Here is a 283313-nt window from a genome sequence, read left to right as displayed (position 1 = left end):
CACGGTATGCATCCGATGAAGTGAGCTGTAGCTCACGAAAGCTCATGCTCAAATAAATTGGTTAGTCTCTAAGGTGCCACAAGTACTCCTTTTCTTTTAGAGAGAAGAGAGGGATCATTTGGGGTGTCTGCTCCTCCTTTTTATAGTCCTCTCCCTTCTTTGAGAAGCCTCTCCAGCTGGAAACATGGAGACAGACAGACTGTGGCTGGAAACTCCATGCTATTTCTGTGCTTAGAGGTAGATTTTTTGCCCATGTCCCTTTTTCTGCCAATGAATAGCCACTTTGCAGGTGATGGGCCATTTGACCTTGTTCACACCTGGTTGAGGCATCAGTTTATCCTTTGTCTCTGAGGAACTGGTTTGACTACTCCCCGGCTTTGGAATGTGTTTTAGTAACTGTGTGGTTGTATAAAAGAAAAGTGACACTGATGCATCACACTGTTGCACAGTTGTGATAAATCTTGTACAAAGTATGTCATGTAAGTATCATTGGAAAAGTTATAATCTGCTAAGTAGGATTATCCTTTCTCTATGCATGTATCATCATTGTATGTTATGAAACGTTGCTAGATGTTTGTATCTCAAACCTGTTGTGTTTCTGGATAACACCCCCAACACAGATTTACATCAAGGCTAGCCAGCCTGCTTGATGGCCCATTAAGGACAATCAGCTTTTCCAGGGACCCCTCCTGAGGTCTCTTCAGGCAGCACATAGGCAATGAATGCCTCATGACTCAGCAAGGCACAGGTGACCCAGGACTCCATGTTTGTGCCAGCAACTTTCCATGCACCTGGACTAAGAGGTATAAATTGCAGACTATGACTTAGTTCTTGGTCTTCAATCCTGCTCCATTTCTCTGGACTGTGATTTTCAAACAAGAAGGAAGATTTAAACAAAGGACTGATCTTTGTGGGTGATCCGGAGACATTTATTGCAAATTAGCAGAATTACCATCACTGCTATTTTACTGACCTACAGACTCTGAAATCTATTGTAATGTATATGATTCCTTTAACCATTTAATAATGCTCTGTCTTTTTAAAAAAAATTAATCTTTAGTTAGTTTACTAAAGATTGGCTGCAGCGTGGTATTTGGTAATATCCTGAAAGTACATATTGACCTGGGGGTGAGTGTATAATTCTTTAGGATTGGAATGTATGGTAGAGGTTGGTTTTAATAACCTCCCATCACTAAGTCCAGTTGTCTGAGTGGTAACCAGGGGATGGAGTGCCTAGGGGACTGCTGTGTGGCTCTCTGTGAACTAGTGTAGTTCTACAAGAGCTCACTTTTGTTACTGGCTTGGTAAAATCTTAGAATATACCACCAGTTTTGGAGTGTGTCTGCCCTGTTTCCTAGAGTCTGTCCTGAATTTGGCATTCTCAGCTGTGACCCAAATCAGGAGAAGTGTGACAGTATCACCATACAGTGGAATCTTATAACTTTACATACAATATTGCCACACATTTTACCAGGACAATAATGATCAGCAAATTATGAGTATTCAAATGATACCTTACAAAGCATACTTTGTACAAAGACTATTACAATAGTGTGCAAGGGGTGACTACATAGGCACAGACTGTCACAGTGAATTTTTGCGCTATATGACATGATAGTGCCTTGTTAGTTAAGTTTAGGCTCCAGAAAGCTTGTTATGATTTTATTTTATATGTAACCATTTGTTTCTATTATTTCTACTTGCTTGTTTGCAAACCTCTTTGTTAAACTTCTTGTTTTTACTACAAACATATCTAAGACATACAGATTTCTGAAATACTTCCAGTTCCATGTACATGGTCAGGAAGAGAGGCAGAACTGCAGGGTCTTAATGTATGGATAAGATTATAATATTGGCCATCAGGAACCGGGGGACATTCTGGGAAAGGAGGAACCTCTCCAGGAAGGATGGGCTCCAGCTAAATCAGAATGGAACCAGACTGATAGCCTGTAAAAGTAAAAAGACTGCAGATGATTTTTGTAAGTTAGGGGCTGGGGGAAAGCTGACTGGTGCAGAGGAGCACACTGTGTGGGCAGACATATCCCCTAGGGGTGAATTTATTAAAGAGGATAGGAAAGAAGTCAGCAAAAGTACAGGTAGGAGCTAGTGAGGAACAGTCAAATGTAATAGACTCATTTAATATAATACATGCAGGCAAGCAACTGAATATTGATAACATGTACAAATGCTTAAAGTCTAGATACAAAGATGTGTGAACTAGAATGCCTGGCATTAAATGAGGATATTGATATAATAGGCATTGCAGAAACTTGATGGAACTTGATGGCAATCAGTGGGACATGATAGTACCAGAGAACCAAGCATATAGGAATGATAGAGTAGGTTGTGCTGCTGGGAGACTGGCATTATATGTGACAGAAAGCATAAATCCTAGAAGACTTAAACTATACCATAGAATCTGTGAGGACAGACATTCCATATTTGTACAGTAAGAGTGTAGCAGTAGGAATATGCTACCAACCACCTGACCAGGATGGTGACAATAACTGTGAAATACACAGGAAGATTAGAGAGGCTTCAAAGGCAGAAAATGCAACAACAATGGGTGATTTCAACTATCCTCATACTGACTGGGTACATGTCACCTCAGGATGGGATGCAGAGATAAAATTTCTTGACACCATAAATGACTATTTCTTGAAGCAGCTTGTCATGGGACCCTCAAGTAGAGAGGCAATTCTTGATTTAGTCCTAAGTGGAACACACCATCAAATCCAAGAGGTGAACATAGCTGAACCACTCAATAATAGTGACCTTAATGTAATTAAACTTAACATCCTTGTAGGGGGAACAATGCCAAAGAAACCCATCACTGTAGCATTTAACTTCAAAAAGGGGAATTATACAAAAATGAGGAAGCTAGTTAAACAGAAATTAAAAGGAACAGTCACAATGGTGAAATGCCTGCAAACTGCATGGAGCCTATTGAAAAACTCCATCATAAAGGTTCAGACTAAATATATATAAACAAATAAAGAGTACAAAAAAGGCAGCAGAGGTTATTATTACTCAATTATTTATTCAACACTAATATATTCAGCACTTCACAGCACACAAAGCATGAGCAGTTCCAACCCCCAGATGTTTATATTGCAAGCAAGACAGACACTCCGTAGACAGGATGCACTGAGGAGCCCAAGGAGTAAATATTTAGAATGTTTACACAAACAAACACATACAGAGGCTGGCAGGACTCAGGAGATCTGGGTTCAATTCTTGGTCTGCCACAGACTGCCTTGTGACCTTGGGCAAGTCACTTCATCTCTCTATGCCTCAGTTCCCCATCTGGGGATAATATTTATTTTCTCTCACTGTGTGTCTGTCTTGTCTGTTTAGATTGTAAGCTCTTTGGGGCAAGTACTGCCTCTTTCTGGGAGTGTCTACAGTGCCTTGCACAATGGGGCTGCAATTGTGGTTGGTACCTTTATCCAGTACTGTAATAATAATTAAATTATAATACAGATTCCTTTCTAATGATGCTCCTGGAACGGTGGAGGAGCAGTGGATGCGAGCACAGTATGGGTTTGACAGCTCATGTCAGTCATCCATTGTCATAGTAACAAAATGACAATATGACTGGTAAAACTAATAAAAATTTAACCTGTGTCACCTTTGATGACTAAGTTGTGCTGTCCCTCCCTCTCCCCCCACAAAAGGTACCACAATCCAAAAATCCCTTGATCCAAACACACTCAGAGAACTGGAGCCAAACACCATGGCTCGGGCCCATCTAACTCTGTTTTTAAGATGTGCATTTCAGTTGCAGTCGTGTCCCTAATAGACATGTGTCCCCATCACAAAACCCACCACAAGTGGTTCTGATGGTCCCCTGTGAAACTCGAAAGCTTGTCCCTTCCCCGAAGTCGGTCCAGTAAGAGATATTGCCTCACTTACCTTGATTTGTTTACTCATTGCTGAAACAACAGGTATTTCTCCTCCCGAATTTTCTGAGGAGGAGAAAAGGGGAAAAAAATCCCCACAAATGTTTCTGACCAGCTCAAATTTAGCATTAACATCCCAGGGTGGGAATTGGGGACAGCCCACCTTGTGCAGGGCTATTGTTTCAGGCTGGCATTTTCAACAGGGCCTATCGGAGTTATGCGCCCAATTTCCCATGGACACTCAATGGCAGGGGTCTGAAACTCGCGGCTCATAGGCCATCTCTGACCCGTGAACCTCCCCAGTGTGGCCTGAGGGCTCCAGCAGTTTTGGGGCTGGGTGTTTTCCTTGGCCCCACCTGCCACCCCCGGGCACTCGCCCTCCAGGTGATTTTAAATGGCCCAGAGCCCCGGCAGCACAGCGGAGCTGAGCGGTGCCTGCCTGCTCACTCCACGTGTCTGCCGGCCCCTCCCTGCGGCTCCGGGGCAGGGCAGGGCTGGGCTGGGCTGGGCTGTGCCTCCATGTGCTGCCCCCACCCCGAGCGCCCCTGAGGCCAATGGGAAGCTGCGGGGGCGGCGCCTGAGGGCAGCAGCATGCGGCAGCCCCCAGCTCGCCCCGCCTTGGAGCCCCAGGGTAAGCGCCGTACCCTCTGATCCCCTCCCAAAGCCTGCACCCCCAGCCCCTTCCCTCCCCCAAACTCCCTCCCAGAGTCTGCACCCCCACCCCACACCCTCCCAGAGCCTGCACTCCCTCCCCACACCCCCCTCACCTCCAAACTCCCTCAAAGCTTGCACCCCCTCCCCACACACCCCCAGCCCCCAAACTCCCTCACAGAGCCTGAACCCCCTCCCCCTTCCCACACACCCCCTCCCAGCCCGAAACTCCTTCCCAGAGCCTGCAATCCCACCCCCTCCTCCTGCACCCTCACCCCCTGCCCCAGCCCAGAGCCTGCACCCATGACCCTAACTCCATCCCAGAGCCTGCACCCCAGACCCCCTCCCCCACCCAAACTCCCTCCCAGAGCCCAAGCTCTCACCCCTTTTGCACCCAAACTCCCTCCCAGAGCCTGCTCCCCAATCCCCTACCCCAGACCTCCTCCCCCACCCAAACTCCCTCTCAGAGCCTTAGGCAGGTGGGGGGTGGAGTTTTGGGGGGTGGGTTCTGGGTGGCATGTGACATTATTGGCCCGCTGGGAGGATTTGAGGACTGGCACTGGCCCTAAGGTAAATTGAGTCTGGGTCCCCTGCTCAATGGGCTTGGAGTAGCTAACACCCACAGGCCCTTTTTTGAAAGTCCCTGATTCAGTCTTTGCAGATTCAGGAAGGGCCTGATCCAAAGATCATTGAAGCCAATGAATTTTAATGGGTTCTGAATCAGCCTCTAAATCATGGACTTCAAGGCCAGAAGGCGACCATCATAATCATCTAGTCTGAGCTCCTGCACATTACAGGCCACAGAACTTCACCAACCCACTCCTGTAATAGACCCCTAACTTCTGGCTGAGTTACTGATGTCCTCAAATCTCAATTCATAGACTTCAGATTACAGAAAATCCACCATTTACACTAGTTCAAACCAGACCCTGGCCTCACACCACAAGTCAGCATAGCCCCATATTATACTGGAAGGTCTCTATGCAGAAGGGCTTTCCCCCCCTCCTTCATTTACACCATAAATTCTTCAGAAAACTACAGATTTTTTGTAACCTGCCCCAACCTGCACAGAATGCCCAGAAATCTCACCCAGGCAGATTCCTGGTGCCCTTGGAATCTGTTGGTTTAGAGAGTGGGCGAGGATACACCCAGTCTGCAGTGGTACAGGAAGCCAAATACAGAGAGGGAGACTGTGATCCTCCCCCCTAGACATCTCCTGGAGGGATTGTACTTGTTCACTACCTTTAGTGAGACACCATTACCAGCAAGGAGAGAGCGAGAAGGGGAGTTCTCCTTAGAGCTACAAAGAATTCATTGGTTTCAGAGTAGCAGCCGTGTTAGTCTGTATCCGCAAAAAGAAAAGGAGGACTTGTGGCACCTTAGAGACTAACAAATTTATTTGAGCAAAAGCTCACGAAAGCTTATGCTCAAATAAATTTGTTAGTCTCTAAGGTGCCACAAGTCCTCCTTTTCCTCTTAAAGGATTCATTGTGGTTTCACGAAAGGAATAAAGGCAGCAGCCAGCTGTCAAAAGGCTGGTGTACTGTACAGTACAGGTGAGGCTTCCCCCCACCTCCCTGTGATCATGCTGATGCACACATTGCTGCCAGGTCCAGGTCAGCACGGGTGACCATACATACATCCTGTTTTGTCTGGGACAGTCCCTTTTTTAAGCCCTGTCCTGGCTGTCCCAACTTTTTTGCCCAAAGTGGGCATTTGTCCAGTTTGCCAGAAAAGTGGGATGCAGTACCTAGGAATGTGCAAGGGGTGAGCAGCAATGCCAGCTCCATGCAGGAGGGAGGCAGGGCTGGGGGAGAAGGGTGGCAGGAAGGGTTCCAGCATGCGGAGGCAGGCAGGGCTCAAGTGACCAGCAACAGACTTGAGCGAGCGGCTGGCAGGCTTTGAGCAACCAGCAACAGTCTCGCAGGGGGGAACGACACCTCGGCCGATCAGCTGAGCGGGCTCGAGCCAGCCCTGCATGGTGTCCCATTTTCCCTTTGGGAAATATGGTCACCCTAATGTCAGCACATGCCCAGATTACAGTGGGGAGGAGAGGTTACCAATGGTTATCACTGCACCTTGATCGCCCTGAACTCACAAGGGTTTAATGAAATGAAACATATTTCTTCCTGCTTCCAGCATTTATTTCAAGTTTCCCCAAGGACAGTGGACACACTAAAACACAACAAGCTCATCCCTGCACCGGCTCATCCCTGCACCGGCTCCCACCCTTCAACACCAAGCCCTTATAGAAAGCCTTCTGATCACTGGTTTCACCCTGACAGTTCATCAGAAACCTGGAGGTATCTCCCTCTGGTTTCCTTCCCTTTTCATTCTGTGTCCCTGTTGCTATTTGTGAAAGGCTGGAAGGCGAGTTTGGGGAGGGGCAGGGGATTTAGGGCAAGCTGGAAGCATGGCTTCTGCTGGCTGGTGGACAGCTCATAGCAACGTGGCAGTGAAAAGTGATTCTCACTGCTGAGGGTCGTGACAGGACTTTCCTGTCGCATCAGTAAATGGTGCAGGTTCTTGGCAGCCATCTTTTGCTTTCCTTGAGTAACCGAGCAACACTACCCGCAAGCGCCCAGAGCATGGAGGCCCAAGGCAGGGAGGGCTCAGCGACCAGGGAGGCTGTGAGGTCTGGTAACTGAACCTGCCAGTGGGAAACACAGGCCTCCTCTCACTGTTTAAGGCTTGAGTAAGAATTCCTGGTGGCAAGTCTTCCAAGGGGAGTAGCTCTCAGAACTGGGTGGGTGTGCATGGAACCAGGCCCCCCGGAAGGGCCGCATCGTATTACATTACAGGAGGTACTACACAGCTTGATGCTGAATACGATTCATCAGGGCAGGAGAGCAGCCCTTTATCACCTCCTTCCTTGCCAAATGCCCACAAGTCCCCACTCAAGACACAGCGAACTCTTGAACAGGCTCAGACATTGAGCAAGGATCCTGCCACCCTCCCAGACATCATGCTAGAAACAAGACAAATGGGACATACATTCCAGGCACTTGGGGCCAATTTCACCCCGGCTCCAATTTCACCCCTTCTCCATTAACTTCAGTGGCATTACACCACAGATGACTTTGACCCATGGATACACAACAGGTATGAAGCCTGGACCTCCAGTGGTTGGGATGGCATTTCACGAGAATCGGTAACTGGTAATTAAAACCATGCGGTGATGAGGCACCTGGAGGGTGTGTGTTAGAGAGTCTGGAGGGCATGGAGTTACCTCACACTGATTCCCCAAGGGGGCCAGACTAATTGGCCCCTGCGCCTCTGATAATGATGTAAACGCCACAGGCATTGGTAACAGAGGAAGGTGTGAGGGAGAGGGCAGAGGAGGACAAGGGAGAAGGAAGTGAAAAGCATGAATGGGCTGGGACTGGAAGTCATCTCTTTGTTCTGTAGACGCCTCCAAAACAGAAGAGGGAGGACCCAGAGGAAGGTAAAGAAGAATTGCAAAGACCTGCCTGCAGCAGGAAAGGCAGAGCACTTGGGCTTGGGTCCAGAACCTCAGCTGGTGTAAATCAATGTAGCATGGGGCTTTTGCACCAGGTGAGGATCTGCTTCTCAAGCTTTTTAGTGGGCCATTTTTCTTTAGCCCCTCCCACCAGAGGATTGCAAAACTTCTTACAGCTATCCATGAATTATGCCTCACTACATCCCACTGAAACAGCTATTACTGAAAGCTCCTTGAATGCTGCAAAGCCCCGGTTGACAAATATTCAATTTGAATTCAGAACAACTCTTTGATGTAGGCCACCTTCATGCCCTTATTGTTAGCAATGTGTGATCTTTGGCTTTATGTTTGCCTGAATGTTTGTTGGAGGGAACGACTGTTCTTTAAACAATCAACTATTTGCATGGGAACAAGGAAATTATGCTCCTCATGTTATTCTCCTGTTTAAAACCTCACCCAATGAGGAAGCAAGCACAATGCTACAGGACTTAAGAGCGATCTGTCACGTAGCTAAAACACTAGCTATAAAGAAGAGCTCTGTGTGCCTGTGGTTCAAAAGCTTGCCTCTCTCACCCCCAGAAGTTGGTCCAGTAAAAGATATTTCCTCCCCCACCTTGCCTCTCCAGCATACTGGGACCGACACAGGTAGTAAGGGGTCAGAATGAAAGAGTTCGCAGCCAGCCCTTTTTCCCCTCTTTACCAATCATTCCTGATGGGATCTTGATTTTTTGCAGACTATGCGTTGTTCACAAAGCGTTTTTAGTACATGAACCAAAGACTGATTCTTTGTAGGTGAGCCAAAGTCACTCTGCCTCCGTGTTTATAATTCTTTGTACTTAAACTGAACCTAAACCGAACTTTAGCTGACCTTTGTGTCTGATCATAAGCTAAGGCCTTGTCTACACTGGCAAGTTTATGCGCAGTAAAGCAGCTTCCTGCACTATAATTCCCGAGGTGTACACGCTGCCAGGCTGCTAGTGCCCAGAGACGGTGCAGAGGCAGCGCTCTGAAAAACCCACCCCAACGAGAGGCGTAGAGCTTTCTGCGCCGGGGCAACAGCACCGCGGTGCCAATGTAGATACCGTGGTGATTCCAGTGCTGCGATTGGCCTCCGGAAGGTGTCCCACAATGCCTGTTCTTGCCTCTCTGGTCATCGGTTTGAACTCTACTGCCCTGCCCTCAGGTGACCAACCATCAGCCGCACCCCATACATTCCTTTGCAAATTTGACAGTCCCCTTCCTGTTTGCTCGGTGATGCGTGCAGTGGTCTCAGCACATCTTTCCAGGTGGCCAGACCTGCTCCACGTACCAGGTGATCCCTGGCTTGGAGCCGTGTCGAGCTGCTGGACCTCATCGGCATTTGGGGAAAGGAGGCTGTCCAGTCCCAGCTGCACTGCAGCCATAGGAATTATGATACCTACAGACAGATTTCACGATGCATGACCAAAAGGGGCCATGACCGGGACACACTGCAGAGCAGGGTCAAAGTGAAGGAGCTGTCGAACTCCTACCACAAGGCGCAGGAGGCAAACCGCTGCTCCGGTGCTGCCCCCACGAGCTACTAGTTCTACAAAGAGCTGGACGCGATACTCAGTGGCAACCCCACCTCCACCGCGAAGGCCTCTGTGGATACTTCGTTGGCTTGCGTGCCAGTCGAGAGTGGACTGAGTGAGGAGGGGGAAATCTTGGATGAAGAGGGGGAACCAGAGGCAGAGGATGACTTGGAGGCCAGAGATGCATGCAGCCAGGAGCTCTTTTCTGCCCCAGAGGAGGCTGGTCAGTCACAGCTGTCGGAGTTTGGCGAAGTGCAAACAGGAGAGGAAGCCCCTGGTAAGTGGATCTGAGTTTGAGAATCGCTGAAGCGAGTTGTTGGGGGGCAGGAGGGCTGCAAAAAACAGGCTTGTCCCCCACCGCGTGCCTAGTCTGAGCAGCGGAACAGGCTGTTGATTGACTCCCTCACTTCATGGGAATCTCCCTCAGAGATCTCCCGGAGACTCTCCTGGAGATACTGGGCAATCTGCTGCTGCAGGTTTCTTGCCCCATTAACGGTAACTTTCCCATGCCACTGGGTCATCACGGGGGGAAGAAGACCATTGTTGCACACAGGCGAATAGAGCTACAAATGTTACAAAGTGTGAACACGCTATTGCTCAGGCAGCTGTCAGTGTGAACACACAACAGCAGTTTTCCTTCTGAGCTCTCTGAGCGGTGCTGTAACTGCCGGGACTGTAACTTTGCCAGTGTAGACATGCCCTAAGCTTTTAGCTGGACCTCAGCGTGTTAATAGATTATGTGTCCTCTTCCTGTAACCCAGCTAGTCTAGTCTAGATGCTCAGAAAGGGACTACTTGTAATTGATCAGTCATAATCCTTCAAGAGATGCTATTAATTTATCAGGAACTACCCAAATAGATGTTTTGTCATAAATGTGTACTGTAATTGATACAATACCAGTAATTAATAAAACAGACAGGGAACATTTGTTAACAACACATGTGCTCTTAAGTTCCCTCAAAGCTGCGTGGCCACATTGCCATGCAGCAGGCTATCAAGGGTCATGCAGACTGGGAGAGGCGCCATGGGGGAGTCCTCTCTCCCTGCCGCAGCCCTGGGGCAGCCTGCACCCCAAACCTCTCATCCCTGGCCCCACCCCAGAGCCCACACCCCGAGACGGAGAGACAGAGACCTCACCCCCCGCACCCTCCTCTCCCCTCCCCTGAGCCTCCCTCCCGCACCCCTCATCCCTGGCCCCACCCCAGAGACCTCACCCCCTGCACCCCAACCCTCTGCCCCAGCCCTAAGCCCCCTCCCACACGCCAAACTCCTTGGCCCCACATCACCTCCACATTGGTGCACATAACAAAATTTATTCCTTACATGGATGGAAAAAAGTTAGAGGGAACATTGATGATCTATTGATAATCAATATAACAGCAAACCATTAAGTAGTAATGTATTGATTAATGTCTAAGCATTAAGAGCTAAATGTGGTCCCAGGTGGTCTCCATAGTGATAAATCAGTTACAAATGTCATTGGCTTATAGATTCAAAATAGAATCAAAGAATGACAAAGAATTTTCTGTGTTCTAAACCAGTATATGAAGGAATGAATTTTGAGAAGTTTGGTGGAAGTGGACAAGCTGCCACCAGCGCATCACTTACAGAGGGTTGTTGTTAATGTATATTTTTCTTTCTATATTCTGTATAGTGCTGTATTAAGTACTGACTGATTGTCTTAAACTCATATTGAATCTATATTGAATGCTCTATTATCTATATATATATATATATATATATATATATATATATATATATATATTGAATGCTCTAATAAATTGGTTAGTCTCTAAGGTGCCACAAGTCCTCCTTTTCTTTCTCCTTACTATATGCTCCATTCTCTCCATTCTCTCTCCTTACTATATGCATCCGATGAAGTGGGCTGTAGCCCATGAAAGCTTATGCTCAAATACATTTGTTAGTCTCTAAGGTGCCACAAGAACTCCTGTTCTTTTTGTGGACACAGACTAACAGGGCTGCTACTCTGAAATCTGCTGAGTTGGTTATTTGACCAAAGTGTTAACCTAATCTAGCTACCTCCTGGTAAATGCTACAGGATTAGCATTTTACAGTGAGATAACTATGGCCATTAGTTATCCAACCCTAAACCAAAACCAATCACTTTTGTGGCAGAGAAGACAAAGCCTTAATCATTTCCTTGGGCTAGATGCCAATTTATTCGTGGATTTTAAAGTCAGAAGGGATCATTAGATTATTTAATCCTACCTTCTGTATAACACAGGCCAGGGAACTCCATCCATGGACTCCTGTTTTCAGCCCAACAACTAGGGTTTGACTAAGCAGCTCTGCCATAGAAGCACCCAGTCTCGATTTGCAGACACAAAGAGATGAATTTGGGTTTACATCATCTGAAGATTTAGCCCCCTTTTCAGAGGTCCTGTGGCTGATATTGGGGTGGGGGTACAGTACAGCAGAAAGACTAAGGTAAAATTAGAGCTGTTTCAATCATGGGAAAAAAAAAAAAGAGGTACTTGACTATATTTGCAAATAGGTGCATAGCCTTCGCTCAGCAGGCCAGGGCTATATTACTGTAAGTATTCAGAGCAGCAGCAGGTATTCAGTGTGTGCACATCCCAAAGATGTGCTAGGTTGTGGCTGTAGCCCTGTAGAAGGGGATGGGCATGGGCGGAGCCGGCCTAGCCAGACTCCCACGAGGCATGGAATTCTCAGACTGGATTTTTGACAGGTTTTTTTTCTTCTTTTCAGTTTCATCAACAAACAAATGTTTGTGAAAATTTCTCCTAATTTTTTAGCCAGCTCTGGTGTTGTAACCCAGAGCCACAATTTCTTGCTCCAAGATGGGACAGGAAGAAGAAGGTTACTGCAGCCCTGAAGCGTTTTACTGCAGTCCTTTCATCGTCCAGCTGGATATTTCTGCTAAACTCTTCAGCGGAGATATGGTTACATATACATTTAATTGGGTTTCAGCATTCACACTCCTCTGAGGTCAATGTGGGTCAGTTCACACCTCTGCCCGCTATTGTTTCAAACCATCTGCAGATTCAGGCATAGTTTGCACTGATTTCACATTTTGAAGGTTCTCTTCACAGCTCTGAAGACTAGAGAACCTCCACTGATATAAAGTCAGGGGAACTGGCTTCCCCCCCTCCCCCTCCTTTTTTAAATGAGGTTTTGAGCCCTGAGCAGGGATCTGCCGCAATTTACGAATAATTCCAATGATGCAGCAATTTGTGCAGCCACATGATCATGTTACACTCCCAGCCCGTGGCCAGAACATCAGTGCTTTTCAGCTTGCAAATTATATGCATTTTTGTTAAAATTATAGCCTACCTGAAACTGTTTCTTTTCACATGATCGAACAATTGTGCCTTTAAAATACCAGTGTAAATGTTATGGGTCAAATTCCTCACGGGTGTAAACCCACTAACTTAAATGGAGTTACATTAAAGAATTTGGCCTAATAACTTTGAGCATATCACTGCGTCAGGGCATGATCACCCATGAATAACACTTGCCCTACCCAGCCATTCCCAGCCCAATGGGGTGACCACCCAGTTCCTGGCCAGACTCATGCTAGCAGATCATTTTCCAGGCTAGTTAGTGCCTCCAAGCTGGATGCCTCTGAGAGCAGGGCCTTGGGGAGATGCTTTCAGGCAGACAATGTCCTTGATGAGGTGCTAATTATTGAGTTAATTGGAATAAGAGATATACAGATGGTCTTAATTTACAGTGTGCATACTCCCCAAGCTCAGCCTGTCCTGGCTTTCTTGCATCATTCTTGAGTGCTGGTGAAAACACATCAGCAAGGGGAGGGAGAGTTAGGAAGGAGAATGTAGGCGGCAGGGTGTAGGGAACAGAATGGAGAAAGAAAGAAAGAAACGTAGAGCCCAGGGAAGAAGAAAGGGAAGATCAAAGCTACAACATATGTGCCCCATCAGCCCACTTGCTGTGAAGGGGAGCAAGATGGGACAATGTTCTCCTCAGTCTCCCCTTACTGGAGTCCCTGTGCTGGGTGAGGGTGCTTAACGAACTCCCAGTGGCACCATTATCCTGGTGTCAGGGAGAGCTCTCGGAGTTCAACGTTGGTACGATTACCTGGAGGGGAGATCTCAGGAGTTCAGTGTTAGGCGCTAGTAGCATGGGCCCTGACACCAAAGCCCATCAGAGTCAGTAGAAAGACTGATTGAATTTGATGGGCTTTAGATCAGGCCCTTTCTGAACACCTATTGGTCCTGGAGAGGCCGCTTACTGACCTCTCATTGGTCGCAATTGGTGACTTTTCCTTGGCATATTAATGGCACTAAAGTGCAGCAGAGACATGCCTGGGCTGGTGGAGCATCTACCTCTGGGGAAGGGTCACTACTCCAAGAATCTGTCATTCAAAGACCCGACAAGGAACAAACATGCCCCCCAACTGCATCCAGGCATGAAACCTCCTGAATCTTATCAGCAACTGTGTTACAAACCACCACAATGCTACACGCTCCTGTCAGTGTCGTGTCTCTGGGGTTGGCAGTGCAGTTACCCAATCCCTCCTTGGGGAGGCCAAGTAATGTCCCCCCCTTTCAATTTGCTCATGCCTCGTGTGCCTCTCAGAAGCCAAGCACGCTTTGTTTGGCTGGTTATTGTTTGTAGTTTATGCACACAGGAAAGCTCAGTGCAGACAGTGATTGGGAGTGTCAGTGACTGACAGCTTCTTGTCCCCAGCTTTCTCCCTGCATGGCTGAGGAGACCAAGCATCACTACACCCTAGGTCACATGGTGAGGGAGTAGTTCAGCCAGGCATTTGAACAGAGGGTCTTCCTCATTACCAGCCCTTTTTTGTGACCAGCATCTTACATCCACCCTCTATTACCCTAATACACTTCTGGGAGCAGAGCCTAAGGTGATGTAAATTAGCACCAGCCGAGGATCTGAACCCTTGATCTCAGTTATTCATGCAAATCCAGAGTAAACCCACCAACTTCAATGGATTTCCACCACTGCAGCTACATGCAGCATTTGGCATTCTGCGTATGGTGTGCTATGGGTGCCCTTAGCATTCAGGTTCTGATCCAAAATCCACTGAACTCTGTGGAGAGACTCCTGTTGATTTCATTGGGTTCTGGATCAGATCCCTGGACAAGAAGCTTGACCGTTAATCCATGCAGCTTTCCTTTCACTTGTCAGATCTGCTATTCCCCATTAACCCATTGCCATGTAACCCCAGCCCATGGCACCAGGACGGTGCCAGCAAATGCTGCCTTGGCTCTGGGGGAGGAGGGACCCTGGGAGGAAGGTTTCAGAGACTAGGTGCCAGAATGCAGTAGTTTCTGATTGAAGCAGCAGTGGGGATGTGGATGTGGGGAGCTGTGGCCGGGCTGCAGAGAGCATGATCCATAGATGCTAGAGAGGCGCTGAGCGGTTTCAGAACACAGAGGTACCGAAACAGAGTTGTCAAGCCCTTATAGCCGTGCTGGCAGGGCAGACTCAAATGAGAAGAAAGCCAGGTCCCCTCCCAGTGAGCTAACAAGCTCCCAGGGATGAGGCAATCCTGCTGAAATGCTAGCTCCCCCAAGGAAAAAGCTATTCCAGCTTGTTAAATCACATAAAGAGCAGCCATGCCCTCAACCCCCTGCACAGAGAGTGGATGGCACAGTGCAGACTGGCTGCAGAGGCAGCGCTCTGCATTTCTCGTTGTATGGCTTGCCGATCAATGGTTCCAGCAGCCCAGGGTGTGGGGCATCTAGCTCCAAAACCATCAATAAAAATCAGACCTAAGTGTCGTTTCGCACTTCAAAAGTGACCTCGGTGGGGAAACAAAAAGTGCCTCCTTTTTTAGTGCTTTGTGATGTATTCAAAAAGCCTGTTTCCCCCCCCCCCCCTTATAAAAAGGGGTTTGCTAAAGGCCTCCTTGGAGATTCAGGGAAGACGACAGACTTCTCAGCCCTTGAGAAGTCACCAAATGACATTAATAGGCAGCAGGTTTAAAAAACCAACAAAAGGAAGTATTTCTTCACACAATGCATAGTCAACCTGTGGAACTCTTTGCCAAAGGCTGTTGTGAAGGCCAAGACTATAACATGTGTCAAAAAAGAACGAGGTAAGTTCATGGAAGATAGGTCCATCAATGGCTATTAGCCAGGATGGGCAGGGATGGTGTCCCTAGCCTCTGTTTGCCAGAAACTGGGAATGGACGAGAGGGGATAGATCACTTGGTGATCACCTGTTCTGTTCATTCCCTCTGGAGCACCTGGCATTGGCCACTGTCAGAAGACAGGACGCTGGGCTAGGTGGACCTTTGGTCTGACCCAGTATGGCCGTTCTTATATTCTTGATGGAAGAGGCAGGGATATTGAATCCCTAACAGAGAGCTAGTCTTACAGCTGTTCTTAGGCATTTGAGTTTAATAAGCATTTTCAAAAAACAAACAAAAGAACAATGCTTGAAGTCTGAATTCAAAGCACTTCGCTCAATCAGGTTTCGTTTGGTTAGCATCTGTGAGATATTCTTACTAGTTTTGCTATTGTCTAGAGTCTTTAGTAATGGGGTCTTGCTAACCTCTATTTCCTAATGTAAAAAGAGCAAAGCACCCTTTGAGACTTGTTTAATCATCAAAATCAGCAAGAGAAAGCACAGTTTTCCTGCACACAGGTCACCTGTAAGTGACAATAAAAGATATTACCTCATTCAGCTTGACTCTCAAAGTGTCAATAAACTCTTTGAGAACCCGTGTCATTGAGAAGTGTCTCGGAAGAAGTTTATTATAAACAGGACATGAAACTGCAAACATTGTCATTTTTATAGTCAAACGGCTTCCTCAAATGTCTCAGATTCTGGGAATCCCCTGAAAGTTTGCCGACAGCTGTCCAATTTACAACCAGCCTTATTCTTTTTACTGCACAGATAAGAGAACTAATCTTATCTCTCCCAGCTGTCTAGGATTTTCAGGCAACTTGTCCTGAAAGACTGTTAGGGGAAACTGAGGCATACAGTGTGATGTGACTTGCCCAACCTCACGCCACAGACTAGTAGCAGCGCCAGTAATAGACCACAGGGGTGATCTTTGCTGCTGCCTCCCAGAAGCAGCACAGAATTTGCAACCCAAGAGAAGGGGAGGCTAGAGTGGCTGCAAGCCACTTTTGTGCCTTTCTGAGCATGGGTTACTCCGAAGTCTTTGGCATAGCTCCACTGGGGACCTGTCTGAGTTTTGCATCCTCCCCAGGCTGTGCTAGCGGCCACAGCGCTGCCCAGAATCTCAGCATCACTGCATTCTGTGGCCCCATGCCCCAGCCCAGTCCCTAACACGGGGTGGGCAAACTACAGCCTAGGGGCTGCATCTGGCCCTTCAGACATTTTACTCCAGCCCTTGAGCTCCTGCCAGGGAGCAGGGTCAAGGGCTTTCCCCGCTCCGTGTAGCTCCTGGAAGCAGTGGCATTTCCCCCCTCCGGCTCCTACACATAGGGGCAGCTAAGGGGCTCCACACGCCGCCCCCACCCCAAGCACCGCCCCCGCAGCTCCCATTAGCCAGGAACCATGGCTAACGGGAGCTGCAGGGGCGGTGCCTGCAGACAGGGCAGCATGCAGAGCTGCCTGGCTGTTCCTCTGCATAAGAGCTGCAGTGGCCCCAGCCCGGAGCCCCTTCCCGCACACTGAACTCCTCATTTCTGGACCCTCCCCAGAGCCTGCACCCCAAGCTGGAGCCCTCACACCCCCTCCACCGCACCCCAACCCCCAATTTCATGAGTATTCATGGCCCGCCATACAATTTCCATACCCAGATGTGGCCCTTGGGCCAAAAAGTTTGCCCCTCCCCCATGCCTGCACTTGCAAGGGCATCCTTATACGTACAGCTGTCCTCCACAGTGCTTGCACTGAAGGGAAGTCTTCTCCTGACCAGATCCAGGGCTTTTAGAGTCCCTTTTCCACTGCTCTTTTAACTGGTATAAAGGATCCAGAGCAAAGGTGGGGATCTCACCCCACAGGTTCCACTATTATTTAACTAGCAATAATAATAGTGTGCAGGGAAGCTGGTGGGGAAGTTATGATACACTAGACATATTGATGGCAATGCAGTGATAAGGTACCCAGGTCGAGGTGTTTGTTCCATCTGGGCAGGCCAGTGCAGCCTTGCTGCTCCCCCCAGCACCTGAGGACAATAAAGGCAAGTTCACTCATTTCCCTCTCCAATAGGATGGTTTCCCCTTTTGTGCACAGCACCGCGTGCCTTGGCAGAAAGAGAGTGAGGGAATGATGCTTTAGAAGTACAGCTATGACTGTCACATCACTATCTGACAAGAGGCCAAAGTTCTCTTCTCCATGCAAGGCTGGTCAGAAGACACATGGCCAGCTAGTGGGAAATCAGAACTCTCCCCACTGGGTTCAGAGCTGGAGTCTTTATCTCACCCCAGGAAGAGCACGTATGGAGGGAGGAAGGAAGAAAGAAAGAAATCAGGTAAAGCAGGCAAGGCAGGAGCCCTAAAGGAAACAAGAGGAACGGATGCTCACCCCCAAATCACACACCTTGTCATAACTAGTAGACCTGGGAGAAAAACATTTCAGGTGATTTTTTTTGGCGGGGTGGGAGATGTTTTCTGCATTTTCATAAATATTCACCATGAAAATTCCAGCTTTTCCAACAACAAAAGAAACTGAAAACCAAACTTTCAGTTTTAGAAAAATTTTCAGTTAAAAAACCATTTGTGGTTAAAAGAGCCAGGTTTGGGGTTTTTTTAGAAATTTGAATCAATTAATTTTCCCATGAAAACTCTAGATTTTGATGAATAGCTATTTTAATTTTGACCAGTTATAGTAGGTACTGAACCACTGCTGTCCCTCTCAGGAGGCTCATATCATGCAGCCCCATTCACAAAAGCGGGTCTTGAACACCCACGTAGGTACGACGAGACTGAGCTTCGGGAGTCTGATGGAAGACTAAAGGGAAGGTTTGGTCAGTCTCTCAGTATCTACGTGTGCCTGGGTGTTGGGTATTGTAGGCAGGGGTAGGCTGTGCCTCCCCAAACAGCCTAGAGTGGCCCTACCCAGGCCAGGCCCCCTCTCTGCGATTCCCAGCACCCCAGCTGGCTCAGGCAGGCTGGCCTGCCTCCTGGTGGGACTCAGGGTGGCTGGTGCTGCAGCCGCACCGCCCAGAGCACTGGGGCTTGTGGCACTGCCGTCGGGAGTACCAGGGCTGGGGCCTCATCCCCTGGCCACTGGGGCCCAGGCCACGGTGGGGATGCTCTGGGCTCCTGCAAGGGAAGGAGGGGGGCAGGAGGGGAGGGGTGGGGCCTTGGGCACAAGGGGAGGGGCCAGCCTCCCCCAATGGCTGGATCACCGGCTGCCCATGTACGTGAGCGTTCAAGACTCACCATCCCAGAGAACCCCCTCACAGCAAGGCCCAGCACTGCAGCATGTCCACCTCAAATTTCCCCACCTCATTCTTCAGCCCACTCCAGCCATAGATATGACTTGGCTCGGCAGCCAAGTCATTTCAGAGCACAACACCCCTTCCAGGTTAACAGAGGTCCCAGTCCAAGAACATCAAAACAAAATCTTCAGTCCTGCGGGTGTCAGCCTTCAGCCCCCTTCCTTACAGGCAAGCTTCCAGCACCAATAGATTATCTCACTGTCAACTCACCAGCTCCTGGGCACCAATCAACTCAGCCAGCCAGGTCAGCTCTAGCCTCCTTCCAAGGGCCAATTTCAGCCAATTTCTAGCTGAAGCCCAGCTTCTTGCCCTGCATTGCCAGGGCCCCCCAATCCTCAACTTCTGGGCTTTCCTCTTTTTAAGCTCCGCATGTTGCATGGGTACAGCAGGGTGGGGCTCATTGAACAGGGCTGACTGGCCCAACACCCCCTCTGTTACAATGGGGATCAGAAATGTGATATAGAGGGCTCTTCAGTCTAGCAGAGAAAGGTTTACCAAGACCCAACAGCTGAAAGTTGAAGCTAGACACATTCAGACTTGAAACAAAGCAAAAACTTTGAAAAGTGAGAGTAATTAACCATTGGGAAAACTTACCAGAGGTTAGTGGTGGATTCTCCATCACTGGAAGTTTTAAAATCAAGATTGGATTTTTTTTCTAAAAGCCTGCCCCCAGTTCAAACAGGAGTTAATTCGGGTAATGTCTGTCCTTAGAGGTTTTCAAGGTCAGGCTTGACAAAGCCCTGGCTGGGTTGATTTAGTTGGGGATTGGTCCTGCTTTGAGCAGGGGGTTGGACTACATGACCTCTTGAGGTCCCTTCCAACCCTGATATTCTATGTTCTCTGGCCCGTGTTATGTGGGAGGTCAGACTAGATGACCACAGTGGTCCCTTCTCACCAGTTTGAATCCAGTTGTGATCAAGAGCCTTTACCATCTAAGAGCCATTCGCTGGCCTGTATGAAATGATTTTTCGTCTTTATCCCCATCACAGAAACTACAAACCAAGGACTGAAGGAGCCTTAAGACTGAACCATTGTTTCCCCTTTGGAGATAGTTCATTCAATACAAGCCTGAGGCACCTCATTGGGAGCTGTGAAGGAAGGCTGAGCCACTGTTGTTTTGCCTGTTCTCCCCCAAGGGTTGATTTTGGTCGTCTTTCTTGTGCCTCTCACTTAGGCTAAATTCATAGCCTCCTACAGTTACTGGTAAACACATGAGTACTCTTTTATATAACTCATATTGAACTTGTGGAGCTCACTGCCACAATAAAGTGTTAAGGAAGAAACCATCGCAGAGTTCCAGAAAAGATCACGTGTTTAGATAAGTGATGAGAACACACCCCATGACATTAGACAGGATATAAAATTCACAAGGGATATAAACCATCATGCTTGAGCCAACCGCTTCCTGCTTGAAGTTAGGAATAAGTGTCCTTATGGAAAAGTTGTTCCATAATTGTGCATCATAGAGTTCCTTGTACTTTCCTCTGACGTAGCTGGTCCTGGACTATCAGAGATGGGATACTGCTCTGGATGGAGACTGATCTGATCTACTACAGCCATTCCTATGTTCCTATCAATCTGTTTCTCTGCCAATTCCTCCCATCCCACCTGCATAAAAATATGGCCTACTGCTATAATATGACCTGGCTTGGCTGCACCTAGAATAGGCTCAGAGGCTTCGGCCTAAGAAATTCTTCCAAAAATTACCATTACAAAACCCCTGAAAACAAAGGGATTGTGCAATAAACTCTCCATTATTTAAAAAAAAAAAAAGAAGTGGTAAAGCAAAATTCAGTTGCAAACTGTCAGGCAGTCTGAAAGCTCTAGAACCTAGCAGCACTGACCAAGCTATTGCTGTCAGTCACACACCGTGTCCTCACTGCCAATGTGGGCTGTGGCGGGGCTTACAGTGAGATAACTAACGCATGACAGTTATTGCCCTGTAAAATCCTAGTGGAGACAAGGCACCTGTAGGTGGGAGGTAACGAGGCAAGGCTAACACTGATCTTACCTACTCTACTTCATGGGGAAACTCCAGCGCCTTCTCTCCACTAGGGTTTTACAGCGAGCTAAAGAGCGGGAATTACCAGATGGTAAAAACACCATTTTTTTTTTTTTTTTTTTTTAAAGCAGTGAAGCCAAAGCCACAATCTGGCCGTTAGGAAGGATCATGAATCAGGACTTTGACAGCCCTTTGCACTTTAACTGGAAGGAAAGCAGTGCTACTTCCTGGCACATAGCTGGCAGGGACCATAGCGAGGCGAGACTCACTAGTGAGGTGCCTCTTGCTGGTTGTCTGGGAATTAGCACTTTCCAGCCTTCAGAGCACCCTCTGCAGGCCAGGGTCTCACCTGCCAATGGCCCTGTGTCCCTCCCAGACCCTGGTGCCTTTTCCCTAGGGGTTCTGCCCCTGCAGTACCCCACTATGCTCTGGGTCTCCCCTCCCAGGGGAACCCCCTATCCTCTAAACCTACCTTGCCTCAGTGGCTACTCCAGTCATCATCTAGCCCCCGCTCACTGGGGCAGACTGCAGTGTAATGGCCACTCATCACTGGCAAGGAGATTAGACCAGCTGCCCCTGCCTAACGCCGGGCTGCACCCCTGCAATCCCAGTACCTGTATAGGCCTTCAGCAAGGTGTGCAGCCTGCAGGTTTACCAGGCTAGAGCTCCCCAGCTCCCTTTGCCTTTGCCCTTCCCCAGCTCAGCTCAGCTCAGCTCTGCTCTGCTCTGCTCTGCTCCAGGTACCTTGCTCCCAGGCAGCTAGCCCTAGCCCTTGCCCTTCCAGGGCTAGAGTAAGACTCCTTCAGCTCCTGCCCCCCAGCCCTCTTATCAGGGCCAGCTGAGCACTAATTGAGCTGGCCACACTTCTGGTCATCTATTCAGGTGCTTTCACTCCTTTTCCCAGCCACAGCCCTCTCCAGGGCTGCTTTTACTATTGGCTCCCCCGGGCAGCCCTCTCCCACCGCTGTTTTAACCTCTTCAGGGCTGGAGCGGGGTGGCCATCCCACTACAGGGACCAACACAGAGAAGCTGAGGAGTGGTAGCCAAGTGGTTCACTTGGAAAAGAGTGTGACATGTGGAAGATCCTGTATGTGGGATTTGTTTGCCAACCCCATGACTGAGTCTGCTGCAGAATCTAAGCTTTTTTTCTCTTTCTTTCTTTTTCTTTTTCTCCCTCTCTCCTACAATAGGTAAGAAAAACTTCCAAGCATAATTCTAATGTAGAATAGTTTTAGGGCTTGTCTATATTAGATAACTTGTAAATAATCAATCTGAAATTAATCTAGCTACACCAATGCAAACACCGGATTGAATCAAGCTTATATTCGTTTAGTTTATTGTGTGTTTAAATGCAATTGAAACAGATTTTAGAACCACTCAATTCCACTGATGCAAGTTTGCTACCACAGACAAGGCCTTAGCATGAATGAGTAAGTGCAAACTACTGTACCCATCTAAATGGGTATTGACTCTGGAGCCTAACAATCACACTCAAGGACCATATTTTTAAATACCTCAGAGGCACAATTTTGTGACTGTATTAGTGCAGTTAATCACTCCAGTCGTGCACACAAATTGGGCAACTGAACACACAAGTGGCCAAATAAGGGCAGACATAGCTCTCGTCCTAAAAGTGCCCAACTAGCTGCCAAGTAAGTAGCTCCTCAGATAATCCTGCAGAGGCAATGCCTGATCTGAGTGAGCTTTTTCCTAGTCACTCTCTCTCACCCCGCTTCTCTAACAATTATGATAATAATAATTAATAGATCATTGTTAATGCTGACACCCCAGGACCTTATAGTGCTTTTGCCCACCTGAGAGCCAAGTCAGCTTCATTATCCCCATTTTAGAGAGAGGGAAAAAGAGGCACAGAGAACAGATGTGACTTTTTCACAGATTCGCAGATTTGAAGTCCAGCAGGGACCCTTAGATCATCTTGCCTGACCCCCTGCATAACACAGGCCAGAGAATTTTACAGGGTTACCCATGCACAGAACCCAGTAACTTGTGTTTGTGTCTGTACAGCACCTAGTACGCCGGGGCCTTGATCTCGGTCGGGACCTCCACATGCCACTGTAATGCAAACCATAATAAAGAAGTTGGCTTGATAAATGAGATGTGATTTGCAGCAGTGAAGGTGCACAAATGCATGCTCGTTTACCCACCTGATTTGCATGCATACTTACTGCCTTGCACTGCCAGCAATTGCAAATCCTTTGCTCCCACAAAGTGTGCGAATGCACTCACAAATCTTCCATGTTCAATTATGAACCATGATTATAAGGAGGCTTGTAGCTTCCACCCTCCGAAGAGCAGCTCATCCAAGTGTCATGGGACAGGAAGGGCAACCACCTAGGGAGAAGGAGAGGGTGGGCTGGGAGAGCTGGAGATATAATTCCCACTGCTGCCTATTACCTGTCCATGCATGGCCCCAGTGGGAGGTCAAGGCTGTGGAGAGTCAGCAGGGGCGGGGAAGGCTGTCTAAAGCAGACAGCCTCTCGGTACTTGAACCCATCCAGCAGCGCTATGGTACAGAGTGCCTTGAAAGGTATCAAATGCTGCTTTATTTACAGCCCATTGGAGGCCCCATTACCATAAGGTCAAGGAACTAGCTGAGTGGAGGGAGAGGAAATAACTGCAGCAGAGCAACCACAGGAGGAGAGGAGTCAAGTAAGGGTGTTTGGGGACTTAATGTTGGAGCTGACCCAGCGGCCCCGCTATGGATGCAATCGCAATCCCAGACTGAACCCCAGCACAGCAAGGCTGGCTCCCAACAACACAGAGTCTCCTTTACATTTGGGTGACATTGCATCACTGTGTCACGACATTGAAACAACATATGTGTCATCAGGTGGTGCCACGTGGGACAGAGGGGCCTGGCGCTTCCCTGCAGCCCTCCTGGAAGAGCCCTGCTGTCTGGCAGCCTGTCCCACTTGAAGCAGTTGGCATCTGACTTGTCAGCCGTCAGGCATAGCATGGACCCAAGAGTCTGACCCCTATGTCATGTCTGCTCCTGCTTTTCCACTCTTCCTAAGGGGAGCTGCATGAAGCTAAGTAGAGATGAGAGTGGACACAAATCCAGATCCCAGTGTCCCGAGCTCAGATCCAGGATTTCAGATCAGGCCCATCGCAAACCTGACTACAGCACCCCACTCCCAGTCCCTGCTGAGCCCCATAGACAAAGACAGCTGTGCTGGGGCAGATGTTTCTGCTTCTGACAAGAATGCTGCCTCCCCCATGCCCTTTAGCAGAAATGACGCATCACCCAAGGCATGACGGGCAGCTGCTGCTAGCTTAACCCTCTTTGCTTCATCGCAGCCCTTTCCTTTATCTCAGGGCACCTGTGAAACCCAACACCTCTCCCATCTGCTGGCAGGTGGGTAGGCTTGAAAACACGGCTGCTTACAGCTAGTCACAGCAAACTATATGAGACCGTAGCAGCCACACTGACAGAGCTGGTCCAGATAGGCAACTAGCCTCTGGCTGGGAAGAGCCCAGCGTGCCATGGAGGGGATGGGTGAGGTTTGATGTGCACACTCCAGTGCAGTGCAGTTAGCCGCTGCATCAGGATATCAGTTGCCTTATCCCTCTCCTGGCCAGGGCATGCTCAGAGGAAACCTCCCATCATGTTCCTCCCAGCCACCCCTCCCTGAAGAGAGAGAGAGAGAGAGAGAGAGAGACACACACAAGTACGTGTCTGGGCAGGGTTTCCATTGCTCACACACCCTCCTCGCCTCCCCTCCCCCCCCCCCCCCCCCCCCGCCAGCTGGCATGACTCAGCAGTTTGAAGCAGATGTGCACACTGAAGCTTGGGCCTTGCAGCCAGGGAGAGGGGCCAACGGATCGGCTGTGCGGTGGTCCCAGGTGTGCCCGATCTGGCTCACCACCTTGACAGAACAGACCAGAGTGGGTCCAAAAGAGGAATTATGCTCTTATCGGCCAGCTCCACATGCAGTCATGTCTGGCTTGATATAGCACCGCAGCCTCGCATGACCTTCTTCCAGATGGTTAGACACAGAGGGACGGACGGGCCAGAGCAGAGCGAGTTAGTGGCGCTCAGCTGCTCGCAAGAAAATTGCAGGAGACTCTCAGCTTTCATTTAATAGTGAAAGTAGGGTGTTCCTAGCCCTGTTGGTTGCAGACAAAAACCTAACCATGTGCCACAAGTTTACCCTAAAGGCTCCTCAAACTAGCAGGCAATATTTTCAGCTGGTATAAGTCATCATAGCTCCACCTGATAAGGATCTAGCCCACAGCCCCTTGTAACAGTCCAGAATATGCGTGACAGGAGAAAAACTCCACACAGACACAAGGAAACTACGTTCCAACTCATGGACTTGCCTTCTCTTCCTCACCCCCCAGTATCTCCCCTCTGCAACCTTGAAGCCCTGACTCTGCAGACTTGGGGCAGCGGGGCTCCAGCGAGGAAGGGGTGTAACCTGCCAGAAACCTGCTTCTCCCCTACCCCTTTATGCACTCCCTCTCCACAGCCACCTCTTTTAGTTCCTCTCCTCCACAGGAACCTGAAGGGGGTGTCATGGCCTACTATTTCCTAAAGCATATCATGTCAAGGTCTTGATTCTTGCCTTCAAGTGCTCAGTGATTCTGGGCCCAAGATACTTAAGATTGCCTAAAGCTTTAGGACAAGGACCATTTGTCTACATCCCTTCTTCTTGAGCACAGGAGAATGGTCCACTCCAAGGACAAAGCTCAACTGTAGAGGAGACAACTCCCGCAGGAACCACCTGAAATCTCAGCTTCTCTCACCCTGCATGCTTTCTTGGGCCTGAGTCTGCTAATGAAACATAGAAATAATAAACAGAGACATAAATATAAATGAATTTAAAAAAAAAGTCCACACACAATTTTTCCAAAGAAAGAAAGAAAATCACGGATGATAGATGTTAGCACTGGAAGGTCTCTGCACCACTTTGATGGGTACAATACATGAACCAGAAGAGAAAGAAAGTTCTTGCATAGAAGAATAGCTAACAGCTTTCTATGGGTATGATGGTAAATGGGAAGTGGCCAAGCACTGGCCCAAGAATGGCCAGTCCAAGCACATGTGACCTGGCATGGACTCTTCAGAGGCTGCTTCTACTCGTTTCTCATTCCAGAATCCTGGTCAGGTTGAAGGAGGGGATCCTTGAAGGACATTATACTTGCTAGTTAATTTTCCACAATTCATTTTTCTCACAGAATCACAGACTATCAGGGTTGGAAGGGACCTCAGGAGGTCATCTAGTCCAACCCCCTGCTCAAAGCAGGACCAATCCCCAATTTTTGCCCTGATCCCTAAATGGCCCCCTCAAGGATTGAACTCACAACCCTGGGTTTAGCAGGCCAATGCTCAAACCACTGAGCTATCCCTCCCCCCCAAAAGTTATCAGTGCCCACATGCCGTGATATCGCTATCAAAGCGATGCCGTGACTCGGATTCGAACCGAGGTTGCTGCGGCCACAACGCAGAGTACTAACCACTATACGATCACGGCGAGCTACTGGGGCTCTAATAGTTTTACTTTGTGTATTATAGACTAACAGGGCTGCTACTCTGAAACCCGCAGTTCCCTGTAACAGGCTGGCTGTGCCTGGGTGCCCCCTAAGAAGCTGGCGCTGTCTGGTCTGCAACCCCCCCAGTAAAAAGTTATCAGTGCCCACATGCCTTGATATCGCTGTCTCCTTCCGCTTCAGAGCCCCCTTCTTCTCCCCTAAGTCCCCTGAACCCTAGAAAAACCCATAGATAAACAGTTGGCCAAACCATGATAGTAGAACATCATTCATTGTGGCTAGTGAGCGAAAAGAAACAATACTGGAACCCTGGAAAAAACCATGGTTCAACCTAGGGCCCAGATTCTCAGCTGGTGTAACTCAGAGTAGCACCTGATGTACACCAGCGGAGGACCTGGATGTAGGTATCTGCCAGGGTTGTAACATGGTTTTCTGCTGTGCCCACTCAGGCACCTCATGATACAGTTTGGACACAACCACGCTGAACTATGATTATTTTTGTAGCACAGATAGGGATGTGGCTCTGCTTTGGATGCCTGTTTTACATTAGTAATGCTCCTCAGAGTTACTCCAGATTGCACCGGTGTAAGTGGGAGGAGAATCAGACCCTGGGATATCCCCTCTAATCTTCCACTAATCAAAAGCAGGCAGTGGGGGAGGGGGGCATAGCAGGGTAGCAGAGACAGTAAGACAGTAGGGCCCAGGGATTACAGCTCAGTCCAGCTTTAATGAAAGTTTATCATGTTTATTCAGCAGAGAATACAGGATCTGGTGATTTTGGCTCCTCCTTCTTGATAAAGCCGTACACCCTTTCCCTGAGTACAGTGTGTACCCAATGCTGGGAAACATCCTTAACCACACACCACTTATGATCTCAGGCAGCAGGCCCACACCACTGTTCACCGTGGCACACCCTGCCTTTCCTAAGTGCACTGAGAATTGTCAAACTGCCTGCTGCTGCTGTACAAATACATAACAACGTCTATATGCACCACTGCCCTCGACCTGACAGAATGACTAGGCTGCTCAAATAGGTGTCATAGGCCCAACTGCAGGAAGAGGAGATTCTCCCACAGCTCAGGTGGTAAAGAGCTGAGCTGGTTAGTTCTGAGTTCAATCCCCACTCACAGCTGGGTAGTCATAGATCCATTGCAGCCTCTAACATCAGCTTTGTATGGCTCCCAATTCTCTGCCACAGGGTGACAGCTCTGGAGCACTCCTGATACTGGCCCATCTACCCTCCCCCCCGGCTCCACACTATAATTCTTCCCAGCTAGCTAGCATCTCTGCACCCTGAAATGGACCCAGGCTTCATACGCGCTGCTCCCAGGCGCCTCACATTTAAAGGACAAGGCCTGTCTGTGTAAAGAAGACCTGAGCACTCTTTTCCCCGTCATCTTGATTTTCAAGAACAGTTCTTCTGCTTGTTTTACACATGAGAAATATCACATCTGGCCTTCTGCTGGAGAACTCCTTGGAGGACCGGAGTCCTAGAGCGGGAGCTTTCTCAGCTCCATTTGGAGAGGTCAGGGATGGCGAATCTTTCACACAGAGAGCTCTTCTCCCAAGCATTTGTCAGAAGTTCACATGAAATCAAAGATCAAGGTTTGCCAAGCTGGCTAGTGATTTGGGAGCCCAACGTGAGACACTTTAAACTGACCTGATTTTCAGAGGGGAGGTGTTTCAAACAGAGCGCCCCAAATTTCAGGCACTCAAAATCACTAGTGATATTTTTGAACAATCTGGTGAGAAATCCCATCCCAGATGTTCCTATCATAGAAATGCCATAGACCCACTAGATCCCCAGTCCCAGATCTGAAGTCTGCAGCTGCCCTCATCGTCTGTGGGGCTAACCCAAAACCTCAGACCTGAACTCATCGAATCCTTGGGAATGGTCAAGCCCAGACCAAAAGCCTACAGCTCAGGCCCATCTTCATCTGAAATGCCAGATGGCATCTGCAGTGTCAAGCACCATGTGCTCCAAGGTTTTCGGCTTCACCTTGTAATGTTACTGCTTTTTGCTATTGTGTCATTTCTGTTGATTTGCCGTGATGGGGTGTGTATATATAGACAAACAGACCCCATATAGATATTACATGCATGTGTGCGTGCACACACACACATCTCATTTGAGTGTGAGTTTCCATACCCTGCTCTCTTGCTCTCTGTGTCTATATTTGAGGGTATACAACTCCACTCTCTGGCAACAAAGCAGAAGGGTTTAGACCAGATCTGCACTAGAAAAGTTATACCTGCAAACCCTCCTAGTATAAATGCAGCTTGTACTGGCAAAGTAGTGCAAGCAAGACTGTATCTTGTAAATACAGATGGAAACAGGACCCCGAAGCCTCTCTCAATTCCCAAATATTAGGGCTTATCCCCTGTTTCAGCAAGGTCTGGCTTTCTGAGTCAGAAAGAGAGAAAAGGGAAATGGGATGGTACAGGGAACTGATAATGGTACATAGAGAATTTGCAGCTCCAGGTCTGGTCAATAGTGGTGAAAAGCTCTTTTACTATCTTTGGTGACTGGCCTATGTGAAATTTGTATGGTGGATCGCAGGCCAGTTCCTAGTGGATATTGCTGCCAAAACCCACCCCTGTAATTGGCATGAGTTGGCTCCCTTGTGGGCACTCAGTAGAACGGGCAAGGACTGGCTGGGCTGTGGAGGTTGAACTTCCTTAGAGATGGTCTTTCAAGGTAGGGTTGAGAGCCATGTGTGAGGGAGTGGGGGAAGCTTGTTGCACTGCAGCTCTGGTTGAAGTACCTGCTATGTGACTAAATAAAGGATGGTCATTCTCCAGGGATTGCAATCTGGCACCTTTCATCAGGACTACATTCAGTTTCAAAAAGACCATAGATACAATTCTTTGAACAGGTCTTCTTCAGATGTTGTAATGACCATCACATCCCCCCATGGAGGGTCCCTTTCCCAGCACACCATATGATAGAGAACCCCCCATAGAGGTCCTGTAGCATTTGTCTGCCCTGTGTATGCTGTGGGTAGGCTACCAGCATGGATGCGTCCCATTTTCTCATGGTTCCCAAAGAGCAGGTGAGTCTCGTTTGCTCTAAACACCAGACTTGAAACAAGCTTCCTACCGTTCAGAGAGAAAACGTGGCAGGATTATGCATATGCACAACATAGTGCAGGTGGGTGGCTCATTCCCCTCCGGCTGGCTTCTAACAATCTCACAGTAGGCAGCAGTTGTAAACCCCTCGACTAGTGCTGTCATCACCCCTTGGGGAATAGAGACCGTGTCATTACGAGTAATGAGCCAAGAGTTGTAGGTGTGCCAGGCATGGGCAGGCAGCCGCAGCCCCCAGTGCACTAAGGTAACACACTCATTCAGCGTTGATTGAAACACCTTCCAGGTGCAGCTGTTTGGCTGAGTCTGAGAGAGGGTTTGGCATTGGGTCCTAAAGTGGGGGAGGGCTGAGTTATCACTGAGGATGCAATGCAGGACACAGACAGCACAGAATCAAGAGCCTTCCTGTTATCCCAAGTAAGAGCTGTCAGCACCTCCCTTTCCCCTGATTGACTAGGGGAGCTGCAGGGAGGACATCCCATTTCCTGTTCCCCCAGGTGTCCTCTTCTTTTTGATGCTTTGTCCTTCAAACCTTCCACTGTGTCGCTCACACCATTCCCAGCGGCCATCTCGTGCCCCTTCCTCTGCAACCTTTACCCTGCCTCCCTCCCTTATATCATCTCCAGACCCAGGGGCTGCAGGAACGTGGCCTGATAAGAGAAATCCCATGGTGATTTCTGGGTGACTAAAAGAATATGGGATTTAGGACTGGAAGGGACCTCCTGGGCCATCAAGTCCAATCTGTCAAGGATAGCCATGAGACAGAGGCCAACATGCAGGGATCAGAGTAATTGCTGTAGCTATGATAAATATGCAAGAGTCATGCTGGGGTCAGAGACTGGAGATCAGAGACAGTTACCAGGCTGGAATCAGGAAGCCAGAGTCAGGCTGGGGCCGGAGATCAGAAAGCAAGGTCAGGTCTGGAGTCACAGTAGGTCAGAATTCTGCACGGTTGCCCAGCCAACTTCCTGGGGTGCTCTCCAGGGTTAAATAGTGAGCATGGCCAATCAGAAGGATTCTGTCACTCTGGACCCTATGGGCGGCACTTCCTGCAGTGCCTAATCTCCACAGTGCTCCCTGGGTGTGGCTGTGCAGGGCCTCCCAGTGGTGATGAGTGAATGTGAGCTGGCCCAGGTTCTGCAGACCTGGATTCTTGTCCCATGGATGCTTACACAGCTCCCTGCTATCATAGGCAACCCCAACATAAACTTATCAAGCTCCATCTTGAAACCTGTTTGTTTAGGATTCCAGTCTACAATTGCTTCCATATCTCTCCATGGTGTCAGTGGGTTCAGTCTATCAAGCTCAAGGGCAGATGTCTTCAGCTCTTCAGACTGCTGGGCAAGTACCGGGTGGATGGGGGAATGCATTGCCTGCTGCATGTTGTTGACCTGAATTTTATGGGTTAGTTGCTATGGCTTACCACTGATCGCATCTGACCAGAAAATTTATAGGTTCTTGTCCAATTGAGACTCCAAGGTCCGAGAACTCAGAGAGCTCTATGATGGCAGAGGACTCTCGGGGTACTTGGCAAAAACACGTACACTGAGGACAATACCAAATTGATAAAAGCTTTATTGAGATTAACAAAAGAATAATAAATGCTATGAAATTTATGATTGCAAAACAGTAAAATAATTCCAAAACTCCTGGTGGTAACATTCCTATTATAAGTACCTTCACCTAACATACTCACACCCTTCCTTGAGGACCCAGTAATAGGAGGTGAAGGACCAGCCTTACTCCTGGCATGCCCGATAACACGATGGTTCTGGCTTCCCCAATAGTTAGGAATGCTGAGTAGTTATACTACACTATAGAAGCTGAGCTGATAGTGTGATGGAAGATAGAATGATAGGTAGATAAAAAAGATAGAATATACGAGAACAAAGAAAAGAAAAAAGCTCTCTAAGATATCCTTCCATGGTATTTTATAGGATCCTGAGACTATGCAATTCAGGCCCAACCTAGTATACCCAAATCTTATTTCCATACCCTAAGAGATTTATGGGTACCCTTATTCTATAGGTTAGTGGATTATGACACTTACTCTCTACATATTAATAAGGATTGTCTCACTTCAAAAACCTAGGCTTTCTTGGCAACTTCCAGGTTTGTGGTGTACCCTGCGGTTACCGACCGGTTGCAGATGGTGGATAAACCTGTTCAGTGTTGTATGTAGTTTCTCCTTGTGGTTCCCCAAAGTTCAGGGACCATTTCTATCTGTGCCAAAGGTTGCCAGCCTTTATGCTGACTTACTCTTAATTGATCATACTTTTAGCTATTTAGCTGATCTTAGTGGATACAGGCCAGTAGGCTTCTTGCATTTCATAAAAACTTATTCTATGTATAATTATTAGGAAACACATATCATATGCCTCAACACATCCTAATTTCATAGGAATTAATACTGATAAAATATAAGAATCATATATGAAATGGATTAATTCAGAAAGAGAAACATATTATTTGATACGGCTGGCTGGATTAGTAGGATATAATAGCTAGCAAAGTAATTCTATGGGCTACAATGTCAAAGAGCTAGCTCATTGGGCTGACAGAGTTCAGGCATGTCACTTTCACAGACAACAGTACACAAGGAAGTGATGTGGCCAGCATCACATCTGACTGCCCTAACCCAAGGGATCCGTATCCATTTTGCAGCTGGTGAACTGGAGGGGGCTTTTCGATGTGAGATCAAGCAACACTCTAGCCTATCACCCTCAGGCGTGTAGCTGAGCACTTTAACCACTCAGCCACTGCACCTCACTGGCCTGAGCCATGGCCCACTGAAAATCCACTACTAAAAAGGCAGGTGGGGTGGCTTAGCACGCTATGCATCAGTTCCGTAGTATAAAGACATCTTCAAGTCAAACTAGATATTCAGATCCTGGCAGCGTCCACTCACCCGCCATCCGTCAGAGGTAGATGCATTGGATGCTGCTCACTTGACTGTTTCAAGTGTGGGGTTTTCTGATGTATCCTTGAAATCTGAGGGCCTGTCTGCTTCTGGCTCCTAGACAGGTATGCCTTTTTACATGCACATCCACATGTGTACAAAGAAAGTGCCTTCCCAGTGGAAACTAGGTCCATATTTGTGTATAGTGCACCTCTCTAGGGTCTGAAAATTAGACCCTAAAGATCCTATGGTCCTTGTTGTAAGGGAAAGGGTAAACCCTACCGTCCTTGGTCAGTTTCCCTTTCGCCCACTGGTGTGAAGGAGGTCATGCACCATATGCCTATGTGCTGCCACCTCCACCCCAGAAGTTGCTGCATGTTAGTGTGGTAAGGATCTAGCTTGTGAAGCTCCTTGGGCATAAAAGTGCTATCGATAATGAAACACATTCACATCCATTATCTCCCTCGGCTGACCTCTGAATGCAGAAATCCCCAGCTCAGTGGATCAAGGCTCCTTCCTGGCTCACCTGTAAACCAATATAGCTGGAGACTCTCCCCTCACCCAGCCTGGACTGTTACACAAGACACAGCCAAAGATCAGAAGGGGAGAGGTTCTGTGCGATGCCTCCAGGGTGTGGGCCCCAGGGGAGGAGGCACAAAGGTTAGCCCGATTCTAACTGAGCAGTATATTTTTAGATATATAAAATATATCTCTCTGCAGCAGCACAGAAGGGCAAGAGAGTTAGGCTAAGTCTTCACTACATGCACTACAATGGCATGGCTCCAGTGCTGCAGCTATGCCATTACACCACCATAGCCTAGATGCTTCCTACACTGACAAAAGGGGTTATTCCATCGCTGTAGGTAACTCACCTCCCTGAGCAGCGGTAGCTGGGTCGTGGGACAAGAGGGAAGGTCCTCTCATGGATCAGTAACTGGTTAAGAGACAGGAAACAAAGGGTAGGAATAAATGGTCAGTTTTCTGAATGGAGAGAGGTAAATAGTGGTGTCCCCCAGGCAGGGCCGTGCCTAGAGGGGTGTGGGGCCCCGGGCAGAATTGATATATCTGTCACTTCCAGGACTGATCCATCACTTCTGGAACCGACCACGCTGGCCAATTGCACCGATGGCCCACAGGGCCCCCCAAAGCACGGGGCTGGAGTAGTCGCCCTGATTCGCCATACCCAACGGATGGCTCTGCCCCCAGGGATCTGCACTGGGAGTGCTGTTCAACATATTGCTAAATGATCTGGGAAAAGCGGTAAATAGTGAGGTGGCAACATTTGCAGATGATGCAAAATTACTCAAGATAGCTAAGTCCGAAGCTGACTGTGAAGAGTTACAAAGAGATTGCACAAAACTTGGTGACTGGACAACAAAATGGCAGATGATATTCAGTGCTGATAAATGCAAAGTAATGCACATTGGAAAACATAATCCCAACAATACATATAAAATCATGGGGTCTAAATTAGCTATTACCACTCAAGAATGAGAACTTGGGGTCATTGTGGATGGCTCTCTGAAAACATTTGCTCAACGTGCAGCAGCAGTCCATAAAGCTAACAGAATATTAGGAACCATTAGGAAAGGGATAGATAATAAGACAGAAAATATCATAATGACACTATATAAATCCATGGTACGCCCACACCTTGAATAATGCGTGCAGTTCTGTTTCACCCTATCTTAAAAGATGGATTAGAATTGGAAAAGGTACAGAGCATAGCAACAAAAGTCATTAAGGGTATGGAACAGCTTCCGTAAGAGGAAAGATTAAAAAGACTGGGACTTTTCAGCCTGGAAAAGAGACGACAAAGGGAAGATATGACAGAGATCTATAAAATCATGAATGATGTGGAGTAAGTGAATAAAGACGTAGTATTTACTCCTTCACATAACACAAGAACCAGGGATCACTCAATGAAATTAATAGGCAGCAGGTTTAAAACAAAGAAAAGGAAGTACTTCATCACACAACGCACAGTCAACCCGTGGAACTCATCGCCAGGGGATCTTGTGAAGGCCAAAACTATAACAGGGTTCAAAAAAGAATTAGATCAGTTCATGGATGATAAGTGCTTCAATGGCTATTAGCCAAGATGGTCAGGAATGCAAAACCATGCTCTGGGTGTCCCTAGCCACTGACTGCCAGAATCTGGGATCTGGACAACAGGGGATGGATCACTTGATGCTTGCCTGGCCTGTTCATTCCCTCTGGGGTACCTGGCATTGGCCACTGTTGGAAGACAGGATACTGGGCTAGATGGCCCTTTGGTCTGACCCAGTATGGCCGTTCTTATGTTCTTATGGATGAATTCTTCTGTGGACCTAGCAGCATCTACACACCGGTGCCCGAGGATGGCTTACTACAGCCCTCAGCGGGATGAATTTTTTCACACCCATTGCTAGTGTAGCCAGGTCGATCTAAATGTTAAGTGTAGACCAGGCTTTGGCTACACATGCACTGTGTGACCCTTTAGGCTAGCCTGCGCTTTGCACACGCCTATAGGACTTTAGGGGTTGGTGGATGCTCAGACAGGTGTGACGTCCTGAGGGTCTGCAAGTGCAAGTGTGTCACCTTTAAAGCTTTGCTGGACATGAGAACTGATTTCTGCCAGTCAGGGGGATCTTGTGAAGAATGCAGTGGCGGGTTCTCTATGTAAGGGCCGGCCCCAGTATATGGAATTAATGCAGCTTGTGGCCTTGTTAGGGGAAAGCACAAGAGGCTGCAGAGAAATAATCTAAACAGCTTCCAAGCCATCCCCGGGGAGAGCCTTTTAGGGAGCACTATATCCTTCTCCTGACAAATACAGAACAAGCCTGAGACTGTGGCATTGTGCTGACGGCTGCTAATGAGGGCCATGATGTAACTCTGGGGCAGGCTTGCAGATCAGCCTGAGTAAGTTGCAGCATCTGCACAGAACTTGTTTACTTCTTGTTTGCCGAGTGGTTGCACTGGACAATCCTCAACACCTCACACCTCCACCTCCCCATCTCTTACCCCTGGACTGCACACATAGAATTTATTTAAAGGCAGATATAACCGACATCTTAATGCTCCAGCTCCTTCCACGCTCACTCGCTGCAGCAGCTGAGGGTTGCATTTATTGCTAAACTAACCAGTTAGCAGCCCTGACTCTGAAGGGGCTAGTGATTTGGCTGCTGTTGTGCAACCTCCCTCCCAAAAAAGGCTGTAAATGAATGTGATAACAAAAGAGAGTGGGGAGGTGGACTCCAGCAAACAGCGCCGAATGGAAGCTGGTGGCTTCATTACTGTTGCATGAAGCTGATGTTAACCAGGAATGGACAAACTATCTCCACTCTCTTAAAAGCTGAACTAAATTAAGTTCCCCCCTTAAACCTGAACTGACCCAGAAGTGAATTTTTAGAGGCTTGAAAAGGTTTAGCTGACTTTTTTAGATGAGCTAGAACCAACCCCCCAGATCCAAACTCCCCCAAATCTAGAGGGTGCCTGAAGTTTGAACCTGGTTTAATTTGGGGAGAAGAGGGGAAAGGGACCACAGAAGGGGCAGATGCATGTGGGCCTGTGCCCCCCACATTTCTGTGTTTGGAGCAGGGGTTTCAGGGTGGTGAGCAAAGTTTGGATTAGTCAGAAGCACTTTCTGCAGGCTGACTTTATAGCTGGTAATCAAACATCCTGGTCCTTTGCTTCCCAAATCCTGTCTCAGATCATATGCTGCCAGTCTCCTGATGTTAATGCAGTGGAGAGGTGGGGTGGTGAGAAGACTCCACTAAGGGGTGTGGTGGAAAAGATAGTGGGTGTGGTTGTCAGAGCCCCAGGCAGCTGGTCCATGCTGTTGGGGGTGTGTGCAAAGCAGCACACTCAGCCTTGCTAGTGCCTGAGCGCCTGTCTGTTGCTCAGGTGCAGAGCTGGGGGGTGGGGGTTGCATGCCAATGGACGTGCTCTGTGCTGGTGCACCGTCGTGCAGCCAGACTCAAGGAGAAGGTACTGGCAGCAAGGGGAGCCGAGACCGTGGGGGGGAGGGGGTGACGGAGAAGCAGCCTGGCCCGGGGAAATGAAGGGCAAGATCCCAGCTGATGATGTAGCAAGGGATTTGGCCATCCAAGGGGTGATCCCTGTTTCTCCATATTCTTATCGTAGGCCCGGTAAATCCTGGCTGCTGACCAAGGTGGGTCAGGGAGGGATTAGTTGGAGAGGTCAAAGCAAACAACAAAGGTTCACGGTGAATGGAAGCAGCCTGTGGCGGTCGTTGTAGAGGATTCAGCGCTGCGGAGTGGCACCAGCTGCATTCAGTGCATTGGGAACGGTGACAATGGAGCAAAACCTGCTGTTGAGAACTTGGCTGGAGAAAGGGGCATGTTAGTACACGTTTCCATGCCCAAGCCCTGAACGGCATGCGAGCGCCCTGCTCTTTGCTTTCCACGTAGACAACACACTCACTTTGCTCAGGGAGGGGACTCGTGGAAAATACCAGTCATTCCAAAACAATAGCAGTGAAACTGCTGGATCTGATGCGGGAGCTGGCAGCCAGACGAGTCTACACAGACCACTTGACTGAAGGGAAGTAAAAGTTCCTTTTTTCCATGACCTCTGAACCGACCCCCAACTAAAAAGGATCCCACAGGGCTTGTTTTTCAAAAATAATCCTTCGGCCTGACTCACGGTTGTCACATGCGTCTGAGCACGTCTATCTATGTAACAGTCACACAACAGATTGAGAGGACTGGAGAATTTGCTGCAGCAGATCCATGAGATAAATAAATTCAGCTGCCAAAAAGGCATATTGTGTATGCTATGAGGGTTGGATTAATGCATGTGCACTATGGGCCAGTGTCTAGGGTCCTGGCTCCTGGAGTCATGTGATTCCATCAGTATCCCAGCTTTCATTTAAAATATACATTTTTCTAGCCTACATGTATGGAGAGGAAAGCTTGAAAATGTGACCTGGGTGTAACTGACAGTTCCCTGAGTCTGCAGGCAGCCTGAAGCAATAATCCAACATTTTCGCTCTGAAATCTGCTGCTACCGCAAGAAATGATGGGACGGGAGGTGTGGTCACAGCGCACGAGTGGGACCATTGGGACCCTATGTGCTGGTGTGTTCCAGGCCCCAGGATTGCCTTAATTGTGTGTGTGTGCAAGATGTAGTAATTTTCCTCAAATGGCTTCTCAGCTTTACACTGCACCCAGCGTGGGAATTGGTTGTAGATTCTATAAACTCTGGGCTCAATTCTCAGTTGCACTAATTGGCAGATCCAGCCATTTAGGAATACCCCTTCTTAGCTGATATTTATTTAGCCAGTGTTATGCCTTCTTAAAGGCCCTGTATTTATGCTAATTGAACCTCACTCCCTGCATGCTCTGCACTGGATACATATGCAACTGTGCTGCTTTCATTGTTGGCACATGTAGAACCATTAAGGACAAAAGAGTGTTTTGTGGCGGTTTGCTAGATTAATGAGCAACTCTTACAATTGTAGTTTGCTAGAAATCATGGGGCACAGATGTCCAGGAACCTTGAAAAGCAGATACAAACTGGATGAAAAAGACAGACAGAATACATAAGGAGACAATGGAATTCAGGGAGTTTCCTTTCCATTGTAAACTACTGAGGTATATATACATCAAGATGTGAGTTACTGGTTTTGGAGTGGATTGTGCTGCAGTGAGGGCCCCAGATTAAGTAAGGAATTATTAACCTTTGCCTGTCTGTATGTGCTGCTAGGCTTTTACCTACTCAATTTAACTGAGCTTGGTTGTTTGATGTTTCAGCTCATTAATGGTTTACAATCCAACCCTATCACCCTGCTCTAAGGGGAAGTCTCTGGATGCCTTATAGGCTCCGAGCCACCCATCTCTGCAGCCCTTGGCATGGGGATATGGTTAAGAGAAAGTGGGTGTGGTTGGGGCACCTCTCTACTCCAACAATCGTGGCTGCTGGAATGGCCTCGGGGGCTGTGGCCCTTGGCCACCCTCAGAATTAAGGAGCCCCAGAAAGGTGGCATAAAGTCACCTTCGTCTTCTCCCCTCCCAAGTTCTGGGTTGGCCTGAGCCATGGTTGGAGTGTCCATTTCTGTGGAGCACAGAGCGCTCATTTACACAGTGCTTTGCAGATTGGACTTCCACTAATTCACCCTAAATAGTAGGGACATTCAGATGCTCTGCTGCTTGATGTGGCCTAGGATGTGCCACAAGTACTCCTTTTCTTTTATCCTAATAACAGTTTTTTCCTCCCTTTTCACTTGCCTCCAGCAATCTCCCTGCCTAAAAGAGACCAGAGACCCCTCTCTCTTGTCTTTCAAGTCTTCTGGGAGGCTGCCCAGTGGCCTGCACCCTACCCTGTCCCCCAACCTGGCTCCACTCCATATAAGGTCATTGCTCCTGGGATACTGAGGTGGCATTGGGTTGGCTTCATAGAATATCAGGGCTGGAAGGGACCTCAGGAGGTCATCTAGTCTAAACCCCCTGCTCAAAGCAGGGCCAATCCCCAATTTTTGCCTCAGATCCATATATGGTCCCCTACAAGGATTGAACTCACAACCCTGGGTTTAACAGGCCAATGCTCAAACCACTGAGCTATCCCTCCTCCCTTAGGAAAGCCTCAGCTGGGGAGAAGGGGGAAAGACATCAGCCAGACTCACTGTCCTTCCCAAATCTTCTACAGGATGGCAGGGGCGCTCCCCCTCTCAGAGGCTGCAGAAGCTACTGGGCCATGTGCTCCTTGCTGCACTGAGTCATGAAGCTGGAGACAATCCCAGAAGCTCTTGCACTGATAGGTCCTTTGAAATCAACATCCCATTAACTTCAAAGATCAGGGCTAGGCAGCTAGGAATCCTGCAGGGAGAGGAATGGGGCAGCGTGGGATGACCCAATACTCTGAGCCACACATTTTTCTGATAACCGCCAGAACCATTCAACTTCCCTGCTCGTGAGGTCCCCCTGCTAGTGAGATCACTCCTGCCTGCTGGCACAATAACCTGCGTGGCCGATGGAACAGGAATGACGGAGCTGTTAAGCAGATTCCCCCATCCTCTTTAACATGTTTCACACTCATACTCCATTAACGCCTAAACCATTTTCAGTGCCAGTATAGGGGAACCCACTGCGAAACACCACTTTCAGCAGGCTTTCAATTTCCTAGTATCGGCTTAAGGCTTATGTTGGTGGCAAAGTCAGGAATGGAACCCAGGAGAACTAACTCCCAGTCCCCTGCTCTGAGCACTAGATTCCACTCCCACCCTTAAAAATGAACTGCAAGGCTTTATGCTCCTGTGTGATGCATGATATGAAAATACCGGGTATAGCGAGCGGGTCCTCCCTTTCCTCTCTGGGTTGGAGGTCCCTGAGGAGGTCTGTCTCAGCAGGAGCTGAGAACAGATGTCACACAGGAGCTGCAGATCTCTGTCTAGTTTTCTTTCCTGCGCAGTTCACCTTTCAGTGCCCTCAGGAACAAAGGGCTATCAGGTTACAAGACAGAATTATGGAGCAAGTGGAAAACCACCAAAATAGTAGCAAGACCATCATCCTTATCAACTAGGTTTGATCAGAGTTGTCTCTTGCACCCCCCAGGAGTGCAGTGTGATATCTGGAGTGGGCAACAGGAAGGAGAAACTTCTCTCTTGCCCTGCATTCTTTCAAGATTCATAGATTCTAAGGCCGGAAAGGACCACTGTTATCTTCTAGTCTGACCTCCTGAATAGCACAGGCCAGAGACCTGCCTGGGACCTGGCAGAAGCACCTCATAGCAAGATCCTCACTGGAGGAAACACAAAGAATTTGGGGCTTGTCAAGGGAGTGCCTGTGTGCCCCAAGCTGACAGTAGAACCAAGTGGCGAGTGTCCAGGGCCGCTCTGCCTAGCGGCTACAGTTCACATCAGTGTCTCCCAATGGCGAGAGTCACGGGCCACTATGCCTAGCAGCTATAGTCCAAGCAGGGGTGGGTAGGAGAGCCCAACTCCACTGGGTTGAGACTGAAGACCCTGCAAAGCAGTAGGCCATATACATGGCCTGGAGTCTGGTATCCTTACTCATGCTCCCTGGGTCACTTCCTACCCCTGTTTCCTGTATCTCCATCAGTGTCACAGCTCAGTCTTAGGATTTCTTCTGGTTTCCTCCCCCGTTTGTCTCTGGAGCCCTTTCCCCTGGTGACACTGAGTCGTCATCCTCAGCTCCCATGGTCGATGGGCTTCCAGCGGCTTGGCTAGGAGGCTCGGTCCCAGAAACTTGGGAGTCCTAGTGGGCTTCTTGATAGGAGGCTGTTGCACCCTGCTGCTCTCCTCCTCGGTCAGCCCTAAGTGACCTGAGCTGCTCCCTTTTGAATTCTTCCACCACTGGGAGCATGCTCAACAGAGGTGAGGGGGCATGGCCTCCTGTGTACAGAGCAGCTCTTTAACCCTCGCCTTACTACTGTGGGGTTGATACATTCTGTCACAGGGCTGCATTTGGTAAGGTGCCAACTCTCATCTTTGCCCAGAGTGCCAGTATCCAGAGAGCCAGTTTTCAGTTAGTACATGAGCCTGGGAATCAGAACTCTGGAGTTCTATTTCAAGATAATCAGTTAACTCTCTCTGTGACCTTGGGCAAGTCACTACTTTCTGGTCTAAGTTTCCTCATTGGTAGAGAGGGGACAATACTAATATCTCCACCCCAGGACAGATTGTGTGAGGGTTGATTAATGTTGGTAAATTCAGGATCCTTACATGCAGTTGACGTGCACAACTGCCTAGAAGTGCAAAGGAGGAGTAGGGTTACACCTGTGTGAAACTGGTGCACTATTTTCCCATGCAATGGTGCCCTGGCAAAATATATACAGAAAGGAAGGAGCCCAGAAGAGAAATGGGAGGATAAAGCTCCCAGGTCTGGTGGGCTACAGAAGACATCTCACTGCTGAGGGGTTAGATTTGTGTTTCCTAACTGCTGCCCACAGCTCCAGTACCAGACATGGTGATAATCTTTAACCAGGGCCATTCAGAGGGGGGACCCAGGAGGGCCATTTCGCCTGGGCCTCAAGCGCAAAGGAGGCCTCAGATTTAGACATATGTTAATTTTTTGGCATTTGATAAGTTTCGCAACTTGTTGTTATGTGCATCCCTACAGACCAAAATGTGACACACCCTCTCAGCTTAGAGCTGCAAATTTAAGCAAATAAGAGATGTGATTTGGTAAAAGACATAATTTTTTTTGTTAAGTGATATAGATTTTGTCACATTAAAGAGTTAAAAATCTTCATAAATATTAATAAAAATATATAGGTTCTGATGGCACAAGATTAGACCATGTGTCATCATTTTTTATTTTTATTATGGCTAGGGGCCTCAAAAGCTGGAAGTGGCCCAGGCCTCTCTGGACCTCTGAGAGGGCCTGCCTTTAACACTAAGACTCTCCACCCTTTTTCAGCATTTGCTGGAGCTCCGACTGGGGGTTTCATTGCTTAGATCATGAAGCATTACGCTTTTGGCCCTGTTCTTGATGTCTTGTTGATATTTAAAGCCAAATACTGAGACATTCTGCAATCGCAGAGGCCCTGCAGAGCTGGCATACAGGTTGATTGATGGGTGAGGTAAAGAAGCTCACTGTGCAGGCTGAGTTCCCTTCTCCTGTCCAGGGGCCATACCCTGAAATCTTACTCAGGCCTGATCCTGAGAGATGCTGAGGTCCCATAACTCCCACTGATGTCCGTGAGACTGAGGGGTGCTCATCACGGAGCGGGCTGAGATCCACTGGTTTTCATAAAAACAACAAGGAGTCCAGTGGCATCCTAAAGACTAACAGAGTTATTTGGGCATAAGCTTTCGTGGATATAAAACCCCTTCTTCACATGCAAGAAAAACACTTCTTCAGGCATCTGAAGAAGTGTTTTTTTACCCATGAAAGCTTATGCCCAAATAAATCTGTTAGTCTTTAAGGTGCCACCGGACTCCTTGTTTTTGTGGATACAGACTAACACGACTATCCCCTGACACTGGTTTTCATGGGAGTTTTGCCCAAGGACGGATGGAGGATTTCAGGACTTGGCGCCAGATGAGGAGCAGCGTGAGGAAGCAGAGGATTAAAAGAATCCCAGGCCTGAACTCTCACCGTAGTTCTGTGGTTAGCTCTAGATGAATAATCCACATGCATCTGGGTGCAATCTGGACTTCAGTGGGGTATTCACCTGGGGCTTTGCAGTACACTGCCTTCGATCCATGCACCTAAGCACAGCTCTGTCCACTCTTCACCCGTTTCTGAGGGTTGCTAAGCAAGCTGAGTAATGTCCTCCCAGGGGAGCTGCACCCTTTTTGGAGATTTCCTGCACATTGACTTCCCCACAAAACCCAGTTACATGCTCAAATGTTGGTTTCTCCATGAGAGAATGGCCCGAGATGTTGTGAAAATCTCACCCTCTGTCTCTGAGCCAGCAAGGACACAGCAGGCTTTCTAGAAAAGAAATGCCAAGTCCTCGCTTTGTCAGGACATGTGGTACACCTGGCCTTACCTTGCTGTCCTCTGTGCTTTGTTTGAACAGCTTATCTTACCTCACCATCATATAATTTGCTACAGTAATTCTGCATGTCTGTGCAGTCAGGCTGACAGTGACCTCCTCTGAGGCTACAGGGAGTGGCAGGGCCCACTGGATGTCCTTGGAATGATAATTTCCCCTGGCTTTGCAGTGAGGGCTTGGATCTGACCCATATCCTCTCTGATTTTACATATAACACTATGCCTAGCCTACAGTGCCCCTAGACACTGCTATGGCTGGCAACTAGATAGAGACAGCAAGGACATTATGAGGTCTCCAGTAAGACAGGGGTTAACTGTGTTTCTGGTCTTCTCCCCTCCAGCGGGGTGTACAGGAAGGGCTGTAAGAATGGTTAGTGGGGAGCTAGAGAATGCTTTTGGGAAGGCAGCACTCCATACAGTTGCTGACGACTGGCTAGAACCTCAAGCTCAGGAATGCTTTTTGTTCCATTTGCTTGGGCTGATAGGAACTTGTTTGGATGCATGGTGATCAAGATCCTCCCTTGATAACAACAGATCTTGGTGGGTGCTGCTGTGGTTTATTTCTACAGAGCCATCTCACTAGTTTAGAATAATCTTTGGGAAGCTCAAGTCCCTCCCTGCTACCCCTTGCTTTGGGGTGCAGGGAGTAGTCATTTGCTGGCCTACACCAGCAGCAAGCTATGGAACCCCTACAACAGCTCAGCTGCACTCTCCAGCATATCGGGGAGCCAGAGCCAACGGCTCTCCCCGCTCCCATCCTACCTGCTCCAGGGGAACAGCGGGTGCTCGGCCTCCTAGCTTTATTAGAAGTTAAAAGTCTGGCCATATTTCATTCAAATGATTTACACTGAGGTCTCAAATGGGACCTGTGATCCTGGCACCATGATCGTTTACACTATACCCATTAATAATAAACCCGTTTCTATGATGCAGCTGGAAGAGAGGCATTATTGGGTGGACTTATTAACCTGTGCAGTGGGAGAACTCTTGGTATTATCATCTGATTCTATGAATAAGACCAGCCATACTGGGTCAGACCAATGGTCCATCTAGACCAGTACTCTGTCTCCAACAGTGGCCAGTATCAGAGCTTTAAGGGGAATGTTCAGAAGAGGGCAGTTGGGCACCCCATCTTCTCCTCCCGGCTTCTGGCAGGCACAGGTTTAGGGTTGCGCCAAGCATGGGGTTGCATCCCTGACCATCTTGGCTAATAAGACCATTGATGGGCCTATCCTCCATGAACTGATCTAGTTCTTTTTTGAAAAAGTACTTCCTCTTGTTTGTATGAAACTTGCTGCCTATTAATTTCATCGGGCAACCCCTGGTTTTTGTATTGTGGGAGAAATCATTGACTATATGCTTAGCTTTTCAGCAATTTCCCTTGTTCTCAAGCGCTCTGTTCTCCCTAGGCAAGCAAACTGCTCTTTAGGGACAAGTTGTGCAGCTGAGTGTGGTCACCTCTGCTTTGCTTTAGGTCATCCCCGCTGCAGGCCAGCTGTTTGGAAAACAGCCACACCATGCTCCCATACTTGGTACTGTATCAATGTATTAGGGGACTCCCACCATAGTTTCTGGCTCAGCTTTCCAGAGCCAAGGGTCATGGGAAAATCTGTAAAGTATTGTGGGTCCCAAAGAGAATCCCAGGAGTGATGTGAACAAGAGACATGATTTCAGTGCTCCAGCACAGAGTTGTGTGCTGCAGACATGTGGCTAGATTTCATATGCTGCAAATATGACTTGCAGTCTCTAAATAAATTAAGCTTATTTAAAGGGATTGTGATTCTTAAAGGTGATGTGATAAAAAGAAGATTCATAGCTTTGTAAGGACAGAAGGGACCATTATGATAATCTAGTCTGACCTCCTGCATAACAAAGGCTAGAGAACTTCACCCAATAATATCTGCATGAAATCCATGACTTTCTTTGGAGTATTTGATTCTGGTAGCATTTCAAAGCCCCACGCCACACTGGAAGAATGAGATTAATTCTGTTCTGCCTCATGCCACCTCATGCCACATTTTTGACTTAAAAATGACAATCTCATTGGCAAGATGATGGGAAGAAGACTGGTTGTGTGCATAAAGCACTGAACTGGGACTCAGGAGCTATGCCTCAATCCCCAACTCTGCTACAGACATCCTGTGGATCACAGGCAAGTCACTGCAGCTCTCTGTGCTTCAATTCCGCATCTGTAAAATGGGGATAATGCTGCCTTTGTCCGTGTTGCATACTGACTGTAAACGCTTGAGCAGGGACTGATTTTTACAGCGTGTACGTGCAGAACCCAGCACAACGGGGCCACATCGTGGTCAGCGCCATAATCCTGTAGTCACTGCTGTGTGACAAATGTAAGGACTGGCCTGAGTTCTTTCTCCAGTCATATAATTACCACCTACAAGATGTAAGGACTCATGTCAAAGACCAAGAATCACAGCTGGTCTATGCCTGCTTTGTGAATACCCACAAATGGATTGTTAATCCTTTTACAACCTATTATAACTATATGCTGTAAAAATATGAAAGGTTTTTTTCTGCTTCTGCTCTTCTTGGCATCCTTTGCACAGAGCGCTGCAGGGAGCGTTTGAATGGTTTGCCAGGAAATGTCCAGGGGAAACATTTCTGCCCTTAATATTGCCCTAGGGATGCCCAACTTTCCACCGTTCATCAAGTTGAATTGCCAATAACGTCATGGTAAAGGTTCAGTCGGTACAATATCTGTCCCATGCTGCTGTGCCATTCTGTTTGAGGTTTGGTTACAGCAGATTCATTTTTTCATGACACATATTTGTAGGTAAAGTAGGATCATACTAAGACAGCTAGCCAATACAATTCGGCCAGATCCCAAATCAGGTAACCACATCTGGTCTTCCTAAAATTCCCCTTTTAATTCCAATTGGATAGGGTACTCTTCAGTGCTTCATTCTGCATCATGTCACTGGCTTTCATTGCTGTGTCATGTTGCTGTGTGCCATTAAACAGCTGCCACAGCCTGGAGGTGGCTGCATTTCAGTAGTGAGTGGCTACATACCACATCTAGCATGTAACATTTGTGGAATGCCATGTGATCTTTGGGTGAAAAACACCCTGCTGCAGTAAAGGCCAATTCCCCCCATCCTTATCTTGATCCAGTCTGAATGTTCTATTCTGGCTGACTCAGCTGTTTCTCCTTTTTGGGGTTTATCTACAGGAAACAAATCACTTTAGGTACTACTGGTCGCTCTTACATCTTTCTGTGCACACACACACACACACACACACACACACACAATTAAAACATTCCAACTGTTAACGTGGAAGCCCATCCCTTCTAACCCAAACACCGCCTCGGCAGCTTGGCAACTGATTCTGTTTCACGCTGCGTGGGCTGAGGGTTCCTTGAAACAAGTTCCTATGTGTCAGCCTTCTTGTGTATAAATGGGCAGAGCCAAGAAGCAGCAGCTGCATTTCTCAGTCTGACAGCGCTGCCAAACCGTAGAGAAGAGTGAGTTCCTGATCAGACAGGTCCTGCACCTCTGTTCGCTTCTTTGTGCACCAAAGCAATCTCCCCCTTTTAACCCTTCACACTGAACCAGTAGAGCACATCTTTCTTGCAGTGAAGTCTGATCAAAGGGGTCAAACATGCTGGTCAGTAAAGGGCTCGAATGCCGGAGGCAATCGGGTTAGCTGAGGAGATGCCAAACGGTGCCTTTATGAGACTGTAATTGCATGAGTCAGAATTCATTAGCCAAAGGATTGAAATGAACATTTTATGAGGGCAACAATGCACCCAGATTTCTGCAACTGGCCTACTGGGAGACCTTGGGCAAGTCACGACGAGGCTTTGTGCCTCCGTTTCCCCATCAGTAAAAGTGGGATAATGATACTGACTTCTGTTGTAAAGTGCTTGGGGCTCACCAGCTGAGAAGAGCTATAAGAGCTAAAGGATGAGTGTTATTTGATTTTCTTGGGAAATTGCACTAGCTGGATATCCATGGTGGGAGATCAGGCCTGGAATTCTTTTAATTCTCTGCTTTCTCACTCTGCTTCTCATCTTGGACCACTTCCTGAAATCCTTCATCCTTCCTCTGGCAAAACTCCCATGAAAACCAGTGGGTCTCAGCCGCTCCATGATGAGCACCCCAGAATCCCACGGACATCAGTGGGAGTTATGGAAGCTCAGCATCTTCCAGGATCAGGCCTGAGTAAGATTTCAGGATATGGTCTCTGGGCAGGAGAAGGGAACTCAGCCTGCACAGTGAGCTTCTTTAACTCACCCATCAGTCAACCCGTACACAAGCTCTGCAGGGCCTCTGCAACTGCAGAATGTCTCAGTATTTGGTTATAGTGCATAGAATCAAGAACTTTAGAAGTTTTAATTGTCAACAGAACACCAAGAATGGAGCCAAAAGCTCTGTGATCTCAGCAATGAAACCCCCAGTCGGAGCTCCAGCAAATTCTGAAACAGGGTGGGGAGTCTTAGGCCATCTCTACACTACCCGCGGGATCGGCAGGTAGTGATCGATCATTCAGGGATCGATTTATTGCGTTTAGTGTAGATGAGATAAATTGATCTCTGATCGCTCTGCTGTCGACTCCGGAATTCCACCATGTTGAGACGGGAAGCAGAGTTGACGGGGGAACGGCGGCCGTCGATCCCGCGCCGCGAGGATGCGAAATAAGTGATTCTAAGTCGATCTAAGATATGTTGACCTCAGCTACGCTATTCTCGCAGCTGAAGTTGCGTATCTTAGATCGATTCCCCCCTCGCCCCCCCTCCCACTGTAGACCAGGCCTTAGTGTTAAAGGTTATCACTGTGTCTGGTACTGGAGCTGCGGGCAGCAGTTAGGAAACACTAATCCAACCCCTCAGTGGTGAGATGTCTTCTGCAGCCCACCAGACATGGGAGCTTTATCCTCCCATTTCTCTTCTGGGCTCCTTCCTTTCTGTGTATATTTTGTCGGGGCACCATTGCATGGGAAAATAGTGTACCAGTTTCACGCAGGTGTAACCGTACTCCTCCTTTGCATTTTTAGGCAGTTGTGCACTTCAGCTGCATGCAAGGATCCAGAATTTACCAACATTAATCAACCCTCACATGATCTGCCCTGGGATGGAGATATTAGTATTGTCCCCTCTACAAAGGTGGGGAAACTGAGACCAGAGAGTTGCGACATGCCTAAGGTCACACAGGGAGTTAATTGATGAACCTGAACTAGAACCAGGAGTTCTGATTCCCAGGCCCTTTCACTACCTGAAAACTGGCTCCTGGGATACTGGCACCCTTGGCAAAGATGAGAGTTGGCACCCTGCCAAATGCAGCCCAGAATCTTTTGCCTTTTTCTCAGTGAGGATCTTGCTATCAGAGGCTTCTGCCAGATCCTACACACGTGCTGTGGTTTGTGTTATACAGGAGGTCAGACTGGAGGAGCACAATTGTCCCTTCTGGCCTCAGAACCTATGAATCAACCATTTGACTACCTGCTCTTTCTCCTGTTGCTTGTAGCAATCTCCTGTAGGCCTCAAAGGGTGAGTGGCCCTGGCATTCATAGCAAGGTTCTAGTCCCCTTTAGATGTGCCATATACCTAACACTGACTCCTGGATAACCAACAGACTACCCATTCCATTAAGAATGGAATGTGTTTATGCTGATTTACTCTCTTCCTGCAAACTGACAGCAGAAATAAACCCTGCCCCCCTTGGTACCAAGTGGAGTCAGGAATCTGCAAAGAGCTTTAAATCTGCAAAGGTGTCAAGGGGGTAGTTTGAACTTGAAGGAATGTGGAAGATAGAAGCATTGATAAGGAAGACATAAAGGTGCCACAAGAGATCTGGGAGACGTCCACCAGCAGACAGAGCTGCATTAAATGTTAATGACCTGTGATGGATGATGGCAATGAATCAAAACATAATCTGGCTTTAAGGACATTTCCCCAGATAATCCCCTTTTGTCAGAGGCACTTTAGCAATGTAATACAATCTTTCAACCAAGGCAGCTGAGTCAGGCCAATGCCTAAGTGCAAATTTGGTTTCTCTCTGTCTCACTTGAAAATATCCGAAGGCTCCAAACGGAGCTAAAAAAAATTTCCATGGGCCAGGTCCTCGGCTGGTGCCTATTGGCTTCGTTCCTTTGAGTTCAGTGGAGCTGCAGTGACTTATACCAGCGTGGGAGCTGGTTCTGTGTTTTGCAAAAACGAATCTAAAGAAACATAGATTTTCAAATGGAAGCTGTAGCTGCTGTTGCGTGAGAGACCAACATATGGGGCAGCCTCCTAACATACCAGAAATTAATGGCAGTGCTACATGGACACCTGGGGCCTGGTTTGTTCTCTGGGTCTGCTGGTGGAAGCCGATGCAACCCAGGCTTAGCCCTCCTCATCCTGGTGATAGCAGAACCCTCCTGGTCTTCTGCTGGGTGGGATGGTGCAAAAAATGGTGAAGGAAGAAGGCCCAAACAGCCAGGTGAACCTCATCTCCTGGAGAATCTTCTATGGAACCCTTGCTGGAATGTATCTGTGCTCTGCAAACAGCACCATGGCATTCCATCTTTATTGTCTCTCGGTGACTCCAGATCAAATGTGCTTAGTTTATAGGGAAAAAAAGATGTGGCTTTTTTTTAACTGCCAGCCATGCAAACCCAGTCTGAGATCTGAGTGCCAACCTGGGTTCTTTCTGGCTCACTCATCACCAGCACTGGAGATTCTACAATCTGAACATGGTAAAGAATTATGTTGATTATGCAGGATCCAGAACACAATCCAGCTTCTTCCTCCTAAACGTGTGAGTTCTGCAGGGCTAATGGGAGTTAAAAGTTATTCAAGTTAGCACAGTTGCAACAGGCAGCTATGAATCTGAATTCAGTAAAGCTGAATGAGAAGGTGCCACTTTTACAGGGTCCCTTTTCAGAGACAAACAGCACTTCATAAGTGTCCTGCCCTTATGGAGTGGTTTCCCCATAGGAGCAGGGTGGTGCTACTGGAATGAACCAAGCTCATTGCATAAAATGTATCTCTTGTCACTACTGCTCACCTTGCTTAGCAGTCCTGAGAAGGCCCTTCCCAGCCCACAAGTCATAAAGAGCAATGCTGTTGATTGAGTCTTGGGAAGAAGCTGGAAGGATTGGGCAAGAGCCTGGGCACCCAGCAGTGTTTTCTCTACACTCTGTGAGCTGGAAAATTAACCCCTCTGGCTTCAGGCTTTAAGCTGAGCACTAACCACAAACATCCTCTGTCCTTTGTACTCTGCTGCCAGGTTGTCAGCAACATCTCTGCCTCTTGTAAATAACCCAAGGGAACACCAGCTGGGAAGCTTCAGAGCTGTTTCTCTCAATGCCAGCCATTGTTCACCAGGAGAAAATCATTCCACGTAGCAACTGTTAGAGGGTGGGACTTCCCAAGGGCTCCATTGACAAGAGGCTGCCACCAGTGAAAGAACCACAGAGATTGGCTGGAGACTTGCCTCACCTTTCGCCTCCATTTTCTTTACCACGGTCCGGTTTTAACCTGTTTGAGACCCACGCTGCAATTTGGGAGTATTACCAGAGTGAAGCAGAGCTACTGCCTGCTCCTCCATGAGGGTGCTCTGCTGCGCTATTATTTTGTATGTGTCTTCTCCCAAGGACACAGTCGTCACTAGCCTTGGCGAAGCTCAAACCTCCCCCATGTTCTTTCCACCTCCTCCCCCTCCTCCCTTGACTCTCAAAGTTCTTCTGCATGAGGCCGGACATCCCTCAGTGGAGCCCATCAGTGTTACTCCATAATTGCTACAAAGATTACCAGTAAGTGACCTGTGGCTCCCTCCCATCTCCCATCACACTCCTCGGAACGTGAGTGCTATCTCCAGAGGGTTCCCACTCCCTGAAGCAAGACTTTGGTGGTCCATGGCAGCTGATTGTATAGCTCAGCTTGACAATTGTTTCAGATGGATCGATCCTGCAAGAATCTGAGTGCCCAACCCTCACTCATAACAGGAGCTCGCAGGATTGGGCCCTTACTGAGGCAGCCATCTGCTCAAATCCATAGCCCTCCCCCTTTCAGTATGAAGACATTTAAAGGTGAGTACTTTTAAATCTCAGGAACCAGATTCTCCATTGCCCTACTCTTTGTGTAGATTATTTACACAGTGTAAATTGAGTGCAAACTGCTACCCATTCAGAATGGCAATGACTGATACCTGCTTTGGATTGATGTACATAACTGCACAAGGTGCAAGGCAGTGGAGAATTAGGCTCAAGACTAGAGAAGGGCTCAGTCCAAATGTCGAGTTTGGAAGCTCCTCGACTTTAGGGAAGTCTGCATCCATATCCCGACTTTGCCGCTGAGCCCCACAGCTCACCACTCTCGGAATAATCACTTCTGTAGGTGATTAGGGAAAGAACCATGCAGTCCCTCAATGTGGCTGACCATCCTGTCCAGTGGACTACAGTTTGCAGACTGCAGTCCTGGAGGCCTCTGTTTGGACAGCTGGGTGGAGAAGGATTCTCATAGGTTAAAATGGAAAACCACTGGATCGAAGTAAGGGGCAGGTAACCAGAGATAAAGATATGGCATAGACCTCAGTTGCCTGAACACCCAACCATGGGCTTCACAAACAACAAGGAGGGTTTTCTTTGTTTTGGTTTGTTTTTGTTCTTTTTAAAAAAAAGACTTCAAACATGAGGAACAAACAGCTTGGCAGGTCTGAACCTGTGAGATTAAATCTTGCAATAAGTCCTAAAAATGAGCAAATAGCTGGTATTGCTACAGGGCAGACAGCAAGGAGCATTAGGTATACTGAAATATACCCCACCCAGAAGGCAGAAGATAGTTTTCTGCAAGTCAAAATAGCAGAATAAGCAAAGTAATCAACTTGATCTATATCTTGTGACTGGATTAAATAACCTGTGGGTCTGCTGTGCTGGGGTGAGTCAGAGTTACACGGGCTGTCTCCTCAGTGGGTATAAATCAGCACAGCTGAGGGCTTGGCATGATAGCTAGAGAGAGCAAGATTTATTTGTAAAAGAATAAAAAAACAAACCAAGTTTTTTTTATAGTAGTCAGTGAGTGAATTACTGGAGAAGGAGCTCAGTGGGATAAAAAATGTATTCCTCCACTAACACGTAAGAGAGAAACTCAATGACTCCATTATACAGAAACAATAAGACGGTTGATCTGATTTACATACAAACAAATGAAACCTAAAGGCAGCACCAGGCTAGATAATACTTTCACAATAGTGAATAAAATGGGTCAGTGGTCCATTAAGGGGATGGATGGTCTTACAGTTAAGGCAATGGACCAGGACTCAAGAAATCTGCATTCTGTTCCTTGCTCTGCCACAGACTCTGCGTGGTACCTTGGGCAAGTCACTTCCATCCAATGATTAAGCACTAGAACAGCCTGCCAAAGGAAGTGGTGGATTCTCCATCCCTTGAAGGTCTTCAGATCAAGACTGGATTCCTTTGTGGAAGAGATGATTTAGTCAAACGCAAGTTATTGGGCTCAGTCCAGGAGTAACTGGGTGAAATTTAATTATCCATGATACACAGAAGGTCAGACCAAAGGATCTAATGGTCACTTCTGGCCTTAAAATCAATGAATCTATGAAAATCTCTCTGTCTAAAATTTTCAAAAGCACCTCAGTGTCTTGGGAGCCTAAATCCCATTTTAAAAAGTGATTTAGGCACTTTTAACTATTCACATGTGTAAGTGTTCACAGGATCAGGGACTACAGACCAATCCCTGAAATCTTTACTCAGGCAAATCTCCCATTAAAGTCAGTGGGTAATTTGCTAACAGTAAAGGCAGAGTAAAAACTAAGTGGGCGCCTCATGAATTGGCCCAGTGATAATTGATCTGACCTGGCTTCTGTGATGCTGACAGACCAGCTCAGGCCAGAGCCCTAGGCCAATTAACTTGTGTGTGAATATCAAAGCAGTGAAATGTATTAGCATATATTCAGGCTAAGTCACTTGCATGTTAATACAGATCAAAGGAGATGTTAATTATAGTTTTTGCCTATATCTATATCTAACACTGATCTGGTGTTTACTATTACATTACATTTACATTATGCATGCCCGGTAATTAAATAACCCTAGATCAAAGTGTGTGTTAATGTGAGAGTGTATTCAGGAGTTATAAATTCATGAAAACTAATGAAATGTTTCTTGTATTGTTTTCACTTATCTATTCCTATTATAATGTAATGGCAGGCATTTACATTATGTGTAACCCTGTAACAAAATAACTCATCAAATGCAAATGAAGAAGAATGCTAAATTCAAAGCAATTGGCCATTGTGTGAGTAAAAACACTTATGAGATTGTTGTCTGTGAAAAGAAGCTATAAGTACTGATTCAAAGGAAGATCCTTTATCTGTGGACAGTTTGGATTCTAACAGGGCAGAATAATTGAATAAGAAGATGGCGCTCCCCAGAATTATTCTGGGCAGTGTTGGAAAACTTTGGGAAACTGGCAATCTATTACATAACTGCCACCATTTGGAGTTACAAACTGTAGTTTATTATATTTTACCTACTTTAAGAACATGTCTTCACTTGCATGTCACCGCAAAAGCATCACCGGTAAGAGCTGTATGCCTCTCGTAGAGGTGGTTTTCCTTTTGTGGTGAAACTTCTGAGCAGGGCCGTCCCTAGCTATTTTGGAGCCTTACACAGCCACCCCCCTGCCGGGGAGCTGTGTTGGGCCCCAGGCCTCCATGGGGGGAGTGGGGTGGGCTGGCCCCAGGCCTCTGTGGGCGGAAGCAGGTGGGGGGGGGCTGGCCCCAAGCCTCCGTAGGAGACGGGGGCTGGCCACTTCCTGCAGGAAGTGGAGTGACCTGGCCCCAGCCTGCTCCACTCCCCTGGCTCCCAGCCGCGCTCCGGCAAGTGCTGGGGGGCGGTTCCCCCCTCCCCCCAAGCCTGGGAGCCAGGGGAGAGGAGCAGGCTGGGGCCGGGTCACTCTACTTCCCACAGGAAGTGACCAGCCCTCTCCCACCCCCACTTCTCCCCCCCACATCCTCCATGGAGGCCTGGGGCCCCACACAGCCCCCCGCAGAGGCCTGGGGCCAGCTCCCCCCGCTCCCGCCTGCGGAGGCTTGGGGCCCCAGGCTGCTCTGCTCTGCTGGCTCCCAGGCTTGGGGGGGACGGGGAACCACCCCCCAGCACTCGCCAGTGGCATGGCTGGGAGCCAGGGGAGCGTAGCAGGCTGGGGCTGGGTCTCTCCACTTACCGCACCCTGAGTGCAGGGTCACACCTGGCTGCAATCTTCAGGGGAGTGGGGGAGGGGCTGGGGTGGAGCAGGGGCGGGGGCCTGGGGAAGAGCCGGAGCAAGGGCTGGAGCAGCACCTAGCAGTGCAGGGCACCAGGAAATTTGGTGCCCCAAATTTCCTGGTGCCCTACGCAGCTGCGTGCTTTGCGTATGGGTAAGGATGGCCCTGCTTCTGAGTTTCACTGCAAAAAGTCATTGGCAAGTGTAGACGCTCCCATGGTTTTTGCGCAAAAAGGGACTTTTTTTTCGCTTTAAATGGCAAGTGTAGACATGCCCAAATCCTATTTACACAGCTTTTAGCCTCCTCAGGATCTCCCACAGTGCCTAGGTGACCACTCTAGCCAGCAGCTCTGCTGCTCTGTTGCCAGGTAAACAGACATCCACCCCTCCCCCTGTAAAGCCCCGGGAACTTTGAAACTCCCCTTCCTGTTTTCTTGGCAAGTGCTCACTGATCTGGCCAGGTGACAATGCCTGCTCCACGGAGCCAACGATCCCCTGCTCCCCTGGAGCAATGCTGAGCCACTGGAGCTTATCCGTGTTTGGGGAGAGGAGGCTGTGCAGGGACCCAGGATGCCCTGCAATCCACACCCCCTTCCCACAAGACCCATCGTCAAACTGGAGAGAGCTGCACTGTGGGATAGCTGCCTAAACTCGGACATTCCCCAACATGGTGATGAAGTGAAGCTCTTGGTAGTTAAGTAGTTTCAAATTCAGGATCTGTCTATTATTACTATAGAATCTATGAGCCTCATTCCTTGGTTCTCAATTTTCCTTAATAACATTGTGTCCTGGGCTTTACTGAAACTCTTTTGGAAAAAATCTGAAAGCCACCTCATCATCCACCTTCAAAATCCTCTTCAAAACTCTCCTTCGCCACGGTGCCTACCAAAAATTTGGCAAGGATTAGGAGGCTGGTATGCAGAGACCAAAGTTTCCATTGTTTCCTTGTGCTCTCCCGTCTGTCTGTATCCATCTGTTGTCTCTTGTCTTGTACTTAGATTGTAAACTCCTTGGAACAGGGACCATTTTTTTGTTCTGTGATTGTACAGCATCTAGCACAATGGGGGACTAGTCCATGACTAGGCTTCTTGGTGCTATGGTGATGATAATCAGTCCTCCTCCTCTTCCACTGGCACTGTCTTATCTGCTGTCATAAAGAAACCTGATTGGCCAGAGGTTCACATAACTTATGAATAAAAACAACAAGGAGCCCGGTGGCACCTTGAAGACTAACAGATTTATTTGAGCATAAGCTTCCATGGGTAAAAATCCCATTTCTTCAGATGCATGGAGTGAATATGACAGATGCAGACATAAATATCCTGACACATGAAGAGGAGGGAGTTACCTCACAAGTGGAGAATCAGTACTGACAGGGCCAATTCGATCAGGGTGGATGTAGTCCACTCCTAACAATAGATGAGGTGTCAATTCCAGGAGAGGCAAAGCTGCTTCTGTAATGAGCCAGCCACTCCCAGTCCCTATTCAAGCACAAATTATTGGTATTAAAATTGCAAATGAATTTTAATTCCGCTGTTTCTCTTTGAAGTCTGAATAAGCTTCTGAACCTTTAGAAGCTTTTCCAGTCAATACAACTGAACATCTTCTGCCTCAACCACCATTACTAGCCTTAACCTGATATCAAATCAGAGCTCCCCTGACAGGAACCATGGCAAGAAAAAAGTGTCTTTCTCTCCGATGAAAGAAAATAGCAAAGCATTTCGAATTGCTCTTGTGTAGCATAGAGATAAGGTGGGTGAGGTAATATCTTTTATTGGGCCAACTTCTGTTGGTGAGAGAGACGGGCTTTGGAGCTCACACAAAGCTGGGTGTTAGATAGTCATACATTGAGAATGTCTATGTTAGCAAGCACAGAAAACCTGTTAATGACCTGTAAATCCCCTCTTTCCCATGCAGCAATTTTCAATGCCTGGAAGAAAAAATGAATGAGTGCACAGCCTGGCTCTCCTAGGCATGATATTTCCCAGTGCGGTGATGGTAGGTGAAGAAGAGCTCTGTGTAAGTGCCAAAGCTTGTCTCTCTCATCAACAGATGTTGGCTGAATAAAAGATATTATCTCACCCACCTTGTCTCTCTAATATCCTGGGACCAATATAGCTCCAACACCACTGCTTACAACTTGTGTGACAAGCTATTCCAATCTTTTTGGAGACTAGAACTCAACTACAAGAACATAAGAATTGCCATACCAGATCAGAACAACCTTCAGTCTGGTGCGGTACACTTTCACTGACAATGGCCAGTAACTATCTGTCAAGGCAGAAATGTGACACAGCCAGGGACTGCTCAGGTCACTGTTTCCCTAGACAGTTGCTTTTGCTGTATGGGAGCTAAGGCTATCTTTTTGCTTTTCCAGGTCAGTACAGACATACAGAGCCCCATTCTGTTCTGAATAATCATCATGTGGAAGAGGAAATCAGCAAGAAGCAGAAAAGCAATATCTATGCACTGGGCTATGAATGGCAGGCAACCACAAAGCAGTTATTTGCTAGCACATAACTGATCTGGTCTTATACCAGACATCAGCTAGTAATGGTACTCGCGCAGACTCCACTACTGTAGCATCTGTGCTCTGGGAGGGAGGAATGGAAGTGCTTATAAACTCACTTTTACAGATGAAGAACAGAGAGAAAAAGTAACGTGCCCAAGGTCTCACAGGCCAGCCATACCAGAACAGGGAACTGAACCTCTCCCAAGTAGAGCTGAATGAATAATTGAGTTTTCTGTTTGGAGGCCAAACAAAAAAATCAGGGAAAAATAATTATTGTGGGTTGACCCAAAATGGAAAATTTTGTTTTTTCTCATCAAAACAACAACAAAAATAATTTGGGGTCGAATTAAATGTTACGTTCGATTCAAAACACCTTTTTTCCATTTTATTTTGTTTCAATAGAATGTATGACTTTAAAAAAAAAATCACGTCTTTTCTGGTCAAAACTATTCACCCAATTTGACCCGAATTCGTCAATAGTTTTGGTCAACCTGACATTGCACTTTTCAGCAAATAATTCATTAGTCTAAAATTTTTTGCCTAATTCTGCTCCCAAGTCCCAGGCTAGCTTTCCAACCATCCTAGCCTAGCCCTACTTCCTTCCTGAGCTGTCTGTCTGTTGACATGGATGTAGAGAACCTTACAAAGGACTATACTGCACACTGGGAAAGCAGCAAGGCTGGGGAATCCCCACTGCCACCATTCTGTCAGATCCATAATATGAACCCAGGTCTCTTACATGTTTCTAGTAGCCTTTGCTTAGGGCTTATCTAACACTCGAAATGTTACAGCAGCGCAGCTGCAGCTGCACTGCTGTAGAGATTCAGTGGAGACACTATGCCAACGGGATGAATTTTCCCCTCAGCATAGGTACTCTATTTCCCCAAGAGGTGGTAGGTAGATTGATGGGAGAATTCTTCCATCAACCTAGTGCTACGTACACCGAGGATTAGGTTTACTTAACCACATTGTTCAGGGGTGTGGATTTTTTACCTACTTTTTAGTGCCAACCTACCTTCTTAGTGTAGACCACCTGACACTTTAATTGCTCTGAGGTGCTACCTGTTTGCTGTCAAATGATGCTATTGTAGGCCTATTTGATGAGCTTTTCCTTCATTGTGGGACCCAGCATATCAATACCACCAGTTCCACAGTTCAAAGCCAGGCTGTATAATCAGGCAGTCTCTGAACCAATTTTCCTATCTTTCTTTGCTACCGGTGGTCATACAGTGAGGTGAAGTGAGGAGAACCATATAGCACAAACCTAGCACCAGGTTCCTCTTCCTACTATATTCCCTGTGGCACTCTTCCTCTCCCTGACATTGTTCCATCGCAAGGCCACAAGGCATGCTATCGCCCAGGGCTCATGCATGCTACAACTCAGTGCTGAAGCCTTCATGGTAGGGAGGGATTTGAAATGCTGCTGCTTCCACTGTCATTCTAAAATGCACCACTTCCTCCTTGTGAAAGACATAGGCCAAGTCTTTTTGGCAGCACATTACTATCAAAGATTGCTACCTCGAGTGGGCTTGTCCTCCACTAATCCCTGTATATTCCGCGCCACTGATGGGGTAGAATGTTGTCCACCAGTCAGAACCAATATAGGTCATTCAGCAGTGGGACTAGTCATGTTCTGAGAGACTGATAGCTCCACATGACTGCCAGAAAACCCCACTTCAGCAATATTTGAATGGGGTTACTGGGTCACTGACCATCCACAACAACAATGGTTAGAACAACCCCAGCTAGTGGCACGTTGTGAGCCTGAACCAACCTATGCGGCCTGGACGAGGTCTGGCACATTCATGGGAACAGACACTTCAGTCTAGGGGACTCTTCTGAGACTTCTGCAGGAGAAGGCCAATATTGTGTTGCTATTCCAAGCTGTGTTGTGCAAGCAGAAGCCTCACTAGAAATCAGTGGAATGAGAAAGCCAGGAGAAGTAGGAAACCAATTGTCAGCTTCTAGTGAAGAGTTCTGGTAAAGATATTAGCCATGACCATTGTGTCTACCCAATAACTGTCCCAGTTCCTACAAGGGATAGTTATTGGGCAGACACAATGTTCATGGCTAATATCTGGGATGGAAGCAGCCATGGTAGGTAAGTTAGCCTGCCTTGGATGATTGGTGGGGGGCATTAGGATATGGATTTGAGGGGACCATGGGGGCCTGGCCCATGAAAGGGAAGAAGTGAGAGAGACTGGGGACTGGAAATACGAGAGGGCAGAGGCACTGGGCCAACTTCATGGTGGATGAAAGCTGATGCAACCCTCATTAACTTCAGTGACCAGGCTGAACTGGGTGCAAACAATGAAGAAAAGGCCTCTTGCTAGAGATAGGAAGAAAATGAAAGAGGAAGATAAAGACAGAGAGAGAGAGGAGAAGCAGTGAGCAGACAGACTGGGGGAGAGACAGAGAAGTAAAGATAAAAGCAGATTAAAAAAGGGAGTGGACAGAAACAGAAAGAAAGAGTGCGGGAGTGAGGGAGGGGCAGGAACCCAGATAACCACTGGAAAAGAAAGATAAAGAGGGAGGGGGTGATGGTTTGACCAAGCTACAGGAGTGTGTTTCAAAGAGCCTTTGTCTGTGTTCAGGAAGTGCCCTGGGTGTTGGCAGCAAATGAGCTCAGCACACTCTGGGAATTTACCTGATCCTGCTGGCTTAGGGAACAGGCATGTCTTCAATCAAAGGGCCATTCTGCCAAATGTTGCAACAAACTCTTAAAAAAACCCAAACCAAAATAAAGTCCCCCAGCGGCACCCTCTTCCCAAAACCACAGGAGGGCCAGAGATGTCCATGGGCCCTTCCTGAGTGTGCTGAGGGTATCAGTTTTTAATCACTTTGCAAACTTCTGTCTTCAAAAGGAAGAGCACAAGAGGCTCCCCTTAAATGCTGCAAGCCAACAGTAGCGCTGCTCCCATGCTCTTAGTAAGGTTACTCAGTGGATCCCTTAGATCCCTTAGATCCCTAGCATCTCTGCTAGCCCATCACTATGCTCTGCACACATGGAGTTACAGGACTGAGACAGCGTCACACAGCTCAGACTCATGTTCTTTGCTAAAGTGGGTTCACCTGTAGTGTGGACAGGGCCTCAGGCAGTGGTGAGCTGGAGGGATGTGGGCTTTTCTGCTCAGCTCCGCTCAGCCTCCCGTCCTTCCTCTTCCCATTTGTCAGTTGTGTCCTGTCTGTCATGTTGTAGACCATGAGCTCGCTGGGGCAGGGACTGTCTTTTTGTTACGTGTTTGTACAGTGCCTAGCACCATGGGGCCCTAGTCAAGTAGGCTAACCAGACAGCAAGTGTGAAAAATCGGGACAGGGGTTGGGAGGTAATAGGAGCCTATATAAAAAAAAGCCCCAAATATCGGGATTGTCCCTATAAAATCAGGACATTTGGTCACATCAAGGTTTCTGGTTGCTACTGAAATATAAATAATAAACAATCGCAACTTTATCAGTGAGGTCTAAGAGTGAAATTCACTCCTAGGCCGAGAGCTAACACCAAAGAGAGCCTTGCTCAAGACTGTTTTTAATCCTGCTCCTGTCCCACCCCGCAATACCCACTCCCACTCACTCCCGCATTGTTTCTTGCATTTCTATCCTGCTCCCACCTGCAAAAACCTTAGATCCCACAAGTCCCACAAAAGAGACAGATTCCCCCATGCTACTAAAAAAAAAAATCAATTCCCCACACAAAACAGTTGGTTAAGATAGATAGATAGATTAGATTAGATAGAATTCAGACACAATTTTTACCACTAAAAGAATAAAACAAATCTGCCTTAAACCATATAAAAATACTCTAACTCCTGTTGTAATAGACATCAAATCTCTTTCTATCCCTCACTTAAATTCAAGTATTAAAACCTTTATATTTTTTAAAAAGAAAATCTTGCTTTACATTGCTGAAATTTTATTTATGAGAAACTGACGAGACATTTTGTGTTTTCGCACAAATTACTGCTGTCAGGTTGTTGTTTTTTTGCCCACTCAAGTCCAGCCACAACAAAGTACATTTTACTTGCTTCCACTATTATGGCAGCGGGTCCTGCAGGACCCATGGGATCCTAGTCCCACTGCAGGGGTCTAATACCAGGTATATGCACCATTCTCTTAATTCCCAAATTAGGGCTTTAATGTGATTTGTCTAGATGGGGAAATTATTCTGGAAAAAAGGTAGTGTGTGAATTTAAAGTACAACAGCTATTCTGGAGTAACTCTCTATATGGAATCTTTTAATCTGGAATAAAAGTGCCTTTTTCTGGTTTATTTTATTCACTTCCAAACTGGAATAAGAGTGTCCAAACAGAGCACTATTCCAAAATAGCTACTGTGGAATAGCTTATTCTGCAATAGGTATTTTGCTTAGTTTCCCCATATAGCCAATCCCTAATGTGGTGCATGCACCTGGTGCTGGCCCTCCCTATGTGGGTGAATGTTACCCTACATGATTAAGGCATGGAACTGAGAGATCTGAACTCTCTTCCTGGCTTTTCCATTGACTTGTGTGGCAGTGGGTAAATTGCTTCACTTCTATGTGCTCCACTTTCCCCATCTGTAAAAGTGTCTAACACCACTTACTGTCACTCCTAGGGATGCAGGGATAACTAATTCAATCGCGTTTGCAAAGCACTGAATTTGATAAAAGATAAAAGATGATCTGGAGGTGGAACCTGCTGGAGGTGGAATAGCGAGTAGACACTCTTCTTGTCTCCATTTGGGTCACAGTGAACTCTTTGCAATTGTTGTTTAGGAGTAGAGGACTGGATGTGCTCTATAGCTGAGATACTGCCAGAGGCAGACATTTCCTCACATTTTTCCAACCCAGAGACTTGAACATCCCCCAGTTTCCTTTCCGCCTCTAATTTCATGCATCTGGACGGGTCTGGTCTTCCCAGCCTTGCATCACCAGAGAATACAGACAGCTATAGACCAGTCCGACGTTACCCAGACTGGGGCTTGTCTGCACCATGCAGCTTTTAGTGACAAGGCTGTGTCGACACAGCCTTGTCGCTAAATGTCAGCATGTGTAAACGCTCCATGTCGGCACTTTGTCAGCACTTTTGCGGACAAAATACTTCCAGCGCTGCGAGCAACGTTCGCTTTGTCGGCAGGAGAGCGCTCCTGCGGACAAAGCCGTGTTCACATTGCCACTTGCTTCGGCAAAACTTTTATCTTTCATGGCGGTGTGGGGGGAGCTTTTTAAAGTACCCATGAAAGACAAAAGCTTTGTTGACAACTTGGCAGTGTAGACAAGCCCAAGCTTGAGGTATGTTCATTACTTTTCCCTCAAAGAAGGTTTTCCATTATTGTTGGGAATCCTGGCCCATCTGGCAAGCAGAAAAACAGTGCCAATGTCACAAAGCCATCAGCGAACTTCCAAAAGAGCTTCCCAAACCCTAGTCTCATTGTGCCCAGAGAGAGGTAATGATTCAGAGGCCAGAGAAGGACTCTACATATATTAAGCATGAGATGAGTAAGTGGATGCAGCTGGAGTTTGGCAGCATTTAAAAGGATTACAGATAGAATTACTGAGGCTTGAAGAAACTGGTTAACCTTATTGTCAAGGTGACATGCATGGACTCAGGGCCTGAGAAGTTAATAAATGAGCTAATGTAAAGGTAGTTAATGGCTGGTGGGACTGCAGGGCATTCTCAGGGCAGGAATGAATTCTTCCCTTTGTCTCATTTCCTTGTTCCCTGTGCATGTCTCTCCTTGTTCTCTCCTCACCATTGCCTCCCTGCCCCTTTTTTTCTTCAGTCTCCTGGATGTTCTGAAGACTTTCATCTCCTTCCACATTCTATTCTTGCTCAAGAGGTGTTTCAGCGGGTGTGCTGTGAAGAGGGAACTGCGTGTTAGGGATTAGTGAGAAGGATGCACTTTCCTAGATTCATAGGTTTTAAAGCCAGAAAGAGGGACCATTATGATCACCCAGTCTAACCTGTTTGAACACACACTGGCTGACCCACTCACACTATGACGATCCTGTCCCAGAGAGGTGGATCTGAATGGTACTATCACACCAGGCACATAATAATATTGTTACCAAGCAGCTAGTCAATGTTTGGGGCCCTGAGAATGTTCCAGTTTGGAGTAGAAATTGATGACAGAGTCTGGTATTTTCTTTGATACAATCTTGTTTCTTTACAAGGAATTTACATCCTGCTTCTCTACAGGCAGGAGGAATCAAAATAAAAACAGTTTCTTAGCTCACAGGCTCAAACTTCTTTCATCCAGCACCCCCTATCCAGAATCTTTCTCGACACTTTTTCCAGGGTCACACTTAGTTTACAGGCTGCTGCTTGGCTTGCTTTCTCTGCTCTCTATGGACATGTCTACATTGCAATAAAACACCCACACCTGGCCCATGTCAGCTGACTTGGGCTCGCAAGGCTAGGGCTGCAGGGCTACAAAACTGCAGTATGGATGTTCAGGCTCGGGCTGGAGCCTAAGTTCTGGACATGGGTCTCAGAGCCTGCAGCCTGAAGCCAAGCTAGCAGACATGGACTCTGAGATTCAGTGCCACGGGTTTTTTATGGCAGTGTAGACATCCCCTATGAGGCCGCCTGTCCACCAGGTTTTGATCTGCCAAGGCACCTGTGGTCATCTCTCAACCAATTTCAAACAGGACAGGGTAACTGTATGGCCAATCTCTTTAAATGGGGTTTATCTAATGACCCGCGATGCAGCTGCGGTCAACTTCAGACTATGTCGCATACCAGTGTTGAGTGCCCAACTGACTTATTCCGACGGCTGGCTACTGGCTCTTCACCTGGCTGATGATGATGCCATTAAATGGCTGGGCACATTGCGTGTACTGATGATGATGATTAGGCCTTGTTTTAGGTGTGACTCCATAACTGTCCCTTACAGCAATCTTAAGGGAAGGGCACATTCGTACATCAGTTTCAGTGCAGTTTTAATTAAACTCAGAACAAGGTTTAGCCCAGCTCATAACAATATTCTACCTTAAATCTTTTGCACTCCAACAGTAGCCACTTCTAGAACATGGACTTCATTATCCCCTGCCTGACCTGCAGCAGAATGCGGCTGTGCAGTCATGAATAAACTCAGATGCCATACCACCTCATCATCAGTAATGAAGGGACAAACATCATTATCATTTTATGTAATGGAACCCCTACCAGCCTTATTAGCAGAGATGAATTAATAACTCATAGTGACTAGTCCAGTGGTTCCCAAATTGTGATCTGTGCAGAACTGGCTGGTCACACGGTCCTGCCTCCTCTTGATTTTTTCCAGCTACTGAATCCCATTAAAAGGCAGCTAAAGATACATGAAATAATGTCCTAATGTTACAGTTATACATAAGTTATTACTGTAGCTGCCAGAGTAATGTTATGAGACCACAAAGAGCAGTGGGCTGCATGACAGCCAATCAGAGAGGACAGGGTCCAAGAGACAATCACTCTTTAAAGATGTAGTCCACAATGTAAAAAGTTTGAGAACCCCTGACTTATTAAATGAATTCATCTCCTCGTTTTGTGTTCACAAATTGCCTGCAGTTTCAGCTTTCCTTTAATTTGTTACTCAAAACTGTTCACTGAATAACTTCTGTAAATAATTCTTGGTTCCTTGATAAGTCAGGAATGGTTAATTTTAACATAATAATTAGCATTGATAAGCTGTCGTCAAGGTGCACTCTGCTATTTGAAGGAGTGACTTGTAGCTATGACACTGGACTGATACTCAGGAGATTGGGGTTCAGTTCCAAGTTCTGCCACAGAATTCCTTGTGTGACCTTATCTCATGCCATTTAACTTCCCTGTGCCTCCATGACCCATTTGTAAACTGGGGGCAATAATTCCGCCCTAGTTATTCGACTGCAAGTTTTGTTGAGCCAGACGCTGGCTCTCACTGTGCGTCTGTGCAGTGGCCAGCACAATGGGCTGTGATCACAGCTGGAGCCTCCTAGATAACATAATCTACATAATATAGACATAATACAGACATGCCCCTCAGATGAGTGTTACGTATATACGCAAACAGAGACAATTACTAAATATTATAAAATTTAATTGTGTCTAGCACTGGAATAGCTATTGTAGGGGACAATCCCCCACAGGCAAAGGCTGGAGTGCATGTTCTAATAGGATGTATCTGCCACTAACATCATCCATGATTTAGTAGAAAGTGGATCATAACTTTAAAGTTAACCCAAGCAGGAGAATAAATCATTAATCCATTAGTGTGCGGCTTTTCTCTCTCATGCCCTGCCCAGTTCTCATCATGGCCAAGCCTTTTGGAGATCCCACTGCCTCATGCTTCATTTAATGAGCGGCAGGCTTGGATGATTGGCTGGCTTGGCTGCAGTAACTCTTGGAGCATGGCCCAGGGTCAAAGTGAGACGTCAGGAAATTCTCATAATTAGCCATCTTACCATGAAGGCGTTTCAAAGAAAAACAACAACAAGAGAAAGAGCCCTTTGTGAGTGAGATCTTGGGCAAGGGACCAGCCAGCTTGGCTGGGGTGGAGGCATCATTGATGTTTCTTCTTCACTGCTGAGACCAAGGGAGAAGTAACAGGAGTGGGAGAGAAATCCCCATTGAAGGACTTCTGGCAGGGATTCTCAAAAGCTCTCACTCCGTGTTTGGCCTAGTTCTGCACCCATTGAAGAGCATGGTGTGACAAAGCTCTGTCCTTGCCTCCGTGGGTCCCATGTTTCCTGGTGGATTTCACTAGCCTCAGAGGCTCACTGTGACCCTCCACGTAACCCTTCTCTCTCTAGAGACAAGGGTGTCAGTCTACTGAGCCATTTTCATCATAAGCCAGCGAGGGAGGTGAGGAGAAGTTATCCTTCCTTGCACAGTCTCTGTTGTCTCCCCAGTCTCAGTGATTAATCAGGGGGCAAAGGTGTGTGTGGGGAGGGGGGAGCCCAGGCCAACCCTCTACTCCGGGCTCCAGCCCAGGGACCCTAATAGTATCAGTTATGGTAGCTGACGTTTTAGAAACTTAACACGTACAATTCCCTGGGCTACTTCCCCCACAGCAGCCCTCACTTCCCCAAGCTCTACTTCACCCTTACCTCAGGGCCTCCTTCCTTGTGCCTGATATGGTGTGTACTACTCAGCCTCTCCAACAGCGCAACTTCCTCCCACAGCTCCTGACATGCACACCCACCTGACTGACTGGGAGGCTTTTAACTAGTTTCAGCCAGCCCCTGACTGGCTTCAGGTGCCCCAATCAACCTAGCCTTCTCCCTGCCTTCTGGAAAGTTCTTAATTGGCCTCAGGTGTCTTAATTGACCTGGAGCAGCTGCCATTTCACTTATCCTGGTACCAGGGATTGGTTTAGCCTGGAGCTAATATATCTATCTCCCACTACTTTTCCATAGCCATCTGGCCTTGCCCCGTCACAATGGTAAGACTGCTGGTGACATCAAGAGGGGTCAAGTTAGGCCAATGCTCAATGCTCTGAAAACCGCGCCAAGATTAACCCCAGTTTATCGCTACAGGAGACTTTACAACATCAGAGTGACACCCCCAGAAAGGCCAGGGCCTGCTTCTATGAGGCTCTGAGTGCTCTGATCTGACCCTGGCGTCAGTGCAAGGTGTGGGCTATCTGCACCTCACAGGATCAGACCACCGGTATGTGCCATTACAGATGGGTTTCCTGACTGAATTTTAGTTGGACACCTTCCACACCTGTCACCTGAACATAGCAGCTGTTGCGGCAGAATCAGAACAGTTTAGCTGGGTGCCAAAGTCCCCAGACTGCAAACAGCTCATGGCAAGCCTCCTCTGGAATAAGTGCTAAGTACCTGGGTTATAGACAGTTTCTACAGGACCTGGGGTGGGAGGTCCAAGCAGAGGCCAGCTTCTAGCAGTAGCCCAGTCCCCCAGTGACCCCCTGCAGTGCCATTCCAGCAGTTCTGCTCCTTCTCCAGATGCATGAATGCCTCCTCTTGCCCCCCCTCACACATACTCACCTTGTTTCTCCCCCAGGGGACAAGCTCAAGGAGGCTGCATACTGCTGGAGGCTAGACCTGAGGGTTGGCAGCCCTATGGATTTGGGTGAAAATCAGAAAAGCTGAAAGCAGGAAATGGAGGCATATGGTTAGCAGAGCTAGCAGCTTCAAACACCTGTGTCATTTTCTACAGACCAAAGGACCTGCTGATAGCAGCCATTAATACCTTCCAGCATAATAACACCCTCAACTGCCCTTCCTCCCAATACAGTTTTAAGATGTTGTCACACTGAAGGAGAAAGGGGTGGGGCAGGACAGAGGAATGAGGAGGTAAGGGAGTGTGCAAATAGAGCCCCTGGCATGAGGCAGAGAATGGGGGACCCCGGCATGGGAAGAAGGTGGCACACAGATCTCCTGGTGGGGGAAGAATGGGGGATCCTGGTGGGTGGAGAAAGGGAGGAATGGGGGTAAAGAGAGTTCATACAGAGCCTCAGGTATGGGAGCAGAGAATGAGGGATGTTGGCATGGGGGAGAGTGATGGAGGGCACACAGAGCCCCTGAGGTTGGGGAGAATGGGTGACTGTGGCAGGGGAAAATGGGGGGTGTAGTCAAAAGACAGAGCCTGAAGCATGGACCTGGTGCAAGACCTGAGGTCTGAACCAAAGTTATGCTATGAGCAAAAGTCAGGCCCTGTCAAAATGCAGATGCTTGCCTTCAAGTTCAGTGTCTGGTACATGAAGTTACAGATTCAGTGGCTAAAACATATAGAATTATGTAAACACATTCCAGCAGGCAAGTGCATGGACACCCCAACCTAGTACATTCTGGGTTGTCAGAAGGGATGAATAGGGATGTGTTGTCTGAAACATCAGGAGTAAAGTACAAAGTCAGGTGGTGAATAGGGATGTTTTATCTGAAGCATCAGGAGACAGGTACAAGGGGAGGTAACAAACATGTCATGAAACACGTGAGATGGGAGGTAAATTGTTTATCCCAGATTGTTTGTCTCAGTCTGTAAATGTTGGAAAGCCTCATCTTAACCTTTCGTCGGGCATACAGGGAGGTGGAAAGTCCCACTGGTTTCTGAGCTAGTCCATTGTAACAGGCATACGTGTGTTAGTGTACCAGCAGCACATCTAGGGCACTAGGACCATGCTTTGTTAATAATGAACCTGTCCGAATGCCTTCACCACCGAACTGTGTCTGTGGTGGTCTCTTTGGGCAGTTTGATCAAGGTGTGCTGGGTCGGCTACCTGGCCAGAGGTGGCACAGCCCACAGAGAGAACTAACTGACCACAGAGGAATGAGGGGAAGGGGGCACAGGTAGAATGAGGGGCATGGGGAGTGGCTGGGAGGAATGGGGGACACAGAGCCCCTGGCATGAGGGCAGGTGCGTGGGGGAGTTCCTGCAATAGAGGGGGATAGGAGGATGGCATACAGGGAGCTTGCGGGGGGGATGGAAAGAGTGCAAGGAGCCCCTGGTGTGTGCTGTGAGCTCAGTGGACAGAAGCAATAAAGTGTGTGACTCCCTCGTATTTTTTACACACACTTACACACATTTTTTTAGAGGGAGGCAGGGAACCTTTCTAAAAATGGAAGCAGAAAAAAACGTCCCCAAAACACAAAACTTCTGAAAATCTGAAGAAATAAACAAGGCCAGGATGCAACATGGCACAGCAGAACCAGACCCCAATATGCCCAGCTAAAAAATGCAAAGCGAGACTCAGCTGTTGTGCAGCAAGTATAAGGAGGAGAAAAATCACATCCTTGTCTGGCTAGATGCCATGAAATGAGAACAATTCACTCACGTAGGTCTTGGTTTCTGCGGCAATGGCATGCCAAATATTGCTCAATGCTACTAATTGAACGACAGCTAGAAGGCAAAGCTATATCGGGGTTTACTTATCTCAGTAGCTAATAAGATTGTCTGATGTGCATATTTCATATTTTGGGAGTCCAAAATGCCAGCCAGTATACTTGAGTTTTGCACTCATAAGGGCGGTTATTTCTCTGCAGGATGGTGCTTCCCTTCAGAAGCCTGGTGGCCATGGAAATGCACTGCAGGATTCTGGTAGATTTCAGTTTTTTAAAGCCTTTAAAGTTCTCTTCAGAGATGGAGTGTTAACCCTGGTGTCTTGGGTAATTTCCAAGTCAGGAAAATGGACTCTGGCTTCCTAAATTCTCCCTGCTGTCAGGGTTTTCGTATCACAAACTGGGCTGAGACAACTGCTTTTTGAGGAAAGGGCTGTTTTTGTGGTTAGAGCATGGGCCTGGGACTCAGGAGATCACATTCAATTCTGGGCTCTGCCACAGATTTTGTGTGTAACCTTGGGCAAGTCAAGGGTCTACTGGGTGCTGAGGACTTCTAAAAAAAAAAATGGCCAGTTCTTTTTGGTGCCTAAGGGACAGCTGAGTTCTTCTGAAAATCAGCCATTAATCTCTCTTTGTCCAAAATGGGGATGATTATTCTAACATTGCTCACAGCAGGGTTATGAGGAACTAAGCTGTCAATGTTTACAAAGTATTTTGAAATCCCCTGGTGAAAAGCTTGGTTTCTAAGCAGACCATTGTTTTCAGATGGGTTCAGCCAATCAAGCTCTATGCCTTGGTACTTCACATTGGTTGATTTTCTTTCTCCAGATGAATTCACTGGATACAATCCTGGCTCACTGAAGGCAATGGCAAAGCTCCCTATCACAGGCTACTAGCGCATTAATCAATTTCTATAAAACACTCCATAATATATTAACACTGAGCTCTCCACCACAGGGAAGTGTAGGCCTCCTGAAATACCTTCCTGACCCCAGACAAGGGACATGATTCTCCATTGTCCTAAGACTCCTTTATGACTCTGGCACAGGGGTATGCTGTGACGACCTGAGCACTATTGTGCTCTATCTCTTCTGGCTGTTTATGAGCTTAGGGGGCCATGGACCATCTGAAAATATGTTAGAGCAAATGTGACCTAGCTGGAGAGGCTCCCAGCCAGGCCCAGAAAACTGGGAGTGCAAAGGTGTATCCCCTCTCCCCATTCATGCATCTCAGCTGGAATATAGAAGCTGGCCCAACATCTCCCAGCCTATCCTCCCACAGACTGAAATTGTCCCTCTAATTGATGCCCCCAACCCATCGTCATCCTCCACAGAAAAACGTGGGCAATCAAATGGGGCCTGCATATTGTTCTAACCGAGTGAATGCACATCCATGGGAATTGATTCTCCAAAGTAGCGTATCCTTATGCCCAGTTTGAAAAGCAGTAACTTAGAACAAGGGGAGAAATAGTTAAGGAGAGGGATCTACAGGAAATAAACAACAAAAATGGGGTTTCAATTATTTTTGCAGCGTCGGGGGGGGGGAGGTGGCAGGAATCAGATCCAGTAAAGTGTTACTGAAGTCAGAGACGTTTAGTCAGATGTTTGATTCAGCCAGTTAAGCAATAAGCACTCCTTGCCAGTTGTTGCCAGTTGTTCCCAGTGAGCAAAGATTGTGAAATTGATTGATTGCATAAAACAGATGTTAACATTTTTGTAACCTGAAAACACACAGGCATGAAAAACACATTCCCCATGTGACTCCCACAAACTCCTCCTGCACACACGTGGATGCTAATGAAAATCAGCAACATGAATGCAACAGCGAAGATAGCCAAAAACAGCCAGACAAGAAGTGGTAGCTGGCCTTCTGTTGGATCTCATAGAGAGCCAGCACAAGGTCTATGAACCACTTAAATCCCAACCTTGTTGGCTGAAGTGGGATTTAAGTGGTCCACAGACCTTGTACTGGCCCTCTGCACAGGAGTGGATTTCACCCTGAAAGCAAAGCACAGGACTCTGATATTTATGACCTATGTGCCTTGTAAATTGTCATCTTTATCCTCCTTCTGGGAGCCCCATGTCAATGTCAGAGTTATGTAATGTTCCGTTTAGTCTTTTTGGTGTTATTCTCACATGTACTCTTGGCTTGTTCCTAATCCTGGATATGACTCAAACACTATCTTGAAAAAGCATCGCAATCACAATTAATCCATTCTTAGAAAGAGCTAGTAAACACCCCTTCCCTCCTGTCCATCTCCAGCAATTAGCCAGGTGGAAGATAAAGGCCCTTTGGCACTTGATCAAAGCAGGAGGGGATAATCCCAGTGTCCTTGACCAGCATTCCCTCTCTCAACAAAACAGGTTCCATGTTCAAAGCCCCATGAATCGAGTACCAAGCACAGTCTCCCCATTATGTATATACCATGCTCAGTATCATGTTATCAGTTACAGACCAGCCACCACATCCTTCTGAGCAACTCACTGTGGTTCTAGTATATAGATCCCTGCTTTGTAAAATGTTTTGTGAAACCTTAAACATGGAATGATCTAATCTAATCTAATCTATCTATTGGGTTTGTAATGTGCCAGGGGCCAATGCATGACTACAAATCAATTCTAATCTCATTTTAAAAGTTTTAAAACATTCATCAGATGTAAAGATGGGTCACACCTACCTGAAATTCATGCCCAATACAGGGGATCTGTAAAAGAGGTTAAAACAACAGTGAAAAACCCACATACACACAAACAAACAAAAAGTGTATTTAAATTTCCCTTTTCATGGCAATTTGCTGGTTTTGTTGTTGAGGCGCTAAAACTGATTTGAAAGATAATTATGCATCTACACAATATATTGCCACAGTCATTTAAAAAAGCATTTGGATAGATCCAAAGTTGGTATAAATTGGCTTAGCTTTAAAGCAGGGGTTCTCAAACTGGGGATGGGGACCCCCAGGGGGTCGCAAGGTTATTATATGGGGGGGTCGCGAGTTGTCAACTTCCACCCCAAACCCCGCTTTGCCTCCAGCATTTATAATGGTGTTAAACGTATAAAAAAGTGTTTTTAATTTATAAGGGGGGGGTCGCACTCAGAGGCTTCCTATGTGAAAGGGGTCACCCGTACAAAAGTTTGAGAACTACTGCTTTAAAGCAGTGTTAATGGATTTACACTGGCTGAGGATCTGGATCTTTAACACACTCCAGAAAAGGCATTATTTTTGCTATTGTCTTCTGGAGAATCCAGAGGAATGTTAAAATGGAAGAGACCAGAATGTAGTTTAACCCTCAGGGGAAGAACTCATAAATTACTACATCTGCATTGCTTCAGCAATAAGGATGGCCCCAGTGGTCTGTTATCCCTCACATAATGACTGGCCTGGACAGTTAAAAGTTAGAGGGGAAGAGGAGGGTAGGATGTCTGGTCCTTATCTGCAAAAAGTACAGGAGGACTTGTGGCACCTTAGAGACTAACAAATTTATGAGAGCATAAGCTTTCATGGGCTACAGTTCACTGCATCCAATGAAGTGGGCTGTAGCTCACAGAAGCTTATGCTCAAATAAATTCGTTAGTCTCTAAGGTGCCACAAGTACTCCTGTTCTTTTGGCGGATACTGACGAACACGGCTGCTACTCTGAACCTGGTCCTTATCTGATAGATAAAGCTACAGCAGTTGTAATTGATATAAAAACCTGAGTCATATAAATAAGTGTAAAACCTCAGGGACCTGAGCAGCTGTGTTTTGTGATATACTCCATGGAGAATAACGGGACCATAGATGTTAGTGACGGAAGAATCCCATTTGACCACCCAGACCGTCTCCCTGTCCGTGCAGGATTATTCCTTATTGCAAATGTATTAGCACTTTTGCCAGCTTAAGGGCCTAATTTTCAGGAGACTGAAAGAGTCATGAACATTGGTGAGTGACCATTTGCCTGCTTCATCTGAACTTAAACTTGACGCAGTCACAGATGGGATTTTTCCAGTTGGATTGTGCTATTTCCAGCCCCGGAGGGATGGGCATGTGAGGAGGGTGGTGTGTGGAGGAAGGTCTCCTGCATAGAGCCTCCCTTTCCATGCTGAATGGCTGGGGTACCATCTCCACAGCATCGCCTTCCATATGAAAGCTCTTCTATTGGTGATCCAGGATGGAGCCTCCAGCACAAACTCAGGCTGAGTCAACCAGGCTTCCTCCTTCAGGCTCCCGGGTGGTTCACACACACTGAAGGAAGCAAGAGCTGCCATAAAATACCAGAGGCTGTATCATGCTTCCTGCAGGCTATGTGCAGCCAGAGCTTTGGCCAGTTCTGCTTGGGGCCAGTTCACCCTACAAACTATTACCATGTCTGAATAGGATAGCCAGCGATTGCAGATACTGACACGACGCTGGACACAGCTTGTCTTGGTTTACACTGATTGTTAAGCCATGTTCAGTATCATGTTAGCTAACAGGGTGGTTCAGACACAGTGACTTTAATGTAGGGTGGCCACTCATGCACCCCCAGAATACCAGACATTCTTGTTCTACCAGGAATGGTGTGACCCCACCCCACAGGTGTGATCTCATGGGAACAGTTTGTGTGAGGTCATGTTGGTTGGGGGCAGAGCACTGTGCTCTTCCGAAAGGCATCCCCTGTCCGTGATACTGGACAAAACCAGTTTTATCTCAGTACCGGACAGGGGACAAAGCATTTAAAATTAGGGCTGTCCATAGCCGGATGAATAGCCTGCCTACTTTAATGTAGACAAACCCTTTACTGATCACAGGACCATAGCCATGTCACCAGCTGATCACCAGCGTAGCTGTGTTTGGGATCAGTTGCACAAGATCCTTTCACCCCACCTCCTCTCAGACCTAGATAACACACCCCGCAAGTGGGGAGCAGCTAGCAGTGTTGCAATCTCCCCCAAAGCAAAGGGCCCTATGATTTTGGTCCGGTTTAAAACTGAACGGCAGGAGCTGAGAACAAAGGCTTCCCTAGAACACTGGCTGGGCTTGAAATTTGTACAGCCGGGATTTTGAAAGGCTCTTCGAGCCAACAAAGCAAACATTACGAAAGAATTATTGAGTCATATAAACAAGCAACTAATTAAAACATTAAATAAATCTTACACGTACATAACCTTTCTATTTAAACACCGTCCAGGCTGGCTTGGCTCCCAGGCATCTGACCCAGTGGGCCTTATGATCCTCTTTCTGTGTGATGCAATCAAGGGCTTGCTTGGGCCTGTGTATTTTTTTCCTTCTTCTTCTTCTTGTTATTTATTTATGTAGTTGAATTTTGTGCTGGTGAAAGGTGCCAGTTTGAATACTGTGAAGACACACAGGTGTGGTGCAGGCAGCACCACCATGCCTCTTAGCTCTACCCAAGTATAAACTTCATAACTCTGGAGTCAGGAGAGCTGGGTTCTATCCTTGGCTCTGTCACCGGCCAGTGCAGTGACACTAGGCAAGTCACTTTGGCTTCCCGTGCCTCAATTTCCCCATTGGTAAAATGGAAGTAATGATCCTGACCTCGTTTGTAAAATGCTTTGAGAGCTACTAATGCAAAACACGATGTAAGAACTGGGTATTATTACTGTTATTCTCGACCAAATAATAACAATTATTAGAGATGGGTGCGAGAAGTAAAGTTTGAAACTGGATCCGAACTTCCCTAAAGTTTGGAGGCGTTCAGATCTGGGGTATTAAGAATAATGGTGTACCCCTCCGTAGCACCTGGAACAGCATGGCTCCAAAAGTTCAAACATCATGTGAGGCCTGAAAAAAAATCAAGAAATTATTGTTTGAATCATGAGATATGTTGTAAGATCATATATTTTAAGTCCTTTTGCTCGCCTTCAGGTTTACTGTGCCTTTGGGTTCACTTTTTCAAGCTTCTGTCACCAACCAGGAGAGCTAGAACCATTCAAACAAACAAACAAAGTTGACAGGCTTCAGCCTGGAGCTTTAAGAAAAGCACCAAATATTGTGAGACGTAGGATCAATTTGTGAGAGTTGGAAGTACAGCTATCTGAGGGCTTTAGAAATCTGAACCGGTCAAACCTCAGAATGTCCCTGGGAAGCTGTGTTGCCAGTTCTCAAGATTTTATCACAAATCATGCACTATTCAATGGTTTTTCAAAGCTCCAGCATCCGGAATCATGATTACCTGAGAATTACAGCTTTAGTTTGGGGGGAGGAGGGTAAAGTAAGCTTCTCGCCCTTGTGGTTACAGACAGAAGCTTGGAAACATGACCCAAGTCTAAAGACACAGAAACAAGAAGAAAAAATAAATTGAGCCCCCAAATTACCATTTTTTTCAATCTCATGATTTTTGACTGCTTTACCTTCATACTAAGGTGCAACATGGAGCTACCAAGGCCCCAGGGTGTATCAGAATGGTCACTGAGAGGGCTTTGGGTCATCTCAAATTGATATTCAGGTCTGCTTCAGGCTGGCATGACAGTTAATGCATGCATGACAACATGTATCCATAAGAGTTAGCAGGAAATTCCTGGTGTGTTGCATGCAGCACAAACGCAGCCATGAGTGGCAGAACACCCCTGCCTGAGGGGGCAGAGAGTGATAATTTCACAACCTCGGCAAACATGACTGATCAGGGGCGGGGTTGAGGGTGCTCAGGAGCTGAAAGCGGGTGAGGGGAACTGGAACTGGATGGTGATGGCAGAGCTGAGGCATAGGTCCGGCAGCCAGCGGGCTCTAAGCCCCTGGACCACAAGAGAATTGTCAGTGAAAAGTAAGTAACAGACTGTCGTCATTCAGGCCATGGCACAGGGTGAGTAATGGGAGATGTCTAAGAATGCATGGATGCAGGATGGACTGGCAGTATTGCCCATTGGCTTTTCTACACCTTTTGCTATGGCTGCCTTCTTGAATGGCTACCTACCGTGCACGTTGTGTAGACCTGGGTGGCTACCTCTGCACGGGCACGGCTCTGCGCATCTCCAGCTCAGAACTGGAATTTCCAGTACTAGGAGGGACTCTGGTACTGCCTTCTCTCTTCCAGGATCCACAGCGCAGGTCGGGGAGAGGAATAGCTCAGTGGTTTGAGCACTGGCCTGCTAAACCCAAGGTTGTGAGTTCAATCCTTAAGGGGGCCATTTAGGGATCTGGGGCAAAAATTGAGGATTGGTCCTGCTTTGAGCAGGGGGTTAGACAAGATGATCTCTTGAGGTCCCTTCCAACCCTGATATTCTGTGATAACCCATCCCTGTCCTGCATTCCACCACCAGCCAAGGGATATTATCTTCCCACCAGCCACAGGGACTGCTCCTCCCAGCCAAACCCATTCCCACCACAGCAACCCACCCCAGGCAATAAAGGAACCCATTCCCCAACCTACCATCCAGCACAGTGTGAAAGCAGGCTACCCCGTAGCTAGCCAGCTACCCTACAGCCAGACAGAAAACCCACCTGCCATTACTACTGCTGCTGTGTGGAATAGGGGCCTGGAAGGGAAGCCACCTTGAGGAACCTCGAAGTGGTGCTGAGAAGGGGAAAGCACGGTGGATTGAGAGGCACTGGGTCGGCAGGTGATTAAAGGATGGATATGTTTTCGGGGACAGAGGCAAGAATATGGGATTGATGGATTTCTTTTGGCGGGGTGGCTGGGTTGGAAGTATTACACCTAGGAGATGTCACAGGTATCACTGACTTAGGGAGTGTCTTGCGCACATCTCTGGCTCCTACAGGTTCTATTCACATAGAGTTTCATTTTGAGTCACAGGTTTGTCTGAACCCACGTGGCCAGAGTTGAAAATCAAAATGAAATTGGCACCTTTTGTTCACTTCTCTGGGTGACCCGAGGGTCAGTGGATTCTGGGAGTGGGGCAAAAGACCCTGTCATGTGACCAGCTGCTATATTTCATTAGGAAACCAAGCAAAACCATGTAACTCAGTCTTGAAAAGTTCACCTCAGCCCAGACACAACAGGCAGCGAGTTATATACACTCATGGTGCCTGGGCTCCAGCAATATTCAGGGCCATGGGGCCCGGCTCCACCAATGCTTGGGGCCAGGTCTCCTCCCCAGCCCCACCTGCTGCCCCCCCGCACCTCCCCTGAGTGTCCCCCAGCCTCCCCCAGTGAGGCTACAGTGAGGGGCAGCAGCAGGGGAGGAGGCGCACATGTGATGGCAGCCCCCACCCCCGGTATCCACCACAAGGGAGACGAGGAGGCTTTCTGGACCTGAGAGGGGCCCTAGGAGCACGTGCAGTGACAGTGGTGGGGGTGAGTGTGCTGTTGGGGGAGAAGGGGGAAGAGGCCCCTCTCCCAGAGTTCACTGCTGCCGGCGGGAGAGGGCTGAGGGGAGTCCTCCTCTCTGGCCCCATTCCCGGGGCAGCCTGCCTGCACCCCAAACTCATCCCCAGCCCTGCCCCACCCCAGAGCCCACACCCCCAGCCAGAGCCCTGACCCCTCCAGCACCCCAACCTTCTGCCCCAGCCCTGAGCCTCTCCAACACCCCAAACCCCTCATCTCCAGCCCCAGACAGAGCCCTCACCCCCTGCACCCCAACCCTCTGCCCTAGCCCTGAACCCCTTCCACACCCCAAACATGTTATCCTCAGTCCCAGCCACAGCCCTCATCCCCCACACCCTAACTCTCTGCCCTAGCCCTGAGCCTCTCCAACACCCCAAACCCCCCATTCCCAGACAGAGCCCTCACCCCCCATACTCCTACCCTCTGCCCTAGCCTTGAACCTCTCCCACACCCCAAACCTCTCATCCCCAGCCACACCCCAAACCCAGCCCCATCCCTGCACCTCCTGCCTCCTCCAAACTCCCTCCCAAAGCCTGCCCCCTCCCTCCACACCCCCTCCCATCCCCAAACTCCCTCCCAAAGCCTGAACCCTGCACCCCTCCTGCATCCCAATCCCCTGCCCCAGCCCAGGGCTGGCACCCCAGACCTCCTCCCCCACCCAAACTCCCTCCCAGAACCTTGGGCAGGTAGGGGGAGAAGTTTTGGGGGGGGAGGTGGAGTTTGGGTGGGGGAGGGTTCTGGGCACCACCAAAATTTCTACAAACCTGCCACCCCTGTGTGTGTTGCTTCTTGTGCAATAAAAGCAAAGTATTTTAATGGTAACTCATCTTTATTTGTTTCCTACAAACTGAGATTGCAGGCACTACTAATACATACACAGGCAGCTTAATCATTTGCGTACAGGAATGTAAGGCCCCAGATTTCACCATTGCTTCCTAGGAAAACTACATGTAATGTAACATTGCAGCACCAATCATAGAGATATAGGTTACTGGTTCTCATTTTCAAAGTGTTGCCTCACAGCCTCCTGATTCAAATTGTCCCCTGTTGGGTCCCTCTGATAGCCCTGGTATCTGGCTGCTCAAAATCAGCAGCCAAGCGGTCTGCCTCAACACTCCCACACTGAGCAAACCTTTCACCCTTAGCTTCACAAAGATTATGCAATGTACAGCACATGGCTATGACCATGGCAGTAGTATCCTCATTGAGGTCTAACCTGCCATGAAGGCATCGCCAGCATGCCTTTAATCTGCAAAAGGCACATTCCACTGTCATCCAGCACCTACTCAGCTTGTTGTTGAACCACTCCTTACTGCTGTCCAGGTTTCCCGTGTAAGGTTTCATGAGCCATGGCTGTAAGGGGTACACCGGATCTCCCAGGATCACTATGCGCATTTCAACATCCCCCACTGTAATCTTCTGGTCTGCAAAGAAAGTCCGCGTTTGTAGCTTTCTATACAGGCCAGGGTTCCTGAAGATGCGTGTGTCATGCACTTTCCCAGACCATCCCGCGTTGATGTCAGTGAAATGCCCACGGTGATCCACAAGCACCTGCAACACCATGGAGAAGTACCCCTTCCTATCGATGAACACCATTGCAAGGTGGTCTGGTGCCAAAATTGGAATATATGTGCCATCTATCGCCCCTCCAGTTAGGGAAACCCATTTCTGCAAAGCCATCCACTATTTCACACACATTACCCAGAGTCACAGTCCTTCGTAGCAGAATGCGATTTATTGCCCTGCACACTTACATTAATGCAGCCCCAATGATCGACTTCCCGACTCCAAATTGATTCACAGCCGACTGGTAGGAGTCTGAAGTCACCAGCTTCCACACAACGATTGCCATGTGCTTCTCTACTGATAGGACAGCTCTCCTTCTTGTGTCCTTGTGCCATAGAGCTAGGGCAAGCTCCGCACACAGTTCCAGGAAGATGGCTTTCCGCCTCTGAAAGTTCTGTAGCCAATGTTCGTCATCCCAGACCTGCATGACGATACGATCCCACCATTCAGTGCTTGTTTCCCAAGCCCAGAAACAATGGTCCACCATCTGCAGCTGTTCTGTGAATGCTGAAAGCAATCTAAAGTTGCTCCTATCCATATCACACAGCATGTCAGTCAACTGGGAATCTTCTTATGCTCAAATAAATTTGTTAGTCTCTAAGGTGCCACAAGTCCTCCTTTTCTTTCTTCAGTTAGGAACTTCGTGATTAACTGCACGACCATCCGCAATGTCTTAATGACAGTTATCAAAGCATAGGAGAGCAGTGTGGGATCCATCCCTTCTCACAAAGATGCCGGGCTGCACAGCAAACAAGGGTTGTTGAAAACTGCCGTGAAAGAAAGCTGAAAGCCCAAGGAGTGCTGGGACAGAAAACAATGCATCATGGGACATTGAGCCCGGTCCCAAGATGCGCCGTGATCTGCTCCACCTTCCCACAAGACCTACTGACAGAAGGTGTCGAGGTGGACTGTGGAATAGGTACCTACAGTGCATTGCTCACACTGTCGATGATAGTGCCTCAACTGTGGATGCGCTCTGCTGACAGAGGGAGCAAGTATGAACATTCAATACCGATTTTTATTATATCGCTTTTTGAATGTCGACATAATTTTTGTCGACAAATCCCCTACAAAATGGGGAATAACTGGCTAGGCAGTAGTAATGTAGGAAGCAGTTGGTGCTGGCCACAACAGAAAACTGAACTAGATGGACCATAGGTCTGATCCAGTCTGACAATTCCTATGTTCCTATGCAACAAGCTGTTGGTTTCAACTAGGGTGACCAGATAGCAAGTGTGAACAATCGGGACGGGGGTGAGGGGCAGTGATGAGCTGCCAAAATCTTAACAATGGGTTCCCTCCTCACCCCACGAGGGGTCGTTGTCCACCCCCGCCCCCCGGGACTCCTGCCCCATCCAACCCCCCCACGTTCCTTGATGCCCCCCCCAGGACCCCTGCCCCATCCACCCTCCTCCCCTGACTGCCCCCAGAACCGGGCAGGAGGGTCTCGTGGGCCACCGTAGTGCGTGCTCACCCCACCCCTAAGAGCCAGAGGCACTTGCCGGGGGCCGAGGTGGGAGTCCCGGTGGTGCTTAGTTGGGGCAGCTCCCAGGAAACATCCAGCATTCCTCTGGCTCCTAGGGGTGGGGGAGGGTAGCTAGGGGGGGAGCAGGGGGAGCGACCACTCCCCCATTGATCACATCAAAAGTGGCGCCTTAGGCCGCGACTCCCTGGGTGCTCCGGGGCTGGAGCACCCACGGGGAAAATTGGTGGGTGCAGAGCACCCACCAGCAGCTCCCCACCCCGCGCCCGGCCCCAGCTCACCTCCGCTCCACCTCCACCTCCTTCCCTGAACGTGCCGCCCCACTCTGCTTCTCTGCACACACACCCCGGCTTCCCACGAATCAGCTGTTCGGCGGGAAGCCGGGGAGGGCTGAGAAGCAGGCCGCAGCTTCCCGCTCAGGCCGAGGGTGGCGGAGGTGAGCTGGGGCGGGGAGCGGTTCCCCTGCGCATACCCCCCCCCTGCCCCTGGGTTACCTGCTGCGGCACCGGCGGCCCTCCTCGCGCTCCCCCCACCCCCACGCCCAAGCTCACCTCCGCATCCCTGGGCCTGAGCGGGAAGCCGCCGCTTGCTTCTCAGCCTGCCCCGGCTTCCCACGCGAACAGCTGATTCGTGGGAAGCCGGGGCGGGGGGGGGGCGGAGAAGCAGAGTGGGGCGGCGCGTTCAGGGGAGGAGGTGGAGGCGGAGCAGAGGTGAGCTGGGGCCGGGGGTGGAGTGGCGAGCTGCCGCTGGGTGCTCTGCACCCATCAAATTTTCGCCTTGGGTGCTCCAGGGCTGGAGCACCCGTGGAGTTGGCACCTAAGGCGCCACTTTTGGCCAGTTACATTTAGAAGCCCTTTTAGAACCGGATGTCCCTCGTGGAACAACTGGTTCTAAAAGGGCTTCTAAATTTAACAACCGGTTCTAGTGAACAGGTGCGAACCGGCTCCAGCTCACCACTGGTGAGGGGTAATAGGTGCCTGTATAAGACATAGCCCAGAAATATCATGACCGTCCCTATAAAATTGGGACATCTGATCACCCTAGTTTCAACCCAGTTCTAGTGGACATTATAGTTGGCACCACCAGGCTCTCCTAATGGCAGGCTCTGTAGAGAGGCCAAGGATTTAAAGGACATGGGGAATGAACTCCCTTCTCAACCCCCAGAGTTGGGTCCTTCTTCCTCAGGATTGAGCCATTGAGCCAGGAGGCATGAAAGCTTCCACTGATGCTCATGTGCTGTACCTGGGACAGAGGGAGGGCTCCAGTCTCCAGGGTTGTCAATGTGGTGCCTTTCCCAAGCTGCTAAAGCAATCTAAAAAATGATTATAGAGACTCCAGGGAGCAAACAACTGTTTTAACTCATGAGCTGGAACAGAAGTCAGAAGTTATTCAGGCAGCTAGCAAGAAGGCCCATTCCTTTGGGGAGTGGGGTGGGGGAGGGGGTTGTCATTGGCGTAGACAAACAGAGGAGTGTCTTATCCAATGTAGACGCTAATGATAAGGACTTTAACAGAAACCTCTTTGTCTTCCGTGTGAAACTTTAGCTTATGGCCTTGTTGTATCAAGGATCATTCAGCTCTCTCTACTCCTTGTTCTCGTAGCTCCCTTTACTCCTTACTGGAGCCTAGGGCCAAACTGCCTTGAGCCAACAGAGGTAAAAAACACATTGACCCTTATTTTGCTGGTTTTAAACAAATGCTTCTATAGCTGCCATGGACCAGGGCCATGGCTGGCTGAGTTGGTTGCTGTGAGAAGGGTTAATAGATGATGAAACAGGAGGAACAAGTTGTTTTCCCTTCTGATGAAGCGAACTGAGGGGGGAATTCTTTTGGGAGAACAATGGCATGTTCACAAGGCTGGGTGGCTCGCCAACTCTCCAGGCCTAATTGTCACCATGTCCCTGCCAGGCAGCGCGTGTATGTGTAATTAGAGGGCTGACACATGACCAGGCTGCAAATAATTCCCTGAAACAGCTGGGAACAATCATTAGCTTCTGAGCCCACGTGAGCCATTCCAAGGCATGTAGTGGCTTCATGGCACACGGAGAGTGAGGCAAACTTGAGAGTGGTATCCACGGTCCAAAACCCACATCTGGTTTCTGGCCCAAGCAGTGGTGTTATTTTCAAGCACGCAGGAGCAGATCATTAAACTGGCACTTAGAAAAAGATTAGGCCAAATAAGCCCCAACGCCATCACAAACACACTACCCTAAACTGTAAATTAAGACTGGGTGTCTGTCTAGCTCAATTAGAAGTCATAGGCTTGATGCAGGAATTACTGGGTGAGGTTTCCTGACCTGTGTTATGTAGGAGGTCAGACAAATGATCATAATGGTCCCTTCTAAAGTGGACAATAGTTGGCAGGTTCAGTGGAGAAGCCAAAGAAAAACCAAATCCTCCCCTCCCACCCAAGAGATGGTTCCTTCCAGATCAAGGCTAGAAACTGATGGGTTGTAGGGGGAAGCCTGTATTGCTTCCACCCGAGCTATATTCTCTCTCTGTGCCTGTCAGTCCAGCACCCCTCGGCAGCACTAAGAGCTTGAGCCGATGCCCATTGATGTCAGTGGAAAGGCTCCCAGTGATTTCAACAGAAAGGCTCCCAGTGATTTCAACAGACATTGGATCCGACACTACATTCACTCAAAAGATGGTCAGTTACTCTATATGCCAGAACCTAAACCAGGGGACAAACTCATCTCTGGTGTAACTACACTGACTTCAGTGCAGTTACACAAGGGATGAATCTGTCCCCATGCCCTGGGTCCTAGAAGAAGCTAAAGGATATCCCCCCCGAGTAGTTCCACTTTATTGGGTGTTCCTTGTCCCATTCGTTATAATTACTCATTTTCCTAGTTGGTCTGACAGAGCCTGACTTTGTCATCAACTTCACAGGATGTTGCATGAGCTCTCTGCTGGCTCAGGACCCAGTTCAGCAAAGCGTGCACTTAATCCAATCCATATTCAGCAAAGCACTTTAGCACATGCTTAAACAAAGCATATACTTAAGTCCCATAGAAGCGAATGGGTTTACGTCATGTTGTTAGTACCTGTTAGGAAGTATAAACCCTTTTGGTCATTTTCTTTCTGTATATTTGACTCATTTATGTATTAACTATATTCTTTAGAATCTTTATGACATTAACAAAAAGAATGTTTAAATTCTAAGGCCCAGAAGACTAGCCTTTAACCGACAAGTAACCCTATTCAGGAATTCTATGTGTTAGGCTGTATCTAATAATCTTTGGTGCCTCCATGTCTATAAAATTCCAGATGTTCATGGAAACCATCCCCTTTATATATATAATGTTTCCTATTGGGGAATCAACAGGGAAGAATGAGTATGGAGGAAAGAGGACACACTGAAAGATATTAAATGTCATCAGAGCATATGGTTCTGGGAGAATACTTTTGGCAAAGAGGGTCTCTGTCTAAAAACCCTATATAATGACAGAAGTTTTGGAACTTAGTTGGGGAACGAAACTGCGCATCCCACCAGTTACAGTGAAGAAGAGAAACAGAGCCAGCTCTTTACCTTACATCCAGGGTGGTAATGTATCTATTCTTTCTGTATTCTGTACAGTGCTGTACTAATCTCTGATTGATAATCCTTGATTAAATAATTCCAGTTGAGCCTGTTATTCAACAATCTTGAATCATCATTCACTTCAGACACATAGCGAGGTGCTTAAGTGCTTAGCTGAATAGAAACGGACCACTCAGGCCTTTGTTGCGAGGGGAAGGTGGCCAGGCTGGGATGAGTTTCATTTCAAAGAGAAGATTAAGGGGTGACTTGATTACCGTCAAAAAGTACCTACAAGGGAATGAATATTTAATAATGGTTCTGCAATCTAGCAGAGAAAGGTAGAACACGATCCAATGGCTGGAAGTTAGAGCTAGATAAATTCAGATTGGAAATAAGGCATACATTTTTAATAGTGAAAGTAATTAACAATTGGAACAACTTATTCAGCTTCATGGTGGATCTCCATCACTGACAATTTTTAAATCAAGAGTGGATGTTTTACAAAAAGCTTTGCTCTAGGAAATATTTTGGGCTAAATTATCTGCTGTTGTAAATGCGTGAAACTCCATTGAAGTCAATGGAGTGGCACCCGTTTACACTCATGGAGAATGTGCCTGCTTACCTCTCGTTATGTATCCTTTCCAAACTTATTCTGTGAGCATAGAATGATTTTTCTGGAGAATTTACAAGTAAATCCATTAATTAGTTTAACTGATAGTTTTTAATTGGGCCCTTTAAGAAATTTTCTTTATGCATCTAAGAACTCATTAGAAACTTTCTCAGATGTGAACTGGGAGTTCTGAATCTTTAATGGACTGGCTGTAGTGTTTAATCTTTAACAAAGATAGCACTTATTTAGCTGAAATGCCTAGCTCAAAAGCTAACACAAAAACAAGCAAGAGTTTTCAACAAACTAGCTAAAAATCCTTTTCTCTTTTAGTTAGTCAGATTTTCCTGGCTTGGGATCTCTGGTGTCAGAATCTTATCAACTCTCCAGTTGCCCATAGAGTTTTTCAGGAAAAATGGGAGACAAGATCTGAATTTCTGATTTAAAAAAAGAACAGGAGTTCTTGTGGCACCTCAGGGACTAACCGATTTATTTGAGCATAAGCTTTCATGGGCTAAAACCCACTTCATCAGGTGCATAGAATGGAACATATAGTAAGACGATATATACACATACAGAGAAGATGAAAAGGTGGAAGTTGCCATACCAACTCTAAGAAGATAATTAATTAAGATGAGCTATTATCAGAAGAAGCTAAAAAGTGATAAAGAAACCCTTTTGGCCTCCTTTAGAAATTAAAAAAGCAATAATAAATAAAATAATAATAATAAATAATTAATAGGGCTGTCAAGCAATTAAAAAAATTAATCACAATTAATTGTGCTGTTAAACAATAATAGAATACCATTTATTTAAATATTTTTGGATGTCTTCTACATTTTCAAATATATTGATTTCAATTACAACTCAGAATACTAAGTGTACAGTGCTCACTTTATATTTATTTTTATTACAAATATTTGCACTGTAAAAGAACAAAATAAATAGTATTTTTCAATTCACCTAATACAAATACTGTAGTGCAATCTCTTTATCATGAAAGTTGAACTTACAAATGTAGAATTATGTACAAAAATTACTGCATTCAAAACCAGAACAATGTAAAACTGTAGAGCCTACAAGTCCACTCAGTCCTACTTCTTGTTCAGCCAATCGCTCAGACAAACAAGTTTTTTTACCTTTGCAGGAGATAATGCTGCCCACTTCTTGTTTACAATGTCACCTGAAAGTGAGAACAGGTGTTTGCACGGCACTGTTGTAGCCGACGTCACAAGATATTTATGTGCCAGATGCACTAAAGATTATATGTCCCTTCATGCTTCAATCACCATTCCAGAGGACATGCATCCATGCTGATGACAGGTTCTGCTCGATAATGATCCAAAGCAATGCAGACTGACGCATGTTCATTTTCATTATCTGAGTCAGATGCCACCAGCAGAAGGTTGATTTTCTTTTTTGGTGGTTCAGGTTCTGTAGTTTCCTCATCAGAGTGTTGCTCTTTTAAGACTTCTGAAAGCATGCTCCACACCTTGTCCCTCTCAGATTTTGGAAGGCACTTCAGATTCTTAAACCTTGGGTTGAGTACTGTAGCTATCTTTATAAATCTGATATTGGAACCTTCTTTGTGTTTTGTGAAATCTATCGTGAAAATGTTCTTAAATCAAACAACATATGCTGGGTCATCATCCGAGACTACCATAATACAAAATATATGGCAGAATGTGAGTAAAACCATGGGGCAGGAGACATACAATTCTCCTCCGAGGAGTTCAGTCACAAATTTAATTAATGCATTCTTTTAACGAGCACCATCCTTATGGAAGCATGTCCTCTGGAATAGTGGCCAAAACATAAAGAGGCATATGAATGTTTAGCGTATCTGGCACACAAATACTTTGCAATGCCGGATACAAAAGTGCCATGAGAATGCCTGTTCTCATTGTCAGGTGGCATTGTAAATAAGAAGCGGGCAGCATTATCTCCCATAAATGTAAACAAACTTGCTTGTCTTAGCGATTAGCTGAACAAGAAGTAGAACTGAGTGGACTTGTTTTACATTGTTTTGTTATGAAGTGCAGTTATATAACAAAAAAAAAATCTACATTTGTAAGTTTCACTTTCGATAAAGAGATTGCCCTACAGTACTTGTATGAGGTGAATTGAAAAATACTATTTCTTTTGTCTGTGATTTTTACAGAGCAAATATTTGTAATCAAAAGTAATATAAAGTGAGCACTGTGCACTTTGTATTCTGTGTTGTAATTGAAACCAATATATTTGAAAATGTAGAAAAACATTCAAAAATATTTAATACATTTTAATTGGTATTCTATTGTTGAACAGTGTGATTAAAACTGTAATTAATTGCGATTAATTTTTTTTAGTTAATCATGTGAGTTAACTGCAATTAATTGACAGCCCTAATAAATAAATAAAAAGGGACCATACTTAAAAATTCCTGTGCTTTACAGATCACCGTTAAGAAGCAATTGCATGGCATATACACAGACGCCCTCACACACAGGATGAGATTTGCAGAAATAGACATTGGCCCTCATTCTCAGTTACATTTAGGCCACTTTGACAGTGTAAAGATGGCTTAAATGTACATAAATAGCCACCTGAAAATATCCCTAATGCAGGGGGCCTCCCCGCTGGGTGTACAGCTGGCGTAAGGGCTCTACATGAGCTCTACTCCTAACCCAGTCCCAAGCATAGACTGCATCAGGAGCCTGGCCAACGTACACTGCACTATGGGTATTCTCTGCTTCCCAAGGCATCAGGGGGTCCTGGGAAACAAAGTGTAAATTAGAGCTACTTCTGGCTGCTCTAACTTACACCTGAGGCAAGGTAGGGCCTTACACAGCCCCAGAATAACACTACCTATACCTCAACCTGTCTTTGCCACAAGGGCAGGGACGGAGTAACTGAGAATTGAGCCCATCTGAGCACAGGGGAAGGCCAAGCTTTAATAAGGCAGCACCACCAAGCAGATCATTCCCCTTTTAAAGTGCAATTACAAGTCCACTCTAAAAGGAACAGAAGAAAGGTAATTTATGCAAAGCAAATTAGCAGCCAAAAAAAAAAAATGCAGTGAGCGCAGAAACAAGCGAACAACCAACATCAACAGTTTGGCTTGGCACAAATTTTCTCAGAGCGCCAAAAAACAAAGGACCTCAAACTTTCCTCTTCAGAACAGCATTCTCTGTTTGTAAAATGTTTGGTGAGTGCTGTGGTCTGACTCACAAGCAGAGCCTGGCACCTTCCCTTTATACAGTGCCAAGTGAAGAAAACCCACCATGCCCACTCCACACTCAGGTGAAATAAGGAGTTAACCCTGTCCTGCATTAGGAGCAAAACCTAGCCCCTTGGTGAGAAAGGATGTTGCCAGAGAGGCTGCGTGGGGAAGGGAAGGAGGGTTTTCCCACACATCATCAGGGACAGGTGAAGGGTCCAACTGGGAAAGTTTCTAGAATCTGTCAGCAAAAAGGACCAGTGGGAAAGTGAAATAACCAACAACAGGCGTGCGCTTTGGAATGTTTGATGGTTCCAATGAGGCATTGCTTATTATTTAATAGCCTTGCAAGAATATGCGTGGGTAGAACTAGAAACAAGCCTCAGCCGCATGGAATATCCCAACTCTCCTGCTCGGGCAGCTCAATTCAGCGTCTTTAAAAAACAAGTGCTATTTTCCGCCCCTCCAAGCACCCCCTCCCCCACACCAAATTTGCCTAGAGATTGTCATGCCTGGAACAGCACTGAGGGTCACCTCTGAGTACCTTAACAAAAAACCCGAAAGATAAACCACCAGAGCATGCCCAGATACATCCCAGAGTGGGAAGGAAATGTTCAGTGCACAACATCACACTCCATACAACAGACTCAGACCACCACCTACAACTGCATTTGAAATAATGCTGGCCCTGGAAGATGCTATTGAACGTATACTGACGGGGAGAATTCCAAAGCCCAGGGGCTTGGCAGAGAAGAGCCTTCCCTTCCTACCCCAGCCAGCCCTCTCAAGGTTTTTGACTGGCCAGATTAGTGGTGCCAATCTGGTGGTAGAATTCCCTCCCCCATTTCCAGAAGTGGGCCATACCCCTCCATGCCTTTTGCAGGCTCCACATTTAGAGGGAGTAAGATACACTGACATCAATGACCCAGCCCAGGGCAGGAAAGAATTTGTAGCTAAGGCTGCACGAAAGGGTCAGAACCAAGAAAAGCTGCCCAGACAGTGAAGTGAAAGAAACACAAATAGCCCTCCCACGGTTTCACATCACTGCTTTTAGTAATCACAGCTGTTTTCACTTCTCCCTAGAGCCTACTATTGTTCCTCTGAGGGTCAGTTTTGGTTCCTCTTACCTTCCATTCTTCCCTATTTCAAGGCTGGCCTAGTCTTCAAACCACCTCAGCTTTTACTTCCAGCTTCTAACCACAGAAATCCCACCAGTTCCCATGTGCTGCACTGATCAATCTCTAAGCCCCTGCAAAATCTGCAGAGGGATAGGAAGTCCCACAGAAAGCACCCCCAGCTGCCAGGTTTTGGCACTGGCCCAAGGAATGAATCATCTTGCCCACAACAACTGGAGATATAGACAAAGATGGGAAGAACCAAGATTCACCTATGCCCCAACTCTCTCACCCTGAGATGTATGTAATACACCAACTTGAGTCTTATAGGTGAGCATGAGCCCGGCTCGGTACTCCACAGGAAGGTGAACCCCCCCTCCCCCTTCCCCCCCGCAGCTTGCTGTCACTGTGATCTAGGAAGAGGCCTTCCTGACCCTAAAGAAAACACAGAGAAATAAAGTGGAAGAGGAGGATGGGAAATCATAACCAAAAATGGTCAGGGGATATCCCCTTAGCTACCTTGACATTCTAGGGCAGAAGCTTCCTGGCCTGGAGCAGGACAAAGTGAGGGCACAGGAAAGAAAAGGTTCCTTTAGGATTTCTAGGCCCACAATAACAAATCCAGGCCAGATTCATTCCTGGTGTAAACTCCACTGATGAGCCCTGAGTTTAGTCCTACAAATAATTCTCTGAACTTCAGATACAGAACCCGGGCACCTACATACTCAGTGAATGCAGCTGGCACTGCAGGTCTGGGAAGTCATTTGACAAACTGACATCTTTTATTACATTACTTATCTTTTACCAATATCAATATTGTCTCAAACCAGACATAAATGATGCCAGGCTGTGACTTGCCCGTGCAAGTCCACAAAAGCTCCATATAAGTGAAAGGCATCTTGCGACTTCACCTTCTTTCTTAGCATCACTTCTTTGGCTCCTGACCCAGTTTTTCCACATGTTGGATGAATCAGAGAGATTTTTAAGTCACTCAGCCCACTGCTGAGATGATAATGTTTTGATGGGCTCCAAACGGATGAGCATGTGTTTCCCACATAGATTCATAAGCTCTTCACAGGGAGAGGAGGAAGTGACTGGAATAGGTAAAAACGCAGATACATGCGAAACCACTTCAAGGAATTTAACCAGCAAGGTCAGCATCCCTCCTGGTGTGACATGCAGTTTTCCCTTGGCTAGTGTCAGCTCTTCTGGCTATCAACTGCCCAAACAGTGTTGGAAAGTCTGATCATGTGATTCAGCTCTGAACAAAGCTGTGCCCAACAAAATCAGTGGAACAAGGCAACTACTTTGTTCTGCTTTCGTTTATTTTAGTACCAATAAATACAAATGATTAAGAAGAATAAATATTGACTTCCACTGAAGTAAGCTTCAGGGTTCATTGACCACAGGGGAAAAGACTGGACCTTGTGCTGAGGGTCAGTGACTACCTAGAGCAGTGGTCTCCAAACTGGGATGCACGCACCCTTGAGATGATCCCAGGGGGTGCGCGGCAGCAGGAGCACCGCCAGATGGCACCTCGCCATTCTTTTTCTTTGGCAGCAGCTCTGCACGTCCACGGCTGGTGTTCCCCTCTGGCGGCGTGTCTGCGGCAGGTCTTCCGGTCTTCACCCTGGGGGTGTGCGAACCCAAAAGTTTGGAGACCACTGACCTAGAGGGACTATAAATCTTGATACTCATCAAAATATAAAGTCAATGGACCAGATCCTGGAGTTTGACCCTTCTGTACACAGTGCTGTTCAGGAGAGAGTAGTTAACAGAGGATTTAAACCACCCCAATCCTTAAATTGTCAGTCTGGTCCAAAGGCACATCTTAGAGTACTCTTGGGGCTGCTCTAAATTGTGTTGGCTGCCCAAAGTCAATAGGGACAGCTCCAGCAGCCAGGGTTCAGCTGGATGCAATGGCACCCAGCCATGCCACCTATGTCAGGGGGCAGAGAGGGGTGAGGAGTCAGAGCCACCATACCAGCAATAAGCCATCTAGGGACTTCCCTACACTGATGGAATACTCAGGCAGCCAGACCAGATGGCTTCCTGGTACCTTGAGCTTGTGGACTGGTGCAAAGTGGCTGCAGTGGAGGACAGGAACTGACCTAATACATTTTGCTACATACGTCCCAGTAGCAATATTTTCAACAGAAACCTCTAAATCTGGGCCCACGATTTTGTGTACATACAAAAAGCCCATGTTTGCATTGGCAAATTATGTTTTCCTATGCAAATCTGGCAGACTGACACCTACCTACTACTGTGTGGGCGAAAATACAAGGTGCTGGCTCGCACAGCTTTGACCCCTCCAATTCAGAAAGCCATTTGAGGCCTCCAGGAAAACATGGCTCTGAACGTCCTTTATCAGAAATCTCTGGATGATAAAGCTCTTGAGCATCAAAATAAAAAAAAAATTTCACTGTCATTTTAAAGAGTAGAGAAGGCTGAGGTTCAGAAAAAAGCTTTGATGAGGCCATTAGAGAGCAGGAATTTGCATATGACGTCCAATTGTCTTATCAATGGTGAATAATAATTTTCATTCAGCTGTCAAACAATCGCAATTCATTCACTGATGAGAAGCAGTGTGGCTGTGCGCTGGACTGGGACTCAGGAGACCTGGGTTCTTTCTTACCTCTGCCACTGGCCATTAGGCATCTCCGTTCATCTTTCTGTGCCTCAGTTACCCCATCTGGAAATCAGGGTAAAATGCTCTGAGATCTACAGATGAGACATGCTAGGTATTATTATTTAAATTTTGCAACCTTATAGGTCAACAAAGCTCCAGCCCTCAGCACCGTCAACCCCTGTAGAAATAAACAATTGCAATGACCTGACTTGACACAAGACTGTCATCAGCCAGGCATAAGACACAATTTTCTTCCTAGTGTAACCATGGTACAGCAATTACTTCATGTTTATTCAGCACCTTTCACACAAAAGAATTGGACTCCAACGTGTTTCTACACTCATATACCAGAGGCTCTCTTTGCTCATTACTGAAATAGAAACCTCCTTTGGGGTGGGATGCAGCTTGTGAGTTACCAGCTCCAGGGACACTGCATAACATTTGTGATGATCCAGTTAAATCGACAGGGAATATTTAGGACAACTTTGGAGGCAGCATTTTGTCAGAAAACCAAAGAAAAGTTGTCAGAAAACTCTCTTATTGAAAGTGTCATGGGATTGTTAGTGCCATCAGAGGCAGCATTGACTAGCAGTTACACGGAACGAGGAATTCCTGGGTTCTATTCCTGATACGGCCACCTCTGGGTAGCTTTGAGCAAGATTTTCAGGGATGCTGAGCATACACAATGCCAAACAAGTCATGGGAACACAGGAATTGCCAGAATGGATCAGACCTATGGCTCATGAAAGTCCTGTATTGTGTATCACAATGCTGGCCCGCATTAGAAGCTTCAGAGGAAGGTACACAAATCCCACAACAGGCAAATGTGGGAGAATCTTCCCTGCAAAAGGGTCTACCCCAATCTCTAACTCCTTTCCAACACTCTTATTTTATCCTTAATTATTACAACTCTGGATATTCGTGTTGTCCATACAAATGTCTAATCCATCTTTGAAGTTTACCAAGTTGTTGGCCTAAACAACATCCTGTGGCAATGAGTTCCACAGTCTAACAATGTGTTATGTGAAAAGGAATTCCCTTTGATCAGTTTTTAACTTGTTCTCTTTCAATTTCATTGAAGGCAGTGGCTGCTGCAGGTGCTTAGCAGTTGTAAATCAGGCCTTTCTGTCTCAGTTTCCCACCTGTACAATGGGAGCACTAATACTCCCCTATTCCGTTACATAGGTGGGGTGCTATAGGAATTAATGAATTTGTGTTAGTATAAGCTCTAATTACTCCTTTTAATTAAAGACTCTCTGTATGGACATGAGAGGATATTATTTGCCATCAATGCCACCTAAAGCATGATGCACTTTCCTATTGCTTTCTCCCAGTAATTTTCCTCTTCTAGATGATGTTCACCTGGGGAACCAGAGCCAAGAACTGCTCAATTCTGTACAGATGTTTAGTGAGCCAGTAAAACTGAAGAGCAATCTCCAGGCAGGGGTAAAGTTCTCCACCAGTATAGTGAGCATGCTAATATTTTGGATCAAGTTTTCAGAGGAGCTTCAACCTGGTTTCCATTTGTGCTACTTTGCACATGCTACCATATGTATTTTTAAATACCATCACCTGTGCACACAGGTGACAGTGCTCAAAAATGAGTGTCGAAGTGTTCACACACACACACACACACAAAATGGAGGCCACATTTGAATATTTCTGGGTAAAAGCCATAGTTACGTGTCATGTGTGGGTGGGCTGGGAATTTCCTTAGTTCAGCTTCCCTTAGTTAAGTATCCACTGCAAACCCCACTGGGATATCTTAGACAAAAACCTCGCCTAAACAAACAATAAAACATTGGTCTAAAACCTATTCCACCAGTGGACCTCAACCCTGGTCTGAAAGGGCCACCTCTAGGAGTGAAAGGGGAACCTCTAGGAGGATGGAGCTCAGAGTGTGTGGCTCAATTCATCTTTATTATTATTATCACTATTGATTTGTATTGTGGTAGAGCTGAGAAGCCACAGTCATGGATGAGAACCCCATTGTGCTAAGGGCTGTACAAACACCGAATAAAAAGATGATCCATGCCCCCTAAAGCTTACAATCTAAGTAGATATTTGGCTTCTCTGCTGAGCTTTCCAGTGAAGGGACCAATTTTTTTTTTTTTTTTAATGAAGCAGAGGAAACAGGCTGAGATCCACCAAGTTCATTTCACACAGACCACTCAACAAAATCCAGATGGTTGCAATTTACAAGACACTACTGACCTGGACCAAATTCAAAGAGACTAAAGGCAAAAGGCTCCATATTACCTAAGCCACCCAATTCCTAGTACGTAGAGTTTTTTAGCTTTTAGATATATTTAATTCATAGCTGTAGCAGGGAAAGAAAAATAAAATAGTGCAAAGCCCACAAATTGCTCCTCAGCACATCCGGGCAAACAAGCCATTGTGATGTTGAAGGCCTGTGCAATATGCAAAGCCCAAAAGCCCAGATGGTGACTCAGCAACTCTATCTGCTTGGTCTACCCTTTGATCCCTGGAAAACACACGCCAAACCCACTCACATTTTATAAAGCCTTAGAATAAACAGTAACAAATTTGCAAGGCCAGTTTGCAAATGATTTGCATGTGGTATTGACATTTGCAAACACAGTCTTCACCTGCCTCTGAGCTTTGGACCATGTCTTTCCACAGAGCCTATAAAATCCCACACCTTCATAGCTCCACAAAAGATCAATCTCTTAGCAGCAACAGTCTGGAGAGGCTAAAATGCCGTGAGAAAGGAAACGGCAAAATTCCCTCCCCTTTTCTTTGAGTGGGGGAGATGTCTTCGGGTTTCTCACCCTCTTTGTCAGTCATTTCTGATCTGTGTTATTGAGCACCCAGCACCATAAACGTGCATGGTATTTTCTCTGTCCAGCAGGGGAAGAGCCCACCTTTGTCCAACCCAAGTTTTGGAAAATTCCTCAGCCCATGGGCAAGCATATGCATTCCCATCCAATGATCATGTCACCACCATGCTAATTATCAAACCTACACATTAGGCCCTGATGAATAACCTATTCAAATAATATTCAAATTCTGGGAGTTGCAGAAATCAGTTGCTATTCAGCCCTTCAAACAACCCAGAGGAATCCTGAAGCCCTTGGCCCCATCAAGCACTCCCCAGGTCTCTCCTTTGTCCCCAAAAGAAGAGGGGAGAAGTGGGTACCAGCTTCTTTCAATTCAGGAAGTGAGAACTTGTTCCTCCATCATGCAAAGAGAAAGGAGAAGCTCCTATCAGGCATCTGGTGTATGTATTCTATGTATCCAATGTCCTGCACAATCATAGAATCATAGAACTGGAAGGGACCTCGAGAGGTCATCTAGTCCAATCCCCTGCACTTAAAACAGGACTAAGTATTATCTAGACCATCCCTGACAGGTGTTTGTCCAGCCTGCTCTTAAAAATCCCCAGTGATGGAGATTCCACCATTGCCTAGGCAATTTATTCCAGTGCTTAACCACTCTGACAGTTAGGGAGTTTTTCCTAATGTCCAACCTAAACCGCCCTTGCTGCAATTTAAGCCCATTGCTTCTTGTCCTATCCTCAGAGGTAAAGAAGAACAATTTTTCTCCCTCCTCCTTGTAACAACCTTTTATGTACTTGAAAACTGTTTCATGTCCCCTCTCAGTCTTCTCTTCTTCAGACTAAACAACCCCATTTTTTTCAATCTTCCCTCATAGGTCATGTTTTCTAGACCTTTAATCATTTTTTTTTGTTCTTCTCTGGACTTTCTCCAATTTGTCCACATCTTTCCTGAAATGTGGCACCCAGAACTGGACACAATACTCCAGTTGAGGCCTAATCAGCTTGGAGTAGAGCGGAAGAATTACTTTTCATGTCTTGCTTACAATACTCCTGCTAAAACATCCCAGAATGATTGCTTTTTTTGCAACAGCGTTACACCGTTGACTCATATTTAGCTTGTGATCCACTATGACCCCAGATCCCTTTCCGCAGTACTCCTTCCTAGGCAGTAATTTCCCATTTTGTATGTGTGCAACTGATTGTTCCTTCCTAAGTGGAGTACTTTGCATTTGTCCTTATTGAATTTTACCCTATTTACTTCAGACCATTTCTCCAGTTTGTCCAGATAATTTTGAATTTTAATCTTATCTTCCAAAGCACTTGCAACCCCTCCCATCTTGGTATTGTTCGCAAACTTTATAAGTGTACTCTCTATGCCATTATCTAAATCATTGATGAAGATATTGAACAGAACTGGACCCAGAACAGATCCCTGCGGGACCCCACTCGTTATGCCCTTCCCACTGATAACTACTCTCTGGGAACGATTTTCCAACCAGTTATGCACCCACCTTATAGTAAGTCCATGTAGGTTGTATTTCCCTAGTTTGTTTATGAGAAGGTAATGTGAGACAATATCAAAAGCCTTACTAAAGTCAAGATATACCACATCTACCGCTTCCCCCCATCCACAAGGCTTGTTACCCTGTCAAAGAAAGCTTATTATCTTCTAGGTGTTTGCAAATTGATTGCTTAATTATTTGCTCCATTATCTTTCCGGGTACAGAAGTTAAGCTGACTGGTCTGTAATTCCCCAGGTTGTCCTTATTTCCCTTTTTATAGATTGGCACTATATTTGCCCTTTTCCAGTCTTCTGGAATGTCTCCAGTCTTCCATGACTTTTCAAAGATAATCGCTAATGGCTCAGATATCTCCTCAGTCAGCTCCTCGACTATTCTAGGATGCATGTCATCAGGACTTGGTGATTTGAAGACATCTAACTTGCTAAGTAATTTTTGACTTGTTCTTTCCCTATTTTAAACTCTGATCCTACCTCATTTTCACTAGCATTCACTATTTTAGATGTCCAATCGCCACCAACCTTCTTGGTGAAAACTGAAACAAAGTGGCTTCAGTACAGATTAAGGCCTCTAGGCATTACTGTAATACAAATGTAATCATTAACATCTAAGTAATGCTGCCAATTACTGCTCCTAAGACAGGACCTCTTGAATTGCCAGAGACTTAGGGAAGGTGCATTCCCACATAATGACAAGGACTTCTCACAGCAACCGCAGGTATCATTTACAACCCATGGCTCATAAAGGTCCCTTCTTCAAACACTGGTGTCCCGTTCAGAACCAGTGCCACCTCTCAGCTGACCAGCAGATGATGTCCAGGGCCTTGCTCATCAGCCTCCAAGTGAAGGAAAAAATCCCTAATGCAGAATACGGGCCTATTCTAAGAGTAATTTGATTTATATCTTCCAGGGATCTCAGCCTGTTGCGTGTCTGAAGTTAATGACGATTCGAGATTGTTCAATAACAGGCTCAATTGGAATTATTTAATCCAAGATTATCAGAAATTAGTACAGTACTGTACAGAATACAGAAACAGACACCCGGGATGTAAAGAGCTGGCTCTATGCCTCTTCTTCACTGTGTAGCCCATGGGGCTAGCCTGCAAGCTTGCTATATTATATACTCGATTTTCTTTATTGGTTTGATTGATTGTATTATTTTCTTGATTTATGTTTTGTACTGAATAATTCCAGTGTACATTACTTGGCTGTAATGCAAGGAATCTACAGGCCTGTATCCTGTATGATTAGCTAGAGCAAGTTAGCATAAGTGTTTGTACCTTTTGGCATAGATAAATGGCCTACTGGTTGCGCTTTTATTTTGGGGAACTGAATGGAGAACTGAACAGAGAACTGAATGTAGTTATCAAAATTGTGGAACATAAAGGTATACCACAGAACATGGAAGTAATGATCTAGGCCAAAGGTAACAGTTTCAAGGATGAGATAATCGATAGTAATATGTATGGATATGGTATGAATATGTCAGAATATGCTACCCTATATAGTAAGTGTACCCAAAGATTTATCGGAGTGAGGAAATAAGATTTGGGCATAGAAGGTTGGGCATTGATATGAATATTCAGGGCAGTGCCAGGACCCTATAAGATCCATGCTGGGTGGTCGCTTTTCCTCTTCGTTATCTTCTGTTAAGCTATCAGCTCAGTTTTTGCAGTATAGCTTAGCTACTCAACACTCAAACCTGATCTCTACCAGCTGGGGATTGAGGAGCCTGGACCATCGAATTCATTGGGCATGCCAGAGATGAGGCTGGCCCTCTGTCTCCCACTACCAGGTCTCCAAGGAAGGGTGTGAGTATGCTAGTTTAAGTAGCCTTTTAGAAAAGGGATGTTATCACCAAGGACTATAGAACTGTATTACTTCTTTATGGCTCAGTGGTTTATAGCTTTGATTACTTTCTCATTTATTTTAATAAAGATCTTGAAATTTTGGTTTTGTCCTAAGTGTGAGCATCCTTGCCACACATCCCAAGGGTCCCTACAAGACATTAAACTCCCTATGTTCTCTAATTCTGTAGCCTGAATTTGGGACAAGAACCTAAGTAACTTCTGGTCAGATCATTGGCGAGCCATAATAAACTAGCCCTATAAATTCAGGTCAACAATTGTAACTGGTGGGATGCGCAGTTTCATTCCCTAACTAAGTTCCAAAACTTCTGTCATTATATAAGGTTTTTAGATAAAGACCATGTCTACCCTACAAAACTATGTTGACTTAAGTTATGTCAGCATACAGCCACCACAGTTATTACATCACTTATACATGTGCACATGATGCTCCCTGTGTGAACAGTGCACGTCCTCACCAGGAGCGCTTGTATCAATGCAGAGTGCAGTGCACCATGGGTAGCTATCCCACTGTGCAACTCACCACCATCCAGCGCAGGGTGTTTTGGGAAGTTTTTTCAATACTTCATGGGGCCAAAATGAGTTGCAGGGGTCACTGGGAGCATCGGTTCAATTTCCCATAATGCAATGGTCTCCATCCCATAATTTCATCTGCATCCCATTATATTTTGCACCTCTTTTCAAAATCCCCACAAACCCGCACATCCCTCCTCACTGTCCACCGTCTCTGACAAAAGCCTGGACCCTGCACAGCTCAGCACTATTGTCATGAGCGTTGCAAGCACAGACACCCCATCCTGCAATATTTGAAGATCCACAAGAGGAGCCACAGAGAACATGATGATTCCTTGGAGGCTAAATTGCTTTGGGACATAGAAAGAAACAATTCAAGGTGGTTGGCGGCATTCACGGAGCAGCTGCAGATGGTGGAGCACCGGTTCTGGGCCTGAGAAACAAGCACTGACGGTTGGGATTGCATTGTCAAGCAGGTCTCGGATGATGAGCAGTGGCTGCTGAACTTTCGGACACACAAGGCCATGTTCCTGGATCTGTGTGCCAAACTAGCTCCAGCCCTCCAGCACAGGGACACCAAAATGAGAGCCGTGCTGACAGTTGAGAGGCGAATGGTGACTGCATGGTGGAAACTTGCAACATCAGAATGCTACCAGTCAGTCAGGAAGCAAGTTTGCGTTAGGAAATCTACCGCAGGGGTGGTTGTGATACAAGTGTGCAGGGCCATGAATCATCTCCTGCTATGCAGGACTGTGACTTTGGGCAATGTGCAGGACACAGTGGATGGTTTGAACACAGGCTTGTTCAGAAAGCCGCAAGCCGGGACTGTCTTTCCCAACCAGCGGATTACCACTGGGAATGTTGAAATGCCAATAGTGATCCTGGGAGACCCAGCCTCCCCTTCGCTCCCATAGCTCTACACCAGCCACCTTGACAGCACCAAGGAGCACTTTGACTACAGGCTCAGTAGGTGCAGAATGACAGTTTAATGTGCCTTTAGTCATTTATGGGTCCCTGGCATTGTCTATTTAGGAGATTGAACCTCAGTGAAAAAAAAAAATCCCAAGGGTTATCACTGCCTGCTGTGTCCTGCATAATATCTGTGAAGCAAATGGGGAAAAGTTTCCACTGAAGTGGAAGGCAGAGGTGGAGCAGCTGTCTGCTGAATTTGAAGAGCCAGATACAAGGACTATAAGAAGAACTCAGCACAGAGCTACACATCTCAGGGAGGCTTTGAAAGACCATTTTAATAGTAAGCCAGAGTAGTGTGTGTGCTCTATCTGGCCTTGCTCTTTTTCAGCCCAGCATGAATCTTGTAGCGAGTACTGTGTGTATAGGAATATAACATTTTCAGTGCACCTATTAATATCTGAGAATGTTATGGGTGCTCTGACAAAATGAAGTAACAGAAAATTGATGGTTGTCAGACATGATCAGCACCAGTCAACATATGTTGCAAACTAATAAAGAAGAATTATGTTCCAAAAAGCAGAGTTTTATTCTGTAACATGAACCAGGCAAATAAAAAAAAAACATTTAGAACTTAGCAAAACTTAATAAATGAAGGGAAAGAACAGCCATTCCCACTTCAGGTGCACGTACACCAACCATGGCTTTCACAGGTCAGTGTATGTACAGCTGTGATTGTTTTTAATGTCCTCTTAGGTGGAGAGGCAAGGGTAGTGCAGCAGCCCCTGATGTCATGTAGAATGTTGGGGCGGGGGGGGGGGGGGAGGTTCAAGTAGGAAGGTCCCAACATTGAGTTGGCTATGGGCTGCAAAGAGAGGAGAGCATGGAATTCTTGGACCTGCAGGTCCACCAGAGTCTGCCACATCTCTGTTTGCTGCTCAAGAAGCCCCATTATGTCCTGGTGCATCTCCCTCTCCTTTTCCTGCACGGACTCCAGCGAGTGCATTCTTTTTGCCTTCTAATCTGCGATAACCTCAGGGACGGAGATGATATGGGGAGCGTAGAAACATTTGCACCTGTAGGGGAGATAAAAAGGGAGAGTAAAATTTAAGATGATATATTTTTGAGAACAAAAGGGATACTCTTTTACAGTGAATCAAGCAATTCACAGCAGACAGCACATGTGCTTTAGGTACAAGGTCACATTTTACCTTTTATATTGAGCACCTGCCAGTATACATCACACATTGCTGGGCAACAGAATTCGGTTTCCAGGGCAGCCATGGTAAGGCACAGGGTACGCGGGGTTGGCTTCTTATGCATAACATGTGGGAGTGGTTTCAAAATGCAGCGCTATCCTTTCCCATAGCGAGCAGTGGGTTGGGTTTCACATTTAAAAGGAGGGGCTTCAGTTTTCGGGTGGATGTGCAGCACACACCTCCCCCCACCCCACCGCATGGCTATTCTCCAGGATGATCCTATTTTAGCTAAGCGCAAACAGCCCAGCATGAACGGGGTCTTTTTACTCTTGCCTTACAAAAATTCCCCTATTTCAACCTGGTGACCATGAATAATATCACTCTCCTGAGGCTAATACAGAAAGATATAGACCGAATGTTGCTTGAATGTGACCAAAACCGAGGACCATTCGCTGCCATGCTTTGTGCTGCAATGATTCCAGAATACTTGCTATTGGCTTGCCGTGGTAAAGTGTCCTACCGTGAAGGACGAAATAACGCAGCCCTCCCCAGGAACCTTCTGCAAAGGCTTTCAGAGTACCTCCAGGAGAGCTTCATGGAGACGTCCCTGGAGGATTCCCGCTCCATCCCCAGACATGTGAACAGACTTTTCCAGTAGCTATACTGGCCTCAAATGCATCCCAATTCTTCAGGGCAAATCATTAACATTAAACACTATTGCTTTTAAACCCTGTACTGTAGTTACAAATGTGCACTCACCAGAGCTGCCTTCTCCAGCTTCAGGGTCGGGGATCCAGCCTTCAGAGGGTATTGGGTCCAGGGTGATGAAAAGGTTCTGGCTGCCTGGGAGAACAGATTCACCACTTGCCTGCTGCGCATTCTCCTCCTCCTCATCCACAAAATCCTCCTCCCTGTTGCGTAAGACTCTCCCCTGGCAGGTGTCCACAGACAGTGGTGGGGTAGTGGTAGGGTCCCCCCTAGAATGCCATGCAACTGATCATAGAAGTGGCATGTATGGGGCTCTGACCCGGATCACCCGTTTGCCTCCTTTGTCTTTTGTAGGTTTGCCTGAGCTCTTTAACTTTCAAGCAGCACTGCTGTGTGTCCCTCTTGTAGCCTCTCTCCATCATGCCCTGTGAGATTTTGCCAAATATATTGACATTTCTTCTTTTTGCTTGGAGTTCTGCCTGCACAGATGCTTCTCCCCATACAGCAATCAGATCCAGTGTTTCCCTTTCGGTCCATGCTGGAGCTCGTTTGCGATTCTGGGGGGACTGCATGGTCACCTGTGATGCTGAGCTCGCCACACTGACCAAACAGGAAATGAAATTCAAAAGGAACATAGAAAAGCTTTTTCTGTGTACCTGGCTAGTGCATCAGAGTTCAAAGTGCTGTCCAGAGCAGTCACAATGGAGCACTCTGGGATAGCTCCCAGAGGCCAATACTACCGATTTGCATCCGCGTTACCCCACAATTTGACCCAGCAAGGTCGATTTTAATGCCTCTCCCCTCACCGGGGAGGAGTACAGAAGTGGATATTAAGAGCCCTTTAAGTCGATGGAATGGGGTTGGTTGTGTGGACGCATCCATTTTAAAATCGACCTAACGTGGCTAAATTTAAACTAACCCCATAGCGTAGACCAGGGCAAAGAGTCCTGAAAGGGGTACAGTAGCCTGGAAAGGTGGAGAGACACTGCCATACAGCAACTGTGCCTCAGGAATTGACTCTAATCAGAAACCACGGCAGAGAACAAACTTCAGCTGCTTGCACAGTTCCCATGCAATAAACCACTACCACTACACAGAACCTTGCATAACAAAATCTAACAACACAGCATGTCTTCCCAAGACTGAACATTTGCTCTCACGCTAAGAAAAAGAACTCGGAAGACTGTACGTAACAGCACCGCCTCGTGACACCTGCCATAACAATACAGTTAACCTGTGTCACCAACTTTTACAAGAATTATACACCTAGAATTAGAATGTCTACACTTCAAGCTGGGGTATGATTTCCAGCTCGAGGAGACACACCTGTGCGAGCTCTAATTGAGCTAGTGTGCTAAAAATAAGAGTGTAGCCATGGCAGCATGAGGACCAGGAGGGGCTAGCCACCCCAAGCATGTGCCTACAGTCATAGATGGGATTGTACTCGGGGCAGCTAGCTCTCCCTGCTGCTCATGCCACACAGCTACAAGCTATTTTTAGCTGAGGTAGCACAGGTATGTTTCCTTGAGCTGAGAATCACCCCCTCCAGCCCAAAGTGTAGACACCCCCTAGTGCCAGAGAAATAGCACCCACAATCAGCTCAGACATCTAAGGATTGTCACGTGACCCAACGTGACAGCATTATAAAGGCTCTGTCTATACTGCAACCCTGTTGGGGAACCCAGTTACAGTGTAGTATAAACCAAACAGGTTACACCATGGTTCCATTAAGATGGAACCTTAACCATGTCCTCAAATCATCCTAAAACTTTAAGCCATCCCTAACCAGTCATTTTTGATATTTTCAAAGACATGGTTACAACTTGGAGTCCAAACAAGCTGAAGTTCTTTTTAACTCATGCAGGGCAGCTCTTAGAGTTGCATGTACAGAGATAAAGCAGGAGCAACGGCTAGGTCAGACCTAGAAATGACTTGATATGCTGGTGCTGCTCAATTTCTCCATCTTTATGATGAGTTTCCCTTTTAAGGATAAGGTTCTATTTTCCATTCCTCCACAGTTTCAATTTCCTTTGTATATCAGAGACTTTTATTTGCATATGGTCAAACTGTGCCTCTTGAAACACTCAAAAGATTATTTCTCTTAAAGCAGAATCAGTTTCATAATTTACAAGGATGCCAAAGCTGATTCTGATGGCATTCTCCAAGGGTTATATCATTTGAGGTATGTAATTCAGAAAGACCTCGGCCACAGAGGAAACCTCATATAATAGGTTTTTGGAAGCCAACATGCATGGAGACTGTCTTGATTTTTCATCCAGCACTAAATAGTGATAATTCCTTGGTTGAATATAGTTTGGAGAACAAACCTGTTATCTGATAAATAATGTCACCTGAAGCTCGTATTATGAATCTTCCACTCTCTCCTGATTGCTGTTTTCAGACTTTTTTTTTCTCCTGGTGAATATTGGCAACTAGAAGTTCTCCAGTTTTGTCAACTGCAGAAATTCAGTGGTCCAACTGCTTGGATATTCCAAATATGGCTAATTTCACCAAGGCTAAGGTTATTTTGAACATTTGAAATGATACATGGTGGTATTTTGTGCTACCAGAATATCAGTCTGGTCATTGTGAAAAACGTACCTGATCATTCTTGAAATAATGAGACATTATTTATTTAGGTCATTTACATCTTCTGTCATATATGAATCTGGTCTTTCACTGTGAATTACTATTTAAATAAGACCTGGATTGTTGATGACTTCTTATCCTGACTTATAAGGCTTATTACCTTGTGCTCTTTTGTCAATATGAAATAGTGCAACTAGAGAGGTTTCATAGTTGTAGACAGTTGTGACAGAGGCCCATTGGCAAAGGGTCCCCTGTTCTTTGTAAACAGCTCTCACCTCAGATCTGACAAACTCATCACACCAAACACGTCTTGCAGGGTATTTATCCATAAGGGATATCACATGATGTGTCTACAGAAAGCTCATAACTTGTCAAGACTCCTAATCATTGTGAGATGTATGTATGGGTAATACTTAAGGGACAATATATTTATATTGAAAATATGCTTTATGAACTTGGAATAAAAATTAAAGATTAGTCACCAGGATGTCTCGATAACTGTCTATTCCGGCAAGGGGGTGTTGTCACCCTGCCCTGTCTGGCCACTGATGCAATGCCAGGCACAACTGTTTAGCATTGCACAATACAAAGACTTTCAATGGGAAATCATCAGAAACAAGGACAGTCAAAACCACTTAAAAGTAAAAAAGAATCTTTACAACGAAACAGGGGTTCACCCTGTCTATGAATAAAAACAAAAGATTGCTCTCAGTATAACAGAGTGAGAAGAAAGACACCCTGCATCCATTCACTGAGGAAACCCCTTGAGGTGTTGGGATCAGGGGGCATTCATGAACACTTGTATTCTGTTTTGTCTGAAATCAGCCAGCTCTGCAAAAGACAGAACTTTTTTTTTTTTTGGGGTGGGGGAGGAATCTATTTTATTAGATAGGAAAGGTTATCATTGACCCAGAGTAGACCCAGGTTGGCATTTTATGTTTTGTATTGTAACCACTTGTTTCCATCTCTCGACTTTCTAGTTAAATATTGATTTTTTCTTAAATATAACTTACTTTGGTTTATTCTAAGTGTGCACAAGTGCTGCTCCTTCCCTGGACTTCTTCCTACAACTCCTGGTTCCCCCCATTTCTCTGGGGGTACCAGATCCAAACCCTCTTCCCTCCTCTAAGGGAGCAACTGCCACTTACACATCTCTGCAGCCTCCAGAGGGAATGGAGGGAATGACTGCCCTTTCCCAGCAGGAACCCCTGTCTGTTGCCAGCTTCCTGGCTTTATAGGCCCCACCTATTCCTGCACAGCTACACCTGCTTGCAGTCAATTCCCTGCTCCCTGGCTCTTCCTCCAGGTGCAGCTGGTGGAGTTAATAGGCCTACCTGGCCACCTTAACCCCTTCCAGTCCTGCCTGGGGTGGACACACCATCCCAGGGTGCACCTACTGTTAACCCGAAAGGTGAAGAAAGGGCAGGTATAAGCCCAGAGGAGAATCCTGAGTAACTGAAGGTCTGGCAGTGTCAGGAAGCTGACACCCAGTTACCACAAGAAAGACTCCTTCTCACTAAATGCAGGGAATAACAAGGTGACTCACAGTCCTGAGTGCCCCGAGAATGTCACAACAGTCATTGCAAGTGAGCTCTGCCATGGGAGAGGAGTTTTCACTACCATATGCCCATTGCAGTGGAACTTCAGACTACAGACTTTGACCGTGCACATCATCTATTAGGCTGATTGATGTGCCAGAAGCTCTTAGAAATTCACCAATGGTTTGTACCAGCATTAATGCTATGTATGGACTTTCAAGGCTACCAACCTGACAACACAAATTTATCCTCTTTATCTCGTGATTCCTCAACACACTAGTTCCATTTCCACATACTGGTCTCAACTTCAGGTGCTATAAATGTACCTTTCCCAAGGGCCAGGTTCTGATCCCCTTATTCCTGTTGGATAGTACCTTACTCTACAAATAGTCAGTGGAGGAAAGGAGCTACTCAATATGAGTGAAACCATCAAAATCGGGCCCTGAATGAGATTCTTTCCCCCCTGGCTAGTTCATTGTCTCTTTCGAATTTCTCTTGCTGTAGTTGGCATGTTTTTCCTATTACAGGGAAGGTATCTTGTTGTGAGTCTGACATTCCATATCTGCAGTATGTTTTTTTTCTCTCTAAGGGTTCATCTACACAGCAAAATTGACAGACTAGCTATTGCAGAATAAACTATTCCACAGTAATGATTCCAGAATAGTTCCCCATGTGGACACTTTAATTCCAGAATAAGAATGTCCACATAGGGCACTGTGATGGGGCAGTTAGGAAGGGGTTAAAGAACTGCTCTGGTCACAGTTAGCCCCCTCTCCTCTCCATGGAGCAGATGAGGCTTGTCAAGCCTTGGAAGGGCAAGGCCCTTAAAAGGATCATCCCAGTTCAGTGAGAGGTGGCACTTGGAAGCAGAGCTAGATTTCCCAGCCCCAGGAAGCAAGTGTTACTTACTGGGAAAACTGCTTGACAGCCCTGGCTGACCAGGCCCTCTGAGGGAAAAGGGGGACCAGCTTTTCTTTTTGGAGTCCTGAGGCTCAACCTGGGTGTTTGGATACACCCACATCCACTCCCAGGAACTGTTTCTCCCTTACACTGCATGGGGCTGCAGGGTCACTGCCTTTTATGTGCTGTGGAAGTATTTTCCTTTTTTCATTTGGAGTACTTTTCACCTCTAGGGACGGGGGAGATTCCCTAAGAGCCACAGTAGGAGGGCTGTGCCCTGAACTCTGAAACTAATCTCCAGGAACACTGTTGTTTGGGGAAGGAGGTCCTAGACAAGAGAGATGTCCATCCTTGCCCCAAGGGTTGTATAACCTATCACAGGTGCCATTCCAAAATAGCTGTTGAATAATAGCTTATTCCTCAATAGCTATTCCAGTCAATGACCCCTTGCAGACAAGCCCTAAGCAAAAGGTTCTCTATCTTATCACTGCTCTATGATTTGTGTTTATACGGCACACCTGCAGTTTGTTCATGCCTGACTCATTGTCTTTGGCAAGAAGTGCCAAGATTTTAAGTCCTCTGAAGTGTTGCTGGAGTTCCATCAGGTCTCTTTAACTGTCCAGATAATCATAATAATCTTCATTATTAATAATTATAGTTATTATAATTAAGATAGATCACAATTATCTTCTGTTTTAACTTCATCTTCCAGGTCAGCAAAGCCGCAAGCCTTTCCTAAAGTTCTTGGCTGTGTGGTGAATTTGTCTATGGATTCTGTCTGGTGTTGTGCTAGGTTCCAAAACAGGTATCTGGCACATGACAGATTTCTCTCTGGAATGAAACACACTGTTAGTGCTTCTCAGCATGTCTCAGTCACTTCTTCTGGCACGTTCTCATTCCTTTCATATGCTTTCCAGCAATAGCACACTTTTTATCTTTGTTGACTCTTCACTTGAGATGTCTATATATACCGTGCTCAGCCATCGAAAGCCACCAATACCATAAGTCAGGTACAGATATTTATCGCTGCCCGTGTAAACTGAGGAAATTAATGATAGCGACTCACTCAATTTTGCTTAATGCAAAAATGAAAATGAAATCTCCTTCCATATTCTAGTCAAGAGCTCCACCATTTGGGCATTAGTGACCAGTTTTTACAGCTCCAACTAGCTGGTGTACTTCTCCCGCCAAACATCAATGCGCACTCCACCACAGTTCAAGTAGTATCCTCCTCCATCTGGTTCAGAATGTGCCAAGTTCAGTTTCCCCAATTCTCACTTACACCAGGGACAGGGTAAGTCCCTACGTGGCCCCATAATACAAGGCCCTTCCCGTCTCACAGACAAGAACAGAGTAACTGAGAAGCAGACCCTCTGCTCCTTTCAAGGGTGTAGAAACAGGATGGACCTTAGCTGGGTGGCTGGTGAATTCCAATATACTTTCCTGAGTCTGGATAGGAGCAGCTGATGCTCACTTACACAAAGGTCCTGGCAGTAAACTGGAGTAAATGTGATTTATGCCCGTGTTAAAGCCCCTTTGAACTGCCAGAGTGGAGTAAAGGGGCCTTAGTATAAATGAGAATGAGGCTTTATTCCCTGTCTGCGCTTGGGGCCAAGAACACCAGACATACATGGATGTGTATTGTGGGCAAGTGCTCTGTCAATTCTCACCTCCGCAAGCCTGCATGGAGATACCTTTCTGTAAAAGCCTTTCCTCCCACCCTCCTCCTTCAAACTATTTCTCATAGAGGAAATGTTTTTATGAAAAAAGTTACTTTTGTTTGTAAAAAGCGATTTCAGTAGAAGCATTGTAAGTGGGAAGCCTAGAGGGAAGAGTATCAAAAATACACGACTGTCTCCAACTCAGATTTATGTTATCACAATCTGATGCTCCAGGGCACGAGATATTTGTTTTGTTTGGACCATAATAACCCTTCTTAAGTGGTTCCCAGACACACCCCGGGAGTGTGATTCCAGCACAACAATACATGTCCTGTCATGCTTTGCTGCTCTAGTGAATCGGAGAAATTTGTTGGAAAAGAATCACTGTAGCCTCATTCAGCCAGGGCAGGATAACTGCTTCTCCTCCTCAATGCACACACGTTGTGATGTACTCTTGAGGTGAAAGCCTGGACCCATTTAAATCAATGTCCATACCAAAACTCCCTTCAATAAGGCCAAGAGTTTACCTTTGGTATTTCTTTGTTCATTAAAGGTATCCCAGAATGCATCACTGTGTCTTGTTATAAATACTCTGATATCTGGGATGTCACACTGAAAAAATAAATAACACTAGTTCCTCTTATATAGCACTTTTTCATCAGGACATTTCAAAGAACTTTAACAAAGGAGGAAATATCATTACCCCCATTTTACAGATGGAGAAACTGAGGCACACTGTAGGATCTCTTCACTGAACCAGGAAACACCGAGAGGATTTTGTGGGGAAAAGGAATTTAAAAAAAAAGTCAAACCCGATTTGTGTACTTCATGCTTTCCACAGCATGATTAGTGGGGACAACACATAATTCAACTGCAGAAGACATGGCTACAGGATGTCATTGAGGACTTAGCAAGACTCAAAAAAGGAACTTGATTTTTTATATGGGTAAAAAGAATATCCAAAGGTATAATCATTAATGCTAACAAGTTTTGGAAGGGACATAAAACCTCATGCTTCAGGATTTAAGACAAAACTTTTAAGTACTAAAGATCAGGGTGAGATCTTCATGGGGAGCAGATTATTCCCACATCTGCCTACCGTTGGGTTCTTAAACCTTCCTCTGAAGCAGCAGGTGCTGGCCCCAGTCAGAACCAGGACACTGGACTATATGGCCTCACAGGTCTGGCGGTTCTTATGCACTTATTCAATACTATCGAGGTTTCTCTTTCTGTGTATTTCTACTTAACCATTTTCATGGCATCTGAACGCAGTGGTGCCTGGGAGTACTTCAGTTGTCATTTTCATTCTGTGAGCCACCTTTAACTGATGGGGCATTCTTCCCATGTCTCTTCCCGTTTCCATTTCAAGTTACTTTTACCTCCCATCTCTGAGCCGTCCTTATTTACAACTTATTGGCTACTGGTCCTTGCAGCCAACATTTGATGTGATTTGATTATGATGTCCTTTAGGATCTTCCAGCCTATTTCCATTCTCATCAATATTAATCATCTACACCCCCCCCAATGCATCTTGCTCACTAGATAGCTTCATCCTCCAGAATTTGCTTAGCTGAAGACTACCACATTGTAGTGCTGTGCTCAGTCAATCCATTCCTTAGTGTTATGAGTGTGAGTAGTTTGTGGCCACTGCCCCAAGCTTCCTTCCTGTAGTTTCACACTCAATCAGTTCTTTCCTAATTCTAAGAAGAAAACCAGGGTGACTTCTCCTTTGCCAAGATTCTCTACTTTGTGAACCATAAAAATGGCCTTTATGTAATGTATACACCTGGGCTGTGATGCTTCTTTGAATGGACTTCATACTCCAGAGCTTTGCAACCCAACCTGACCCAACAGGACCCGAATACAAGTGTCAAACCGAGGTTGGGTTGGGTCTGAAAACAACCCAACCCTCCCAGGCTGAGGTTGGGTCGTCCGTGCTCACCTCCTCCTGTCGGTGGGGTCGACGCTGCAGTGGCTGCATGCCCAGCTCCTGCCAGCCACTGCCACCTCACTGCTCCCTGTAGCAAGAGTTGGCACGGGGATTGGCAGCAGGAAGCTCCTCCCAGGCCAAGCCCCAAGGACGAAGCCGCAGAACTGACACTGGTTCCGGGAGGAATGTCAGATTTGGGTCAAGCTGGGTCTAAAAACGATTTGACACTCTCGGGGGAAACAAGGTGGGGAAGGTAATGTCTTTTATTGGACCAACTTCTGTGGTGAGAGAGACAATATGTGCTAACTAGGGCTGTTGATTAATGACAGTTAACTCACACGATTAACTCAAAAAAATTAATCACGATTAATCGCAGTTTTATTCGCACTCTTAAACCATAGAATACCAATTGAAATTTATTAAATATGTTGGATGTTTTTCTACATTTTCAAGTATATTCATTTCAATTACAACACGGAATAAAAAGTGTACACTGCTCACTTTATATTATTATTAGGGCTGTCAAGCAATTAAAAAAATTAACCATGATTAATCGTGAGATTAATCGCACTGTTAAACAATAGAATACCATTTATTTAAATATTTTGAATGTTTTCTACACTACCAAATATATTAATTTGAATTACAACACAGAATACAAAGCGTACAGTGCTCACTTTATATTTTTGATTACAAATATTTGCACTGTAAAAAACAAAAGAAATAGTATATTTCAATTCACCTAATACAAGTACTGTAGTGCAATCTCTTTATGATGAAAGTTGAACTTAAAAATGTAGATTTTTTTGGTTACATAACTGCACTCAAAAACAAAACAATGCAAAATTTTAGCACCTACAAGTCCACTCAGTCCTACTTTTCATTCAGCCAATCGTTAAGACAAACAAGTTTGTTTACATTTACGGGAGATAATGCTGCCCACTTCTTATTTACAATGTCACCAGAAAGTGAGAACAGGCATTCTCATGGGACTTTTTTAGCTGGCGTTGCAAGGTATTTACGTGCCAGATATGCTAAACATTCATATTCTCCTTCGTGCTTCGGCCATCATTCCAGAGGACATGCTTCCATGCTGATGATGCTCGCTAAAAAATAATGTGTTAATTAAATTTGTGACTGAACTTCATGGGGGAGAATTGTATGTCCCCTGCTCTGTTTTACCTGCATTCTGCCATATATTTCATGTTACAGTAGCCTCGGATGATGACTCAGCACATGTTGTTCATTTTAAGAATACTTTCGCTGCGGATTTGGTAAAATGCAAAGAAGGTACCAACAGAGCCGTCCCTTGGGTAGGGCGAACTGGGTTGACCGCTCCGGGCCCCGTGCTTTGGGGGGGACCCTGCAAGCCGGTGCGATTGGCTAGCATGGTCGGTCCCAGAAGACATAGGCACGGGAACTAGGGCTGGCTTTCAGCACCCCTATTAAAAATGTTCCAGCACCACTGCCGGAAGACAAATCCATCACTTCCGCAGGGCCTGCCGTCTTGTTGACAGTTAGGAGAGACAGCCCCCGGCTCGGCCGCCCGCCTTTTGATGCAGCGAGTCGCTCACCCTGGCCGGAGCCCTGAGCAGCCATGGCGCTATATTGCCAACAATAGCCCTGCAGTAGGCGCCGGCAACTGCCAGCAGCAGCAGGTGGCCCACCACCAGGCCAGATACATCTTGCTGGCCGAGCCGCCGATGCAGAGCGGGCCCCCAAACTGGCAGAGGCTGATTTGTCCCAGGCCCCACACCCCCTAGGGACAGCCCTGGGTACCAATGTGAGATTCTAAAGATAGTTGCAGCACTTGACCCAAGGTTTAAGAATCTGAAGTGCCTTCCAAATGTGAGAGGGATGAGGTGTGGAGCATGCTTTCAGAAGTCTTAAAAGAGCAACACTCCAATGCAGAAGCTACAGAACCCAAACCACAAAAAAAGAAAATCAGCCTTCTGCTGGTGGCATTTGACTCAGATGATGAAAATGAACAAGCATTGGTCCGCATTGCTTTGGATTATTATTGAGCAGAACCTGTCATCAGCATGGACGCATGTCCTCTGGAATGGTGGTTGAAGCATGAAGGGACATATGAATCTTTAGCATATCTGGCGTGTAAATATCTTGCTACGCCGGCTACAACAGTGCCATGTGAATGCCTCTTCTCACTTTCAGGTGACATTGTGAACAAGAAGCAGGCAGCATTATCTCCTGCAAATGTATACAAACTTGTTTCTCTGAGTGATTGGCTGAACAAGAAATAGGACTGAGTAGACTTGTAGGCCCTAAAGTTTTATACAGTTTTATTTTTGAATGCAGTTATTTTTTGTACACAATTCTACATTTGTAAGTTCAACTTTCATGATAAAGAGATTGCACTACAGTACTTGTATTAGGTGAATTGAAAAATACTATTTCTTTTAATTTTTACAGTGCAAATATTTGTAATCAAAAATAAATATAAAGTGAGCACTGTATACTTTGTATTCTGTGTTGTAACTGAAATCAATATATTTGAAAATGTGGGAAACATCCAAAAATGTTTAAATAAATTGTATTCTATTATTGTTTAACAGTGTGATTAATCACACGATTAAACGTGATTAATTTGTTTAATCGCTTGACAGCCCTAGTGCTAACTACTTATGCTAAACAATCTGATCCACATTGCATTTAGCTGGGAGGCTCGGAGAACCTTTCCCAGACCTGAAGAAGAGCTCTGTGTAGCTCTGTGTGGCTCTCTCTCTCACCAACAGAAATTGGTCCAGTAAAAGATCTTAACTTACCCACCTTGCCTCTCTAATATCCTAGGACTGACATGGCTACAACTATACTGCATTTGACACTCTTGTGTTTCTCCCAGGTATGGTCTAGGTCAGGCTTTAAAATCAGGCCTGAGCAGACCTCTAGACTGGGTAGTTACAATGCCCCGTGAATAAAACGTAGTTCTGAGTGTCTTAAGAGTTGGTCAAGAAATTTCTCATGAGCACTATTAGTCTATTAGGTACTTACATTACTACAGTATCTGAGGACCTCACTCTCTTTAATGCATTTATCCCTAGAACACCTGTGTGAAGTAGGGAAGTCTATTATCTTGTTTTTATTGATGAGCAAGTGAGCCACAGAGAGACTCAGGGCTTGTCTACATTTGAAACACTACAGCTGCCATGTTGCCACTGCACCACTGTAGCACTTTGGTGTAGACACTCATTACAGCAATGGGAGGGGTTCTCTCATTGACCTACTTAATCCACTTCCCCGAGAGGCAGTAGCTAGATTGACAGAAGAATTCTTCCATCGACCTAGCACTGTGTAGATTGGGGCTTAGGTCATCTTAACTACTTTGCTCAAGAGTGTGGATTTTGCACACCCGAGTGATGTAGCTGGGTTGACTTAACTTCTGAGCGTAGACTTGGCCTATGTGATTTACCCAAGGTCATCCAGGAAGGCTACAGTGGATCAGGTAATTGAAAATAGGTCTCCTGAGGCCCAGGCTAGCACTTTATCCACTGGACTATCCTCCTCCCAAAACCTACAGCAGACAGTATTGTAACCTGCCTACATGCTCCTCCAAAGAATGTCACCACATTGGGCTCACCTCACAACATTGGGCTTAAAATAAGACCCTCAGTTCATTTTTGCAGGATCAGGGCCTCAGTCTGCATGTTTATTCAGACCTAGATTTTTTCCATCAATGAGCACAACCCTGGCAGGGGCAAGCAGCTCTGTTCACTGCCACCACCGACGATGGCTCCAGACTGGGAAATCAAACCCAGGCCTCAGTACAGAACATTAACATGGAGGAGCATGTCCCCAGGGAGTTCACGTTCCTAATTAAGCATCATTATTTCTGGAAAGAATTTTTTGTGGGTGATCATTGCACCTGCACATTTTAATTGGGAGTTAGTTGGTTCAAAGCAGAGATATCGCTGTAATTGCTGCTGACTAGTCTGTACAAAGCTTTTTGGTCTCAAGACCCAAGGACTTCCCTTATCAAATAATTCTGTAGCTAAGCTGGCTTTTTATCTATAACATAACTGGGGGAAGACCTGTAAAGGACCTGAGAGTGAAAGGATGCTGCAGCTGGAAAGTAATACCACAAAGATGACTGAGAAAAACCATAAATTGCAGATCAGAAGTTAAAATGCAGAATAGAGTACAGAATAGACTAGATTAAGAACCATTTGAGAGAATGAGCATATAAATCCATATAGAATGAGCTCTGAAACCACCACAACGGAACACAGCTGTTAACTTTGCTAGTTTAAACACCCTACCCTATGTTAAGGAAGTCAGAGTGTATCTGAGACTTCAGCTAATCATCCAGATCTCTTACCATGAATCCCTCCTTCCAATCCTAAATACAGTGCAGCTCTGAGCCAAAGTTATAGTGACTGTCCAATGTAAGGGGTCCAGTGCCAATAAGAACTGGACTAGAAACTAGTACAGAATCCCCTACTTTCTGATGAGCTGAGAAGGCAAATCATACACCAAATCCATCACAAACATGAACAAACCTAAAAAGCTCAAGTTCTTTCAATAGATGCAGGGCTTTAACATAGAGAGAACATAACACTGATCCTTGAGAAGGAAGGAGGATTCAGAGGATCCACTCTGCTCCCAGATCCTGCACCTCTTTTTTGTGGAACCTCCGACAAATGAGTCTCTGTAAGCAACATCTAATGAGGGAGAACTATAACTAGCCTTTTATGCACGAGTCTGACAATCTCAGCTAAGAGTTTGGCTAATAGTTAATTTGAGCTGCTGAATTTAAGCACTAAGTGAAAATCTGCTTAATCCTGTGTTCCAGCATAAAACTGTAATTTGATAGTATAGCATGACAGGCTCCTCACCTGTGTCAGAGACTTCACAGCCGACCATCACTAGAGTCAACAGAAAACCACAGCAGGGAGAAGGAAATGGGACACAGCACGATGGACTACTTGGCTTTCCCAGGCCAATAGACAGGGCACACTGCTCTGATCAGTTTCCATCAGCTTCTAAAACAAAGAAGGTAAGTGCTATGAAAAGGCACAAAAGGGTGGGACTCAGGAGACCTGAGTTATTGTCTCAGCTCTACCACTGGCCTAATGGGTGACCTTGGGCAAGTCACGTCCCCTTGCTGTGCCTCAGTTTCCCCCACCCTTTGTCTTCTCTACATTCTAAGCTCTCTGAGGCAGGGGTTGACTCTCACTATGTGTTGGCACAGTGCCTAGCACAACGGGGCCCTGATCTTGGTTGCAGCTTCTGGGCACTACAGGAATAAAAACAATACCTATGGGTGGAGCTCGAGTCTAGTTTTGTCCCCAAGTTATCCACCCACAAGGCCTGCGCACTGGAAAGGTCTTTGCTGAGTCTTCAGGAATGAGGAACTGGCTTTGCAGCTGCACAGAGCCCCCTTTGGGAAGAGGTGGACTGAAGCTTGTAGTCAAAGTGGTCCAGGCAGTCAGTCAAGCAGCATCATTTCCGTTCGGCTGAGAAACTGGGGTTTGTGTCAGTGTATGCTTGGTGTAAACTTTTTGCCTACAAAGAATGTACCCACAGGCCTGTCTCCCTGAACACAGCAGAAACAAACAACCATAGGCAGTTTCCCTGCTTGGAAATCCCCAAGTTAGCCTCTCCAGCAAGGTCTGTGCCCAAGAAGCTATGTCCCTCTGCTTCCTCTCACAGTCACATTCTCACTCCTTTACCGGGCTTTCTTCAACACACACAGTTTACAACTGATCTCTTAGACCATGTCTACTATGCAGATCTAGATCAGTATAACTCCATCACAAAGGGGTGTGAAAAATCCATCCCCCCCACCCTGGACAGCGCTGTAGCTACTGCCTCTAGGGAGGTCGATTAACTCCCCTGAAGGGAGAAGCTCTCCCATCGGTGTCCTAGCATCTTCACTAAAGCACCACAGCATCAAAGCTGCACTATGCTGTAGGTGAGGACAAGCCTGTCGCCCCTGCATTTGCCCTGTTAATCTACTGGGGCTAGTTCAGGGCCCGCCATGCAGCCATTGCTTTGTTTACTACACAAAGAAGCTTGATTGCTCCTTCTGTGGAGCATATAAGGGCTTGTCTACACTGGCAATTAACAGCGCTGCAACTTTCTCTCTCAGGGGGGTGAAAAACCTCCCCCGAGTGCAGCAAGTCTCGGGCACCAGTGTAAACAGTGCCCCAGAGCTGGGAGCTTCGCCCCTCGTGGAGGTGGGGGTTTTTCCCAGCGCTGCACCTCAACCACACAAGGCAAGTTAAGAGTGCTTGGTACACACACAGGTTTTAACAAAGTCTGTGATTGTGTTTCAGACCTGTTGGCAGCCATTAACGCCTTTCAGCACAACAATATTACTATTTATATTGTGGCAGCAGCCAAAGGCTCCATGCAGAACAGGGCCCCATTTGTGTGCTAGGTGTTGTACACAACACTGTAAAAAACAGTCTGAAGGGTCATGTGCTCATCTTCTAAGGATGAAGGGACAGAGAGAATCCTTCCAACCAAGGGTAAGTCTACACTTGCGGAGTTTTTGCGCTGTAAGTTTCACGGGTGACAGGGAACCGGTGAAAGAAAAGCGCTGGTTTGTGTACTCACTTAATTCCTCAGGTGTCAGAGAGTGTTTACATGAGCAGCACTTCCATCGCGGATGAGAGCAGTGCTCTAGGGCAGCTATCCCACCGTGCAGCTCTCTCCAGTTTGACGATGGGTCTTGTGGGAAGGGGGTGTGGATTGCGGGGCATCCTGGGTCCCTGCACAGCCTCCTCTCCCCAAACACGGATAAGCTCCAGTGGCTCAGCATTGCTCCAGGGGAGCAGGGGATCGTTGGCTCCGTGGAGCAGGCATTGTCACCTGGCCAGATCAGTGAGCCCTTGCCAAGAAAACAGGAAGGGGAGTTTCAAAGTTCCCGGGGCTTTACAGGGGGAGGGGTGGATGTCTGTTTACCTGGCGTCAGAGCAGCAGAGCTGCTGGCGAGAGTGGTCACCCAGGCACTGTGGGAGATCCTGCGGAGGCGAAAAGCTGTGTAAACAGGAAGAATCAGGAGCGTAGCTAGTGAGGGAGCAGGGCAAGGGCTGCTCTCCCACCAAGCGGGCATGGCGCCTTTTTAATTTTTACTCACCCGGCAGCGCTCTGGGTCTTCGGCAGCGGGTCCTTCGCTTGCTCCAGTCTCCGGTGGCACTTCGGCGGCAGGGGGTCCTTCAGTGCCGCCGAAGACCCGGAGCACCGCCGGGTGAGTCCAAGCAGGTGATGCCTTTTTTTATGTCCACTCTCCCTCTTCTCTCCACCTGGCTACGCCACTGGGAAGAATGTGTCTTCACTTGCACGTCACCGCAAAAGCATCACTGGTACGAACTATATGCCTCTCATGGAGGTGGTTTGCTTTTTGTGGTGAAACGTCTGAGTTTCACTGCAAAATGTCATTGGAGAGTGTAGACGCTCCCATGGTTTTTGCACCAAAAAAGGGACTTTTTCCGCTTTAAATGGCAAGCGTAGACATGCCCCAAGGCAGGGTGAGAGAACATCCCTGCTCTGCAGAACAAGTGAGAAAAAGGGATTGGAGAACTTTAAAATGTTTTCAGAGGCGCTTTTTACTTTAGGGCCTGGTCTACACTACAAAGTTAGTTCCATGTAAGTCACTTTGCATTGATCTATTTGTGCATGTGTCTATGCACAAATTTGTTTCAGGCTGATGTAACTGCCCCATTATGGCACTGCAACCACCTCCCCAAATGGCGTAGAGCTATGGTTGACCTACTGAGGATGACAGTGCAAGCATAGACAATGCATGACCTGTGTCAACCCTCACAATCCTGCAGCAGCTGTCCCACAATGCCTCATTCTCTGATCACCATTGTAAACTCAACTGCCCAGGAGTCACAGGCCAAAAACAACCCTCTCCCCACATTCTGAAATGCCTTTTCCTGACTGCCCTCCTTGGCAGCACACCTAGCAGCTCTCTCTTGTGGTATGGCAACCATGCCAGCTCCACTAGACACACTCCTGCCTGGAGTGAACAGGAACTATTAGAGCTCCTAGACCGGCTGGGAGAAGAGGCTGCGCAAGCATAACTACAGCCCAGCTGTGGAAACATGGACACCTACCAGCAGATTGCCTGGAGATATAGGCAAAGAAGTATGACTGGGATGAGCAGCAGTGTCATGTGAAAGTCCAGGAACTTCACCAGGGATACCACAAGGCGGGGAGCGCAACAGTAGATCTGGTGCTGAGACACAGACCTGCTGCTTCTACAAGGAACTGTACGCCATATTTGGCAGAGACTCCACCAGCACCCCACAGACCCCTGTGGATGCTTCAGAGGAGCCCGAGATAGAGACCCCTGTTGTGAACAGTGAGGGGAGGGGAGGGAAACACTGCAGGGGACTCTAGCCATGCTGCGTGCCAGGATCTGTTTGAGTCTCTGCCACAGTCTAGCCAGTCCCACCAGGCAAGCACAGATCAGCCTGATGAAGGGGAAGAGAACTCGGGAGTTCGCATATATTTTTCCTTAGAGCATTGAAATTTAAAGATGGTGCCTGGCCCATCCCCAAGTTAACAAGACAAAGGTATCAACTTTTCATTGTTTTATTTGTACAAGAAGAGGTGGAGGTACAACCAAGAAAGGTAGAGTTGGCACCTGCCTTCCTTTCCCCTGTTGGGTTAGGCAGGGTGGGGTCCATCTGGAGCACTTTTTATATGCATAAAAATGTACCTTTTATCCTCCTGAAAGATCGCCATGAAAGGAGATACTATGCAATCTGCTCCCAAAAATTTCTAGGAATGGCTGACTTATTTCTTCCTCCACGGTAAGACACTTTCCCACACCACTTTGTGATGAGTTTGGTTGGTGACATTGCAGTAAACAGGCTAGTGGCATATGGGCCCGGGCAGCTTCAGGATGCCAGCAGCTGTGTTCTCTGTACCTTTGTTATCCTTCATAGTGAGATATCAGCTAAAATCACTACCTTCTGTTGAAACTAGTGCCAATAGTCAGTGCCATTGGTTTATGCTTAGATCCATGGAATAGGGATGAAAATTTTATAGCTTTGTGCAACTGAAAATCACTCACTATAGCTGGGGTCGAGAGTGGTGCTGTGCTGTGGTGCTCCAAAGCTGGTGTCAATAAGCAAGTCATATTGACATTGTTGATGGGAATAAGGAGAGGGAGTTTGAAAGTTTTCTTTCCCTTTCCATTGCGACTGTAAATCACAGTATCTGTCTGTTTTTATGAGGAGCTTCTGGTGTCACGACCTTCAGGGTGCCCCCTCCACACCCGCAGAAAGCCTATCCTGTTGAGAAAGAAGAGGACGGCTGAGGACGTGTTTCGCAAGGTCCTGCAAGCCAAGCATCAGACTGTGACCAATGGATCTGGAGGGCCCGTATGACCGACAGCATGTAGAAAGACACAGAAGATAGAAAAAAAGCCCAGGCGTTCCATCAGGAAAAGGAGAGGGAAATGCACCAGGACATAATGGGTCTTCTCACGTAGCAAACCCAAATGCTTCAGATCCTGGTTGATTTACAGGTCCAAAAATCCAGAACTCTCCACTCTTTGCAGTTCTTGAAGAATGCCTAAACCCTCTGAACATACTATGTGGCATAATGGGGTGCACCAGTACCCACACCACTCCACACTGGAAGACAGCAAGGAAAACCACAGCTTCATATAACACTGACCTGTGACAACCACAGTTGGTGTGTGTATACCCACGACGGACTACATTTGTGGATTCAAATGGACTTAAATGTTTCCTTCCTTTCTAATTTTAAATTTGCACCTCATGAAGTTATGTTAAAAATTCATAAAACATTGCCTGTGGATTTTTTTGCACATTATTTTCTGCAGTATTTTTTCCTACCAATTTAAGTTCTATTTTTGGAGGATCAAATTACCTTTATTAGTTCCAACATATATCGCAGAACGGTGTTCAAAGGAAACAGTACTTGTAAATGTACACCAAGCATCACAGAATTCACTGCTTCTGGAAAACACCCAGTCATATTTATAAATGTACAGCAGGCACTACCCAATCCTAAGCAGAAACCAAAACTCCAGCAGAAAACACTACTGGAGCTGACTGTTAAAGTGCTCTTTCAGAGTCTCCCTCAAACACATAGATCCACGTTGGGGTTCTGAAATAGCCCTTGTGTCCGGGTGTTCAAAGTCAGCAGAGAGCCACTCCATCTCCACCCTTCACGTTGGAGGCAGCTTTTCCTCCTTTGCTTCACAGCTATTATGCAGGACACAACAGGCAGCTATAGCCATTGGGACATTTTTCTCACGGAGATCCAATGTAGTGAGTAAACAATGCCAGTGTCCCATCAGTCTACCAAAAGCACATTCAGCGGTTGTTCTGCACCTGCTAAGCTGGTAGCTGAATCCTTCCTTAGTGCTGTAAAGGTGGTCAGTGTATGGAGCCAGGAGAGCAAGGGGTAGGCTGGGTCCCCCAGAATCACTGTTGGCAGCCGCATTTCAATATTGCCAGTGGGCACCCACCAGTTGGGAAAGAATGTCCCAGCTTGCAGCTTTCTGAACAGTCCTGTGTTCTTAAAGATGCGAATATCGTGCACCCTCCCTGACCAGCCCACATTGATATTGGTGAAGCATTCCAGTGATCCACCAATGCTTGCATAACCATAGAAAAGTAACCTTTTCCATTGAGTACTCTGGGGCAAGGAGGGTTGTTGCCAAAATAGGGACTCCCCCACTCCCCTGCAGTTTGGGAACCCCATTGCTGCAAACTCATCCACTATTTCTTGCACATTGCCAAGAGTCACAGTCCTGTGTAGCAGAAGACAGCTAATGGCCCTACACACTTGCATGACAACGGCCCCAACTGTGGATTTTCCAACTCCAAAATGATTTCCCACTGAGCAGTAGCATTTTGACATTGTGAGCTTCCAGAGTGCAACCGCCACTCACTTCTTCGCTGTCAATGCAGCTCTCATTCTGGTGACCATGCGCTGGAGGGAGTTCAGCCCACAAATCCAGGAACTTGGGCTTTCACATCCAAAAGTTTTGCAGCCACTGCTCATCATCCAAACCTTCACTATGATGCAATCCCAGCAGTCAATGTTCATTTCTTGGGCACAGAAGCAGTGCTCCACCATTTGCAGCTGCTCTGTGAACACCACCAACAACCTTGAATGATTTTTCACTATGTCCTTCAGCAAACCATCTTCAAAGAAATCATATCCTCTGTTGTTGTGGTACTTCCTTTGGGTCTGCCAATACAGGAGAATCACCTCTCACATTTGGTCATCTTTACACAATTCCATCACTATAAAGTTGCTATCACTCTGTGATCTTCCCTGTACTGTCCTACTGTTTCTTTAAATGACTCTTCATCTTTGTCACAGGCATGGTCACCCCATTGCATCCCTTCTTGGTCAACTCCTTGCCTCTGTTCCCTCTTCTGGAGTGGGTTTCCCTGGCTTTTCCTGCATGAATTGATCACTCCCATTCCCTCTGGCCAAAGTACTAAACAAATTTAAACCCTTCCAGTGTATTTAAGTAACTGGTCAGACCCTAAGCTGGCTTCTCTCAGCTGGCCTCTTCAAAGGCCCTTGCTTTGGGTTCATCTGGGCCAGCAGCAAAGTCTTTAAAAATCAAGCAGAAACTCAATGGAGTCACAGTCTTCTTTTCAGGGTAGCAAACCGAGGGCTTCTCCCATCCCAGGAACCCCTCAAAAGAATTAAAACTACAAACAAAATCAAATATTATTAAAGCATCTTCTGTCCCTCTTTGAGCTTGAGCATCTCGCCCTTCTCAGGCTCCTCTAGAGCTCTCCATCGCTCTTCAGCAACAGCAGTCCACAGGGCTGCCTGCCTGGACCCTTGCCCTTGGTTCAAGGCCCACCAAAGGAGCTAGCTCCACTCCTATAGTTCTCCCCTCCAATTCAACTTAACTGCTGTCCTCTACAGCCAGTCTCCAATTGCTTGTATTTCCTCCTTTTAAATCCAACATGCAGTCCAGGTGTAATGGGGCAGGGCTAGCTGAACAGGGCTGGCTGGCCAAGGCCTCCTTGTTACAATCCCCTTTATAAAATATCATTTAAGATCTCAATTCCAGCATTACCCCCCTTTGATTTCAATGATCCTATGTCATTTATAGGGCTATACTGGGACACTGTTCTTGAATCCTCTATCTAAACCATTCTATAGGATGAGTGTTTTGTTTTTTGCCACTCTACCACAATGATGGATCATTGTAAAATAAACAATGGCCAAGAAGAAGCAGTAAGCAAAAGGAATCTTACTTCTATGTGTGGCCGCATTGTAATATAACACAGTCCTTTGGGATGTTACATCTGGCCATAAGGGTTGGATGTTGCCATTTCTCAAAATTCAGTGCAGTCCAGATAAAAAATTCAAGTACATTGCTGGTTAATTACATTCAGCTTTGCCTTTGTCAGATAGCAGAGTAGCAGCCGTGTTAGTCTGTATTTGCAAAAAGAAAAGGAGTACTTGTGGCACCTTAGAGACTAACAAATTTATTTGAGCATAAGCTTTCATGAGCTACAGCTCACTTCATCAGATGCTCACGAAAGCTTATGCTCAAATAAATTTGTTAGTCTCTAAGGTGCCACAAGTACTCCTTTTCTTTTTGTCAGATATGCTACAGCTAAAGACTATATGTTTATGGACAGGTGTTATTCTTAATCATCACCAATAATCTATCACCATTAGTGCTTCTTCCTAAGGTCGCAGCCCACTCAGAGCTGCAGGGAAAGCCTTTGCGCAACCCCTGTGATGTTGAGATCTCTCTGCCTTTTGCTGAGTTTCCTGCTGCTGAACTCTGTAAAATCTGCTCTCTTCAAAAAGAAAAGCACCTCACTTCCTGTTGCAAAGAGCTTTCGAAGATGTAAGCCACACCATTTCCCTGGCTTGCAGAAAGGCGTCTCCAGCCTAACAGCTGCAAAAGTGTGAACCCCACCACCCACCTCAAACAGGAGTCAACCCCGGAGCCAGTGCACACAAACTTCTGGAGTCAGGGCTTTTAAAAAAGATATTTCACAGCATTTACTACGATGACAAGCACCCTATAAATACCTATTAAAGATAGCAGAGGAAAAATATTTAGGATCATATTCATCTCTGGTAACTCTACCAGATACCATGGTGATAGATGGGCAGGCAGATCAATCTTTATATATATATATATACATATAAATGATCTGCAAAGGACAAAGAATTGGGTTTGTGATTTTTTTTTTAATTGTTCATGTTGTAATAAAAGAAAGTGTGAATATGGGAGATTTATTTTTGACTTGCTTGTTTTTTCACTTTAGTACTATCAGAAATATCACATTGTGTGTTCTCTGAGGTTTGTTGGAGATCTCTTTGGAGGTTTTAGGCCTTGTTAGAGTAGGCTTTAGAAGGCATTTGCTAAAATGTGCTAACAGCCTCATGTTGACAAAGTAGTGCACCTGTGGGCTTGTTTTCACTGGAAAGTTATTTCAAGTTATAACTTCAGTGCTGTCCCTAGCTTGTATCCGGTCCACACATGAAAACCCTTCATTCCCTCATGGTGGTGCTTTTATCTGGAGTGGGCTGACCTGAGGAAGGGTAGAGCCTGAGATGGCACAATTTTTAGGCTCCTAACATCACCACTCGGTAGTGTGGACACAAGCTAGCTCCATTTGATTGCCTCCAAAGCATTCCCACAATTTCTTCCATGTGCCCAGAAAGAATAGAAAAGTTCTCCCATAATGTACTAGGAAAGAACTCACAGAGTACCAGACGCAGCTTAGTGCAGCACAAAGAAGCATAGAACGTGCACCCAGAAATCTTAATACCCCATACAAGTGACTGCAGTACCAGTGTGGATGCAGCAACTCAAGTGTTATTTCACGGTGTGGTCAGGTCACTCTTAGGCCAGGTCAACACTAAAAAGTGAGGTCTACCAAGCTACGTCGCTCAGGGGCGTGAAAATTCCACATCCCCGAGCAACGTAGTTAAGCTGACCTAAGTCCCTATGTAGACCTAGCTAGCTACTGCCTCTCGGGGGGGTGGACTACCTATGCCAACAGGAGACCCCTTCCCGTCAGTGGAGTAGTATCCATACTGAAGCACTGTAGCTGTGCTGCTGTAGCGTTTCAAATGTAGACAAGCCCATACCCTCACTCAAGCTAGGCTAACTCTAGAGAAGTAACTCAAGTGTAGATAACTCAAGTTAACCCTGCAGTGAAGACACACCCTTTAACATGAATTAAACTGGATGAGTTTCTAGGCTTTAACTCAGCCAGTATAACTAACGTGTTAAAGGCACATTGCCTCGTTTGCACTAGTCTGTTCAGATGTCAGCTAGCCTTCCAAATCCTACTCTAGATAAAGGCCCTAGATATGGATCCTGAATTTTCTCAGCCCTTAAAAGCAGGGGGAATGGGCACTGAATCTTTAACAAAAAGAGCTGTAGTTCCAATTACTTTTTCAGGCATTTCAGTTAAAACACGTGCTGCTCCCTCACCCCCTCCAAAAAAAGAAAAAAAAAGAATTCTAAACAAAATGGGAACAAACAACATCAGTTAATTGGCTTCCACTTGCATGCCGTCTGTGATGTCACAATCATACTAATCCTCCAGTCATCCATGGAGATCTTCAAGAAAAATAGGGCAGATAAGGCTAGAATTTATAATGTCAAAAAACCAAAACAAACCTCCTCCCCGCAAACATTTCAGGTCTGCTGTACATCCAAAAGCAGCAAAAAAAAAAAAAAAAAAAAAGGGAAAAAGTCCAGTTTTCCTTCTTCTCTGTTTCAAAGATCACTTTTATGAGATATCCCTCATTTGATGCCTAATATACTGTTACCCCTTTTAGACCCAAGTGGTTAGCCAAAATTCAGGGTCCTGCACGCTGTTTCAGTTGGCAGGGAAAAACTGATGATAGAGCAGGTGTCTTTGATGCAACTCTGTTTATTTACAAAGTATGTATGAAGTCCTGTTTGTCTGAGCACAGCAAAAATCAAACAGCAGGACACAGTTTCTTTGATCACAGCTTCAAGCCCCTTTCTAGCCAGAACTCAGCCCAAAAGCGCACTCTTAGTTTTTTCCTCAGATCTACACTGCTTCTGTTGTTGTGTCTGATGCTTCCTTGTTGCCTTCTTTAGTCTTTCAGCCTCTCTTCCACGACAAAAATTCACAAAACAATACCCAGCAAAACCCCTCTGTCCCCATGTGCACAGTAGTCACATGTTCCTGTGTTTTGGATGGAGGCTGCTATTGTTTCAGCTATGTGGCTCCATACAGGAGTCGAACTGTCTCTTACATTTATCTCAAATGAAGAGTAGCTGTTACACCCACTGGTTTCAACAAAGTTTAAACTAACCCATGCTGACACCATGACCCAAGGTTTCCAAGGATCACACAATGGCACACTAATGTCTGATATTGTACCACAGGTAAAACAGAGTGGGGTCCTTTAAGAAAAAGCTCCATCCTTTATTTTTCAGGCAGTTCTCTCTTACTTCCTTAAGTGGTCATCTCACTGTCTGCTCATATTTCCTCATGCTATGGATCATGTTCTACTTTAATGTATATCTATACAACTTCATTGACATAATCTCCACTGAATTCTCTCTCTTGGCTCTGAAATTATAAAATTCCTTTTATTCAATGATCTGCAAGTGCTTTACAATTACGTGAGCCTCACAAGATAGTTTTGTGTTATTTCCAGTTTAGCTGTTTTTTTTTTTACAGATGGGGAAACTGCAGCACAGAGAGGGTAAGTGACTTTTCCAATCCCACAGAGTAAATCAGTAGCACAACCAGGAATAGAACCCAAGAGTCCCAATTCCCATCCCGTTGTAACCACCAGCAGAACACATTCTCTTCAAAGGTTCTGTAGTCACTCAGTGAGGGCCTGATCCAAAGTCCAGTGAAGTCAATGGAAGTCTTTTCTAGTGATGTCAATGGGCTTTGGATCAGACCCTGTGTCACCATTACAAAGCTATTCTAATAGACTAATAGTAAGAGACTTTTCCCACAAACATGGAAAAACCCCACAAGACAGTCACCCTCACAATATAGCACTGCTAAAGGTAGGTCACTGCTGGAGGCCAGACAGAGGACCAGAAGCCACCGGGCCACCGCTATAAAACAAGGATTCTTACCGCTACTGTGGAACAGTATCACCCAGCCGAACATCCCTGCTACTCTTAAGGCTGTGTCATTAGACTCCCTTCTGCCCTTATCCCCAGCAATTCTGGGCCCCCAAGGGGCCCACTCTACATCAGTAAAGAAGCCAAAGTGGGAAAGTTCAGAAGCCTTTTTATTTGTGTAACGTCAATAAGGAAACTAAACACTCCATGATAACCTTTCGTGCTAAGGAGCTCAAAGGTTGCCTAATATGTAGGTTCTGTACAGAAGGTCTTATATTTGATTGTAACTAGTTAAAAATAAACTCTAGGATCTGTAAACAAATGCTGTGGTCTGCTGCTGCAGCACCCTCCCCAGTCCACTCCCGTCCCCTTCAGGTAGAAGGATTGCATTTCAAAGGAGGAGGATGAACTGTGGGGCCCTCTCATGTCTAACTGCTGGTGTTCATGGTCAGGATTTCCTAACTTCCTCATCATGCAGTTAATTTTTCAATTTCAAAAGGAGTGTTAAAGTCTCTTGGGAACAGCTTCCCCAGGCTTTCCAGAGTGGCCAGACATGTTGATTCTAAGACCTGCAGCGCCCTGCCAGGCTGAGCAAAAGTTCATTTTGGTTTACGTTTGACGTCTGCATCTCCACACATCAATGGATACAAAAGGGCAAAGGTCAATACAAGGCCTTGTGTGCTCTCTTTCAATGTATTTTTTTTTCCTGTGATGTTAAAAAACAATAACATTCAAGTAATTTAGAAAGTGCACATCAGGCACCAAAAACATGCAAAGACTGAGTCAAACGGCCTTCAAATGTAAAATTGTACCCTTTTCCCATTATAGTTTCTTGGGGAAATATCAATAATATAGGGCTTCCTGCTGGAAAGGTGAAGACTAGAGCAGCTGCTATAGGAGCTTTCCAAAACCAGTGCTCTTACAACATTCACTACAGTGACTTTTAGTGGGAGGCTGGGAGCATTCCCATAATAAATATTTTTACACCAGTGGTGGGCAACCTGCAACCCGTCAGGGTAATCTGCTGGTGGACTGCGAGACAGTTTGTTTACATCGACCGTCCGCAGGAACAGCTGACCGCAGCTCCCAGTGGCCGTGGTTCACCGTTCCCAGCCAATGGGAGCTGTGGGAAGCAGTGGCCAGTACAGTTCATGGCCTCCACTTCCCGCAGCTCCCACTGGCTGGGAACGGTGAACCGCAGCCACTGGGAGCTGCAGGCAGCGATGCCTGCAGACGGTTGATGTAAACAAACAATCTCACAGCCCGCCAGCGGATTACCCTGACGGGTTGTTTGTGGCCCACAGGCCGCAGCTTGCCCACCACTGTTTTACACCATTCTCTTCTCTGACTCCTCTTGATGCTGGACATAGAGCAACTAAGAAATTCTCTTTTCAATGTTTCAAAAACTGTTCCATATAAAATACTCAGGATAAAGAGGCCTAGTATGATATAAGTCCCTCTCTATACAGATGTTTGTATGTGAACTGTGTATAAGGTATGGCAGACGGCCCCCACATAATCATATATAGAAACTTGACTTCAGTTTTGGACGGTCTATAATGATGTAAGAGGTTTTAATGTAAGAGCAGCTGATGGCACTGGATCCCAAACATCTTATTCTTTCAGTTGATGGCAATGTTCTTGGAGGCACATGCCATCTCAGCTCCCCATTGCTTTCATCCTCACACTGAAAAACTGTCAAGAAGGGGGGCAAACGTGATTTACATCAAGGAATCATCTCTGTGTCGGCAAGTCCCGCTCTGAAAGGATCACCTTCACCTTCTCCACAATGGTCCATACTTCCGCCATGGCACCTCGACCTGGAGAGCAAGGTCACACACAGTAAAACTCAGGTCCCAGGGAGGCTGCACAACTGCTAAGCATTGACATACCACAAGCCCTGCTGAAATTTGGCCTTGTTCCTTCCCATACACACAGCAATGCAATGTTCCAGTGTATTTTCTAACCAGTGCATTGCAGCGAGTTACACCAGATATGCTGGCAAGACAGAACAAGGCTAGTGTGAAGATCAGTTCCCACCATAGGCACCGACTTTTGCTCATGCCGGTGGGTGCTCGACCCCCCCATCTACCGTCTGCCCCGCCCCCATTCCAACCCCTTTCCCAAAGTCCCTGCCCCAACTCCACCCCCTCCCTGCCCCTATTCTGACTGCTTCCCCAAATCCCTGCCCCGGCCCCGCCTCTTCCCTGCCTCCTTCCCTGAGCGCACCATATTCCTGCTCCTCCTGGAGCTTGGCGGCAAGGTAGGTGGAGGACATGGCGCGCTCAGGGGAGGACGCAGAGGAGGAGGTGAGGTGGAGCGGGGAGGGGAGATTGGCTGCCGGTGGGTGCAGAGCACCCACTAATTTTTCCCTGTGGGTGCTCCAGCCCTGGAGCACCCATGGCATCGGCGCCTATGGCTCCCACTGCCAAACTCCAAGGGGCCAGACACTGCCACAAATTATGGGTCCTCATGAGTGGCCCACCTGATTCCCATAGTGGCCTGAATATCAGAAAGCAACTGTGTTCCATATGGGCAGGTGAAAAATACCCATGAACTAGCCACAGAGCCTCATCGATTCTCCAGGGTCTATGTGGATTGTGTGTCCTGGTTAAATGCCAATTGGTTGATTAAAAAAGTTGAGTAGAAATGACCAAAACAAATTAATGTGAGAATTTTTTTCATTTAACTTCTCATTTTGAAACCCAGAAACTTTATTTCTGTGTGAAATTGATGCAAAATGGCCGTTTTTTTCTATGTCAAAACCATGAACACTTTGTATTTTTGTACGCTTTCAATATACAATGAAATTAAGACTATTTTCAAGTGAAAATTGTCCTGACTTTGCTTTGGCTTGCATCCTGAACTAATTCTTGGAAATGTAAGGACAAGAACAAAACGTAAAAACTCTTCCTTTGGGATTGGTTACTTGCCAGATGTGCACTAAATCTTTCAGTGGAGATGTTGCTTTCACTCCTGAAGTCTTTTTTCATAGATTCATAAATATTCAGGCCTGAAGGGATCATTAGATAATCTAGTCTGACCTCCTGTCAAACACGGGTCATAGAATTTCATCCAGCTACTCCTAAATTTCGAGCAATAATTTGGTTTGACTAAAGCATATCTTCCAGAAAGGCATCCAGTCTTCATGTGAAGACTTCAAATGTGGAGAATCCACCACTTTCCTTAGTAATTTGTTCCAAAGGTTAATCACTTTCACTGTTAAAAAAGTGTGCCTTATTTCTAATTTAAAATTTAATTACCTAATTTCTAGTTAGTTACCTAGTTCCTAATCAGAAATTAGTTACCTTAGACTTGCTTTAGGAAGGCCCCATAATTGTCAGCACCTGTTGGTGACTGATGGTTTTGAAAGAACAAAGGAACTATTTTCCTAAAAAGCTGAAAGAACCTTCATTCTCCACTAGGATTTTTCAGACTCATAATTCCCAACAAGTGAACTCCTGCTGGTGGACTGCATTGTAGATAAGGAATAGGCAGGCTTGTGTGTTAATCTCCATGCTGTCTAACCCTGAACAGATGGAGCAGCGCCCAACAGATATGGACAAGAGACATCCTCTTGGATTGCCTCCTTACCAGAGGCAACGTGTCGGAGGAGGGCACACGGGGTCACGTGCCCCCCAGATTTCTGCCTTCCATTTCCAGCCAGGCATCCACCAGCACTGGGGGGCTTGCAGGGCGGAGCCATCGCAGTCCAGAGGGCTCAGCAGAAGCAGCTGAGTCCTGGGGCTCTCCATGGAGGGACCATCCAGCTGGGCAGCACACTGGAACTGGGCAAGGCCACTGGAGCAGGTAGTGGCAGCAGGCAGGGAAGGGCCGTTGCTGGTGCCCGGCAGCAGAAAGCTGGGCTGGGGGGGACCAGCAGATCCATCCCTACCTTCCCTGAACCAGCTGCAGGTGCTGGGCACTGCAGGGGCTTCAGTGGCCACAAAGCCCAGCCAGAGGTGGCTCAGCAAGGGAGGAGCAGCGCCACATGTGGCTGCTGCTTTGGGCACAAAGCCTATTGGACAGAGCAGCCCCATGCTCCCTGAGGCCAGGGCCCAGGCCTGATAGAGGTGAAAAGAGGGCTCTAAGCCCCTGCCCATGGGGCTGCCAGGGAGCCTGCAAGTCCAGGGCGGGAACAGGCTGGAAATCACTCCCCAGACCCCACTCCAGCGCTTATCTGTGGGGCAAAGAGGCTCCCCATGCCAGCGCTGCACAGGGCTCTGGACAGCTTTGGTACATGCAGGGCACGTCTCCTCCTGGACCACGCTCTGTGTGCGAGGGTCTTGGGTTTTCCCGGAGTGCTGTCCTGGCCAGAGGCAGAGGGGAAGGAAGGAGTCCTCCGGGAAGGCTGCAGGTGTTCTGAGTGCTCTCGGGGGGGGGGGGGGGCTGGTTCTCCACACAGCAGCTGGGAGCGGGATACACCCTGCTGGCAATTTATGGAGAAGTAGCGGGGTTGGGGGCGGGGACAGCAAGAGGGAGAGCTGCGGGAGGAGGCAGAAGGAGGAGAGCATGCAAAGGAGACATGGGTGGGAAGCAGAGCCAACACATGGAGTGGTCAGGTCCCCCCTGAAACCTTTAAATTGTGCCTTCCACTATCAACAGTTACATGTCACCTCTGCTCCTTACAGTTCTGCATACAGAGCCATTAATCTTCATGATCCATAAATAACATTTCCAAGACCTGCCTGTGTTTTCCCAACTACTTCCATTTCACCTTTGGCAAGTCACATCTGGCCTTTTTAGCTGTGCAAACCTTGGTAAGCAGTGTGTCCTGAACCCACAAATTATTCATACAGGGTGAAGTCCACCCTGACACAAAACCTATGCACCTCTGAGAGACAATCACAAACAAAATAAGAAAACAAATAAAATAGTCATGAAACAGAAGAGAAACATTCTTCAGTTTAACCATGATGAAAAGCTTAGCTAGGTAGGCTCTGCTAAGAGCTCATGACACAGAATACTGGCTAAGCAGGATGAAAAGTGTAAGCATTAGGAAGTACTTTGCCTGAGTCAGCTGCTGCAGGCCAGTCTGTCTTACTGTCCCAGAAAGATTAAGCAATACAGTGATAAAAACACTTGAGCTCATCTGAGTATTGTTTATATTACAGCATCCATTGAGGGAGTGGAATCTGTTGGGAATTACAGATCCAAAAATCCGGGTGTAGACACGGTTAGAGACTTCTTGGGTCTAATAGGGGAGAGAAATTACAAGGGAAAGTAATTCAAGCAAAGACTGTGTGCTGACGCCCTTGCTAATACTGAGGTTTTGCCCCAATTCCAGCCATCAGTGGCCTGTCATCAGTGTAACTGCACCAACACAAACCTGTAGACTAGACAGGCAAAACACTGACTGGTGCAAATTGCAGCTTTCTTTTTCTACTCTACGGGTTTGAACCTTGCTGGCATCAACAAGTGGGATCAGAGCAAACTTCAGTGTGGACAAGACCCAAAAACCACAACTGTTTCTGGAGATGGAGGTGATTGATGGGTATAAGATATCAGTAGTGAGGGATACATAGGAACGATGGTCCAGTAGCTAGGGTGCTCGTTTGGGGGACCTGGCTTCAATTCCCTGCTCTGCCACAGACTTCCTGTGTGACTTTGGGTAAGTCATGGATCCTCTCTGTGCCTCAGTTCCCCACCGGTACAGTACAGATAACAACACTGTCCTACCTCACAGGGATGTGTGAGGATAAATACATAAAAGATTGCGAGGTGCTCAGATACCACCACGGTAACGGGGGATCTTAGTTAAATAGATAAAGGAAAAGACAAAAAAGGGAAGGCATGTTGATCCAGATGGCTTTTTGCCAAAGTCTATTGTGTGGTTTGACCTCGTTTGAGTATTTCCATTTACAGTAATCATGGACATGTGAGAAATTTGATGTGATGAGCTGTAAGAACCCTAGCAGAACAGTTATGGCCTGGTGTGTTTTTACTGATTTAAATAACTTACAAATCTGTTTATCCAACCACAAATGTATATTGGTATTCAGTTCCAAAAGGCCTCTCTTTCAGAGATGCACATTATTTACCTGAGAGATCAGGAGGTGTGAAAGCCAACCCTTACTCAGCAACCACAAAGACTATTTTTAAATGTGTCTTATTTTCCAGACAGATTTCTATGCACTGTGTCAATGCACACCATAGAGCTTGGTATCAAACTATAAAGCAAAGTTATTAAAATATTAACACAGATGTGCTTGTTCAAACATGATTCTATACAGGTGCTACAGCTGATTTTTTGTTACGAACAACATGCCAAAGAAACAGCTTTCCTTCTCTCTCCATATATGGCCCACATTACTATAGTATCTGAGTGCCTCCATTTTTTAATGTATCTATCCCTCACAACTCCCCTGTGAGACAGGGAAGTGCTACTGTCCTCTGTTATCCCCACTGGGGCACAGAGAGACTAGACCAATTCACACAGAAAACCTGTGGCAGAGCAGAGAATTGAATCTGGGTCTCTCAAGGCCCAGGATAGCATGCTAACCACTGGCCCATCCTTCCTCTCTCTCATGCTTTTATCATGAATTACTAGTTGGCAACATTTATTTTTCAAATCTTAGGTTGATTTGAGTTATTGAAGCTAAGATAAGCTAAACCCCTAACCCCAAATTCCTACTCCTGATTCTGCTTTGGATTCCTAGCATCTCACAGTGTCTGCATGAATTTTGAAAATTGGCAAGAAAAGAAATATTTTCTTCACGGCTGGTCTGAGACCCAATTTCAACACATTTCTGTAAACTTTGGCTATGGAGGGTTACAGCACACACTGTACTTGTTCACCTCAACCCAACACACTGAAGTTCACAGGATGAGAAGATTCTCTCACCGTCAGCGTAACATTTCCATGATCATCATAAGAGAAAGCACACAGGAAAGTAGCCAGAGGCCATGCTAAAGACTGACCTTCATCCCCACACACCAGCCTCTTCACCACACAAGGGATCTCCATGTAGCCAAAGTCCTTTAGTTGCTCCACCTGAAGAGCTGTAATAGGATGTTCCCACATGGCTGTGTTCATAGCAGGGCAGAACAGCAGGGGTTTTGTCATATCCCATGCGCGGATGACACAGGTCTGGGGGGAAAAAAAAAAGACAAGAAATCCAGCCCTAGCGTGTTTGTTGCCTTTCCTATTTGCATCTCCTATCATGCTGCTGCAGAAGCCCTTTGCCAAGCCGAAGGTACCCAAACTTTGCCCAGCCATGCTGGAAACTTGTCAGCAGCTTCCGGACTTGCAACCAATAGGCACTCAATGACATCAGATTGCAGCAGCCTCGTTTCTAATAGGGAAAAGGGGGCAGGGGTACAAAGAGTGCAAGTCCCAGAACAACATGCTTCATCTTTCCTTGAGTCAAGTGAGCAGCGCACTCAGATCCAGCTGGAACATTACAGTTGGCACAAGCCAACAGCCTCTTTGGGCTGCACCTCCCACAGTAAAGCTGAGGGTGGCCACAAACCATACCGTACAACTCTCTAGACCATATGTGAGGGAAGCCAGATGTACAGTCATTTTGCCTAAGTGCTGTGTCGACTGGATATGTCACTTTTGCAATCAAAAGAAGCATCCCATCTTCCATGGATGTAACTAGCATCAAGTACAAGAAACATGGCTGGCCTATATCAAAACATGCCCTCAGCTTCCCAGCCATCAAACAGCTCCTACATATTACAAGGGATCACATCAGAATCTACAGTGACAGAGTTTGCAGATCATTAATAGAGGGCGCAGTCAGTTCTCTGTCTGGCTTCTTGAACCAGCAAGATATTATCATGTCAGATAGGCAGACAGGGTTTGCTACAGCATCCTAAAGACAAAAGGACAAAATGAAGTTGCTCACCTTGTGCAGTAACGATGGTTCTTTGACATGCGTCTCCCTAGGCGTTCTCCACTGTAGGTGTATCTGCGCCCCCGCTCTTCTAATTGGAGATTTTAGGTAGCAGTGTCCATTCAGCCCACACATGCGCTCTCCCTCCCTCGTGGTCTGCCTAGAGGCTATCTAGTACTGCACAGGTGAACCCCCCTCAGGTCCTCCTCTACCACAAATCCCCTTATGGAGAACGCTAGAGGGAAGGAGGGCGAGTTGTGGAGCACCAATTGGGGGACACATCTCAAAGAACCATTGTTACCGCATAAAGTGAGTAACTTCCTCTTCTTCTTCACGTAGTGCCCCTAGGGGTGCTCCACTGCAAGTGACTTTACAGCAGCATCCCCCATGGAGGGCCGAGGCTTCGGAGTGGAGTCTGTTACTACAGAGAGCACTGTGGAGTCGAAGATGCCATCGGAGTGACAGCATAATATTCTGCAGAAGTGTGGGCAGAGGCCCAAGTCGCTGCTCTGCAGATTTCTGAGATAGGGACATCATTAAGGAATGCGACCAAGGTAGAAATTGACCTCGCAGAGTGCGTACGGATTCTAGATGGAGGAAACAGGGTGTGCCCTTGATAACAGTAATTAATGCAACTAGAGACCCATTTGGATAGTCTTTGAGTCAATACTAATGATGCAGATAAGGAAGAGACAACTGTTCACTCCGTTTGTCGCCAAAGACGGTTTGCTCGCGCGAACAGTTAGACAGCCTCGAGGAAAACCACGAGGGAGGGAGAACGCATGTATGGGCTGAACAGACACCACTACCTAAAATCGCTGATTAGAGGTGCAGGGGTGCAGATACACTTACAGTGGAGCACTCATTGGGACACTACTCAAAGAACAACTTGCATTTGTCCTTGGAATAGTATCTCGACTGTAGTCATCTTGTGTTCAGTAAACTTTTTATCTGTTGTTTTGTACTGTATGATGTGAACTTTCTCCAGTACAAGCAAAATCTAATTCTGTTAGGTCTGATCCCCTCCAAGCTTCCAAAGGAAACCATAAATGGCCTGTTTTGTACATCTATGCTATTTTATTTTCCTCCCAAAAAAGGATAGCAGTTGTAGAGTTGTAATCTTGTGTGTCACTGACCGATGGGATCTGTCTCCTGGGCCTTGTCATGCTCCTCCTGCTAAGCCGACACCTCCAGAGACATTCTACATGCTCACACAGATGAAGCCTGTCACTCCAGCTGTATTTTATTCATTTACGGGCACTGTGGTTTTCCTTAGCACTGGGGTTCAGCCACTCAGAGTTTCATGACCTGAATGGCACCTGTCCACACAAATTTCCTTTTGAGATTTTGTGTGCCTACATCCCTAGCTCCATCCACCCTCCACTCATTTTTGAGGGACACTGAACTGGTTACACCAGGGCTGCATGTGGAGATTTGCATTCTCTTTGAAGATTCCTTAGGTGCCTAAAAAATTCTGTGACCTTCCCTATCTAATGAGCACCTATCTCTGGTCCCAAAGCACTTGGGTGTACAGGGGGCTCTTGGGTAGTCTGTCTTACCCAAATGCAGGAGCTGACTCCCTTCTTCCACCACCGCAAGCTACTTGAGGTATCAGAAAACAGCACTGCCCAAAAAAAGACCTGTGGCTGAAACTGGAAGTGGCTGCAATGTGTGAGTGTGGGTGGGTGGATGTCCACGTTATGTTTTTAGGTGAGGGAGTGAGGACTAGCAGGAAGTAAACAAACTTATCTGATCTCACAGGTGTCTTTCCAGACTGCATCTAAAACACAGAAAGGAAGGGGAACTGGAGAGTGAGAAAGTGTGTGTGTGAGATAGAGAGAGACAGAGAGATGAAGAGGATATAAGGTGCAGGAGAGGAAGAAGAATCATGCATCAGGCAAAGGAGGAGGAGGACGAAATATAGGGAAAGGGATGGCGGGTGAACACCATGAGAGAAGGGCCAGGGAGATGAAGAAGGATGTGGAGGGAGGGGGAGAGAGAGAGAGAGAGGTATAAGGAGGGAGGCATTGAAAAGAGCAGGCATTATTAATTATTATTATTATTAATAGTAGTATTTTAATGCCTCGAAGCCCTAGTGATGGATCCATGTCCCATTTCTCTAGGCACTGTACAAACACAGAACAATATGGTCCCTGCTCCAAAGAGCTTGCATGAAAAGGAAAACAGAATAGAGGCACAGTGGAAGAAATAGAGGAATGAGGAAATAGAGCATGAGAGATGTCCTCAGCCAGTATTCAGGGCAACTAATGGTCCAGATGTGGACAGTAACTCACCAGTAAGTTGTCACAGATGCCATTCGCTATTTTTGCAAGTGTATTTGCATCAAGAGGAGCCACTAGCATCAGGTCGGCCCAGCGCCTCAGGTCGATGTGGAGGATTGGGTCCGTACGCCCTTTCCACAGCTGTAGAAAACAGAGGAAGCTGGATCACTGAACCCTTCTGAGACAGTCACTCATACACAGAGCGCTTGGCACTGTACCAACCCCACATGCATAAATGCCATGTCAAACCATGGGGAAAGAGTAACATCCACATGGAACAAAGCCCAATCACAATGGGGCTCTGAGACAGCAGGGCTGCAGCTGCTTCTTCATATTTCACTCTTCTCTTGCTTCGCGCTTCCTATCGTTACTATTTATATTGTGGTAGCACCTAGAAACTCCAATCAAAGATCACAGCCTCATTGTGCTAGGCACCGTACAGATAAACATCAAGGAAACTGAGTGCTCCCTGGAGCAGTCTATCTACATGTCAGACATCTACATCACCCTGCATGCCAGCACAGGCTTCCCCATCACACTCACCACAGGGCACCTGTGAATCTCAGGAACAGCTAGAAAAGCTTCCTGAAAATTTTACCCTGGTGACTAGTCTGCTTTGAACAACCCTGGCCAAAACCCCATAGAATAGACCAGCTGGGGCCAGCTAGGTCTTTCTTGCTCCAACCTTTGTAACTCTGATCATTCTAGTTTACCCAGAAGGTTTATGCTGCCCTGGAAATTCTGTGTGACAGACATGGCGATTTCCTGCAATATCCTGAGCAAACTTTGCTGAATTAATTTAAACCCTATTGAATTAAGTTTAAGTAACTTTGGAGCCCTTCGTATTAAAAATCCAATATGTATGTATTATTGTGGGATTGTATGTATCTTCACTAGGGTGGAGACTTGTAAACCTTGGGAAATGTTGTGAACTTCAAAGGACTATTTTAAACAAAGTTAAGTGGGGTTCCTCAGAAGTATCTGGGGGAAGATATATAGGTCACAGTTCAGTGCAACTGCCCCTGTATTCGCCCTCTATGATCCAGCAAAGGAAACCCACTCTCAGGCTTCCAGATCCCCAGCCACAGTCTCTCTTGGTTGGAGACACACATCTCTCTCCCTCCTGACTGGGGTTTTTCCAGACTGCACAGCTCTCTGCCTACACTGTGAATTCCCCAGCAAGTCAGACTGCCTAAGCTAGCCTGCTTTGCCTTTGCCTCAGCAAACAGTGTAATTGCCGATAGGTATAAATTACAAAACGGCTTGTCCTAAGCAAGTACATTTATTCTTAAGGTGAAAGCACTACAGAGAAAACATATTAAAAAAGTTAAAGAAACTACACATATGCTGCATACTAATCAGCTTACCGGAGATCACCTCAATTCCAACAAGGGCTCTGACATGTCGTTGGTCCTTCAAATTCCACCATGGGGGTTTTCTGTGGTCACAAGTTCATACTGGCAGTTAGCTCAGAACAAGCACAGCCTGAATCTGAGAGTCACCCCTTTACACAGTTTGGGTCTTTGATCTGCAGAGACCGTGAATACTAAGTAGCCAGACAGTGGTCCCCTCCTCAGGATGAAGCTTCAAAAGGCTGGGTCTCTGTACAGCCAGAAGTAGTCATTTGCATTTACCAATCTGCGGGTATTTCCTAGAACCCCACTTATATTTGTTTGTCTGGCACATTGCTTAAAATATTCCTCTGAAGCTCATAACATTTCCCAAGTTTTACACTGGCCATGTCTCCCCCAGAAGAAGTTACATACAATCCCACAATAAAACAAACTTCACATTTAAAATACAATAGACTGCAAACATACTTAAACTTAATTCAAAAAGATTTAACTTAATCCAATCAGGTTTGTCCTGGATATTGCAGGAAATTGCTATATCTGTCACATCTGACCTCCATGGAGCATCTGAGCTGGTAAAATGTCAAGAGAAGCAGCAAATGAGATGATGTGTCTTACCTCCAGAGACCAGGCACAACCACAGGCCAGTGAGAGGTGTGCATCAGGGCCACAAACTGCTCACTCTATGAGTCACACACAACCACAACAAAGAGGCAGCATCCGGAATAACTAGTGCTCCCCACCCTTCCCAAAGTAGAGCTCTTCACTCTCTTTTTAGTTTTTAAGTACATTAAAGAGTCTCGCTTTCTTTTTAAAATAACTTTTTGTATTTCATTCTTCTGGAGCCAGGCAGGGCCATCCCTAGCCATTCTTCTGGAGCCAGGCAGGGCCATCCCTAGCCATTCTAGGGCGGGGGGGAGGGAAAGGGTGTGTGGCTCCAGGCCTCTGCGGGGAAGGGGGGCTGGCTCGGGGGGCAGGAAGGAACTGGCCCCCAGCACTCACCGGCGGTTGCTGCACTTCCCGCCACTGGTGAGTGCAGGCCCGACCCTGCTGCAGTCCTCAGGAGCTGGGACAGAGCAGGGGTGGGGCTGGGTCGGAGCAGGGGTGGGAAGAGGCGGGGGCCATGGGGAAGAGGCGGAGCCCTACACAGCTGCGTACTTTGCATATGGGTAGGAATGGCCCTGGAGCCACGTATAATGCAAGCAGGAGCTGTGCAGGCTCCTCTCACACAGCTCTGTCAATGCACCTCAGTCCTGACCTGCAACACCCCTTGCCCAGCTCTGCCAATGCATCTTAATCCTGATCTGCAACATTCCCTGGTATTTCAGTACTGCAAGCCCATATGGCACAGCCAATGCACCTCAGTTCTGACCTGCAGCTCCCCTGCTATTCCAGACCTGAGCCGCAACAGAGCTCTGCCAATGAACCACAATGATCTCTGAAATGACTGGAAAGCTTTCTGTTCATTCCCACTAACATGCCTTTCTGTGAAGGAAAGCAACATATGCTTGTGGGTGCAAAAACAGAGGACTGCTTACATGGTGATGAGCAGGTCTTCTTGTACTCACTCAAGGTGGGAGAACTGCAAAGCTGAGAGAAGGGAGATGCAGAGAATAGAATGTGGGTATTTATTCAACCACCCCTTTGCAGTTAGGGTACCTCAAAGTGCTTTAGAAAGCACTGGACAAACAGCAGCCATTCTGCACTTGGCAACAATTCACACACTGTCTGGAACAGGAGAAGCTGGTTGACAGACTAAGGGCATGTTAAGAAGTCTGAACAGCCAGAATATCCCTTACTCTGACTGAAAAGTGCACTGGGAACTTTAGCTCACAGAGAACCAGCAGAGATAAGCCAAAGAGATTTTGGGGTATGTCTATACTGGCAGTTACATCACCAGCAGTTACAGCGCCACTCAGAGAGTGCTGAAGGGAAACCGCTGTTGTGTGTTCACACTATCGGTTGCCTGTGCAATAGCATGTTCACACTTGGGGCACTTGCAGCAGTATTCAGAGCGGTGCACTCTGGGCAGCTATCCCACAGAGCATCTCTTCCTCTTCTGCCACTAACAGCTGTGGTAAGACGGATGGGGTTGCGGGGCATCCTGGGTCCTGTCCCAATGCCCCAGTATGCATTGCTTTGCATCCCAGCAATCCCTGTGCTGCCGTCTGCATTTGGTGCCATCTTTCAACAGTTTGTGTACTGCGCGCTCTGCCTCTTCTGTCTGCAGGAATGGATCACGCATTGTTGACCAGCATGCTCTCACTAACACGTCATGAATGGCTGTGGAGTTATTCCTTAAACTACAAAGGCAAGAGGAGTTTGACATTGATCTCGCCACGTGTGGTAGCTACGACACAAGATTGCTTGTAGCATTCATGGAGGTACTGACCACATTGGAACGCTGCTTCTGGGCTCAGGAAACAAGCACTGAGTAGTGGGATCACATCGTCATGCACATCTGGGATGACGAGCAGTGGCTGCAGAACTTTCGGATGAGGAAAGCCACATTCATGGGACTCTGTGATGAGCTCCCCCCCCAGCCCTGTGGTGCAAGGACACGAGAATGAGAGCTGCCCTGTTGCTGGAGAAGCACGTGGCAATTGCACTGTGGAAGCTAGCTACTCCAGACTGCTACCAATCAGTTGCTAACTAGTTCAGAGAGGGAAAGTTGACCGTTGGACTTGTGTTGATGGAAATGTGCAGGGCCGTTAATCGCATCCTGCTCTGAAAGACTGTGACTCTGGGCAACGTGCGTGACATTGTGGATGGCTTTCCACAAATGGGCTTCCCTAACTGTGGAGGGGTGATAGATGGCATGTATATTCCAATTCTGGCACCAAACCACCTAGCGACCAAGTACATTAATCAGAAGGGGTATTTCTCAATGCTTCTCCAGGCACTTGTGGATCACGGTGGGCATTTTCACAGAGATTAATGCAGGCTGGTCCAGAAAGGTGCATGACACATGCATCTTTAGGAACACTGGCCAGTTCAAAAAGCTGCAAGCAGGGACTTTCTTCCCGAACTGGAAGATCACCATAGGGGAAGTCAAAATGCCCACTGTGATCCTGGGAGACCCTGCCTACCCCTTAATGCCGTGGCTTATGAAGCCATACACGGGGCACCTTGATAGCAACAAGGAGCGGTTCAACAACAGGCTGAGCAAATGCAGAATGATTGTTGAGTGTGCTTTTGGCTGTCTAAAGGCCCACTGGCACTGCCTACGAGAGGCTCGACCTGGCTGATGACAATATTCCTATGCTTATAGCCGCATGCCGTACGCTCCATATTTATGAAGGGAAGTGTGAAAGCTTCACTCAGGGATGGACCGCTGAGGCTCAGCACCTGGAGACTGAATTTGAACAGCCAGAGACCAGGGCTATTAGAGGGGCACAGCATGGGACCATAAGGATCAGGGATGCCTTGAGGCAGCAATTTGAAGCTGATATCCGCTAATATTTGTTGCTATGCTCGGGAGTGCAGTGCTTGTAATGACAGGAGGTGATTGTGACTGGTGCAGACGGTGCACTATGAAGGTTTAAGAAAATTGCCTGTTGCTTTGCAGGGCTCTGTTTGCTTTCACAATTAATGGAATAAAGATTGCTTTCAAACCAAAACAATTCTTTCATTAAAAAACAACAACTGGAGGAGAGAGACAAACAAAAAACACATCAGCTCTGTGGGGGACGGGGGGGAAGGGAGGGTCCCAGGAGGAGGTGGGGTCCCGGGATGGTTAAAGATTTGTGTATGTCCAAAGGGCAAAGTTGCATATGATCCCTGGAGTACAGTGCAGCAGGTACTCTACTTCAGCAGGGCTAAACTGCAGAGGGACGGGTGTTGAGTGCAGTGGGTACTGGGAAGCCGCAGGGCTGGACTCTGTCAGGGCAGGGTTGGAATGCAGCGAATACAGACTGGAGCCAGGAGGTTGATAAGAGTGTGTTGGCGGTGTCTGGGGGGCGCATGGGAAAGAGTTTTGTGACAGTGGCTGCAGAGGAGGGAGGGCATGGAGCTGCTCGGTTTGCAGTGCTAGTAGCACCTTGGCGCTTGGCGCTCCGTGGCTTTGTTCTGGCGCGCCACGTTCTCCTTTTGGTCCCTCTTCTCGCTGTCCCGCCACTCCTTCAATTCTTGTTTTTCGGCTGCAGAGTGCATCGTGACATCATGCAGAAAGTCCTCTTTAGTTCTCTGTGACTGCTTTCTAATTCTGCGCAGCCGTTCAGCCAGCGATAAAGAGGGAGGCTGGGCTCCCAAGGTCATCTCTGTGAAGCCAAACTGCAACATTTTACAGAAGCGGTATTGTTTGCAACACACAGACCACTGATTCAGTGATTCAGAACACAGCCACTGTTCACAGACCTGTCACTAACTGGCTAACCCCAGGCAAGCACACATGAGCCACAAGACCCCCAAAATAGTGAGTAACCGCAGGGGCAGGGGAAATCATGTTCCAAGACCGAACTGTACACTGGGCACGTGGCTCTTGGGGAGAGCCAGCACTGTAGGGGGTAGCCTGATAATCATTACTGTCCCCACACTTTCCACAGGATGTCATCATTATGGAAGATATCTTGCTGCTGAGGGTGAGCAGGGAATCAAGGGAGGGTCTTCTCCAAGACTGCAGCTTCCGCTCTGGCCCTTATGCAGCTCGCCTGTGTGCAGCAATGGTCCCCCCCAGCGAAGGCAGAGTGGTGCAGAAAAGTTACCCTTAACGGGGTGTGGCAAATTGCCGGTACGATTATGATCGGTCCCGCACTTAGAATCGTAGAATATCAGGGTTGGAAGGGACCTCAGGAGGTCATCTAGTCCAACCCCCTGCTTGAAGCAGGACCAATCCCCAATTTTTGCCCCAGATCCCTAAATGGCCCCCTCAAGGATTGAACTCACAACCCTGGGTTTAGCAGGCCAATGCTGAAACCACTTCTTCTTGGGCGGCCCGGGGGGGGGGGGGGGTGGAAAGGTTGTGTTCAGGGCACAGTTTCCTGCCCCTGAACTAGGGTATCTACTGTCCCACTAGTAACCCAGAGAAGGCTAGTGGAGAGGGAGGGACCCAGGCCCAACCTCTACTCCAGGTCCCAGCCTAGGGACCCCAGGGCTAGTGGTAAACCACTTGAACTAGTGCTTCCTTCCCCTGGGCTACTTCCCTCTCCTGCTCTTCAGCTTGTGGGGCTTCCTGCCCTCTCTCTCTGCACAAGCCGGGTGTCTCTTTACCTAGGGTCTTGGTCTTCTAGCCAGCCACGGCACTTCTCCAAACTCTCCTCTACTTCAACTCCTCCAAACTGCTTTCTGCTCCAACTCCAAACCACTCTGCTCCAATTCCTTCCCCTGGCTGATTGAAGCAGGGGGTTTTACCAGGTGACTAGCTTCAGGTGCTCTAATTGGCTTCAGGTGCTTTTAATTAATCTATAGAAACCTTTCTTCCCTTTCCAGGGAATAGGGCTTCTCCTCATCCTGGGACTTGCATCTCTCTCCTATTTCTCTCTCCTGCTGCCTTCTGGCCATGCTGTATCACAGGGGCAAGAAACAAAGCAGCTCTGCCAGAGAACCTGTAGCAGAGGATTGCCCAGTATCTCCATGAGAGTTTTGTGGAGATCTCTGAGGCAGATTCTCGTGAAGTGTGGGAGTCAATCAACACCCTGTTCTATCACTCAGACTAGGCATGTGGTGGTACGCGAATCATACAGACACAAGCCTGCTTTCTGCAACCCTCCTGCCCGCAACAACTCGCTTCAGCGATTCCCAAAAATTAAAGCCACTTACCAGGAGCCTCCTCCTCTCCAGTTTGCACTTCGCCAAGCTCCGACAGCTGTGACTGGCTAGCCTCCTCTGGGGTAGAGAAGAGCTCCTGGCTGTATGCATCTCTGACCTCCGAGTCGTCCTCCCCCTCTGGGTCCCCCTGGCCCACTCCACATCCTCATCCAAGACTTCCTCCTCCTGGCTCGGTCCACGACTGGCACACAAGCCACTGAAGTCTCCACAGTAATCTCACAGTGGAGGTGGGGTTGCCACCGAGCATCGCGTCCAGCTCTTTGTAGAAACGGCAGCTCATTGACGCAGCACCGGAGCAGCGGTTTGCCTCCCACACCTTGTGGTAGGCGTTTCGCAGCTCCTTCGCTTTGACCCTGCACTGCACTGTGTCCCGGTCATAGCCCCTTCTGTCATGCATCGTGAAATCTGTCCATGGGTATCGTAATTCCTACGACTGGAGTGCAGCTGGGACTGGGCAGCTCTTCTCCCCAAATGCTGATGAGACCCAGGTACGCCCCGAGGGGAAGTTAGGAAGTGGCCCAGGGACAGACAACCCTAGTCTGGTTGCGTTGTTGCCGTAGACCCAGTCAGCGTGTTGTGGTCAGGATCGCTGCTGACCCAATGGCAAACCCCTCTACTTCTGTTAGGGCCCTGGGCCGGGATGCAGTGGAATGGGTGGGCCTACATCCCCTCTGCCACCCCAACCCCTGCGGTGGCGGTCTCCCCCCTCTAGGCTAAAAGGCCAGTGCATTTTGGGCATCCGCCGGAGCTAGGATGCCTGAACCCCTTGCTACTTGACCCTGAAAGCAGGCCTGAGCTATAGACTTTCATTGCCCTGCCCTGACTAAGGGCCTGGCTTTCCTACCTGTGTTTTGTTGCTGGGCCCTTACCACAAGCCTGAGTTATAGACTCGAGCGGTAGACTGTTGTCAACCCGCTAATGCCCCATCGTAGGCAATGAACAGACATGTGGTGAGGCAGAGTGGCCTCCCACGGACCCAGATGGGGAGGAGCCCCCGCTGCTAATCCACTGCAATCACAAAGAGGTAAAGTGACTCACCCAAGGTCACAAGAATGAGTCAGTGGCAGAGCCAGGAATAGAACCCAGGTCTCCGTCTCACAGCCCTAATCATAAGATGATAAAGAATGGTACAGAGCAATTCATTCACGCAGCACAAACTGCTGCCTCCGGCTGCCAGAAACATAATCTGGAACTATTTTTCACCACACAAACCATCTGTTTTGATTGGCTGGATTTCATGTTATGATCCAGGATTAAGAAGAAAGGCAGTTCAGTGCCATAGTCTCCAATCTGGAATCCTAACTAGTATTAAATTACAGGAGGAAAATGAATGGGAGGGAACCATCCAAAACAGCAAAACACTGAAGTTCTGAATGAGTTAGGACTCGCAATGAAACTGGGCACAGATGAACTTTTTCTCCGGGTGCCCAGGCATCAGATCTGAGGCTGGGAATCTAGAACTTCTATTACACTCCATATGATGTATAATAACCTGGGAAATTCAGTGGTGCTGGAGGTTATTGAGTCATATGCTGAAGGTAGATTTTAAACAGGGCTGGATAATTGTATTACTATTAATAATGTCTGTAGATTTGCAGGCTAAGATAATGATAGGGGTAATCAAGCTGCTGTCCTCTAAATTGGATGAGGCATAATGATTGCATAACTTCTGCACCCATCAGGGGTGCAAGTTTGTAGAAATTTTGGTGGTGCCCAGAATGCCCAGAGCCTGCCCCTCCCCACCTGCCTAAGGCTCTGGGAGGGAGTTTGCGTGGGGGGAGGAGGTCTGGGGTGCAGGTCCTGGGCTGCGGCAGGGGATTGGGGTGCAGGATCTGGGAGGGATTTTGGGTGGGGGAGGGGGTCTGGGTTGCAGGCCCTGGGCTGAGGCAGGGGATTGGGGTGCAGGAGGGGTGCAGGATCTGGGAGGGATTTTGGGTGCAGAAGGGGTGAGAGGTTGGGCTCTGGGAGGGAGTTTGGGTGGGGGAGGGGGTCTGGGTTGCAGGCTCCTGGATGGAGTTTGGGTGCTGGGTGCAGGCTCCGGGCTGAGGCAGGGGATGAGGGGTGCAGGCTCTGGGAAGGAGTTTGAGGGCAGGCTCCGGGCTGGGGCAGGGGGTGAGGGGGGCAGGAGGGGGTGAGGGGTGTAGGCTCTGGGGGTGTGGGAAAGGAGTGGGGTGCAGGGGGTGAGGGGTGCAGGCTCTGGGAGGGAGTCTGGGGGTGGGAGTGGGGGTGTGGGAAAGGGGTGGGGGTGCAGGCTCCTAGGCAGGGTGGGCTGGGGGCCTCCTAGGCAGGGTGGACTGGGGGTCTCCATGTGCTGCTACCCCCAGGAACTTCCTATTGGCTGCAAGGTTCCTTGGGGCGGGAGCAGCACACATAGACACAGACCACCCCCCACCCACGGACTGCAGGGAGGGGCTGGCAGCCACGTGGATGGAGCAGGCAGGAAGCTGCTCAGCTCCACTGCGCTGTCAGTGGTAGGTGGGGGCCCCGGGCCATTTTAAATTGCCCAGGGGACGTACAGGGGGGAGTGCCCGGGGATGGGCCAAGGGAGAGACCCGGCCTCAAACATTGCTGGAGCCGGATCAGGAATGGCCCCCAGGCACCCCTGGCCCATAGAACTCGCTGCCCATGCCCCACAGCTCTTCAGTGGCTTCCTACTCACTTCCGGCTGCTATTCAGGGAGATGGGGATAGCTCTTAAGTCCTGAGTGGTCAGAGACCACCTCTTACCCTAAACTCCCTCCCTCATCCATCTGTGTGCCATGTGGTTCTCTGGCATAGTGAGGGCAACCTTTGTTTTAATACTTTGTTTCTAGTGTAGTTGAGACCATGTGATTTGGGAATTGTGCTACAGTCCCAGGTCATCACAAACAAAAAATGTGACAACATACAGATGTTCCCTAACCATGCCAGAAAATTGCACTGGCACAATTGGACCTATAGTGTAGAGGGAGTGTGCCCGAGAGACCCAGATACAGGAAGTGACCAGTGCTTACCTAGACCCAGCAGTCTTAGAAGCACATGAGATCCAGTGCTTGGGTCTTCTCACAACATACTGGTGTCTGACCAGAGAGTGCCACAACCCAGCCCAGTCCCCCTACCCATTAACAATCTTTCCTTTCTTCCACACTTAGCCTTTCCTCTTTATTTAGGAATTTATTTATTTATTTATTTCCTGTATATTGTAAGCTCTAGGACAGAGCCTGTCTATTATGTGTTTGTACAGTGCCTACCACAATGAGGTTATGATATTGGTTGGGACCACTAAACACTACTGTAATAATAATAAATACCACCATCCAGAGAGGGCAACATCATATTATTTGCATGTTGTTAATACTTTCTACTTGGATTCAAAAGCTCTGTAAAACTGAATGAAATCAGTCCATCAGCCTCATTCTGAAAAACTGATCACTTGAAGGGGACCAGGAAGGAATTCTTTGACTACCCCAATTCCAGCATCTGCACAACTGACCAAGTGCATTATGGAGGGAGAGGGTTTTGCCTTGCTCTGAAGTATCAGCTATTGGCCATTTCTGGAAGACTAGGTCAACTGAATGAACAACCAAATCCTATATAAAAAGTGAAGCTGGCATGGGACCTAGGTGTCCCCTGCAACCATGGAGAATGGATCAGATTGGGTAGGAGAGGGATACTGACCTGCCATTCATCAGTGTCACTGTAGAGGGTTACGGGAATCTCCTGGGGGTTGTAGAAATGTTTTGCCCTCTCGGTTGTTACCACACGCACTTTCAGCTAATGAGAGAAAAGGAGGAGGAGACTCAAACAATTAGCTTATAACATAAAAGCCCTAAGGCAGGAAAGGGAAGGAGGACTTGGGTGGCAAAGAGTTTTATATCAGGCCTTCACACCAAGATTTCACCCTACAATTCATATTTGCATAACCACTTCCAGTCACTGCTGAAAGGGCAGGCACCAACAGGTGCAATGCAAGCCAGATACTCATTTCTGTTCTTCACATGAGCAGGCTGGGCCTTAGTCATTTGGTTCCTAGCATATGCAAATAACCAACCAGCAGTTGGGCCAGTGAAGATGACCAAAACAGACAGAAGAGAGGTGTGGTTTAGAAAAGAGGGCTGCCAGGAAAAACAAAGCTCCCTACAAGATCCTTGTTTGATCATGAGATGTGTATGGAAAGAGGGCATGAAAGTGCCTGGCTCTGGAAGGCCCTCTTAACCATGGCACCTCATGGCCCTGAACAAGAAGACACCATAATAAAACTTTTTGTTTCCCAGGGCTATTTCTGCCTGGTAGGATTTTTGTTCATCCGTCTGTGTCTAACTACACCTACTGCATTTGCAATCAAACTGCATGTAAACAGTCTGCCTGCCATGGGAGATTATGGGTGTAACTCAATGGTTTTAACTGCAAGGAGGCTTTTCTCAAATTTTCTGGCTGTTGTCCTAGCACCAGTGAGGATGTACACTTACTACCTATTATGGAGTGTGACGCTGGCATACCAGGTGCCAGCTTATGCCAAGGTCCCAATGCCTCAACTGAATACTTAAAAATACATGGCTGAAATCAGTCAGGCTCACCTGTGTGTTAGTAATGTTAAGATCGGTACTAGAATAACAACGCATTTAGTGTTTAGATTTTATGGAATGCTTGTAAGTTGCTGCATGCATTAATCTCACTTATATCTGTATCCCACATCATAAGGTAATATTTGAGTGTTTTCACTGTAAGCTTCTGTGTAAATCACCAGACGTGCGAGAGACATTAATTCGTGTAAAGTGCTTATCTCCAACAGAAAGTGGCTAACAAGGAAGGCTCATCAACAGCAGATGGACTAGAGTGGAACATTAAAAAGGACAAAAGACTTTGTTCTTCACTGATGATGGCCAGTATATGCTAGCACTTCCTGCCATTATTTCCACCAGTGGTGGGAGAATTTGAAAAAAAACCCTCTGTGTAGGCACATCCATAGTAATATACTTGATTATGGGCTTTCTAGGTGTACTCATCATGCTAGCCCCTATACACCTCTGTTGTGAGCAAAAGCTACTGACAATTTCCAACAGCAGCAGTTGAGGCTTGGGAACAGGGTAACCTATCTCCCAAATAGTGACTGTTTTATAGTCTGTTTTATCTTTTATTGTCTGTTTTATCTTCCTAGGCTTATTTACCTCCACCATTGTTACCTAGGATGACCTGGGGCAGTGGAAAATTCCAGCTCCAAAACTTCACAGTCTTTGATCACTTTTGCTGTTTATTTCAGAATCTAAGGAGGGCTTGTCTACATAGTATATACAGGTAAATTTCTCTATGTGGGTATATTTATAGTAATATAGGTGTAGCAGTACATCACACTGGGTTGATATTCTTATTCTGGACTAAAACTGCTCTTTTCCAGTTTAGTTTATGTTGCTTTGAAAGTGGCAATGTCAAAGCATAGTGGGGGCATGTACCTATGAACTGCAATCTAACAAGCAAGCAGCTAGCTGGAGTCAGCCAGCACTATCTGAGCGCATGTCTTTCAGCTCTCCCTCCTCCAGGCTGGGTTCTGTGGTTGCTTCTGTAAAGGGAAATCATGTCTTACTAATCTATTAGAGTTCTTTGAAGTGGTCAACAAACATGTGGACAAGGGGGATCCAGTACTTAGATTTCCAGAAAGCCTTTGACAAGGTCCCTCACCAAAGACTCTTACGTAAATTAAGTTATCATGGGATAAGAGGGAAGATCCTTTCATGGATTGAGAACTGGTTAAAAGACAGGGAACAAAGGGTAGGAATAAATGGTAAACCTTCAGAATGGAGAGGAGTAACTCGTGGTGTTCCCCAAGGGTCAGTCCTAGAACCAATCCTATTCAACTTATTCATAAATGATCTGGAGAAAGGGGTAAACAGTGAGGTGGCAAAGTTTGCAGATGATACTGAACTGCTCAAGATAGTTAAGACCAAAGCAGACTGTGAAGAACCTCAAAAAGATCTCACAAAACCAAGTGATTGGGCAACAAAATGGCAAATGAAATTTAATGTGGATAAATGTAAAGTAATGCACATTGGAAAAAATAACCCCAACTATATATACAATATGATGGGAGCGAATTTAGCTACAACTAATCAGCAAAGATATCTTGGAGTCATTGTGGATAGTTCTCTGCAGACATCCATGCAGCGTGCAGCGGCAGTCAAAAAAGCGAACAGGATGTTAGGAATAATTTAAAAAAGGGATAGAGAATAAGACGGAGAATATCTTATTGCCTCATATAAATCCATGGTACACCCACATCTTGAATACTGCATACAGGTGTGGTCTCCTCATCTCAAAAAAGATATACTGGCATTAGAAAAGGTTCAGAGAAGGGCAACTAAAACAATTAGGGGTTTGGAACGGGTCTCATATGAGGAGAGATTAAAGAGACTAGGACTTTTCAGCTTGGAAAAGAGGAGACTAAGGGGGGATATGATAGAGGTATCTAAAATCATGAGTGGTGTGGAGAAAGTGAATAAGGAAAAGTTTCAGAGTAACAGCCGTGTTAGTCTGTATTCGCAAAAAGAAAAGGAGTACTTGTGGCACCTTAGAGACTAACCAATTTATTTGAGCATAAGCTTTCGTGAGCTACAGCTCACTTCATCGGATGCAAAGGAAAAGTTATTTACTTGTTCCCATAATATAAGAACTAGGGGCCACCAAATGAAATTAATGGGCAGCAGGTTTAAAACAAATAAAAGGAAGTTCTTCTTCTCTCAGCGCACAGTCAATCTGTGGAACTCCTTGCCTGAGGAGTTTGTGAAGGCAAGGACTATAACAGGGTTTACAAGAGAACTAGATAAATTCATGGAGGCTAAGTCCATTAATGGCTATTAGCCAGGCTGGGTAAGGAATGGTGTCCCTAGCCTTTGTTTGTCAGAGGCATAGGCCTGGACTCCTTGGGTGCTCCAGGGCTGGAGCATCCACAGAAAAAAAATTGTGGGTGCTCTGCACCCACCGGGATAATCAGTTGTGGCAGCTGCAACTCAGCTCTCGCACATGCAGAGCCCCATGAACTTTTGGCTGGTGGCTGGATTAGCTGTTTCTAACCAATTAACTGTAGTGCGCAGCCACCTATCAGCTGTTTTGGCAGGGAGCCACCAGATGAGCCGCGTGTGGCTGCAGTTTCTAACCCAGCCCCCATGGCAGGTAAAAGTGGTCCGTTTCCAGGGCAGAGCAGGCTTTTACTCCTCCCTGAGCAAGAACTTGATACGGCTATCCGGAGGAGCTGGATCAGCAGCTCCTCTCTCCCCCTTGGCTCTGGGCTGTGGGAAACGTAAATTCCCCATTCTGTGGGCTGCTGTTGCCCCGAGGCTGGAAGCAGCAGAGCTGTCTGGATTGCTCTGTCCGCCCCACCCCTTCGCACACAGAGGGAGTCTTTAATGAGTTTCTCAAATGCCCCCTCAGGCTGAGTGGCTGAGAGCCTGTGCAAGTTAGAAATCCCCCCCCACAGCCAGCAGCAGTGCTAGCAGCCCCTGGGCCAGAGGTGCACTCAAAGCACTTCATGTGGGTAAATAGCTCGCACCCAGCTGATAGGATGAGACTCCGGAGAGAGCAGTTTCTGGCTAGCCTTGGCCAAGAGAAGGGACGTGGTGAGTGCTGATCTCAAGTCTCTCCCACAAAGTTGATCGGTTTTATTTTCAGCGTCACAGTCAGTGCTTCCCTGAGACATTTCAGTTGCTCTTGATGGAGATCAGAGGAAGTATTATTGTAATTACCCCTGCTTCTCAATCTTCTTTCTTGAAATAGTCAATGGATCCTGGGGACTTTTGTTAATTTAAAAAAAAAAAAAAAAACCCTCCCGGAGTGCTCTTAATTCTACCTGGTTGTTACAGCCTTAGAACAGGTCTCTTGAGTAACTTCCTTAACATTTGAGTATGCCCTTTAAAATGACATTGTTTAGAGGAAAAAGAAAGGGAGGACTTTATAAATAAATTTGTTGTTGGTCTCTAAGGTGCCACAAGTCCTCCTTTTCTTTTTGCGGATACAGACTAACATGGCTGCTACTCTGAAACCCATTGTTTAGAGGGCAAATTTTCTTAACATTTAAGACATATAGTGTCATATTGTATTTTCACTAAGACACAGTTAAGAATCATCCAGTTCAGTCACTGTAGATACATACTCAGGATTTCTTATATTGTAAAACTGAACTGTTTCCAGAGCTAAAACAGCCTTTTAGATCAGTCATTTGTTAATGCAAGTTCAATTTTTAAATTTGTTTTTTTGTTTTGAATCTTTATGCCTTTAATATCTTGAACTGGAGTGTGTTTTCATTTGTGCTGGAGAAAGATCAAATGCATTGTATAAATAGATTACAATGTTTTTAAGACTTTATTTCTAATTGCTGAGTAACTTAATAGGAAAAGAAAGCACACTGACATTGGAAATATATGATAACATTTGTATCTACTGGAAATACACCCTCAGGCATCTTAGAAAGGAAGTATTTCTTCCCACAATACATAGTCAACCCGTGGAACTCATTGCCAGGGGATGCTGTGAATGCCAAAACCTTGATACCTCCATTACCCCCATCATCACACAGGCATAAATGGACTTAGCCTGTGAGGCAGGGAAGCATTAGCCCCATTTGGAAGGGGGGATCTAGGGCACCAAGAGATGAAGTGACTTTCCTGAGACTAAGCAGGGAGTCTGTGTCAGAGCAGAGAATCAAACTCAGAACACCTGAGCTCCAAGCCTGTGCTTTAACCAGTAGGCAACCTTTCCTACCCTGAAGAGGGGAACCTCCTGTGTCACTTTGAGTGAGCGGGTGGAGTCAGGTGCTAGACCAAGCCACCAGGAGGGGGGAAGCAGAGAGAGGCAGCGTGGGGATGGGGCCTTGGGCAGAGTGGGGGTGAAGCCTCAGGGAAGGGGTAGGGCCAGGTGGGGCACCCACTGGCAAAATGAAAAGTCAGCACCTATGGTCAGAGGGTGAAGATGGATGGCAGGAGACAGATCACTTGACCATTACCTGTTAGGTTCTTTCCCTCTGGGGTACCTGGCATTGGCCACCGTTGGCAGACAGGATACTGGGCTAGATGGACCTTTGGTCTGACCCAGTATGGGTGTTCTTATGTTCTTGTTCTTCACAGCAGGGCACTTTCCAGTTATTCTGCATCATACCCTGGGACATTATGCTCTTTCTGAAATGTCTGCTCATTTTCCATAGCTTTCATTTGAAATCACACACACGTCTGGCCCTTTCTAGTGTCAAAATCATTTTCAGAGCAACAACCAGAGTTTCTCCATTAACCTCACTTTGCACAAAACTGTTTCCAGCCAAGCAGCAGCAGCAAAGGTGCTAACTGCACTTCTACCCTATTTGCCTCAATGAGGTGTTTACCTCAGAGCCCACACAGCCTATTTAAATGCTGATTTTATACAGCAACTGCATTCTTTAGACTTGTCTACAAGGTGTGTCAATGTGCACCGGAGCGGTGTAAATTGTAGAACATTCTAAAATGTTGTGCTGAAACTGCCCCACGTAGACCCTGCTGACACACTCTGAAATGACACACCTAGCGTCTGTTGATGTAGTCCCATTCTACGTTAAAATGCGCTAGGAATCTTTTGAAGCATGCTAGCATAACTGGGGCCAGATCCATACTATAGACTTTAGCCAGAATACTAATATTGGATGTGATTTTTAATGACATTTCTATATTAATAAAAGCCTTAGCTTAACCACAAAATATTGGGTTCAATGCAGGAATCACTGGGTGCAATTCTCCTTGTTCGGTAACTGGTATAGACTATACCAGCAAAAGCACTGTTTTGCTGCTATAAGATGCAACTACACTAAGGCTATGTCTACATTGCACTTTCGGCAGTAAAACTCTCTAAGTTTTACTCTCTAACTGTCTCTAAGGTGCCACAAGTACTCCTTTTCTTTTTAGTAAAACTTTTGTTAGTCAAGAGTGTGAAAAAAACACACCCCTGACCGACAAAAGTTTTACTGACAAAAAGCGCCAGTGTGGACAGCACTTTATCAGCAGGAGACACTCTCCCAGGGCCGGCCCACAATATTTTGGCACCTGAGGTGGGGAACTCAAATGACGCCCCGATGCCCCCTCACTTGGGCCAAAACTTTGAAAGGTCTCAATTCTGCTTTCTTCCTCTTCTGCTCCTCTCATGGTACTGCTTTGCTACCTACCCCAATAAAGGAGAACGAACAACTTAAAATGCCTTGTTCAAAAATTTTAAGAAACACTTAACTTTCACAAGAAGAAAAGGGGACTTGTGGCATCTTAGAGACTAACCAATTTATTTGAGCATAAGCTTTCATGACCTACAGCTCACTTCATTGGATGCATGCAGTGGAAAATACAGTGGGGAGATTTTATATACACAGAGAACATGAAACAATGGGTGTTACCATAAACACTGTAACAAGAGTGATCAGGTAAGGTGTGCTATTACCAGCAGGAGAGGAAAAAAAACCCACAAACTTTTGTAGTGATAATCAAGGTGGGCCATTTCCCAGAAGTTGACAAGAACCTGTGAGGAACAGTGGGGGGGGGGGGGGGGGATAAACATGGGGAAATAGTTTTACTTTGTGTAATGACACATCCACTCCCAGTCTTTATTCAAGCCTAAGTTAATGGTGTCCAGTTTGCAAATTAATTCCAATTCAGCAGTCTCTTGTTGGAGTCTGTTTTTGAAGTTTTTTTGTTGAAAAATTGCCACATCTATAATTGAGAGATTGAAGTGTTCTCCGACTGGTTTTTGAATGTTATAATTCTTGACGTCTGATTTGTGTCCATTTATTCTTTTATGTAGAGACTGTCCAGTTTGGCCAATGTACGTGGCAGAGGGGCACTGCTGGCACATATCACATTGGTAGATGTGCAGGTGAACGAGCCTCTGATAGTGTGGTTGATGTGATTAGGCCCTATGATGGTGTCCCCTGAATAGATATGTGGACAGAGTTGATAACAGGCTTTGTTGCAAGGATAGGTTCCTGAGTTAGCGTTTTTGTGCATCCGATGAAGTGAGCTGTAGCTCACGAAAGCTTATGCTCAAATAAATTGGTTAGTCTCTAAGGTGCCACAAGTATTCCTTTTCTTTTTGTTGTGTGGTTGCTGGTGAGTATTTGCTTCAGGTTGGGGGGCTGTCTGTAAGCAAGGACTGGCCTGTCTCCCAAGAGCTGTGAGAGTGATGAGTCGTCCTTCAGGAATTTAACTTTCAAATGCCTGGACAGCAAATGTAACTTTTCTTGTCTGCATAGTAAACACTGGTATTTTTATCTGTTTGAATAATCAAAGTGGTTCTTTCCATGCCTTCTTGGTTGCAAAGATTGGAACTTCTTCCTGAAGGTCCACAGTCTGGGCCAGCTCATGCTCTATTGAGATGAAGGGGGCCTCCAAAAAAGTCTTTACACTTCACAGGAAGGTGAACAGCACCGCATACATGTGGAGAGATTAATGGATATTGATGTCAACACAAGTGCTACATTTGGGGGGAGGAATAACTCAGTGGTTTGAGCATTGGCCTGCTAAACCCAGGGTTGAGAGTTCAATCCTTGAGGGGTCATCTGGGGCAAAAATTGGGGATTGGTCCTGCTTTGAGCAGGGGGTTGGACTAGATGACCTCCTGAGGTCCCTTCCAACCCCGGTATTCTATGAGATGGTTGCAAGGCCAACCAACCTCTCCTGTGTCATTGTGAAGTATAGATGTGTTTTTATTAACTTCAGCTTGGAGAAGCTGCATTTTCCACTGGCAACTGTTACAGGAAGCGTTAGACGTATGCGCAGAGCAACAAAAGCATTTGGAAAGAGTGTGGTCATCTTATTTGGGCATATATATTCCAGAACAACCTTTGGAGTTATTCCTGCTGAAATGTATCTTGAAAGGGCTTTCAGTTCATCATCTAAATCACTCGCATCAATATCACGCATGTCATCTTGTGTCAACTCTGTCTCTAGTGCCCTGCACTGCTGGTGTAGGTCTTCTTCAGATATAGGGAGGAGTTTTAGAATATCATACAACATCCCAAATATACTGCTGTGTTGCTTGAGCTGCAAGAAACGTTCTTCAACTGACTGTATTGCACAATCTAGCACCTGGTTAATCAAAATGTCTTCTTTGGTGACTCTTGTATTCTTGAATGGATGGGAAAATAGCTTCAGTGTGAAGTTCCCCTGCCAACTTCTGTGCACTCTTCAGAATGTTTTGAAATCCCTCATCTGACCAGTAAGACTGTAGGTATGACTTTGCTTTGTCCAGTTGTTCCATTGCTCCAGCTATATCAAGGTCAACACCTTGAAGTCTCTTGCTTACAACATTTATTTCAAACAGTATGTCATGCCACAACACTAAGCCACACAGAAATTTGAAGTTATGTATGTTTCTGGTGATTCCATTCCCCTCTGCCACTGTTCTCCCACGAACAGTTCTTGTCATAGCGTTATCCTCCATAATGGCAACTATGGCATCATCTATCTTCCCAGTTTAGTGTTTGATAGGCTTTATCGCCTCCACTTGACTTTCCCATCGTGTTGCACTCAGTGGTTTCAGTGTCAGAGAGGATGTTCCCAGATGTTGCTTCAAAATTTGCCATCAATGAGTTAATGCAGAGAAAAATACATAGATGCTTTGAATTACATTAAAAAATTCAGCAGCCTCACTAGAAGCTGATGCTGCATCACTGACCACCAAGTTCAATGAATGAGAACTGCATGGGACAAAAAAAACTCGAAGGTTTAACTCTCAGATTCGTGTCTGCTCTCCTCTGTTCTTTCCTCTCATGTTGGCACCTCTCATGTCAGCTATCGCAATTCCCATATCTTCCAGCTTTTTAAGAAGCACAATTGTCATACCAGCTCCTGTAGTATCATCAATGTCAATACATTCTAGAAAATGCTCTCTGACAGTCACCATTGCAGGGACATTTTCACTAGGTTCTGTTGTTGTTACAAAATGCACCATTAAAAGTCATTTGTTCCATATGGCTGATGTCAGAGGTGCAGTCCAGAATAACAGAGTAATAACATGCTGACTTCAGATCAGCCACAATCTTCTGTTTGACGTTTGTTGCCAGTAACTGAATGATCTTATTTTGAATTGTTTTTCCAAGGTAGTGGTGTGTGTACATTTCTTAGGTAGTGACTCTTCTTAGATGCTCCTGGAGTACAGCATCAAACTCAGCCATCAGCTCCACAATTTTAAGAAAGTTTCCATTGTTTGGCACAAACCGCTGATCTGAAGTGCCATGCAGTGCTAGGTTTTGGGTAGTAAGCATTCTCACAATCGCAACGAGCCTTTTCAGAACATTTTGCCAGTAAAAAGACTCTGATGCAATCTTCTCTTGATGCTGATCATCTATGGTGGCCTTTAACCTCAGTCTCATCTCAAGCTCTTTCCACCTATGGAATGCTCTCTGGTGATTTGCTGCCTTCTCATGGCATGCCAGATTTCGAGCCAGATTTTTCCAGTCCTTTGTTCCTGTAGAACCCAATGTGGCTGGAACATTAGACTGGAAGAGTTTGCAACAAAAACAGTATGCAGCATTCTGAGTTTTTGAGTACATAAGCCATGGCCTCTCCCCTTTGTCACCATTGGGGATTTCATCCCAATAATGTGTTGGATGGAAACTTCTATTTTCATTGTCTTTGGGGAACATGAAGTTTTTCACTTGCTGTGGCCCATGCAGTACAAGGAAGTCCCTCAGGCTACTGCTCAAGTCGGTCCACAGTCCTAGATCATCTAGACTTAAGGAACTAAACTCAGCAGCAGCTGTTTCTTGTGCCTCCACCACACTCTTCTTGGATCTACACTTTTCTTCAGGAATGTGAAAGGTTACATCCATTTGAGATGGAGATATGGATGCTGCAGTAGTTGCCAGGTCACCTGCACTCTGACTAACTGGAAGATCAGGCATCTCCTCACCACTCACATCCTCACTGGGGCCAGAAGGCTCACCGTGAACTATGTGTCTATGTATCTCAGGAGAGCTCCTTCCTACTTAGATAGAAAAGCTTCCTTTGCTTTCTTTCTTTTTCTGAATGTTGCCCCAGAGGACATCAGAGGGGTGGTTTTCTTCTTTCACTCATGACTACTGTTCTGTGCCAGCTATACTGGCTCTCAACACTCAGTTGAAAAGGACAAATAAGCAGGCTGGTAGCAGGGCCTGAGTGAGGGAAGATATCAGCGTCTTAAGGGCCTAACTGGCTCCTACTACTTCAGTTGACTGCCTGTTCTCCTCAAGTGAGTTCAGGGAAGCAGCAGGAAACAGGAAGCTCCCTGAGAAGCTGGTGTTAATCAGTCCAGGCTCCTGGGGGTGCTAGAGAGGTACATAAGAGGCTCCTCCTCCTCCTCTCTCTCTTTGCAGCTTCTGCTGCTTTCGGTTATTCCCTCTCACCTTTTCTCCTGCCTGCCTTTTATGTCTCTTGTACCCGCCTTCCTCCAGCACAGCACTCCACCGTCTCTGTGCATCTAGAGCAGAGAGAATACACATGCACCAGCAGCAGACACAATTTTCTACACTCTGGGTCCTAGTGGCGTCCCCACACAGTCTGGCACCTGAGGTGCCCGCCTCAGTTCATCTCATGGTTAGGCCACCCCGGCACTCTCCCAACGACAAAGCTACTGCGCCTCGTTGGAGGTGGTTTTATTTTGTCGGCAGGAGAGCTTTTTTTCTGGCTAACAAAGAGTGGCTACACTGCACACCTTACAGCAGCACTGCTGTAGCGGTACACCTGTGTCGCTCTAAGGTGCACAGTGTAGACATAGCCTTAGAGGGCGGTATAGCTATAACTAAACTTTCTAGTGTACACAAAGCCTACACTGGTTAGGGGTGTGATATATTAATTATTATTATTGCCAATGTAGTTATACCAGTAAAAGCTCTAGTATATATACAGTTATACCAATATAAAGGTGCCTTATAGCAATATAGTTTATTTCAGTTCCTGAACCAAAATAAGCTACATTGATATAAGAATTTTCATACTGATATAATTGTGTACACAACAGGAGTTTTTTGCTGCTTTAACTATACCGGTACAGGTAAGGCAGCAAACCTTTCTAGTGTAGACAAGCCCTTCAAAACAAACACATAGCTGCAGCCAAGGCACTTTTAAAAACCACTTTCTGCCATTTCTTTCACAGATTTTAAGGCCAAAAGGGACCATTCTGATCACCTAGTTTGACCTCCTGTATAGCACAGGCCAGAGAAGTGAACCCAGGGATTCCTGCATTGAACCCAATATTTTGTGGTTAAGCTAGAGTACATCTTTTCAAAAGACATTCACTCATGATTTTAAAACTCCAAGTGATGGAGAATGTGTGTATATAAATCTCCTCACTGTATTTTCCACTGAATGTATCCGATGAAGTGAGCTGTAGCTCACGAAAGCTTATGCTCAGATAAATTGGTTAGTCTCTAAGGTGCCACAAGTACTCCCTTTCTTTTTGCGAATACAGACTAACACGGCTGCTACTCTGATTCCTGGGTAAGCTGTTCCAGTGATTAACTATTCCCACTGTTAAATTCTTTTCTGCAGGGATGGGCTTGTTGCTTACTCATTCTAAGTGGGACTTTCATGTCCCTCTACCTAAGTTGGAAAGAGATCAGTATTCTTTCCTTTCTACATATCTGTAACAGCCTCTGTTTCCCTTTATAACAGTTGTGTTGCTTGATTTTAGGGGATCAATATTATTATTTATATAAATTAAAAGGATTACCAATTGATCTGACCAGAAAATATGGTTCTTGTCCCGAAATCAGGCTACACAGAGTCTTGCAAGGACCCTCGGGATGTATGACAAGGACACTTATGCTGAGAATACAATACAGCCGTAGATATTTTTACTGACATAAGTGGAAAAGTAATCAAGTGGAAAGTAATCAACCAGAATTAAAAAGGAAATAGGACTGTTCTAGAGGTACACGTGGTATCCTTTACTATAAAACTTCCTAGATTAACATACTGTCATCCTTCCTTGAGAACCTGGTGGTAAGAGACAAAGGACCAGCCTCGTCTCTGGCATGCCAAAAGAGTAGGTCCAGGTTCCTCAATGTTTGAGTGGAAGGTGAAAAATTTAGGAGGAGCTAGAAAGCTACAAAACCAGAAAACTAAGCTAAAAAAGACCCAAGAAAAAACTAACCTAACCCTAATCATGTTGGTTTGCCCTCTTGTGTACCCAACCTTCCATGTCCAATTTCCTCACCCACATCAAATTGGGGTGTTCATTCTCACATCTGTTATTTCTGGCCTGAATCAGTTTGGTGGCTATTTCCATGTTCTTTGTGGTGTACCTGTTAAGTTTATAGAGCATAGTCGCTTCGCAACTTCTCTATGTCAAAGGTCACAAACATATGTACACTAACTTGCTTTAACTCATCATACAGGATGTGGCCTGTAGGTTTCTTGCATTACTGCCAAAAACTACTCTAATACAAAGCTATAAATCTATTATCAACAAACCCATAAGAAAGGATATAAGCAAGCAAGCAAGCAGGCCAGCCCTATGCGCTACAAAAGACATTCAATCATGATTTAAAAATTCCAAATGATAGAGAATTTAACACATTCCTGGGTAAGTTGTTCCATTAATTAATTATTCCCACTGTTAAATTCTTTTTTGCAGGGATGGGCTTCTTGCTTACTCATCCTAAGCGGGACTTTCATGTCCCTCCACCTAAATTGGAAAGAGATCAGTATTCTTTCTTTTCTATACACCAGTAACAGCCTCTGTTTGCCTCTATAACAGGTAAAATAGAAAATGAGCATATGACTCCTCTGTTTAACTGCTGATACAAGCTGATGTACACGTCACCTGGTAAAAGAAGTGTGCTGGAGTCACAAGGTGTGTGTTTTACATGAGGAGATTCAGCAAATACCCAGAGGCTAGTGGAGTGGCAGTCTTCATCCAGGGCTAAGCTTGGATCTCTTGCTTTGCTGTCTCTACACAAAAACCACTAGCCAATGCTCTGCCAGCCTGATTTTTGCCCATGTTTACATGTTTGTGCCATTTTAAAGAGTCAAGAAAGCGGTGACTTGACTTATATTAGTAACCCTGAGCAAATACATACGTGACCATCAGAATTTTCCACTGGTCTGGATAAAACAGCACTTTTTTGTACTTCATCAGCCATTATGGTTATGAAGAAAACTTTTAAAATGTTAACTGATGCACTGTTAACATCCTGAGTCTGCAGGAGCCTAACCTGATGGCTATGAGATGTACTAACTACCTCATTCATCTCAACGAGTGGTTGAATCTGAAACCTAATGATTACAACATTGATATTTAAATTGTCAACTATTTCACTGCTGATCATTTAAGCAGAAAGTTCAATCTAACTTGCTTAGCCTACCACCCTAAACCTCTCAGCACATTTCCTAATGATCCAAAAACTTCAGCTGTTTTCTACCCAAGTTCCTCTGACAACTTTCGTAAGACGGTTCTCCGTTGTCAGCACAAAAATCTGCAGCAAGTTAAAACTGAGGGCCTGATTTAAAGTAATTGGAAAGACTCCCATTGACTTCATTTGGCTTTGGCTCAGGCCCTGAAATTGTACAGACAGTAGAAAATAAATTGAATTTATTGCCAAAATAAATTACCAGGGCTCCTACACCAAATGGATTCTTTATATTTCATTCACTGAAAACCTCTATTTTTACATTTAAATGAAGTTGCCACAAAATCTGCAGACTCCTGCACAGGAAGATCACAGAATCAAGGAGCCTTGCTATCAAATTTGGATCCAGTTTGCTGCAAAGTTTATGATCAAAATATTCACAGAGAAGGGATGTGCTTTGATCTAGACTCCTTCAGAATGGTTAGTTTTTTCTCTTCCTGTCACCTATAGAGTGGAGGGAGGTCCTTCGGATACCAGTACAGGATTGGGGGGGGGGGGGAATGCTGTGGGCTCTATCGTTCAGGCAGCTCCTGTTGCTAAGATGGAAATCCAGAAAGCTGTGGATGAGTGCTGGGGGAATGGAAAATCCCTGCATAACCTACATTCCATACACGCAGCAACACATGACCTGAGGTTCTGACATGACCTCTTCCTATCTCTGCACCACTTTCTTCTGTCCGTTTCCACCCCCAACCCTTCCCAATCTGGTCTGGAACCTTAAGTCTCTTTTAGTTACTGGAACTGAAAAGCTTAACTAAGGCCCCCAACATGCCAGCTGAACTTTGTTTCCAACAGCTGACAAGATACAGCACTGTTACCCTGAAGCTCTGTGTACCTTCAACAGCCTTTCCAGATTTGCTGTTACCATCACCAATCAGTTTCACAATTACATTTCCAAAATATCATCTCCTGTGTACGAATCTCATGGGGTACCTTGAGCTATGGAGTGAAGGAATCCCAAATATATGAATCATCCAAAGGGTATTAAACCAGGCCATCTAGCAACCCAAGCAATATAAGTGGATTATGTATTTGGCCTATGTTTAAGAAAGAAAGTGCCACAAATTCTCTCTCTCCCCTCATTCTCTCTTTTTTAAATGAACCATGATAATTGGGTTCGTTCCAAAATGTGAGAGCATTCTGAATTTTCCTTTTACTTTAGCAAAAGCTATTATATTTCCCTTTTTTTGGAATGTAAGTCTATTCACTACTGGCTAATACTGCCATCTGCTGGAAAAATTGGTTACTTTAGGTAATAATATATTTTTTTTAATGTACATACAGATGCTTCTTTATTTTTTAAGCTTGTCCTCTTCCATCTTATACTAGCATCCAACTTTTAAGTTCTATGTCTCAATTACTGAGACTATTTATATGGCACGATCTGAACCATAAATTTGGAGTTTTAGAGAGCATATGGCACTTTTTACTATATGTATCTCTTAAATTCAGATTTGACGACTTTACTGACATCTAAGTTTTGACAGCACTGAGCCCTGCAAAGCCCACATAATGCTGAGACACAAAGCTGGTTTCCATCATGTATTGTGTGATACCAACAAAACGGTCAGGTAAGCTCTTACTGTGAGAATTTGTGAGTTTTTTTATTACTGATCATAGGAAAAGAGACAGAAAAATGCCGAGCCTGATTTTCAGACCCCAGGACCAGCATCTAGAATCAGCTTTAAAACTCTAACTGACCCAATCTGATCTCCACTAAGAGAGGATAAAAAGGAAACAGGAAGATACCATTTTTACAGTTTCTCTTCTAACTCACTGGAGCATAAGTTACTTACCCCAGGAATCTCCAGCAATTCTGAGACAAGAATAGGCAACTTCAGGGCAGCCACACTTCCAGTAACACCCACCAGGACATTGTACTTCTTTTGTGGTGTGGGCAAGCTGTTTTGTGGGGAAGGCTGTGGCTCTGTAAGGGTTAAGGGCTCCATTATGCACCTTGACGACAATCAAATCTACAAACAAGGAGAAACAGACTTTACCAGCCCTCCTTCAAACTCAGAGCTGGATTTACCCAATGATAGATGTGCAGAGAAATTGGTGATTTGCTTCCCTACACAGAATATCAGTAAGTGTCCTCATAACACTCTTCAGTTCAGAACAATATAAACTGATCCATGAAGTGTCACACTTCTTTTAGTAATCAGGTGGGAAGGTCACCATAACATTCTGCTCCTCAGCAGTTAACGTATTATTTTAAAGGTCACATCAGGGTTAACTGTGAAATTAACTTAACAATTTAAAAAATATCAGGTATTATGGCTCAAAGCACTCAATGTGCATTCACCAGAAGGGACTGCTTGTGATCAAGGGTTATATGAATGATGGCTGCCATTTTGGAGGCCACCAGAAATTGATCCAGAGCTAAATGGATATGTTGCTACAGCATGAGCTAAAGAGTCAGGTTCTGTAGTGTGGGGATGTAACAGACTCACATGCTCTCGTGGATTGGGCATGGAGGGACACATGTAACACACACTCACCAGTGGGGTACATTTGCAACATGCAAATCCTCAGAGTCGGGAACTCTGATCCACCTCTCATTGAAGTAAATCGGATCCTTTCCACATCTGGAATAGCCCAATTGGTGAAAGTGAGCTAGCAAAAGTATTTACAGGATACCAGGAGGTAAAACAGGTGGTCTTGAGATAACGTTTCAAAATCTTTAGAGGAATCCCATATTATTGTCAATTAACAGAGAGGCACAATGGAAGGGATCCCTTCCAGTGTTATGAAGGGAAGCAAAATTATCAACATTATTGAAAAGTGGAAGGATCTTAGTAGATCCGAAATCAGGTCACCTAGTTTTAGGCTCAATCCTGTGAGGTGATAAGCAATCTGATCCTGATCCAGAAAAACCCTTAACCACTTGCTTAACTTTAAGTACATGAGTAGTCTGTGGCCCCCACGGCTTGGGATCAGTATACTCAGTACCTTGCAGAATCTTCACCATTAAATAAGTTTTTAGATAAAAGACTTGAAAATAGACAGCTTAGATTCATGCTTCAGGACCTGTCAGGCTTTGTTCTGGAAGGTCAACAGAAATAAATGTAAAGAGGCTACTTCACTTGTCCAAATTGGTACAGGATTTAGAGTCTGCTGTTAATATGGAAAAGGCACGTGACTCAGTTGAGCTGGATACCTTCATTCTCTACCAGGAATAACAAAAAAATGGTTATTTACCTCTCATAACTGTTGTTCTTCGAGTGATTGCTCATGTGCATTCCAATAGGTGTGTGCGCGCGCCACGTGCAACATCGCCAGAAGCTTTTCCCTAGCAGTACCCGTCGGGTCGGCTGTGGAGACCCCGAGAGAGGCGCCTTCATGGCGGTGTATATATGTCCCTGCCGACCCGCTGCCTGCTCAGTTCCTTCTTGCCGGAATACTCCGACAGTGGGGAGGCAGGCAGGATTTGGAATGTACATAAGCAACACATCTCGAAGAACAAGTTATGAGAGGTAAGCAGCCATGTTTTCTTCTTCGAGTGATTGCTTATGTGCATTCCAATAGGTGACTTCCAAGCAGTTACTGTGGGGGAGGGGTAAGTTTGTGAGGGGGGGGGTGAGAAAACCTGGATTTGTGCTGGAAATGGCCCGACTTGATTATCATACACATTGTAAGGAGAGTGATCACTTTAGATAAGCTATTACCAGCAGGAGAGTGGGGTGGGAGGAGGTATTGTTTCATGGTCTCTGTGTATATAATGTCTTCTGCAGTTTCCACAGTATGCATCCGATGAAGTGAGCTGTGGCTCACAAAAGCTTATGCTCAAATAAATTGGTTAGTCTCTAAGGTGCCACAAGTACTCCTTTTCTTTTTGCGAATACAGACTAACACGGCTGTTACTCTGAAACCCTTAGGAATGATATTGCTAACCCTTGGTGCTTGGCTCTAAAAGATAATCCAAAATAAAGGAAATTGGGGCTGATTGCGGCTCAGTTCCCCTTTGTCGAGACCAAATGGAGAAACGCTTCCACTTAGCCAGGTACGTGGCTCGAGTGCAGGATTTCCTACTCCCCAGCAGGACCTCCCTAACCGAGTGCGAGCACTGAAGCACAAGAGGGTTCAGCCATGGAGCTTCCATGCCATGAGGTGGAGTGACTCCAGGTTGGGGTACTGTAGACGGCCGTGGTCCTGTGAGATTAGGGTTGGACAGAGAGGGAGCGCTACTGGTCTATTCACTGAGAGGTTCAGTAGCATGGTGAACCAGTGGTGGCGGGGCCACGCTGGCACTATGAGAATTAAGAAAGCCCTGTCCTGATGAGTCTTGAGGCGCACCCTGTGTATGGTAGGAATGGCGGGAATGCGTACAGCAGGTGACCCGTCCATGACGGGTGAAAGGCATCTGCGGTGGAGCCTGGGCTGTGGTTGAAGGAGGAGCAGAATCTGGGGCACTTCCTGTTGCTCTGCGTCGTGAACAGGTCCGTGTGGGGAGAGCCCCACCTCTGGAAAATTGAGTGAGCGATGTCCGGTATGAGGGAACACTCGTGTCCATGGAACAAGCGACTGAGGCAGTCTGCCAGCTCGTTCTGCACCCCCAGAAGGTGCGACGCCTGCAGGTGTATGGAGTGGGTGATACAAAAGTCCCATAGCGTGAGGGCTTCTCGACAGAGGGGAGAGGAACGAGCACCACCCTGTTTGTTTATATAGAACATCACTGCAGTATTGTCCATGAGCACCGATACGCACATGCCCTGCAGACAGGCCTGAAACGCTAGGCATGCCAGGCAAACTGCCCTCAGCTCCCTCACGTTGATGTGCAGCAATAGCTCTGCATGGGACCAGAGGTCCTTGGTTCTGATATTGCCCAGATGCGCTCCCCAACCGAGCGCTGAGGCATCTGTGGCAAGGGAAAGCATGGGTTGGGGGTTTTGCAAAGGGTACTCCTGCACAAACCAGCTGTGGTTGCAGCCACCATTGGAGAGAGTGGAGAATTTGAAGCGGGAGGGTCACGATTGAGTCCAGTGGGTCCCTACCCAGTCTGTGCACCTGTGCTAACCATGTCTGGAGGGGCCAGAGGCACAGCCTGGCATGCTGTATCACGTACATACAGGCCGCCATATGCACCAGTAGTCTCATACAATTCCTGGCTGTGGTTGTGGGGAAGTGGAGGAGGGTCTGGATAATGTCCGTGAGCGCTTTGAAATGCAGTTCCGGAAGGCATGCCCTCGCACATGTGGAGTCCAAGAGAGCACCGATTAACTCTATTGTTTGTGTGTGGAATCAATGTGGACTAGGGCTCATTCAATACAAGTCCCAACCTGTGAAACATAGCCCGGGCCAGGGATACGTGCTCCACCACATGTGCTTGGGACTCATCCTTGATGAGCCAGTCGTCCAAATATGGGAACACCTGCACCTGCAGAGGAAGGCTGCCACTACCACCATACACGTGGTGAACACCCGGGAGGCCACTGAAAGGCCAAATGGGAGCACCCCGAACTGGTAGTGCTGACCATGAATCTGAGAAAGCATCTGTGGGCTGGAATAATAGCAATGTAAAAATACGCGTCCTTCAAGTCAAGGGCGGCGTACCAGTCTCCCAGATCCAGGGACGGAATGATGGCGGCCAGAGAGACCATGCAAAACTTTACCTTTTTTATGTATGTGTTGAGGTCTCATAGGTCCAGGATAGGCCAAAGACTGCCCTTGGCCTTGGGGGATGAGGAAATAGCGGGACTAGAACCTCTTGCCCCTGAATTCCTGAGGAACCTCCTCTATTGCCCCTAGAGCTAGGAGCAATTGTACCTCTTGTAAAAGGAGTTGCTCATGAGAGGGGTCCCTGAAGAGGGATGGGGAAGGGGGGTGGGAGGGCAGGAGGGAACAGAATTGGATAGAATATCCCGCCCCACTGTGCTGAAGACCCAGCAGTCTGACGTGATCTGAGACCAAGCATGGTAGAAGCGGGAAAGTCGATTCACAAAGCAAGGGGAAGGATCCAAGAAGATGACTGGTGCGCCGTCCTCGTGCGCATCTTCAAAAGTTGGGTTTGGGGGTGGGGGGCTGTTTGGTTGAACCCTGGCCTTGGTCCGAGGAGGATTGCGGTGGGCGCCTCCTGTTATTTCTGCCCCTCCTCCTAGGTGGATCCCGCCGAGGGAGCCCCGGGTAGAAACGGGACAGGGGCTGAGATCTAAAGGGCTTTCTCTGAGGCACTGGGATGTGTAGCCCCAGAGACTTCAGAGTTGCCCTTGAATCCTTCAGGCTGTGAAGGCGCATGTCCGTATTTTGAGAAAACAGGCCCGCACAGTCAAAGGGGAGGTCCTGAATTGTATTTTGGACCTCAGGTGGGATCCCTGAAACCCGAAGCCACACACTGCGCCTCATAGCCATGGCGGTGGCTATGGTTCTAGCTGCAGAGTCCGTTGCATCCAGGGCTGCCTGGAGGGCCATCCAAGAGACCACTCTACCTTCTCAAGGAGCGCACAGAACTCTCTGCAAGAATCAGCCAGGATTAACTCTTGGAATTTAGCCAACCATTCCAGGAATTGAAAGCTTATTGGCTAAGCACCGCCTGCTGATTCGCTACCCGAAGCTGGAGCCCCCCGGTCGAACAGACTTTACGGCAAAAGAGATCCAGCTTCTTGGCGTCACGTGACTTAGGTGCGGGGCCTGGTAGACCCTGCTGCTCCTTGTAATTTGCCACGTCAACCACCAGAGTCCCCGGTTGGGGGTGGGTAAACAGGTGCTCATAGCCCTTTTGTGGCAGAAAGGAGCGTCCCTCGACCTCTTTAGCCACTGGTGGTGTAGAGGCCAGGGTTTGTCAGAGCACCTTCATGGTGTTCTGAATTGTCCTTATGAGGGGCAAAGCTACTCTGGAAGGACCCTCGGTGGTGAGGATGTCCACCATCGGATCTGAGTCCTCCATAACCTCAACCTCCAGGCAGAGGAGGTTAACTGCTACCCTCCTAAGCAGGTCCTGGTGGCCTTTGGTATCCATTGGTATCCTTTGGGCCTTTGGTATCCTCGTCCAGCAAAGAGAAGGAAGAGGTTCCTAGGACAGGGTCTTTCTGCCCCTCGGGTTCTCTGGAGGCCGGGTCAGGTGCCTCAGAGCACCCTGCGACCGGAGGTCCAGGTGCCACCGACGTCGGTGGAGGAGGGGGCATTCTTGACTGTGGCCACTCAACAGCCCTGTCCTGTAAGGGATCCTCAGGGGCCCTAGGGGTGTGGCGTTCCATCGACGTCGCTGATGGAGGGGTACGGGGCGGCCGATACCACGGATACCAGCCTAGATCCCTGACCTTGAGCCTGGTGGTAGGCACAGGGGGTCCAAAAAGGCCATTGCACTGGGCCCTGTCACTGGGGTGGCCAAGTGGCGACTGGTGCCGGTTGTTCTGCCAACCTATGGTGCCGGGATCGGTGCTGGGACTGCGAGTCTTAGTGGCTGCGTCTGGACACAGACGATTCCACGTCTGACTCTGACGAGTATTCTGTACCCAACCACGGGGGAGCGGAGCCCGACGGGGAGCAGTATCGGGGAGACGGAGCTTGGCGCCACAACATCATGAGCTTCCCCCGATGATGAATCCACGGCTTCGGCACCGCCAACGGTACCGCCATCAGCATCGGTGTCATGACAGGTGTCGTAACTGCCCGCAGTGCTGGGCACAAGGCCACAGTCGGTGCCGTTGCCCGTGCTACTGGCGGTGCCTGAGTTTGCAGGGCCGGGTACTGTGCCGTCATATCAATGAGGTCTTGAGGCGCCCCATATGTGTCCGGAGTGGAGGGGAGCTCAAGCTCTTCCTCCAAATCGTCGCAGGTAGGCGAGTCCATTCTCGCCGCAGTCAACGGCGCCGGTTCTTGGGGGCCAGACCGAGGGCGTCCCGCCGGAGGACGCACCCCACTGGAATCCCCCCTTGGCTTCCTGACAGGGGAACGTCCCCGTCTGGTTTCTTTTTCTTATGCAGCACTCCCTTGAGACTGTGAAGAGTGCCACCATGAGGCACTGGCCTTGCGGGCTGGGGAGCGGTGCAGGTGCTCCTTGGCAGAGTCCTTCCTTGGTGCTGGGACATCCCGCACCGAGGCAGGTGTGCTGTGCACCGAGGGTGCCAGTGTTGGCTCAGGCTGTGGCTGAAGGGCCGACTCCATCAGGCTATAGTCCCGCTCCCTCTTAGTCCTGGGTCTGAAGCTCCTGCAAACAGGGCACTTATCTGTCTAATGGCCCTCCCCGAGGCACTTGAGACAGGCAGCATGCGGATCACTTGTTGACACAGGTTTTGCACACCTCTCGCATACTTTAAACCCCTGCAACCGAGGCACGTCCAGGCGCGGGGAGAGTATAACGGGAAACACCCCCCGCCCCGAAGTAAGATAAACTAATCTAATCTACAACTATTAACAACTAACTAACAACTATTTACACTAGAAACAAGGGAACCACTAGGTAAGGCACTTGCAAAGCAAGAGACTAAGCTGTTCCAACGACCGTCATGGGCAGTAAGAAGAAACTGAGCAGGCAGCAGGTTAGCAGGGACATATATACACCGCCATGAAGGCGCCACTCTAAGGGACTCCACAGCCAACCCGACGGGTACCGCTAGGGAAAAGCTTCTGGCGATCGTGCACACGGTGCGCGCACACACCTACTGGAATGCACATGAGCAATCACTCAAAGAAGAATGCATGTGGTTGTTTTTTAATAAATCAGTCACATGTATGCACCTTGGATCTCATACAAGAGTTATCAGCATCATCACTTGCTTCATAGGAGCATCAAGAACCCAGTTAGAGATTTGGATCTCATACAAGAGTTATCAGCATCATCACTTGCTTCATAGGAGCACCAAGAACCCAGTCAGAGATTAGACCCCCTGATGTAATAGGTGGGCAAAACAGACCAATGAAGTGGAGGATGAGATAGCCATGAAACAAACACAGTTTAGCAGAAAAGCAGAAGTCACATCTTGCCACTTGCCTAACCAATGCCAGCCAAGAGTGTTAATATCTTGTGCATCACAGCAGAAGCAGATTAGAGTTACCACAAGCAATTACACTTCCTGAAATAACTGATGTATGAACTTACGTTTAAGGCACAAGACTAGGATTCAAGTTTGAATCACTGCCCAGTTCTGTAACAGAGAACCTGTGTGACGTCCAGCAAGACACTTAGTCTCCCTGTACTTCTGATCTATAAAATGGGGAGAATAATATTTCCTTTCTCCCACCCTTTGTCTGGCTTGGTCTAAACTTAAAATTTTAGGTTGACATAGCCACATTACTGAGGCGTGTGAAACTATGCCAACCTAAGCCCCACACAGGTTCAGCTAAGCCAACAGAAGAATGCTTCCGTCAACCTAGCTACCGTCACTTGGAGAGGTGGTGTTCCTTGTTCGATGAAAAAACCCCTTCGTTAGCTTAAATTGCATTTACATTACAGGGTTATGGTATCACAGCTACAGCACCACAGCAATGCCACTGTACTGCAGACATAGCCTATCTCTCAATAAGTGTTTGCACAGCGCTTAACACAATAGGTATGTGATCTCTGCTGGAGCTTCTAGGCAATATTGTGATATAAACAGTAATAATAATGACTTTTTCAGGACTCTGAATCACTTGGGAGACATCCATTAAATAGTAAAGATTACTTAAAACACCTCTCTTTAAAATGAACTTCAGATAAATTTGGGCAAATGGGTGATGGGTCTCTAACAATAAGCAAGATATGGTAGTAAGTAATTTGAATAAATTACCCACAAAAACAAAGGGACCATTTATGTTTATAGAAAGATCTAATATCCTAAAAATGAACACGCTCCTGAAATTTTTATATGTTTTCCATTGTTTGCCTATGAACTTATGACATTTTTCCAAAATACTTGATTGATTATTTATAATTTAATGAAAAACAAAATCACCCAGGGCAAATTTAACCCCTGATCCTGCAATTCACTGCACAGAAACTAAGGCCATCACACATGAACCACTCATCGTAACAAATTTTTAACTTTGGCATGAGATTTTAACACATTAGAAAATTAAAACTCATTTTCATTATGGTCATTATATTAAAATGACTGAAGTCAATGGAAATCTGCTCCGAACGCAGTAGTCCATCCACACATCATAAGTTGAGGGATCAGAGCCTAACTTTGTTAATGCTGTCTTATAATACAAGGGATATATAGGTAACCCACCCTCCAAAATATTGCTCAAAGGTTCAGTTTCTTTTGTCTTGGGAACAGGGACATTCGATTTATGTATTGGCTAAGGTAACTCAGGATACTGTAACATCTTATAATGTTTTATCTATATTCAATTTAAATGAAATTAAGGCCATCACAAATGATTCAGTAGGAACAGGGGTTGGGGTTTTTTTTGGCATAACTCCCATATGACTATTAAATAATAACTCTAAATCACCAACCTATCCCTGTCCTAAACTTTGCAAAAGAAAATTACACAATTAGGTTAATAAATATCATTTTGAAAGATTAATGAAAAAAATTAAAAGTGTGATATTCCAGCTAGTTATTTCTTCTGATTCTTTATTTAACTGGAGCTTTGGGAAATTAACTGGAAGAGCCTTAAATGAATATTTTGGAAAGTAAAATGATTAAAATACAAGCAAGAACTAAAGGACTGATAATCACGGGGATATTTTGAAAGATTGCTAGAGAGGTGGAATACAGAATTAACTACAATTGATTAACTAAACTCATTTGGGGAAGACTGAGGTATAAACAAATGTGTAGGAATGCATATTACACATAGGATGTTATTTAATTTTCAAAACATATATAACACTCAAACAAATGAATATCTATAATCTAGGTATTTATACCACAGTAAACATTTTTAAATAAATATATAAAGCTAGTGGTGGAAGCTGGTGGACGTGATATACAACTTCCCAGACTAAATGTAAAATAAATGTTAGGGATTTCTGGTTCTGATCCAAAGTCAACTGAAGTCAATGGGAGTCTTTCCATCGACTTTAGATAAGACCCTTTATGCATGTGGTTTGGAAATGAAGAAGATTGCAAAGCTTTAGTTACAATTACATACAAGATTTGCTGGATGTGTTTGGTTTATTTAGTCCAAATGTTTGAATTATATATTATTTTCCAAATGCTCAAAGTGCTAAGCCCCTATTATACGTGGAGTTGGTAGTGACATCATAGTTAAGGTTACCAAACCCCTTCCACTTTAATGCACTGTTTTCAAGTCTTTATAACCTTGCCAGACTTCAATCATTTGGGCTGAAATGCTTGGTCTTTGCCTCATGCTGATTTTTGTTTAATAAAAAAACAAAACAAAACTGTTCTTCAGAATAAGGTCAGAGTTTTACATATACTCAGAACATCTTAGAGAGGCTTGCTGCTAAAATCTCTGAAGATTTAGTCTGCATCCAGCATGCTCCCTAACTGCACAGACCTTGAGCTCCTGAGAGAACACTGCAACAGCAAAAGCTGCTGTCCCTTTGGCCTATGGGAAGGCATGCTGAACTGAGAGCCAGAAGGGCGCATGAGTTGTTGTCTCAGCTCTTCCATCAATTGGTGTCGATAATTCCACGTTCTTCACAGCCCTTATTATTGTGCAAGGCCTCATTCCCCTAATTTAGAAGGCAGATAAGTATAACTCCCCCCATTTTACATGGGGAAAATGAGAGGTTGCACAAGGCCACTTCAGGAAGAGCTGGGAATAAATCCCTTGTCCAGATCCTCAAAGATATTTAGGCGCCTAACTCCATTTGGAGGTGCATTTTAGAGACACAGTACAGTCCCATGTGTCTCTAACATCTGACCAACATCTCAGTTAGCCATGTTACTTTCAGAATAAATGTGCCACTCTATGAGCTTGGCTGTGCTTTCTGTAACCATTGGACCTCTCTCATCTCCACAGACAAGAATGAAATCCAACAATATCGATGTCGTCAGATGCCACCACTGTGGTGCTCTGCTCAATGTTGATAACAGTCAGCTGAGTGCGTGTGTTCCCACTGTGTGCTGCCCCGACTCTGCAGGTTGCTGACACAGCAGGCCCCGAGAGAACCCCCTATGACCACAGACTCTGATAAGGTATGAAGGCACCCAGCCAGGTTTATTGCCAAACAAAGCACAGTAATAGTTTCCCGCAGACTGTACAGGACATACTTGAATATGTGCCCCCTGATAAGGGACCGGCTCTGTCAGTGGTGGGACTTACCACTGTCCCCTAGGCCAGACAAAGATATCCACTCAGGGATGCATTATTATACACAGGTACAAACAAGTTATACATCACTCCTGACGCACTGAGGTACAACCCCTCTATGCGTTACGGTGCTGCCTCTCTCCTGGTACATGTTGGTTCAAACAACTCTATCCACCATATTATCCTTTTGACCCTGTCTTTAGGATGGGTCAACCTGTTACTCGTTATCTCTGTGGAATGTTCATACCAGAATGTTCTGGTGCCATCCTGGCATGTTCATCCTATTAGTGCTTGATACCTTTTAGATATGTGTATACATGCAATAAGCAGCCTTCTTCTTGACAACTTCTGTGAGCAGGGCCTGCCTCTGGCTCACAGCTTAACTTTGCTTTATGTTAGAATAGTCTTGACCATTACTTTAGTTCAGGCCTCAGGCCTTACACTGGGTCTCTGATAAAAGGGTTTATGTTTCAGGGCCTCATCTTACTACATTCCCCCACTTTTTGTCTTTTTATGGGGTGGATGTTTACCCATCGTCCCAGAAAAGCATAATGCATGGACTAAAGATAACCCAGTGGGCTAAACACGGTTATGTGGTTACCTTATTTTACCATCCATACACTCCTGCCCCACCTGTCTTTAGTCTGCACATTCCGTCATACGACTGATGGACAGATTTTATTTTCCAACTGATGATAGTCCCTTACAGTGGGCCTAGGAATGTTAGGCCCGGGACCATGACTGAGGAATGTAGTATTCAGGGGGCACATATTCATAGTATGTCCTGTAGAGTCTGCGGGAAACTATTACTGTGCTTCATTTGGCAATAAACCTGGCCAGGTGCCTTCGTACCTTATCAGAGTCTGTGGTCATTGGGGGTTCTCCCGGGGTCTGCTGTGTCAGCGATCTGCAGAGACGGGGCAGCACACAGAGGGAACAAATGCACGCAGTCAACTGTTGTCATAATTGAACAGAGCAGAGCACCACACCGGTGGCATCTGATAACACTGGTGACCCCAACCACTGATCTGGTGAGTAAGGGAGCTGTCCGCTGTAGGAATCGCTGTCTAACATGATAGAAAACCACAAGCTAGGGAACCCCTTTAACCCCTCCCTGCAAATCCCCACAGAGTTTAAAAAATATAAAGGGAAAGAAACATGTAATGTAATTTGTAAGGCTAGGGCAGAAACTGTAGCCTTAAACTATAAAATACTGCAAACTATAACGATGGCTGTTAATGGTTAAAACTGCAAGCCACAGAATTGGTGGGGCAAGTAACAGTAACAAAGAAAGAGTTAAAAGAATCAAAAGAAGATACACAGCCCTGGAATGCTCCCACCCCTCCTTGCAGGGTGGCAAGCAGTCCAGAGACAACCAGCATTGGAACAGAGTAAAACATTGAAGACTGCTGCAAGGAACCTACAAAAAATACATGTGCCGTCCCCTGTTATAAATATTGGTGGTAAACAGCAGACTTCAGGTAGCTACCCTGTGCCTGAAGAATGGGGACAGAAGTGGAAAAAGGTGGCCCTAGTAAAATTAAAAGATGAAACGGGGTCCACTGCTGTGCAACCACTACCTTATGGTAAAAGCCAGGTTCTGGTAAAACCTAAAGCAGGACCTAGACTGGTGCCTGTCAGAACGGGACAAGTAAATGCACAGATGGAAAAAGCAGCACAGAGTACTTTCACTGAACTGGTAAATCAAATGAAGGAAAAAATGGAACAGTTCACAGAGCACATTACAAGACAGGAGCTGCGACTCAATCACAGGGGAGTGAATAAAAAGGAATTTCAAAGTCAAAAACTACAATTGAACAGGTTAACACCTAAAATTGATGCATTAACATATAGAGTTACCCAAAACCGGTTTCAGAGTAGCAGCCGTGTTAGTCTGTATCCGCAAAAAGAAAAGGAGTACTTGTGGCACCTTAGAGACTAACAAATTTATCTGAGCATAAGCTTTCGTGAGCTACAGCTCACTTCATCGGATGCACGTGCCAGAAGTACTCCTTTTCTTTTTCCAAAAACAGTTAACTGCAGGGAAGAAAAGGACACTTCTGCAATCTGTTTGGCATGCAGACAAAAACAGACAGTGGGGGAACAAATTCAGGTTTTACAAGAGCAGATAATTACCTCCACTCTCATCTCAGAGCCAGGATAAAAACCCAGGGTGCGGTTTCCCAACTGCTTTTACCCACAGAACCACACTCCGCACTCAGCTAAAAATATAACCCCCTTTCTCAAATATTTTTACATACCAGTATGTTTTCTTTTATATCCTTTATCAATTTCCTAAGCTTGCTGCTGCTGCCTGTACCTTAAGAGTTAATGTCTCTTGGCTCACGTCTCACTACCTTCACCTCCCTGCCCCTGCTTTTTCCATGCCTCTCCTCACTTCGACTCTTTCTCTGTTTTAAAAGTTAAAAGTTATAGTTTTTACAAAAACCTCCAAAAGATAAAGCAATTGAAAACAGAACAAAACAAGAAACAAAAAGAAAACAAGGTAACAACTTTACTTTAAATAAATCCGGTAAATTAATTATTTTAACCCTTCAGGAATGCAACAGCTAGAATTATTCCTAACTTTCTTGAAAATATGGTTGCCAAGCAACAGAAATGCCCACTCTGCTTCTAATCCTAACCACTCACTAATATTTGAAACATGGGCTTTTCTTATTTCCATATAGCAGAGTTTTAAAATAATGTTAAATATAAAGTAATTCAAAATTCCTTGTTACCAAATTAATACAATAAATTTGGCAAATATTAATATATTTGTAATCAATTGTTAAAAGTTTTAAATAAGGTGAATAACTTGTTTATTCAAATGTTTAACCCTTTTTATTTTTGTTTACCTTATTTTATATAGTTATTAATAGAATTCTGTCGCCATTTCTTTTTAATTGCAAGTTTGTCCTGTATGTCATGTGTTGTTTGTTGTGTGTGTCATGTGACTGCTTTTTATTATTTTTATTTTGTTGTAACAAAAGTCAATGTTATACCCTTTTAAAAATATATGTATATGTGGTACTGCACTATTTTAAGAAGCAAAGGAGTACTTGTGGCACCTTAGAGACTAACCAATTTATTAGTCTCTAAGGTGCCACAAGTACTCCTTTTCTTTTTGCGAATACAGACTAACACGGCTGTTACTCTGAAACCTGTCACTATTTTAAGATCATGGTTGGGGTATAATCATAGTATTATTAATACCAATTTTTTGTGCAAAGTTCAAAAACGTTTCAGTTACAAATATATGTACGTATATTTCTGCCTCAACAAATAATGCAATTGCAAAGAAAAAGAATTCTCTTTTATTAATCACAGTTTTGTTTTTTAATTTTTTTTATTATTCAAAGAAAAAAATGTAAGGGGAAACCTCAACATTAGATAAAGATAATATTAACAAAATGTCAAGTTCTTGTTTGGGTTTTTATAAACTTGTTTGCACTTTTAAATATAGTTATTAGAATAAGATAGCAAAAACGTTTACAAATAACAATTTATGCATAAAGCTAACCAAACAATTTCAACAGGTTTCCACTTTTGGCTCCCAAACACAACAAAGCATCATGAAAGTTTAATATCCTCAAAGTATTTGCATGGACCTGTATTTAAAATTTATTTGGTTTGATTTCATACACTTTTCTTTTGTTATGTTATGTTAATGGGAAGCAGTGGTTGTTAAAGTTTGTGCTTCTAAACAGTTAACAAGAGTGATATTGGTATCACAAGCAAATTAACTCTAAAAAGCGTGGTAAAAATTATGTTATTGACTCTTCTGCTAGCAGAATGTTCAGCGGGGGGGAAAAAAGCAATGCACCTTCTCACAGAAGATTGTGAGCATTTATTTTAGCAGTTAAGCATTTAGTATAAAATATTAGTAATGCACCTCAAATGAAAATGAATGTCTATACAATTGCAAAAGTGTAGCTTGTGTTATAAAAGACTCCGTCCCTATTACATTGTAAACAAACTAAGTTAAACTTTGTATTAAGTTTGGGTTACTGAAAACAAAAACAAAACAAAAAATTTTACTATGTTAACTAACAAAAGTTGTTTAAGTTGCATTCCACAGACCAAAGACACCAGAAAATATCTGTACACAGTGAAAAAAAAACCAAGCATCAAAAAAAGAAAAATGAAGTGCTTTATAAATAAGAGACTGGTCAAATACACCTCTTATCTACCATATATGGACAATTACGTTAACAATCAGCTAAAAACCACTAGCTGGACCAGGATAAACTGTCATTTAATTTCAACTTGGTTACTGTGTAAAAACAACTGTATTATTGCTGTACTACTGTATTATTGTTGTACTGTTGTATTATTGCGGTATTGTATTATTGCTGTACAACATTTACAATGTGCATAACCTTGCTAAACTGTTTAACCAACACACAGGTAAAAATCAACAAACAAAAGGCAGCAAACATGAAGGCAAGGAGAAACAAATTCGTTAAAAAAAAATTGTTACATGGCAACTACAAATTAGGTATATAAATTCCCTGTTAGTACCGGTCACAATTTGGGATCAGTAACACTGCATCCTAACTGAGGCACATGTTATTCAAAACAGTTTTGTTCAGTGTCTGGGTACAAATACCAAATCCTGACACAGCAATATTTGAGAAATTGGTTACTGTCCATTCAGTAGGTTTTCTGAAAAACATCATCCATAAAAACAACTGGATCTATGTCAGCTACTGGCGCATCACGGGGGCAATGGAACCCATGGAACAGAGAAGCTAGCCATTCCTGTTTCCTGCCCAGCAAAGCTTACCAGAGGGCGATGACCAGCAGTAAGGGTAACCCACAACATGAATGCCCAGTACTGGGTAGTAACTAATTACAAGACATTTGTATATAAAGGCCTCATTTGTAGTGTCACTACTCCAAATTTCTGTTTTACTTCTCAGATGCATAATACCGTGGAACACACTATAACAATGCCTATCCCAGTATTTCAAAACACTCAGCCTACTACTAATGATGATACAGGTGATAACTGCAATTGCCCTAATAGGAGTGTGTTTCTATCTGTGGCACCAAAGTAAAAAGGCCAGAGTACAACACCAGACTGGAAAAACATGGTTATGCTTGCATATAAGGTGGTGTCATATGTACATATACATACTATACATATATACCCATATACACTACAAATATATATGCCATATCCATATTATTCATATATATTAATTATTTGGGAGTGCCTCTAAGGCTCAGTTATAATACTACATTCCTCAGTCATGGTCCCTGGCCTAACATTCCCAGGCCCACTGTAAGGGACTATCATCAATTGGAAAATAAAATCTGTCCATCAGTCGTTTGACGGAATGTGCAGACTAAAGACAGGTGGGGCATGAGTGTATGGATGGTAAAATAAGATAACCACATAACCGTGTTTAGCCCACTGGGTTATCTTTAGTCCATGCATTATGCTTTTCTGGGATGATGGGTAAACATCCTCCCCATAGAAAGACAAAAAGTGGGGGAATATAGTAAGATGAGGCCCTGAAACATAAACCCTTTTATCAGAGGCCCAGTATGAGGCCTGAACTAAAGTAATGGTCAAGACTTTTCTAACATAAAGCAAAGTTAAGCTGTGAGCCAGAGGCAAGCCCCGTTCACAGAAGTTGGCAAGACGGCAGCTGCTTATTGCACATATACATGTGCCAGGATGGCACCAGAATATGCCGGTAAGAACACATTCCACAGAGACAATGAGGAACAGGCTGACCTATCCTAAAGACAAGGTCAAAAGGATAATATGATGGACAGAGTTGTTTGTTCGAACCAACATGAGGAGAGAAACAGCACCGTAACACGTAGAGGGGTTGTACCACAATGCATCTGGAGTGATGCGTAACTTGTTTGCACCTGTGTATAATAATGCATCCCTGAGTGGATATCTTTGTCTGGCCTAGGGGACAGTGGTAAGTCCCACCACTAACTGAGCCAGTCCATTGTCAGGGGGCACGTATTCGAGTATGTCCTGTAGAGTCTATGGGAAACTATTACTGTGCTTTGTTTGGCAATAAATCTGGCCGGGTGCCTTCATACCTTAACAGAGTCTGTGGTCATTGGGGGGTTCTCTCAGGGCCTGCTGTGTCAGCAATCTGCAGAGTCGGGGCAGCACACGCACGCAGCTGACTGTTATCAACATTGAACAGAGCAGAGCAACACACCGGTGGCATCTGACGACAATCAACTCCCAACATTCCACTGCTATTTAGCAAATAACTGTGAGAAACACTGGAAAAATGTGTCATATTCCCCTCTAGTGGTAGGTTCATATAGAGGACAGCAGCCTACTTATGCTATCTGGTAATCCTTTAGTTCAAGCAGCAGAGTCTGTGCTGCAGATCTAAAAATCTTGGGTTTAACCCATGCTTATGCCCTATGCAGGTGGGGGACTCAATATGGTTCTATACAATGGAATTTTGGGGGAAGGACAGTGTTATACCTAGGAAATTATAGATTAAAAAAAAAAACTACCTTGAAGAATATTAAAACCACAAATTCAATCAGTCAAAGGTTAGGAAATACTAAGAAACAAGAGCAGGAACAGACAAATTGCTAAACAAATATCTATGTGAAAAATGCATTAAAGAAATAACAATATTCTACAAGAAGGCCCTAATCCTGCAATGAGCTCCATGGAAGACTGAACCCATGTAGTGATCCAGTGACTTTAGTGGCACTTCACATGGGTGTAGAGGTTGGCCTATGCAGAGCTCATTGCAGGATCAGGACATAAGTTTCCACAACAATACAGCATATAATAGGATTTTCTGCAATGTTTGGGACCATCATGTTATTATACTAGAGCATTTTTATTTTTTAAGGATGGGAAGATCTTCAAAGAAGAGAAATAAAATATGAAAGTGAAGCAGAACTGGGTCCAAACATAGAGCCCTTTGAAGTTATTTTTATTAGATGTCAGTAGCTGTTTAAGAAATTACAAGCACAAATTATTTTCCTTTGTATCCCCTCCATGTTATTAAACTACCAGTTACAGAACAACAGTGTTCATGTTACTGATGAATCCTCTTCCATCTGAAACACTGCTGGTTTCATCTACCCTTTCTTCTGAATAGGGCTGAATTCATCAGTAAAATTTGCCACAGCAGAACTTAACAATCTCTCTTTATATCCATGTTTAGCAATGTAAAAATATTGGTCCAAATTCTGCTTTCACTTCCACCAATACCACCCCATACACATGAACAGAATTACACTGGTGTAACAGAAGAGAATTGTGCCCTTTTTCAATAATCTTTGCAAGTCCTCTTAAAATGTGTCCATTCATCTGTTTATCCATGTGGTGTGTTCACTGCAAACACATTACAGTCACATGTGCGACAGAAAGAAAACGGAGAAAACAGTAGAGTGCCTAGTTAGACAAGAAAAATCATAGCAGATCTTTACATTGTGTGCAAAAGGGCAGCATGTGTGTATTATAGCTAGACATTACTTGTATTCTGATAAGTGTCCACAACATTCTCCTCAAACAACACAGGAAAGTACAGACCAGGGACAGGCACTCACACTGCCCCGGTCCTGGCCACCGGTCCGCGAGGGCTCTGCATTTTAATTTAATTTTAAATGAAGCTTCTTAAACATTTTAAAAAACCTTATTTACTGTACATACAACAATAGTTTAGTTATATGTATATATACATACATATAGAAAGAGACCGTCTAAAAACGTTAAAATGTATTGCTGGCACGCAAAATCTTAAATTAGAGTGAATAAATGAAGACCCGGCACACCACTTCTGAAAGGTTGCCGAGCCCTGGTACACACGGTAGCCTGAAGAACTTGCAGTCTAATAGCCTGCTGCTTCAAGAGGTTCTTTGTACGTTTCATGGGCACCTGCAGCGCTCACACTGCGTCCCTTTGCACACAGGTCTTGCCAGGAGATCACGCCTGACCATTCAGGGTCCAGCACATCACTGATTACTGCTGCTGGTAGGACACCAACGGGCAGCAGCCAGTAAAACACAGGGCTCCGCTTTTAGCCCCGCACCCCTCCAAAGAGTGTGCTGGGGCGCGCATGGGGCGAGGAAGGGGTTCGCCCCCCCGCCGCGTGCCCAGAAACGGGGAGAGGTATGGAAGCGCCCAGGCGCTATGGAGGGATGTTTTGTATCACCTACTAGATCATGGCGGGGGGCGGGGGGGGAGGTGCAGTGAACGCGGAGGAGGGGCCGTCCTCCCGCAGGGTAGGGCTGCGCGAGCGTGGAGGGTGGACACGTCGCTGCCCCCCCATTTAACACGGCAGAGGCGGCGAAAGTCCCTGAGCCCCCCTGCCCCCACCCTCCTGTAACCATGGCACCAGCCAACCAGGGCGCGAGGGCCACCTCCAACCCCCCGAGTTACCGGGGCACTACCGGTCCAGCCTGCCCCGCTCAGCCAGACAGACCCACTCCCCCGAACCTCGCTCCGCTCACCCTTGCGGCGGCGCTCGACCCCGCACTGCCGGAAGTGCTGCCTGCACCGGAAGCGGCCGCGCGAGCAGAGCATGGTGGGAGATGTAGTTCTCTCCTCCGCCTGAGGCACCCCCCCCGTTCCCACCCTGAGCTCGCGCTCGTTCGCCCTGAGCCCCTGACAGCGCCATCCCCCAGGTAGCTGAGTCCTTCCGTGGCGGGCCGGGGCTGTGTGACACGCGGGAGGCCTTTCCGCCCCCAAGGCAGTGACGTCACGGGGGTCCCGCTTGACATCACCAGGGTGACAGGACGAGGAAAGCAAAAAGAACAGGAGGACTTGTGGCACCTTAGAGACTAACCAATTTATTTGAGCATGAGCTTTCGTGAGCTACAGCTCACTTCATCAGATACATACTGTGGAAACTGCAGCAGCCATTATATACACAGAGAGATCATGAACCAATACCTCCTCCCATCCCACTCTCATGCTGGTAATAGCTTATCTAAAGTGATCATCAAGTTGGGCCATTTCCAGCACAAATCCAGGTTTCCTCACTCTCCACACCCCCCCCCACAAACTCACTCTCCTGCTGGTGATAGCCCATCCAAAGTAACAACTCTCTTCACAATGTGCATGATAATCAAGGTGGGCCATTTCCTGCACAAATCCAGGTTCTCTCACCCCCCTCCAAAAACCACACACACAAACTCACTATCCTGCTGGTAATAGCAAAGTGCCTCTTGCCCTTCTACCTCCACTCTGCACCCTCGGCTCCGCCCTTCCCCCGGCCACACGCAGGAGCGCCCGGCTCCCGCTGCGTGCACACGCGGTGGCTGTGACGTGACGGTCTCCCCGTCCCCATCCCTGCTTGTTTGCCAGTGGCAGCGCGCTGGGCCCTGGGCCGCCCCCTGCTGCGCCTCTGGGCCTCGGGGCGGGCGGGGGCCAGAGACAGCTGCATCGCCGCCGTGGCATACCAGCTCCAGGGCCCACGAAATGCGCCCTAGGAGAGCTCAGCGCTGCCCCAAACCCTGCGGCAGAGAACTAGGCCGGCCAACCCAGCTCTAAGATTGTCCGGGAGGCTCCAGGAATTAAAGATTCTCTCATGTGATGAAAGCTCCAGACAGATGGTCACCTGACACTTACACCCCTACAGCGAGTAGGGCAGGGCCCTGCCCTGGGCCTCGGAATCGGGGGTGCACCTGGCAGGTGCGGCCCCGCAGCCTCAGCATGGGGGCAGATTGCAGCAGCCTGGTGCATGGAAGCACCATAGGGTCCCCATTAGTCCTGCAAGGTCTCATCCCACCTGAAAATGGAAGGGTATGAGCCCCCCTCTTTTTCCTAAAGGGGGAAATACTCAATGGAGCAGTGTTGGGGGCTCTGCTGCTATGGCAGCTTCAGGTTCTGTCACAGACCTGAGCTTGGCCTCCAAGAGCCCTTCCCCACAGAGCCCGGCTGCTAAGGGCTCCCTCTGCTCCAGCAGACTTGGAGGCAATGGGGACAGGCGGCCGAGGGGTGACAAGTACAGTAGCTAGCAGTGCCCAGAGACCACTGGGAAACTAGTGCTTCCTCCAGACCCAATCTGTTGATGAGCAGGGCAGTCTGGCCCCTCTCTGCCAGGAATATTGTTTGAAAGTGGCTCCCTCATAAGAAGTGGGGTCTTCAGCACTGAAGGACTCCCCCCCCCCAAAGACCCAGAGCACTGCCGGGTAAGTAAACATTTAAAAGGCGCCAAGTAATTAAAAAGGCACCACTTCTGCTCGGTGGGGGAGCAGCTGCTGCCCTGCTCCCCCCATAGCTACACTACTGGGTGTAGGGTAGAAGTGGTCCCCAACCAAAGTCCTGGACCTCAGCACCCTTAAACTTTGGATCCAGATCCAAACGTCTCCACTTCCCCCGGCAAGTGGATAGGGGGAAAATCACCCTGGCCACAACCAAAGTAATTGTCCCTATGCAGTCCCCAGTGCACAGGGCAAGAATGAGGCCCATCTGTGCATTTCATAGCACATTACAAAGCAGCCCACAGTTATTCCAGTGTTACTGACATCTTTTTAGGATCAGAAACAAGCGCCATTAGCTTCCCCAGGTGTAACGGGCACAGCCAGATTCCTGCCACCTCTTCTTCACAAGGACTGTAATCATATGCGTTTGAACAGTGCCCAATGCAATCCTGGGGCCTGATCCTGACAGACCTGTAGGTACTAACACAATTCAAATAATGGAAATATGCCCACTTTGTCTATATACAGGAACTGTTACCATAATATTGAAAGATTCAGTTCACACTCCCAAGCCCACAGTGAACTACCACATATCAGAGGCCCGTCTGTGAGCAGCAATCCCACACCAAGGTTCACTGCGTCATTGCTGGACATTCATCTGTCACACCAACAGACAGATTGTCCTCAGTGTCTGCTCCTCCAGGAAGCTGTTCCTTTGTCCTGGAGCAGACAGACAGCAGAAACAGTGACCCACCAGCTCTGAAGTTGAAAAAATTCAGAGAGAACATTAATAATAACAACACAGTAGCTCTTCATTCTCTCCTTCCCGATCAGCCCAACTGCATCCAGCTCACCCTAAAAGTAGTATAATAAATAATTTATAATAAAGATATAAAAATAGGGTTCAGAATACCCTGAAAGGAATAATGTAATTAAAAATAACTAGTAAGCATTAAGGCTAAGAATAAAGAGCAAATGCTAATTACAATCCATGGTAAATGCTAATAAGAATAATGAATATTGAATGATAATAGTAAATAGTCAATTCTAATATTATTGTTCATAATAAAAATAAATAGTGAATGCTAATAATAATAAAACACAGACTTGAATCCTATGGACTGTTAATAGAAATCAGGGCAGCCTTGCAGGTAGTCTCTGTCCTGGAGGTGTTTAGGCTCTGTGTTCCTGTGTGGGAATGGGGACATGGGCCGCAGGGGCTCTTAGCAGGACTGAAGAAGATAGAAAGCCAAATCAAGACTATATCCTGGGGCTTTGGACCTCTCATCTCCCACTTAGGGGCTTGCACATTGGCTTCAAAGGGACAGGAAAATCTCTCTCCCCCAGTAACAGGCTCCTTTGCAAACTGGATCCTGTTTGAGAGCAGATGGTCCCATATTCTTAAGGGGATCATTTGATCATGACTTGGGTCTAAAGTGATCCACCCCACTTCTCATGGGTGCATCATAAGCTCCACCTCACCTGGGCATGTGTGGCTCTGCTAGGGGCCAGATCCCAGTCTGAGGAGCCAGTGATCCAGCCTGTGACAACCATTTCAGGGAGGGAGGCCTGAGAGTCTTTACTCCACCTCTCCCAGGATTGTAAGCGTGAGACATCTGTCACCGCCCCGCCACCATCCTGGGAGGAGCAGCCAGCTCCTCTCCGTACCCCTCAGGTATTTGTGCTGGGCCCACCCACCAATCCTGCTTCTACAATGGGGTTCAGGCAAGTAGTAGGCCACTTCTCCCCCAAGCCCTCAGCACCTTTTGGGGATGGCCATCCCATTCTACAGCAGTGGATCCACCTGGCACAGCCCCTGCAGCCCCCCACTGCCTCCCAGCAGGCTCTTGGGACTAGGATACCCCCAGAGGCTTTGTGCAGGGCCAGTTTTAGGGATGGTCAGTCAGGGTGGTTGCCTGGGCATCAACTTCCAGAGGGTGAAACATTAGTCATCCATTTTTTTGGTTTGGGGTTTTTTTGCTTGGCCACTCGGGCACCTTCCTGAGTGGCAAAACACCTAGGGCTGGCCCTCATGGCCCCATAGTGAAGGCTTAGATGATGGGTGTCCTGAAAGGACCAGTCATTCCAGTGATCAGCAGGAGAAGGCGCTGCAGACAATCCCCCCAGCCAGGGAACCCCACAGGAGAGAGAGGCAAGAAACAACAGGGGATCCTGGTGGGGCCAAACCAGCTACTAGAGCAGAGAAGAAACCATTGGAGACACACTGTCCCACCCCATGTGACGAGGCTCTGGGGGCAGCAATGCTGAGAGGGACCAGGAATAGGCAGAGCAGGGAGCACATCTGGTTACAATCCCATATGGGAGCCACACAAGGCCGGTGCAACTGAGGCCTGGATCTCAGCTGAAGCCTCTATGAGGTATCGAATTATTAATAATCATCTTTGCACAACCTGAGTGGGAATCCACTGTACTGTGCTGAGGGCAGAATTTATCTCAGTCCAAAACGTTACAGCTTATAATAGTTATTGTGATGTTTGGTGCCAGTAAAGAATTATGTTTTACAGAACAAGAGTACCTTCAAAGCAACGTCATCATGATGTAATATGATGGTGGGGCCTACAAGGGGATCAAACCAACATATTGGCATTATCAGCATCACACTAATCATATTGTGATATAACAGTGCAATGTCCTCAAAAAATTTGTGGGCCATTTCCAACTGGGATCATCCCACAAAGTTCAGGATAGGGGCAACCACGCCCTGTGATATTTCCTACAGTCACAAGCCAAATTACTTTCAGCTCTCTTAATTTCTAGCCTATGCATATCAACTATCTGCCCCCAAATTCTGAGCTTGGTAGTACTGGAGTTTGACTGAAAAGGGCAGTAGGATTCTTCTTACAGTTACTATACAGCAGTTTATAATATGTGGGCTGGGACACAGTAAGTGACAAGGCAGGTCTTCAAGAATCAGAAGCCTACTTGAAGACACAGGTCCAATTTCTCCTGTCTTACACTCCATTAATCCCCATGCATTCAGGCCAGAATGTGCCCATAGACTTGAACAGAGCAAGAACAACTGTCATAAGATTAAAAGAAAAGGAGGACTTGTGGCACCTTAGAGACTAACAAATTTATTTGAGCATAAGCTTTCATGAGCTACAGCTCACTTCATGGGATGCATTCAGTGGAAAATACAGTGGGGAGATTTATATACACAGAGAACATGAAACAATGGGTGTTACCATACACACTGTAACGAGAGTGATCAGGTAAGGTGAGCTATTACCAGCAGGAGAGCGTGCGGGGTGGGGTGGGGGGGTGGAGTTTGCCAACTGTGTCCACCTATCTATTCAGGAGACACTATCATAGGGCCTAATCACATCAGCCACACTATCAGAGGCTCGTTCACCTGCACATCTACCAATGTGATATATGCCATCATGTGCTAGCAGTGCCCCTCTGCCATGTACATTGACCAAACTGGACAGTCTCCACATAAAAGAATAAATGGACATAAATCAGACGTCAAGAATTATAACATTCAAAAACCAGTCAGAGAACACTTCAATCTCTTTGGTCACTCGATTACAGACCTAAAAGTGGCAATTCAACAAAAAAACTTCAAAAACAGACTCCAACGAGAGACTGCTGAATTGGAATTAATTTGCAAACTACATACAATTAACTTAGGCTTGAATAAAGACTGGGAGTGGTTGGGTCATTACACGAAGTAAAACTATTTCCCCATGTATATCCCGCCCCCCCCTTCCTCAGACGTTCTTGTAAACTGCTGGAAATGGCCCACCGTGATTATCACTACAAAAGGTCCCCCCCCAGCCCCCCGCGCTCTCCTGTTGGTAATAGCTCACCTTACCTGATCACTCTGGTTACAGTGTGTATGATAACACCCATTGTTTCATGTTCTCTGTGTATATAAATCTCTCACTGTATTTTCCACTGCATGCATCCAATGAAGTGAGCTGTAACTCATGAAAGCTTATGCTCAAATAAATTGGTTAGTCTCTAAGGTGCCACAAGTCCTCCTTTTCTATCTGCCATTTTGTTGCCCAGTCACCCAGTTTTGTGTGATCTCTTTGCAGTCTCCTTTGGACTTAACTATCTTGAGTAATTTTGTATCATCTGCAAATTTTGCCACCTGTGTACCCCCTTTTCCAGATTATTTATGAACGTTGAACAGCACTGGTCCCAGTACTGACACTTGGGAGACACCACTATTTACCTCTTCCATTCTCACCATTTATTCCTATCCTTTGTTTCCTATCTTTAACTTGAGTGCCTGGCAATGCTTTCAGAATCCTCTAACAATCCTTAATTTACTTTGATGACAAGCCTTTTGTTATCTTAAAAAGAAAAGGAGGACTTGTGGTGCCACAAGTCCTCCTTTTCTTTTTGCGAATACAGACTAACACGGCGGCTACTCTGAAATTTGTTATCTTAATCACCCTCCCTCTGTGTATAAACAAACTCCCTGGCCCAAAGGCAGAAGTTAGGAGCAACACACAGCTCATCACATATCACACAAGCTGTGTTGCAATTAACAGCTCCGCCTGGGGCTAGGGTGCGTGCTGGGAGCAGACCTCAGGGATGAAACTCAGAGGGGGATAGAGCCCCAACCGCCCCGCCTAAATGGCCCACCTGCCAGTAAATGAAAATTATGAAAATGTTAGGCTCAAACTGGTCCAAGGCAAGTGAGTCAGCCCTTATCACTGCAAGACCTAATCCCGTTGCTTAGGCCAGTATGAACTGGGAGAGCTACAAGGCAGCATGTTTAACTAGTGGTGGAGGAAGAGGGAGTGGTTCAGGTGGCTGTCAAGAGAACCCTAGGATGGATGAGTATGGAAGAGTAGTAGAAGGAGCCCCATCCAGTCCCTCTCAACCAGAAAGATGGAAGCTACAAAATGAGTGCTCCATGGTGATCAGTATTGGAGGGTAAAGTGGGAGATCCTGAGGGATGCAGAAATCCTGGTACAGGCCTATGCATTCCTGAAATCACCTCTAAAGTCCTAGCAATTACCAGGCACTGTTGACTGTTCCAGACTCAGCATGGCTTTTCACAGACATATTTGTTATAGGTGGATGCTTTAATTCAGCTGATGACCACAGTTCTTATGCAGGTGGTGATGAGAACACAGATGCCTACATAGTGACACTGGGGCCTCACGGGGTGGAGTGAAATCCTGTCTCTTTCCCAGTGTTTTGTTTGTTTGTTCATTTATTTACTGTGGGATGGATGCATGAGAGAGTCGGAAGTAGGATTCATTACTGGACACCGAGAATGGGAGCTGCAGTATCTGACATCCCTAAAAAATCATTAAACTCAAGACTCAACTCCTACCTGAGTATTGCAGGAACCCACTTTGGCACAGCGAGGCTAACCCTCGTGCTTCTGCAGTCGTAATAGTTTCCTAGTTGCCAAAAGGTGGTGGGTGTAAGCTTTTAAGCTCTCACCTCAGATATGCCAGGCTAACTGGATGTCCATGGGCATGATGGTGACTCTCTGGGCATGAGAATAGCGCACAGGTTGGTGTCCTCAAAGAGCCCCACCAAGTAGGCTTCGCTGGCCTCCTACATGGCCATAACAGCCAAGCTCTGGAAGTGCAAGTTGGTCTTGAAGTCCTGGACGATTTCATGGACTAGGCGCTGGAAGGGCAACTTGCAGATGAGCAAGTCAGTGGATTTCTGGTAGCAGTGGATCTCTTGCAGGACGACAGTACTGGGTGGGTAATGATGAGGCTTCTTCACTCCCCCAGTAGCAGGAGCGCTCTTCCAGGCAGCTTTAGTGGCCAACTGCTTACAGGGGGCTTTGCCACCGGTGGACTTACAGGCGATCTGCTTGGTCCTGGCCATTCTCAGCAACCCTCAATCACAACTCTGCGGTCATAGCAGGCACTGGCTGTGCACTCAGTAGGAAAGGAGATAGCACTAGGCTCAGCAGACAGTGATGTGGGATTACTGTGAGGAAGTGATTGGTATTGGGTGGGCAGCAGCCACTAAGATGAATCCGATGGAGGACATTTTTTGTCCTAGCTGCCAGTGATGTTGTGAGGGAGCCAACGCTGCTTTAACTGCACTAGTAGCAAGATAAAAAGACTTATGCTAGTGTCTCAGGAGGCAATAAGTTCAAGTAGAAAACAGCAAAATTCAGAGTGAGTTGATGTAATATATAAAACTCTCAGCTAGCTGGTTACAGCTGGCCTTCAAAACCCAGAGACAATATTACACAGGAAAAAGCAGGAGCAAGAAGAGTGGATTGCTCAAATTGTGAGCCATTAGAAAATAGGAACATAGGAATTGCCATATTGGATCAGACCACTGGTCCATCTAGTTAATACCCTATCTCCAACACTGGCCAGAGCCAGATGATGGCATAAGAATCATAGACTTTAAGGCCATAAGAGACCATGATGATCATCTAGTCTGACTTCCTGCACATTGCAGGCCACAGAACGTCACCCACCCATTCCTGTAATAGACCCCTAACCTCTGGCTGAGTCACTGACGTCCTCTAATCATGATCTGAAGACTTTCTAGTTACAGAGAATCCACCATTTACACTAGTTTAAACCTGCAAGTGACCCATGCCCCATGCTGCAGAGGAAGGCAAAAACGCCCCAGGGTCTCTGCCAATATGACCTGGGGGAAAAGTTCTTTCCAACCCCAAATATGGCAACTGGCTACACCCTGAGCATGCAGGCAAGACCCAGCAGCGAGACCCATGGGAAAGAATTCTCTGTAGTAACTCTAGTGTCCCATCCCCAGCCATTGGACATATTTGCTGGTAACCATAGCAGATCAGCTACATACCATTGTAGGCAGTCTCATCATACCATCTACTCCATAAACTATCAAGCTCAGTCTTGAAGCCAGTTAGGTTTTTTTGTCCGCACTGCTCCCCTTGGGAGGCTGTTCCAGAACTTCACTCCTCTGATGGTTAGAAACCTTCATCTAGTTTCAAGCCTAAACTTGTTGATAGTTTATATCCATTTATTATTCGGTATATGTGGGGTAGGTGAGCTCCAATAGTTAGAGACTGCCTTAAGCATGAGATTTAATCTCTCCTTAGCTCTTGACACTCCACAATTTTATGTATCTCCATTGCAAATTTAAAAGCAAAATGTTTATGAGGCAATGGTGATGTGATACAGACCCTTTGAGTGCTGGATCACTGGTCTCAACTGGAATGACACTGGCAGTAACCAAATGTCATCACCTGCAGATGGATGATTTTTGTCATTGCAAAAGGTCTTTGTGGTTTCCTTCCAGCTCCTAATGTGTAGGTACCCCCTTTACATGTCAACCCCATATCTGGCAGGCCATTGGACTGCTATTAACAGACAGTGAACATCATCGAAATGGCCTCTCTAAACTAAGTGTAGGAAAGCTTGCACTGCTGTTTCCTGTGCTGTAACTGTCCTCTGGATAAAGAGGAGACTTCAGTCTTAAGGAATGTCAAGCCACACTTTTTACCCACACAAAACTGACTTATAAAGAGCAACAAACAACATTTTCACACCTTGCTTTAGAGAATTTTTGTTTATTGTTATTCTCCAGAATGACACTGATTTATCAGGACAGACACGGAATGACTCAAGGAAACAGCAGCTTTCTGAATAGTCACAAATGGTCCAAATATTTAACCATCCATCCAATTTGTTTTACAATTTAAAAAAACCCTGACTGTTGATACATTGAAAGGATTATATGGCACCATCACTACACTGAACTATGCTGAAATACACACTGGTCATAGAGGTTTTTCTGTTCTCTACTATCCAGCTGAACTCCGACTAGAACCTGTCATGCCAGAGCATTCTCTACTGTTTGTTACAGAAGCAAAACCCACCATGATGCAGTGCAAATTTCCCACAGAACCTTCTCAGAAAGCACATTATTAGATTCCAGACCACTTCGCCTTAAGACTGTTTATGTCACAGACTAGGCCATGCTCACAACCACCACTTGCCTCCACCGACAAATTAAAAGTTACATATGGCGTGCAATGTTCCAACTAGAGACTGGACTGAGCTAGAATCGTACATACATCCAGAAGTTTTGGGAGATGCTAGGTTGGATCTGAATACACAGACGTACACCCACCCCTCTAATTCTGGATCAGGGTTGAATCCAAAGAGCAATGGGACCTTTTATTCTCCAGGATCTTGTTTGGCTTGGTGTACTCCAAAGATGATGGAATTCTCCTGAGAGAAGATTGCTGGATTTCAGCCTTCAACCTTCGCCCGACACAGATCCAAGCACCGACTCTCCTCAGCCCACCTCTAGTTCGAACACTGAGCCTAATTCTTATCCAGCGCCCAAAGGGCTTTCTCTTACGATTTGAAGAGATTTGTTCTCATGCTGTTATGGAGCCCCATGTCCCTTTTCTCATTCTATGCCTGGCACTTTACTCCCAGGCTGTGAGGTTTATTATTTTATCTTTGTGTTACAAAGGTGGGCCTGAGTCAGTTCCGTAAATGGGGATGGCATATGGTGCTTTAGTGTAGTTAATCGTAGAATACCTGCTTCAATACAGCAGCATGTCCCTAATTATGACCATCTGAAACTCCACACTAGTTTAGCAAATTCTTTCCAGACAGAATTAGGAATAAAACTCCATTTTAACAGAGTGAGGAAATAGCTATAATATATTAACTTGTGAGTGTCTCAATTCATGAAATGTTTTTTATAGTGCCACAGCGCCGATCTGTGCACTTAAGAGTGTTGGCCTCTGAAAGTTGTTTCCAGGGCACGAGGATGAAGAGGACCAGAAATATTAATGAACATACCTCATCATTTAAAGAACTTGTGCTGTTTGCTGAAGTAGGTTTTCAAGTCCTCAGAAAATTATTCTATTTACTCCAGCAAGGATTCCATTTATTGTTGTGTTTTAATAAGACTTTGAGGCTAGCAAGAAATTTGCTGCTGGGAGGGGGAAAAATAAGAGAAAGGGAAAGGAATAGAGCTGTGAGAAGATAAGAGCAGAGCACCAGGCATCAGTGAGCTTTCAAAGCACCCATCTACACTGCAGTCTAATCCATGCAGGATTAACCAGTTTTTATTAGATCTACACAAGAGGCGAGTGGATTACTCCAGGTAGCCAATGAGCAGATGGTGGAGATTAGCTGAGGGATGAGCCCTGGAGAGCAAAGAGTGAAATATTTTCTATATAATACAGTCTTTAGACCAATGATAGGTCTCTGGAAAGACCTATGTTAAGTAGTAGGGGCTTTATGCTAGAGTTAAAATCTTAGCATACATAATTTAGTGCATAATAAGGTTGGACACAACGCACTCATGAGGTATAGACAAATGGACTGTGCTCACAGATTCTAATGTTTTGTTTTTCATTTAGTAGATACAGTTGGAAAGAAGATTGTGAGATTTACTTAACAATATTCATATTTTTAATAGGCATGAAACACTCCCAGTTGTGTGGTCAAGGAATCTAAATGCCACTGTTTGCAAGATAACAAAATACCTGCACCTCTCAGAATGGAAGTTGGGCCTACGATGCATCACTGTGGCTTAAGATTTTGTCATAGTAAAATTATGCGTAATTCACAGCACAATCACAGTAAAAACAGATAGTTTCACGCTATGGTCAGAGCAACTCTGTGGACCCTGCTGCTGTTTGCTTTGATATAGTCCTCTTTGGAACAGGTCTAGATCAAAGCTAACGAACTGTTAATCTGTGGCAACAAGGTCCACATAAATGGCAAAATTCACAGTTCTGTGCCAGTGATGATCACTGTGACATAATCATATCTTTATAGCCCCGCCTTTCGGAATTGGCTGGACACACGTAGAACATAAAACTCAAGACAGAGTGAGGAATCTCCAGACAAAAAGATAGAGAATGGGGGTTGCAGATTTGTGAGGAATTTAACTGTGTGAATACTTTATAGCCAATGAACTGTTGCTATTTTGAAGTAACACCCCCCTCACCCTACCTGCCAGCCAAAAAGCTACATTGGCATCCGATTTGCCATTGGAAATGCTGACTCCACCAATGGGCCAGAGCAGATTGTAATCTCATATTGGTGAGAATCTACTGTGAATCCTTTGATTTCATTGGAGTTTCTCCAGAGTTAGAGCAGTATCTAAACTCTTGGCACCATTCGGCTAGCAGTCACAGGTTAAGTACAAACAATAATTAAATCAAGGTACCGTATTCTGCACAGCTTCTGTCATCGGTGGCAGCCATACTGATGCATTCTGTGTCATTTTACTGAGGATCAGTCACATTCATAGATTTTGGGCATGTAATAGAGAGGAGGGTTGGCTAAAGCTGTATGTTTGTGTTACTGCGTGTTTTAATAGGTTGCCTCTCTTACTATGAATACAGAAGGCGAAATAATCACTGTTAATGTCTACATTCTCAACCAGGGGACTAACAGACCACAAGGTTTGGTAGAATACATTTTAGACTAGCTATAATTAATTGCACAATATTCAAAATCTGATTAAGTATATAATAGGCTCAGTGAAGGCTTCCTTTCCTCCATAAGATATATACATTTTTATCATACCTTTATTTCACAACCTTGTCAAAAGACAACTGGCTGCTGCAGAATTATTTAAGTTGCATCCTTAAAAAGGAAACTTCTTTATTCTTGGTTGGCTTTGCTGGAAAAAAATCATTCCTATCGGCATAATTCTTGCATATATATTTCATATACAGACATTATTAGACAGCTAAGAGAAAGGATTTTGATGGCCTGAAAAGCAGGGCAACTAGAAAACAAATAAGCTGTGGAATGTTGAGTCACTAAATTACAGGACCACCACTTGTCTGCTGCTACAGGTTTAAGACTTTGGGGAGCATTGATCAGGGAAGAAAGGAGATACTTGATCAAAGGGGCCTGATTAGATTAAATGTGAACTAATTTCCGATTATGGTTTGGTGAAAATCTGGCCTCCCTACTTAAAGTGCTTTCAAAGTCTAAAATGTCTCTCTCTAAAAATAAGCATATTTCACCCCTATTCCTTCCCAGTAACATCCATTGCCTCGGAGTCAAAATATTTTTCTTTTAACCGCCAGGGCTATAAATTCCACTCAGGATCTGAAATTGAAGTTGTTGTTTTCTTCTGCATTTTATATCAGCAAATGTGACAGTGCAAATTTAGTTGACCACTGCACCGACAATGTGCAAGATGTCTGAATCCAACTTGCTCTCCCCTAGCTGCATGGGGTTTTCAGGGCCAACAGGAGCAAACACTTAGACATTAAAGTTGGGATTAGCAAGCAAGCCTGATCCCAATGAATTTCAAGGGAAGTTGGGTACTTCACTCCCTTAGCTTCTGGTTTTCAAAGGAGCCTAAAACCAGCAGATGACTTGATAATTTGAAGGGCCAAATCCTGGTCACACTACTTACATAAGCAATACCATTGAAGCAATGTTTCTAGTAACAAGATTTGGCCCTTACTATGCCAAAGAGTAGATCTGTTGAAAAACACTGCACCAATTTTACAATCACTTTTCCCACCTGAACACCTTAAAAATATAGGGCTTGGAGTGTGGAACTCAGACCAGAGCTTTTGGAATGTACCAAAGTTTCACACTAAAGGGAAGGTCCACTACAATTCAAACAGGGCAAACTCCCAATACTGCCTTGGGGCCCTTGCTGTACAGTTACACACCAATACTGTCTTCCTCACAATACATCGAAGAATAAATGATTACAACACCATGTATTAGGAGAACCTGTTGTCTCTGAACCTAGGAGGGACGATATGGACTGGGAGCCCCTCCTGGCTTCAGAGAATTTAAGTGCCAAATCAGCTAGTAACTTGCTACAATAAAAATAATTCCTGGGATTGGATGAACTGGTACCAGTCCTCGCTAGAGACAGCCACTACTAGCCACACATTAGCAACTGGAAGTATTAGCCACTGGAACTCCCAAGTTGTTAGGGATCTTCAGTTTTGCTCTTGACATTTTGGTAAGCTTGTTGGGGTTTTATTTTTTTTGCTGATGTTATTACATACACCTATCACCACAGTAATTTAAAAATCACCACCGTACACTACTTCACAGGGGAACACAAGCACACAGTTACTACCACACAGCATGAGCGTCCTGCAGGTCAACTCACAGCTTCTTCAAAATGAGAAAAGAGAATCAGAAAAAAGAAAAAGAAAAAAGAAACCAACCCTGTTCTAGAGTAAATGGAAAAAATCAAGTATCTTACACTTCCCTTATTGAAATGCTTACACAGAACTGGCTCAGCAGTATTCTCCCTCTCCTCTCCCCACCTCCCCTCCCCACCCCACCTCAGGACAGAGTCTTCTGCTCACATCTCATTGGAATAGGTGTAGTTAGGAGTGGCAGAATACTGTGTTTCGTGCTGCATCGTGGCCCCTTGTGCAGCTCCGACTGCCGCGTTGTGCGCTGCCTGTTGTACATGCGGGTTCTTCCAAGCTCCCGTGGTCCACTCTTCCTGTGCTTTGCTGAAACTCCCTCCACTGCCCCGGTAAAATTTATGCACCTGTTTATTTAGGCAGGGTAGAGAGAAAAGAAATCACTGATTCACAGAGGCGAGCCCCCAACTATTGTTTTTAATTGTCTGGCTCACCTGACAGAACCTAACACAAAGTGTCCAATCCCGAGAGGTGCTGAGCACTGGCAGCTCCCATTGACTTCATGGGCAGTTGTAGGTGCTCAACCCCTCAGGATCAGGACCGAAACCGACAGATGTTGGAACGACAGCCCTGGAGACGGGGACGCTCCACACAACAGCCCTGGCGGTGCAACTCTTCTCACCAAAGAGGCTCAACCCTGGCCTAATGGGACCCACTCTGATGGGTGAAAGCAGTTCGTCCTCCATCTCCATTTAGTTTTTGCGCTCTACCATAGACGGCCAACAAGAGAAGCAAATTGACCAATTGGGACGGTAGTTCATGATGTGGGTGACTGTTCACTGGAAACCGTAATGAGACAATCAACTCAGTGCACATATGCCACCGATCAATCACCTGAAGGTAACTATGTTTGGTCACTATAGATTGGAACAGAAAACCTACCCTATTACAAGTCTTCCCCAGAGTCATTCAGTCCCCTCTATATCTATATTCCTAAGGCAGGAAACAGGATAGAACGAAAGTTGCATTTCATCAGACACCTTTCACAAACACCTACCTCATTTTCTAACCTCAAGAGCTCCCGCCCATCTTGCTAACCTCAGAAAACTCATGTCTGTGCTTCGGGGGATTAGAGAAGTTGTAATTAAGACTGAGCAACCCACACATCAAAGACAGGAAAAAAATAACGTGAAGGCTTTAAAAATCTCGTTCCTAGCTCTAAAACATAAAGATCACCATCAAGGAACCAATCACAGGGCAGCAGACCTCTGTAAGTGAGAATGAAGTTCAGGAACAGGAGAAACGGGAAGTTTGGGGCTTTAATGAAGACTTGAGTTTGGTTTATTTTAGATTCTTGCTAAACTTTTTAAAAATGCTAAAAATTTCTTACCAAACGTAAGAATTTCCCAAGGGAGCCCAAGCTATGCAAGCAACATTCCTATTTAAGTTATTCTTGCCCAGCTTCTAGGACGAACTGAGCAATAAGAGTTCTTGTCTGTTTTTTTTTTAAATTCAGCAGCCCACAGCCTGCATCTTGCCAGAGCCTAAGGAAACTCAAATCTCAGGGGTCAAGTCCTGTCCTAGATCTGACAGCACTAGATTTGGAGAAGTTCTAAGTTTGGCAAAAACAGTTGTTTCAGCCCTAAATGCTACAGTGGCACCAGAAATTGTGAACAAAGGGTTGCTCCTAACAGACCAAAGGATGGAAAGTACCCAGTGGAGCTCTCTCTAGAAACACCATGAAGCAACGAACATCCCAGCTTGACCTCCTCCCCAGAAGGCCACCCAGAAAATGTCACAATTTCGGGTCTCTAATCCAGCACTCATACCATACTGAGGGCAATGAAGGAGAAGACTGCCACGACTGTAAACATGATGGTGGGGATAAGCATCACCACAGCTGCACCCACACTGGTCCCAAAGAAGGATATTGCTGCGATCCAGCCACTGCAGGGAGATGAAAAAGGGCTCTGGTTAAACAATGGCATTGTTGCAGCCATGCATATCCAGTAGCTATGTTTTTTTACCCATTGGCTTTGTATGCTGCAAGTGGCAAACCTCACTCTAAAATGATTCTTCTCCCAAACTCTTCAGTATCTTGGATGACCCTTTCCCTGGCTGACAAAAGATAATGCTAAGCCATTCCTGAAACCAGCAAGCACTTAAAAAGGACCACCCCAAAGCCTCCTAAAAGAACTAGATAAGTTCATGGAGGATAGGTCCATCACTGGCAATTATCCGGGATGGGCAGGGATGGTGTCCCTAGTCTCTGTTTGTCAGAAGCTGGAAATGGGCAACAGGGAATGGATCACTTGATGTTACCTGTTCTGTTCATTGCCTCTGGGGCACCTGGCATTGGCCACTGTCAGAAGACAGGATACTGGGCTAGGTGGACCTTTGGTCTGACCCAGTATGGCCGTTCTTATGTTCTACCTCCTTCCTCAGCCACATCACATCCTTCATCACCCTTCTCCTCCCACTCCACTAATGCACTCCTTCCCTACTCCCACTTCTACCCACTCAATGTCCTGAACTAACTGAGCCAGGGGACTCTGGAATGTTTTTGTTCCTCCATCCTAAGAGGAGTCAGGTGTGCCTAGCACCTGAAGAGAAGAAAGGTTGAATGTGACAGATTCTTGTCTTCCTTACCAGACTCCCCAGCCAGGGATCCCCACCGCCTGGATAATGCTGATCACCAGCTGGGCCATGAAGGTGAAGAAGAAAGCCATGAAGCTGAAAGAACTGTCTGTCCTATAAGAGAAACAACTTATCGCCATCCTCCTCCTCACTGCTACCCATGTCTCAATCGGTACTCCAGCTGCACTCCAAATGGCAGCAAGGAAGCACTCGTCACCCTGAACACCCAGTATCTCTGCCACCAGCTCAGCTAAACAATCCCTTTTATTCCAGCAGAGATTTTTTTCCCCCATGATGTGACGGATGAGAATGGGGATGGATGGTCCAGTGCGAACAAGAGCTGCCCTCAAAGAATAGTCAGGATAGTGACATCACAGCATAAGGAAGGAGAAAGGAAAATGTGAGGGGCTCAAGCTGGGCAAACAGGCTTCTCTGGCCTTTAAGTTATGGCAGCAGGTAGATGGTAGGTCAGGTAGAGGGGGTCTGAAAGGTGGTAAGAGTTTCACATTCAGCCACGTGAAGCAGTCTGTGCTAACTCAGAGGGCAGAGCTTCCCCAAGGCTCTATGGGTACGTCTACACAGGGACAAAAAACCCGTGACTGGCCTGACTCGGGCTTGCAGCGCTTCTGGGCTGAAAAATCTGCTGCGTAGGCATTTGGGCTCAGGCTGCAGCCAAAGCTCTGGAACCCTGTGAGGGGTGGATAGCCCAGCTGGGGCCCTAACATCCACACAGCAATTTTAAACCCCATAGCCTGAGCTCCATGAGCCTGAATCAGTTGACCTGGGCCTGCTGCAGCCATGCTCAGGTCTTTTATCCCTGTGTAGACGTACCCTATATAGCTACATACATAGCCCTAATTACCATATTATTAGAGCACCTCATAGTTAGCAGATTTATCCTCAACACCCTTGTGAAGCAGTGAAGTATTATCCCCATTTTGCAGCTAGGAAATGGACAAAGTCACACCAGTCTGTGTCTGACTGGGGAATTGAACCCAGCTCTCCTGAGTCCATGTGCAGTGCCCTATCCACTGGACCATCCTTCCTCCTCGCAAGCAGGGTGGACAAAAAGAAATCAGTGATTTAAAAAAAATAAATAAAATCTTTTTTTTATTTTGTTATTTAAATTAAAAATAAACCTGTTTAAAATGAAATTGGCTAAGGACTAAAGTTATTATAAGCTCTTAAAACAATAAAAAATAACTAAGCTAAATCCATAAGCCTGTATCAAAAACTGAGTTAAAGGCTGTTTTTCTGTATTAAGAAAGAATCAGGGGGACATCATCTAGCTTTTGAGGTCAAGCTTTATAAATATGGCACAGTAGATCATGTACTGTATTAACGGCTTGTTTTGTTTAATAAAGTAATTTAATATGCTGTTCTGAGTGTTAAATTCAGTTCCAGTTACCATCACAATGCAGCTTGACACAAATCAAGAGCAAAAAGTAAATTATCTGGCAAATATGCAATATACCATTTACCATTTTCTAAGATACTAAAATGTACAATGAATAAGAATCTGAAAATATTAAGCTATATAACTGCTTAAATACACGTATATAGTTATAGCATACCCTCCTAGGTAGCAAAAAAGATGTACCAAAACTAATGTAAAGGTTCTATTTAGTTGTAAGTGAACATGTTTTAATGGTTATACCTACCAATGAGAATGCACCTCTCTTTAGAAAATGACTGAAGTACAAATGGAAAAGTTGATTAAAATTATTAACTCAATGCTTTCCACTTGGTGATTTAAAATCACATTGATTTAAATCAGTCCACCCTGCTCTCAAGTAGGGAACTAATGAAGCATTCAGCAAGCTGCAGGGGACTGCTAGAATGGTGTACTTTACATTTGGTGATGCGTGGATTGCTTTAATCTGCACACATAACCAATACAAATACATGCTATCCACCCCCAAAAGGTTTGTAAAAGGAGCCTCTAGTAGAAAGAAAATATTCACCACCAAAAAAAAAAAAGTGTCAGATCTCCCCTGCAAGCTGGGGCTGCAGAGAACTGAGTTTCTGGAGCTAGTGTGTTCTCTACTACAAAGAGAGGTCCACAGAGCCACATCTCTTGAGGTAAAGGGATAGTTGGATACCCAACAACTAGTGTAAACTGCCACAGCTCCATTGACTTCAATGGACCTTTGCAGCTTTACACCAGCTGAGGATCTGTCTTCAGGTTTCCTGCGAATGAATCTAGTGTCAGGAAAAAGGAATTTGAAAGAACCTCAACTTCCAATACCTCTTCCCTCACACTTTTGCATCGTGGCCCAATGAGACCTGAAAGTCAAAGAATGAACCTTAGAATTAAAGGCCCTGATTCAGCAAGATACACAAGCATGTTCCTACTTTCTGTTGACTTCACCGGAACAAATCACATGCTTAAAATTAAGCGGGAGCTTAAGTACATTGCTAAATCAGAGTCAGAGAAGGAGCTGTTTAGCTGCTCCCTCCTCTTTCTCTCGGGACTGAAGAACCCTTTGGTTATTGACTCAATGCAGAGGATCCTAGAGTCAGAGAAGCGTGCTGTAAATGCTAGGATTGCTGGAACCCTGTAGTTCTTAGCTGGAACGAGGGGGCTGTGATGTTAGGAAGAAGCACTTGCAACTCATCTAAATATTGACCTATCTTCCCATCTCCAGTTCTAGTATCAGAGAAGGGCTCTCAGAGTTTCTCTGATCCCCAAGGCATTTCTCTTTAGGAGCCTCCACATTCTGCAGCAAAAGCACAAAGTCTGTCAACTTGACAGAAACAGAGCTGGAATGTATCCATTCATTATGCACTGTGCCTGTGGACTCTAGTTCAAGTTACCATGTGATAGAACACAGCATTCAAAGTTTTCTGTTCACATATACTTCCCAATCTCCCATGACTCACTAACAAGAACTCCACTCAGAGAGAAAATATATATTTGATATATTAGTCTTTATGGAGAGCTGAGATCTTAATCCTGAAATCCAAGTTTTCAAGGTAGGAAAGTAAAGTTAAAGGTGGGAAGGGAAGGGAAGGATTCCCAAATAGAGGTGACCAAGTCTAAGCATTGGTTATTCATGAGAAGAAAGGAGAAAGACATTGAGAAGCTGTGCCCAGCTGTGACCACTTACTTGAAGGCTTTGTAAATAGGTCTAAACCAGCAGACATAGGAGCAGGGTGTAAAGAGCAGGAGCCAGAGAATTGCCAGTCCAAAATTAACAGCTGCACCGCCTCCAATCAGCCATGCGAGGCAGCCAATCAGATTCACTGCCAAGGTGATGCTGTTCACTGCAAACATATACATACAGACACACAGAGGGAGCAAAGTAGCACACTGCAAGAAAGTAAGCTGTGACTGAAGGGGCCCTTCAGATGGCTACGTCCATGGGGTTCAGAAATGTTCAGGCAGGTTTAATCAAAGGGTGGGATTTTGTCTTCAGTTTTATTCTTCTTCTCCCGTCTATAATTGTCACAGTTACTACACCCAACAGGCTCCCTGGAGCAATGGTTCCAAGCTAGCCGGAGCAGGCTGGCATCTATGAACCTTGGCCCAATTGTGGGTTCCCTGCATATGTCACCCATTACAGGAGGTGAGAGTCTGGGGGTGGCGGAAAAGTACAATCATCTACGAGTTGGAGTAACTGAAACACAATTATCTTCTCTCTTGCCACCAAAGGATGATAATGAGAGAAGTAAAGGAAGCTCCTCACTTGCCACCAGCAATGGCTTCTAAAGGGAGTGAGCTGCCAGGCGAGTTGGACCAAGCAGCCAAGCTGCCTTTCCCAGGACAAATCTGCTTGAGCCATTGGACACCAACTGACTGATTCTGAGAACTGAAGTCACAAGTTCCTGGCTGGTCTATGGCACATCCAGATCAGTTCAACAGGAAAAATATTTCTCCAATAAGATACTAGGACGCTAAGTGATACAGGCCTACTACAATGAAGGGAACCCTACCAGAGACTAGACAATGCAGAGGAGAATCTGTCATCTGCATTCCTGTGCCTCAGAACTTCAGGATGAATCTTTGTTTCAATCAAAATTAACACCCTCCCACCAACCAATGTAATGGAGCAGCCAGCTGGTATGCTTCGCTGTACAAGATGAAAATGTTCAGCCAACCCAGTGATCTGACTGGCAGGACATCCACATGTGCATTACATCATGCAGCACTCAAGGACATCCCCTCACTGAGGCCCCCCCAGCTTTTTTTTTTTTTTTTTCCTTCTTCCAGGGGATGGTTTGGACTCCTTTCTGACACGTCTTCTCCCCAGGAAACAGGCTCACCTAAAGGGTCTCCTTGGACAGCACGTTAATAGAAACAATCTCAACAAGTTCAACAGAGATGTGGTGTTTGTGCTTTTGCTTTTCAAGGCTTGAGAACAAAAAGGGGCCTATTAAATACAAGTGTAATGAGTGCAGCCAAATCAGGGATGGGGCATCAAAGTGACTGCACATCTCCCTCCCGGCACCCAGCAAAATACACTTAACAGAATAATTTGTCAATTTCACTATAACAGCCTCCCTGAATGAGGAAGGGGAAAGCCAGCACAGCTCCAGACTCCTAGCAGGACACAGAACCAAAGCTGAAAACTGAGCAAGGCAGCAGGGTGGGAAGTCCATTGGAGGAGATAGATGTATGAGTTAAAAGCACAAGCACCCAGTCCCTTTGGTGCTGATTCAGCTCCTTCTAACCTGCACTTGGAGCACACACCACTCCCCAGGGAAGGCTGCTTCAGTGCAACACTCCATTTTGCTTTCAATGTTCAGAGAGAACACCTGATAAGGAACAGGGGTCATCTTAAAGGCAGGGGCTGCCCGGCGCCCGCTCCCACAGACCCTGTATGTGTCATCCAATCACCCAGTAGTATCCCCCCCGCAAGGAGGAGGATGGAAATGTTCATTAACAGCTGCTCCTCTCCCTGCTTCCATCCCACCCCATCTCAGAACTTCTACCTAAAAAAATCATCTGCACTGTTCTGGTTTACATAGCAGCAAACTCAACAGTAAAGCTTCAGAAACAGCATGGGTGTGGGGAGGGAAGGGAGGGACACAGATGGAACAATCTTTGATCTCATTTAAAAAAGGGTAGTGACTTCAGTCACTAGGACTGTCACCGCTACCCAGAAGTCCTCAATTTAGGCACAGGTCAGGTGGAGTAGCCATGCAAGCTTCTTCGCCAGGAGTGCTGTAACCTCAACCTGGAAGGATTTCCTCTGGGAACAAGTTTAGTTTCCAAGGGCCATTCAATCCTTGGCTTCTCCACTGGGCTAGCCAGTAAAGGGGCCAAATCATGCCAAATGCAGAGGTGGTTTCTCAGAAGTGAATTTCTGATTAAACAACATTTCCTGCGTACCCCAATTTGTTCGGGCAGTTGTGACACTGACTCTCAGCATTGGCCGGGTTTCCTAAGCTCCACACCAGGCTTCAGAAGGGGGAAAAAAACACACCTGAAGGAAGAGCAGCCCAAAGGGGGTGTAAAACCTATTTTCTTCCCCTCATAGGGAAGCCTGCCACTCTGTCTGCTTTACTTGTCCACAGGTCAAACTAGTAGATGGTCCCTATCCAAGGGAAATCTATTCCAGCTGCCAGCTAGTTGCATCAGTGGCATTAGGAACTACCCAAGGGACCACAGCTTGGTGGAGAGCACATCACACAGCAGCTGCAGAAGGGGTAGGTGAGGTTTGGCTCTGAGGAAAGCCTCAAGCACCTGCACCTTGGGGAGCAGGGTACTGCAGAGGTTATACTTTTTGGCTGGGTGAAAGAGACCGCACTTTGCATCAGTGGCCCTGTACACATTAATTTAAAGTGGCATTTCAGCTTCAGAGGCAGCCATGCTGCTTTGGGCTGGATGTGGAATTTGCAAACTGGGAAATGGGGGAGTAGTGACCTAAAACACCGGGCTGGAGGACAGCTCCATGGCTTCCACCTCAATCTGGCTCAAATTCCTGACTCAGGAGGGCCCTGGCAGGAGTCTGGGTGGTGAAAAAAAAAAGAGGCTCTCCATTTGCAGAAACCTTGCATGGGTTTTTTTGGCAGAGAAGGGAGCATCCAAGCACAGATATCGCTGCAATATAAAACTCAGATGTGTGCTGGCATTTCCCAAGTGATGAGCTCTCTGGCTGAGGGAGCCTGACAGGGAGAAAATCAGAGCAGTAAATCCTTCAGCAAAGAGAAGCTTGTTGGCTGATCTGTTCCACCTCAGGGCAGGCTCTGTGAGGGAGCAGAGTTCATGAGTGGTCTATGGTTTGTGACATGCACATGATCACCTAGAGCAGGGGCGGGCAAACTTTTTTGGCCTGAGGGCCACATCAGGTTTCTGAAATTGTATGGAGGGCCGGTTAGGGGAGGCTGTACCCGCTCCCATCCAACCCCACCCTGCTTCTTGCCCCCTGACAGCCCCACCGGGACTCCTGCCCCATCCAACTCCCTTTGTCCCCTGATGGCCCCCCCGGGACTCCTGCCCCATGCACACACACCCCCCACTCCCTGTCCCCTGACCAACCCTGGAACCCCTGCCCCTGACTGCCCCTAGCCGCCCCATCCAACCTCTCCTCTCCTTCCTGACTGCCACCCTGGGATGCCTGCCCCATCCAACCACCCCTGTTCACAACCCCTGCCCTCTGACTGCCCTGACCCCTATCCACCCCCCCACCCCCTGACCACCACCTGGAACTCCCCTGCCCTCTATCCAATCCCCTCCCTGCTCCCTGACCGCGCTGCCCAGAGCGCCAGGACAGGCAGCCACACTGCCCAGCTGGAGCCAGCCAAGCCACCGCGCAGCATAGGGCTGCTGCTAGAGCACTGCGCCGCTGGCTCAGGCTGCGGGGCAGGAGAAACAGCAGGGGAGGGGCTGGGGGCTAGCCTCCTGGGCCAGGCGCCGAGCAGGAGGGTCCCGCAGGCCAGATGTGGTCCGTGGGAATAGTTTGCCCACCTCTGACCTAGAGGGTTGGGGAGGACTCCCTGAGACGAGTTCTATGACTGGCGCCAGCAGAGTTAAAGCTAGAGATGAGCTCAAGCCTTTCAGAAAACCAGATCCCAATGGGAACCCAAACACTGTGACTGGGGCCTCTTTATAATGGCCCAGCCCAGAACCCCACTCCCCAGATACGGAGAAGCTGAGATTTGGAGCTGAATGTCAGGACCCAGATCCCATCACTAGTTTAAACCTCTTCAGAAATATGCAAGAGGCAAAAAGTCCCTAGACTCTGGGGCAGGATGATGATTCCCTTAGTGCCACTCTGTTCTTTACACTAACACTTCTAGAGAAGAGCATTCAGAGAAGCAGGCATGTGCATTTCTCTCTCGACCCATCTGATCCTTTCCCCTCCCGCAGACACAGGGTGCCTGCCCCAGGGATGACTCACACATCCAGAGGTAGTAAAGGCGCTTGGCCATGGTGCGATGCTGTGGTGGAATGTCATCATCAAAATCCTGGTAGAAACATGGCTTCAAGGGGATGAATCTTGGAAGCGGAGGAAAATTGTTCACCTTTTCTATGACAAGAGATAAAATATGTATCACTGAACAGAACCCAAAGCAAGTCTCCGTTCCTCCAAACGGATCTGATGTTGCTGATTGGTTAAAGTGCTGATCTAACCTGAGCAGTGACTTTGAAAGTGGCCTAGTGGGATTACGTGTTTGTGTCTCACCGATTTCCAGATCAGATTTGCTCAGTTTATAAGTAAAAAAAGATGATTTCCCCTCATTGCCAGCCTTGCAACTCAGCCTGAGCTCTGACAGTCCAGCTGGGCTCTTTCTTTCCACACACAATCACCAGGAATAAAGATCATGCAGACCAAATTATACCCTTTGTGACACATGAGCCCACTGAAGCCAATATGTTACCTTCGTTAAAGCACTAAGCCCTTTAATAGAAAAAACAGTTCTACAAGAACCAGCAGAGATTTTCCTTACCTGCCATGGTGTCTGTCCGTCTCTACTCCGCAGCTAAGTTAGTGAACAGCTCGCACCTCTGCCAAAACTGGAAGAAATCAAAAGACAGTAACGACATTAAGGAAACAGACACTGAGAACAACAGGAAATAATGTTTCCTCTACGTTCAACCACCTCCCAGGATTTACTCTGTTACCGGAAGTTCAAATGTCCTAACACCATAATCCTTCCCCACCATCCCACCGATTCAAGCCTGGGGAAATTCATGTAGTCTCTTGGCATTTCTCCAATGTAGATCCTCTCCAAATTAAGGGAGTATATTGAATCCTCTCCGGCCTCCTCCTCCTCTCCCCCTCCAAAAACCGCAACAACAACAACACAACTGGCTTCGCTGCAACAGTACCTGGGATGATCCTCAGACAGAAAGATCCCTGTTACCTTCAATCAACATGAAAATAACCCCCAGTACAGTACCCCTTTACAGAAATAACTGGCTCCCAGGGACAGTGCTATAATAAGGCATGGTTGAATTTCCCATTGTTTATGCTATATTTTGTGTGTGTGTGTGTGTATATCCCTTCATTTTCAATTTTTATTTAATTTTTCCTCGGAATTTATCTGTGTTTATTATTACAACAGCAAAAACAGGTGCAAAAAACTTAATTTTTCTAGGCAAATATCGGGGTTTATTTTGGTTGATGGAAGGACGGGGGGAAAGTATTCAGTAGATTAATGCTTTGATTAACAGAATTCAGTGTGGTTTGCTGCAGAACTAAAACAGAACTCAAAACAGAATGCCACCTCTGAGTTTAAGAAAACAATATATCTCTAATCCCCAAACAGTTTACTGTTGCAGACTTAGAACTATTAGCCTATAAATATTTACATTTAATAATTGCGCCACACCATTTGAGGCACATATACTCAACTTCATCCTTTTCTCCAGTTTGTTTTTTTAAACTTTCAAACATGTCCTTGAGTTCTGAAATGTATTCTGATACAGATTTTTGTGTGTCACCATTTTAGTGTGTCAGATCTTTACAACATTATCTGCTAACAGCTTGAAATGTGTACATGGTAGGCATGAGATTCATCAGTTTGTTCAGGTGTGCATGCACTTCAGAGCTTGTGTGCGTGCCTGTTTGTTTATTGTGTTCATCTTCTAGACTAACACACAGCCTTCCTTCAACAGGCAGCTTTGCATATATACGCAGACTAATACATTATCATAATACATATATCTCATTCATATATCGTAATACATATATCTCATTCAATATATTGTATGTTTTCCTAAAAAACAAGTTATTTTTTATATATTTGAATGATCCAAAAGTAGGGTGAAAATCAAAAATACTTTTTGTAAAACCTGGGATTTTTGGGGGGTAAAAAACGGGTAAACTGTAAATGAAGGGGCTTATATATTAGACACACGTCTCTACAGTATTTATGCATATACGCAGATCTATTGTTCACCCCTGGGAAAGCCATTAGTGTAGCCCACTGGCTACAAAGGCCTAAAACACGTATGCCAACTAAAGTGCTGGCTGCAGCCAGAAGAGTAAAAGCAGATTCAGCAATGTGGGGCAGGGAGAGGCTTAGGCCTGGTCTACACTAGCCCGGTAAATCAATCTAATTTATGCAACTTCAGTTACATACTGAAGTAACTGAAGTCGACGTAATTAGATCCATTTATCGCAGTGGCTTCACTGCACTGTGTTAACGGGAAAGCGTCTCCTGTTGACTTCCCTTGTGTTTCTCAGGGAGGTGGAATACACAAATCGATGGGAGAGTGCTTTCCCATCGATTTAGCGTGTCTTCACCAGACCCTTCATCAATTGCAGCAGTGTGGATCTACCGATAAGTGTAGACGCCCTCCTACTCAAGTGGCCTATATCCACCTGTAGTCTATTCCAAGGACAGACAATCAGGCTGGAGAGCAGGACAGAGACACATTCAAAACACCGAGCCTACCACTCTCTAATCCATGGGAGTAGTCCAGTGAAGCACCAGGGAGCACATTGTTCAGTGTTTGCTAGAAGCTGGGAATGGGTGACAGGGGATGGATCACTTGATGATTACCTGAGCTGTTCATTCCCTCAGGGGCACCTGGCATTGGCCACTGTCAGAACACAGGATACTGGGCTTGACGGATCTTTGGTCTAACCTAGTGTGGCCATTATTATAGCTCTCTGGGAACAACCAGCTCAGCTCTTGTAGCTTGTCATGGAGTCACCGGGCAAAGCTCTGGAACTACTCCATACGAAGCCAGTCAGGACTCTGGGGGAGCATGCCTCCTCTCTGTGAGCATACTGTCTCCAGGACAAGAAGCTTACACAGCTTTGATCTTCCTGAGTCTGACCTCGGAGCATTCAGCATCTCCTTCCACACCTTGCGCTTCCCACAGCGAGGCCGCACAGGCAGGGCTCCTGGAGAAGCCAGTGGGTCCTGCACCCCAATTCCGCAGTTAGACGTGACTCTCAGCCAGCCAGTAAAACAGAAGGTTTATTAGACAACAGGAACATGGTCCAAAACAGAGCTTGTAGGTACAGGAAACAGGAGCCCTAAGTCAGGTCCATCTTGGGGCCAAGGAGGCCAGAGCCCCACCTGGGCCCCCCTCCATTTCCCCAGCCAGCTCCATACTGAAACTCTCCAGCTCCTCCTCTGGCTTTTGTCTCTTTCCTGGGCCAGGAGGCCATCTGATCTCTTTGTTCTCCAACACCTTCAGTTGGCACCTTGCAGGGGAGGGGCCCAGGCCATCAGTTGCCAGGAGACAGGGTGTCGGCCATTCTCTGTGCAGACAGCATCACACTGTCCCTCTAGGGCTCTGCAACAATCACACAGCTTATCCCCCCCGCCAAGATACTTAAGAACTGCACAGGGGAAACTGAGGCATCCATACAATATTCAGAGAAAACATTATGAATATTCCCACTTCATCACATCGCTACACAACAATCACAAGTTTGGGTTTGTATTTTCCTAGAGACGGGTAAGAATCAAAGCCCAGACTGTGAGTAGTTTGAAATCCTGATCCAGGGACATGCTGTGGCATAGGATATCACCAGAATAAGACAATGAGCAGTGGAAAGCAACACAAAGTTGTATCATCCTCAACTTACTTGCATTCAGAAATTAAAGTGCTTGGGAACGTTTTTGCTTTATAAAGTGCACCAAGTTCTGGGCACATGCAGAGTTTAAAAAACAATACACTGTAAAATAAATGAATAAATCTCAAATGCCTTACACTAGGCCCTGAAGGTCAGCAGACTTGGGCTTGGTTAGAGCAACTGGGGGAGGAGGTGGGGAAGGAGGAAAAGGAATGAGAATTCTAGAGTCAAGGGCCATCCACTTAGAACACTGTGTCCCCAGGCGTTTAAAGGTATGGGCTGACTGCTCAAGGACCCATAGTGACCTCCGCTACTACTGCTGTGCATAGGGAAGGAAAGTCTCTCTCAGGAAATTAGATTAATAGAGCTACAGGTACACACAGGGTATTAGAAATTAGTATAAGCACCATGAACCGCACCCAGAAGGCAGAGCATTTGTCAGAACACCGGTTTAATATACACACACCAAGGTTGCCAAATAGGTCAGTCGCCACATGGAGCACGTGTCTGCTGAAGTTGTAGAGCTCTGAACTAACTGCATCACAGCTCAAATAGTCTAGCTCCCACAACGTCCTCATATGTACACTGAGAAAGAAATGGGAGCACACAGACCCTTGACTAGAACCCCACTTAAGCCTGCACATGAGCCCACAAGACAGGTAAGCCATTGCTTCAAAACACCTTCTGGGATCCTTCCAGAGAGGAAAACCGGAAGCACTCAAGAGCGGTACTATCCACCCAATCATGGCTTTCAGTCAGCTAAACAAAACCTCACAGATAATGGTACCAAAGGCTGCAGGCAAATCTAAAAGAAGCAGGATAAAAACCTGCCCTTTGACCATCATTAGGCAGAGTTTGCTCACCAACTAGGCTGCAGTAGTGTCAATTGTATGTCACACTACCCAACCCAAAAGCCAGATTGAAAGGGATCAAGGAAATCTAAGGGACTCCAGGTGATACCAAAGCTGCACTAGCGAGATTCTTAATTGTAGCAGAGGCCTAACCACCACTCACTCGAGTTACACTGACACCTTGCCCTCTCACAGGGAGGCATATTCTCAATAACAGACCTGGTACCTGTTTGATTTCACTAACAATGAGGGACATATGTTCATCTTGTAGGTCTCTGTCTGAAGCTCTCCCAGCGTATCTCCTTGGTGAGCTTCAAAGTGATAGTGCTTAAATGCTATAAAAAAAACCCATAAATAGATATGTACAAATAGCACCTTATTATTAAGTCCTTGTACCAATGACAAGCTGGACCTAAATTTTGCAGCAAGACAGCTTCATTAACATTTGTAAAAAAGTGAGGTTTCATTGAATTAAGTATGGAAATAAGTCAGTTCCGCAGCTCCCGTATTATTTGGATAAGAAGCTCAATTGGATACCATCTCCACGTTTTCAATTTTTACCATGCTGTAGATTTTTGAATCTACAAGAAGAGGTAGACAGAAGAAGAGATGGACTGACAACATAAAAGAGTGGACAGCAATGGACTGCGCGGAGACTGAAGCACTGACACACAATCGTCAGGAGTGGAGACAATTGGTTGATTGCTCATCAGTGATGGTGCCCCAACGACCAATGTGGTTATTGGAGTGATGATGAGATTTTTGCATAGAAAACAGAAGAGCATCACAGAATGTGCCAGGGGAAAGTGAAGTCCTGATAGCTGGTGCTTTTGGCACCCAGGAGGATGCAAAAGAAAGTCTGGCATTGGGGATCACACACACTGCTTCGGCATTTCTGCCAAGATGAGTAGCTGAGGCCTCTGACTGCATGTGCCCAAAACACAAGACACACTGGGCCTGATTTTTAAAAATAGATGAGCACACGTAGCTCCACTTGGAGACAGTGGGAGTCGGCGCTACTCAGCAATTCCAAAAGATCAGCCCCAAGGGTGCTCAAGTTAAGTGCCCCATCACTGATGCACAGAAAATTAGCAAACATTTACAAAAACCCTAGCACACAAATCTGTAAAGCCCCTTTAGTGATCAAACCCAAGTATGGGGCTTAAACTGACACTAAGTCACTTTCACATAAACAAAGTCACCCAACACAACCATACAAACCCAGTCTATTGTCCCCTTCACCTGCACATCTAGTACAGCTATTAAGTTCATGCTCGGACAGTCAGCTTGCTGAATATTCTAGTCCCTCTGTTATTATTTGTGGTAAAAGTGCAGATGAGACAGGGTCATTTTCACCAATGGGGCCTATCTAGCCCTCCATGCGCACAGACAAGGCCCATTAGGTTAACTAAGAGTGATGAAAAGTTAAACAAATACACAACACATATTTGGGACAATATCCTAGCCCTCCTGGAGCCAATGGACATTTTGCCATTGACTTTAATTGGACCACCATTTGGCCTTCATAAAAAAAAGTAACGGACATTTTCTCTTTATGAAGTGAAATTCCCACTACTGCCTGCAGATCAGTTGCATGTGGGCTCCACATTCTCAACATCAGGGCCCGGTTTTTCTGTATAGACAATACTATACACAAAAAAGCACTCTGTGAATCTATCCTAAACATTTATCTGACATGGCTAACACCTCCAGCTCCCTAAAATGTGACATACTGGGTGGTAATAGGGCTTACACTAATTCACACTTTCCCCTTGATAGAGAAACACATACAAGTGAGAAAAAGGACCATAAAAATATGCAGGTACAATATCTTCTCCCACAACCCTGCCATTCATCTTCAGGGAGGACTGTGGTGGAGTTTTCACTGGAATATTCAACTCCTCTCTCTCCTGCAATAGGGAGGTCTGTGGTGAGAGTCACTGGGATATTAACCCACCTCCCACATGCAGTAGGCACAGAGTCCCAGTGTATTTCACCCGGGGAGCATTAATTCACCCGCCTACCACTTTAGGAAGGAATTTTCTCTTGCATTGTAATTGGAGCTGGAATCAAGACACAAGACTCACATCTGGTTAGCCAGTGCCCCAGCATGCTAAGGCATTCAGATCTAGGGTTTTGGTTCAGCACATTATAAAGATGGACAAAATACAAATCCAAGTTCCAATTTCAAAACACCGCACAACAGCAGCAAAGTAGGTTTCCTCCACTTGGGCTCATCTTTCATTGCAATACACAGGACAGTTACTCACTGCATGTTAATAAACAAGCCAGTTGGGCATTCCACTGATTAGGTCACTGTGCAGAAGGCAATCAGGCCTTCAAAAAAAAAATCCCTGCACACTGAGAGAGAGAGAGAGCTATTAAGTGGTGGAAGGCCCCTTCGCATGTGCACACACACCCACAGAGGGGGACAGAAGGCCCCTTTGCATACACACACCTGCAAGGGTATTTTTGTTCGTTTGCATGTATGTGGACTTGCACACACGCACAAGAGGAGTGGTGGGTGGCCCCTTTGCATGCAAGCACACGCAAGGAAGGGAGACCCTGCCGAACACACACACACACAGGGGAAATGGACGGCCCGTTCGCATGCGTGCTGGTGCACACACACACAGGGGGGGGGGGGCGGCATATTGGCAGACACGCTCCCGCACGGACTGGGGACTGCACGGCCCCTTCTGGGTGCCTGCATGCAGATGGGCTGGGGGGGCACAAGACACCCCCCCCCGGGCACGGACGCGCACCCACGGGTGGGGGGGCGCAAGGCCCCTTGGCACTGGCGCGCACCGACGGGTAGGGGGGTGCAGGGCCCCTTGGCACGCGCATACTGGCAGCGGCACAGGGGCAGCCCCAGCCCGGCCGAGCCCCGCAATGCTCGGCCAGCGGGGCTGGAGCCGCCGGGGCCCGGCTGACGTCACGGCGAGGCTGACAGGGCCCGCGGGACTCACCTCCCTGCAGCGCCCGTGCAGTGCAGAGCGTCAGGCCCCGCAGCCCTTCCCCGTCCCGGGCAGGAAGCTCCGGTTCCGCGCCCCACAGCTGCCGCCGCCTCCTGCCGCAGCGACCGCGGCTCGCGCCTGGCTCCGCCCACTCACGCGCCCACCCCCGCCAGGGGCGGGGCCCGCAACTGTCGCGAGACCCAGAGCAGCCCGGCGGCCGCTGTCCAGGGTCCTGAGCCCGGTGGCGGCGCGGAGTCCGATCCCCACAGCCCGGGCTGGCTCCGGCGGCGCCCAGCGCGAGGGGAAGGGGGCGCAGGGGGGACCAGGCTCTAATCTCCGAGGCGGGAGGGTCCCCCAGGCGCTAGGGCACAGGGGGTACCGGGCTCTAAGGGGGGCAGAGGTGACCAGGCTCTGAGGAGGGTGGGGTGCCCCAGGCTCCAGGGGGGAGAAGGTACCGGGCTCTGAGGGGGCCAGGAGGGACCAGGCTCTGAGGGGGGGAGGCCCAGGCTCTGAGGGGCCGGGGGTACTGGACTCTGAGGGGGGCAGAGGTGACCAGGCTCTGAGGAGGGTGGGGTGCCCCAGGCTCCAGGGGGGAGAGGGTACTGGGCTCTGGGGGGGGGGGCAGGAGGGACCAGGGTCTTATTGGGATGGGGTGCCCCAGGCCCTTGGGGTGCCCCAGGCTGTGAGAGGGGCAGGAGGGCCAAGCTGTGGGTGGAGCAGGGGGGCCCTGGCCCTAAGCGGAGCAGGGAGCACAGAAGGGCCTACTGGTCTAGGGGTGTCAGGCTTTAAGATAGGCAGGGCAGGCTGGAGGCCCCAAAATTATACCACTACAGGATTCTCCAGTATCTTTCAATCTGTTTAGTTTATCAAAAAGAAGACTGAGAGATTACTTGATTATAAGGTATAAATACATTCATGGGGACTGTGAAGCTTAATTCCATCACATTTATAAATGGTTTTTAAGATTTTCAGATGGAAGGTGCCATAGAAAATCAATGTATTATTATTATTAATAATTATTATTAATACAAGAACGATCAAAATTATTGAAATATGTATTTAGAGTCCTCAAACACCACAGCAACACCAATGTAACATGTAGTGTTTGCACCATTCATGTTGATTGCTGTTGATTATTTTATTTTATTTTTGTAATTGTGATTTGGTGTTTAATCAAACAGAGATAAACAGCTCAGACAATAGGAACTATAACAACTCTCACACACATATTCAGTGACTTTATGGAATGCTTCCATTGGAACTATGCAGCAGCATAATGCTTAACTCACTTCTTCTGACAGCAGTGCAATTCCTAGGCAGAGATAAAAATAGTAGGCATGACACACAAAGTAGTCATTTTTCAGAGTGGTAGCCATGTTAGTCTGTATCAGCAGAAAGAACGAGGAGCACTTGTGACACCTTAGAGACTAACAAATTTATTTGAGCATAAGCTTTCGTGGGCTAAAGCCCACTTCATCAGATGCATGTAGTGGAAAATATAGTAGGAAGATATATAGACACAGAGAGAACATGAAAAAATGGGGGTTGCCATACCAGCTCTAACGAGACCAATCAATTAAGGTGCACTATTATCAGCAGGAGAAAAAAAACTTTTGTAGTGATAATCAGGATGGCCCATTTCAAACAGTTGACAAGAAGGTGTGAGTAACAGTAGGGGGAAAATTAGCATGGGGAATTAGTTTTTACTTTGTGTAATGACCCATCCACTCCCAGTCTTTATTCAAGCCTAATTTAATGATGTCCAGTTTGCAGATTAATTCCAGTTCTGCTGTTTCTCGTTGGAGTCTGTTTTGAAGTTTTTTTGTTGAAGAATTGTGACCTTTAGGTCTGTAATCGAGTGACCAAAGAGATTGAAGTATTCTCCAACTGGTTTTTCAATGTTATAATTCTTGACATCTGATTTGTGTCCATTTATTCTTTTACGTAGAGACTGTCCTGTTTGACCAATATACATGGCAGAGGGGCATTGCTGGCACATGATGGCATATATCACATTGGTAGATGTGCAGGTGAACGAGCCTCTGATAGTGTGGCTGATGTGATTAGGTCCTATGATGGTGTCCCTTGAATAGATATGTGGACAGAGTTGGCAACGGGATTTGTTGGAAGGATAGGATCCTGGGTTAGTGTTTTTGTTGTGTCATGTGTGGTTGCTCGTGCATATTTGCTTCAGGTTGGGAGGCTGTCTGTAAGTGAGGACTAGCCTGTCTCCCAAGATCTGTGAGAGTGAGGGATCGTCCTTCAGGATAGGTTGTAGATCCTTGATGATGCACTGGAGAGGTTTTAGTTGGAGGCTGACAGTGACGGCTAGTGGAGTTCTGTTACTTTCTTTGTTGGGCCTGTCCTGTAGTAGGTGACTTCTGGGTACTCTTCTGGCTCTGTAAATTTGTTTCTTCACTTCAGAAGGTGGGTACTGTAGTTGTAAGAACACTTGATAGAGATCTTATAGGTGTTTGCCTCTGTCTGAGGGGTTGGAGCAAATGCGGTTGTATCTTAGAGCTTGGCTGTAGACAATGGATCGTGTGGTGTGGTCTGGATGAAAGCTGGAGGCATGTAAGTAAGTATAGCGGTCAGTAGGTTTCCAGTATAGGGTGGTGTTTATGTGACCATCACTTATTAGCACTGTAGAGTCCAGGAAGTGGACTGGTCCAGGCTGAGGTTGATGGTGGGATGGAAATTGTTGAAATCATGGTGGAATTCCTCAAGGGATTCTTTTCCATGGGTACAGATGATGAAGATGTCATCAATATAGCTCAAGTAGAGTGGGGGCGTTGGGGGATGAGAGCTGAGGAAGCGTTGTTCTAAGTCAGTCATAAAAATGTTGGCATACTGTGGGGCCATGCGGGTAGCCATAGCAGTGCCGCTGACTTGAAGGTATACATTGTCCCCAAAAGTGAAATAGTTATGGGTGAGGACAAAGTCACAAAGTTCAGTCACAAGGTAGTCATTGTGACAATCTGCACAGATCATACCTGCCTTCTTATTGCTTGTTTTATTAGCAGAACACAGTGAAGATAACCTACTGAAGAAATAGACATAGTCAACAAGGACTTTACAGTTGGATAATAGCACACCATGGGAGACACATCTCCACCAGTACAGGCAATGGTGCATACTGCCTACCATCTTACTCAAGATAGGTCAGGTGAGATCAGTTTAGTGAGAAACTGTGAAAGAAAAACCAGGATGCCACAAGAAGTTGTGCTGGTGATTCAGGATATGGTGCTCTTCCTTCCGAATCAGTACCAAAATAATACCCTAGCCTCATGTTATGAGCCACAGTGCTGTTGATTTTTCTTCCTTTCACATGAAACATAGAAGAGAATACCTGACCATTTGTGGTCGTTAAAGATCTCATTGCACTTTTTGCAAATCCAGTGTTAATCTCTATCCTGGCCAGATTCCAGCCTGGGTCTGTTATTTGTTGTTGTTGTTATTATTATTTCTAGATGTTCCAATCAGGATTAGTGTCCCATTGTTCAAAGTGCTATACACATATATAATGAAAACATGGTCCCTGCCCTAAAGAATTTACAATCTAACTATATGACAAAAGGCAACAGGTGGATACAACAAAGAGAGGGGTGGAGTGGGGTCGGAGCACAAGGTAACAGTGACCTCTTCAGCTGAATACAGGATTCCCCTTCATTTTACAATTCACTGTTGATCTCAGTTACACTAATGTTAATATGGAGTAATTTCAGTGCAGTTACCATGGCTTTACACTACTGGAACAGAGAAAGCTCTTGCTTCACCTAGTCGAAAAAGATAAGCCATTTGCAGCTCTGCTTCTGAGAGTTCTGGAGGCTCTGCTTTTGTGTTCTGATCATTGTAGGATAGGGGGTATAGCAGTCATCACTGGATGAAATCCTGCCTATTGAAATCAATGGGATTTTGACCACTGACTTTGGTGGAGCTAGACTTTCACTTGTGTCTTGTTGGAACTATTTGGTCTATTACAGGGTTGGTCTGGTGATGAGATTGAGAGGAGTATTTCGCTCATATTTGTCCTTTTAACAGGCCAAGTTCTCAAAAGCAAAATAAATTAAATTCATGGTGGAAATATTTTCAAACGACAAAAAATAAGGCAACAAGAAATCATTAAAATGCTAATCCCAGTGACAGCTTTACTTCTGGACAGCATCCTCCACAAAATAACTAGGTCTGAGTCTGGGAAGAAAGTACCTGGACTATGGTGCACCAATGGATCAGTGGACTTTAATCATTGTGAACAATCGAACCAGCACCTACTACCCCATGCCATTTCAAGTAGTTGAATTGGTTTGGACAATACCAAACTTCACTGTGGATATTCAATGGACACACAATATGGACAAGAGAACACAAAGATTACAAGAGCAACTTGCTGCAAGTGCCAACAGTTGGACACACTTACAATACACACTAAAGGATGGCACTGACAAAATTTTAACCCTATCAAAGGAGGAGAAGCAGCGTTTTTGGTGGTGGCAGGATGTTGAACCATACTGCAGTGGTCAGGACTTTCGGTGTTGCTGTGGATTATCATAACAGCTGGTGTATTGTTAACTGTATTTGTGTTACATTGCATATGGAAACGATCAAGGGGGACACAACCCCCTAGAGAACAGCCACTAATTATAACCTATAAGTAATGTAGTAAGCCTCCCCCGCCCCCCGCGCACCCACTGTATTAGGCAACCTGGACCCAATCTTCTCATGCCCACTATATGGGAAGTCTGGAACACTAATTGGAATAGGTATGGTATGCCTGTACAAGAGAAGATGCAGGGCACAGTACTACACAAGGGGCAGTGGGACAGACGGAGCATTGACACCTTCCACCTTGATGCCTGGGCCTGTCAGGAAGTGTGTCACCATATGTCCTATGCTTTTCCAGGGATACCTGGGCAGGAGGATTCTTCCCTCTCCCCCCCATCCCTCGCAAAAAAAGGGGTGGAGTGTTAGGATATAGATATGCAGGACTGCCTGTAAAGGCCTATACTTTAAGAACTTAGGTGTATTTTTATCACTTAGCTAGTTATAGAGGTATAAAACAAAGAATCAAAATCACAGTCCGCCTGTGTATGGGCCTTCTCTCACTAGGATAGTCTGAGGCCTGGTTCTTAGGCTAAGGTCTTTGGCTAAGCAGCAGAGGCAGCCATAAACTGGGAAGCTTATGGTCACATCCTCACATTCCAAACTAGTCACATTGAAATAAGATGCTATTGGGCTGTTAGGAATACAATCCTGTCCTGATAATGCCTATCACCACCAGATAAAGATGGTTAAAGAAAACTTAGTTTGCTAGCATCCTGTCTGGCAAGAAATCACTTCTCAATAGTTGTGGTTGTGAAACACTCATTTCTGTATGTTTTATCTTTATGGCTCCCACTTTTCTATTGTTAATCTGGTTCTCTAATTTTTTCTGTCTGCTGTATAATTAATTTTGCTTGGTGTAAGTTAATTAGGGTAGTGGGATATAATTGGTTACAGGATTATGTTACAATATGTTAGGATTGGTTAGATAGACTTCAGTAAAATGATTGGTTAAGGTATAGCTGAGAATATTACTATATAAATTAAGGGCAAGCAGGAAGTAAATTGGGATTTGAAAATAAGGAAAAAGGAACTTTGATTTAAGCTTTCTGGAAGTTCACCCCAATAAACATTGAATTGTTTGCACCTTCAGACTTCGGGTATTGTTGCTCTCTGTTCATGTGAGAAGGACCAGGGAAGTGGGAGGGTGAAGGAATAAGCCCTCTAACAATGAGATTGAGAGGAGGATTTGGCTCATATTTGTCCTTTTAACAGGCCAAGTTCTCAAAAGCAAAATAAATTCATGGTAGAAATATTTTCAAACTACAAAAAATAAGGCAACAAGAAATCATGAAAATGCTTATCCCAGTGACAGCTTTACTTCTGGGCATCCTCCTCCACAGAATAACTAGGTCTGAGTCTGGGAAGAAATCATTTTGTTCATCCCAAGAAAAATCCCAATCAGTTTAGCTCGGTGTCTTTCCCATGATCTTTCCTTCTGTTGAATTTCCAGTTGCTTAGCTCTCGCAGCTTGTTTAACTAGATTTAGAAGGAATCTTTTCAGTTATTGATTCCTCTCTGTTCAAGTCTGGGATTCAAGATACTTGGGCAGCCAAGTAAAAGTTTGAATTCCATCCAATCCATTTAAAAGTATGTTGTAATAGACATGAATGATACTGCAAACTAGGGTCAGGATTAACTGCAGTAGTCTACCCACTTTTGGTGCCTTTAATCTTGTGCTCTATATTTTTATTAAATGCTTAGGGTCAAATTATGACCATTCCAGAGGTATGAACTAGGGTTTGGAGAGAATGCAAAGAGCATAAAGGTGAATTCAGAAATAAATGGAATATAGCATGGCATTAGAATAGAGATGTATCTGTCTAATGTATCTAGTGTTTATTATACACCAATTTCTGTGGTATGAATGCTACCAGATCATCAAATCATACAAACAGGCCACAGACTCATGAGTCAAGATAGGAGTCAAGTTTGCAGTCCTGAAGATGAGGAGGAGGAGCTTGAATGTGATACAGAAAAAAGAGTGGAAAGCCAGTGAAAGGATTTGCGGGGGAGGGAAGAGGAGTTTGGTTTGATTGACGCTGCAGGAAAAATGATAACTTTAGCATCAGTGTTTTGGATTGATTGGAGTTGGGAGAGGTGAAATGCAGAGAGGCCAGGAAGAAGATTGCTGTGGTTGATGCAAAAGAAGCCCAGGGTTTTATTAGCAGAGATGGAAAAGAAAGGAAAGACAGCTTATGCACTACTGACTGTGTCTCCCAGAAGTGCTGGGATTCTTGGGCAACAGCTGCAAGATGGCCTCAAAAGGGCACACCATGCCCACACAGCAGGTCATAAGTGAAAGCTCCTCACTAATACAGACTCTGAATTTGGCTGTCTCATCATAGTTCTAGTGGACAAGTGGGCACATCACAAAACCACCAGCACAACTGGTACAGATTGGGGTCCACGTTTTCAGTCTCAGCAGTGCAGCCAAGGATTCTCTGAGGCATGGCGGCTGAGCTCTCCTCTCAGCTCTGGAGATGAACCCTTCAGGGGTATGTGCCTTCATGAATGGAGGGAGGAATCTTACACTGGCACTAACAATAGTATAGCCATTCTGTACATATTATTATTCTTTATATTGAAGTAGCACATAGAAGCCCCAGTTACAGACTAGGATCCTATTGTGCCAGGTGTTGTATGAACACAGAACAAAAAAGATGGTTCCTGCCTTGAAGAGCTGACAATCTAAACAGAGACCTTCAGCCTCCAGCCCTGTTCACTAAAGCCCTGTTCATCCAATGAAATGAGCTGTAGCTCACGAAATCTTATGCTCAAATAAATTTGTTAGTCTCTAAGGTGCCACAAGTCCTCCTGTTCTTTTTGCGGATACAGACTAACACGGCTGCTACTCTAAAGAAACACAGTGTTTTTCAGTAGATCAAAAGTAACTGCTCAAGAGAGTCAGAAATGTATGTCTGCCAAGAACAGAATATAATCAGGAGAAAGACAGATGGATCCACCTCTCAAAATATTGCAGACAGAGACAAGGAAGGGTGTAATGTAGCAAAATGTCTGTTTTAATGCTCCCCATAAATGTCAGTCAGTGATAATATGCAAACCGCACTAAATAATAATAGCCATTAATATTGTTGTTTGATGTTAATTAACTTCCATGCTTCTCATCCTTTGCGATACCACAACCCTCTTTTCCTATTGGGAACACCCTGAGAGCCCCTCCCATTTAACAATATGGGAAAATCAGTTGGGTTGCAATTCACAGTTTGAGAAAACAATTAATTAATATGTTGTATTTGCATAGTTCCTTTCATCCAAGGATCCCACCTGGGACAAAAATCATTATTTTGTAGGGAAGATGGGTAAAGGATCATTATTTTCATTTCACAGATGGGGAAACTGAGGAACAGAGAGAATAACTGAACTGCCCAAAGTCACATAGTGACTCAATGGCAAAGCAGAGGACCAGTCATCTAACCACTAGACACGCTGCCTTTAGCTTTAACAACTCAAGTTCTAAAGGCCTGGTCCAATGCCCATTAAAGTCAATGGAAGTCTAATAATTTTGAATCAGGTCCCACATGCATAAAAATGAAAGAGAGATACAGAAACATTTTTTAAAAACCCAAGAACATATTATTTTAAATCATCTATTGAAAACCATGATACCTTGCATGAGGACTCTAGCTTACTGAGTAGTTAATGCAATATGAAGTGTTGTTGCTATGGTGGTCCCAGGATATTAAAGAGACAAGGTGGGTGAGGTAATACCTTTTATTGGACCAACTTCTGGTGGTGAGAGAAACAACAGAAGTTGGTCCAATAAAAGATATTATATTACTCACTTTGTCTCTCTAGTTAATGTAATGTCTTACTCAGACCTCAAGGCGGTGCTCTGACACTTTCTGCACACCATACTCTGTGTTCTGTCCTGTGAATACAAGTTAGAATATCTATATATGCTCTGTTTAAAATGAAAGGCATTTGCAAACATGAAAGATCCTCGCATTCTTTGAAATCCTGGTAAAATGAAACAATGATACAGGACTCACACAGCAGAGTAAGGCCTTGTGGCATACACAAATGATTGGATGCATCCATCTTCTGGAAGGGAGTTAACCATCATAAGTGTATACAAAACTCATCTGTTGATTTTACCTGATCACAGAGTATCATCTTAAAGATCCATTTGTTAGTTCACACACCTAGGAAACAGCTCCTCCCACCTCTCTTCTTCATTTCCTGTCTCTCTATCTGTGATTTCCACTCTGTCTTTCTCTGCTACTTATTCTTTTTCTACCTGTCTCTCTGCCTCCATCCCTCTCTCCCCACTTACATCCATCTGTCCATCTGTTTCTGCCCGATACACTGATCTTTTCTCAAGTCCTCCATTTAGAGTTTTAATATAGCCATTTCTGCAAAGCTATTTTCCCCAAATTTCCATCTGTTGACAGGTTTTACAGAAAAAGATGTTCTGAAAGCAGATGGATATTAGCTCACAACAGCTGGGCCAAGGAATGATGTTCCCTTCCATTTTAGGTAAATTCCTTTCCTTATCTACCTTGAGTGAATTTAGTTCTGGCACTGAACTGGCACCCTTGAAAACTTCAGCTCTGGTACATTGTGGGCAGCAGCAGTGCATGCTTCCTTCACATTGCCTTGTTAATATGCATCCAAACTGATCTCTGTTGGCAGAGGCCAGTGACTGAATGGGCCCATGGAGACTGAATTACCGTCTCACCCCTAGAAGTTGAGACACATTGATATAGCCACATGGGAAGCTTGCCTTGATGCTGCTAGTGCTGCACAGAGCTTGTCCTGGGGTTTCAATCCAGCACTTCACAGCAGCGTGCAATTAAAAATCATCTCTAGGTTGATGACTTGAAAATCTTGCATTCCACCACTAAACGGTCTCCTTCCATCCATTCCTATGTGCCTCTTGGATGCTTTGTCATCATCTTAAATTGAACATGGCTAAAATGGAACTCTTTTTCTTCTCTTCCAAACCTTCTCCTTTTTTCCCCTTCTCTTCCTCTGTTGACACCATCATTCACTCCATCATTCAAACCCTCAATCTTGGAGTTGTTTTTGACTCCCCCCCTTTATTTTGCCCCACACAGCCAGATCATATCCCAGTCCTGCCACTTCTTCCTTTCTCAGCATCATCAAGATCCATCCTTTCCTTTCACTATTGCCAAATCTCTAAGGCCATGTCTACACTACCACTTTTGTCAGTATAACTTATGTCGCTCAGGGATGTGAAAAACAATAAGTTACACCAACATAAGTTACACCGACAGAAGAGCCGATGAGCTTCTCCCGCAGACAGAGCCTCCACTGCTTGCGGAGCTGGTTTTATTATGCCAACAGGAGAGTTCTCTCCTATCAACATAGACCAGCTACACAAGCGATCTTACAGCGGAGCAGCTGCATCGGTACAGTCGTGCTGCTATAAGCTCTCTAGTGTAGACATGGCCTAAGGGCTTGTCTACACAGACAGCACTGCAGCTGCACCACTGTAGCACTTTAGTGAAGACACTACTATGCCGCCAGGAGAGCTTCTCCCATCAGCGTAGTTAATCCACCTCCCTGAGAGGCGGTAGCTATGTCAGTGGGAGAAGCTCTCCCATTGACATTGCACTGTCTTCAATATTAAGGCAGTATAACTATGTCGCTCAGGGGTGTGGACTATTCACACCCCTGGGCAACGTAGTTATACCGATAAAGGTCTGTAGTGTAGACCTGGCCTTAGAGTTGGCCCTCACCACTTCTGCTGTGCCAATGCCTCAACCTTGCCTGCCTATTTATCAGCTTCTCATACAGTTACCTCTGCATCTTCTTCCATATGTCCCCCGAGCACGATTCAACTTCCACAAGTTCACCCTCAAGGCAGTACTCTGTTCGCACGTAATCACCTTGTAAAGACTCACTTCTGCTCCGCTACCTATAGTGAATCAAGTTAACATATATATAAATTGTATATAATTTGCCTTTTGTTCCCGTTCCCTTCCCCCTAATTTCTGTCAGTTTGTCCTTAAATTGTGAGAGTGCCTCCAGGACTTTCCTTCCTGAGTGTTTAGAAAGCTCCCAGCAGATAAGAGATACTACTGTAAATTATTAGTAGTATATAACTAGGCTTGGAAGAATTAATTTTTTTTTTGTAATTTTGATGGATAATATCCATGTTGATTTTTAAGCATTTTTTAAAATGTTTATCTATTTAAATTTTCAGTTTCACAGTGGGTTCCAGGAGGCTCCCTGCAAATCCGCGGGGCGCCGAGATACCAGATCCCTATGGGTACTAAGCGAGGGGAAGGCTGCACTAGCCGGGCAGAGCAGAGACCACTCCCATCCCCACAGTGTCCTTGCCCTGTTTGATTACAATTGATGGATGTTTTATTTAGTTTATTTCTGTGTGTATGGAGAATTTGATTTTTAAGTACAATATAATATAGAATCCTACCAAGGCTATATATAATAAGTAGGGCTTCTGACTGTAGGTTTTAACCAACAAACACCAATTAACCCCCCACCAGATAGAGAAAAATGAAATCAGTGTTTATCCAATAAACACCAGAAATGCTTAGTCAATTCATGTTTCAGAGTAACAGCTGTGTTAGTCTGTATTCGCAAAAAGAAAAGGAGTACTTGTGGCACCTTAGAGACTAACCAATTTATTTGAGCATGAGCTTTCGTGAGCTACAGCTCACTTCATCGGATGCATGCCGTGGAAACTGTAGCAGACTTTACATATACACAGAGAATATGAAAAAATACCTCCTCCCACCCCACTGTCCAGCTGGTAATAGCTTATCTAAAGTGATCATCAGGTGGGCCATTTCCAGCACAAATCCAGGTTTTCTCACCCTCCACCCCCGCACACAAATTCACTCTCCTGCTGGTGATAGCCCATCCAAAGTGACAACTCTTTACACAATGTGCATGATAATAAAGTTGGGCCATTTCCTGCACAAATCCAGGTTCTCTCACCCCCCTCCCAAAAACCACACACACAAACTCACTATCCTGCTGGTAATAGCTCATCCAAAGTGACCATTCTCCCTACAATGTGCATAATTAAGGTGGGCCATTTCCAGCACAAATCCAGGTTTTCTCACATCCCACCCCCATACACACACAAACTCACTCTCCTGCTGGTAATAGCTCTCCAAGTTTAAATCCAAGTTAAACCAGAACATCTGGGGGGGGGGGGGTAGGAAAAAACAAGAGGAAATAGGCTACCTTGCATAATGACTTAGCCACTCCCAGTCTCTATTTAAGCCTAAATTAATAGTATCCAATTTGCAAATGAATTCCAATTCAGCAGTTTCTCGCTGGAGTCTGGATTTGAAGTTTTTTTGTTTTGTTTGTCGCTGTAGCTCACGAAAGCTTATGCTCTAATAAATTGGTTAGTCTCTAAGGTGCCACAAGTCCTCCTTTTCTTTTTGCGAATACAGACTAACACGGCTGCTACTCTGAAACCTGTCATTGTGTAAAGAGTTGTCACTTTGGATGGGCTATCACCAGCAGGAGAGTGAATTTGTGTGCGGGGGTGGAGGGTGAGAAAACCTGGATTTGTGCTGGAAATGGCCCAACTGATGATCACTTTAGATAAGCTATTACCAGCTGGACAGTGGGGTGGGAGGAGGCATTTTTTCATATTCTCTGTGTATATGTAAAGTCTGCTACAGTTTCCACGGCATGCATCCGATGAAGTGAGCTGTAGCTCACGAAAGCTCATGCTCAAATAAATTGGTTAGTCTCTAAGGTGCCACAAGTACTCCTTTTCTTTTTAGTCAATTCATGTTAATATCACCTCTTTCCAGTGCAGTTTGTTTACATACGCAATGTCCCTACTCTGTACCTAAGGGCTTGTTTACATAGAGCAGTAATGAGCACTATAGGGGGTGTGATTTCTAAACTGCACTAATGTGTTGCACATTAATTGGTCTGTGTAGACCCTCCTTGTGCACACTAAAGGTTCCCTAGTTTGCTTTAATGTAGTGCTGTTTCAAACAGTACTACATGTATATACAAAGAGAAAGCCCCCCCAACCCCCAATTTTTGGACATATATATGGAACTTAAAACATGTTCAAAATACATCCTGAATAATTAAATTAATAAACCCTCCAAAACAGAAGCCCTATATGATAGGGTGTTAACCCCACACAGGGCCTGAAAGGGTTAATGTGGGCCTGTGAGGCCAATTAGGGTACTTGGCTGTACCTGGAGGGAGAATCAGATTTAACTGAATAAGAGGTCTGATGGGTTGGAATAGGTTGGATTGTAAAGCCAGGAAGTTTGCATAGAAAAAGGCTGCAGGGAGAGAGTCTTCAGTCACTCTCTAGGAGCCAGAGAGGAGAGGGAGGTGAAAACCCAGGAGGGAGAATAAACCTGGGGTTTTAGCCCTAGAAGAAGGATCAACCCCAGAGAAATTGTGGGGAAAAGAATCCTGAGAAGGCTAGATAGGAAGAAGCCCAGGGAAACAGTAGAAAGGGATAGGTCTGTGCAGACCTTGGCTGCATGTATAGGCAACCCAGAGTAGAGGGTGGACCTGGGTTCCCATATTAGCCCCTGGGAAGTGGCCCAGGAGCGCTGGAGATGCCAACCAGACAGCTGATCTTGTTACTCTGGAACGGGAGGACTATAGTGACCTAGCCAGAGGGCTGAGTCATGAAGAAGGAGCACCCTGAGCCCTGGAGGGGTCACACGGTGCAAGGAAGGGGGTGTCAGACCTGAGTGGAGCTAATCCCCAGAGGTCGCCACAAGAAGGCACCTCTCAGGGTGAGTGAACCGTGTCACACCCTAGTAATGAGCAGGGAGGATCAGGCCAGGAGAAGAAAATCAGATGGATGTGATTAATTTCAGCCCCAGCCTTTTCAGATTTTTATTTCTGACATCTTGATGCAGTGGCTTTTGTAGATGACCCCTAGGGGCCTGTCACACCATAGGTACACAAGAAAATAAAGAACTACGTGTGCATACCTGCAAGCACGCAAGCACACACACACACACACACTTAAAGGAAAAGTTGCCCGCCACAGTTTTGGAAAAGTTGTTAAAATGCTATCCCCTCTCAGAGAAGCAAAGGCATAGGTCTGATCAAAGGCTGACAATATGGAATCCACACTGACAGATCAATACGTGGGTGGGATCCTTAGTCTAGAAGAAATATATTGTAGACTGATGGTGTCTGGGATTTAGGCAAAGTGATGGATAGTAAGAAGGAAGTGCTTGAGCTCTTTCTCTTTTCCATCAGTGTAGGGTCTTAAGCTGTAGCCTGTGTTCTCCCCAGTGCTGCTCTGTATGAAACCACATCCAGCCCAGCCTCTCAGGGTATGTCTAAACAGCACACTAACCCTGGGATCTGACTCAGGTTTAAGCCCAAACCTCCCTTCTATCCAGACAGAAATTAGTTTGACTTAGGCCAGCAGCCACTCTACTCAGGACCACAGACCCTGCTAGGGGTAGGTCAGAGCCCAAGTCCCTTTGTAACATGAGTCAAAGCCCAGGCTTTTTGCAGTGTGGACACAGCTCAAGCCCAGGTCCCCAAAATCAGGTGTGGAGAGTCTGCCAGCAATATCCCACAAGCCCCTGGGGTTGAGCTTCCCAGTACTTGAATTCCAAAACTTGCCACTCACTTCCCAGGAACCAGAAGCAACCTCCTGGTTCAAATGTAGCAGCTCAGCATTTAACCCTTCATTTCCATGTGGGCTGCTCAACTGGAAACACAATCAAGGCTGACATGTATTAGCTATGGACAGCAGTACGATGAAGTTCTAACGGGCTAGAGAAACACAGCCAAATTCTGGTTAATCTCTGGTGCAAGGCAAGCAAAACATACGACGTTAGCAACAGTTCGAGAAACGATCATGTCTACAAAACTGTATCCAAGAAGCTGGCAGCACTGGGGATTGGCTGGATAACAAAACAACACAGATAATACATCAAGCAGCTGAAGACCGAGTACCACAAAGTCAAGGATGCCAACAGCACAGCTGAGAACTCTCCATATTCATGTCTCTTTTATGAGAAATACAATTGGTTACTTGGAACTGTAGCGAGCACTGAACCCACAGTGGTGCATAAGAGTCTCCTGAGCAGGGATGGCGACCTTATTAACTCTCCCCTGCCCCCATCACAGGCACCACTGGAGGAGAGACAGCCACTAGATGAAGGGCAAGAAGTGACTCTGGAGCTGAGGCCAGCAACCGAAGAGGTTATGCCGCAAGAGCAGCTACATCTTGAGTCTGTACTTGGAGGACCTATTTGGGGATGGCCATGGGGTGCAGCCTGCTAAGGAACCGGCATCAGAACAAGCACCAGAGCAGGAGCCAGATCCTGGTAAGTTTCTGCTGCCATATTTATTGTTATTAATATATAGATGGGAGGAATTTCTGGCCAGTGAGCCTGTTAACTTATTTATACAAGACAGGATTTTTGTATGCTGCCATTCTGGGTGGAACTCAAGCCATTTGCCTAGTACTCCCCACCCCCTTCCCACAATGCCAGTGGGATTCAAAATACAAGCTGCAAAAAGAAGAAGAATTTAATGAGCATTTTTCCTAAAATTGTTACTAGTTAATCACTGATTTTTATACTTATGGTTTGGGGCTCCACAATTCATAGCCTCATGTACCTCTCCCATCTAATACAGAGTACCTTATAAACTGGCTACACACACACTGTTCCTGACTATTGTGTGGGATTTGTCCCCAATAGCAGTGAAACAGCAGAATGCCAAAGCAAAATACTTGTCTTTATACCTACAAAAATGCTTGCTCGATGGGGAAAAAATGTGTATTTGGCGCTAAACTGAAAATAAACAGAATTTAAACACCTGGACAAACTGGGTGGAAAATGCTACCTCATCAGAATGGTAACTTTTCATGTCCACTTTGCACGGGGATAAATAACTATATAAGGTGCAGGGAAATGAACAATCAGACCCCTGGCTTTTACTCATGTAGTTCCCTTGTGGTTGTGTTCTTCACTGAGTGAGATTCCCTTTGGTGACTCATTGATCCAGATCAAGCCAAAGTTCTACATTTATTATTTCGCTAGGTACTAACTATTCTGAACTAGCTAGCTTTGCTTCTTCCAACCCTGATTGTTTGTTTGTTTGTTTTAACTAAGCCTTGATGCTTGGGAAAAATGTTCTAATAAATTCACTGTCGTGCAACAACTGGTGTCTTTTTTAATAGTGAACTAACAGAGAAACATTCCAGTTTCCCAGTTCACGTCCCATTTTACCAACGTAACACATATCAACTCATTTCTTATACCAGTGATGTAGACCACATAGGCAGGGTGCAAAAAAAGACACTGGTGGACCCAACTCTCATGTACACCACTCTGGCAGTGCACAGGGTGTAAATATAAGTTAGATTTACAATAAAGTAGAGCTGGTTGAAAAATGGATTTTTCAGTCCTGCAAAAATAATTGAGAATTCAAAAAACATTCCTCCTAATTCAGGATGAAAAGGCAAAATGTTGATTTATTTTGTGAAAAAAAAATCTGAAAAAAGTAGTTTGGGGACAATCAAAATGTTTCTCTTCAGTGAATTTGAAATGTTTCTTTGCAGTTTCAACCCTTTTTATTTATTTTATTATAAAATACCTTTTGAAATGAAAAGTTGTTTTGAGATGAAAAATTGAAACTTCATTCCTAAAATGTCAAAAAGGCCATTTCAGCATTTTCAAAACTTTTTTTCAATTTTTTAAAAAATATTTTTGCCAAAATTGATACAATTTTGTGAAAAATGTCAATTTTTACTACATGGCATTTTCTGGAGGAAAACTGTTTTGATGAAAATTTTCTGACGAGCTCTACTGTCAAGCCCCTTTACACTGTTGGAGTAGTGTAAAGGGGATAGTGTAAAGAAGAATTGCCCTCTCTCTCGCTTTCAGTCTCTCTGTCACACACACACTCTGTAAATAAGGATTATCTTGAGCTCTGCTATTTTCCACTCATGCTGGAGATGACCTGGCATAGATCAACTGGCTAATTGAAACATAAGCCTGTACAACTGAAGTAACCTGCTTCCATTGCGCAGTGAGCAGTCATGCTCGATGGTATTACTTGCAATTACTGGACTACTGGGAATCAAGGACCTGTTTAAAAGGGCTATACAAATACAAATGTAGTGACCCTTGCATGTCAGAATTATTGGTAGAGATTCTAGGGTGCTTTAGGCAGAAACATTGTACAGGACTGATTCTACTCCTGGCTTTGCCATGGACTTGGTTAAGCTACTTCCTCTTTCTGTGTGCCTCAGTTTCCCAACCTGCAATGTAAAAATTGGGTCTACCTCACAGGAGGGTCATAAGCCTTAATTTATTACTCACTGTAAAGTGCTTTGAGATCTTCAGATGAAAGGTATTAAAGAAACTCAAAAAGGAGGAGAATCAAAAGGCAGGAGTCTAAATGCCACTGAACGTCAATGGCAACTGGGTGCCTAACTCCCATTGGTGCCTTTGAAAATACCTCCAGAACTATTAGTGCTGTGTTCATCATTGGGCAGAGAGAGGGGTAATCTAGTAGTTTAAGAATGGGGCTGAGAATTAGGAAATCTTGAGTTGTTTTATGTGGCTTATTAACAATTATTAATTTATATTTCAAATGTAGTATAAATCAGTATGGGCTAGTATACTTTCCATGGCCCTCATTCAGCAAAGCACTTAAGCACATACTTGACTTTAAATACGTGCTTAACTCCCATTGACTACAGCAGGAAAAGGGGAGAGGAAAGATTACTTTAAAAGTGAGGGGGAGAGGCAGGGAGGATCGGATGGGAAGGTCGCAGTCATTACAGTATGATGGGTGGAACTGAAGAAGGAGGGTGAGGTCTCAGGAAGGTCCTAGTTTGGTATGACACCTGGGGCTGAGGAATGCAAACCAGAGCAAGGCTGCTACCTCAAACTGTGTCTCAACATGCTTGTTAATTATTAATTATTTATTATGTATTAGTTTTTTGTTTGTAATGCAGTAGGGCCTATAAGCCACAGTCATGGCCCAGGACCACATTCTGCTAGGTTGTGTACAAACACAGAACAAAAAAATGGCCCCTGCCCCAAAGAGCTTACAATCTAAGAGACAATAGGTAGAGACAGACAGATAGGGAGCACAAGATCTCTTTCCTACAGCTCTGCCTGCCTGCTGCATCACTTATTGCTAATGAAACCTGGCAACAACGGTTTGTCTGTAAGAAGTTCTGGAGCACAGTAACTTGCACAATAGGCACCAACTCCATGGGTGCTCCAGGGCTCAAGCACCCACCGAAAAAAATAGGGGATGCTCAGCACCCACAGGACTGGATTAATCTTTTGTGGGCCCTGGGGGTGGAGAAGAGCACCCACCGGCAAAACCAAAATTCAGCACCTGTGACTTGCACAGTGAACCACGTCACACAGACAGGAGTTTAGCCCAGCTATGGACCTGGTAGAAGCAAATGAGTTATTACAACTGCTCAGCCAGAGATCTACTGGCCCTGGAGTAGGGCTCTCCAATGTGGAGCCAGCCTTGGGAAAGACACAGGAAAGAAAAAACTAAAGGAGTCATGAATAGTGCATTGGCTCTCAGGTCACGTGAGGGGACCACCCAGGGAGACAAGTGCTCTGATGAACCCACAGGAGGCATCTACAAGCCAACAGATTCAGTGGAGAGTCAGAAAGTACCCAACATGAGTCTGTCGAGATGTCAAGCTTGCTGGAGAGCCCAAGGACAGAGAATCATCCTGAGGCCAACTCTGCAGGTTGAAAGAGACTCTGAGACTCAGCTTGCAAATTAATAAAGAACTCTTTCCTATACCTAGGCCTGCTTGCAGCAACACTTATAGCTGATGGAGCAGTCATTACAGCAAAATTGTCATTAGTGTTGCTGATTACAGAATGGAGCCCTAGATGCCTGTGTGTTAGTAGCTTTGAACTGCTGGCATCTCTGTTTGAATTTTCTTTTTATTAGCAGGGTGAAGGGGACTCTTCCAAAATCTCTTGAACCCTTCCGGGTGGATTTGTTGCCTGGGGACACCATGGCCACTCTGTGTCCCCTCCTGCATTGACTGTACCCATTATGCCATGTGAAATGGAAGGAGGTGAAGAAGACTGATTGTAAAGCACCAGGGAAGGGCATTCCTTAGGCATTTCCATTTGGAAGGATGATTGCATGGGAGCCCCTGTATTCTCATCCCTTCTGCCTCCCCCTAGCTTTTCCAGAGGGGATCGGAAGAGCAAGGTCAGGGAAGCAGCTGTTTTAATTGAACCTGAAACAAATTGATTCTTTTCCTGGGTTTATAGCAGCCAATTGGAAGTGAAGTGCTCCTGAGCCCCTACAGCAGTATGGTCCCAGAGGCAACTCCCTTGTCTCAGATGGTTTCCTAGCCGCTCTTTCGCTGCTCATATCCTCTGCATGCATTAAGCAGTTTAATTTCATGCAAGATTAACGAGTGTATTATTATCACATGGAGTTTCTTTCCTCAGAGAGAAGAACACATTCGTTTATTTACTCGCCTTAAAGTGCTTCCCAGCAGATGAGGACTCCAACTAGTCTGGACAAGCCCTGATACCACTAAACACTAGATCGCTGCCACACATGGGACTATCAAATATTCAGCCACTTGAACATGACCTCTCTGTTGCCAGCAGGACAGATGCATTTAGGAGCACAGGGCTGATCCTGCAAAGTGCTGAGTGCCACTTGAAAAAATCAGCATGTTGTCAATTCCTGCTGGAGTCAATAGGAGCCAAGAACACTTATTTAGCACCTCACAAGGCACTGGGCACCTTTCAGGATCAGACCCACAAAGTTTACCACACTGGATCAACCAATGTCCATCCATTGCAGCATCCTGTTTCCAGCACTGTCCAAAGCCTGATGATTCTGAGTAAGGCAAAATGTCCCTAGTAATGCATCTAGCAAGTTGCGTGGCACTATAAATGGGTGGAAGGGGTTCATTCCTGACCTCTGATTGGTTGATGCTCTGGAGAATGAGAGATGATTACAAACATTATAGGACCAAAGAAAGTCTCTTCTGAGTGCGTGTAAGTAACACAATTCTATATACTTTGAAATGATACCTGAAGTGCATGGCATGAAAAATACTAGGAGCTCCTTGAATCAAAGTACTGAGGCTTTATTGAGAGCTACACAACCACCAGCTTTATTGATCATGCCCATCCTGCCTGGGAGCCCACCCTGCCTGGGAGCCCACCCAACACTAACCAAACTCTCAAAGTCCTGTTCCCCGCCACAATGGGTGCTCAGTATAAGACCTGGCTTGGATTCGGGGGGGCGGGGGGGGCTGGTTTCATAGATAGTTGGCCCAAAATCCTGGTTAGGATTGTGAAGTAGATTTCCCCAGAACATTACAGATACAACCTAACAGGATCGGATATGGCATATGTCCTCACACAAGGAGCATATGGCTCATGCAGCAGGAATCAAGTCTCATACGGTTCAGCTTGCCCATGCCCAGGCTGCAATGTGATGACTGGCTGAGACCCGAGAAGGGATGATGTGACACAGAGATTGAGAGAGGCAGAGAGAGTGACCTTGTTGTATCATATGCTTTGACTTTCCGAATTGCTCCAGAACAGGGTCACCTCGGATGAAAGAAAATAGACTGCATGTGGCAGACAAAATCTCAGGTTACTCTGCGCTCCTTACTTTCTCCCCACCCCAGCTCTCCGTTATTAATATGGTTCCTCTTCCCTGTCCCCTCTCTCTTCCTGGTCCTCCTTATTTTAACCAGTATGTTTGCCTGGAGCCATGCCACCTTGTGTGGGACTGTCAGTGCTCAGAGACTAAGCAGAATTGGGCCAGATCAGTATTTGGATGACGCAGCATAAGGAGCGTTCAGGGGCTGCAGGGAATGGTGTTGGTGAACCAGCAGGTGGCACTCTCTCCCCTGAGCCAATGAACCTATGTGGTGTCAAGGGGCACTTTGTCAGGCAGGCTTAGGTCGGACATACTCCCCAAGGTTCCGACCTCTTGTCATCATGAGGCAGGGCATGGCACTGTCTGTAAGAGTATAGGCTTACGTATAGTTATTATATATGTTTGTGTGCTGTAGAGGTGTTAGCCTCAGTGCCCTGAGCAAATGCTTTCTAAGGAGTTTGCATTCCACAGCTTCATCTGGATACACTTCCTCCCCTGAAGCTCTTACCTTGTGGTGCTGAATGCTATCAAGCAACCGCTGCCTTCCTGGTTCTGGGTGGGGGAGTCACCCTGAGATGCCCCCTCACCAAGGTATCATGAGATTTACTTAATGGGTTTTATCGACTGCCACCTTTATTCCTTGTCCAGCTTCAACTGTTCAGCTCCTTTACCCTTTAGTTCATCCAAGTCCCACATCCTCTTCCTCAGTGACTTCATCCCACTCTTCTGCTACCTCTAACTTCCCTTCCCTGACCTCCTCATTGGTCCTCAGCTCTAGACTGATGGCACCACTCACTTCTCTGGTCTTTCTTGTTCTCCCATGCTTTCACAGAGCTCTCTCTCTCACAGAGCTCCCTTCCTGTGATCAACACCTCACCTCATTTACCAAATTCACTCCCACCTGCCTGGTGCAAGCCCACAATGCTTCTTGTCTCTCCTACCAATTTATATTCCTGACAGAGCTCCCTCTGTAACATCCTTCCACTCCTTTACTTCCACCTTCAACTCTAGTCTCTTTTCTGGCCTTGCCTCCTCTCCCCTGTTGCTCCATTCTGGCCATCCCACCAATCTCTAGCCCTGTCTCATCACTCTGCTTCCTCTGCTCCTGTTCCTGAAATGCTGAGACTCTCTGGAGAAAATTGAGGTACCACTTCAACTTCCACCACCCCCACCTCATTCTCTTCATCCATCTTCTGTGCTATGCAGCTCTTCTTCTCCCCCAAACTGATTCCTGTGGCTACAGTTCTGGACATCTCTTCCCCACCTTTGACTCTCTCAGCAAATCCTTCTCTCCCCAAGAATATCACCAGCTTTGAAGTGGAAATCAGCACCATTGTCAGGAACTTTCACTCTCTCCTACCTAGTACCCCTTCTTCCTTTGCTCAAGTCTCCACTCTGAGGGGCCTCTCCTTCTTTTGAGGGCCAACCTTTCACCCTGCCCCCTTGACCACATCTCCTGGGGTCTGATGGCCCTGCTCCCTCCCTCACCTAGTGTTCCTTGTCCTTAGCCATCAACAGGCTATGGCTGCCCTTAGCCTCAAAAATCTCCCTATAGCCTCAACCGCCCCTCCAGTTACTGGCCCATCTCCTTCCTTCTTTCCCCCAGACTTCTAGAATGTGCCTCTGCTCTCACTGCCTCCATTAAAAGAAAAGGAGGACTTGTGGCACCTTAGAGACTAACCAATTTATTTGAGCATGAGAACATGGCTCCTGGTCTTGCAGCATCCTTCCTTTCCCTCTTTCAAGTCTCCCCTCTGAACATACTTCTTCCATGAAGCCTGTCAGTGTCAATCCACTACCCAGGGAGTCATGTTATGTATCTGTATTAAAAAATCCCACTGCCTTGCTATGCAATGCATCTGCCTTCTGCTCAGCCAGACCTTTCTGTATCTGCATGGTTGTCTGTTGCTTCTCTATTCAGTGGTAAGCTCTTCCATGCCCTGCATGGAGCTGAGTACCTCCACTCAAAAGTAATGATAAGCAATGGGAGTTCAGAAAACGCTTTGAGATCTTCATGAGGAGAAAAGGTGCTTAGATACTACAGCGATGGGTACTATGGAAAAACCTATGACAGACGGATCAAAGTATTATTGTTTTTGATTACTCTGCCTCATTGTTTCCTCCCACCTTCTCTTATTCACTCACTCTCTCATACTTCTCCATTATTTATTACTCTTTCTCCATTCTCTCTCCTTTCATCTCACCTCTCCTCTTTTTCCAATGTATTTCTAATTAATCTGTCTCTGATTTTCTTCCCTCCGATGTCAGTCTGTCTTTCCCATCTCCTCCCCATCCACCCACAGCCCCCATCCTCTTCTCCAGCTCATCTGCATCCCATCTCCCACTCTCTGTTCTTTATGCATGAGCTAATTTCCACTATTCCTTCACATGGGCTAAACGATCCACTCTGTTGTCCTCCAACAAATAAGCTGACAGGGTAATGAATGGCTTTGGATGGTAATTAGTGATGGAGTTGCTAATAATGAAATTCATTTACATTTTAAGCACTGCACAGAGAGAGAGAGAGAGAGAGAGGAAGTAGGACCCTGTCATTAACACCCCCTGACATCCCTTGCCTTGGGGGGAGCTCCCTACCAATCAATTTTAGTGATGCGTAAACTGTTTAACATGATTGCACCTCATCTTCCCCATTTAGGAGGCTGTAATAAGCAGAGTTTGTTAAGCAGCAATTAGACAATAAATGCTGCCTTGGATTTAAATACCCAATCAGTGCAGCACTGTGGAGGCAGGCTCCATAGAAACACATAGCGATTTCAGGATGCATCCAACCACTGGAGAAGAGGTGCCTAATTCTGCACTGGACCATCAAGCCCTTGACTGGCTGCTTTGCTTAGCATCATGTCAGGCATTAGCAGGCATAAATATTAATATGGAGACAAATGCTGAACACCCACAACTGCCACTGATTTCAAAAGTGGGGAGTCAGCATACAGCATCCCTTGGGATCTGGTCCATATGGCATGGACTGGATTGGGACATATAGCTATAGCCCTATGCCACTGTGAGGCATTGTGCATGATGCCATTCAGAACTCAGGGAGAACATGCATGCTACACCACCTTTGGAGAAGGGGTTACATCCACTCCCCTCTGCACTCAGTCAGCTCCACTGGCCGATTCAGAAGGGTTGGGATGATTATTTGTATTGGTCCAGCCCTCCCCCCAAGCACCATGAATTGCCATTGTTCCCAGCTCAAGTGCAGAAATGGTGCGATGGGTAGAGAGAGATAATCTGGTCCCGATACATATGTGGGGCCAGATCTTCAGCTGGGGTAAATGAGTAGAGCCCCCTTGACTTCAGCACAGATAAACCCATGAGAAAATCTCTACAGCAGGCAGTCTCTCTCTGCTCCTGATCCTGTATCAACCAGGGCACAGCTTGATTCTCAAGACTCTTGAGAGATGCACAGCATTGTGCTGAAGCAATATGCATTTCTGGAGCTGTTTAATGTCTTATCAAGATTTGTCATCTTCTGTGCCCGCCATAAAGTTTATGTATTGAGTTAATGAGAGCTGCCTCTGCCTTCCCGGCCCTTTATTCTGTGTCAATACATTCCATGAACAGTTGCCAAACTCCTTCCCATTTGTTTTCCTAGGCTTTTAGCCTGAAGATGCATCTTTTTAAAAGAAGCAATTTGTGTGAGAAGCTTAATTCATCCCAGCCTGACTGAGAAAGGAGCAGAGCCGCTTTGTGCCTTACTTGAGAATTTCACAAACATTCACCAGACATGAGGGAGAAAAACAACATTGTTTTTCATCATACGAATGAGGAATTCATGTTTTAAAAGTAGCTACTGTGCAGGATCACTACAGCGTGGCACTCGACAGGGACATTGGAGATCTGGTTCCGTTCCCAGTTCTGCTACATACTGCCTGCATGACCTTGGCCAAGTCAATTAGTCTCTCTGTGCCTCAGTTCCCCACCTGTACAATGGGGACAATTTGTCTTTTGTCTGTATTGCCTACTTAGACTGAGATGCAGATTCTGTCCCTAACTGGGTGTATATGCAACCCATAGTATAATGGGGCTCTGATCTCTCCTGGGGTACCTGGGTGCTACCTTTATACAAATCACATCATTAAGGGCAAATCTTTAAGACAGTGGCACTAGCCCAATTCTACTCAGCAGGATGGAGCGGAATTTGGATCCACTCCCCTTGCAATGTGAGGAACCCAACATGAGGACTCACTGGGCAGGAGAGAACAGGATAGAATGTGGGGCATCTACAACTGTACAGATTCACTAGCCATCCCTTAGCTAGTACATGCCATCTGTAGATCTCAAAGCCATTTACTAGGTATTATTAACTCTATTTTACAGATGGGGAATTAGAGAGACAGAGAATTAGCCATGGTCATACAACAGATCAGTCGGAAAGTGGACTACAGCTCTCTGATTCCCACTCTAGTGCACTGTCCTCCAGATCACACAGCCTCACGGGAAGGTGCCCCTCACTTCTCCCACCACTGTGGAGAGCAGCCAACAAGCAATTCTGTTCCCACTCCACACTCTTGTGGGGGAAGATTCCCTCCGCCTGCAGCACTGTGGGAAGCCCATGTCCTCAGGCACAGGTTCCAGGTTTTGGCCATAATATTTTAACAGGTCAAAGACTCAACTGCAAGAATCTTATCTGAAGGACACTATCAGTCCAGGTTTCCCAGACACTCACTGAATGTGGACTGGTCTTTGGGGTGGATTGGATCTGAACACCACTTGTAACTGCACAACTGGGTTTCATCCAGGCTCCAGCTGACATGAGATCAGGTAGATTTTTAGTTCAGATGAAAATAAGCCATGGGTCTCGAGAGGCAGAGCAGACTCAAGTGAAAGCCAATACTCAGGATGTCTTTTCATCTCACAATTCTGCATCTCAGCTCTGCGACGCAGTGGAGAGAACCGCACATGCATTAGGGACTATTCCATAGGGGGAAGTGAATTTAGTGTGAGGAAAGGTGCCAGTTTTGGAGGCTGAAGTCTCTCTTTAGCCATGGCAATGGTACAGAACAGGCAGCATCAGTGCAAACTTCTGCATAGACCTGGAGAGGCTGGAAGAGGATCTGAGGGGAATCCAGTCCCCATTGCCGATTCAGATCTTGGAGTTCCTAACACATGGTCTCATTCATTTCCATAGATGTGCCCAAAGTATTTGCAGGCACCTCCATGTGCCCATGCAGCAAGGCAATTAGTCACCCAGTGTGCATGCAAAATCTACGTCTGGGACTTTCAAAAAAAACCTAAGGGAGTTAGGCTCGTAATTCCCCCTGAAATTCCATAGAAGTTTGGAACTGAACTCGCATGGCTTCTTTGCAAATCCATGGCTAGGTGTTTGCAAAGATTGCTGGGCTAGGTAAGGAAACCAGCTGAATATTTGTCCCTTAGCATTAGATCTGTGCTGGGGACACCTGTCCGTGAGATTTTGCACACAGACCGCTAAGAGCTGACATCAACTGGTGTAAGCTACAAGGGAATCTCCTCCTACCTTCTATGCAGTCAGTGCCATTTGGTGTTTAGGATGGTCCTTTACTCAACCCTGGCATTGGGCTGGATTTCCTAATAGCAAATGCACATGTGTTTGACTAGGATATGACCAATTGGCTTTGCCAAGGGACACTCACATGCCATGCGACCTCCATCACTGGGGCGGTTAATCACAGCATAGAGGTGAGCCTGCCTGCCCTTGGCAGAGCACAGTGAGACAGCTGGGGAGGTCCTGAGGCATGGCTGGCTAGCTAAGCACCTGGCTGCACAGACAGGATAATTATTTGCTTAATTGGGTGCCCAGGCCCACTTGTGCTGCTTGCAAAGGGAGATCATTGTGATTTATTTGAGAGCTCATTTACATCTTGTTTCTTGCTTGGCTCCAATGAGAGCTCAGCCCCCCCACTGGATCAGGCCCTCACTCTGCATGTAGGGTACCCATGGCAAGGGTGGCATTGGTATTCGTGGGCCCTGTTGCTTGGGGAGACAATCAGAACCCTTAATGCACATGATCCCAAATAACTGCTTGCCTCATTCCTGGCACTGACTTTCCAGGAGCCTTCCCACATCCCCTGGGAGTCAGCAGGGGATCACCAGCTGGATCTTCACTCCTCTCTGTCGTGAAGTGTTGGGAAAGGAGCCAATGGGCCAGAGAGCTTGCTGCTCTCCTCCCCCATGTCTGGGTAGAGGAGCTAGCAGTCCATGGGGGCTCTTTCCTCCTCCTCCTCCTCCTCCTCTCTTCTGAGGACCCATGTGTCTGAACCCTCCCAGCCAGAGGCTTTCCCTCTCTCCTCTAAAGGGCAGGGAAGATTCACCCTGGGGATCTTCCCTCCCTTTCCACATCACATGGTCAGGAGGAGGGGAGTAGCCTGATCACTCCCAGGCAGATCTGGGCTCCTCTGTCACAGTCAGTAAAGACTGGAGCTCCATTCTCTCTTGCATTTAGCACAGGGAAGAGGGAAGTAGGCAAAAGCCACCTTTGTGCTCTCCATTGTGCCAGGGCAGGCTGGGTTGTCCGCCCTATCCCTCAGATGTAAGTCAGAGCAACCTTAGAATTGCTCTAACTTATGCCTGCCCAGTGCTGGGGCTGGGAGTGCTCCGGCCATTCCGCCTGCCCAGAGCTCGGGCTGGGGGTGTTCTGGCTACGCCACCAGCCCAGTGCTGAGGCTGGGGCTGGCAGCTTGGGCGGGGGTTCTGGCCGGCCGGGGGTCAGGCCAGGCGACGTGGACTGGGGTGGCTGAGGCATGCTGGCTGGGGGGTTGGGCCAGGCGGCAGAGTCCAGGGAGGCTGGGGCCATGCTGCCTGGTGCTCCGGGGCCAGGAGAGACTGGGGGTGCTAGCCTGGGGCAGGCCACAATGGGGTTTGGGCTCCCTTGGGCACTGAAGGGGTGGGGCCTCCCCAAACCAGGGGTTCACCCACCACCCATGCATGTGGGTGCCAGTGGGCGCAGCAATGCTAATTCTGCTTGCAGAGCGCTGGGAGCCTCACGCCACCTCCCACTGGATATTTATCCTTGCCTTCCCGGCGAGGTTGCTTTTCCTCCTTCCTGATGTCTCTTTTATTGTGTTCATTCACTCCGTCTTTTAGGCAGCGGAATGAGGACATCACCAAATGGCAGGCTCTCCATCCCTCATCGCTACTCGGTGGGAAAGCATTACTGTCAATGCACAGAGGGGCCATTCCCTCCTGGGAAGAGATCGAGGGTAATATGGTCCTCATGCTCATTTATTGCAGGGCTCGTACACACTGCCCCACCGCTGGACTCAGACACTGACCTAGGCAGCCCACTCACCTGATCTCACTTCCTCCCAAGAGACCCTAGGCAGGGATGGGCCAACACATCTCCTGGAGTGAGCAGAGGATTCAGTCCCTGTGTTCATGCACCATGCTGCTCTGAATTTATCCTGACCCATCTCCTCCCAGAGGGGCATGGCTGGAACTCTATGTTCAGTCAGTCCGGAGTTCATTTGGCTGCAGCATTGGACCAGCAGGACTCCAGGGCACTATGGGCATTCACCTACTGCTCTAACTCTGTATCCTCAGTACCCCATCCCTCTAGCCCCTTTCAGACTCCCCTCGATGACAGGAGAGCTGTTTCCATGTTTACTCATTTTCTCTCCACGTTGCTCCAGCCAGGGCCTAGCTCAGCCCTAGCATTCATCCTCCGGTTTCTAGGAAAGGGGCAATTGAGACTAGGAGGTCTAGGCTGAGTTGTCCCCAAATACTCTGCTCCGGCAGCTGAAGAGGGAGATTGAATCATGCTAAAAGCCTTATAATCTACATGGGGATGAAATGTCCTATGCTGATCCGGGGGCAGGGTCTCCCTGAACATCTCACAGCAGATTCCCCATTGACCTGGGGTCAGGGATTGAGGTACAGGGCTCCCTGCAACCATCACAGGAGACTCCCTGTGACAAACTGGAAATTTCCTGTAATATTTGTATCTCAGTTTCCCCATATGCTGCATTGTTACCCTCTGGGTGCAAAAGAACTGTTTGCTCTCAGGGCACGGTAAAAGGCATAGGTATGAATGCCACCTGGTTGTCTGAGTCAGGATGGGTCATTCAAAAGGACTGGCTGAGAGCGATGGATTTCAATGGAGAATCTGAGAAGACAATGGAAAACTCAGTCACCAGGACATTTTAAGGAAGGGCCACTGAGATCTGTGCCCCTTGTGGAGGTGCACGGTGTGGGAGCTGACCCAGCCAGGCAGGGAGAGGCACGAGCAGCAGCAGCTGCCTGTACTTTGCTGACATTTGCAGTTAGCAGTTAATGTCCTTGAGCTGGAGAAATCGCCCATGGGAAGGGGCCAGTTTCTCTTTAAGGGGGCAGGACTCCAGAAGCATCATGAAGAGAAAGAGTACCGTTCCCTCTCCCTCCCCACAGCTGCTCCTGGACTAGGGAAAAGTCAGACTCTCCTTTTGCCAGAGACTGAGGGAAGTGCAGCTGGGGGATGAAGCAGAGGGCTCCGGGCTGGGCTGGGAGGCTGATCAGGAGTGTGGGGAGAGGGAGGAGGAGAGCAGGAGGGGGAGGAGGAGGAGGAGAGGAGGAGGATCTGCTAATTACACAAAACAGCTCTGGGGGCTGCTGAAGTCCAGAATGAAGCAAAGAGCAGCAGAAGCGAGTGCTGCAGTGGGAGCAGAGGAGGCACCGGCAGGAATTCCCACCCGGGGAGAATTCTGCAGCTCCATCCCTTCTGGGGACTGATTCTCCGGCACAGCCAGGAGGGGACTATCTGGGCTTGACAGAAAGTCCTTCACCTGGGGAGGGAGAGCGCTGAGTAGCCAGTCAGAAGAGGCAGAATCATGGAAGAGCAGCACTAAATTGGTCCCCTTTCTCTGCTGACCTGGACCAAAGGGAGTTTGTAGCCAAGGATAGTCTCTGGGATGGATGCTGGCGTTTAGACATCTGATCTGACTCATTTTCCCTCCAGGAAGGGCAAGCGATGGCTGCCAAAGGGGTGGAATCCACACCCATGCCCCCCGTAGCCCAGTCCAGGATGGAGAACTTCAGGAAGGTCAAGACATCGGAGCAGGATAGCCCACTGCCCTTCCCTGACCTGCCCCCTGGCGTGGTGGAGATGAAAGTGAAGGAGGGCAGTAAGATCAGGAATTTGATGGGCTTTGCTATGGCCAGGATGGAGCTGAAGGGTACTCGGCAGATAGTCTTCAGTGGCTGTGGCCGGGCAGTCACCAAGACCATCACCTGTGTGGAGATCATGAAGAGGAAGCTGGGGGGTCTCCACCAGGTCACCAAGGTGCGTTACAAGACCCTGCTGGAGGTCTGGGAGAACAAGGACCCCCAGCCTGATGGCCAAGTGGAGAACCTCACTGTCCACAAGAATGTGCCCTCCATCTGTATCCTATTGTCCAAGGACCCCCTGGACCCCAATGAGATGGGCTACCAACCTCCGGAGCCCAGGGATGGGCTGTGGGCTGAAGAGGGGGGAATAGAGGAAGATAGACTTAGTTCACCCCCACAAGGGGTGAAGAGACCTTTGGCACTTCCGCACGGGGAGCTGGCTAACAAGAAAATGCAGGTACAGGTACCGGAGAGTCAAAAGGGCTTGGGGACTATGGACTACATGCTGGACTATCATCACTGACTCATTCCCACCCCCCAGAGAAATAACCTAAGCCATATGTAGTGTACATAGAAAGGAGATTATATATTGAAGAAACTCTAAATTTTTAGATGCTTTGTAATCAATAAAGGGACGATGAAGCCAGTGTCTTGTTTGGTCATGAGTCCTGATGATCTCGCGTGTTGCGTAGCTTTCCCCACAAAGACTCTGATTCGTAGACGCTGCTGCTCCCCTTCACTTCCCCAGCCCTCCACCCTCTGCTGCTCTTAGGGCTGGGGGCAGTGATCAGCTCTGTTCTCAAGCTGCAGGGAGCTGGCTAATTAGAAGGAACGTGATGAGAGACATCAATCCAGTGGTGGGAGCAGTAATGCACCAGGAGCAGCTCATTTGCATGTGGAAGCATGGGGTGGTTGTCATATATTGGGTGGGTACAAGGTTTTGCATACAGTCATGGGTGCCATGGGTAAAGAACAGGTTTCCTGCCCAGAGAAACTTGCAAACTGAAAGGCAAAAGAGGGCAGGTCTGACAGAATATGCTCTAGGATGTGGCACTGTGTGACCACTGAGGCTGGAAAGGGTTAAAGCCCAATGATCATATTAGCTGATGCTGAGGTGAGAGGAGGGTCCTGCTGGGGCTGCTGACCTCAGGTTGTGTGTGTGTATCTATCTGCACATCCATTTCCTGATCCCTCTCCAGGGAAATGGAAATGTAATAATTTTAATTCCCTACAGGCCATAAAGGTGCAATTTGATCTGGGGGAGCTCTGAAGCGCTAACTGACTGTCAGTAGCACAGCACGCAATCTCCTGCAAAGGCTTCTCCATTTCAATAACTGCTAATTCAACTTGGGTATGTAATGCTCAAGATCCAGGAAAATCCACAGTGCCAAAACTTTTTTTCCCTCACCTAGGCTGGGAGCTCCTGATGCTGAACCTGTGCTTTTGTGTGTGCAGGAATTTTGAGAGGTTTTTAAACCGTTCCTCAACCTCTTCCCCTCCACCTCCCCGGCCCAGCCCCTCCATACTAAATAATACCCTCTTGCTGCAAAGGCTGCAGTCTCCCCAGCCCTGAGAGTTCCTGCCTCTGCTAAAGTGTTCTGCTTCTTTCTCCTCCCATGTGTGTGTAAAGTGAGCAACTCTCTCTTCCCCTGACACTGAGATGGTGTTTATCAGCCACTGTTCATAACACAAGGCCCACTCTGTGCCTTCAGTGAATGTTTGTATTTCTGTCGGGAGCACAGAGGATGGAGGTAGGGAAGAATTAATTGATTCTGAGTGTGATTGCTTATATCTATAAGTGTCCGGCTGCTGTGGAACGCAGCCGTTTCTTCTTTAGCTACAGGGTGTGTCTCAATCCATAGACAGGAACTCCAGGCTTGGAGAGCTCATGTGTCTCAGATGATTGAGAATGTATGTCTAACAGACCCATTGCTCTTGTCAGTGGGACAAAGAAAACCCTCAGGAAAGGAAATAGGTGTAACTGGTCTGTTTCTAACCACAAGTGGAATGACTTGTTTGAGTCTCAGTGCCCTAATTGGTGACAAAGCTCACAACTGAGATGTGCAGGTTGTCCCAGGTGGTGGCCCAGACAGGAAACTGAAATTGCGGGGACTTAATATGAAGACCAGACTCTTCTCCCACTCGAGCTGAGCGGGAGTTCCTCCATCATAGGCATTTCTGAAGCATTGTGGCTAAAGACCTGCAATGAATAAACATGTAACTCAGATCTTCCCTGACCCTGGGAAGTGAACAGTAGTTGAGGGCATTCGGTACCTTGAAAGATTGGTCCCTAACATCAGGAGATGTGGGCCTTCTACATCCAGGGTGGAGTCCATTGGCAAAGCACTGTGGACACCTAACATCGGTGTCTAGAGACTGAACGGCTCCCAAGCTGGGGAAGGTGAGGAGCAGTGAGAGGAAGCCCAGGAAAACATGGATGTGGAGACAGTTCCTGTCCTGGGAGGGAATGTTCTTCAGAGTCCAGCATGGGGGGCTTTGTAGGTGGGACTATGTGGAGGTGCTGCACCTAATGCTACAGGAAAGAATCAAACAATCCAGAGTGGGTGTTGTACGGAATACAAAAGCTGTTAGTCACGACTCCTTTATGCACAATGTCTGGGGGTTGTCAGATCCACCAGGAGATGCCTGAGACATCAGGAAAGATGGTTTGCTTGAAGCTTGTTGGAGTAACACCTTCATAACTGGAGCTGCTTCAATTACAGACGGAGAGGAGCTGTCAGGGTTATTAATGGAGGGCTCAGCAACTCATGGCTCTGTGATTCATTTTGAATAAAACACACAAACAAGCAGATGGGTTGTTTTCTCCTCTCACCATTTATTGAGTACCAAGCTCTCCATTTTCCATAAGCTGTGAGCCACAGGGCATTGATGCATCTGAAACCACTGTGTCGTCTTCCTCTCTAGTGTGTATTTTTCAGTAATTATTTTATTTTGTCCTCTGTGGTTTTGGACTCTGCTCTGAAGTAGCTGAAGCCGAGCTATCCTATGCATTCCATTCTTGGGAACCTCACACAAAAGCTAGTATACAAGGGCTACGTATTATCATGGTTTTTATCTTGTGAAGATCTTTCAGCTTTTCAAGAAAAGGACTGATTCTACCTTGAGCAAGAAGGAAAGGAAGATGGCTTAAGTAATACAGGGCTGATCTGAAGGTCTATGGTTCAAACCCTCCCACTGATCCAATGTGGGTGAATGCTATGGTTGTATGTGATGGAATTGTGGTCGAGCCAAGCAGTGTGACATAATGGCTGGGGCCCTAGCCTAAGGCTCTGGAGACCTGGGTGCTGTTCCTGGCTCTGCCACTGACCTGTGTGACCTTGGCAAGTCACTTCCCCTGTCTGTGCCTCATTTTCCCCTCCCACCCTTTGTCTATCTCTTGCTATGTGTTTGTATGGCATCTACTGCAATGGGGCCTTGGTCAGGGCTTCTAGTACAGCAATACCAATGATTATAAAGGGTCTGATTCTGCTCTCAGTGTTTTTTACACTTTTCCAGAGGAGCTATTTATACCAGTGTGAGAGGAAAACCGAGCTGATGAGAGTCTCTCATCAAAATCTTGGTCCAAGTTCTCTGCTGTTGTTAATGGTTGCAGCTCCCCTGACTTCAATGGAGTTTTACCCATTTATACCAGCAGAGAACTTTGCCCTTTGTTCTTATTCATACTAACTACCCTGGAGCTGATTCTGCTCTCACACTGACTTTACACCTGTGTAATTCTATTGGCTGCCATGGGCTCACTCCTGATTTACACTGTTATAAATGAAAGCAGCACTGGGCCCATTATTGTCATAAACACAAATAATTCCTGACAGCAGTATGGCTCAGCCTCCAAACTGGGGGGAAATGATCCTACAGCCTGGAAAACTGAGGAGAGCTCTCTGGTTCTGTCTTAGATAGGTGAGCAAGCACATCTAACCCATCTATCTGTCCAGTGATCATCACTGTGACATCTGAGCTTGTTAGAGAGTTAGTAAATCCACTGGGTGATCCAGTCCTGTCCCTTTCACGTCTTAAATTTAACCTGTAAAAGAAACAAAGATTGGGCTTCTGTCTTTTTGATTAGAAGTTCTGAAAGATTTTTTAAAAAAATAATAATCTGTTTTTACTTTAGAAAATCAGGTCTTATCTACCTTGGAAGTTTCTGAAGAATTAGTGAAACTATGCCATACACAGGAGACTGAACAATTGGGATGGGGAGGAATTTTTCATCAGACTGTTCTGTTTTATTAATCTAATTTCAATGCTCAATGAACACTTTGGAGAAAGTACATCTTTGTTAAAACTCTTCAACTAAGCCAGTGGCTCTTTCCAGATTACTGTTCCCCTTTCAGGAGTCTGATCTGTCTTGCGTACTCCCAAGTTTCACCTCACTTAACAACTACTTGCTTACAAAATCAGACATAAAAATACAAAGGTATCACAGCACATTATCACTGAAAAAGTGCTTACTTTCTCATTTTTACCATATGATTATAAAATAAATCAACTGGAATATAAATGTACTTACATTTCAGTGTATAATATGTAGAGAAGTATAAACAAGTCATCGTCTGCATGAAATTTTAGTTTGTACTGACTTCGCTAGTGCTTGTTATGTAGCCTGTTGTAAAACTAGGCAAATATCTAGATGAGTTCATGGACCCCCTGGAAGACCCTGCTTACCCCAAGAGGTACACGTACCCCTGGTTGAGAACCACTAAGCTAAGCTGCTGAGTGCCTGTAAGCACATGTGAATCTCCCAAGAAGTCCTCCCACAAAACCAGGGAAGAGGGGGCTTGACATTCCTGATATTTCTGAGGTGAAAAAAAAAGGAAATAAAAAAAAAAACTAATTTTTTTGTGGTCATCTTTATCCATCATACTACTGTGACAGTCTCAAAGTAGGGATGGGGGAGCTTGAAAATAGAGGAGAGTCTTTCCTATTGAGGGGGCTTGATCTCCCAGTTTGGGTTGAAGAGGTTTTTCATGGAGAGAGAGTGACCTCAGATGTTTCTGTCTAGGACGCTCAGTCCTTAAAGGCACAGTCCCCAATACCAAAGTTTTCTCTCCCCTCACTAGTCCTGCTGTCTCTGCGGTATGGGGTGAGATGGCCACCACCAGCCACACCACACAATCTCTGCTCCAACAGCGCCAGACAGTCCAAGGTGCTTCCTACATGTCTTGGTCGAAGTCTGCACTAGAGACGATTTGCCCATATAGCTATTTGGCAGAACCATCTAGTGTAGATGCAACGTATGCTGGCAAAAAATGCTTTTGCCGGCATAGCTTATCCTGGTTTGGCAAGCGAAATAAGCTATAGTGGCAAAAGCACTTTTTAGCAGGTATAACTGCATCTATACTAGGGCTTTTGCAAGTATTGAAATGTCATTTAAAAAAAACCCCACCCCTAACCGATGCGATTATACCAGCAAAAGGTTCCAGTGTAGATTTGGCCTTGCTTGGCTCTGTGTTCTGTATGCACTTGTGGGTATGCACTGTGGTACATTTCCATGTGTTGTCTGGCTGTGTTGTGAATTCCATTGGAGCAAGTTACACCAAAAGTTACAAGTGGCTAGTTCACTTTTGGTATGGAAAAGTGGGTGTGGCTTTCCCAACAGGAGGTGTGGCCAGGGCTACATCCTGAACTCGACATGTTCCCTGTATTTGCATAGGACAGATATACATTTCTCCTTCTGCCCCTCTTTGTATCTAATTCTGCTGCTAATGAGAGGTTATTGCGCTTCGGGGGACGATGTATTTGCTGAATGGGCTGATGCCAAATTGAAATAGCCCATTCTAGTGATATGCATGTCATATTGATAATATATATTGACTTATTTCTAATCCAGATCAAGACCCTGTTGTGCTAGACACTGTTCAACACATAGGAAGAAACAGCCTCTGCCCCATGGAGCTTACAATCTGTTGGCAATATGGTCCTGCTAGAACCCCTCCACATTAGGTCATAAGCTCTTTGGTGTTCAGGTTAATGTCATTGAATGGAGGAGCTCTGGTTTCCAGCTGATTGACTTTGAATAGGCCTAGGTGCTTGTGATGGGAGATAAATCTTGTTAGCTTAACTCTGCAGCAGACGTTACTGGTTGTACAAAACAATCCGCTGTTTTCCAACTTCAGCATTTGTGAGACCACTGTTCTGGAGCTAATAGGTATGCGTGGCTACGGCCGGATTGAAATGGGAAGCGCTAATAGATAAAGCATGCAGCGCTCTCTCTCTCCACGTAGGGCTTGATTTTCAGAGGGGACAAATATCGTCAGCACCCAGGGACTTCAATTTGAGATGTGGCTGCTCAGCACTTCCAAATATCAGGCCCCTACTGTACAGAGTGTACAGCACTCGCTCTTCTTATCCCCTTCAGACTGACCTTTCTCACAAGTTATCCTCTCTGCCGGGATTCAGCACCACAGTCCCACCCTCATATTGCCTGTGTGAATGCTCCTGCTGAAACACCTGCTGGCTCCCATGCCTGCTCCCTTGACACAGCAAGAGGGATCTCCCGTTTGACATGATTGCTTTGTTATAGGCAAACAGCTGCATACTGAGTCTCCAGGAGTCATAAATGAGGCTACTTTTACTACATTTGAATAAACGTCACCTTTTCCTTCTATGAAACATCTGCCTCGCCCTATTGGAAATTCTTAGTGAGATGACAGGTGCAATTTACTCTTTTCTAGCTTTGTTCCTCTTCTGCCCTGCTCACGTTTTTATTGTAAAGGGAAAATCTGGTCTCGTGTATTTTAAACGTTGAGTGTTTCCCTTTGTTTGGGGTTCACGATTTTTCATTCCTGTGTCTGTGTGTTTGTTTTGTGACTTTGTCATGTGGGGTTTGTATGTGGAGTGTTTGTGTTTGCTTAATGTTTTTAAAAGGCATCTGTGTGTATCATGAGGTATCTCTTACCGGCAGGCAGCCAAAACTTAGGGCATTTCTAAGCAACCCATGGTGCCCTCTGCTTCAGTACCTGACTGTTATCTCTGCCAGGCAATAATGAATGTGAATAATCCCTAACAGGCGACACCCCTCTGCAAGACGCATAGCACACGGGCATCAGGACATATGCTCATACCTATTCGGGGCAGCTATTTCTTTTGGAACTTTCAGGACCAGATCCTAAGGTGGTGTAAATCAGCATAGCCCCATTGACTTCAGCAGAGCAGCGCTGATTTACATCAGCTGAGGATCTGGCCCTCAGTGTGTTGATCAGTGTGAGGTAAACACCATCTCAGCATCCCCTTGAATAAGGCAGGACGGTCTTTGGTTAAGGCCCTGGACTCAGGAGATGTGGTTCAGTTCCTGACTCAGCCACAGATTTTCCTGGGTGACTTCAGGCAAGTCACTGATCCTCCCTCCCTCATAGGTCGTTGGCTAACTCTAAAGAAGATAGCGCTACTGCAACTTTAAATTAGATTGTGATCAGAGAGCAACATACCTCTTTCCATTCTTCCCTTCTCCAAGCCTGGGTTCCAATCACACTATACTTTGAGGGGGATCCAGACTCTACCAAGAAGGAGCACATGGATAATTATTCCATTTAACAAATGGGAAACTGAGGCACAAAGGTATTAAGTGATGTGGCCAAGGCTATACATTGAATTAGTGGCAGAGGCAGGATTAGAACTCAGGAGTTCCTAATGCCCAGGTTGGTATGCATGCTGCCTCTTTGGAGAGCTGCTGGATGTGTTGTTACGCAGCACAAGAAGCTCCTCACTAACATCAGAATAAATCAAACTGTCACTTGTTCTGTATTACTGAGCTGCTCAGCCTCTTGTTCTTCACTGGGGTTCAGAGCAAAGGAGATGGTATCAGATTCAGATGTCTCCTGCGAGCTGCTCTTACATCTTGCCAAGTGCCCAAGTGGAACCTAACTCTGCAGCATCAGGCCAGAAATACTGAGGTACAGCAGTGCCAGGCTGGTGCCAAAGTACAAAAGGGCATGAACATTTATATGGCAGGCAAGGTTACAGTGAGGATGCAGTAGGACTCAATTCATTGTTGGGCAGTCTAGGGTCAGAGATGATGCAGAGCAGGCAGGTGTATGAGTTCAGTCGGACACAATTCCTCTCTGGGTATGGCAGGATCACTCGGAGGGAGAGGTGCAGGCAATACAGAAATGGATCAACTTCCTGTTCCAATTCCAGGCAGCTCTTGCTCCCCAGTCAGGCAGATATGACAGTGCCCCAACTTTTCCAATTGCTCCCCCCACTCTGAAACGAGGCCGGGAAGGGGCTCAAAACCCACAGTTTTTAACAGTAAAAAGCCAAGGTGCCAATTGAAAAAGGAGAAATGAGGGGGCTTGAGGTACTCATCAGAACCAAAACTTCCAGGGGAACCAGGACTAGTACGGAACAGGAGATGGAGGATCGAAAAAATGGAACCTTCATCCGCAAATGAGCTTGAAGCAGCAAAACCGCCTCAGGGAACATGTGCTGCTTGGCCAATTTCTCTTCAGAGTTAAAAAAAGCAATCTCTCAGATGCCAGTCTGCCTCCTGCTTTCCCGCCCTGTTCAGCTTGTCGTCTGGAACTGCCGCTCCAGCAGCTTTTGCTTTACGTTTCATTGGTGGACCTCAAATCTCTCCCTCAGGACAGGAAAAGCGGTGGCAGCTGGGACATCAGCTGTCAGGGCCTGGTGGGGAAAGAGGGCCAAAGCCACGGCATCTCTCAGGCTGGGTGAAGCTCATGAGGGTCAGTGCTTTGGTATGTGCTCAACTGGTTGAATGTTCAGCCCAAGCCTCTCAAAACCTCTCCTTCCTGAGGATCTTATGGGAAGAGACTTTCTCACGTGGCCTCTACCCAGCTAGAAACTAGAGGGGGGGAGAGGGGGTGGACCCACTAATCAAAACTCAGTTCAGACTCTCAGAGTGATGGTTCTAAGGGGTTCTTGTCTGATCAGACCCAGTTGCAGAGCTACTCAGGAACATGTGCCTCTGAAAGACAGTGTGCAAACCACCTCTGAGCCCCATCTGGTGCTCCCCCTACAGGGATAATCGCCTACACTTGATTCCTCCCCTTTTTGCCCTGTGCCAGTCGCATCTCTGTTTGTTTTCTGTGTTTAATTTTATTTTAAAATCTCTTTATTGTCTTGTCTGTTTATGGCCAGATTAAATTAAAACAGAAGTCAACAGGAAGAGTCTATTTATTTGAATGGGCATTGAATTACACTGTAAGCTCTTTGGGTCACTGACTCTCTCGTGCATTTGTACAGTGCCTAGCACAATGGGACCATTATCTCACTTGAGCCCTGTGGATGCTACTGTAATACAAATTAAAGTAATAATTAATGTACACCAGCCAACCCCTTTGGCAGGAGGCTTGATAAATAACATTATTGTCATTGGGCAAAATGTTCAAATGCACATTAGGGATTTAGGAGCCCATGTACCATTGAAAAAATCAATGAGCTTTAGGCTCCCAAGTCACTTATGTGCTTTTCAGAATTTTTCCCATTATCCTGATAAACTCAAATTAATAAAATTCTAGCCACTCTCCAACAAAATAAAAAAATGGTGGTCATCTCATCTCTGACTGTACAGAGATTATTAATTCCTTGTGCCATGTAATTCTCTTTATCATAGAATCATAGAAGATTAGGGTTGGAAGAGACCTCAGGAGGTCATCTAGTTCAACCCCCTGCTCAAAGCAGGACCAACACCATCTAAATCATCCCAGCCAGGGCTTTGTCAAGCCGGGACTTATTTCTATCTAAAAGAATTACCTATCTAGTGTTCTCTCTGCATCAAGGTCAAGTCTGAGAAATTATTGTAGACCTAGAGAAAATCCCCATTCTGATGATTTATGGCTTAACATCCAGGTTCTAATAGACAAGGCGGAGATCATATCCACCCAGGCATTCAACCTCCACAACCCCACATTCTAAAAGCTACAGGGACTCTCTGATGGGAAACTAAAAATGTCTACATAGCCATCTGCCTCTCTTTTCAATAATCCAGACTGCCCTGTGTGTCCAAGATCATCTGCAGTCATGTGAGGGACAGGAGGGTGGTGTGTGTAAAAAAGGGGTAAATAACTCTTAGCCATTCAGTCTGCACCCTCTCTATATCATTTCCCAGTTTAAAGCAGCAGGGAGACATGTCACTTTTCCAGCTTGCCACTAGGGGATAGCAGTGCCCTAGAAAGATGAAATGTCCGATCTTTCTGAATCCCAGGCTGACCCATGTTCAGTGCTAGCAGGTCTTGAAATTGTCCAACTGCTGGCAGTGGGTGAACTCAAAGAGATCCAAGCACTGCATTCTCTCCAGGGAAATGGAAAAATCACCTGGAATGATTATGACTGCCATGAGGAGTAAGATCCTGGTCTTGCTCTCACTGAAGGCAACAGAAAACCATGCATGGGCTTTGATGCAATCTCAAAGGAAAAAAAAGCTTAAAACGAGCTAGCTGTGATTTTGAGCCTGGGCCTTTCAGATCAGGCTCTCTTGTGAAGACTCAGGGATCTGTTCTCTGAAGAGTCGGGGATGTGTTCTAGCCCTGTTGAGCAAGCGTTACTGTTCATGTTCCCAATGCCACCGTGTGGGGAAGATCCTTTAAAAGAGACATGAAGTCGTAAATCCATGCAAATCATTTAGGAATCACTATTTTTTTTTCTGTCTGAAGTTGATTTAGTGCTGGCAAACGATACTGGATCAACAGCCCTAGAGACTGGGACACAGCATGGATCCCAGGAGTGCTAGCTTTCCCCATACTGCCCCACCCATGTACTTCCACCCTATTCTGGAGTGGGAGTTCATTCTCCCGAGCCCATTCACTGGAGAGACTAGCACTGTGTACCTGCCCATGAGCAACTGGACTAGGACCATCAATCTCATTTCACATCAAAAAGGCATCAGATGGTCACAACTTTTGGTCGCTCCCCACCTGGTCTGGCTTTGAGCCAGCAGCTCCATGTCCCCAGTAAACAATCCTCTAATCAGTCAGCCTCCGCTCATGGTCCTGCACTTACACAGCATCCCAAAGAGCATAACAAACTGATGCATGCACCTCTGGAGGTGAAACAACACTCAGTAATGCGACACAGCTGCAGCAGCATTACACAAAAGCTTAGGACAGGAAGGGAAGAAGGCAAAGAGAGCTGTCAAACCAGCAGCCACAGCAGGAGCTCAGATCAGAGAGACACTTCTCGGCCATGATGTAGAGGGGCCCTGATCCTATTTTAGGCACTCACATGGGCCCCATGACCCTAATATCTGAGCACCTCCCAATCTTTAATGTATTCATCCTCACAACGTCCCTGAGAAGCAGGGAAGAGCTATTCCCTATTCTACAACTGAGGAATTGAGGCACAGATCCACAAAGGTATTTAGGATCCTAACTTCCTCTGAAACCAATGGGGGGCAAGGTGGGGGAGGTAATATCTTTTATTGGACCAACTTCTGTTGGTGAGAGAGACAAGCTTCCGAGCCACACAGAGCTCTTTTTTAGATCAGGACTACAACTACGCTGTATACGCTGTAATGAACGGAAGTTGAGGAGCTTTGAGGCCTAAGAGACTTAGGAATCAGTGGAAGTTTGGAGCCTAAATAGCTTTGTGGTTCTGGGACTAAGTAACTTGCCCAAGTCACGTGCAGTGTGTGGTGGGGCACAGGACCTCCTGAGTCCTACGTAGACCACGTTGAAATACTAGTGCGATACTAGTCAGTGCTCATGGCCTACCGGCACATGGTGTGACACCCAAGTTGCCCAAGAGCTCTGCTTGGGGAAACTGGGGTGTCTGGACAGAAGGCCTCAATTTGCTGTGCTCCTAGCTGCCCTTACTTGCACCAGTTGTAGACACATTCCCTACTGGCCTTCCCGTCCCCCACCTGGCACTGAATTTCCCTCTAGCTGGCGAGCCAGAGGAACGATAGGGAGGTGTGTGGAGTGGGGAAGGTCATCCATGGACTCGTGGGCATGGCAACAATTGGGGCTCAACTGAACAGCTTTGCACAGGACCCGAGACTGACTGAAACCAGCCCTCAGAATAGTGGCCAAGAATTTAGTGACTGTGGATACCTCAATATTGGGGGGGCCCAGCCTGAGGTGCCTTACAAGGGTCTGATATTCAGAGGGTGGGTGCTCAGCACCTTCTGAAACTAGGCCCCTTTCAAGTGTCTCTGGTTGGAAGCCCCACAACCCAAGGCACTCCAAAGCACTAGCCACTTCTGAAAATCTTGGCCACTGCATCCAACTGACCCAGCAGAGGAACGTGAGACAGGCATAGTGCAATGAACTGAGTTGGAATTCAGCCAGGACTCTGGGATGGCGAGCCCTACCCTTGCAATATGTGCCCTGGGATCTCTCAGAGCTGCTTAGGAGCAAGACTTAGGCTTTGCAGTCTCACCCAAAAGGCAGCTGTCAGGAAATATTTAAATAAGCCTTCAACTGGTCTCTCGTCCAGAACAGGGACTATTGGAGCTGACGTGGCAGGCCAGCCCTAATAACCGGTGATGGATGGATAGATGATGAAGGAGCACGGTATGGGGGCGAGAAAATGCATTTGCTGCTCTTGGATTCAGCCACATGCTCTCTGCCAAACATATTAGAACAAGAAGAGGCCCTGAGAGGCGCCAATGGATATTGGGTTTGTTTTCCGCCCTGGCTCATTGTGATGCATGGGCAATGTCGGCCACGACTGAGACTTAGCTGTTCAGACAGCTCTCGGTTGCTGTTTTTCAGCCTCATGTACAGAGATTGGAGGGGATGAACCTCCGCTCGCTCCAACATCAGCACTCGCGCGCTTGCTGCAGTTACAGTAGCCGCCGATCTCTGTCTTGCAGGATTACAGGGCAGCTCACAAGGGCTGAATACAAAAGGGAGTCAAAGATGCCGCAAGCTCTCAGTCTTTTCACCCCCATCCTCTCCCCTCTGCTGCCAGCCCTGAATGGCTTTTTCCTATCAGTGTCTGCAGGCAGCCAAATGTATTAACTCTCTCCGTAAGCCCTGAGCCTGCAGCAAGAGAGAAATCCCTTCAGCTCTGCCTCGCTGTCTCTGTATCGCTCCGTTATCTCTCTGCCTCTCCCCTGGCTTCCAGTCCAGCTATGTTCTGCAGCACAGCTGCTGCTAGGAAAAGATGTCAGAGATCTGGAAGGGGGTACGCAGAGGCAACAGTCACATTGCACAGAAGGAAGGAAACCTTTTCTTTTCAGCTCTCCTTTTGTTTTGCTCTGGTTCTGCAGGGCTCGCTTTGAATCTCGGCTGCAGTAATGGGGGAGATGAAATGACTATGGAAGGAGAAGGAAGAGAAACAGGGAGCGAGGGAGACAAGGGGCTGTACCAGAGGGAGGATGCAGGAAATGGTTTTGTTTTAGGATGACCTCCTTATCTCTTAGGAGACAGCTGCTTCTCAGGGCCAGAGGCAGTCGCTTATCTGCCTGTGGCACAGATTGATTCATTGATTCATTCGCTTATCTGGCGCCTGTGTAATTGAATATTAATTTCTGATTGTTATTTTTTGCTCTTATCTTTGCCCTTTTGTCATATTCCAGGCTGTGGGGAGGAAGAGGAGTTGGGATGGAGGGTGGGGAAATAGACCAGGACACAGGGATGAATGTGCCCAGCCTAGATGAGACAGAATGCTTTGCAACTGTGGATGTAATGAGTTTGTTGGGGCACAGGCCAATAATGCAGACTGGAGGTGATTCTTTGCAAGGGGAGTTGAACTAATCCCTCATTTGGTTTCACAGCTTTATAGAGTTTAAAGCCTGAAGGGACCATTAGATCAAACTAGTCTGACCTCCTGTATATCACAGATCATTACATTTCATCCAGCTACTCCTGTACTGAGCCTAATAACTTGTGTTTGGCTAAAGCAGATCTTCCAACAAGGCATCCACTCTGGTTGGAGACATCAAGAGCTGGAGAACCCACCATTCCCCTTGGCAGTTTGTTCCAGTGGTTAATCACCCTCCCTGTTAAAAAGTCATGCCTTATTTCCAGAGTCTAATATCACTTCAGTCGCTGGATTGCTGCTCTCCTGTCTCTTTATACATCAATGGGTTTAGATGCTGGATTTTCAGCCCTGGTGACTGAAATCCTCAGTGCACAGCCCAGGTACAGAAGGGGAAGTAGCAGGCCAACCTTCTGCACTGTGCATCCTGATGTGGAGGGAGCATCCACAGGGACTGAGGGACTGAGAGCTCAGTCCAGTGTCCACAACCCATTCAATCTTTAGCGTCTCTGCTGAGAGCAAACAGCAGCTGTAGCTATATGAGCTGGGACAACAGTTAAACCTCCTGCTTCAGGGCATCAGCAGATGGGCTCGGAAAGCAATTTCCCCCACGGTGGAATGATTGTAGAGGTTTATAGTGATGTGTACTGCAGGGGTTTACACCTTCCTCTGAAGCATCTGGCATTATCCAGCACTAACTGGTCCATTGGTCTGATCCAGTATAGTAGTTCCGATGGTCTTACATCTGCTAACGTGTGCATGTACTCTGCAATGGGGATAGTGGCTTTTGTGATATGGACACTCATCCATTAGGAACAGAAGTGACACCACCACCTCCTTTCATGTAGACAGTGGCCAGCTAGGAAAGATTTTTGGTGACTTTCACCCTCAGTTTGGTAACCTAGAGTTCAAAGGCTCTTCAGTCCATTTCCAATCCCACAAGCCAGGCTCTGCCCCTGCTTTCCTTTGACTGTGTATCATCTTGGCCAGGGCATATTATGCAGCAATCATAAAATCAGGAGTGGCTTGGCTTTGATCCTCTGACAACTATCACTCTGCGTTCACTGCAGGAGACAGAGTGGACCTTGAACCCAGCAACACCCATCCAGGGCTACACTGTAAAGTTTCTAATCCTTCCTCAATTGAGTTTGGTCCAAATTCTCATAGCTCTGCAGAGATTCTAACCTCATCAGTTCCTCTCTTGGCATTCCTTGTAGGAGAGCACTCAGTGCCACCCGTCCCTGAGAGACAGGCATTTGGGGTTGTTCTTTTGTCAATTATGGTACGTACCTCAGCTATAGGAAGGAGATTTATCTCTGTATTTGTACCTGGTTCCAGCAGGCTCAAGAGGCTCTCCCCTGGTTCCTTTCTAGTGAACCACCACCACTTCTCTCCCTCTATTGTAACTCTCTTTGGCCATCACCAATTCTGGGCTCCCACTCCCGACTGGAGGGTGACACTTCTAAGGATGACACCAAGGCTATTCCGTGGATCAGCTAGCAGGAGACACTTGGAGCCTAACTCTCCTCTCACACCAATTTCACACTGCTGAAGCTCCACTGACTTCAGGGTAGTTACTTTCTAATTCCCCTCTGTAACACCAAGCCCCTTGCTTTGCAGATGCTTGCTACTCACACCTTGCCATAGTGAGAGTTCCAACTCCATGAGCAAGAGTCCTGAAGTTTTATCTGCTCTGCGACATGCAGCAGCATGAACTGAGCTGCTAAATCATCCCACCAGCTTGTCCTCCTCGACCTCCTAGAAGAATGATTTTCAGTTAGTGCTTGGCAAACAGTTCAGACAAAAAATCAGCCCCTGCTTGAGCCAGTCTTGTTGGAGTTCAGCAGATTAAATCCAAAGATGATGATACTAGTGATATTTGGCACTTCCATAGCACCATGCATGCAAGCGGAATAAATTGTGGCCACTTACATGAAAAGACACGGTTGCCAGGGAGGATCGAATCCTGGAACTTCTGCAATAAAAGCACAAGCTGTTCTGCGAAATAAGTTCCCTGGTAGCAAGTAGCAGGTCGTGGAGTCTCTGGGTTCAGCCACTAGAGGGAGACATAATCACAAGCACTAAACTAGTGCTTTACAAGAGGCTCTGAAAATGACATAGGAGGGTAGGTATCAACCTCTCTGTGCAACCATTTGTCCATCTGTAAAACGAGGTCAAGTGATTTACTGAAGATGAACCGCAAGTCTGTGGGAGAGCTGGGGACAGAACCCTGTTGTTCTTGACTCTCAATCCCCGATCTTAACCATTAGGCATATAAGGGCCTGATTCTCTTTTATATCACACTGGCAATGTCATGGGACTTAAAGTACTGGCACGCACATGTATGTATGTGTGTGCAGGCGCATCACTGACCTTTATTGGAGGAAACCAAAACTGCTCGACTGTGTGTCATAGTCCCTGTGTTGCTAACACCCAAGGGAGATTCTCCTTTCGCTCAATTGAAAGGGATCTGCAATTTCAAAGCAGGACAGTGTTGGTTCTTAATAATAATTTATATCCAGTCTAAGGCCACTTTCCATTGCCAGAGTGGTGTAAAGGGGCATAAATATACATGAGTCAGCCCTATATGTGTTTAAAGAAATAAAGAAAGATCACAATTCTTAATGAGCTATTAATGTCAGCTCCAGTGCTAACCTGAGTGTTTTGTATTTGGGTGAAAGATTTCTGCCTCAGGGTCCAACCTAGCTTCTTCTGTATCACTCACAAAGCAACATGCTTGAGAGAGTTCAGATATATCAGTATACTGGAACATATTCATGGCCACACAGGAACCTCATGGCTATCGCTATGCTGACATCACGGCCATTCAGAGGTATACAGAAGCAGTGAAAATTAGTGCCAAGACCTTCCTGCTCTGAAATTACAGACCCTTCTACTTGAGCAAAAGGAGAAACCCACTTATGTGTTAGCAGTACAGGGCCTATGATACACAGATGACTGAGCAGTTCTGGTTCCATTGATAAGGGTTAAGTTCATTACCATATAATAACCCACCTGCCCACTCTGCCTACCATTTCCCACCACAAATAATGATACAAAATCCTCATTCTTCTTCCCCAGAAAGTGACAGAAACTATAGGATCTCAAAACCCCTCCCTGCTTTTCATTACTCTCTGTTGAACTACCGGGAAGATGGAGCTGAACTGATTGATGGGTTTAATTTGTGCTGGATGGTGCTGTTCTGACACCAACAAGAGAAATGACGGATGCTTTTCCACTGAACGAGTGGAGTCTGTCGGCAAAGTTGGGACACTTGGGAAGACAAGCTGTGTGAAGTTCCATCTAGATGCTCAAGGAGAAGTGAAGGGGGAGAGAGGGAAAGAAGGGAAACACGGTGCAAAAAAGGAGTGGATTGGTGTAACAATGAAAAGCAACCAAGAAGAAAAAAACCCACGTGAGGTGTAGGCCTGTGAAATCACAAGTCAGAAGCTAGAGGAGAGATCATTGCCAGATCAACAACCCCACCCCTACCTGCTGCTGCTCAGGCTTTCAAAATGCAGTGATTAGCACTGGTAAGAGCAAGGACCAATCTGTGGTTCTGGACTGAAGATTTTTGCTTCTTCCTGATCAGTTTCACGTGCTCTTGGCCTTATGGCTCTAGGTTTTCTTGGGCAGCAGCATGGCCTGGATGTTGGGCAGGACACTCCCTTGAACAATCGTCACTTTCCCAAGCAGTTTGTTGAGCTCCTTGTCGTTAGGATAGCGAGCTGCAGATGGCAGGGAATGATTCTGGTTTTCTTGTTGTCCCGAGCAGCTTTGCCGGCTAACTCGAGAATCTCAGTGGTCAGATACTCCAGCACCGTGGCCATATACACCGGGGCTCTAGTCCCCACCTGCTCAGCATAATTACCTTTGCGGAGCAAGCGGTGCACTCAACTCACCGGGAACTGCAACCCAGCCCACGAGAAGCGAGATTTCGCCTTAGCCCTTGCTTTACCTCCTTGTTTTCCTCGGCCTGACATTGTAAATCATGAGCCAAAAACTCCTACGCTTTGTTGCTGAGCACACTTCTCACCCCAGCTCTGCCAGTGCATCTCAGGCTCCTTTTGGTCTTATATATTTGTAGAAGCTGTGTGAGAATTACAGCAGGACAGGGATACCAGTCCCTCTGCCTGCAAGCTCCTCCAGTTCAATCAGCTCCTTCCCCCCTCCCCTGTGCCCCCTGGATCAGATCAATTACCTTTCCTAGCCGCTCTCACAGTGTCTTGTGCTTTCTCCCAGTACTGAAGAATGCTTCCTTTTCTCAGCCTCATGTGCTGCTCCCATGGTCCCAAAGACACTTGCACTTCTCTTCTAGCGCACACCTCAGCCTAACAACCTCGGAGTCCTCTTGCCTGCACAGCTCGCTGTTGATGCAAGGTAGCAGCCTCTGTCCAGCACCAGCCCTGGCATGGCAATGCTTGCAAGTGACGAGCACGTTCTGGAAGAAGGTGAAGTTGCACCTATCTGGGGAAGTGCTAAGGTGTCCTCCCATAACTGCTACACCCCTCTGCCCACTGCAATGCCCTCGTATCGGCAAATGGGCCAATAGGGGCTGAGGTGGGGGAATTCTCTGGCCCTTCTATGGGCTATGCTCATCACCTGTGAGTATAAGCAACTTGTTGTGGGGCTCTCCCACTAGGAACACCCGCAGCAGACAGAGGACCCCAATAGCCACCAGTTCCACATCTCTGAACCTGCTCCCAGTGGCTATTCTTTCTAGGAGAGGGAGGCCCAAATCCTTTCATGTTGAGCACTACGACATTCTCTGGCAGTCCACAAGCTATTTGGCTTATGCTTATTCCTTGCCATCTTAGCCATGACACTTAATTTTGTCATGTGGCTTGGAGAGGCAATGCCACTAAAGCATCGTTGTGCCTTCATAAGTCTAGCCCTGCCTAAGTCTTTCCCAAACAGGGATTCTCAGCCATGCCAAATTATTTGGAGGTTTTTGGAGGAAAGGGCAGCATAGGCTATAATTAAACAGGGCCCAGATCAACCAGAATCTTAGGAAATTTAAATAAAAATCAGGCCCTTCCTATACATCTTGTCTACTTTGTTCAAATCTCATAGAGACTCTTCTGCCCATTTCCCCACTGGTTTTGGATAGGCTCTTGGGCCCTAATTCTGCCAAATAATGGGCACAAATATGGAAATCAGTGGGACTTGTGTCCAACTAACTGATAGCAGAATTGGGCCTTTGTTTTCTCACTCTCCCTGCTGTGTCGAGACCTCTCAGATTGCCAAGCCCAGATTTCAAAGATCTGTCTGGCCATCTGTCCCGTGTTCACTGCCACAGAAGCTGAATGCCGACATTAAGGACTGTGCCCACATATCTATTCAGGGGACACCATCACAGGGCCTAATCACATCAGCCACATTATCAGAGGCTCGTTCACCGGCACATCTACCAATGTGATATATGCCATCATGTGCCAGCAATGCCCCTCTGCCATGTACATTGGTCAAACTGGACAGTCTCTATGTAAAAGAATAAATGGACACAAATCAGATGTCAAGAATTATAACATTCATAAACTAGTCGGAGAACACTTCAATCTCTCTGGTCACGCGATTACAGACATGAAAGTTGCGATATTACAACAGAAAAACTTCAAAACCAGAGTCCAGCGAGAAACTGCTGAATTGGAATTAATTTGCAAATTGGATACAATTAATTTAGGCTTGAATAGAGACTGGGAGTGGCTAAGTCATTATGCAAGGTAACCTATTTCCCCTTGTTTTTTCCTACCCCCTTCCTCATGATTCTATGATTCCCCCCCCCTTCCTGTTAAACCCTGGATTTGTGCTGGAAATGGCCCACCTTGATTATCATACACATTGTAAGGAGAGTGATCACTTTAGATAAGCTATTACCAGCAGGAGAGTGGGGTGGGGGGAGAAAACCTTTTGAAGTGATAAACACCTATTTTTTCATGGTCTGTGTGTATAAAAACATCCTCACTGCATTTTCCACTTTTATGCATCCAATGAAGTGAGCTGTAGCTCACGAAAGCTTATGCTCAAATAAATTGGTTAGTCTCTAAGGTGCCACAAGTACTCCTTTTCTTTTTGCGAATACAGACTAACACGGCTGCTACTCTGAAACTTGTCATTAAGGATCTTGTCTTATATCAGGAAAGCTCCTCGCAAGCAGGAAAACATCCTCTAAGTCATTTCTCCTCAATACTTGCTTAATGTTTTAAATGAGTTTTAATTAATTTTATATGCAGGTTTATATGTATGTTTCCAACACTAGAGCCTGGGGATTTCAAATTCTTCACTATATTGGCTGTGTACCAAGGATTCTCTGCATTAGGAAACAGTTTGTTTGTTTTTAAATACTATAACCCAAAACAAACAAAAAAAAATTTAAAAATAGCCTGCAGGCATCTGGCTACATAATAGGATGACCAGATGTCCTGATTTTACAGGGACAGTGCCGGTATTCAGGGCTTTGTCTTATGCACCTGTTATCTGCCCCCCTGTCCTGATTTATCACACTTGCTATCTGGTCACCCTACTGCACAGCGTCTTAAGGGGCTCAGTGTATTATGTTCATCTTAACACTTGAAGCTGCTGCTAATAGTAACAGTTAGCACCTTGATCCTGCAAACTGCTCTATGTAGGGCAGACCCCCTGTGCTTATGCAGAGCAGTGTACAGGGACGGTTCTTTATGTAGCCTTTTCTTGGCTAGATCCTGGCCCATACAGTCCCTCTGCACCAGCCTTATAGCTGCCCAAAGGAGCTAGCTCTACATCAGCCCCTTTACACTGTCCCCAGCATAGGAGGCTTGTTAGATGCAGGGGATGGGGGGGTCAGAGCATGTTGTGCTCTGACAGTTCCAAACCAACAGCTCCTAGGGGCTTCATTACAGGCTGGTGTAACTTTGAGTAGCCTAGAGACTGCAGCGACTTTCATCCAGAGCCAGACTGGCTCTCAGTCAGTCCCAGGAGCCATGGGGGGAAGGAAAGGTGTCATGAAGCTCTCTCTTCCCTTGCCCCACGCTCAGGTGTACCGAATGTTGCTCTGTGTATTGAGCCCTCTATTTCCAAAGCACATAAACACCAGTCACCGGAGGTACGCATTATCATCAATTTATCATAGATGGGGAAACTGACACCCAGAGACTGGCCCAAAGTTACAGTGATTCAATAGCATGGTTAGGATGAAAACTCAAGAATTTACACGACTTTGTCTCCTAAGGTTACACTGCCTCTCCTCGGGCCATATTCAAAACCCACTGAAGTCAGTGTGAGCCTTTGCAGCCACTCCAGCTTTGGATCTGGCCCATAGTCACTACCACACCAATGTCACAAGCCCATTCACTTGGAAAAGTTATTTTTAAAAAAATTCATCTCAAAGTGTGTATTGACAAATGATTTATTTAGATGGGGTCTGAGAGGCTCAGGAGCTTTGTAATGAGATACAGAGCCTGATTCAGCTCCCGAAACTTAGGGCCCAGGTCATCAGGTGGCGTAAATCAGCACACAGGAGAAGCTCAGAGTTCCGAACATCTTGGGAATGGAGGTTGTTCGTAACTCTGAAATGTTGGTAACTCTTGAACGAAACGTTATGGTGGTTCTTTCAAAAGTTTACAGCGGAACATTGACTTAATGCAGCTTTGAAATTTACTACACAGAAGAAAAATGCTGCTTTTAACCATCTTAATTTAAATGAAACAAGCACAGAAGCAGTTTCTTTACCGTGTCAAATCTATTTTTTTAAACTTTCCCTTTTGTTTTGAAGTAGTTTACATTTAACACAGTGCTGTGCTGTATTAGCTTCTTTTTGTCTCTGCTGCTGTCTGACTGTGTATTTCCGGTTCCAAATGAGGTATGTGGTTGACTGGTCAGCTTGTAACTCTCCTGTTTGTAACTCTGAGGTTGTACTGTATTTCTGTTGAGTTTAATGGAGCTACTCTGAGCCTTACACTCACACCATCCAAAGATCTGTTTTTTAAAAAGCCTAACTCTATCCCTACAAAGATAAGAATAACTATTCTGAATCACATCAGTGATCCTACCGACTCCAATATCCTGTCTCCCATAGTGGCCGATATCCGTTGGGTGGTTTCTTTCTTTTTCCATGAAGGGAGTTAGGCGCCTACATACATTTTGAGAATCTGGGCTGAAACCGATAGCTTTGGAAATTTAAATCCTCTATCTAGAGAACAGTGGCAGTGCAACCTTTCCCCACCAATATGCTTTAACTCTAACCTAGAAGGGCCATACTGGGGGTGAGGATAGCTCATTTTAAATCACTGCTGAACCTTTGAGCTCTGCAGAAACTGCTGACAGAGGCCAATTATTGTTCACAGTAATTTTGTTCTTGTGGCTTGGACACCTGCTTGCTAGAAAGTGAAGGAAAGCTGTCAAGTGGTTTCCCTGAAAGATATAAACCAAGTGGTAATCTTTTCTGTCACAACATGCAAAGTGCCTTCAAAATGGTGACCTATAGGTGAAAAGCATCATCTCTGTTTAGCAATTCCTTCGGCCATCCTGTCTCCTCGTGTATGTTAGCACTATTGCTATATTTGAGGTTACAATTCTACTTCCATTTTAACCCTATTTTCACCCAATCTATTTTCTGAAGAAACAGTTTCAAAATTAATACTATTCATACAAACGTGGGAACCAAATCCTCTTTATTCCTCCAGCAAGTATGTAGTACAGCATCTCTGCAAGGGAATCAGACACCAGGATGATGGGTGCAGTATGCAAACCTGAATAGTTTGATATTATTACCAAAAAAAACCATACAAAAATCATGAAATTAGGAAGATGTGCACTTAACCTCCCTACTCAATCTCATTGTTTCTGTTCTCATTTTGCTTTCTGAAGGATGTCTGTTTAGGCCCTGCCTACAAAGACGTACACATATACAAAGCACATGAGCAGTCCCACCAAGATCTCACAACCTTAAAGTTAAGCATATGCATAAATCTTTACAGAATCAGAGTCTTCAGTTATCAGTGGTTTGAGGTGGAGGCCTTGGCATAATTATGATATATTTTATGCAAGATGGCTCATGTAAGATATCATTGGAAAGGTTATAATTTACTGAATGTTATTATCCAACCTGTATACATGTATCATTTCTCTATCTAAAGTTAGGAATATTGACAATTGTGTATGTATTTGGGAGACACCCACCAGAGAACAGGTCATCAGCTTTGATGGGTCATTAGGAAGAAACAATAAGATTTCCAGGATACTAATCTCTCTCCTTCCTGAAAGGTGTCCTGGGATTTAGCTGTGACACTACTAGGACAGGTTTCAGAGTAGCAGCCCTGTTAATCTGTATCCGCAAAAAGAAAAGGAGTACTTGTGGCACCTTAGAGACTAACCAATTTATTTGAGCATAAGCTTTCATGAGCTACAGCTCACTTCATCGTATGCATTCAGTGGAAAAAACAGTGGGGAGATTTATATACACAGAGAACATGAAACAATGGGTGTTACCATACACACTGTAACCAGTTTTTGAAAAACCAGTTGAAGAACACTTCAATCTCTTTGGTAATTCGATTACAGACCAAAGTTAAGCATATGCCACTAAAAGTGGCAATTCTTCAACAAAAAGCCTTCAAAAACAGACTCCAAGGAGAAACTGCTGAATTGGAATTAATTTGCAAACTGGATACAATTAACTAAGGCTTGAATAAAGACTGAGAGTGGATGGGTCATTACACAAAGTAACATTACATGTTTATTCCATACCCGCCCCCACCCACTATTCCTCAGTTCTTGTCAACTGCTGGAAATGGCCCACCTTGATTATCACTACAAAAGGTTCCCTCCCTCCCCCTCTCCCTCCCCCGCCCCTTGCTGGTAATAGCTTCACCTTACCTGATCACTCTCCTTACAGTGTGTATGGTAACACCCATTGTTTCATGTTCTCTGTGTATATAAATCTCCCCACTGTATTTTCCACTGAATGCATCCGATGAAGTGAGCTGTAGCTCACGAAAGCTTATGCTCAAATAAATTTGCTAGTCTCTAAGGTGCCACAAGTCCTCCTTTTCTTTTTACTACTAGGTCAGATGGTCCTGTCACCTGGTACTAAACACTATCTTGGACTTCTAGTAATTTTCCACTAAAAGGAAGGGGAAGTCAAGACTGGTGAACAAAAGATCCCCGCCTTATGTAAACTTTATTTAAGGCTGGGGAGGGAAGGCAAACAGGACTTTCCTCCATTGTCTTCCTGCCCAAGAAGAAAGACTGCTGACAATACCTGAAGGGACAAAGGAACTGAACTGTGGGAGAGGCAAGGGCTGAGTCCAGACTGTTGTGAGTGGCTTTGGCTACACTTGCACGTTATACCGCAATAAAGCCTCCCAGAGCACTCTGACTCCCTGGCTGGAGTGCTCCTGGTACTCCACCTCCCTGAGAGGATTAACTGCTGTTGCGCATTGGCTGAGAGGCTCCATCTCCAGTGTAAACGGGGAGTAACGTTATTACGCCCTGATTGACCTCCAGAAACTCCCCATAATTCTTTTAACTGAAGCATCCTCTCTTGTTTTGTTGTGAACTCCGGATGGGGAAGTATGTTTCAAAGCTCCATTGGGGGAGCTGCTTATCAAAAAAGCAAACACAGCTACTGTTTGCTTTGAATGAATGAGAGGCAGGCAGGGGGGCTCCGTTTGGAGTGCCCACAGCTAATTTTTGCTTGAAGAGGGGGGTCGGGGGTTGGGGTCCGTTTTGGCAAGCAGCTGCTTATCTTGTCTATGAGAAAAAAAAGAAACAGCTGCCATTTGCTTTCAGTAAGTGAGAGAGAGGCAGAGGGGGGTCTGTACTAACAAGACAGCATGCTGACACACTCTCAGCACCCCAAAAAACCCCTCTCTCCCCCCCATTTGAAAAGCACGTTGCAGCCACTTGAATGCTGGGATAGCTGCCCATAATGCACAGCTCCCAATGCAGCTGCAAATGCTGCCACGACAGTGCGCTGTCAGCTGTCAGTGTGGACAGACTGCAGCACTTTCCCTACTCAGCTGTAGGAAGGCGGGTTTAACTCACAGCGCTGTACATCTGTAAGTGTAGCCAAAGCTTCACTAGCACTGTCAAAGTGCTGTGGATGTGTAGTCATGGCACCAACGCGCTGTAATAAAACACCTCCATGAGGGGAGTAGCTCCCAGTGCTGGGAACGCGGCTCCCACCGCGGGTGCACTATGTACACTGCCACTTTACAGCGTTGAAACTGACAGCACGCAGGGTGGGTGTTTTTCACACAGAGAAAGTTGCAGCACTGTAAAGTGGCAGCGTAGACAAGGCCTAAGACAGGAATCATAGAATATCAGGGTTGGAAGGGACCTCAGGAGGTCATCTAGTCCAACCCCCTGCTCAAAGCAGGACCAATCCCCAATTTTTGCCCCAGTTCCCTAAATGGCCCCCTCAAGGATTGAACTCACAACCCTGGGTTTAGCAGGCCAATGCTCAAACCATTGAGCTATCCCTCCCCCCGAAGTCCTCCCCCCAGGAGTCTACTCTGTAAAGAGAAATAAAACTCTAAGCTACAGAAACTTTAGAACTTGCCTAAAGCAACATTTAGGGTGAGGAAATTACTTCTTGAAACCAGTCTCTTTAAGATCTTAAGCTCAGTATGTGTTTTCTTTTATTTGCTTGGTAATCTGCTTTGTTCTGTTTGCTATCCCTTAAAATCAACCTTTTATAGTTAATAAACTTGTTTGTGTTTATTATTAAACACAGTTTGTGCAATTTATAACGGGGGGGAGCAAGAAGTTGTGTATCTCTCTATACACATTGAGGGAGAGGGCAAATTTTTATGAGCTTGTGCTGTGCAGATCTTTCTATACAGCACAAGATATTATTTTGGGTGCACTCTCCAGAAGGGCGCTGCACTTGAGTGCTGGGTGATTTCCTAGCCGAGTCCTCTCACAGAGAGCTGTTTGCAGACTCTCTGTATTTCTACAGCTGTGCGGCCCTACCTGTATGTGTGTGTGTGCGCTGCCAAAGGCCGGAGAGCCTAATTCAGCAAGACAGGGAGGGGGAGCCTAGGCTAGTAGAGCAGGCAGGTTCAGTTAAATCCCAATACATCCCGCGGCACCCCCGGGAAAGGGGGGGTCCAACCCATCACACCCACCTCCCACTGAACTCATTGGGAGTTAGGAGCCTAAATACCTCTGTGGCGTTAGATACCACCCGCTAGCCCCCACGTGCCAGGAACAGGCTTTCTCCTAGGGAGGACGCACCCCAAGGGAGAAGCCCAGTCCCCCCCTTTTCTTGGCTTGGGGGAGCAGCGCCCCCCGCCTGTCCTGGGGGAGCAACTTCAAGCCCCCCTCCTGTTCCGATCTGCCCCCGCTCTGAGGCAGGATGGGGGGGCAAGGGGAGGGCGGGAGCCTGTCCTACTCACCCCCCCGGCCCTCTGCGATCCGCAGCGATCGCTCCCCGCCGGCCTCCCCTCAAAATGGCCGCCCGCGCCCCTCCTCCCCTCCGCTCTGCAGGGCCCCGCCCCCTTGCGGCTCCCCGCCGTCACGTGGCGGGGGCGGTTTGTCCGCCCGGCGACGCCGTAGCCGCTGCCCCGCCCCTTGCCCTCGGTCCAGGCGCGTGGTGGTGGCCTCTGAGCGCGGCCGGCGAGAGGAAGCCTCGCGCCCCGGTTGTCCCGTCCCGCTCCGCTATGTTGGGAGCCGCCCTGCTCCTTCGCCGCTGCACCGCTGCCGGCCTCCGTGGCCTGGCCCGGGGGGCCCGACAGCCGCCCGGCGCCGCCGCCGGTGAGTGAATGAGCGAGCGAGCGGCGCCTTCTTCCCTCTTCTCCTCTCGGCGCTGGCCCCGGGCTGCTGGAGCCCGGCCACACGGGTGCCCCCTGCCCGGTCCTGCCCCGGCCCCCGCAGTCCCGCGCCGCGGGGGAGCGCGGGGGCGCCCAGTTCCGGGAGCGCCCAGCGGCGGGCCTCGGGACGGGGGGGCGGCGGCGGCCCGGCGGCGCCGTGTCCTTGTGGTGACCTGCGGTGTCACTCGAGGACTGGCTGCACCTGTGGCCTAGTGCGCGCCGCTCGGGCCCTGCCCAGCGCCTGTGGCAGCCCGGTCCCCCCCGCGGCTCGGCCCCCGCGCCGCCCCGTGGCATGAGTGGGGAGGGGGGCCCGGGCTAGTTCACCGCCCTGCCCTGTCAAGGTTATCGCTTAAAGGTCGAGCCTCCGGTGCCTGTGCCGGGGTCCCCCGCGTGCCGGAGCGGGAGCCGCGCCCGCCAAGGAGCGCTGGGGATGGCTGCATCCGTGGCCGCCACGGGAAGGTGACATTGAGCTGGCTGAAGGGGAGAGGGAGGTGAAGCCTGCACGGGCACCTGTGCTGGCCTCCCTGTAAGGGAGAGGAGGTAGTGTGGGCCTGATTCTGGCTCCCCAATCATCCCGATGGGGAGCGGGTCTCTCTTTCGGGAGGGGCAGCAAAGGGGGTCCAGCCCAGCCGGCCTATTTCGCAATGCCGCTACCTCTGTCTCTATTGCCAGTTTCGCTTCCTCTTTCATGCTTCAGAGTAGCAGCCGTGTTAGTCTGTATCCGCAAAAAGAAAAGGAGTACTTGTGGCGGCTTAGAGACTAACAAATTTGTTTGAGCATAAACTCAATCTGTTAGTCTCTAAGGTAGCACAAGTACGCCTTTTCTTCTTTCATGCTTGTCTCTGTCCACTCCCCGTCTAGCATTTCTGCAGTGACTTTGATTTGAAGATAGTTGGCACCACTTGCAGCCACTGTATGGGCCTTTCTATAACAAAGCTAACCTGTCTGTGGCATGCAAATCTTGCTTTGTGTAAACCAGCCTAGTTTGTTCTCCCAGTTTTATGAAAAATATATATTTTGGTTAATCTCACATGCCTTGCAACCAAAGGGAAAACAAATCTTGAGTACAAGAACAAGTGTTAAGGTTTACTAATCCTCAGATTAGTAGCCCAGTGACATGTCTGTACAGCAGTGGTTCTCAACCAGGGGTACACAGAGATCTTGCAGGGGGTACATCAACACGTCTAGATATTTGCCTAGTCTTACAACAGGCTACGTAAAATGCACTAGCAAAGTAGTTCCAAACTAAAATTTCATACAGTGACTTGTTTATATGGCTGTATATACTATACACTGAAATGTAAAGTATAATATTTATATTTCAATTGATTTATAATATGGGAAGAATGAGAAAGGAAGCAATTTTTCAGTAATAGTATGCTGTGGCACTTTATTTTTATGTCTGATTTTGTAAGTAAATTGTTTAAGTCAGGCGAAACTTGAGGGTATACAGGACAAATCAGACTCCTGAAAGGGGTACAGCAATCTGGAAAGGTTGAGAGCCATGCTGTACAGGATACTGTGAGATCTGCTAAAGAGCATATTGTGCTCTTGTCTGAAATGACTAGGGCTATTGGTTGCAAAAATGTACCACTTGCAAATTCAAATCTGTGTCTACAGTAAACTTACAATCTATCCCAGGAATGACTCCTGATTTATCTTTGCTTTTTCAAAAAGAAAATGAAAGTGGACTGAGGAAGTTGATATTGCTGCATCCCTGTTTCTAGGAAACCACTTGAACACTTCAGAATATAAACAGCCAGGCTACCCTTAAATCATAAGTTTGAAAAGAATACTTATGTAAAATTTGTTGCTGTATCTTCCTCCTTTTCTTCCTGGTCTTCAATTCTGTATCTTGATGTGCACTCTGCTCATCAAGGTTAAGCTTTCTCTGATTGCTTTCAAACACCTATGTTTAAATCTCTGACCTAGGCCTGGTCTGCACTAGAAAATTAGGTTGGCATAACTATGTAGGTCAGGGGTGTGAAAAATCCACACCCCTCCAAGTGATTTGGTTAAAACAACCTAAGTCACTGTGTAGAAAGCACTAGGTCAATGACAGGTTTCAGAGTAGCAGCCGTGTTAGTCTGTATCCACAAAAAGAATGACATAATTCTTCCATCTATCTAGCTGCTGCCTCTTGAGGAGGTGGATTACCTATGCAGACAGGAGAATCCCTCCCATTGGGGTAGGTAGTGTCTATGCAAGCATTGCTGAGACGCAGCTGTGCCACTGTAACATCTTGAGTGCAAACAAGCCCCTCGTCTCCCTTCTCCTACACCTCTTCTGGTTCCTCGTCTTTGGTATTCCATCAGTGCTAACCTTCTTACACCCTTTCACAAAAGTCTGTGTGCTGCCCTCTCTGCTACCCTATATGCTTGAAATGTCTTTTCATGCTTCCAATTCTCCATCCTTACCTCATTCAAATCACTCCTAAGACCCACTTTTGCAGAATCACCTCCACAAAAATGTTTCATGCTTTTAAAAAAATTATGCCCCCAAGATGCATTTGTCTAAACTGAGTAACTGTATAAGAATATCTGTAAACTTGTATTTTCTTCCTCCTACTTCCTGGTGCGTGCTTCATTCCTGTATAATTTTGTCAAGTGCATCGCTCGATTGTAAGTTCTCTGGCACAGAGACCTGTCTCTTGTTTTTTGTGAAATGCCTAGCTAGCACACTTGAGTATGGTGTACAATGTCCTGTCTTGGATATTTGGGCTGTCTCCATAATCATACAGTTTTGGGCCTCCTGAAGGTGGGAGGTGTCCTGATTTTCTTCTTGTGACTGTGGATTCCTTTCAAGACTGCCTTTTTAGCCTTCAGAGCCTTGGATTTTGCCTCTGTCTTAGCAGGGACAGCCTCCTTCTTCGCCTGTCTTCTGTCTCTGGGCATGTCTTTACTCAAACTTAACTTTTTTAAAATCGCTTTAAATGGTCTTTTTTAAAAAAAAAAAACCTCCACTTCCTCTCCCCTTCCCCCAGCACTCTTCTGACCTTGTCTTTTTTCTACCAATCTATTTTACTTTTGCTTTTGTTGTGTCCCTGTCATCCTCTGGAGGCAGCTGAGTGCAAGTCTGGTTTGACCACCAAATAGAGATGGAGTATGTTGGATAATAGGGGTAACAGTGAATTTGAGGTTGTCTCCTTCTAAATGTGGGTATGTTGACACATCTTCATCACAGTATTATTTTAGTATGTATATCACATTCCAGCTTGATCTAAATATTTTATAAATGTCTGTCAACATTTTGGAATATCTCCTATAAAAGGCAGGTGGTAAGTATTCTCCACTTTTACCTATGACTGGACAAGGTGTTTGGAAGCTGTAACTTGCCCAAGGTCTTGAAGCAAGTCAGCAGTAGAGTTAGGAATATATCCTGGAAGCTTTGAGTTCTAGCTCCTGGCTCTTAATATTTAAGTGCGCAAGTATCTATTTCTAAAAGATGGCCCATAACATATATTTTGTAAACATGCAGTTTTAAAAACTAAAACCAATGGACATATTTTTATGGCACTTCTTAAAAAAACTTTGTTTAATCTTCAGTAATTGCAACTCAAAACACAGGCAGTAAGAATCTGAAAGTGAAAATGACTTAACTGACTTCTATATAGGTTGTAATATTAGAGCAACTTCCAGTAATGCATTAAGCAATATGGCTGTTTGTTGTATTTGTTCTGCCATCTTTTCCCTTGGAGAATTGTGTGCAGTAGACTGTTGTATGCTGGAATTTTTTATAATACATATGTTGCTATATATGTCAGAAAAATCAAAGTCAAAGAAATGCGCCTTTTGCTTATAGTGGAAGGTGGTGAAGATTATGATGGTGTCCCTAGGCTCTGTTTGCCAGAAGCTGGGAATGGGCAACAGGGCATGGATCACTTGATAATTTCATGTTCTGTTCATTCCCTCTGGGGCACCTGGCATTGGCCACTGTCGGAAGACAGGATACCGGGCTAGATGGACCTTTGGTCTGACCCAGTATGATGGTCCTTAGTTCCTCTGAGAGCTCATTCAACAGTCTTGGGTTGATGCCTGAGAAAACTCTCCAATACTTCCATTTTCCAACTTGAGATTTTGGGGGAGGGGAGAGGAAAAGCAAATTGTTTTTTTAAAATTTACACTTTTAATCTTAAATTTAGTATGCCCACATATAAGGAACATTGTTTGAAATATGATCAAGTTGACAGCATCCTTTTAACATAAGTAGCCATCATTATAGAGGTATACTACATTTAAAGCATAAAAAATCAAGAATATGCCAAGTGAGGGTCTGATCTAGGTAAACCAGTTGCCTGATTATTGCAAAGTGGTTCAGAATACCCTTCATTTCTCTTTTCTCCCAGATCCCTGGAATACTTGGATGCCTGGAAGGTGAAGGGTTGTCAGTAATTCCAGTCAAATTTAATGAGTTTCATTTGACTTCCAATTAGCTACAATGCAGCAGTATACCTGAGGGAGTTCATTGTCCATCCTACTAGGAAGGCATTATAATAATGTGGAGAGTTGTATCTTTTTAAGAGAACTCTATTTGATTTCTAAATCAGTAATTCGTAATCTCCATTTTGAATGATGCAATAATCTGTTACATTTTGGGGAGCATTGACCACCTTGTGAAAGCTTTGTTCAAATGATGTACTGAATCAATATCTGGCAAGAATGTGTTGCACTCAGGTCATTCTGTTAAACATAACTTTAGTCTGACTCAGCGTATATATGTATTGGAGAGAATGATGTTTAGGAGAACATTCTTTTGTATTTTGCAATTTTTTTGTAATTAGGATACACTGTCTTAAGTCGTGTGTTTTTAGGAAAATTGTTTGCTTCATGCTTAATGGTAAATTAAATTTCCTAGTGTCACTTCAAGCTAGGGGAAAAAAAGGCTAGTCAGCATGAATAAACCAAAGTCTAGCATAGTAGTCCTTAACATGCATTAAACATTTATGAAGTGCTGTAAATGCAGATAGCACTTTACAAAACATAGAATAAGACATGCCCTCTCCCCAGAGATCTTAATAAAACTTTGGTCAATATGAACAAAATGTGTTGCATCTAAGTTAGAAAGGAACAAGTCTTAACTTCTTTCCCCTTTCTCCTAGACTCTTGTCTTCAGGGTTGGCAATTAGTGCTATGCTCCTGAGTGCAATTACTCTTTCAACAGTGCCAATCATAGAGTGAAATTGATGGGTCTTAGTCATTATCTTCTGTGGGTGGAGCAGCTGGGGAAGCACTTACTCTTGAGAGTATTCAGAGCAGCAGCTGTGTTAGTCTGTATTCGCAAAAAGAAAAGGAGTACTTGTGGCACCTTAGAGACTAACCAATTTATTTGAGCATAAGCTTTCGTGAGCTACAGCTCACTTCATCCGAATGCATCCGATGAAGTGAGCTGTAGCTCATGAAAGCTTATGCTCAGATAAATTTGTTAGTCTCTAAGGTGCAACAACAAATTTATCTGAGCATAAGCTTTCATGAGCTACAGCTCACTTCATCGGATGCATTCGGATGAAGTGAGCTGTAGCTCACGAAAGCTTATGCTCAAATAAATTGGTTAGTCTCTAAGGTGCCACAAGTACTCCTTGTCTTCTTGAGAGTATGGATCTAACTGAGGTTTTGCACAGCAGCTAATCCCATAGCTGTTAGTTGCTGTTGGCAAAGGCTACTTGTTCTCCCTTGCTTAGTGTTCGGAAAGCCTCTTGTGATAAAGAACAGTATTAGGAGAGGAAACTAGATTACAACCATATTAATTGAATTCATCTTAGAATCCAGCCCACTTTTATTTTATTACATTTAAATAACAGTTTTTAAGAAACTGTCAGATACTCAAGTTTCAGTGTAAACTTAGTGCTGGATGACAACCCCAAAGACTGAAGTTCTGTGCCGACTCACTGCATAGCTGTAGTAATGATAATGTAAGTTTCCCCTGCAAGGCTTCACTATTCTGTTCTCGGGGTAAGAGTAGTTCTGCCTCGATGATGCCCTTGGAGACAGCAAAGGTGTGTTTTTGGGGACTGGATATTTGTACACAAAGGCACTTTACACAGGCCACTGAACAGCCATTAATTGAAAGTTAGCTTTCATCCACTATTGAACCTGGTTACCCAGACTTGTGTGTATCGTGCTACTCCTTCCTCTGAGTCATCCAACAGTTCTATGAACTCAGTGTTTCTTACTGTTAGAAATAGGATTTAGAAACTAGGAAACATTTCCCCCCCTTAGATTACAAAACCAACTATTTAACAATTGTAGAGCTTACATGGGGAAATCATTCCAGAATAAAGTAGGGTGTAAACATGAAGCACAATAGCTATTCTGCAATAACTGCCTGGGTGGATGCTCTTATTCTGAAGTAAGTGCCTACATAGGGAGCTAGTGTGGAATAGCTATTCTGGTCAATTTCCACATGTAGACAAGCCCTTAAGAGGCAGGAACAGTTGAATTCACTTTCTCCTCTCCCACCATTTCATTTGGAGCAAAAATTGACATAGTGTTAGCTTGCAAATATCCTTGTGAAGTTGTCATAAATGATGACAGTGTTGCCAGCTAGATACTGTAAATAGAGCTTCCTTAACTCTGACTTTCATTTTTGACTGGTTTGCTCTGCAGCAAAGGAGCAAAAGTACTGCAGTGGTCTGTCTTTTTCTATTTGGGGACCTGGAAGCCTTTTTTAAAATGAGTTGTTCAACAGATTCTAACAGTTTCAAGGTGATCACTTTTATTAAGTATAAACTAGTGCTTTTTTGAGAGCTGGTATAACTACATTTTTGAATCCAGTTTGTAAACATTTTGTAGATTTTTCTCTTTCAAAGAAAGAGCAAACACTTGCTTGAAAGGCCTTTACTTGGACCATCTTACCGTAGAGCACATCACTGGGACTTTAAATGTACTGAATTAGTTTATGTACTTGCTGCATCCTGACTAAGGTTATGTCTACACAGTGAAGAAAAACGTACGGCTGGCCCATGCCAGTTGACTCAGGCTGCGGGGCTGTTCCATTGCTGTGTAGACTGGAGATCGAGCTCTGGGATCCTCCCACCCAGCATAATCTTAGAGCCCAAGCCCGGAAGTCTACACAGCCCTGCGAGCTCAAGTCAGCTTGCATGGGCCAGCTGTGGGTGTCTAGTTGCTGTGTAGACATAATGACTTCATAGCTGCAGTCTCTTGGACCTAAGTTTTTGAATTAAGTTTCCTCTGTTTTCACTTCAATCCTTTCCTATTCCTTCGTCACACAGCTGTGTTGCCTGCTCGTTGCTACTCTCATGGGACACAAGAGTCAGATGAAGAATTTGATGCTCGCTGGGTGACGTACTTCAACAAACCAGATATTGATGCCTGGGAGCTGAGGAAAGGTATGTTAAAAGGGCAGGAAGGAATGTCTGATATTGAAATACTTGTGGCTATGGTAATATGGGGAAACCTAAACTGCTTTGAAATATTATGACCACTGAACGTTACTACTATGTCAGAAAGTAAAAGCTTATGCTATAGCAGGGCAGATGTGCTGTGCTGTAGGGGGGAGCTCAGAAATTGTCCTAAAATTCACTTCCATAATACTGAACAGTACGGTCTGTGTATGTTTTCTAAACTACCTTGAATGACACAAACTACTACACTTACTGTAATATTAGACATTTGTGAAGGAGTTAAAAGAACCCAGGAAACTCCAACGTAGTCATCTTAACTTACTTAGTGCTAACCAAGGGCATAGGTGATGGGGTCTTGCCTTTTCTAGGTGGTAGACACCTGAGATTAGGGAGTGGGGTTACTTGTGTAGTCCAAGTGCAATCAGTGTGACTTGCTGCTTCATTGTGATTGCTTTGTATCAGCACTCTTAAGATGGTCAGTGATGTAGTACAGTGGCTTTCAAACTTTTTTTCTGGTTAACCAGTTGAAGAAAATTGATGCCTGCGACCCAGTGGGGCTGGGGATGAGGGGTTTGGGGTGTGGGAGGGGCTCAGGGCTGGGGTGCGGGGGTGAGGGCTATGGGGTGGCGCCGGGAATGAGGGGGTAGGGGATCTGGGCTGGGGGTTTGGGATGCAGGAAGGGGTTGGGGCATGGACTTACCTCTGGCAGCTCCCAGTGCAGGAGCTGGTTAGGGCTCTAGGCTGGGGGTGCAGGCTCTGGGCTGGGGCCAGGGATGAGGGGCTTGGGGTTCAGGAATGGGTTGTGGCACAGACTTACTTCTAGCAGCTCCTGGTCAGTGGCGCAGCTAGGGTGCAGAGGCAGGCTTATAGCATGTACAAAGTGAGTCTAATAAACATTATGCTAGTGCAGAAAGGCTTTACTTTCTTGCATCTTCATGGCAAACTCTTGAGATGACGGAGGAGGATTACTGTGTAGCCCAAGTGAAATATCTGCTTAGATTTCAACACATTAACTACAGTCTTACACTGGGATTTTAAAGAATCTGATTAAATTTGAGATTTTTTTTTTCAGTAGCTGATAATTAAGTCACTTGAGTAAAAATTGATTTTTTGGGAAAAGTAATTGAGTTCAGCTGTTGCTTAACGAATGTGAGTAACTACACAAATGGAATAACCTTTGGAGGTTGACTATATAGCTTAAGAGTGGCCATTACTTACTGGAAACCTGTATAATAGCTCTTCTAGTTGACCTGAGCCTTTGGTCTGAGCCCTGAAGTTTTTTTTATAATGTCAACTGTTGTGGAACCTAAAACTAAGCTCATAAACTTGTGCTTCTAAACCTGCAGAGAGTTGAATGCAAGAGCGAAAGATAAGGAATCGCGCTCTTTGTTTAGAAGTTTAAAATGGAAAGAAGTGGAACAGAGACATGGACAAAATTTTTTTCCTTCAATGCATTTGTATGAGTGTGCTTGGTTAAATGTGATGGTTCTGTAACTGACAGCAGAATGGCATGTCAAGGTATGTAGTCTGACTTTTTAGGAGCATGGATGAAACTGGGGCTCAGTGGCTTAATGAAACCTATCTTTTCTGTTAAAGCTTTTGTAGATAATGAGATCACATGACTAGCATCAAACTACAATGGCAAGGAGACCCGACCCCCCCCCCCGCTGAACTTTGAAAAACTCTCTCACAACAGGTTCTAACCCTCCTTTTACCACTTACATAATGAGGGTTTCTCAGGCTGTCTTTCTTATCTTCTCATTCTGACAGGCATGAACACTCTGGTGGGCTACGATCTGGTGCCAGAACCAAAAATCATCGATGCTGCTTTGAGAGCATGCAGACGGTTAAATGACTTTGCTACTGCGGTCCGCATCCTAGAAGTTGTAAAGGTCAGTATAGTGGTGACTTGGGGTATGCTGGAAATGCTGCTGCTTGTGCCTTCATGCTGCTGAAAGGGTTTTAAAATAGAGATGTCTCCTAGCTTCTCATGTTGCATTTTCACCCACTTAAGCAGGGGAAACCCCCAGTTTTCTGATGGTACTGGAACTAGTAATTAGACTAAGGTCGCATGGTCAAAATCAGTTTTAAATTGTTGCTGTTTAAATACCAACAGAAAATCCCTCCTGTACAGGATCACAAGTGTAAATGCACTGGATACTGCTGTACTTCTTCCTTCCCCCCTCTTGACCCTCCTCTTTAGAGGAGAACAGAATAAAGAGGTGAGCCTTTGCAACCCACACTGGAAAGTATGAGAAAAGGAACATGTCCCCTCTTCTTCACCAGGCAAACTTGTAGGAGAATTGTGTGCTAATGGGGCCTGACTTTCAGAAGTGTTTATGCTGGACATATCTTGTAAGGGAGACCAAATTGAGACCTTGCCTATCACCAAATCATCCGAGACATACACATGAATATAAAGAGCACAGCTGTGAAAGTCAAACAGCTCTGTACAACTGTAGCATTTTTTCAGGGAATTTAACAAAGATGACCACATGCTAAACTTATCGTCTCTCTTTTCTCTGTGCCATGTCTTTTTTGCTCTCCTCCTCTTCCCTCTATGCCAGGATGACCGGCCACTGAGATGATTCTTTAAAATATTTCCTTTGGGGAAATGTAAGGAATCAGATTGGTTTATAACCCCCCTCCCAAACTACTTCTCCCCTAAAACCCTGTTTGAAAGACTTTTGTGGAGGTGACTTCTCGTTAACCCCTGAACAGACATGAAACTAAAATTTTATGTTTTATAAACTGACCCTTTCTTTGGACTTGTTTAGATATTAGTATATCTCTTACTCTTTTTTGCCAAAACAATCAACAGGCATCCCTCAAACCAGTCTGTAGAGCATGTAGAGGTGTGTGGAGAGCCAGCTGTTCACCTAGTGCTGTTTTTCCTTGTTTTCAGTTTGAATATTTCATTACAGATAGACTGGGAGGGGGTTTGCTGAAGCACTCGGGTTTGGCCTAACTCTGCTTCCATTGAAGTTAGTGGAAGTTCTGTGCTGTTCAAAATCCCAGCCCACCCATTTATTTTTCATGTAAGCAACTGCTGTGGTTTGTTAGGCAATGAGGTAGCCTGCATGATAGTGAATGGGGGAGGGTAGTCCACATAACTGTGGTTGGGTTGGAAGAAGTCCACATTATGAACACTCAAAAAACTCTACAGTAAATGAATGAATTTAGCTACTACCTCTTCGTACTATACTCCAGCCAGATAAGTACAGACTGTGGTTAGCAGATTTCAGTGTAGATATTCTGTGGAAGGCTCAGCTGATTTACTGTTCTTAAGCAGTGGTATAATGTTACCTTTCCATCTAATTGGGGACAAACTATTTTATCATTAGCAATAAGTGGATCAAACTGTAGATCCTGTTGTGAGTACATGATTCTCAGACACAGACATAGTCTGGCGTACAGTGCAACATTGATTTTTTTTTTTTGGCCATCTCTTTGCTTTTGAATTAATTTTTCTCCTCTTCTGATTAGGACAAGGCAGGCCCTCACAAGGAAATCTATCCTTATGTTATCCAGGAACTTAGACCAACTTTGAATGAATTGGGAATCTCCACTCCAGAGGAACTGGGCCTAGACAAAGCATAAACATAATTGGTAAGGGGGACTACGCAGCCTAAAACTCCTTTTAAGGGTATATAGTAGACTTCCTTGGATATAAGGAACTCCTAAAGAGAAGGGAGGTGGAATGCATGTTTCATGGGTAAGACTTTTGGGACTTGCATTACCTGGCAATGTGAAACAATTCAGTAGTGTCTACAGTAAGGCTATGCTCAGTGAAGAGTTCAAAGTTCTCTTTTTAGTTATATATGCAGAATGAGGGTGTCTCGAGTCCAATTCCTAATTGTAATGTGTTCTGTGAAAAGAAACCAAAGGGGCTGTGGGTGAGAGACTGGTGTTGCAGACTAATCTGAGCATGGTTTAGTAAGTGGAGAGAGGCTTTTGGAACAGAAATCATTGTAACGTTCAGTTACTGAAATATTTGCCCCAGAGTCTCTAATGCATCCTAAAAATGAAAGGAGGTTAAAATTGAGGCAGATGTCTTTTTAAAGCCAAGGAGCCTAGACTCCATTCCTAAATGGAAAACTTTAGATGGTGCCTCTAATAAAAGTAAGAGGGCCTATCAAATGCATTTGTCCAAATACAGCAAGAAGACAGAAGATATATGGAGAGAAACATTTTCACGTGTTGACAGTTTTGATCACCTAGCTGTAGTACTACTAAAAACTAACAATGTGTTTCTGCTGCTTGAGGGGGTCAGGGGAAGAGGCAATATTCAGTGTTCTAGATGTTTGCTTGATTGTCACAATTACTAGTCTTTAAAGAATCCTCATTTATTTTCAGTGTTGCAGCTTTGAGTCTGTTGCCTTGATTATAAGCTGTTACCATACTTGCTCAGAAGTATATCTGACTTTTGCTATCCCAGCAGTCTTTGCAAGAAGCTCTTTCCTTCCATATGGAAGGATCATCCCATATGAAACTATGCTAATCTTTACTTTAATGTCTCAGTTTATCCAACCCTTTTAAACAGAAGATAGAACAGGACACTAGTGGTTCCCTATGTTGGGAAGTGGTCGCATTGCTGGCAACATCTGTCCACAATAGTGAAGCTGCTAATGTAGAAGGGATAAATCTTCTGCACCTTTCACAAAGTGTGATCTGGCTCCACACAGTGCTGAAGGGGACAGTGCTATTTTCAGCTGTTTAAAAAGCACAGCACTGGCACAGGGGACCCCTTGCTTACAACATAGTCAACAGGTCAGTTTCATAGTGTAGCTAGGGTTAGGTGCTCTGTGGGCAAAACTCCTGTTGGCTTCAGTAGTTTCAAGTGCAGGATCAAGTCCTACTTATTAAGGCTTAAAATCCTTGGTGGGAGGTAGGGCAGGGGAAAGTATTTTCAGTGCTGTAAAGATGATGGATCTGTTTTTATGGTTAAACTTCAAAGCTGGTATCTTCCTCAGATTCAAATATGACATGAATGGGAATCTAAATCCTGTTTTAAAGTAGTAAGTTGACCATTGTCTAACATTAGCTAATGCTTATGTTGCTATATCACTGGCTGACAGCTTATACCAAAAGGCCCTCAGCTGGCCAGTGGGTATCTAACACAATAGCAAGTAAACTGCAGGCACTGAATGTAAATGTTGATTATTATGTAGACCAGAGTGAAGCATAACAGGACTTTCAGTGATGATGCAACTAATGCATGTCAATTTGTTTATTAGAAATGGACTTCACTCTCGGAAAATAGTGGGTAATACAGAAGAGTTCTTAAGATTAGATATATGTAACCTTAAAGCAGCTCAGACTTTGCATTTTCACCCATTTTAACAACTTCAACAAATTGGCTTGTTTAAAGGGGTAAAAACTGAGTTTCTAACTTTTTTTTTTAATGCCCTGGGTGGAGTGGTAATACTGGGTCACTGGGTGCTGGTACTGCTCTTCTGAAGAATTTGACTGTTAAACCTGGCAATGTGTTGATTGAGTGATGGGAAGAACACCATATGGTCTGAAACTACCTGAGACCACCTAAAATGGTGTGGAAGTATTGGCTTGCTTAAAGTAATTTTTTTAAATTAATCCCTTATCTGTTCTCTTCCAGATGGGCTGCACGTGCATTTTATTAATGCTCCCTGATTGTACACAGTCGCCTGGAGACACAAATGTTAAATATTACCTTATTTGAAATAACTTCCTTCTTTATTGAGTCCCAGTGTATGTAATGTGAAGTTGGACCTAATAAAGGAGAAATGGGTTTGAACTGAGCTTGGTCCTTGTTACCTCTGTGGTGATATTGGAGAGAAAAAACAAAAAATGAAATTTCCCAAGAGCAAAGTAAGTAGCAAAAATACACTTTGGATAGAGCCAACTTGCTATTAACTGTATAACCCACTCTGAATTCATCCAGCAACAATGCTGGTTTCCAAGGCCAGCTGCAGAGTTCCTAGATGGGATGTTATATTCACATCATGTGAAGTTTACTAGAATTCTAAGGATAAAAGTACTGTCAGTTGGCTTCTTTGAACTACCTAGCAATGTAGATTAATGCAATGAGGCATGGGAGGCTTTTGCTTGGTTTCGCTGTACCCCAGAATGTAATTTAAGCAATCAGTTGTGTGCTTGCTTGACCACTGGCTGACCCAAGTCTGTTGTATGTGACTTATGCTTACACACTAATGCTTGAACTTCAGTAAATCAGGGCTTCTTTTCTCCCATAGAGGACATACATGGCATTAAATGTTTTTAAGGACATCCGTTTTAACCTGCTGAGTTTTATTTTTTAACATAAAATGCTAATTGTAAGCTCTTCAGGGCAGGAATCCCATCTTTGCGTTTGCTAGGTATTCTACAAAGTAGAGGTCCCGATCCTGACCAGGACTTTGCGGTGATATGGCAATACAGATAGTGCCACTTATCTGTTTTTCCTCTCTTTAGGGATCTTTATTTCCCTCTCCTCCCCACCTCCCAAAAAACAATCAATATAAAACTGTTCCCTGATGACCTCACCTGCTGCTCTGCCAGGCATGGAATCTTTCAGAGGGCCTGAGGCAATGACATGTGCATCATGAATCTGACTTGGAGTACAGTCCAAACACCAAAAGGTGTCTAATATGAAAAAGGAGTGTGCAAACATTCTAGAACTGTTCACTGGGGAGATTGCGACATCTGCCTCTGTATAATATGATCAATACCTCAATCATACTCTCTTTGCCACTGCACAGGGATGTTAGCCCTGTCCACATGAAGGAGAGAGTAACTGTAGCCAGCAGCTGCTCACAGGCAATCCTAGCCAGATTAGAATTGGGCAGCAAAAACAGACTGATAAGGGAAGCTAAACAGCAAGAATATTTAATACCACACCTTATATTTATTGTTGGGTTCTTGGAATGAACCACGCCAGTTCAAACAGTTTTTCTTTTCGAACAGTGCTGAGATAACACTGACTTCAGAAGTGTAGGAGAGAAGAGGAGCAGTTACAGCTGAGTAGCTACTTCCTCTGTATTCTCTGTAAATCTATAGCAAAACTGAAAAAGTAACCTGAAGATATTAACAGAATTTATCCTTTCATAAATCATCTTTTGACCCCAGGCTTTTACAGTTAAAAAAGGCAATGAACAAGATTAGCCTAATCAAAGTGTAGGCTTGTTCAAAGCATTTCACATACGCTTGGTAACTACGTGACCAAATCAGTGTAGTCTTTGCCAGAAGACGTGTCCAGAGGGAAATCTTCATGAGGGAACGAACCAAACTTATTAAAATACTACGGATTTGATCAGATGAGTTTATTTTGGACTCTTTCTGCTGACCCTCTCACTATAGAAAAATGGTGTAGTAGTCACTGTCTGTCTTGGTCACTATTTAAAAATAAGACTCAGGGGGTCACTGTCCACTTTTCACCTGGAAGTCCATCCTCTGCTGAATTGCTGTCTGTCAAGAGAGCAGCAGAAGCTTCCTGAAGAGCACAAGCAGCAATAGTAGCGGTCTAAAGATGTATAGCAGTAGGTAAGGTGCCCCCAGGTGTTGTACTCTTGGATGTGTAGATGGAGAAATAGCCCCTTCTTCCAAACTCAAACATAAAGGGAGACCTCTGCACCACTCTAGCACTTTAGTGAAGACAAGCCCTTAGACCTTTGCAAAGAAGTTTAGTTTATCAAACCAAGCCCATGCTGGCCAATAGTGAAGTGCTAATTAATCAATGCTAGTTCCCCAATCTGCTCAGATTTTTCTGACAAATCACCTAGTTTTCTCAGCTCAGGTGCCTTGCTTTTAATTCTATCCAATTCTTTGTACACTGTTTGGAGTGTAAGGCCTTTAGGTAAGGGACCTTAGGGGTGATTTTCATGGACAACTGACAATTAAATGCTTAACTGTCATTTGTGCCTTTGAAAGTCTGCCCTCTTGTTTCCAAAGGCTCTGTATGAATAAGCCTTGCCCAATGAATTCAGTGCTCAGTGTATTTGGAGAGTGGGCATGAATGGCAAACCTAACCCCCCATTAAGGCTCTTAACTGTAAAAGGAACAGGACTGATAAAGGAAGACAATGAAAATTAGTCCTCCCTTTGACATTCCTGGGGTCTCAAGTTTCTTACTAGTAGCTATTTGTATTCTCATTACTGACCTCCAACTCCACCTTTTTGGAATTATTAGTATGCGGGGAAATAAGCTTAATACACAAGTTTCCACTGCTAGAAGCAGCTCAGATGTTATGATGAAAAATCGTTTTTGATAATTTCAGGGGGTTCTCTAATGAGTTTGTTCACAAAACTTACACTATTGGCTGTAGCCTCATCTAGGAAGAGTCTAAAACTATCATGCTGTCCGAAACCCCATACTCATCCTGTCTGTCGCTAGATGATATTGCGTCTCATTTCTTGTGAACATTAAATTCAGATGTCTTTTTTTTCTTAAAGCACCAAACCACACATCTCTGGTTGTTCATTCTTTAGGACTCTCGGAACAGAAATGTGAACAGCTTTACTGCTAACAGCTTTACTGGTTATAAGCTAGCTTTACTAAGATTGAGTTCCTGGGTTGGCAGAGTTCATGTGGCTGGCCACTTGAGGTCCCATTGAAGGGCCAGTTCTATCTGAGTCAATTGCATCAAAAGCATTTCAAGACCAACAATCCTTCAGAGTGGGAATACTACCTTATTAATAAGACAATCTCATTGGGTTAAGAAAAAGCTTAGCTCTCGCAAATTCCACTGGTCCAAGCAAATGACCTCCACTGTCTTCTATGCCAGTAACCAATCGTGATTACTTACCTATACTTTTTACTATAT

At 46.1% G+C, this 283313-nt stretch overlaps 4 protein-coding genes, 2 long non-coding RNA genes and 2 pseudogenes across 13 annotated transcripts; 2 read left to right on the top strand and 6 right to left on the bottom strand.

Moving 5' to 3' along the window:
• Positions 1 to 98992: 98992 nt before the first annotated feature.
• LOC311527722 lies at positions 98993 to 115994 on the bottom strand. The gene is made up of 3 exons (XR_014713426.1): positions 115839 to 115994; positions 113765 to 113911; positions 98993 to 99465 (listed from the first exon to the last, which is right to left on the bottom strand). It is a non-coding gene; the product is annotated as an uncharacterized lncRNA (long non-coding RNA).
• Positions 115995 to 124548: 8554 nt separating this feature from the next.
• Positions 124549 to 180293, bottom strand: PPCDC (phosphopantothenoylcysteine decarboxylase). 5 transcript variants are annotated; one of them, XM_084641999.1, is made up of 7 exons: positions 180205 to 180219; positions 162093 to 162179; positions 161388 to 161564; positions 145887 to 145982; positions 135125 to 135253; positions 131911 to 132079; positions 124549 to 126809 (listed from the first exon to the last, which is right to left on the bottom strand). In XM_084641999.1, the coding sequence occupies exons 3-7, from the start codon at positions 161538 to 161540 to the stop codon at positions 126724 to 126726; spliced, it is 633 nt and encodes a 210-aa protein (XP_084498125.1). In that variant the 5' UTR covers positions 161541 to 161564; positions 162093 to 162179; positions 180205 to 180219; the 3' UTR covers positions 124549 to 126723. The 5 variants fall into 5 exon arrangements, with proteins under 5 accessions (XP_084498125.1, XP_084498124.1, XP_084498126.1 ...); XM_084641998.1 differs by lacking the exon at positions 162093 to 162179 and having other exon boundaries at positions 180205 to 180293; XM_084642000.1 differs by lacking the exons at positions 162093 to 162179; positions 180205 to 180219 and adding an exon at positions 180134 to 180152.
• LOC311527723 lies at positions 138857 to 142281 on the bottom strand. Its single transcript, XR_014713427.1, has 3 exons — positions 142222 to 142281; positions 140504 to 140736; positions 138857 to 139009 (listed from the first exon to the last, which is right to left on the bottom strand). It is a non-coding gene; the product is annotated as an uncharacterized lncRNA (long non-coding RNA).
• Positions 180294 to 185886: 5593 nt separating the features above from the next.
• On the bottom strand, positions 185887 to 189317 carry LOC311527940 (histone H3.2 pseudogene; annotated as a pseudogene). The gene has a single exon. The product of its transcript is annotated as a histone H3.2 pseudogene (transcript).
• Positions 189318 to 189402: 85 nt separating this feature from the next.
• On the bottom strand, positions 189403 to 211544 carry SCAMP5 (secretory carrier membrane protein 5). Its single transcript, XM_084642418.1, has 7 exons — positions 211406 to 211544; positions 204497 to 204563; positions 203947 to 204075; positions 199711 to 199867; positions 196613 to 196714; positions 195793 to 195910; positions 189403 to 194370 (listed from the first exon to the last, which is right to left on the bottom strand). The coding sequence occupies exons 2-7, from the start codon at positions 204501 to 204503 to the stop codon at positions 194176 to 194178; spliced, it is 708 nt and encodes a 235-aa protein (XP_084498544.1). The 5' UTR covers positions 204504 to 204563; positions 211406 to 211544; the 3' UTR covers positions 189403 to 194175.
• A 14542-nt stretch (positions 211545 to 226086) lies between these two features.
• RPP25 (ribonuclease P/MRP subunit p25) lies at positions 226087 to 241337 on the top strand. 2 transcript variants are annotated; one of them, XM_084640496.1, is made up of 3 exons: positions 226087 to 226299; positions 238697 to 238812; positions 240543 to 241337. In XM_084640496.1, the coding sequence occupies exons 2-3, from the start codon at positions 238705 to 238707 to the stop codon at positions 241212 to 241214; spliced, it is 780 nt and encodes a 259-aa protein (XP_084496622.1). In that variant the 5' UTR covers positions 226087 to 226299; positions 238697 to 238704; the 3' UTR covers positions 241215 to 241337. The 2 variants fall into 2 exon arrangements, with proteins under 2 accessions (XP_084496622.1, XP_084496621.1); XM_084640495.1 differs by lacking the exon at positions 226087 to 226299 and adding an exon at positions 238024 to 238142.
• A 2186-nt stretch (positions 241338 to 243523) lies between these two features.
• On the bottom strand, positions 243524 to 258351 carry LOC311527455 (histone H2A type 2-C pseudogene; annotated as a pseudogene). Its single transcript, XR_014714731.1, has 5 exons — positions 257861 to 258351; positions 256301 to 256424; positions 256004 to 256126; positions 248137 to 248204; positions 243524 to 244733 (listed from the first exon to the last, which is right to left on the bottom strand). The product of XR_014714731.1 is annotated as a histone H2A type 2-C pseudogene (transcript).
• An 8550-nt stretch (positions 258352 to 266901) lies between these two features.
• On the top strand, positions 266902 to 280296 carry COX5A (cytochrome c oxidase subunit 5A). Its single transcript, XM_084641604.1, has 5 exons — positions 266902 to 267103; positions 274388 to 274504; positions 276290 to 276411; positions 278006 to 278128; positions 280134 to 280296. The coding sequence occupies exons 1-4, from the start codon at positions 267010 to 267012 to the stop codon at positions 278117 to 278119; spliced, it is 447 nt and encodes a 148-aa protein (XP_084497730.1). The 5' UTR covers positions 266902 to 267009; the 3' UTR covers positions 278120 to 278128; positions 280134 to 280296.
• Positions 280297 to 283313: the final 3017 nt, after the last annotated feature.

This window comes from Lepidochelys olivacea, assembly GCF_965140295.1.
Source record: "Lepidochelys olivacea isolate rLepOli2 genome assembly, chromosome: 10".
Taxonomy (NCBI): Eukaryota; Metazoa; Chordata; order Testudines; family Cheloniidae; genus Lepidochelys; species Lepidochelys olivacea.
The sequence above is the reverse complement of the archived record's forward strand: the minus strand, read 5'-3'. Positions and strand labels throughout refer to the sequence as shown.

Bases quoted from the DNA above. Each gene is read 5' to 3' on its own strand.
- SCAMP5 (XM_084642418.1), bottom strand. The intron at 196,715-199,710 runs GTAAGTGGTCAC...TTTCTCTTATAG, and splicing joins CCTATTTACAAAGCCTTCAA to GACAGACAGTTCTTTCAGCT. The intron at 194,371-195,792 runs GTATGAGTGCTG...CTAAATAAACAG, and splicing joins CCTTCATTGCCCTCAGTATG to GTGCATAAATTTTACCGGGG.
- RPP25 (XM_084640496.1), top strand. From the start codon at position 238,705: ATGAGGACATCACCAAATGGCAGGCTCTCCATCCCTCATCGCTACTCG. The intron at 238,813-240,542 runs GTAATATGGTCC...TTTTCCCTCCAG, and splicing joins CTCCTGGGAAGAGATCGAGG to GAAGGGCAAGCGATGGCTGC.
- PPCDC (XM_084641998.1), bottom strand. From the start codon at position 161,540: ATGGAGCCCTTAACCCTTACAGAGCCACAGCCTTCCCCACAAAACAGC. The intron at 135,254-145,886 runs GTCAGTATCCCT...TGTTTTCTACAG, and splicing joins GTGACACTGATGAATGGCAG to CTGTGGAAAGGGCGTACGGA. The intron at 126,810-131,910 runs GTCAGTCTTTAG...CTTGCTCTCCAG, and splicing joins GCTGGTGTGTGGGGATGAAG to GTCGAGGTGCCATGGCGGAA.
- COX5A (XM_084641604.1), top strand. From the start codon at position 267,010: ATGTTGGGAGCCGCCCTGCTCCTTCGCCGCTGCACCGCTGCCGGCCTC. The intron at 267,104-274,387 runs GTGAGTGAATGA...TTCGTCACACAG, and splicing joins GCCGCCCGGCGCCGCCGCCG to CTGTGTTGCCTGCTCGTTGC. The intron at 274,505-276,289 runs GTATGTTAAAAG...TCATTCTGACAG, and splicing joins TGCCTGGGAGCTGAGGAAAG to GCATGAACACTCTGGTGGGC.